The sequence below is a fragment of the Phocoena sinus genome, chromosome 13 (assembly GCF_008692025.1).
Source record: "Phocoena sinus isolate mPhoSin1 chromosome 13, mPhoSin1.pri, whole genome shotgun sequence".
NCBI classification, from domain to species: Eukaryota; Metazoa; Chordata; class Mammalia; order Artiodactyla; family Phocoenidae; genus Phocoena; species Phocoena sinus.
Window position 1 is genome coordinate 47,328,515 of NC_045775.1, and position 288,358 is coordinate 47,616,872.

Here is a 288,358-nt window from a genome sequence, read left to right on the forward strand (position 1 = left end):
GGAGAGCAGTTTTAGAAGATTATTATGAGTTCGGGTTTGGATGGGTTAGGTTGAGAAACCCACTGGATGTGCAACTATCGATGGAGGGAGAGTACACCAGGCTACGCTGGCAAGGAGATGGACGGGCGAGAACAACAGGGATGATGACGCTTCTTCCCTAGGACGTTGAGGTCCAGGTTGTCTGAGTGGAGACTCAATTACAAAGGGCATTTGGAAGCCCAGTCCTTGATTTCTGGAGGGTAGGCTGACCTGGAACTGTTTTCCACTCACTATGATTAAGCAAAGACTTAATCAAGACTAGCTGTAAACACATCTCTACATGGCAGGCAAAAGGCCAGAATTTCACACTCTATGTGTGGAAAATCACCTAAAACCCCCATCCTCAAAGCTCCTGCCTTCTTGGGTCTGAAATTCCTTTCTGGGTTTTCAGATCTCAGGGATGAACACAGAAAGTATATTTTAAGGCAAACCATGTTATGCTTATTCTTCCAGCATAAATAATTGCATTTCCACATCAGAGTCACGTTTGGTTTCTAAACCTGTCACCGCAGCAAGAACTATATTCTCCAGTTTTCCCTGGTTGCAATGTTTGTATTTCTTAGCCAGCAACATCTAAACCTTATTTTTTTCTTTTTTACTCACTTGGAACTGTGATTTATTCTGGCCCTTTGCTTTATGAAACATTTATATTCCGTATGTGTGAACCTTATGTGGGGGAATTTTTTTTTTTTTTTTAACATCTTTATTGGGGTATAATTGCTTTACAATAGTGTGTTAGTTTCTGATTTATAACAAAGTGAATCAGCTATACATATACATGTGCTCCCATGTGTCTTCCCTCTTGCGTCTCCCTCCCTCCCACTCTCCCCCTCCCACCCCTCCAGGCTGTCCCAAAGCCCCGGGCTAATATCCCTGTGCCTTGCGGCTGCTTCCCCCTAGCTATCTACCTTACTACGTTTGTTAGTGTGTATATGTCCATGACTCTTTCTCGCCCTGTCAAAACTCACCCTTCCCCCTCCCCATATCCTCAAGTCCGTTCTCCAGTAGGTCTGCGCCTCCATTCCTGTCTTATCCCTAGGTTCTTCATGACATTTTTTCCCCTTAAATTCCATATATATGTGTTAGCATACGGTACTTGTCTTTGTCTTTCTGACCTACTTCACTCTGTATGACAGACTCTAGGTCTATCCATCTCATTACAAATAACTCAATTTCATTTCTTTTTAAGGCTGAGTAATATTCCATTGTGTATATGTGCCACATCTTCTTTATCCATTCGTCCGATGATGGGCGCTTAGGTTCTTTCCATCTCCGGGCTATTGTAAATAGAGCTGCAATGAACATTTTGGTACATGACTCTTTTTGAATTTTGGTTTTCTCAGGGTATATGCCCAGTAGTGGGATTGCTGGGTCATATGGTAATTCTATTTGTAGTTTTTTGAGGAACCTCCATACTGTTCTCCATAGTGGCTGAACCAATTCACATTCCCACCAGCAGTGCAAGAGTGTCCCCTTTTCTCCACACCCTCTCCAGCATTTATTGTTTCTAGATTTTTTGATGATGGCCATTCTGACTGGTGTGAGATGATATCTCATTGTAGTTTTGATTTGCATTTCTCTAATGATTAATGATGTTGAGCATTCTTTCATGTGTTTGTTGGCATTCTGTATATCTTCTTTGGAGAAATGTCTGTTTAGGTCTTCTGCCCATTTTTGGATGGGGTTGTTTGTTTTTTTGTTATTGAGCTGCATGAGCTGCTTGTAAATTTTGGAGATTAATCCTTTGTCAGTTGCTTCATTTGCAAATGTTTTCTCCCATTCTGAGGGTTGTCTTTTGGTCTTGATTATGGTTTCCTTTGCTGTGCAAAAGCTTTGAAGTTTCATTAGGTCCCATTTGTTTATTTTTGTTTTTATTTCCATTACTCTAGGAGGTGGGTCAGAAAGGATCTTGCTGTGATTTATGTCATAGAGTGTTCTTCCTATGTTTTCCTCTAAGAGTTTGATAGTTTCTGGCCTTACATTTAGGTCTTTAATCCATTTTGAGCTTATTTTTGTGTATGGTGTTAGGGAGTGATCTAATCTCATACTTTTACATGTACCTGTCCAGTTTTCCCAGCACCATTTATTGAAGAGGCTGTCCTTTCTCCACTGTACATTCCTGCCTCCTTTATCAAAGATAAGGTGTCCATATGTGCGTGGGTTTATCTCTGGGCTTTCTATCCTGTTCCACTGATCTATCTTTCTGTTTTTGTGCCAGTACCATACTGTCTTGATTACTGTTGCTTTGTAGTATAGTCTGAAGTCAGGGAGCCTGATTCCTCCAGCTCCTTTTTTCGTTCTCAAGATTGCTTTGGCTATTCGGGGTCTTTTGTGTTTCCATACAAATTGCGAAATTTTTTGTTCTAGTTCTGTGAAAAATGCCAGTGGTAGTTTGATAGGGATTGCATTGAATCTGTAGATTGCTTTGGGTAGTAGAGTCATTTTCACAATGTTGATTCTTCCCATCCAAGAACATGGTATATCTCTCCATCTATTTGTATCATCTTTAATTTCTTTCATCAGTGTCTTATAATTTTCTGCATACAGGTCTTTCGTATCCTTAGGTAGGTTTATTCCTAGATATTTTATTCTTTTTGTTGCAATGGTAAATGGGAGTGTTTTCTTGATTTCACTTTCAGATTTTTCATCATTAGTATATAGGAATGCCAGAGATTTCTGTGCATTAATTTTGTATCCTGCTACTTTACCAAATTCATTGATTAGCTCTAGTAGTTTTCTGGTAGCATCTTTAGGATTCTCTATGTATAGTATCATGTCATCTGCAAACAGTGACAGCTTTACTTCTTCTTTTCCGATGTGGATTCCTTTTATTTCCTTTTCTTCTCTGATTGCTGTGGCTAAAACTTCCAAAACTATGTTGAATAAGAGTGGTGAGAGTGGGCAACCTTGTCTTGTTCCTGATCTTAGTGGAAATGCTTTCAGTTTTTCACCATTGAGGATGATGTTTGCTGTGGGCTTGTCATATATGGCCTTTATTATGTTGAGGAAAGTTCCCTCTATGCCTACTTTCTGGAGGGTTTTTATCATAAATGGGTGTTGAATTTTGTCGAAAGCTTTCTCTGCATCTATTGAGATGATCATATGGTTTTTCTCCTTCAATTTGTTAATATGGTTTATCACACTGATAGATTTGCGTATATTGAAGAATCCTTGCATTCCTGGAATAAACCCCACTTGATCATGGTGTATGATCCTTTTAATGTGCTGTTGGATTCTGTTTGCTAGTATTTTGTTGAGGATTTTTGCATCTATGTTCATCAGTGATATTGGCCTGTAGTTTTCTTTCTTTGTGACATCCTTGTCTGGTTTTGGTATCAAGGTGATGGTGGCCTCGTAGAAGGAATTTGGGAGTGTTCCTCCCTCTGCTATATTTTGGAAGAGTTTGAGAAGGATAGGTGTTAGCTCTTCTCTAAACGTTTGATAGAATTCACCTGTGAAGCCATCTGGTCCTGGGCTTTTGTTTGTTGGAAGATTTTTAATCACAGTTTCAATTTCAGTGCTTGTGATTGGTCTGTTCATATTTTCTATTTCTTCCTGATTCAGTCTTGGCAGGTTGTGCATTTCTAAGAATTTGTCCATTTCTTCCAGATTGTCCATTTTATTGGCATAGAGTTGCTTGTAGTAATCTCTCATGTTTTTTTTATTTCTGCAGTGTCAGTTGTTATTTCTCCTTTCTCATTTCTAATTCTATTGATTTGAGTCTTCTCCCTTTTTTTCTTGATGAGTCTGGCTAGTGGTTTATCTATTTTGTTTATCTTCTCAAAGAACCAGCTTTTAGTTTTATTGATCTTTGCTATCGTTTCCTTCGTTTCTTTTTCATTTATTTCTGATCTGATTTTTATGATTTCTTTCCTTCTGCTAGCTTTGGGGCTTTTTTGTTCTTCTTTCTCTAATTGCTTGAGGTGCAAGGTTAGGTTGTTTATTCGAGATGTTTCCTGCTTCTTAAGGTGGGCTTGTATTGCTATAAACTTCCCCCTTAGAACTGCTTTTGCTGCATCCCATAGGTTTTGGGTCGTTGTGTCTCCATTGTCATTTGTTTCTAGGTATTTTTTTATTTCCTCTTTGTATGTGGGGGAATTTTACACGCCACTCTCCCACCTTTTGAAGACCTGATAGAGGTAGATTTTGTGTGCTTTCTGATGCCAGCCCTACACCACTGCTCTCCAGGCATCACACTTTCTGCTCCTAATTTTCTCACGTGTGTCGAACTTGACAGCACCCTGTCCATGGCTGGTAAACAGTGAGTCATTCTGTGTGCCACTGCTCTGCACAAATGTCATTTCTGGGACTCAGTACTCACTGAATGCTTTGCCAGTTGTTATTTCTGTTTACCTCCCTGTTCATTTATATGATTCCTTATTTTGTGGACTCATTTTGTCTTCTTCCTGATGTTTTCTTTTTTGATTTCCTCTGTTCTCTGATTCCTCGCTGAGGGGACACTGAATGTGTCTCACAGACCTGCCAGTCCAGGGGAAAGCTGTGCTTCTCCCACTGAAAGGAAGGGTTCAACATTGCACCCTTGACCTATGTAAGTCATGTAACTCAGATGCATGTCTGCGTGCCCCGGGTAAAAAAATAAAAGGAGGCTTCATTTGAATAGCTCCTAAAATGAAGTACCCATTGTTGGGGTATTATATGGAGTTTAAACCGTGATCAGTCCAGAAATTGTGGGATTGAGGGAGCCGCAAAGGTAAGACTTCGAGGTCCCTGGATCTGGAGAAGAGGAGGCCATTTCTTAGAGCAGTTCTTAACATGGTGGGCAGGGTCACTGCGTGTGCTTGTATAGATTGTGTTCTACACTACTTTACCCAGCTGATGGGCAGATAGGGGCTGGAATGTAGCCCATGCTCCACCATGTACCTTACTTAATTTTATGTGTCAACTTGACTGGGCCATAGCGTGCCCAGATATTTGGCCACACATTATTCTACCTGTGTCTGTGAGAGTGTTTCTGGATGAAATTAATATCTGAATAGGTAGACCCAGTAAAGCAGATTTCTCTCCCCAATATGGGTGGCCCTCATCCAATCCACTAAATGCCGCAATAGAACACAAAGGTGGAATAAGGGAAAATTTGCTGTCTGCCTGACTTTGAAATTTTTATTGTAGAATTGTAACTTTGTCTCATAGCAACAGGTGATAAGATATGGACACAAATATTCAAAGTTAACGTTCAGATAATCAATTGAGCATTAAACATTCACAATATGCACGATTGTCATTCTTGGATATTACAGTAATTAAACCAACAGCTACTGTTTATTGAATATTTTACATATCTGCAAAGAATTCTACTAAATTTTTTTTTTTTTTTTTTTTTTTTTTGCGGTATGCGGGCCTCTCACTGTTGTGGCCTCTCCCGTTGCGTAGCACAGGCTCCGGATGCGCAGGCTCAGCAGCCATGGCTCATGGGCCCAGCCACTCTGCGGCATGTGGGATCTTCCCGGACCGGGGCACAAATCAGTGTCTCCTGCATCGGCAGGCGGACTCTCAACCACTGTGCCACCAGGGAAGCCCTCTACTAAAATTTTTTAAAACATATGTCCGTAGAAGCATTTCATTTCTTAGAAAAATTTGAATATGATAATTAGGAGCATAATTTCCTTAAAGAACAAACAGGAGATCCTGGCTAGAGCAGATTTTATTTTCTTTTATTTTTTTGAGAAAATGACCACATTTATTTGGATTATAATTATATATTTTAATCTAGTTTTCTACTCTCACTGTCCAAAGTCTCTTCTCTTCTAACTGCTCTAAAGGCAAGAATCCACACATACACAAATGCACACACACACACACACACACACACACACACACACACACACACTGTTTTATTCAGCAATTTTCTAAAAAGTCCTCAAACTGCCCTTACTCAAGGCACTGGGGTATCACACAGATCACCGCAAAAGAGGGTGAATATGAGGTCGTGCTTGCAGTATCTGACACATTGGCCTCAAAATAAGAATTATTGTTGGTGCCCATCCCCAGCAGGGGCTAAATGAGTGGCAATGATATTATGATGCCGTTGAGAGTTCTTTGTGCCCCAGGGAGAAGATGAAAGGCAATGAACCAGAGAACCAATGTTCTGTTTTTGTTTTGTTTTCAGCTGCTACCTAAATTGGTTTCATAATTTCTTGCACTTTTATGTAACCTTCCCTTTGGGCCATTTAATGCAGATTAAAGCAACACAGTCAGCCACACCTCCAACTCTGGAAAGACCCCCTTTTGAGGAATGGTACAGCCTACTTAGGAGCATTAATAACAGATTCCTAAACCATTTTCTAAAGTTTTGTGATCTTCATATTCACACCATCCTAGGAGGCTAAAGTTCTAGGCCAAGAATTTTTTTTTTTTTTTTTTTTTTTTTATGCGTTACGCGGGCCTCTCACTGCTGTGGCCTCTCCCGTTGCGGAGGACAGGCTCCGGACGCGCAGGCTCAGCGGCCATGGCCCACGGGCCCAGCCACTCCGCGGCACGTGGGATCCTCCCAGACCGGGGCACGAACCCGTGTCCCCTGCATCGGCAGGCGGACTCTCAACCACTGCGCCACCAGGGAAGCCCTAGGCCAAGAATCTTTAAGAGAAAATGGTAGAAGCAGATCCCAGTCAACCCTTCAGAATCATCTTTACCTGACGTCTCTGCTTATCACAAATCCAATTCCAGTTCCCAAGGCTACACCCTGGGAGGGTCAGGAGGGAGTTTAGTGAACTCTCCTTGGCTCCAGTGAGCTCACATCCTCCTTGATCAAATGAGACATCCAGGAAGGAAAGAGAGGTTAAGCCCTGTTTCCCTGGTCCCACCACCCTTAGATGTCATTGAGGCTTGAATAAGCCCACAATGGAATTTCCTCTAAGCTAAGGAATTCCAAAATTCTAAGGAATTTCCTGTAGTTCACCAAATGCCATTGGTTTAGGTCAGCCCTTCTCAAACTTGAAAGTTCTTATGAACTGCCTGGCGAGCTTGTCAAAAGGCAGATTCCCATTCAGTACTTGTGGAGTGGGGACAGAAATTCTGAATTCCTAGCGAGGTCTTTGGTGAAGACAATGCTGCTGGTCCCTGGACAATAGTAAAGGCCCAGAGTGAAGTTAATTTATCAGGTACTTGATTCCTTTCCAGCTTTTTCTTTTGATGTCACCACTGTGTGGCTGTGGCCTCTGCTCCCTGTTGCTGCCATTTCTGGCCTCATTCCCCAACTATTGCTAAGAGAGGATTTAAAGTTGGTCTCCTATCACTCAAGCCTGCGTAGAATTCACTTGGCCATCCTTAGGTGGTCTAGCTTCTGGTTCTTTTACAAGCTCCCAAAAGATATATGTCACTCTCAGGTTCCAAGGAACTTGGAATGCATTTTCCAGAAAGTAGAATTCTTTGGCTGCCCTGAATATTCCCCCAGATTCCCACCATGGTGGTGGTCTTTGTCTCTCCGTCTTGCTGGGGAGTGTTAACTCACGGTGTATAAGAGGTAACATTAGCCCTGAATCTTATTCATGGCTTCTTGTGGATAGAAAAGGGTACGTATGCAAATAGGATTCACAAGATACTCTCAGGCATCCCAAAGACCCAGAAATGAGTGTGTGAATTAGGTGGTTGCCATGACTCTCACTGCAAAGACAACAAATAAAAATTGTGTGAGGAGGCAGTCAGGGGCTCCCACGTGCCGTTCTAATGATTGATCACGTCAGAGTCAGCCAAGAAGCAGCCTTTGAATACACATTTCCAGGACCTCACCCCAGACCAACTGAATCAGCATTCCGGTGTTGGGGGATTTGTACTGTTATAAAGCACAGAGTGATTAGCGGCTTGCTGTGCTGATGAGCAAGTATTTAACATCTGCAATTTATCCAGTTACTAAAAGAGTTCCTGAGTACGTACCATGGGTCAGGCACAACACAAACACAATTCCTCCCTTCATGCCTTTCCCAGCTGAAAAATGGAGAGTAAACAAACAAAATAGAAATAATTGCAAATGAAAAGTGTTATAAAGGAAACTAATAAGGCAATGAATCCACAATGAAGGAGTAGGTCCTTTTGATGACCTGATTAGCGATGGTGTCTCTGGGGCAGTGACATTAAGGCTGCAACATGAAGGGGTAGGAATTACCAGCAGCACAGTGGTGCTGAGGCACAGAGCATCGTATGCAAACGTCTCCATGGGAAAGCACATGCCTTAGCAACTCCTGTAGATGCTACCAGACAAACCAAAGAAAACAAGTTACAACTCCCTTCCTTGCAAACTATTCTGCAATTAGGACTTCTTTACAAGTCCTAATTGGCAAATTAATATGGCAAAGGCATAAGGACTCTCTTTCTGTCACCTTCAGAGCCTGTTCTCATTCTTTGCTTGCTGGACTGCTGTTTCCAAAAACCTGGGTCTCACTGAATACACCACTGAAGACCCCTATTCCACTTCTTGAAGGCTGTATCTAAGGTTGGGGGCCCAGAGAGTCACCTGCAGAGTCTTCAAACTCCTCCTGTTTCTTGTGGTGAAAATGATCATTAGAATGACACTCTACATTAACTGTGTGAGTCTGGCCTGAGCCTTGGACTCCTCATCTGTAAAATGGGATAAAATGCCTGTCCCATAGTTGATTCAATAAGATTGTGTGCCTCGTCCATGAGAGTTCTCCAGTACAGCGTGACCACGGCACTTTGGAAGGTGCTGTTCTGTCTCCAATTTTTTTTTTTTTTTTGTACGGTGAGCAGGCTCAGTGGCCATGGTTCACGGGCCCAGCTGCTCCGCGGCATGCGGGATCTTCCCACACCGGGGTATGAACCCGTGTCCCCTGCATCGGTAGGCGGACTCTCAACCACTGCGCCACCAGGGAAGCCCGGAAGGTGCTGTTCTGAAAGGCAATGAGTGTACCTCAACTTTTGCTCTGTCATTTATCGTTTTTAACTATATGGGGGCAATTATAAGCCAATATTCCAGGTTGTACTGATGCTGGCAGGAGACTGTCTGTCTGCCTAAGAGCAGACTTCCTAATCAAACTTGCACACCCTCAGGGCAGCTGATCTCTGTGTTAGGAGAAAAGCAATTTTATTGAGCAAAAGTGTGAAGAGGAATTTTCACTTGTGAGACTCTTAACTATGTCTATTTCAGGCAGCTGAGCAAAGGGACTGAAAACTTCCTGATTGTGTGGGTGTGGGTCTGCTCTGGGACAGACAGGGGTGGGCCAGTCTGCTAGAGTTTGCCTCGCAGGTCAGACCCGGTAGGCAGTTCCTGCTTTTAGCACTTTCTTCCTTTTTTCTACTCCTGGGGTTACTGCTTCTCAAAGACACGTCAAGGGACTAGGGTGGGCAGGCGGTACAGTGGACCAGTGGGCGTCTGGATGTTTGTGATCTGTCACTTCCCCAGATAGAGATCTCTCCTGGAGGAGGCCTTCCTTTCATGCTGTTCCTGAGTGCACACCACAGTCTGGGCACCCTGAAGACTGTGCTTCAGGTGCATCTGAGCGACCTTTGCTGATGCTCCCACAACCAACACTTTACCTGCCAGGTGTGGTGGAGGGTTCATCAATGAATAGACATGTCCCTGCCTCAAAAAGAAAAAATCAGTAGGTATCCAACTAGCTATAAAAGAAGACAGGCTGTGATAATACAGATAAAAAGGAAGTGCTCTGTTATAATTGGTGCTGTATTAGTTTCCTATTGTGGCCTCAAAACTTAGTGTCTTTAAACAACAGAAATTTATTCTCTCACAGGAAGCCAGGAATCTGAAATGAGTCTTAGGGACTGAAATCAAAGTATTGGAAGGGCTGTGTTTCCTCCAGAGGCTCTAGGAAGAATCTGCTCCTTGACTCTTCCTGTTTCTATGCTGACTCTGCCAGCATTCCCTTACTTGTGGCCTCATCATTCCAGTCCCAGCTGGTGTGGTTATATAGCCCTCCCCTCTTCTGTGAAATCTGTCTCTGCCGCCCGCCTACAAGGATACATGTAATTGCATGTAGGGCCCCCTGGGATAAGCTAGGACCCTATCTCAAGATTCTTAATGTAATCCTATCTGCAAAGTCCTTTATTTCCATGTAAGGTAACATTCACAGGTTCCAGGGATTAGCACATGGATATCTTTTGGGGTGTCCTTATTCAGCCCACCACAGGTACCACTCTTTATTCCACTCCCTCCCCCCAACCAAATGGTCTACAGCTGTGCTGTCCAATTTGGAAGCCACTAGTCACATGTGGCTAAGGTAAAATACATGCTAGATTTTGAAAACTTACTACAAAAAATGCAAAGCATCTCACTTAATAATTGTTTATGTTGGTTACCTGTTGAACTAATATTTTGGATATTTAGGGTAAATGACTCTATTATTAAAATTAGTGTCACCTGTTTGTTTTCACTTCTAAAAGCAACTATTAGAAAATTTAAAATTGCATTTGTGGCTTGCATTTTGTGGGTTTGTACTGTATTTCTATTGGACAGTGTTCTACACAATCTACAACAGCAATTTTCAAACTGCCGCACAAGCAGAATCATGTGGGGAGTTTAAAAAAAAAACCAATGTGCACGCTGCACCCCAGACTTATTAAATCAGAAATCTCTAGGGAGAGAGGGCCAGGCATCAGCATGTTTTAAACACCCCAGGTCATTCCAGTATGTAACCAAGGCTGAGAATCCGTGGAGTAGAGACCCGGAGGAGGGTTAAGAGTGAAAATAGCACTAAAGGTCCAGGAATTACCAAAAATGGGTATGCCCATTTCCTTTACAAACGACAGAAAATAGGGGCTCCTTGAAGTACCCTCTGCTTTCACTGAGATGCACACCTCCCCCACCCACAGAGCGCAGCTGTGAGCCTGGAGGTGTGGGAGGAGGACAGAGGAGCTGTTCCCTCCCCTGAGCCAGAAGACACTAGGGATCTCAACACTGGGGGTCAGGCTGGCTGGACCTCTCTTCCTTTCGCAGTTTCTGCCCTAGTACTTGGTAGAACAAAGTGCAATGAAACCTAGCAAATAAAACCTAAATATTCCGTTTGTGGGGCTGGATCAAGGCAAAGCACTTCCGCAGTGGCTTGCAGTGGAAACATGTTTTGGAGGCATCTAGCAGTAACATCCACCACCCCCAGAGGTTCCTCACCGGAGCTGGGATTCCCAGCTACTTCGTGGCTCCACACACGGCCGTGTTCTCTGGCTCTGGACTCAGAATTAGGGAGCAAAGCCAAGATCCGTTGCACTTCCACTGAGTTTTGAAGTGTTGTTTGGGAAAGTGGTTCTTGGTGGAACAAGATAGGAGGTTTCAATGGCTGCTTGTGTTACTTGACACAACACAGATACAGTGAGATGAGCCGCAGCCTTGTTCATGCAGTGCCATAACTCACTCTGGCATCATCAGAGAATAAACCTGTCACCTGAGTGCATTTTGTAGCCATTTGAGACGAGCTCATCAAAGCACCATATTACCCTATGTTTAAACAATTTTGAAAACTTTTCTAAACTGCAGATCACTCCTTTGACTTCTAAGATAGCAAATACCAAATAGTAATTAATATTTTAAAAGGAAGAGGCATTCCAAACAAGGGGGATAAAAAATTCTGAACAAAAGCCTCTAGCAAACTTGTTCCCTCCCTCCTTCTCTCCTTTCCTTATTCAGTGCGGACTCTAGGTAGGAAGCAGGCCTTGTCTTCACAGAATTTAGGGGCTAATAGAGGGAGAAGACGTCAAAGTAAATGGGAGAGAAAACATATAGGGTCTATGATTGAAGACAAGACCTCTCTTTCCCTTTTGTCCCTTTCTTCCTTTCTTTTTTTTGTTTTTTTTAAATTTTTTTGTTTGCAGTACGTGGGCCTCTCACTGTTGTGGCCTCTCCCTTTGCAGAGCACAGGCTCTGGACGCGCAGGCTCAGCGGCCATGGCTCACGGGCCTAGCCGCTCCGCAGCATGTGGGATCTTCCCGGACCGGGGCACGAACCCGTGTCCCCTACAATGGCAGGCAGACTCTCAACCACTGCGCCACCAGGGAAGCCCCCTCTTCCTTTCTTTATTGCCGTGTGTGGTGTGTGTGTGTGTACACACGTATATGTGCTTATAGATGTATGTATCTGGTAACTTACAAAGATACATACAGAGCAAGGTAAGAAAGAAATGTGGAAATTTGGAGAAGGAAATTTGAAAGTAAAAACATGATGGAAGTCAGAATTAGTCAAAAAAATTATACTTCTGAAGTCTTGTCTAAGTAACTGAATGTGGGCCACAAGTTTGGATCTGACTTCCCAGCACCCAGTGCAAAGATGAATACACACCAGTTGCATAATTCAGTCTTTGGAAGATTAAAACTAATGAGTTGCCAAGAAACCTCATGGATTAGGGTGCAGTGTCATGACAAGGCACTGTGGGATATACTCAGCAATGTCCTCAAGAGCATCTCCCATTGCACCGAGGAGTTCTGTGGGGCATGATGGGAGCCTGTAGGGTTTGGAGAAAACAGAAAAGATAGAATATTAAATTCTGGCTGGAGCTAAACTTTCTGCTAGGATTGAGCTGGGTTAGTCTGAGTCTCTACCTATAATTTTCTGTAGTTTGATATTCTATTTTAAAGGCTGAGCTAGGGGTATGCACTGGAGGTTATGGGAGTGGAGAGGGATACTCACTTCTGCCTCCACTGGAGAAGTGTGGGCTGATGCCAGAGACCTGGAGGAGATGTTGCCCATGGAAGGATACACTGTGAGTTGTCCAGGGGGAAAAGGCGGGGAAGGCATTGAGAGAACAGCGTCAGTGGGGCACAGAGGTATAGAAAGTGCCCATAGGGAACTATGGGCAGCTTGGCACTGGATAAGTATGAAATACGAGGCAACGTAGGGTGGGGGGGAGGGCTGGAGAAGCAGGCAAGGGCAGACTGTGCCCGTCTTCCGTGCTCTGGTAAGGAATGTGGCTTTGCTCTGTGGAGAGATACTGAGATGCCACTGAAGAGATTTAGGCAGGGGAGTTGTATCTGCTATCGATAGCATTCATGCTGCACAATGAATCTCCCCCAAACTCGGTGGCCTAATAACAATCACACATTCTTGCACACAGATCTGAGTCTGTGAGGGGAGGGTGGCCGTGCTTCAGGGTGGCCCTGTGTGAGGCCCAGACTGAAGCCAAACAGCCACCCAAAGTTAGCTCTTTTCCCCGTGAAGTGTGGAAGTACAGGAGGGTGAGTTCTCACCAGAGAAGTGGTACACCCTCAGGTGCACCCACTCTCCAGTAGCAAAGCAAGTCCTGTGGCCAAGCACAATATCATCAAGAGAGGATAAACTCTGCCCCCCTCAGTGGGAGCTACTGCAAAGTTGCATGGCAGAGATGGTATGAATTATACAGGGAGGTTGTGAAGAATTATGAACAATGATTCAATCTACCTTAGGGGGGACGCAGCTGGACTTGACTTTTTAGGTAGTTCACTTGGGCAGTTCTGTGGAAACCACATTCGAGACAGGTGATACTGAAGTCAGATGGACCCGTGAGGATGGTCAGGTGAGACCTAGTGAGAATCTGGGTTGGACGATTCGTGAACTGTGATGGAACAGTTAGTTCAAAACGACAAATGAGGTAAAACCATCAGGACCTAATGACTTAGAGTCATTTATGGCTGGTTTTGAGCTACCTCCATTTACTGTATACAGAGTCCACTGCTAAGGTTTGCATATGAACTTGCTAGTTGCCTATCCAATATTTGTTTTCTTATTAAAACAACTTTGATTTTACTCGTGGCATTGATATGGTTAACTTAAAAAAATTACGTAGCTTCACTTGAAGCTGCGAGGTGGTCAGATGGCAAACCCGGGCTATTAGGATATAAGTGAGGGTCATATTACCAGGTGAACTTGTGCCATTTGCTTCTACCTTCTTCCTGCCTCAAATGTAGATGGATGGCTGGAGCTCCATGTATAAGCAGACGCCCACAGTTCAAACTCTTGTTCTTCAAGGGTCAACAGTACTAGAGGATGCTGGGTGCGGGGGACCGTGGGTCAATGTGATGAGGCCATCTGTCTGCTAACTGGTACTTATTGAAGTTAGGCTTCTCCCTCCCAGAGAGATATATCATCCCTGATGATCGATCATCCTTGGATCCAAGGGTCATCATCCTTGATGATCACATTTCAAAGGGATGGCTCCCAGGTCCTTGAGAAAGAATTCCTGGGCGGTAAAACTGGTGAGAAGCTGGGAGATGATCGACAGTTCAAGGGTGCAGAGAAAGAATTTACAATGGAAAGTTTTCTAAAGTAAATGTTCTATGTAAAGGGAGGTCAGGGACCTTTGGTCAGGAAGAAACCTGTCTGAAGTGTAGTCAAGCTGAGGGGAACTTGAAGGCCATCTAGGTCAGAGGGCAACACCACCTTGCAGGCTGTCCAGGAAGTCTGGTCTCAGAAGTCCTCAAGTGATCATTTCTTAACAGGTGGCAGCTTTATCAGGGGACACACACTGACCAGCTGGTAAGGGTCTCTGACTTAGATTCTCATCCTACTGGATGGAGATGATTACCTCTGCACTCCGGTTTTCTGAAGCCCCCTGGGGGCAAATCCCTGCAGTTTTCTGACCCTGTCTCCATCCTGGAGAGGAGAGGATTCACCTAAGTGACATGCCAGGACCAAATACATCCAATTCTTCAGGCAAAAAAACATGTTTTCAGCTCAGAGATGATTCCATGCGACTTCGTGTGAGAGTAGAACTGGGGAGGGGAAGGGACTCTTTTAGCCCAAAGTTAGTACTCAGGGACACAGAGTACCCTTTCCAGAAATTACCATCATAAACAGCCAAGGCAGTAATACAGGGCAGCCTGCGGCACAGAGGAAAATGAAAATCTCCTTGGCTGGCATTTCAGCTTGTCTAAGGGGCCGTGCTTTGCTCAGAGGGGAGATGACTGTGCTGACCTTAAAATCCAGGTTTCGGGAAGCAAGAGATGAAGGTTTTTGGTTTTCCCTTAATTAAGGCTTTGGCGTTTTTCAAACAAGAATAGAAAAGATTCAGAACCTCCCCTTAAGCTTCGTTACAAAGTCGTTGATTTTTAGAAAAGATAAAGGCCTTGGGTGAGGGTAGGGGTGGATGGTCCCTAAAGCGTATTGCCCAGAAGCCTCTTTTTCCCCTTCTTAGAGTATAGGGGTTTTCTTAAACGTTTCTTCCCCAAAGCCCTCCCCCCTTGCTTTTGCCATCGACCTCTTCTTCCATTCTCCAAGGTACAGTCAGACGGTTACCCTTCAGGTCCTGCTACGCATCTTTCCTGAACCCCCGTTTCTCAAAATACCAGGTATCTTTCATTTTGCTCGCAGCTGTTTCCCCTGCCCGGTGACGAGCCTGGCGTGCAGGGGGCGGAGGGAGCTGCTTCTGCCACACGGTGGCGCGCGCGCGCCTCTCAAAGACCGAGTGTCACAGCTTCTTATACTTCTCCCCCTCCCACCCCCACCCCCCCACCCCCCACCCCCCACCCCGACCCGCGCCCGGGCGCTGAAGAAGCCGCGCCCACGGCCTTGCCCGGCGGGACAGCGCACAGCGCGCTTCGTGATCCCAGCGGGCGGGCGAGCGGCTGCAGCAGCTTGCAGCCCGCGCGGGAGGTGTGGCTGGCTGCGGGCAGCCCCGGCTTCAGGCTCCTCCTCTTGCCGGTCCAGCCTTTAAACGCCCGCCCCCCCGCCCCCACCGCTCGGCGCTGCAAATCCTAGGCTTCCCCTAGCAGCCTGGGAGCGGCAGCGGGCGCAGCAAAGGCGGCAGGAGGAGCGCAGCCGGCCGGCCGCGCCAGTCCCTCGGGCAGCGGCGCTGGATTAGCTCCCGAGGTGCCGCGGGGCCCGGCGCTCCCCGGCGGGGCTAGGAGAGGAGAGAAGCGGGGGCTGCAGCTGGGCAAGGGGGAGGAAAGTGAGCGTGTGTGAGTGCGTGTGTGCCAGAGTGTGGGGGGCGACAGGTTCGAATTAGAGGGCAGGGGAACCGGGGTGCGGTCCCCTAGGGTCTCCCGCGGCGGCGCCAGCTTCACGGCGCCCCTCACCATGGACTTGCGCGGAGTTGGGATGTGCCTTGGCCGCAGCGCGCGGGTGGCTGCCCGGCCCTGGGGGTGCGCGGGCGCGCGCACAGGGATGGCGAGGTAGGATGGCGGTCCAGCGCGACCCCTGCCGCCCCAACCCAGTGGCCCCCGGGCGGTGCAGCTGACTCGTTGGAGCGCACTGGGGTGTGGGCGGAGGCGGCCCAGCCGTGCCCGCGCCTTCGGGAGTTGCTTTGCCTCTTCCACCCACTCGCACCTGCCGTCTCGCGGATACCATGTCGAAGGCAACCGGAGGCTCATCGGCGGCGGCTGCGGCGGCGGAAAGTTGTCCCCCAACCTCTGCCAGCCCGTCTGCGGCCACTGCCGTGGAGGACCTGTCCAAAGTGTCGGACGAGGAGCTGCTGCAGTGGAGCAAGGAGGAGCTGATCCGCTGCCTGCGGCGCGCGGAGGCGGAGAAGGTGAGCGCGATGCTGGACCACAGCAACCTCATCCGCGAGGTCAACCGCCGCCTGCAGCTGCACCTCGGCGAGATCCGCGGGCTCAAGGTGAGCGCCGGGCTCGGCGGGGCGGGGAGCCGGGCGCCCTGGGGAGGTGGGACCAGGCAAACTTTCCCCCCTTCCGTCAACAGGTGATCCCCCCCCCCATTCTCCCTGTCAGCATCCTCTGCTCCCCTTTCCCAGCCCTTTGGAAACTTTTCCAAACTTTGTAGACGTTTGGTTCCCTCCTCTTCCCCCTATGGGGCGCACTAGCGTCGAGCTCGTGGTCCTCCGTGGCCGGAGGAGCGGGTGCCAAGGATGCTGAAAGGCTGGGAGGGGAGCGATGGGTACGCGGAAGCTTTAATTTTCCAGGAAGCCGGGAAAATCAGTGCTTTGGGGAGCCGGGTTACGGCCAGGCAGGGGAAAAAACGAGCGAAGGAGCGAGTCCAGAGCATCTTTGCCCTTGGGGAATCCGTGATACGATATGGCTGATCTGGCGCCACGACTTCTCCGTGGGGCAGAGGGTGAGGAAAGGGCGCCGATGCAGGGAAGTGGTGCTGGCGGGGCGCCCAGGGTGAAGCCGCGGCGCCACCCTCGTAACTGGGCTATGTCGCATGGTGCAGAGGAGCTTACCTCTTCCTTCACATTCTGTTTTCTACCTGCTCCGATGCTTTCCTTTTTCTCGAGTTCGGCTGGCGTCGTCTGGCGTCGTCTGGGGTGACCTCACCGTCCCATTTACCCCCAATTTGATTATAATTTCGTCTAGCTGGGAGGGGAAGGGCAGAGGGTCTCAGTTTAGGAAGCACAGGGTTTTGAAAGTGTACCTTAAGTGCCATCCAGTCATGCTTTCCTTTGGAGCCAATCCTCCCTCTTTGCTCTTAGGGGGAAAAAAAGAACAAAAGAAAAACAAAACAATAAAACCCCAACCCCCCACCAACTTTCTTTTCCCCTTGGAGTGTTCTGAGTGTGCCAGCAATGTGCCAGCCCGGCTGGCTGCAGCAGATGGGTGGCGGGGAACCGCCCTGCCCGAGTGTACCGCAAAACTTCCTCTCCTCACCGCTTGCACTGGTGCCTCCTGGTATGCCTTCCTCTCATTGTTCTTTTTTTGTTTATAGGAAGCCAGACACAAACGAAATCGCTGCAGGGACCTTGGGGAGCAAATTCCCGCAGGCACATGTTGTTCTTGTCCCCTTTCCACTCCCACCCCACTTCTCAGGCAGTAGACACTTTAATTGCCTCAGCGGCTCCAGCCCTCGGATTCAGGGGCAAAGGGGAGTGGGAGGGGGAGAACTGCTAGATGCTCACCTGGGTACTGGGCCCAGTGCAGGTGGAGAAGGCCCTCCCCTGAGGCTCCAGTTGACTGTCATATATAGTCCTTAGAGCAGATGCAGTTAGGAGGATCTCTTAGAAAAATCCCAAGCCTCACTTTCTCCTTTGGCTTAATTCGTTACTAACAGACTATTAAGTACCAGACTCTTGGATTAGAGGCAGGACCGTGTAGGGGGAAGATCATCTCAGAAGTGGGTCTGCATCTAGAATCCTCATTTGGCCAGGAGGGTGAGCCTGGGTAATTTCTCAGAGCCTTATTTTACTTATCAATAAAATGCAAATCATAATAACCACCTCCTAGGGGGGTGTGACAATAAATTATAATTTAGGTGAAGGTTTAATTCTGGACTTGACTGCAAAAAATGGTAGTTATTGTCTCCAGGAGATGATGCGTAAGTGTACGTAAAGCCATGCATCTCCTGGATCTGGGTTTCCGTGGCAAAGCTGGACACAAATATAGTTCGTAACCCTCCAATTTAATCTTCTTTCATGGCTTGAACTATAATGCAACTTGGAAGAGTTTGTAATTAATTTCCTAGAGATTTTGATAGTATGGAGCATTGACATAAGAGCTTAGAAATACTTGGAAGTTCTTTTAGGTTGTGTGGATTGCCTGTGGGGGGTCTGTGTGTGAGTGGTGTGGGGGAGGGGAGGACCGGGTCTTCATTCCAGTAACCTCATTTAGGGAAGTACCTATCAGGCCAGTTAAGAGTGGTTACACCTCAAGTAAGAGTCTCCTTGTGGTCTAGATTCGTGACCTGGCATTAAAAGACTTTCCAGTCCACTTCCTTATCAAGTTCAGAAATGATGGGGGTTGGTTACTTTCTGATGCAGCCCCTTCTCCTCATTCCCATCATCCTGGGGCAGCCACATGGTGGCCCCTCCTAAGCCTCTGGCCAACTCTGAGGGGCAAGCCTTCTTCCTTCCCTTCCACATATCAGCTCAGAGCTTCCCTAGACACCATAGTGATCCATAAATGTGGTTGACTGAATAAGTGATAGTACATTTCACTTTATTTTTTAAATTTTTATTAGGGTATAGTTGCTTTACAATGTTGTGTTAGTTTCTACTGCACAGCCAAATGGATCAGCCATACGTGTACATATATTCCCTCCCTTTTGGATTTCCCTCCCATTTAGGACACCACAGTGCATTAAGTAGAGCTTCCTCTATACAGTATGTTCCCATCAGTTGTCTATTTTATACATAGTATCAATAGTGAGACTTAGAGAACAAATGTATGGATACCAAGAGGGAAAAGGAAAGGGGTGGGAGGAAATGGGAGATAACGATAGTACACTTAAAATTTATTTTCATTTAATTGGAAGGAAGGGATTTTCTTTCTTTCTTTCTTTCTTTTTTTTTTTTTTTTGCCTCTGTTGGTTTGGGACTCTCAGCTGAAGACTGTAAATTTAGGGTAATTAAGGCCATAACACTTTTCTTTCTTATGCCTCTTTCTGTGAGCTGCCTTTGAAATTGCATCTAAATATTTTCAAGGCTTCTAGGTGGTACTGTGGCTGTGGACATTGGGGAATGGGAGCATTGTTCTTTTCCTTTGAGGGGCCTGTGACTCTGTCCCAACACTGGCTGACTTGTTTGTGTTTAAACATTTAGGAGGTAGTGCAGGGTGGGAAAAAGAAAGGTTTTGGAGTCTGACAATTTGGGTAGCTTGGGCAAATAACCTTTTTGAGCCTCCGTTTTCTCATCTGCTAAATGGGGATATTATTTCCACTTGAGGTGTGAAGATTAAATGATACATAGATGAAGAAACCCCAGTGAGGTTAAATAGCTTTCTTAAGGTCACACAGATATGAAATGTTCCAAATAAGCTGATTTTCTTTTCTTTTGGCTAGTTGACATTCTCTGGTTAGAATGTGTCATCCTAAAAGGGGTTGGAGAAAGGAGATTTCGGTTAGGGTGCTGCTGTTGAAAGGGATGGATTCCTGAGAACCATGTTCGTGCACTTCTGAGCATATACCAACACTCAGACTGCTCTGGCCTGGAATTTTCTGGGGGCGGGGGCGGGAATTGGGGGCAATTCAATCTCTATAGATTTTTTATCTGCAGCACATTAATTTTCTTCCTCACTCGCCAACACACCAATTCCCCATCCTGCAATGATGGAAAAATAACAAATTAAAACAATTCTTTAACCACAGTTATAGTACTTGAGAACCTTATGTATGAAATTTGGGATGATATGAATTTCGGGTGATTATGGATTTAATCTTTTAAATGCCCCCTTTAGACAGATGGGCAACATCTAGTAGCCTGCTGCAATGTTAAAAAAGACATTGTTTTGAAAAAGACGGCCCAAGTCTTAAAGTGATAGATTTGAAAACACTAGCTCACAAGGATATTATCAAGCTGGTTGCTTAGCTGTTCATTAGAAGGCAGAGGAAATAGCTCATAATTGGAGAGTAAATAATATTTGCAAGAATAATAACGGAAAAAAAGGAACTGTGATAAAACTGAATGGGCTAATATACGCCCCTTCTACCCCAACTAGAGTTCTGAGAAGTACAGTTGACACTTGAAAACACAGGTTTGAACTGCACAGGTCCACTTTTACAGGGATATTTTCACTACTAAATACTGCAGTGCTACTATCCGCTGGTGGTTGAATCCATGATTGTGGATCTGGTGTACGGAGGTCCGACTATAAGTTACATGGCTTTTCAACTTGGCCAAGTGTCAGCACCACTAATCCCCATTTTGCTCAGGGGTCAACTGTATATATTTCACTCCATTTGGGAAGGAGCCCATGGTGGCACAAGTCCTATTTACTTCCCAGTTCTGGAGAAAACAGGAATAGTTGTAGGGTACTCAAAGGGGAATATTTTCACATGGAAATTCAGTTAGATGAAGAAGAACATGACGAACTTTCTATGAAATGGGAGGATTAAACTAAATGTGGAAGAATTTTTGAAGCTGAGAATGATTTTTCTTTTAACATCTTTTTTTTTTTATTTTTGCGGTACGTGGGCCTCTCACTGTTGTGGCCTCTCCCGTTGCGGAGCACAGGCTCCGGACGCGCAGGCTCAGCGGCCATGGCTCACAGACCCAGCCGCTCTGCGGCGTGTGGGATTTTCCCGGACCGGGGCACGAATCCTTGTCCCCGGCATCGACAGGCGGACTCTCAGCCACTGCGCCACCAGGGAAGCCCTAACATCTTTATTGGAGTATAATTGCTTTACAATGGTGTGTTAGTTTCTGCATTATAACAAAGTGAATCAGCTTTACGTATACACATATCCCCATAACCCCTCTCTCTTGTGTCTCCCTCGCACCCTCCCTATCGCACCCCTCTAGGTGGTCACAAAGCACCAAGCTGATCTCCCTGTGCTTTGCAGCTGCTTCCCACTAGCTATCTGTTTTACATTTGGTAGTGTATATATGTCCATGCCACTCTCTCACTTTGTCCCAGCTTACCCTTCCCCCTCCCCGTGTCCTTAAGTCCATTCTCTACATCTGCGTCTTTATTCCTGTCCTGCCCTTAGTTTCTTCAGAACCATTGTTTTTAAAATTCCATATATATGTGTTAGCATACGGTATTTTTCTCCTTCTGACTTACTTCACTCTGTATGATGGATTCTAGGTCCATCCACCTCACTACAAATAACAATTTCATTTCTTTTTATGGCTGAGTAATATCCCATTGTATATATGTGCCACATCTTCTTTATCCATTCATCTGTCGATGGACACTTAGGGTGCTTCCATGTCCTGGTTATTGTGCTGCAGTGAACACTGTGGTACATGACTCTTTTTGAATTATGGTTTTCTCAGGGTATATGCCCAGTAGTGGGATTGCTGGGTCATATGGTAGTTCCATTTTTAGTGTTTTAAGGAACCTCCATACTGTTCTTCATAGTGGCTATATCAATTTACATCCCCACCAACAGTGCAAGAGGGTTCCCTTTTCTCCACACCCTCTCCAGCATTTATTGGTGTAGATTTTTTGATGATGGCCATTCTGACCAGTGTGAGGTGATACCACATTGTAGTTTTGATTTGCATTTCTCTAATGATTAGTGATGTTGAGTATCCTTTCATGTCTTTGTCGGCAATCTGTATATCTTCTTTGAAGAAGTGTCTGGTTAGGTCTTCTGCCCATTTTTGGATTGGGTTGTTTGTTTTTTTGATACTGAGCTGCATGAGCTGTGAAGCTGAGAATGATTCATTTTGTTTAGCATTATTTTCTTGGAATATCTACAGCTTCTGATTTCCCATAAAGCACCAGCGTCAAGGAACAATTTATTCTCTTATTACTACGGACTCCAACACAGCAGGGCTAGCTGAAAACAACAATAAGAAATCTTTTCTCAGTGGCTAGAGCTGTATCCTGTTTTGGCCATAGGCCTAGTGCTTTAAAGGGCTGGTCAGTCCATAAACACATATTAAGCATTCATTGTATGCAACACACCAAGTCAAGTGTGTCAGTTATGCAAAGAAAGACATTGGAATGTCTGCCCTCCAGAAGCTAAGGTAATCTACACTAGAAAAGAAAGAAAGAAAAAAAAAGATGCCCAATGAGTGCTGTAAGGAGTGTGTCTTACAGGCATTGAGCAGTGAATGGGATACTTTAGTCATTCATTCAAGCCTGGCGCTGCTGCACACCAGATGCTGTTCTGGGGCTGGTGGAGTCTTATCAGAGCAACCTGTCCTCTTAGGTAAGTCTATAGAAGGCAGAAGATAGTATTTTCTAGTTGGAAAGTTAGACCTAATCAGGGTTCATAATTAGCTGGTTCACAATTAGAGGGAGCTAAAGGTAGAAAGGCAGGAAGAAAGCCTTGTAGGCCTGGCCCAAGGGTTTATTCATTTTCCTTGGCAAAGGGGAGGCAATGGGGGTTTAGGGGCAGGAGAGACACTACCTGCAGGGAGAGTTTTTGACGATCAGTCTGGCCAGAGAGAGTTTGGATTGGAGTGAGCAAGGGAAGTTAGGGGCTGGGGTAGACCAAGGCAGGGAGGCCCGCTGGAGGCTTTTGGAAACAACCGGGCCTGAGGTCAGAGAGTGGCACTGAGAAGCAAAAGGACTAGATGGGCATTAGACACAAGGATTGGTGATGCTAAGAGTTAGAATTGAGTTGAAAACTAAGCTGCACAGAGCCTCTTTCTCCTCAGGCCTTGAGAATCACTCCCACGTTAGGCCTCATGACTGCCAGGAGATTCCAGCTTGGCAGATTCCAGGTTGGCAGCTGTTTTATGGTTTATTTCCTAGTCAATATCAGGGGGAAGTGTTGGAATCAACCTGAGTTTGGGAGAATCAAGTCCCCTCTCTGAGTACCTCTAGGTCTGGATTGGATGACAGTCACAAGACCAGAGATTTTCAGGCTTTGTGGAGTAAGGGAAATCTTAGGTAGCTGTCCCCTTTTCACCCCCCACCAAACTATGGTGCTTCAAGAAACAGCTACCCCCTTTACTATATGTGTGAATGGAGACTAAGTGGGGATTTCACAGTTAATTCTGAATTCCTTGGTTTCAGGTTTCTACAGTAGGGGTGCTGTGTTCTGGATGCACAGCGGTGAACAGAAGAGACGGGTCTCCATTCTCATGACTCTGGTCTAGGGAGGATGGAGACTTGACTCATAGTCAGACTCAACCATATGTGATTAGAAGTTGTAATGCAACAGAGGGGAAGTTGAAGGGCTCCTCGCAGAGCATAGAAGGGGACGTCCTTTAGATTAGTGGTCAGGGATGGCTTCTATGGGGAAGTGCCATAAAGTGAGAAACAAAGATTGTGTAGAGGCTGGGGGAAGCTTTCCGAGTGAAAGAGGGGAAGGGCTTGTCCCTTGGGCCCTGAGACCAGGCCAGCATGGGTGGGGCTCTGTGCATGATGGGGAGGGATGGTCTCACCTTGTCCACTGCCACCATGGGTAGCAGCCACCATCATCTCCCTCTACCTGGACTAACCTTGTAGCCTCCTACCTGGTCTTCCAGCTTCCACCTTATCCTGTCTCTCTCTCTTCCGGTCACCCGCCTCCTTCCATCCCCCAGCCGTCTATTTTCTGCACAGAATGATGGTGCAGAATGAATCACATCATGTCTAGTCCTCTATCCTCAGCTTGCCAACAGTCCAAAGTCTTCCTGTGGCTGGCAAGGCCTTCATGTGGCTGATGAGGCCCACATTATCTACCTAGCCCTGCTGCCCACCCACTTGCACCTCACCTCCCAGACCTCCTTCCCAGCTCTGCCCGCCCTTGCTCACTCCGCTTTAGGCCCACTGGCCTTGCTGCAACTTGAGCCACATCTGTCTTGGGGCTTTTACACTTGCCTTTCGCTCTGCCTGGGATCATCTTCCAGCAAGTGTTTGCGCCTTTATTTCACCCAGGTCTTTGCTCAAATGTTTTCTTTCTCTGCAGAGGTGCCTTCTCTTAAAAGATAGTATTTTTTAGCCTGCTTTCGTCTTTTTCCCAGCACTTTTCACTCTATGACATTATGTTCTATACTTGCTTTTTTGTTAGTCTTCCCCACCAGAATGAAAGCCATAGGATGGCAAGGGCTTTGCTGCGTCCTCTGATCTGTCCCTAGCACCTGGACAGGTACCTGGCACATAATAGATGCTTACTAAATATTCATGAATGAATCACCGTTCATGCTGGAGAAGTAGGCCAGTTAAGAGGATTGGGGGCCTTTTGAGACTTAAAGGATTTTGCACTTTATCCGAAGGGCAGTGAGACCCTTTTAAGGGTTTGAAGCATGGGAGTGACAAGGCAAATTTCCGAGGTAGAGTTCAGGAGACGTGTTTGGCTCGGAACTGGGAGGTAAGGGAGAAGGAGGTGCCAGGCATAACCACAGGTCCTTATAAAGGGCGACAGGATGGGTGGAGGTGGCATTAGCTGAGAGGTGCGACTTGGGGGGGTGGGGAGTTTGAATATCACACAAGAACCTGAGTTCCAGGTGAGCTGCCTGGGAGCCGTGCAGGGAGGATGGCAAGTAGGGTTGGATGGGCAGGACTGAAACGCCACCAGAGGACAGTTTGCTGCTCGCTCATGCAGGGGTTGGGGCTGCTTCTCCGGGTCGTGGGCTGAACACCTAGGCGGTGTTTGTTGTTTGCGCTGACGAAAGGCCTGTTGCCTCAGAGCTTGTTAAGCCTTTCACAGATCACAAGCAGCCATCTTTCTTCCTTGAAGGTGGGGCAGGGAGCCTACTGATTTCCTGTTAATGAACTGGCTGCTCCCTAAAGACTGACTGGATGACCTTGGACAAGTGAAGCTTTGCGAGGTCCCGTTTCCCCGTCTGTAAAAGAACCATAATATCCCCTGAGGGTTTGGTGAGAAGTAGATGAGATAATACAAGTAAAGCATGGGGCAGGGAGCAGAATCAATACCCATTATTGTTATTTTTTTGGACAGCTACACATCTGTAGCTTCCTCTCACCTTCTCCCTCCCTCCCCTATCACCACAGAGAATTCACCCATTCCAGGCTCCCTGGCTCCCAGAAGTCTGAGCCTGGTGTCGCCTCCCACGCATACCTGGCTTGAATGGCTGTGTGTCTCTTTTCAGGATATTAATCAGAAACTCCAGGAGGACAACCAGGAACTGAGGGACCTCTGCTGTTTCCTGGATGACGATCGGCAGAAGGGCAAGAGGGTGTCCCGGGAGTGGCAGAGACTGGGCCGCTACACGGTGGGGGTGATGCACAAGGAAGTGGCCTTATACCTGCAGAAGCTGAAGGAGCTGGAGGTGAAGCAGGAGGAAGTGGTGAAGGAGAACATGGAGCTCAAGGAGCTCTGCGTGCTGCTGGACGAGGAGAAGGGTGCGGGCTGCGCGGGCAGCCGCTGCTCCATCGACAGCCAGGCCAGCCTCTGCCAGCTTGCCGCCACCACGGCGCCCTACGTGCGAGACGTGGGCGACGGCAGCAGCACTTCCAGTACAGGCAGCACCGACAGCCCGGACCACAAGCATCACGCGAGCGGCGGCAGCCCGGAGCACCTGCAGAAGCCCCGGGCCGAGGGCAGCCCGGAGCATTCCAAGCACAGGAGCGCCAGCCCTGAGCATCTGCAGAAGCCCAAGGCCTCCGCGACCCCAGATCACCCCAAAGCCCTCAAAGGACCCAGCCCCGAGCACCACAAACCCTTATGCAAGGGCAGCCCCGAACAGCAAAGGCACCCGCACGCAGGGAGCAGCCCCGAAACGCTGCCCAAGCACGTGCTGAGCGGGAGCCCGGAGCACTTACAGAAGCACAGGCCCGGGGGCAGCCCCGAGCACGCCAGGCACAGCGGAGGGAGCCCTGAGCATCTTCAGAAACATGCCGTCGGCGGGAGCCTGGAGCAACTACCCAGAGCCCGGGGCACCAGCCCGGAGCACCTCAAACAGCATTACGGGGGGAGCCCGGATCACAAACACGTGGGCGGAGGCGGAGGCAGCGGCGGCGGCGGTGGTGGCGGTGGCGGCGGCAGCGGCGGTGGCAGCAGGGAGGGCACCCTCCGAAGGCAGGCGCAAGAGGATCTGTCACCCCATCACCGGAATGTCTACAGTGGCATGAACGGTGGGTCAGTACGTGCTGGGGAACCGCTTTGCTGGGGCCACTGGGTAGAGAGTTATGAATGATGCAAGGCTTTGCGGCCATGTTAGAAACTGCAGGCGCTAGTGCGGAGGCGGGTTGGGGAGAGGAACACACGTTTGCCCCCAAATCATGATGTGTGTTTCTCCCTCTCCATTTGTTCTATTTTATGCAGTTACCAGGTAGCCTGGAGAATATTGGGGAGGAGGGGGCAGGGGAAGGAGAGGAACGATAATTCCGTGGGACCCTGAGTAGTCAGGGTGAGATTTGTGGGCATTGAAGATAAAAATAGAACCAATCTAAGATTTCTCTATCTTGAACATTTTCCTGCTTGTGTGCAGTTTCCTACAAGGGCTCTCTTGGAACAGGTGACCAAAGGTTTTTGAGTCCAGCTAACAGCTTATGTGCAGAAAGAAATGAGTATTTATTATGAAAAACAATAACATTAAAAAAGAACTAGGGTGTCCTTAAACAGGCTTGACGCTGGGTTGTCTGAATGCCTGTAAATATGCCTTACTTTTCCTTGAGGATGTTCTCCGTTGTGTTGGGGGCCTTAGCATGACTCTGTGACTTTCCTTTGCATCTGAAATGCATCAGATGATTTCTTTCCCTTTTCTTAAATATCTTTATTGGAGTATAATTGCTTTACAATGGTGTGTTAGTTTCTGCTGTATAACAAAGTGAATCAGCTATACATATACATATATCCCCATATCCCCTCCCTCTTGCGTCTCCCTCCCACCCTCCCTATCCCACCCCTCTAGGTGGTCACAAAGCACCAAGCTGATCTCCCTGTGCTATGTAGCTGCTTCCCACTAGCCATCTATTTTACATTTGGTAGTGGATATATGTCAATGCTTGAGTAGCATGCCTTTCTACATGGTGAGTCATCTTTCTGGTTGTTTAAATATTCCCCTTTAAATGTACAGATGCGTTTGGACACTCCTTTGGTTTCCAAAGTGCAACATCCACTGCATTGGCTGAGGCAGCTCTAAACCGTTTGGAAGAGGTTTACTTTTCTGCATCTTTGTTATGAAACCACTTGAAACTCAAGAGAGGAAAAAAAAAAAACTTAAAAGAATTGTGAGGGTCTTTTTTTATGTCATCTGTGGCTGAGTTAGAACTAAAATGATTGGTTTTATGAAGTGGTGTTTCTGCATCCAAAATATCTGGGGTTTTTCACTTTATTTGAAAGCTGCTCCGGAGGCTTTGTGCAGTCAGCTCTGAGCAGTGCTGGAGGCCGCCAATTTTAGCAGTGACACGAAGGGGTAAATTTTCAATATTGTAGTTGGGGATTTACCTGTTGGATTCCATTTCATCCTCATCCTTTTCTCGTAGTGCTGAAAATTGACTCCTGAAGCTTGGCTTCTAATACGTCCAATGTTTTAAGCACAGATGGAACTAGAAAGAATGGGAAAGATCGGATGCTGTTCCTTTCTCTGTTACATGCTGGGAGGCGAAAGCTGGGAGAAGCCGATTCACCTGTTGTGTTGAAGCCACCGGGCTGGATGGGGCCTTTACTTTGTTGATTGCACCCTTCCCTCACTCTTTCCAGGAGATGCTGCCCTGATTGCTGTGGGCAGCCTCGGCTGTGCAGTTCTCACAAGAGATGAAAGTCATTAAAAAAGATATTTTGGTTGTGTTACTATCACAAGATGTGTCATCGGCCATGAAAGTTGTCTTCAGGGGGTAATGTGTTAACAGGAAGGTAAAGTTAATGACTTTTCCACTTCTTGATTACTTTTTAATGAGCCTGAGAAGTAAATGTGCACTATTTTGAGGAAACTTTTTATCTTGAACCAAAATAAAGATTACTTAAGGGCAGGTGGTTCACTTACAAAATGGTTTTTCTCCTTACAAAAAGGCTTACTTAAATAAAGAACTTCTCTAATTTAATGTGTGATTTAACTTATAAGAAGGGATTTTAGGTGCAATTTTTAAGCAATTCTTTGTATAAAGTAAGGTCTGTGTCTAGATAGGGATGGCATTAATCATTGAATCTTATTGCCTGGGTTCAGATAAATTTCATGGTCAGGCAAATGGTTTTTTTAAATTTAACAATTTTATTCAGTTAAAAATTTGATGTAACATAGATGCATTGTTTAGAATGACACTGTAGTTTAATTCTTGTGTTTACTTCAGGTTTTCTCATTCTTAAGTGACAGATCTTCTGACAGTGGATATCCTCACCAAAGTGTATTTGTAGTCCATTTGCATTGCATTTTTATTTCAATAATTAATTGGAAAATGAAGAGGCACGATGAGATGTTTATGGATCATCAGCCTATAAACTTGGGCACTGGTAGCTTGTATTTATCCTGCTGTTACAAATTAATTTTTGATATGGATAGTGAGACATGATTTTTTCATATTTTTAAATCCCCACACACTTTGGTTGAATTATTGTCTTATAAACAGATAGGAACCAGCAGCAAGGTAAATCCCAAACTGCAAATTTGCTGAGTCATTTACAGAATCCTTCTGTGTGGGGTTGGTGTGAGAGGTGAGTGTTTTGGATAAGCCCTTGAATGTTTCTGCATTAACAAAAAGCAGGTGAAAGTTGTGAGGGGCTGTCTTGTGCATTTTGGGAGGTGTAGCAGCATCCCGGGCTCTACCCATAAGCAACCCCCAGTTGTGACAATTAAAAATGTCTCCAGATGCTACCAAATGTTCCTGGGGTAGGGAGTGGGCAGAATTGACTCTGATTCAAAATCACTGCTCTAGAGCAGTGTTTTTCAGTTTCGCTGCAGGCTAAAATCACTGGGCTGACTTTGAAAAAACACTGGTGCTTGGATCCCACACTCAGATGCACATTGAATTGGTCTGGCACTGGGCCTGGGCACGTTGTAAAAAGAGCCCTTCAGGTGATTCTAATGAGCAGACCAGGTGGAAACCATTGGCCGAGGTGCGTGGTTGTTGGATAAGATGGGCTGGTGTGAGTGAAGCTCTCAAACACCCAAGCTTCCTCCGAAGAAGAAAGTTCTTCCTTTCCTTTGCTGAACTCCAGGACTGAGAAGGACTGACGCCAGCAGGTACTGGAAAACGTCACCCCTCTCAACCCCAGACCAAGGCTATCTGATAATGTACTTCTTCAGGGGTATGGGTTGAAAATTTGAGTTTTTGGTGGGTAGGATTATTAGGTTAATTCGGGGAAACTCTGGCATATGAGTCATTTAAGACGACCTTTTCAAGCCTTCACATCCTGCTGGACAAAGAAGCACAGGGGTTTGTAACCTATTTCTAGTGGATGTTTTTGGTGAATGTAGATCACGCGGCACCTGCAATCCTAACAAATATTTCTCACAAGACAACCTGCATTTCAAATCTCTCAGTTTATAGGTTTTACCTTGAGTTTTAAGACGGCTTGTTATTCTCTGTTAATGAGTAAATGAAAGACGCTGATAACACAAAAATGGCCTTGTCTGCTAGGGGTGAGATAACCTATGTGTGGAAGAGCCCAGCAGAGTTTCTCTGAAGCAAGGCTGTCTGTGAATTAAGTAGTGGTGCACTACGGCGTGAGTGATTGCGCTCATAAATCTTTTATTTTGCTTAGAGAAAGTCAGACCATCACTTATGAATGAATTTGGACAATAGAAATTGAATGTCTCTTGGGAGAAAAATGTCAGCAGTTAACAGTTACGGAAATACGACAGAACTGATTTTAACTGAGGTCCTCTGTATTTTCTGTTGTGTGTGCTGACACGTAGATGGTTAAAGAACTAGATAGTAGCTTTTGGTCTTCAAGCTTCAGTATGGTAATTTGGTAGCCTTATATTCACTTTGATAGGACATCAATTTTAAGACGTTTTGGAAAAAATCGATTGTACTATACCTGTTTGTGCAAAGCATGTTGCATTCGTCATAAGAATACATTTTGATTTAAAGACATAGAATGCTTAATGTTGAAAATATAGTTTGAGATATTGCAAAATATCTGAGAGGTGAACTATTATTGCAAAACCTAGATGGCTCAGAAAGGTAATTTCTAGTAGAATGTAAGGTTTTCAACTGCACTGGCAATAATAGCACAAAGCTATAAACATTCTTTAAATCTAGGGGACAATGTTACTCTTCTAAGGAGATTATCTCTATATGCTGTGTGTGTGTATATATATATTTCAGTAACTTTAATATTGCATGTGAACAATGCCAGCTATTCAGTTGATTCTGTTTCGCAAACATCTTCAAGTACCTTGGAATTCAGTCACATAAGCCAGTTGATGCTGTGAAGCCAGAGGAATCCCATTCCGCTAATTATGGTTGTGCCTTTTAGACCCAGTTGAAATCAATTAAACATTTGTATTTGGGGATCCATTGCAGCGTTTCAGAAGATACACATAATAGAAAAAATACCATTGAGTTAGTAATGCCTTTATCTTTTCAACTGAAATAATTCAGAAAAAACCTAACTTAGAACAGAATTAGGGTGAGTATTCCATTTCGTCAGATAACTCATTTTCTCAAGTGTCAAGTGAGTACAGAAGCGGTGATTTGCTCTAAGCCTCTGCGTTTACTCATAGTAATGATAGATTATTCTGGAGGCATCAGTGTAGTCAAGCTCCACTGCTCAGAAATAAGAATGTGAAGCCAAACTTTGCAAAAGCTTGAAAAAAAAGTTTTACTTGCGTAGCACCATTGGGCCAGTGTGTTGCAGTTTATGGCCCTAGGCTCTAAAATTTCTCATTTTAGCCACTTCTGATGTTGAGAAACTCTGAAGCTAGATAGAACTGAGTCCCTACATTAAATGGCCCCAGATGGCTTTTCTTTTCTTTTCTTTTTTTTTTTTTCAGTATCTACTTTTAATAGATTTTCAGTCACTTCTAGTACCAGCATGCTTCAGCAATATTCCTTGCTGCCCTCACCCGGCCTGGTTTTAACATCATATCCTTATCGTTTCTAATTTCTGCTTTGCTCTTTCTAATGGATAATCTAATGTGATTATCCATTTCCCTTGGGAAAATGGATAATCACACTGATTAGAACTGTGTTGAAAATAAGTGACCTTGAAGTATCCTTCTATGAGTAAAGTGCATGAGCTTTTGCGCACGGTACATGTGTCATGCATCTATCAGTTATTTGGGCTGAAAAAGTTTTTGCTTGTTTTCTGGGTCTTGACTGTATTTCAGATAATTGAAGTATTTCTGTAATACAGGTGTCCCCTGCTTTACAAAAGTTTGCTTTACCAAGGACCTACCTTTGTACCTGTTTCCACTAACTGAAAGAAATCTAAAGCAGATTTTCAATTTTATGAAAAAGGTGAAAAGCAAAAAATAGCATTCAGCATTTGTTTTGCAGTGAGCCCCTGTAGAGGCAGTGGATCCCCCGAGCAGTGAGAGTGGCACCGCCAAGCTCCTTCCCCGGGAACCACACTTAGCTTCAGGCCACCGTAGCTTTAAACTGTCTATGAGCACCTGTGCTTTATCTCAATTTCCTTTGTGCATCTGTTAGCAAAATGTGTCCTAAGGTAATTGCTGCTTCACTTTATCCCATTTTGGCTTACGAAAGGTTTCATAGGAACGCTCTCCTTCCGGTGCACTGGGGAACCTGTGTAACAACTCAGCTATTTTTGCTTCTTGGGTACTTTGGAACAATCAGGTTGGCCTTAATACTACTTTAATGCATAATGTTTATGGTAAGCTTGGTGTACATTTGAAGAAAAATACTTATTTTTGAATTTGATTCTGGGAGATATTAGGAATAGTTTCATTTTCTGAAATGGGCTGATTTTCAGGAGTTCTAGGAAATTACAGATTCAGCATCGAGAGCAGGCCATGGGGCACTTGAGAATACAGACATGAAATCTCAGCTCTAGTTTATACGTCTCTAATCTGCAAAAGGGTGAGGTTCAAGTTACTGCTGTTCCTGACATAAACTGCCTTCTCTTTAGAGTGTCATTCAAGAGTTTCCAGTAGAAAGAGTAGCTCCTCTTTCTGAGACCAGGGATTCTTCAACAGCAGAGAAGCAGAAGAGGTGTTTAGAAATGACAAAATGGCAGAGGAACAGTGGTTTGCTTCATCTATATAAAGGCAATACTAGTTTGTCCTTAAGATAAGACAATGACTGGGTTATTCACACACAGTTGGGTCCTTTACAGTTTTCATGTAACAAAGAGTTAAATGTATTACAGAGCTACGGTACTTCAATCGTCATGGAAGGGTACCCGAAGTCTTGGGATTTGGTCTTGGCCCTGGATTGAAATTAGGCACATGTTCAATTACAGATAAACGAAAACTTCGGGAATGATATTTTAGTTTTTTCCTTCTTCAGATCCTTAGTTATTTAGTCCTTCTGTGGGCTTTTCTATGAGACAGGATATATTATGGAGAAAGGTTGGGTTGGGTGATTGCTCTAAATCTGTATTTCAGTTATTTGCTTCTCTCTCTCACGTACTGAGTGTTCTTGTACGCATATTTCATCAATTATTAAGTGCATTGAAGACATTGAATGACTTCATTTCGATTTCAGTTATATAAAGCAAAGTGGATCCTTACATTTAAAAATCTTGCAGACAAAATATTTATAGCCCCATTTTTACCTACTGCTGTGGTTGAGGGATAGAGTGTTCTGGTTACCTTTTGATGATCAGAACTTCAAAGGCAGTCTCTGATGCTTCCTGAGTGAGTTGGTTTTTCTAGTCAGGTACATTCCTTCTTGATGATAAAGAAAGGTCTTCTCATCTTTCTTCCAATTATTGAGGGGTCTTTTGGCTTTTAGGGGCAACCCCTGATCTGGATGGTGTGCAGCTACAGCTTCCTGAGTGTCCATAATTGCTAGTTGTTTCAAAAAGGTTAAAAAGCATGAATTGCATTTGGGGGCATAGATACATGAGTATGTATATATTTATTTTATTTGGTTAATTGAGAATGTCTATTATTTTATTTTATTATTTTTTATTTTTTTGCGGTATGCGGGCCTCTCACTGCTGTAGCCTCTCCCGTTGCGGAGCACAGGCTCCGGACGCGCAGGCTCAGCGGCCATGGCTCACGGGCCCAGCCGCTCCGCGGCATGTGGGATCTTCCTGGACCGGGGCACGAACCCGTGTCCCCTGCATCGGCAGGCGGACTCTCAACCACTGCGCCACCAGGGAAGCCCGAGAATGTCTATTTTAATGCTAAGAAATCAGGGCACTTTCAATCATAACACTTGGAGCTGTAAAGTCCTCTACATTTTATGCACTTCAACCTTGCCATTTTCTGATTGAGAACATTGATTTCCAGAGATGTTCAGTGAATTACCCAAGGCCAATTGCCAGTTAGTAGAGGACTAGAGTCCCGCTGACTCCCAGGGCAAGGTGTCATTTTTATACAGAAGACATTTAATCTTCCAGACTTTCGAGGCACTTGATGTAGGGGTAATGTTAACAATAAAGACCCTAAATGGAATAGGGACCCGGTCTTGCCCCATTCCTGTTGGAAATTCCAGAAAACCAGCGACCTGCAATGATGAGTGAGACAAGGTGCATGTCAGTAGACTCGGGCTTAGAGAGGTTCCAGAGAAGAGCTGGAGGTGCAGGCGGGGAGCTGGGATCTGTTGCCTGGGAGTCTCTCATTCGGTTAGACGGGGTCCACTTGTTCACAGCTGGATGATCAAGTCTTGAGATGCACTCTTGGTGGAAGGAGTATTCCTGCTCTTGGCCTGAGAGGCCAACAGCCTTCCTACCCTTCTTCCTTCCATACGGACTCTCCCCACCCCAAGACCGCACTCCTCCAGACAAACAGCCTTGTGACCATGGGTTGACCTTATTCGCATTCTCACCCATCCGCTTGTCTTCATAGCCAAAAGGTTCTGTCTGGAGAAGTGTCAGCTTCTGGAGCACAAGAAACAGAAGGAAAGACCAGGGGCAAGGGGATGTGCCAGATGGCAACACCAACTGCTCTCAAGGAGTTGTGTTTTTTTAATAACTCAGCTTACTGCAAACAAAACTAATTAAGCCCGTTATTCTGATTTATGCTACTATAGGCAGAAGTAAAGTACACTTACGTTACACTTTTGATGGCATTTAAAAGGTCAGGTTATCTGAGTTGCAAATTTCTGTTCCAAGCAGCCTGCTCTGTTTGAACCACTCTTGAGAATTCAAATTAACCATGCTTATGAATTCAGCATCTTTTCGATTTTCCTAGACAGCAAGCACCAGTTCACCCGTTCACCTAAACAGAGTAATAAGACCCTGAAAGACAAGTCATTTAGTCATATCTGCCGATGATGGATTCCATGTGACTCACAGGAAAGTGAGGTGAGAGTCAACTTACGGCAAGGAGGAGAGAGAGTGAAAATAGCAGACAGAGGCTGTGTGAGGGGGATGCCATAAAGAATTTCAAAGGGTCTATTTGGTAGTGCCCCTTGTTGCCAATGGGCACCTGTCTTATGTCGACTGGCAGGGCCAGCTGCCTCATTGTTACAGGGCCCAACCAGAATCGCCCTGGTTATGGAGTCGTCGGGGGAGAACTGGCTGAGTTTAGCTGCTTATGGTACGTATGAGAGTACTTCGGAAGAGAGTACGTTTACAGTTATGATCAGTTAGGGATCTAGAAATAAACATCCAGGTGGTTTGCCACGAATAGCACCTCAGTACAGTGACTTTCATGAGAAACAGTTAGGAACCAAGCTTTTCAAAAGCTGTGGGAGAACAGGCTTGAAAATTGCTTATTTTTACAGTATCCCTTTAGCTCTTAAATAAAGACAAATACTTACTCCTTCTTAACTCTCAAACTATATGCCACATGGTTTTCACCCTTAATTTATTTGGCTTTTTCCTGTTGCAATCTCAGAATTGCCCACTTCGGATTTTATTGGCCTAGCACGTGAATCTGTCTTTGATGGAAACGTTGTTCTTGCCAGAGTTCTATACAGCCATGTGTACAACAGGCATTCATTGAAAAAAGAAAGCTAGGCTAGTACTATTACACCTATTCACAAAGCGTAGCTAGTTATTTTTACATTTGTAGGTATCTGTGGAATTTCACCCGTATGTTAAAGTAATATGTAGATACCCATCCTTAAGTCGGCATATGGCATCTAAGCTTCATTTATAGCTTTAAAACAATGAAACAATTTTATAAACATTCTTTAGCCAAATTCTGTTTTAATTGTGAGTAAAAGTGGTATTTATTTAACACGTATTTCAAAACAGTTAAAAAATAATCACATTTGTTTCATGGAGTTACAGTGTGTTGCCCTAACTTCATAAAGGGCGTCATGGCACACTTGCCCAGCTGGAGATTTGGGTACAGAATTGACTCTGCCACTTTCGAGGTCATACTTTGCTGTGTGACCTTTAGCACACCACCCACTTCTGCAGGCAAAATAATTTATCCCTCAAGTAAGGGGCTTGAAATAGAGGTGTTCTAAGTCAGTAGTCTCAGAATTTGGATTTCACAGATATATAAAACCTGAGAATAAATGTGGAATTGCCAACTTTTTACTTTTGTTAGGTATGGACTGTTAAATAATCGTCTATTAACACCATCATTTCCTGAAACATTGTTTGAATATTTAGAAACCAAAAAATATGTATTTACTAAAGCGCAGTTTTTCTCCCTCACATTGTGCTGAAACAGCTCTATATCTCTAAATAAACTTTTTTTGAATAATAACATACAGCCCAGGGTTCAGATTCCACCACGCAATGCAAAGTGCATTTCTGTGTGTCCAGCATGTTTTGGGACTTACTTTTTATCCCAGACATCAGAGAAAATCTAGTTCCACACAGCTTGACGTGTTGATAAACATAGAACCCGCAGTGTTCATTACACTTAGGCAGGGTCTGGACGAACCGATGGAAACCAGGAACCACAACCCACGTACCGCTTCCAGCTTCTTGCCCCTCCTCTCACATGGACAGCCTGGAGGTCTGATCAGCTTGGACTGGGGGCTCCTCTCCCTGCTTGCCACCCCACCTGCCTTCCTCCAGAGCTTGTGCAGCTGGGCCTGAGCTCCTAACAGAGCAGTGAGGATGTTATCCGGGAGGGATTCTGGGCTCAGGTGGAGGGCTCACTGTGCATGGCACGACCTGAGAACTGTGGCGCTAAATGCTTCCCTGCGCTACTGTGCTTTCTTGGGAACTCGTCAGGGTTGCAGCAGTTCACCTAGCGATGTCCAAATAGACCCAGTCCCCTTTGACATAGCCACAGTGATGATTGAACACCTCATGGGTGACAAGGGAGCTAAAGAGGCTATAGCGGAGGTGACTTGGGATTTGTGGAGTCCTGAAGTGTGATTTCTTCTATTTGGGCAGGTCTCAGATGGCAGGCTACAGATGGGCTGGCCACGTGTGAAACGTGCATCCTGCATCTAGTTTCTTATTTTCCCCTGTCTTAGTGGGACAGTGCTCTGGAAAATCAGAGTGAAGGATTTTACTTTCAATTCCACTGCAGACTAGATTTTCCCAAGTCTCTTTGCCACCTTTGTACCGAACGGGAGCGTGTGGCTTATCAACTCAAGTTCGGTAGAGAGCAAGGCAGTGTCACCAGCCTGTTCGTGCACTTTTGTTATGTCCCATCCAACCAGATTTTGGTCATCTTTTCCAGGAACCTTGGGGCAGAAGAAGAGCCATTCTCTCCGTTCTTTGGCCCTTTAATCCTATAACTTGATAGCTTGAGCTTGAACTACTTTGGAGTGAGGCTCTTCAGTGAAACTGGGAGGGTACAGCACCATTAACCGAAGGGAAGGCACAATTTCCTTGTAAATCTTTGCCTTGACTCATCAGGCAGCCACGCATTCTAAACATCGGGGATATTAGAGATTTATTACGACAAAGGCTAATCAGAGTGTGTCCTGAGATAAACAACATAGTAAAACAAACAAAAATGATAGTTGGGAGAAGCATGAGCTGGTAAAAGACTCAAGGGTGTATGTAGGTGGTAGTAGAAAACAGAATTCTGCTTGTGTTTCACTTGCTTCGTATAAATGTCTGTACTGTCTCATGTAGATGAGTGATTGTTGAGAATAATACATGTATAAACATACGTATTTATTCGACAAGTGTTTGTGTGTCCCATGGGGGTGCAGCCTGGAGATACCCTCTATAAGGTAGAGCAGAAAAGTGAGCCACAGGCCCTTCATACTAGTTCACGGTCCGCTCTATCCGTGGGAGGAGGTGGGTAACAGAGAAGGTGTACAGTTAACAGCCAAAGGGACGGAATGAGCTATTGGTGCTCTGGGCCTTTGTGGGCCTGGGAGATGGCTCACGCACCTTCACGTCAGGGATGGCCGTTCAAGGGAGCCCTGTTGTCAGGTTGAGTCTGGGGAAGAGTTGGATTTGGATTCGTTGGCAGGAGGGGTGAGGATGTCTGGGAGAGATGGCATGAGATGGAAATGAGCAGACAGTATTGAGGAGCCGTGAGGATGTGAGTAGGTCTGTGCTGGATATCTTTGTTAGGTCGTGGCAGATGATTTTGCAAAGTGGGTAGAGGCTAGATTACATAGGATACTAAATGCTTTCCAAGAGTGTTTCCTAATAGTGACATTAATTTCTCATATGGGGAGGAAGGTAAAATGTTTTCAATTGTTTAGACCTTGTGGTTAAACTAAGTGAACTAGGGAAGGTAGTTCCTTAGCATTTAAAAAGAAAAAAATCCCTTGTTAGGAATTTTTTTTTTTTTTTTTTTTTTTGCGGTACGCGGGCCTCTCACTGTTGTGGCCTCTCCCGTTGTGGAGCACAGGCTCCAGATGCGCAGGCTCAGCGGCCATGGCTCACGGGCCCAGCCGCTCCACGGCATGTGGGATCTTCCTGGACCGGGGCACGAACCCGCGTCCCCTGCATCGGCAGGCAGACTCTCAACCACTGCGCCACCAGGGAAGCCCCTTGTTAGGATTTTATAACTCAGTTTAATTTTAATGGTTGGTTCCTTTTCTTAAGGGTTCCTGAACTAAGAATTTTTACAGTGATCTGGGTTTCAGGGCTTTATGTGCCCAGATTTATACTGTCATTTAATTCTCCAATTATTTTATTTTTCTAGCAAAGACTATGGTGAATTACTGTTCTTCTTTAGTGGGAGAGTTTTACAACGAGGGTCATCAGTTAAGAAAACCCCTCTTCTGACTAATATCTTTTGGGTCAGTAATAAAGATGTTATAAGGTTTTGGGGAAAACATGGCTTAGTTGCCCAGAAGGCAGACATAATATCCTGCCAAGTGGAAATCAGTAAATTAATTCTGTTAAAACACTAAAGTGAGAAAAATAATGTTGGAACCTGTTGACCTTTGGGTTGGTCTAATGTAGAAAAATTAACCTAGTTTGTCCTTTACATTTCATTCATTCTGATGTTTTTCTGCTTTAGTGTTTTGGTCTCATTTTAGCCCATGGTGCTGTAGATTAAGTCTCAGATGGTTTTTCAAACTGTGCTCCACTGAGCCCTAGAGGAGGGTGGGTGCGGGGCACAGGGCAGGCTCTGTCACCCCCTTCAGACCACCACAGGCACCCTTCAGCTGGGGCAGCTCTGCATTTAACTGATTTGTTCACACTTCTGTTTAAGCTTCTACTGCCGCAAAGGTGACTTTTTACAAAGTTTGAAAACCCCTGGTCTAACCCAGAGACGCCAAAAGAAGCAAACATTTGGATCCATGAGCTGGGTTTCTGGACCAGTGAATAGATGGTCCCAGATAGCACCGTTTCTTGATTCTTCTTGTCACCGAGGATGTGTACTTGGCCTCAGCTGTGATGACAGGCATGTTGTGAAAACACACAATCAGCTTAATTCATAGGCGTGGGGATTGTCTTTTTCGGAGGTAGACGTTTAAATTTGTGCATCTTTGAAAACTTTCACCTTCAGGGTCTCCTTGTTTAGTCTCCACCATCTGTTCTTTATTTTGTGATGCCGTCTGGGACTGGAGAGCAAACAAAAGATAAATTCTTTAAAGGAAACCAAGCTTTTGTTAACCTCTGCTTCGACCTGCTAAGGTACTGATCATTCTGAATGGTTTTCATAGAAGTGACAAACTTCTCTAGAGAAATTTAGCTTAATGGGTATCCTTGAATCCATCAACACACAGCTTTCTTCAGTGTGAATCTCCCCTTTTTCCTTTCTTTACTGTGGAACTATTTGGGCAGAATTTATGATTTACTAGCTTAATTAGATAAATGTGATCTTTCTTGTTACATCAGTGGGTTGAATTTGAGTTTGGGGGTCGTTTAGTTGCCCGTCTGATTGAATTCTGAGGTCTGATCGGAAGATTGATTTATTTAAAAGCCAGCTTTTAGTAGTATTCAGGATGCTACGTGATGTTAGCTCAGAAAGAAAAGATAAATGGCTAATTTTATCTATACAATGAAGCTTTGTTCTAGGTCTCTGCTCGCTCTCACACGTGCATGCTTTCTCCCACACATATACCTGACCTGCACCAACACCAATACCGTTAACTCACTGAAGATGCAGCCTCACTGCAGCGGGGCATTTTAAAACAGCGGAATATGTTACAGCGACACAGGATCCTTGGCTTCCCTGTAGTCATGACTTGTGGAATCCTGGGTTCATATAAATCAAGAAGAGCCCGGTGTGATGACTGGAAACTCGGAATTTATTGGGCCCGTCATGAGCCACTTGCCATGGGGTCAAGCAATGTCTTGAACCCAGCTTGACTCAGAGAAGCTTTCAGAGTGACTTTATACGCTTCAGGATAATAATTTCAAGCTTCCACCTCATTCTCCTCCTCCAGGCTCGCCCAGTACATGTGATAAAACGGAGGTGGGGGAGGAGGGGATATTATCAGGAGAGCTGGTGGTAAGGATGTTTCCTGCCATCTCCTTGTAAACTCTTGGCACGTCTTCAGCATTTTCTCATAAATACCAAAGAAATCAGAATTTCCTTCTGTACCCTGTATGGAATCTCAGAAATGCCCCTTTATAATGTGGACAGGAGACAGCAGGCCTTCTTCACCGGTCTCAAGGACTTCCTGTGTGTGCAGGCCTGGGGCCAAACTCAGGCAGAAAGGAAAGGAATGGAAGGAATCCTTTGGCCGCGGTGTCAGTGTCTGCCCATTCTGAGCCATCCTTCTCTGAGCAGATCACAGAATGGTGGCAGATTTGAATTTGCTCTCGGAGTTCGTATTCAAGTCGTCTTTCATATACTCAGTCTTGATATGATCATTTATATCATAGCTTCCTCTACAGATGGCTGTGGTGCAGTGATTTCACAGAAAGTAAATAGAATGCTAATTTGTTGAAGGCAACCTATTTGAAAGTAAACATTCTTGTGGAGTCTTATGTGCCTTCCTTTCTCTGCTCCTTATAAAGAGAATGAAAACAACAGACAAACAAAACCCTAGTCACTTACAAAAAGATTAATTTAGGCATGGGTGCTATTTGGTAAAAATTAGAGATGCAAATAGGAGTCTGTTTTTTTTTTCTTCCAGAAGTAAATGTTGACTTGTACGCAAAACTTCCTACCTTGTAGTTTAAATGAGAGTGGGCTTTTTTGTTCGTCTGTTTAATACTTTCAGTTTTGGCAAAGGTTTTATTCTATAGTGCATTATAATGAACTAGCTGTACTGGTCAGTCTCCAGCAGAGATAGAAACTTGGGAGAATTTGTCATTTCTGTTTTAGAGACTTAACAATTTACATTAGTTTTAAGACCTAAGTGAATTTAGGTTGTGGTTTTGTCTTTGTGGAGATGCCAAAATACAGTTTAAAGGAAGATTAGACAAATCATCTATTGAAATGGTTGTTTATCCATCCGTTCATTTATACACTTATCTTTTATTGAGCTACTATTATGTACTAGACTATGTGCTCACCTTTTATTCCCCAACTGAGTTCCTGCTCTGCTTTATAGACCATGGATTCCAGGCCCGCTGCTTGAACTCATATTTGTGACTTCCATACTTACTGGCCCTTGACTTTGAATGTTATCACCATGGCTTTGGGTGTTAGAATGTGGACCTTAAAATCCATTGGAGATTTAAAACTAAAGCAAATCCTAGAGTGTTCTTCAGGAATTTTGGGGAGAGTTTCTCAGACTTATCTAGAGTTGACTCTTGCCTAATATCATCTAAGGAAAAGCAGCAACGAAAGCTAGTGTGGTGCAGGGTGGCGATGGCAAGGTGGTCTGAACCACTGACTGTGCTCTTTGAAAGTGGCCATCACCAAGTGGACATCCCTTTGCCTCCATAGAATCTACATACTACATGAGGAGTTGCAAACTAATGGTCTTGGGACCAAATCCAGTGACAATCATGTTTTATTTGGCCCACACATTCTTCTAACAATTGGAAAAGTCATGTACAAATCTAGGTTTCTGACATCAGCGAGGGTCTTCTGACACTGGTCCTATACCCCGACATGGCGCCAGTCAGCGGGACAAAGTAGTGGCTGCCCCTTTAGTGGAGGTGTTCTAGTTTTCTATTGCTGCGTAACAAACCTTCTCAGCACCTAGTGTTCTAAAACCGCACGTGACCCTTTCATCATGCTCATGGATTCTGTGAGTCAGATATTTGGACGAGGCATAGTGGGGATGGTTTGCTTTTATTCCACTGTGTCTGGGTCTTCAGCTGGGGAGACTTCGGGGAGCCGAAGTCATCTGGAGGTGTCCTTATTCACATATCTTGTGCTTGGACTGGGATGACTTGGCTCCTTGGGTATCCCCGAGTCTGTATGCAGCCCCCTTTCTTTCCATGTGGTCTTTCTGTGTGTCTTCTGTGCCTTGGCAGCCTCAGGATAGTTGGGCTTGCTACGTGGCGGCACAGTGATCCAAGAGCAGGTGTTCCAGCAGAACAAGGCAAGAGCCACCTGGCCTTTTAGGACCTATCCTCAGAGGTCATACGGTGCCACTTTTCTTGTACTCTATTGGTTGAGTCTCCAGCCCACCAAGATGTAAAGAGAAAAGTCATAGACCCCTCCTCTCCATGGGCTAAGTGTCAAGGAATTTTCAACTTTGTTTTAAAACCACCCAAGGGGGAAGACACGTTTCCATTCGTTGTAGTCCTCGCCACCCCCTGTTACGTTACATCCAGGCTGCTTTACCCATTTCTATCATCCGACTGCCCCTGAGGGCACTTGAGTAAGTGATTACTGCTCTTCCTTGGTACTTCCAAATTTTTGATGAACCACAAATTCTAGGTAGAGTTTCTTTTGTCAACATTCATAATGATAAATCTAAGTGTGCCCGTTGGGGAAGGGAGTGGAAGGCAACATGTACTCAGATTGCAAACTCCTTTTGGGAAGGAGTGTATGATGTTTGGCTGGGGGAGGTAATCCGTGGAGCTGTGATTCATGCTTTTGTTGGCCGTGTTCTTTATTTACACTTGTAGAAATGTGTTATCTTACTCATGTATTCATTTCCTTATTTCTTATTCTTGGCTGGTGCATTTCCTCCTGCATTTCCTTATTCTGGGGAAAATGGGCCAAGCCGTTTATTTGTTTATTCTTTTTAAAATATCCTGTGGGTGTTATCACTTTCATTGTAAATAGTGAAGTCTTGTTTATTGGTGCTACAGTGGTAGGAATGTTAGAAATAAAGCAACCACAGGTTTAAAAAATTAAAGAGAAGCATCTAAAACCAGTATTATTGTCTTCCTTCTCAGTTTCACCAACCTCTCTTCTTCCAGTGAGGGTATCACGGTTGTCCTAGTTGGAAGACTGGGTGTTATCCAGTCTCTTCCTTGGCCACCATCCTAGACTGTCAAATTTATTTATTCTTCTCAATATTCCTTCTCTGTGTCCCCTGTCCCCACTGTCACTCCCTTAGCTCAGCCTCTCATCACTGGGACTTCTGGTAGTAGACCACCTCCCTGGATGTCCTTCTCATCTCTAATATCTCCCATTCCAAACTGTCCTCTGTTTCAGAGTGATCTTCCAGAAATCTCTATCAGATCATGTTAATTCTCTGCTACCAAGCTGACAGTGGCATCTCCATGCCTCTGGATAAAACTCAGTCTCCTTTTGTAAACGGTATAGGAGATCTTAACAGAATCTCAACCCAGCTTAGCTCTTAGACCTCATATCCGAATCGCTCTTACCCCCTCCAGGACCTTCACACCCTAAGTTACTCTGGTCATAACTGGCCACTTGCTCCCAAGTACTTGCCAGGTACACCTGGCCATGTGCTACACTGGAAGCCTTTGCTGGTGTTCTGTCTTTCCCATTCTGTGCTAAAGACCTCATCTTTGGATTTCGGTAACGTCCCAGAGTGTTTATCCAGTATAATAATTTGTTTACCATCTGCCTTCCCAATTCTCATTTAGATTTCTTGAAGGCAGAAACCATCTTTTTTCTCTGTATGTCAATGCCTGGCATAAGTAGGGCTGTTGGTAAATGTTCATGGAATGGCTGACTGGTTGAAGCCCACCAGTGATTCCATTCCCAAATTACCCTTGCGGTAGAGAGTACTTATGATGGGAGAGAGGATCATATTCCAAGTTCTTGTTTGATAGGGGGAAGGCATCATTCTCTGTGCTCTTCACACTGAAGGATGAAAGATCTTTTTCTAAAATCTGTATATTCTGATAATATGTGTGTGTACATTACAAAAGAAAGTATGAAATCTAGTCCTTCCTGGTAAGTGTCAAGAAGAACCTTCCTTTGTGTGTACCTACACTTGTGACCCATTTCTTAGTTCCCTCAGTGAGCAGCTCGAATTTTCAAAAAAATTCTCTCGGAAGCATCCTGGTATAGTGGGCAGGACGTGGACTTGGAGCCACACACAGTCTGCAAATTCTGGGTCTAGTCCTTCGTAAACTACGCATCCTTGGGGACAGCTTACATCATTTCTCAGAGTCTCACCTTATTCATAAAATGTAAACAGCAGATCATAGTGGCAGTTGATAAATGTTAGGTCCCTTCCTTCCTCCAGAGGGAAAATAATAGTGTACCTATTTTTCATATTTGCTTGACAGTCGGAGAGCCGTTTCCTTCACCTCTTAGCTCCTTATTTTGTCACTTTAATCGCAGCAACTTAGAAGCGAGTAAACTTCATATTGCAAGCGAATTGTCACTAATGATGTGTAGAGGGGATATAACATCACAGAATAAAGAGAATGAAAGGTGAAGAGCTTTCAACTGACCCTACACTCCGGGGCTCTACGCTTCTGCGTCAGCTGACAGCTTTCAAATGATTCACTGTGGTCACTCTTACTTTATATAAGAAAGAAGCACTTAGATGTGCTCTGAGTGTGTCCAAAATTTCGCGGTTTCAAACTCACTGCTTAGTCCTGGGCCTCTGTTGCCTGCTCCTAGGGTATTAGGTCAATATTTCACATGGGCCTGTATTTCATTCCTACCTCTTGTAGACCGAAGCTCAGAATGGCTTGGATAGCAAGGCAGTAGGGGAGCAACTGAGATCCACAATCTTGTTTTACCAAGAGTTAAGACTTGGCTGTAATGGGCAGCAGGTTCTTTGTGTTGCCAAGAGCCGAGGCTAAAATGACCTGGGTTTCAAACAAAACGAGTTCTTCTAGGAACTGCCCTTTTCTAGGAGGTTGGAGGAAGAGGGGAGATAGATGACTTTTGACTGAATACCGAGACTTTAGGATCTAGGCCAAACAGGATTGAGCTGCCTCTTAAAATTTTTATTATTATGCACTCTAGGAACCCCTTGGAAAGAGACTAATGCACTTTTAATGACTGGATATTAAGGAGTATTTATTTAAAGTGTGAAAAAGTTGCCGTTGAAGTGATTTCCTTTTCTGCCTTGCCTTAACTCAGGCATAGAAGGGAGCAAAGTCTAATAACTGAAAATAGAACCACCCAAAATAGTCTCTTTTCATAAATGCAGCCTGATCACATTTATGTGGCCTGGTTTGGGAAGGGCAAGCCTCACTACCGAACTGAAGTTTTGGTGGGGAGGCTGCACGGTCAGCCACAGGATGTGGCACCAGATGTGTCCAGTAAGGCTGGACAGGCGTCAGGGACTCAGCTTGACTGATGGTCCGTGGTGATGCTGAACATTCTCCTGAGACGGGGCTACGCAGATAAGCACAGTTTCCTAGGGAAGAGGTCATTGTCAGTGTATATATAGTATGTTAACATGTGGCTGGACTCTGAGGCCACACGGGATTTTTGAGTCTTATCCACTTGCTACTTGTATGACCTCTGATAAGTTACATAACCTCTTTGGGCCTAGTTTTCTCATTCATAGGAATGAGAAAGGAGGAAGATGGTAAAAATTTCTACCTTACAGGGATGTTGTGAGAATCAACGAATAGTAGGAGAATCAACGAATGTAAAGCGTTTAGATCGATACGTGCACATAGTAGGGGCTGCATAAATGTCTAAGGTGGGTTAGGATTTTCCACTGACTGCCATGCTACTTAGAGACTGTCAGGATCAGTGGCAACGTGGGTGAAAACCTTTACCTGGAGGCTAATTACCCAGTGGGTGAATTTTCTTTCATCTTGTTAGCCAAATTCCTATATTCTTTTCCTAAATAAATGCTAGTATCTAAGATGAGCTAAAGAGAGTACAGTTAAAAAAAAAAATAGGAATGAAGGGCATGTGTTAATCATGGTTAACAGTTAACTTTATTTACTAGCAGATCTGAATTCAAACCTGAGCGGTTTGAGCCTAGGGTCTGGACTTTCAAACAATAAGTGATGTACCACCTCCCCACCCCCAAGAATAATGACTTTATTGTTTTTGTAAAAATGGCCTATAATTATAATAAAAAAATGTAAGCAACCCAGAAAAATTAGAAAAAAGCAAAAATTGTATCATCCAGATATAAACATCATGGGCATTTGTGAACCTGCTGCACAGCTTCCCATGCATAATATGGATGAAGGGTAGACAGAGAGAAATTGTTATATAAACTGAGATAAGTCTGTTCCCCCACCGCTCTTTTTGAAGGTTGCTGTAGAGAAATATAAGGCCAAATTAACTTTTTCCTTCCCACGAATGTGACTTTTCCTGCCTAAGGTTTTCAGTAAACTTTCCCTGAATATGTCTTGATGTTGATGCTTCAGAATTGTTTTTCCTGGGATGGGGGAGGCCCATTGATGCAGTTATTTTTTAATTTCAGAATATTCTTCCATTATATCTTTAAAATATTTAACATTCTCGTTGTAACATAACAGAAAGTGGAATGAAACTAAATTGTACAGTATTTATGTTATCTTCTAGGAGTTATTTTTATGTTTTACATTTAGGTCTGTGATCCACTTTGAGTTAATTTTTGTGAAGGATGTAAGGTCAGTGTCAATTTTTGTGTATGGACAGCACCATTTGTTAAAAGCAGTATTTTTTATTGGATTACCTTTGCTTCTTTGTCAAAGATCAGTTGCCTCTATGTATGTGGGTCTATTTCTGAGCTCCATTCTGTTTCATTGATGTATGTGTCCTTTTGCTAATTCTGCACTGTGTTGATTTCTGTAGCTTTGTAATTATAGAAATTGGGTTGTGTGAGTCCTCAAAATTTGTTCTTCAGCATTGTGGTGATTATTCTGGGACTTTATCTGTTCGTGTAAACTTAAGTATCAGTTTGTTGTTATTCACAAAATGTTTTCTGAGATTTTGATTGGGATTCCATTAGATCAGATTGGGAAAATTGATGTCTTGGCAATATTGTCTTCTAATCTATGAACACAGAATCTCTCTCCATTTATTGTAAATTGCATTTTTTTTATGCTTTAAATTCCATTTATCCATTCCTGGTATATAGGAAGGCAATAGACTTTTATGTATTAACCTTGTATCATGCAACCTTGCCATACTGGCTTATTAGTTAGTTCCAGGAGGTATTCCCCTCCACCCCCTCCCCAACCCTTGGCATTTTCTACATAGACAATCATGTCATCTGTGAGCAAGGATAGTGTTATTTCTTCCTTTCCAGTTTGTATATTACTTATTTCCTTATTGTACTAGCTAGGACTTCCAGTATGATGTTGAATAGGAATTAGTGAGACAGGACATTCTTGCCTTGTCCTGGATGTTAGAGGCAAATGATCCAGTATGAAGTTGGCTGTAGGCTTTTTGTAGATGTTCTTTATCAAGTTAAGGAAGTTCCCCTCTGTTCCTGGGTTCAGAGTTTTTGTCAAGAATGAGTGTTGGAATTTGTTAAATGCTTTTTTTTCTGTATTGATATCATCATGATTCTTCTTCCTTAGTATATATTCTTTTTGAACTTGCTCACTTTTTAAATTAAAAAAACTTTTTAACAATCTCACTTACATGTGGAATTTGCTCACTTTTAAAAAACTCAGTCTTACGTTTGACGATTCGTCAGTCTTGTGCAGGTGGTTGTGCTTTCTACATTTTTCTTGCTGTGTAGCGGGGGTTGCTGAGCTCTGACCTGCAGGCCATGTCTAGCCAGCTGCCTGTTTTTATGACCTGCAAGCTGAGAATGGTTTTAAAAATTTTTGATGATTGAAAAAGATCTAAAAAAATAATATTTTGTGACATGACAGTTGTGACATGCAGATTTTACTGTCCATAAGTAAAGTTTAATTGGAACACGGCAGTTGATTTGTTTATGGAGTGTCTATGGCTTCTTTTGTGCTTCCGTGGCAGAGTTGAGTAGCTGCAGCAGAGATCATAGGCTCGCAAAGTAGAAAACGTTTACTGTCTAGCACTTTACAGGAGGAAGTTTGCTGACCCCTGCTGTGTAGTAGTCTACTGCATACATAGTCCACAAAATGTGGATCCATTCTCCTACTGATGGACTTAAGGATGTTACTGGTTTTTGGCAATTATGAAAAAAGTCATCATGAACATCTCTATAATTGTGTACTGGCGCATGTAAGCGTGTGTACCATTGCTGGGTATATACCTTGGAGCGGCAGTGTGGAGTCGTGGAGTGGGTCTGTCCGTAGCTTTACTAGATAATGCCACTTGCTCCAGAGTGGATATTTCTAATTTGAGTTTGACCAGCAGAAAATGAAACTCATTGCTCCATAGGCTCACCAGTAATGGCTATTTGTATTATTTAAAATTTATCAGTCTGATAGGTGAAACCTAGTCTTTCATTTAGGTGTTTATTTGTCCCTTCCTGACCACCAATGAGGCCCATTATGTTTGGGGGTATTTTTCTGAATGAATTCCTTTCTCTTCTTCCAGAACACCAGTTATACGTGTGTTGCGTTTTTCCCCCACCTCCCTTTTAAGGTGACTTACTCCATCCTGTCCACCTTGTTTTTGACTGAGATTTTAGTTGTATTCATTCCATCTATTTTTCCTCCTGATGTTTTTCATCTCAGTAATATTTTCATTTCTCTCTTTCCTTTTTTAATGTGGACTTGGCCATCTTATTTCTTTGAAACTTGTTCCTTTTTTATTAGCTCTTTTATCTAAAATATCTCTGCAGATATGGGGAACTGTTCGCTTGCAATTTTTCTCTGTTTCATTGTTTTTCTTTTTATGTCCTTCATCTTTGCTTATGGGGCAAGGGGGATGTGAACTGGGAAAAGCTTTAGTTTCAGTTTTGGTTTTTGTTTCAAAAGTCCTCTCATCAAATGGGCTATTTTTTTGCCCTTTGGGTTTGTCTTGTCTGAGATTTTAGCCTTTAACAGGTGATGTGACTCATGGCAATACCACCAAAGTAAGAGACTGCGTGATCTCCTGGCCTGGATGCTTTTCCCCTGGAAGTCTCCCTCCTCTAAGTTTAGGTCAGAGGTAACAGAAATGCAGATTAAAAAACAAAAACAAAAACCCCCGAGGTTTCTGTTTTAGCTTTATCTCCCATGACATTCTGTGGCTTGTTCTGTATCTTTACTGCCTCCAGATATATTCCCTATAACCCTCCCAATTCCCCAACTCCCCCTTTCCCCAGACACCAACCTCTTCATCTGGTTGCCCTAGTCATTGGATAGGCCTCCTGTACCTGTAGGCCTAGTCTGACTTGAGCTTTCAGGAAAACCTGCTTCCGCTGATGTATGAGGAGGGTATTGGTAGTAACATTACCCTCTGTGGTCGAGGTGTGCTTCATAGTTTTCATTGTGAGTTGTCACTATGTCTTTGTTTCAAAGAAGTTTCCTCTATATTTAATTTTTTGGATGGTTTTGAAGGAGGAGAATTCCTTTACTTAGCCTTTTTTTTTTTTTTTTTTTTTTTTTTTTACTGGAAGTCATGAAATATCTTTTTGGTGCTTTAAAATATAAATGTGTGGTGTTAGACAAAATAAGTGGATAATTTTCACTTTTTTATCCTGATGAGCTGATGCCATGTAAACAGAGCCAGCATTTGTAAGGTGTTTTCTTCCCAAAGGCATAAACATCTAGAATGGAAGGGAAAAATATTTCTATGGAATGAAAGCAAAATGCTCAAAATAATGATGTTCTTTCTAAAAGCTTAATGTAATGTATCTTAATTATCCGAGGATTATATTTATTGAACATGAAAACCATGGCAAACATCTGAATATACATCTCTGAACGAGATTTGCCAACCGTTTTGGTTATTCATAATTATCTATCTTAATTAGATTTGCCTGATTATTGGTTTCTTAAAATATGTGCATATTTTAAGGATCATAGGGAAGTCAATTTATGGAAAAGCATCATTAAATCTGTTTTACAGACTCTTGAGTTGTTCCTGCTGAGTTTTGAGGACATATGGCATCTTGTCTGATACAGCATCTTGTGTGAAAAATCTTGCTTAGAAACCAAAACAAAAGCAGCAAAAAAGAAGAATAAACCTCAGCGTAAAATTTTTCCCCAGTTGAAATGCTCTTTAAGTAATTTCAGCAAATATATTGTACATTGTGACTGTGGATACGGTGCTAAATATCTTTGTGAGAAAGAAGTGTTTAAAAACAAACAAAAAAGGAAACTAGAGTCCTAATATAGTAGTTGAAGTTATTTTAAAGCAAAACTAGCTTGTTAAAGAAGCTAGGTCAGTCACCTACTTTTTTAAAATTAAAAATAACTTATTATTACAATAGCAATAGATGTACATTGTAGAAAAATAGAAAATATAAGAAAATAAACACCTTCTTCTACCAGAGATTACCACTGTTAATACTCTGTACAGTTCTTTCAAATCCATTTCTGTGCACGTTTTTTTATAACGAAAAGATTGTACTCTACATGCTGTTTTTTAAACTGCTTTTTTTTTCCAGTTAGTGATTACCAGCTTTTCCTGTCAATAAATTTACATATTATATATTAACCTGCTCCATATTCAAAATTGAAAAAATTTCCCCAAAATATCCTTTAGAACTTGTTAGTCCAGCCTAGATTCTATCCCAGTTCACTCTTTGCATCTGGTTGTTATGTCCCTTTATGCTTCTTTCATCTAGCACAGTCCTCACCTTTTTCCTGTGGTGCTGGCTTGCTGAAGAGCCTGGACCAGAAGAAACTGTCATGTTCTCATAGATTATTAATATTAAAATTTTGGGAGATAGCATTTAACATCTTGAATCTTTAAAAATTCACTCTTGGGCTTCCCTGGTGGTGCAGTGGTTGAGAGTCTGCCTGCCGATGCAGGGGACACGGCTTCGTGCCCCGGTCCGGGAAGATCCCACATGCCGCGGAGCGGCTGGGCCGGTGAGCCATGGCCTCTGAGCCTGCGCGTCCGCAGCCTGTGCTCCGCAACGGGAGAGGCCACAACAGTGAGAGGCCCGCGTACCGCAAAAAAAAAAAAAAAAAAATCACTCTTAGGAGGTTTAAGGAGGACCAGAGGTAGGAGTGGAGGGAGGGTAGATATAAATGTATTACTGAACTGAGAAAATGCTTTCATTTGCAAGGGTGTGCTAATTACTTATTATTTACATACCTGGTTTATGAGATGTCTCCCAAACTGTGAAGCTCTGACTTCTCCATGTTTTACTATATTAGCTAGGACAGTCATGACCATCAGTATACTAAAGAGGTTGGTAGTGATACAGGGGCGCCTTTGTTGAATTTTGTTTAGCCTGTAGTTTGCCTTCACACTGACTTTATATAGAATGTGTGTGTGTGTGTGTGTGTGTGTGTGTGCGCACCTGTATATACACACACACAGATATTTTTTCTGGGCCCTTAGGTCCCCTGCCAGAAACAGTAGTATAGCACACTTACAGTGTGTCATGCCTTGTTAGATGTTAAGGAGCTGAAAATGGGTAACCTTAAGATAAGCTACGCAGTCTCTTCCCTAGGGAATCTCTGTAGAATAATTGTGGAGAAAAGATCTACCATTATATAAAGAAATAACTAAATGCAGTGTTAGAGGATACCCTCAACAATAAACAAGATGGCATTAAAAATACTCTATGATCCTGTATACCCGAAACGAACACAATTCTGTAAATCAACTATAGTTAAATAAAATACTCCATGATCTCACGTTTTAAAATCCTCTCTTGAGGTATCATTTACATACAATAAAATGTGCCCATGTTAAGTAGCTTCTTTTTTTGACCACCCCCAGCTTCATCCTGCTCATTAACAACTGCCCGTGAAGTCTACCGCAGATCCCACCCTCTTCTTGCCCTTCCCACTGTTCAGCACTTTTGTGCCTTTGCTTCTTTCCTTTGTCTGGAATGCCCTCCACCTCACTCCCTTTGCAAGTTTTACTCCTCAGCTTTAGTCTCACACCTGGCTGTTCACCCTGCTCTGTGCTCTCAGAAACCCTTGTGTATAACACCATTTACTAAAGAAAGTGTCAGCTTAATATTCTTTTGTTCCACTCAAACAATATCTTCGTTTTGCCCCCTACTAGCAAACATTTTCCATTTTCAGTTTCATCCATTTTGTAAATATGTTTCTAGTGTTCATTATGTATCAGGCTGAATGCTAGACTGTGGGGTAGATAAAACTGAGAGTAAGACTTTGTCCCTTTCTTCGTGGGACTGAAATGTAGTACGAGTGATGGCCAGAAACGGTCACAATGTGACTGTTATCACAGTGTGATAAATGTAATAGACACGAGTGCGGCGATCTATGGGAGCAAGGAGTAGGGGGTGATCAACCATGTGGGGAAGGGGGAGAGCTTCACTGAGGTTAATTCTAAAGATTTAAAGATTCCGAGATTTGCTACATAGAGAAGAGGAGGGCCAGTGTAATATAGGCAACAGTGTGTATAAAAGCATGGTGTTCTGAAGTCAAGACACAGTCGGGGAATCCTGAGAGACGCTAGTGTTCTTGGAAGAGCTTTTCTTGTCACTATAGGCACAGATACTCCCTCTGTAGTCCCTTTTGATTTCGTTTTCTATTTAATCTAGAGCTCCACCACTCCACCATTATACTTTTTTCCTTAAAAGGCTGCTAAATCAGATACCTTCCACATGCTGAATAAATATTTTAGGGATTTTGTTTTTATGAAACCAAGCTTTGTAGGCTATAAAGACAAAATACTATTGACATATCAGAGAGTAAGATGTGATTATTTATAGTAAGTCAGGAAGCTATCACTAAGCTTTTGAAAACAGCTCACCTTTTATAATAATGATTCTGAAGAAAGACACATTAGTTTCAAAGAATACACTAGGACCAAAGAACCACATAGAGGGAGTGGTGCTTTGTTTTCCAGAAACTCTCTTATTTAGTATTCCTTTGATTGCAGACAGTTTAGCAGGTCAGACATTTCTGAGAAGGCAGCTTGCACTTTGTCATTTCTTCTCAGTAGCTAAGTGGCGTTCCGGAAGATCACTGTTCAGCAATGTCTGTGCTTAATGATAGGACCAACGAAAAATGGATTGTCTAAAAGCTAAGTAAGACTGGCTTTACCTAACAAAATAGCAGTAAAAGTTGGTCTCCATTGATAACCTCTTCTCTTTTGCCTCCTGGCTACCAAAAATAGCATATAATAAATTTTTCCATGAATCTAGAAGGAAAGAAATATACAGGTGGCCAAGGATGTAGGGTCTCTTGATTGGCTCTAGTATGGCTTCTGCATTCCCACCAAAGCCTTCTCCACACCCCTACCTTCCCCACCCTCTGACACCTGGCCCATTGGATCGGACTACATCTCCCTCTCTTTTTAAAATAAATTCCCATTTTGTGAAAACATCCCCATTTAAGGTCCTAACTCTCTTCGTGTTTTCTTTGGGGTTTTTTGCTTTCCTGGTACACAAATAACACGCGCTAGCTTATGAATAAGAGATGAACCACAGATCGTTTCATAGAAATGTCTTTGATAGGTTTGGGCCCATAGACAGCTACTCAGATAGAATCAGCCTGTGTGCAAGGCTTTTTAAGCTGTCAACCTCATGAAGTTGTGAACCTGATATACACTTACAATGTAGGAGATGTGCACTTAACTTTCATTTATCCTGTAAAACATACTGACTGGTGCCCACAGCATTTGCTGTTAGAAGGATACTCGCTCTGGTCTAACTGTTGGCTTACCCAGGAGTTAGTTGTGGGCATTCCCAAACCTTTTTATTGTCAGTTGCATTTGTTATTGTAATCTTAAAGTTTGGTTAAAATATTGCATAGATTGAACTCTAACTGTAAAATGAGTTATTTTTCTATGAAAAGTAAATCAGATGCTATGGAAAGATTCAGTGAAGGTAACTTGTTTAATGAAAATTGATGTCAAATTAGAAATTGGGCAAGAAAGTGGTAAAATATTTGGAAACAGAATCATAAAAATTTAGAAAGATTTTGCTAGGTAACATATTTCTCACTCCACTTTTAAATGTTTAAGTGTGAATTTCTCACTCCACTTGAAAGAAGAAAGCAAAACTAGAAAATCTAGGTGATGCATTTTGCATTGGCTTTTGTGAGCAGTATAGAGTCTGAGAACAGGTCCTTGCCTATATTTATCCTTTTAAAAATGACTCCCAACTTTTGAAATTAATGGAATGACCCCTATTAGGCCATATCTTAGGCAAAAAACTTGGGAAGTATTTGAAATGCAGGGACCGCCCCCCCCCCCCCTTTTATGTACAGTCATGCAAAGAGGAGTATCCTCTGTTAGAACCACTGGGCTGGAACACTTCCCTTTTATGGAAGAATGAATTTCTGGACCTAAGCAGGGAAGGAGATGTGCAGCCTATCAAAGAGCCCATCAAGGATAATTGAACCATGGAGAGTTAATGACTTGTAAATCTGTTTTCTTGACACATAATATTCAGGGGCATATCAGACACCTTTTCCCACCCGTTGATAATAAATGTATCCGAAGACCCCAATATGAGATGTGACTGGGAAGTAAAGAGACAGATTTAACCAATGTACCAGGATTTATCCATTCAAATGAGCTTTCTTCAAAATAGTGACAGGAGGTTCAACAATTATTCAAAAGATGCTGTCACTACTCAAATCATCTTTGGAACTCATTCGAAATTGCTTTTGGAGACAATTTACATGCTTCATGGGAATGCCAGCTGAATTATTTCAATAGAGTCATACCTGATTTTAAACCAGTGATAGTTTTACCTGTCTTGATTTGCCGTCTTGTTTCCAAAGAGCTACTTACCTCGGTTTTCCATTGCTAGGATATTAAAGAGCATGCATTTCAGGTCTTGAAAGACAGCCCAAAAGGGGAGTTTCAGAAAAGCTTTGAGCAATGGTGGCATCGAAATAAATATAAACCGTTTAACGAGGTGAATATTTTCAAGAGGAGGTTGTTAATTTGGATGTATAAATTATTTGCTAAAAAGTCAAAATAGTTGTATTGCTCTAGAGCAGGAATCAGCAAACTTTTTCTGTAAAGGGCCAGAGTGTAAATAATTTAGACTTCGCAGGTCATAGGTCTCTGTCACAGCTATTCAGCTATGTACAGAAGCAGTCATACACAATACGTAAATGAATGGGCATGGTTCTCTTCCATTAAAACTTTGTTTACAAACACAGGCAACAGGTTGAATTTGGCCCCTGAGCCATAGTTTGTCAACCTTTGCTCTCACAGCGTCCCGAAAAATGAATGACCCTCAATAGTTCTGTCTTGGTCTCATCCACCAAAAATATAAATTGAAATTATTGCTCCCATCTTTGATACAATAACTATCACTTTAAAGGACAGTAAGTTACATCAAAGATGAAACAAAATTGACCATAAATTAAAATCTGATATTCTTAGCCAGCAGCCTTAGCAGAAGTCTAAAGGGGAATTTACCTCTGTATCTCATCAGCTAAACGTACTCACTACCACTGTGTTATTCTGGCTGTCATTGTTGCTGCCCCAAAGTCTGGCCATACAAATATCTGGAATGGCTACATCAGGGATTCACCAAAGATGTGATGAGATGGGTCTTTCCATATCCCCAAATAATCCTTTAGAATCCTCTTCAGCTGTCTAGTGGGGCTTTTTGTTTCTTCTCCCCTTCTTCCCTCCTATCCGCCTTACCTCTTCTCCTTTCATATCTTTAAACCTATCATAAAATTCACCAATTTAAAGTGTACAGTTCAATGGCTTTTAGTATATTCAGTTGTACGACCATCACCACAGACTTTAGAACATTTTAATTTTCCCTAAAAGAATTAGTATTTAACCCCATGCCTATTAGTAGTCCATCCCTATCTTCCCTCACAACCCCAAAGAAATCACTAGTATACTTTGTTTCTATAGATTTGCCTATAATGGGTTTTATATAAATAGAATCATATAATCATTCTTTTGTGACTGGCTTCATTCAGTTAACAAAATGTTTTCAAGGTTTGTCGATCTTTTAGCACGTATCAGTACACATTCCTTTTTATTGCCTTTATTGCCAAAGAATACATCACTGTGTGCATATTCCACATTTTTTGATCCCTTCATCCATTGAATGGACATTTAGGTTTCCTTATCTTGGCTAATATAAACCTGCTATGGACGTTCGTATAAAAGGTTTTGTGTGGACATGTTTTCCTATTCGTTGAATAAATACCTAGGAGTGGGATTCTAGGTTACATGGCATCCGTATGATATATGTTGAACACTTTGAGGCACTTACAGCTGTTTTGCAAAGGGGTTGCACCATTTTATATTCCCACTAACAATGTATGAGGGTTCCAGTTCTCTCCATTCTTGCGAACATCTGTTATTGTCTGTCTTTTTTTATTATAATCCTACTTGATATGAAGTAGTATCTCAGTTTTGATTTTTATTTCCTTGATTTCTAATGATGTTGAGCATCTTTCCATGTGCTTATTGACCATTTGTATGTCATCTTTGGAGATATTTCTGTTCAAGTCTTTTGCCCATTTTTAAATTGGTTTGTCTTTTTATTAGTTGTATATCTTCTTTATATGTTCTAGATAAAAGTTCTATATGCAAGTCCTTTATCAAGTATACATATATTTATCAGATTTACAAATATTTTCCCCCATTCTGTTGGTTTTCTTTTCCTTGATAGTGTCCTTTGAAGCATAAAAGGTGTTAATTTTGTTGAAGTCCAATTTATTCTTTTGTTGCTTGTGCTTTTAGGGTCATGTCTAAGAAACCACTGCTTAGCCCAAGCTCTTGAAGGTTTTACACCTTTTTTTTTTTTCTAGGAGTCTTATAGTTTTAGCTCTTATATTTAGATCTAGGATCCATTTTGTGTTTATCTTTGTGCATGGGGTGAGGTTGGGAGTACAAAGTCATTGCTTTGCATGTGGATATTCAGTTTTTCTAGCACCATTTGTTGAAGACTATTCCCCATTGAATGGATTTGGGACCTGTGTCAAAAATAAACCCTTAGGTTTATGAAAGCTCTCTTTCACTGATCTATATGTCTGTCCTTATGCCACTACCACACTGTCTTGATTACCGCAGCTGTGTAGTAAGTTTGAAATCAGGAAATGTGAATCATCCAACGTTTTTTTTTTTTTCATTATTTTGGCTTTCCTGGGTCCCTTGAATTTCTGTATGCATTTTAGTATCAGTTTGTTAATTTCTTCAAAAAAAAAGCAGCTGAGATTTTGGTAGGGATTACAGTGAATCATTAGACCAATTTGGGGAATACTGTCAGCTTAACAATATCAAGTCTTCTGATTCATTAACACTGGATGTCTTTCCATTTATTTAGATCTTCTTTAATGTCTTTCAGTAATGTTTTGGAGTTTTCGGTGTATAGGTCTTACACTTCTGTTACTAAATTTATTTATATGTGCTTTATTCTTTTTGATGCCCATGTCAATAGAATTGGTTTTTCTTAATTTTATTTTTGATCGGTTATTGCTTCTGTATAGAATTAGAATTGATTTCTTTATCCTGCAGTCTTGCTGAATTCATTTATTAGTTTTGATAGTCCAATGAATTCCTTAGAACTTTCTGTGTATAACATCATATCTGCAAGTCAGGCATTAAAAAAATATATTGGACTCAGTTAACATCTTTTTTTGTTCCCCTCTGTAACTGTTTCAGTCCTTTAACACCATAGTTAAGTCTCCTTTCCAGTAGCTGTACCCTCTGCTCTCAGAAGGAGATCTCTTAGGATGACAAAAAGGCAGAGAGCTAAATAATACGGTATATTATATGGGGGGAACCTCAAGAAATTTTGTATTATCAGACCTTAACTGCAAGTCAAGGACAGGCTGAAAAATAAAAATTCTATCTTTTGTAACTGATTTGTATAAAAAAAAATTCCAGAAAAATATTCCGAGGTCAGAATAGTAGTGAGCTTTTTAAAAGAAATTATTATTGTTTTTAATTAATGGTGAGCTGGTTTTGATTTTTGTTTTTGGTGCTTGCTTAGGTTATTTACTTGGAGCAGTGGGCCAGTGAGAACAGGATCATTAATTTGACCACTGTGTTAGCAAGTCTCGTAAATACGTACCATCCTCTGTCATGAGGGGCTGGTGAAAAGGTAAATCGAACTTACAAGGCCCTGGGCACCAGTGGACATGGAACTCAGCATGTTTCCTTTAACTAGAAGAGAGTCAGTTATGTTCTCTTGGCTTATGAAAGATATGCAGTGTTGGGGCATATGGGCTGGCAAATTATGCATTGAACAACTCCACGGAGTGCAATTCACAGAGACTATAAAGTGCACAATTATGCTCAGTGGTACTGTGATAGGATTACATATATTGTCAGAATTGGAAACCTTTTAGATTTGCTGGTAGAGAATTCAGTTTTGAATATTCATTTATATTCGTTAACCCATCTTTGATTCCTAGTTCTTGGGTTGGCTTCAGCCCACTCCTGCTATATTTTGCCTGTTATTGTTTTGGTTTTCTCAGCAAGCATTAAAGGGAGCTGTTAAAGATAAATAGGCACCTAATTGAACCTTTTCTCCTGATGTAGTCAACATAATTTTAAAAGAAAATTAAAACTAAGAGTTTTTTCTTCTGTATATAGAAATCTATCTAGTTACCTGAATTTTGTATGTATGTATGTGTCAAAAAGTAAAGTATATGACTTTCTTCTAGAATGACAGTATATTAAAGTGGATGGATTTTTAGAAACTATTTGATTCAATCTCCAGTTCACATACATCATCCCTGTCACCATTCATGGTTTATTGGTCATTCTCCACTTGAGGAATTTTAGTTCCTGGGACTTCATTTTGTTTTAAAACCACCTATAATCCATTTTGGACAGATTTTGTGTCAAAAAAGCTCTTCCTTTTGTTGAACTGAAATCTGTCCCTCGTTATCCTCCACCCATTATTTTCTCTTTTACTCTTGTTTCAAGGCTTTATAGAGTAAATCTCATACTTTTTCTATTTAAGAATTTTCCGTTATGTAGATGTTTATCACATCTTCACCTAAATCTTCTCTCCTGGTCAAACAACCTGGAGGGTATTCCTAATATATTTTCCAGATATTCCATTATCCTGATGGACAAACTAGAATGTATCTAGAGGACCTCAAAACTCCTCTTAAAATGAGTCACATAGAACAGAAAACTACTGTTTTCCAGGTATGACATCATTGCAAGGTACAATAGAATTGTCACCTCTCAAGTCAGGGCACATGCAAGAAACTGTGGTAAAGATGTAGCCTTTGAATTTTACTTATTTTTTTAAACAGCAGTTTCGTATTAGTTATCTATATTATACACATCAGTGTATATATGTCAATCCCAGTCTCCCAATTCATCCCACCCCCACCCCCTGCTTTCCCCCCTTGGGGTCCATATGTTTCTTCTCTACATCTCTATCTCTATTTCTGCCTTGCAAACTGGTTCATCGGTACCATTTTTCTAGATTCCACATATATGCATTACTATACGATATTTGTTTTTCTCTTTCTGACTTACTTCACTCTATATGACAGTCTCTAGATCCATCCACGTCTCTACAAATGACCCAGTTTCGTTCCTTTTTATGGCTGAGTAATATTCCATTGTATATGTGTACCACATCTTTATCCGTTCATCCGTCAGTGGGCATTTAGGTTGCTTCCATGACCTGGCTATTGTAAATAGTGCTGCAATGAATATTGGGGTGCATGTGTCTTTTCGAATTATGTTTTTCTCTGGGTATATGCCCAGTAGTGGGATTGCTGGATCATATGGTAATTTTATTTTTAGTTTTTTAGGGAACCTCCATACTGTTCTCCATAGTGGCTGTATCAGTTTACATTCCCACCAACAGTGCAAGAGGGTTCCCTTTTCTCCACACCCTCTCCAGTATTTGTTGTTTCTAGATTTTCTGATGATGCCCATTCTAACTGGTGTGAAGTGGTATCTTATTGTTCTTTTGATTTGAATTTCTCTAATAATTAGTAATGTTGAGCAGCTTTTCATATGCCTCTTGGCCATCTGTATATCTTCTTTGGAGAAATGTCTATTTAGGTCTTCTGCCCATTTTTTCATTGGGTGTTTGTTTTTGTTTTAATATTGACCTGCATGAGCTGTTTATGTATTTTGGAGATTAATCCTTTGTTGATTTGTTTGCAAATATTTTCTCCAATTCTGAGGGTTGTCTTTTCATCTTCTTTATAGTTTCCTTTGCTGTGCAAAAGCTTTTAAGTTTCATTAGGTCCCATTTGTTTGATTTTGTTTTTATTTTCATTACTCTAGAAGGTGGGTCAAAAAAGATAATGCTGTGATTTATGTCAGAGTGTTCTTCTTATGTTTTCCTCTAAGAGTTTTATAGTGTCTGGTCTTACATTTAGGTCTTTAATCCATTTTGAGTTTATTTTTGTGTATGGTATTAGGGAGTGTTCTAATTTCATTCTTTTATATGTAGCTGTCCAATTTTCCCAGCACCACTTATTGAAGACACTGTCTTTTCTCCACTGTATATCCTTGCCTCCTTTGTCATAGATTAGTTGACCAAAGGTGCATGGGTTTACCTCTGGGCTTTCTATCCTGTTCCATTGATCTATATTTCTGTTTTTTTGCCAGTACCCTATTGTGTTGATTACTATAGCTTTTTAGTATAGTCTGAAGTCAGGGAGTCTGATTCCTCGGGCTCCATTTTTTCCCCTGAATATTGCTTTGGCTTCTAGGAGTCTTTTGTGTCTCCATACAAATTTAAAAATTTTTTGTTCTAGTTCTGTAAAAAAAAAAAAAAAAAAAACTGCTATTGGTAATTTGATAGGGATTGCATTGAATCTGTAGATTGCTTTGGGTAGTATAGTCATTTTCACAATATTGATACTTCCAATTCAAGAACATGCTATATCTCTCCATCTGTTTGTGTCATCTTTGATTTCTTTCATCAGTGTCTTACAGTTTTCTGAGTACAGATAGTTTACCTCCTTAGGTAGGTTTATTCCTAGGTATTTTATTCTTTTTGTTGCAATGGTGAATGGGATTGTTTCCTTAATTTCTCTTTCTGATCTTTTGCTGTTAGTGTATAGGAATGCAAGAGATTTCTGTGCATTAATTTTGTACCCTGCATCTTTAACAAATTCATTGATTAGCTCTAGTAGTTTTCTGGTGGCATCATTAGGATGATCTATGTGTAGTATAATGTCATCTCCAAACAGTGACAGTTCTACTTCTTCTTTTCCAATGTGTAATTCCTTTTATTTCTTTTTCTTCTCTGATTGCAGTGGCTAGGACTTTCAAAACTATGTTGAATAATAGTGGCGAGAACGGCATCCTTGTCTTGTTCCTGATCTTAGAAGAAATGCTTTCAGTTTTTCACCATTGAGAATGATATTTGCTGTGGGTTTGTCGTATATGGCCTTTATTATGTTGAGGTAGGTTCCCTGTATGCCCACTTTCTGGAGAGTTTTTATCAACAGTGGGTGTTGAATTTTGTCGAAAGCTTTTTCTGCATCTATTGAGATGATCATATGGTTTTTTTTTTATCATATGGTTTTTATTCTTCAATTTGTTAATATGGTGTATCACATTGATTTGTGTATATTGAAGCATCCTTGCATCCCTGGGGAAAATCCCATTGGTCATGGTGTATGATCCTTTTAATGTGTTGCTGGATTCTGTTTGCTAGTGTTTCGTTGAGGATTTTTGCATCTGTGTTCATCAGTGATATTGGTCTGTAATTTTCTTTTTCTGTAGTATCTTGTCTGGTTTTGGTATCAGGGTGATGGTGGCCTCATAGAATGAGTTTGGGAGTGTTCCTTCCTCTGCAGTTTTTTGGAAGAGTTTGAGAAGGATGGGTGTTAGCTCTTCTCTAAATGTTTGATAGATGTCACCTGTGAATCCTTCTGGTCCTGGACTTCTGTTTGTTGGAAGATTTTTAATCACAGTTTCAATTTCATTACTTGTGATTAGTGTGTTCATATTTTCTATTTCTTCCTGGTTCAGTCTTTGAAGGTTATACTTTCTAAGAACTTGTGCATTTCTTGCAGGTTGTCCATTTTATTGGCATAGAGTTGCTTGTAGTAGTCTCTTAAATGATGCTTTGTATTTCTGTGGTGCCTGTTTTAACTTCTCCGTTTTCATTTCTAATTTTATTGCTTTGAGGCCTCTCTCTCTCTTTCTTGATGAGTCTGGCTAAAGGTTTATCAGTTTTGTTTATCGTCTCAAAGAACCAGCTTTTAGTTTTATTGATCTTTGCTATTGTTTTCTTTGTTTCCATTTCATTTATTTCTGCTCTTTATGATTTCTTTCCTTCTACTACCTTTGGGTTTTGTTTGTTCTTCTTTCTCTAGTTCCTTTAGGTGTAAGGTTAGATTGTTTATTTCTTCTTTCTTGAGGTAGGATTGTATTGCTGTCAACTTCCCTCTTAGAACTGCTTTTGCTGCATCCCCAAGGTTTTGGACCATCGTGTTTTCATTGTCATTTGTCTCTAGGTATTTTTTGATTTCCGCTTTGATTTCTTCAGTGATCTCTTGGTTATTTAGTAACGTATTGTTTAGCCTCCATGTGTTTGTGTTTTTTACATTTTTTTCACTGTAATTGATTTCTAATCTCATAGCCTTGTGGTCGGAACAGATGCTTGGTATGATTTCAGTTTTCTTAAGTTTACCGAGGCTTGATTTGTGACCCAAGATGTGATCTATCCTGGAGAATGTTCCCTGTGCACTTGAGAAGAAAGTGTAATCTGCTCTTTTTGAATGGAATGTCCTATAAATATCAATTAAATCTATCTGGTCTGTTGTGTCATTTAAAGCTTGTGTTTCCTTATTAATTTTCTGTCTGGATGATCTGTCCATTGGTGTAAGTGAGGTGTTAAAGAGTCCCCCACTGTTAATTGTGTTACTGTCAATTTCCTCTTTTACATATGTTAGCATTTGCCTTATGTATTGAGGTGCTCCTATGTTGGGTGCATATATATTTATAATTGTGATATCTTCTTCTTGGATTGATCCCTTGATTATTATGAAGTGTCCTTCCTTGTCTCTTGTAACATTCTTTATTTTAAAGTCTATTTTATCTGATATGAGTATTACTACTCCAGCTTTCTTTCCATTTCCATTTGCATGGAATATCTTTTTCCATTCCTTCACTTTCAGAATGTATGTGCCCCAAGGTCTGAAGTGGGTCTGTTGTAGACAGCATATATATGGCTCTTGTTTTTGTATCCATTTAGCAAGCCTGTGTCTTTTGGTTGGAGCATTTAATCCATTCACGTTTAAGGTAATTATTGATATGTATGTTCCTATTACCATTTTCTAAAATGTTGTGGGTTTGTTTTTGTAGGTCCTTTTCTTCTCTTGTGTTTCCCACTTAGAGAAGTTCCTCTAGCATTTGTTGTAGAGCTGGTTTGGTGGTGCTGAAGTCTCTTGGCTTTTGCTTGTCTGTAAAGCTTTTGATTTCTCTGTGGAATCTGAATGAGATCCTTGCCAGGCAGAGTAATCTTGGTTGTAGGTTCTTCTCTTTCATCACTTTAAATATATCGTGCCACTCCCTTCTGACCTGTAGAGTTTCTGTTGAGAAATCATCTGCTAATCTTATGGGAGTTCCCTTGTATGTTATTTGTCGTTTTTTCCTTGCTGCTTTCAATAATTTTTCTTTGTCTTTAATCTTCGTCAGTTTGATTACTATGTGTCTCAGTGTGTTTCTCCTTGGGTTTATCCTGCCCGGGACTCTCTGTGCTCCCTGGACTTGGATGGCTATTTCCTTTCCCATATCAGAGAAGTTTTTGACTATAATCTCTTCAAATATTTTCTCGGGTCCTTTCTCTCCCTCTTCTCCTTCTGGGACCCTTATAATGTGAATGTTGGTGGATTTAATGTTGTCCCTGAGGTCTCTTAGGCTGTCTTCATTTCAGTCCTTTTTTGTTATTCTGTTCTACAGCAGTGAATTCCACCATTCTGTCTTCCAGGTCACTTATCCATTCTTCTGTCTCAGTTATTCTGCTATTGATTCCTTCTAGTGTATTTTTCATTTCAGTTATTGTTCATCTCTGTTTGTTCTTTAATTCTTCTAGATCTTTGATAAACATTCTTGCATCTGCTTGATCTTTGCCTCCATTCTTTTTCTGGAAGGTTTCCTATCTCCACTTCATTTAGTTGTTTTTCTGGGGTTTTATCTTGTTCCTTCATCTGGTACATAGTCCTCTGCCCTTTCATTTTGTCTGTCTTTCTGTGAATGTCGTTTTTGTTCCATAGACTGCAGGATCGTAGTTCTTCTTGCTTCTGCTGTCTGCCCTCTGGTGGATGAGGCTATCTAAGAGGCTTATGCAAGCTTCCTTATAGGAGGGATTGGTGGTGAGTAGAACTGGGTGTTGCTCTGGCTGCCAGAACTCAGTAAAACTTTAATCCGCTTGTCTGCTGATGGGAGGGGGTGAGTCCCCTCTCTGTTGGTCGTTTGGCCTGAGGCGACCCAGCCCTGGAGCCTGCAGGCTCTTTGGTGGGGCTAATGGCAGACTCCGGGAGGGCTCACGCCAAGGAGTACTTCCCAGTACTTCTGCTGCCAGTGTCCTTGTCCCTGTGGTGAGCCACAGCTGCCCCCCGCCTCTACAGTAGACCCTCCAACACTAGCAGGTAGGTCTGGTTCAGTCTCCTATGGGGTCATTGCTCCTTCCTCCTGTGTCCTGATGCACACACTACTTTGTGTGTGCCCTCCAGGAGTGGAGTCTGTTTCCCCCAGTCCTGTCAAAGTCCTGCAATCAAATCCCACTAGCCTTCAAAGTCCAGTTCTCTGGGAATGCCTCCTCCTGTTGCCGGAACTCCCAGGCCTGGAAGCCTGACGTGGGGCTCAGAACCGTCACCCCAGTGGGTGGACTTCTGTGGTATAAGTGCTCTCCAGTTTGTGAGTCACCCATCCAGTGGTTATGGGATTTGATTGTATTGTGATTGCGCCCCTCCTACCATCTCACTGCAGCCTCTCCTTTGTCTTTGGATGTGGGATGTCTGTTTTGGTGAGTTCCAGTGTCTTCCTTTCGATGACTGTTCAGCAGTTAGTTGTGATTCCAGTGCTCTCGCAAGAGGGAGAAGACCGTAGTCTTTGGAGTCAAACAGACTTGAGTTATACTTCCAGGCCTACCACTCACTAGCTCTGTGGGGAAGTTGCTTAATTGCCTCATCTGTAAAACGAGAATGATAAGCACCAGAAGCACCTCTAGGCTGTGGATTTCATGAGGGCAGGAATTGTATTCATTTTGCTCTGCTTAGCATCAGTTACCCAGTTAAGCTACCATCAGCTAGGCGAGTTCTAGCACTGAAAGGTGCAAAAGTTAACAAATAACCATTCAGTCACTGAAAACGCATAATCATAGCTAATGTAGTAGCAGTGACATTGCTGCGTTTTCACATGGCTGCAGCAATTTGAGTATCTGCAGAGAATCCCTCTTTATTATTAGCTCTGTACATTGAGTTTTCTCAAATTGAAGAATTCATGGCTTGCTGCTTCCAGTGTAAAAATGCATTTTTTTTTTTTTTTTTTTTTTTTGGCGGTACGCGGACCTCTCACTGTTGTGGCCTCTCCCGTTGTGGAGCACAGGTTCTGGACACGCAGGCTCTGCGGCCATGGCTCACGGGCCCAGCCGCTCTGTGACATGTGGGATCTTCTCAGACCAGGGCACGAACCCGTGTCCCCTGCATCGGCAGGCAGACTCTCAACCACTGAGCCACCAGGGAAGCCCAAAAATGCAATATTTTGATATGAGTCCTATTTCATTTCTTTCTCGTCTCTTTTATTTCTTTATTTAAAAAAATTCATTCTGTAATCAAGATATCCTGTTTCTGTATCCTTTCTATACAACTGGGAATGTTAATCAAGGTCTCAGATTGTACCATAGCAAAAGTGTGTTGCTTGGCAACAGAAGGAAAGATATAATGTTCTCAGATTTTAAAAATAGTTCAGGGTTTTATTATTCATTTTTTTATTAAAATGATTTCATTATTTGGGGGAAAATAGCCTGGAGGGAGAAGAAAACATAGCATAGCAGCAATATCTTTCTTGCATTTGTCTTCTAAGAAATGTTTTAAGTAGGAATCAATTTTTGTCCATTTGAGCTGTATAGATACTCTGGCTGGGACTTAAGCTCATGATCTGAAGATTTGCCCAGTCTACCTATTATGTATGGAGGAATATTCATTTTTTGCTTTTTCTTTTCATTGTTTCCTTCCAAAAAATTACGGCCCACAGGCCCTCTTTCTCCAGGAAGCCTTCCTGAAACTAACCCTACCCATTGCCTAACTCGTTGGGACCTGCCCCATCTTCTTGGTGTATTGTAATGGTTGTGTATTTATGATAACTATATATTGGTTTAACCTGTCTCCCCTGTCAGAGTTCAAGGTCCCTGAAGGTCTTTTTCAGAACTCTCTGTGGGCTTGTTAGGAGGTTTGTTGATGGTCTGAGTGCCCTTTTTGAAATATGCTTACCTAGGTTTCAAGAGGTATGACAGATTCAGTAATTTGGACACCAGTGCTCTCCCCATAGAATTTTTCACTCTGTTGTGAGCTATCACTGTGACTTATAGGGTAGATCTGTTCTATTTCAGAATCACAGAAATGACTGAGTTTTGGAGAGATTAATAGAAGCTTTTTCCAAGGACATGGCACAGAGCAGAGCTGAGGACTAAAGTTCTCCCACTGAGCATCAAGGAGTAACTATGAAACTATGAACTTCCTTTGTGAAGCTAGCCAGTCTGATATTACTTTCTGGCTCTGCCACTTACAAGCTCTGTGATACGGTTTCTTAACTTATTTGTGCCCTATTTTCCTTATCTGTAAACTGAGGATAATAATAGTACCCACCTTTTATAAAGTGCTTCTCAAATTAAATGAGACAACACACTACCTGGCACATACTAAGTGTACAGTATATGTTTGCCTTTATTATTTGATATAAGTGTCAAAAGGCAACAATATGGAAGTCTACACATTTTCTGTCCCCCTTCCTTCTGCTTCTTTAATTCCACTCTTTGTGACCATATTAAGATTCAGAATCAAGTTGAGAGAAGGTATGTTTTTATCTAACTTCTAAACTTTATATTCATTGGACAATAATATGTTTAAATAATGAGGTTTCACATTAAGGCTCTCCCATTGCACAACTGAAATAAAGAGAGACCTGGATGCTAGTGATGGTTCTGAAGACCCTGAACCTCTTCCTGTTTAGGAGTCTCTTTTTGGTGCAAGAACCAATGACAAAAACCCAGCCAATGACAGGATTTTCCTACATAGTCCAGGATTGCTGTGACACGATTACTTTTATCAGCAGAATTATGACCTATATCCCCTCTGTTTGGAAATTTTCTTTTCTTTGGATGGATGTAGCTAAAGCTTCACTTGTCATTTCATACCCAGTGGGTTTTTTTTTAATCTCCTAGTATTAGCTTATAAGGAGCTTAATCCTACATGATCAAGACAGACTTATATCTCTGAATATTTTATTGCTCATCCATTTTATTTCCTGCTTTTGATTGGCTGTTTTGGACATGTGTAATGTTTCTCTAGTTTTTAATAGAGGACCTTAAAGAAGCATTATTTAGGTAAGATTGTTAACATTGTAGCTAGTAATTGTGGTAAAAGCTACCAGTGAGTGATTGCCAGTCATTTTAGACCTTGGTTCTGCAATATTTGCTAAGACTTGGGTATTGGTGGCAAGCCTGGACTATAGAGGAGAGGAGAGGAAAAAGTAAGAGAGAGGAAAAGGTGAGGAGGATAGGAGAAAGAAAAAGGAGCAGCATATTGCTGGTGTCATAGACCTCTGATTTGTGCTCTAGGTCATCATAAACTTGTTTAATCTTAAAGATAGAAGAGCCATGTTGAAGCACAGTTACAAAGAGCTAAATCTGTAAGTCTTGGTTTTTTTTCTTTTCCCTAAATGAAACATGAGAGTGATCAATTTTTCAAAGCAGTATGTGGTACAAATCAGGCTTAAATAGCCTACACTATCTTTGTGTTTTATCTGAGGCAAAAATTAATCAGTTCCAGCCAATGGGTTTTCACCGGGGAAAGCTAACTTTACTTTAGCAGCAAGATGTATCTGAATTTTGACTCTGACAATTTGTTTCTTTATTGTCAGAGAATGTTGGTGAGGTTGATATAGATATTGATGTTGTCAGTAAAATTACGCTTGAGTAAGTATTGCTGGGCCAAAAAATTTTTTTAATACTGGACCCTGTCATTATCAGAGTCAGCCAGTGAAATTTATCAAGGTATTGGGCAACATTGAGCCCAGAATTTTTTTTTTTTTTTTTTTTTTTTTTTACTTGGGTCTGCTCGTCCGTGCGCAGTAAAGCCCATCTACTGACACTGGGTTGTGGTGAAGCAAAGTGCAGTGTTTATTGCATGGAGCCAAGCAAGGAATCCAGGTAGCTAGTGCTTAAAAGACCTGAACTCTGTGATGGCTTTTGGGGAAAGGTTTTAAAAGACCAGAGTGAGGGAGGAAGATTGGTGGGGTATGTGATAAGCTCGTGGGTGTTCTTCTGGTTGGTTGGTGGTAAGGTAAGCGGGAGTGAACATCATCAACCTTTTTGTTCCAACCAGTCTGTGGTCTACGTGCTGTGGGTAACGTGGTTAATTTGGTTACCTTCCTCCACCTGGTGGGGTTTTCAGTATCTGCGAAACAGCTCACAGGATATGAGCCCAGCATATTCATCATTCTACTTTCTGTATCTCATGTTTCATTTTCTGTGTTTCAAACCTTTTCTTGAGTCTGGATAAAATTTGTACAATTACTTAGACTAATTGAACTGAACCCTTCCCAGCTTATGATACTCGTAACTCATGACTGATAATTGAGGAACATAGACTTACTCTGGGGATAGATACCTCAGGCAGATGATGTAATTCCTGGATACAGGCAGTAAAAGTACAAGCAGTTGTAATTTTTCTGGGCTTTCTGTTCTCTTAATTAGTCATCGAAAACCTCATAAAAGTAGTAATGACCCACTCCTTTTTATAGGCGATCCCAGGAGTTCGTATTTATTTTTCTGCTGTTAGAACTACTGCTGCTAAATGGCAAAGTCTAGATAATTTTCCAGTGGTTTTAAGTTTGATATTGGAAAGAAGATTTTAAAAGCATAAGCAGGACACTCGTCTTCAGCTTTCCACAGCTGACACCTCCTTGTCATGTAGGTCTCAGAAGAAGAGGTCTCTTCTGAGAGAGTCCTTCCCTGACCACCCTGTTCTGACTTACTTTTTTCAAAGCAATAATCCAATTTGAAAATTTTTGTATATATATGTATATATGTGTGTGTGTATATATATCCTCATTTGAAAATTTCGTGTATATAATATATATATATATTTTTTTTTAATAACTTGTTACTGTTTTCTGCCATCACTAAAATGTGAGCTCCATGAGTGGAAGGACCTTGGCTGTCACTGGGCTCTTGGTGTTTGGTCCCAGCCCCGGTGCTGGCCTTCTGAAAGGGCATAGGAAGTGCTCGATAGACGATTGCTGAAGGAGATGAAAGAACAAGAATGAACTGTTTCTGGTTCAGGTTCTTTTGCTACTGAAAGTCTGCTTCAGTGCTTAAGTGAGTTGCAAAGCATGATCCAGACACTCCCTGCTTATCTGTTTCTTACATCTCGGCATGGCTGTTAAGAAATTCTGTAAACCTATCATACACAGTGTGGTATCTTTCCCTCATACAAAAGGGTAACATGCCAGCCAAAGCTGAGATTTAGGAGCAAATGAGAGGGTGTAAAAGAAAGTTCGTTCCATGAATGCTACTTTATCTTTTAAAAATTCTCACTCTGTAGAGTCTGATGGTGTGATGTGCTGGCTGCTTATTCAATTAACATGGCGCTAGAGTCTCTTCTGGAAAAATAAGAATATTTCAGCTGCCTTCTTGGTAAAATCCCTCATGCTAGCCATAGTCTCCCCAACCTGAGATGGGAGGAAAAGCAAGTTAGGTAACAGGATAAGGTAGCTGAGCCCCGGAGTAGACAGTCTCTTGGGGGCCTTGGCTTCTGCATGGCCCGCCCCTTAGTCTAAAAGTGTCTCTTAGACAAGTCAGTGAAAGAGCTGGAGTAAATCTGACTCAGCTTGCCGTAACTGAGCCTGTGAGTTCTTTCTGAATCCCAGTGACTCATTTTATGAAAAAGAGACACATTCTAAAGGGAAAGAGCTTCATGGGAAAGACAGGAGACCTCCACATACCTGGAATTGTCCGTGGCTTCATGATTCTAGGTTTCTGTTGGGGGAAGGGAGTTCACCTTGGCAGTGTGTTTCTATTGTAGAGCAAGGGTTTTTAATGGGGTGCCTAGAACCTTAGAGGGTTCATGGCTCTAGGGAGGGGTCTGCCATGTAATCCCCCCTGATATTCGATGCTTCATGTGCTAGTGTGCTTTTTTTTTGGTCTGGGAAAAAGGTTCTTGGTTTCATCAGAGATGTTTAGTCACTTTTTTCACTTCCTCAATTCATATTCTTTTCTGATCCCACTCCAGTAGCTCTTCACTTCCCACCACTTCAATGAGATGGCTCCACGGGAGTCACCAGTCACCTCCATACTGGTGATCCCAGGGGATGCTGTGCTGCTGGCCACTCAGCAGCAGTGGATAAGGAGGGCCATTCCTCCTTGTAATACTTCATCTCTTGGCGTTTATGACATTGTGTTCCCCTTGCCCACTTCTCTGCCTCTTCTTTCTCTTAGACCTTCCTCACTCCTCTGCTTGACCTCTCAGTGTTGGAGGGCCCCAGGGTGCTCTCCTGTGTACCTCCCTTTTCTACCTGCATATTTAGGTCATTTCATCTGGTCCCAGGGCTTTAAATGCGAACCTAATACAGATGACTCCCAGATCTGTGTCTGTAGCCATGACTTTGCTGAAGGACATCAGATTCTACTCTCTAAATCCCTATTCAGCATTATAACTAGGATGTTTAATTGGTATCTGAATCTTGCCCCAAAGCAGACTCTGGATTTCTTCCCTATAGCTGCTCCTCCCATGGAATTGCTGATTTTAGAAAATGGCCCCAGTTGCTCACACCAAAAATCTACTACTTGTTTTGATTTCTTGCATTTCCTCACCCTCCACATCCAGTCTGTTGACTCTGTCTCCATATATCTGTATATAATAAGATTGTGTACGTATATGTATATATAATAATATATATAATATATGTATATATGAATGTATACAAGGGTACAGATTTGTGTTTGTTGTCTGTTTCCCCAACAGAATATCAGTTGGCAGTCACAGAGCTCAGTTATTTGTTGGATGAGTGAATGCATGATTATACTCAAAGGGATTGTGATTTGAAAAGGCATTAAAATTGACAGAGATCTCATCAAAACAATAGATTTGTGGTTCAGGATTTGTCTTTTGTACCACTGTATAGCTAATGCCTTTGTGTTGTGTACGTATAAACGTCTCAGATGTGCACGTGAAAGAAGAAGGACTTGTAGGTGAGCTAAGAGCGGAAGGCCGAGAACTCGCAGCCTGTCCAGCTCCTGGTAGACCTAGGCTGCTGGTTGGTTGGTGTGGATTGACAGTGCCCTTCTGGGCAGGAGAGGGAACAGAGGCTCTGAGAAGTTAAAGCACTTGGCAGGTTACATGGCTGGTGACTGAGGGACCAGGACTAGAGCCCTGTTTTTGTGATGACAGAGCCTGTTGTGTAACGGCAAAACTACACAGCTTTCTTGTCTCAGCCTTTGAAAAATAGCAGAGAGAATTCATGCTCAACATTTGTGTTGAGGAGTCCTGGCACGCTCTAAAGCAGGAGTCAGCCAACTTTTTCTGTCAACTAGACGGTAAATATTTAGGCTGGGTTTCTGGGCCAAAAGGTCTCTGTCATAACTACTCAACTGCTTTTATAATGCCAATGAAACCATAGACAATCTGTAAACAAATGGAAGTGGCTATGTTCCAATAAAACTTTATTTATGCACACTGAAATTTGAATTTTATATAATTCTCACACATCACAAAATAGGTTTTAAAAACTTTCTTTTTAACCATTTAAAAATATAAAACTCATTCATAACTTGTGGGCCACGTAAAAACAGGTAGTGGCCTGGATTTAGCGTAGGGGTCACAGTTTGCTGACCCCTGCTCTAAGGGATGTTATCAGAGTTCTCATATACTATATTTGTGAGTCTGAGAATGGCCTCATGACTAACCCCTGAACTGAATTGCAGCTACTCTAAGCTCCTTCAGGGAAGGCCCTTGTGATGTATTTCTCTTTACTGATGCTTGCTTGAGTTGATCCCATTTTGTTGAGTCCTGTTTGGCAGTCTGCATGGAAAAAAGACCCTCCTTACATTTTAGGTCAAAAAAAAAAAGGGTGAATAGTCATCTGATGGCATACTCAAATTGGAAATGCACCAAGGGCTGAATTGTTTTTCGAGTATTATTTTCTAACTTCTGAGCTAAGATCTTGAGGGATAGTATAAATTTTTTAAAAAATTTATTTATTTACTTTTGGCTATGTTGGGTCTTAGTTGCTGTGCACGGGCTTTCTCTAGTTGTGGCGAGCAGGGGCTACTCTTCATTGCGGTTTGCAGGCTTCTCATTGTGGTGGCTTCTCTTGTTGCGGAGCACGGGCTCTAGGTGCGCAGGCTCAGTAGTTGTGGCTCACAGGCTCAGTAGTTGTGGCTCGCAGGCTCAGCAGTTGTGGCTCCCAGGCTGTAGAGTGCAGGCTCAGTAGTTGTGGCGCACGGGTTTAGTTGCTCCGTGGCATATGGGATCTTCCTGGACCAGGGCTCAAACCCGTGTCCCCTGCATTGGCAGGCGGATTCCTAACCACTGCGTCACCAGGGAAGCCCAGGGGTAGTGTAAACTTTAATGGTTCAGTGGCAGAACACCGGAAAAATGCTCTGTCCACTAGGAGGCTAGCTAGAACATCCTTCATCTGCTGGTGTTCATCAGCATTTGAAACGGAGGCTTATCGGTTTATACAGTGTTAACACTATATAGATAAATAGTGTTTTTTCTGGTCTTCCTTTTATTTCTGAATTCTTTCTTCCCAGCCTAACCCCATTAAAATGAGAAAGTCTATGTCTCGCTTATTAATACAAGGTTTTTTTGTGTGTTCACTGAACTCTTTGTTCTCCATGAATGAGACTAGCGCTCATGGTCAAGTGTGTTGGTCATGATGGTCACTTCCTTCACTAGGGAGCTTACTCCTTTTCCTCCTCATCTCTGAGTGCTTCTCTCCTGGCAGTCGTCTCCATCGGCCATGTATCGCGGGGTTTTTTTATTTGTTTTTTTTTTTGCGGAAAGCAGGGCTCTCACTGTTGCGGCCTCTCCCGTTGCAGAGCACAGGCTCCGGACGCGCAGGCTCAGCGGCCATGGCTCACGGGCCCAGCCGCTCCGCGGCATGTGGGATCTTCCCGGACCGGGCAACGAACCCGTGTCCCCTGCATCGGCAGGCGGACTCTCAACCACTGCGCCACCAGGGAAGCCCCTGTGTCGCGGTTTTTAGGTATGGTGCTAGCTTTGTTTTTGCTACACTTCTGGAGGGCAGGGTCTTTCTCTTTTTTGCCTTTGTGGGCTCCACAGCCCTTAGCATGGCATCTTATCCATAGTAGGACCTCAATAAATAGCTGCTGAATTGAACTGGCCCCCTTCTGAGCTTGCTTAGCTTTCATTTCGAACTGCTGCTCTAACCATTTCAGGATGTCTTGGCTCCAATTGTTTTTCTGATTTTTTTTGATTAGACCTCCGTGCATTTTTGTTTTCCCTTGTGTTTCATGCTTATTCCCATCTTGGTTCATTTTGTAACTCCTCAGTCTTTTTCTCAAATTTGTCTGTTTCATGTCAGTCACTCATTATTTATTATTTACTTTTTCTCCTCTCTGGGTTTCATTTCCCTTTCAAATATGCATGTTTCCCAGAGCCAGCTTAGACCTTGCTTAAAGATATTCAGAATTGATCTAATCTTTCTACCCCCTTGATTATGTATTCATTTTCCTTTACCTGAGTGTTTACACATTCTTTTCTTGTCCTGCCTGTTTGCTGACTTAGGGAAGACACTATGTCCTAACTACTTGTTGAATAATAATTACCGCATTATGAGAAGTTGAACAGTTCTATCATCTCTGCTGAGAGAAATAGCTTAGTAGATGTTCCCAAATACCTATAAGCCTGGGCGTAAATGAGTTGATCTCAAGTTGTGAAAAACAGTTTACTAAAATCAGAAACAAATCAAAACAGATGTAAGATTTTGGGGTCATTAATTTCTGCTAAAGTTCCATGGAGACCTCTGAATAAGCTAAAAATACCTTCAGTGAATTACTTGAAATACCATCTCCCATGGTGTGCAATGTGATGGAGGAAAGGTATGAAGCTAAATATTAACTTATTACACTCCTAATCTGCAAGCTTGTCCAAATGTAAATGTGGAGAATCTCATCCCTTGGACTAGTTGATAGAGTAGGCACAGGAGGTTTTCTGCACAGCCTCCTCCCTTAATTTCTTTAGGTCCACTTACTGTAGAGCCAGCCGGAGCCTTGATTAAACATTATTAATAGATATACTTGGGAAAATAATATAATACTTTAGGAGGCTTATTTTGTTACTGGTTTTTACAAATAAATTAAAAAGGTAACATCAGAGAAAAGATAAAACTTGTCAATGAGAGAAGCAGAATATATGACACTAAAGAGAGATTAGGTTTTATTCTCAAAGTTTGTATTTTTCCTTAAGACATTCCTTGAGCAAATGTGTTTTGTGCACCCAGTGCTGAGCACAGGAGTCGATGTCATGATGCTCAGTCTCTCAAAAAACGTACAGTCTAGCAGAGGGAAGAGAGATGCACAAAGTCAAATGGAAGTTCCATAAAGGTGGCACAAAAGTAGCTCTGATAATGAAGAGACAACATTATTTTTGGCTCAGAGGTATGAGAAGTCCATGTGGAGGAGGTGTGTCTGGATCCCCTTTGAAGAGGGGTGCCTAGTAAATAGGAGAACATTTCTGTTAGAGGGAAAGCCACAAGCAAGAACCAAAGGGGAAGAACCAAAGGATTGAATAAGAAGCGGTGAGAAGTTCAGGTGGTTGGGGGTTCAGGGAATGATGCTGAAAGTACAGATGTGACCAGATACAGAGTTGGAATAATATTGGGGGTAATAATAATAATCATCATTATTATTATAATAATATTATAAATTTATTATATTATATTATATATAATATATTATATATTATATATTATATATATATATAATTTAGTTGCTCCGTGGCATGTGGGATCTTCCTGGACCAGGGCTCAAACCCGTGTATATATTATATATATATATAATATATTATATATAATATATTATATTATATATATAATATAATATATATTAAATTATAATTTATAAATATTATATTATTATATTATATATTATAAAAATAATATAATAATTATTATAATTATATATAATAATAATAATAATAACTTTCTTCCAAGATCATTGTGAGTGCCAAGAATAATGAAGGAAAGCCTCGTACAGTCCTGGTACCTCGAGTGCGCTGAGTTCCTACGGCTGGTGTTAGGAGGGCGGTTGGAAGCTGTCCCCGTGTTTGAGCAGAGAAGTGACACAATTGTGTGTCTGATGGAGTGGGGAGAGACCTGTAGCTGGGAGACCAGGCGAGAGAACCAGGTGTGGCCTGTGTGGACTTCTGTAATCCATTTCCAGACTTGGCCTCTGTCTGGAGTTGGGGTTAGGTGCAGATGATAAGGAGAGAGCAGGGGAAAAGATTCTCTGTGGAGGGAAGAGGAAGAGCAATGAATGGAAGGACAGAGGAGGTGTGAGCCCTCACACTTTATGAGAAATTCTTTTTTTTTTGAGGTACACGGGCCTCTAACTGTCGTGGCCTCTCCTGTTGCGGAGCACAGGCTCTGGGACGCGCAGGCTCAGCGGCCATGGCTCATGGGCCCAGCGGCTCCGCGGCATGTGGGATCCTCCCGGACCGGGGCACGAACCGGTGTCCCCTGCATCGGCAGGCGGACTCTCAACCACTGCCCCACCAGGGAAGCCCGAGAAATTCATTTTTATATCTTTAACTCTGCTCCCACACTTTACACATTCCATTTCAGAATCTAAAAATATTCTGCATCGTGTCAGGACAAGGGGTGATGACTTAGGGCAGATGAGATAAAACAAGCATTATGTCTACCCAGAGGAAGAGTGAAGAGAACCCAGGTGTCCTGAGTATGTTCTTTTCTCTCTGTAAATGGCTGCTTCAGCATTTCAGCCTCACATTTGTGCAGATTTGTCAGGCTGCTTATGTCCGCATCAGTCTCATTCTCATTCTCATGCCGAAATGTGTGAATGATGCAAAGTCTTTCAGGGAAGTAATAAAGTGAGGCCCCTCCCCTGCAAGAATATGGATTCTATCATATTCTTCTGTCTTGTGCAGCTTTTCTAGAACTTACTTACATGGCTCATCAAAATGTATTTTAGCTGGCTGCTAATCCATGCAAAATGCTGCTTTGATGCAACGGGGCGTTTCTACATGGTGCTTAATTCAGCATTTCTGTTCTATGAGGATTCTCACTGGGGATAGACCTGGAATCTATAGCCTCACCAAGCGGGCTAACCCAGACCTTGCCAGGATGGAGAGTCGCGTGCTCAGATATGGCTCGTGCACTTTGCCAAAGCCGGATGTCCTCTCTAGATTCCTGGCATGACTTAGCACGCATAATCTACCATTAGTTCTTCAAGCTTATTTTTGTCACAATTATAAAGATAATCCAAATAACAGGCAGGCTTAGCTCATTTGTGTGGGAAGCTTGGGTGCAGGAGGTGGAAAGCAGGTGTCTGCAGGTGTTTCTGTGGTGATGTTGCTTTTGCTGCCATGATGGAGATTCAGCAGATTTATACGTAATTTAGTAGAAAAAATATTCATGTAAGAATCTTGATAAGTAGTAACAGTAATCCCTAATGTGTATCAAGCACTTCGTTAAGCAGTTTACGTGAATGTCTCATCCCTATTTTAGAGACACAGGCACTGCATTTGGGAGGTTAAGAAATTTGGTACAAGTCTACTTACCAGTGTGCAGTGGAACTAAGATTCAGAGTTAAGCCTCATCATTGGTTGGCTGGAACTCTTAACTGTAATGCTATACTACCTCTAACCATTGAATAATAATAATAAAACAAGTTTGCTGTAATAAATGCTTAATAAAGTGTCATTTCTTTTGTAAATGCAAAAAAGAATATTGGTTGGGTGCCTGTTACAGGTGACCTAATAGAGATGGATGGGGGCTCTAGTGCCACATGCTGTGTTACGTGAGATACTGATCGTTCCATCTAATGGCAACCATAAAAGGTAGATATTATTATCTCCATTTTATGGAGTTAAAAGCTGAGGTTTGAGAAGGTAAAGCGACTTCCTCAAGTACACCCACAGCCAATTTGTGGCAGAGCTGGGCTTTGAACCCAGGTCTGCCTGACTGTCCTGTTTATCTCTGCTCTTTCTGCTGTGGTGTGCTGCCACGAGGTAGCAGGTTCATATAAAAACAGCACTCAGCATTCAACTTCTTCTTTGTAAAATTACAAACATACCCTTTATTTTTAACACATCCTTTTGTTAAAAATAGGGCTCATTATTTACGACTCATTTCTGGTACGTCTGTTTAGCTCATATTTTTTTTTCAGTTTTTTTTTTTTTTTTTCTTGCTGTGTTGGGTCTTCGTTGCTGCTGCACGCAGGCTTTCTCTGGTTGCGGTGAGCGGGGGCTACTCTGCGTTGTGGTGCACGGGCTTCTCATTGCGGTGGCTTCTCTTGTTGCGGAGCACAGGCTCTAGGCACGCAGGCTTCAGTAGTTGTGGCACGTGGGCTCAGTAGTTGTGGTTCGCAGGCTCTAGAGCACAGGCTCAGTAGTTGTGGCGCACGGGCTTAGTTGCTCCGCAGCATGTGGGATCTTCCCGGACCAGGGCTCGAACCCGTGTCCGCTGCATTGGCAGGCGGATTCTTAACCACTGCGCCACCAGGGAAGTCCTGTAGCCCATATTCTTGCTTGTTGAACATTGTACACGTACCTTGAGAACATGAAAAACCTTTGAAAATTATTTGGAGGCTTTGTTTCTATAGGGATACTTGGTTAACTGGATTGACCGAATTGTGCAGTTTGTTCATATAATCAGAGATTTGTTTTCCCTTCAAAGAATTGATCATTTTCTTAACACACGAGCATGTATTAAGTTCTGTGCAAGAGTGATTAACTTGTACTGTTTTGAATCATGGGTTCAGTCTACAAAAAACCAGTCCTTTCCACAGAGGATTGATTCATTTGATAAGCGTCATGTACGTGTGTAACCTTACAAGTGAAATGGATGTTAGCTAAAAGTTACTTAACTACTTTTTATCTTTTTATGTTGTGTTTTTCCCTGTGAGATGGAGCATCACATTCATATACTTGGTACTTCTCTAAGAGAAAAATGGATCCTTATACTTAAGAATTCCCGTGGTGGCTGAAAAAAAAAAAAAAAAAATGCAAAGCAGCTTTAAAAGAGAGACAGATTTCCTGTATAAAGTGTGCTAAAATTTAAAATCCTGAAGAGAGAAGAGTGTGCTTTTTGAGGTTCCCCGAGTAGACATTTCACTGTCTTTTTATTGAGCCAGTTGTCAAGGTCACTATAAGACTGTGGAAAAAAAAAAAAAAAAAAAAGACTGTGGAGTATGCACAGACAGCCTGTTTGTGTTAGAAAAAGAGATAATTAAATGTCCTTGTACTCAAGGTATGTGCCATACTGTTCTTTGTTTAAAAGAGAGAAACTTTTTAATTTATTTTTTGTGGTACGCGGGCCTCTCACTGTTGTGGCCTCTCCCGTTGTGGAGCACAGGCTCCAGATGCGCAGGCTCAGCGGCCATGGCTCACGGGCCCAGCCGCTCCGCGGCATGGGGGATCCTCCCGGACCGGGGCACGAACCCATGTCCCCCGCATCGGCAGACGGACCCTCAACCACTGCGCCACCAGGGAAGCCCAAGAAACTTCTTGATGGTGAAGCCCAAAAGAGACATGGCATGAAGTGATAGACTTATGAAGCCAGGCTGACTAATGCCTTGTATTGGCTGACAAATTACTCTGTGTAGGTTTTATCTGGTGTGTGACTGTTCCCTCTTCAAAGTAACTTTGTAGGAAGCTACATGATAGGAGATAGCCAAGCACATTTCAGTTGGAATCACCAACTAGGTTAGGGTCTGGAGCCTTGTAAAACTCACTGAGGCACATTACTTTTTTGAGAAATAAATGGGCAGTATTCATTTTTATGATGAAGATTTGTTAAAAAGAAAAAATTGTGGGGGGGTGAACTTTGTTTTGCTAAGGGTTTTCTTCAACAGTTACTGAGTTTGATTCTTCAGACCAAGTTAAAGACTCTCCAGGTTTTGATTTTGGAAAGGGCCTGGTCTGGCCCCATTCAGCGAGCACATTGTCCTGACCCTTCAGTGACAGCTAATGGTAATATGTGATAATTTGTTGGAGAATTCCCTTGGGAGTTCTCTGGAATCATACTTTTAAGGACTATCATAACTTTAGATATTTTTATTAGTTTGTCATTTTATATATTTTTATGTTTCACGGTAAGTTTTTAATGGAATTGCTTGATTTTTTTTTAACCGAGATTTGCATACTCTTAAAGTCTACATGCCACTAAAGTTCAAAGTTCTGAGGTATAATTCATGTATCATAAAATATGCCCCTTTGAAGTGTACAATGGTCAAAGTGTACAGTTCAGTGATGTTAAGTAAATTCACAGACTTGTGGACCCACTAACGCCATCTAATCCCAGGTCTAATCCTTCTCATCACTCCAGAAAGAAACATCATACATACCAGCAGTTGCTCCCCATTCCTTCCTTCTTCAGTCTTGAGGAGGCACTTAACATACTTTCTGTATCTGTGAATTTGCCTATTCTGGACATTTCATGCAAATGGAGTCACGTGATATGTGATCTTTTGTGTCTGCATCTTTTACTTAGCAAAATGTTTTCAGGGTTCATTCACGTTGTAGCATGTATCAGTACTTTAGTCCTTTTAAGCCTATTGTGTGCGTTTGTACCACATTTATCCATTTGTCAATTGATAGGTATTTGGATTATTTCAATTTTTTGACTATAATGAATAATGCTCCTATGAATATTTGTGCACAGGTGTTTGTGTGGACATATGTTTTGAATTCTCTTGGGAGTGGAAATGGCTGCACCATATGGTGACTCTGTGTAACTTCTTGAACAACTGCCAAACTGTTCTCCAAAGTGGCTGTAATATTTTACATTCCCACTGGCAATATATGAGGGTTCCAGTTTCTTCCACATCTTTGCCAACACTTGTTATTGTCTGTCCCTTGGATCATTGCCATCCTAGTAGGTATAAATGCTATCTTTTAAAGTTTTGATTTATATTTCCCTAATGACTAATAAACATCTTTTCATGTCTTATTGGCCTTTTGCATATATTGTTTGGATAAATACTTTGCCCATTTTTTTTTATTGGGTTGTCTTTTTATTTGGATTATGAGTTTTTTATATAATCTGGATACAAGTTGCTTATCAGATATGATTTGCAAATACTTTTACTCTTTCTAGGGTCTGTTTTTCACTTTTTGGTAGTGTCATTTGAAGCACAACAAAATTTAATTTTGATGAAGTCATGTTTACCTGTTCTTTGATTGCTTGGGCTTTCGGTGTCATAGCTAAGAAACCACTGTCTAATCCATAGTCATGAAGATTTATGCCTATGCTTTCTTCTAAGGAATTTGTAGTTTTGCCTCTTACTTTTAGGTCTTTGATCCATTTTGAGTTAGTTTTTGTATATGATATGGGGTAGAATTCTAACGTCATTCTTTTGAATGTGGATATACACTTGTCCCAGAACCATTTGTTGAAAAGACTGTTCTTTCTCCATTGAATTGTCTTGACACCCTTGTTGAAAATCAGTTGACTGTAAATGTGAGAGTTTATTTCTGGACTCTGTTTTATTCCACTGATCTATATGTTCTTATGCCAGTACCCCACTGTCTTAATGACAGCAGCTTGTAGTAAGTCTTGAGGTTGGGAAGTATGAGTCTTGCAACTTTTTTGTTTCAAGATTATTTTGGTTGGTCTGGGTCCCTTGAATTTCTATGTGTATTTTAGTATGAGTTTGGCAATTTCTGCAAAGAAGCAAGCTGGGATTTTGATAGGGATTGTATTGGGGGAATATTTTTGTATGGGGATCTTTTGAACATCTTAACAATCTTGTGAGCAATCCCAATCAGTGAATTGGGATCTCTTCCCATTTGTTTAGGTCTTCTTTAATTTCTTTCAACAGTGTTTTGTAGTTTACAGTGTACATATTTTGCACTTCTTTTGTAAGATGTATTCCCAAGTATTGTATTCTTTTGATGCCTTTGTAAATTCTTTTCTTAATTTCATTTTGGATTGTTCATTGCTAGTGTGTGGAAATACAGTTGATTTTTGTATCCTAAAACCTTCCTGAATTCATTAATTGGCTCTAGTAGTTGATTTGTGGATTCTATGTACAAGATCATGTCATCTTCAGAAAGAGAGAGTTTCACTTTTTTTCCAATTTGGATGTTTTTTATTTTACTTTCTTGCCCAATTTCCATACCTAAAACCTCCAGTACAGTGTTGAATAGAAGTAGTGAGAAGGGGACATCCTTATTTTGTTCTTGATCATAGGAGGAAAAGTTTAGTCTTTTAACTATTAAATGTGATGATAGCTGTGGGTATGTAGATGCTGTCCATCAGCTTGAGAAAATTTCCTTTTATTGCTAGCTTGTTGTGTGTTTTTATTATGAAAAGGTATTGGATTTTATCACATGTGTTTCTTGTTCTTTATTAACATGGGGTATTACTAGCTGTGCATTCCTGAGATAAATCTCACTTGGTCATGGTGTATAATTTAAATTTAACTTGATGTTCAGGCTACTGTCTTGAGAGGAAGAGGTTTTATGCTGGAATGCCTTCTATAATTTTTAACATAATTTAGTGAAATTTTTGTCCCAAGGAGAGATGATGGAGGAGTATGATCTGATTTGGCATTTGAAGGCAGATCATGGCATCAACATTGGGTATCCATTAGAGGATCATTGCTTCATTTGGTTTTAGACATTCAATGTGAGCCACTGGAGGGCCAGACTATCCTGAGAGTAGAAGGGAACTGTGCTCTTGCCAAGAGACATTTCCCTAGTATGTCTGTGTGTTCTTCTTTCCTAATCTGCAGCCATCTTTGACATCTTTAAATGGTGACCTTTGGAAAAAGGACAACTTGTTTTAAAACAACTTCTTGGAAGAGTCTGTAAAGTAATGAAGGAGAACACGTAAGAGGAAGAGGGGATTCAGAACATGAGAGGATAGTTAGCTTAGATTTGAACATTATAGTTTTTAATGCATAGATTTCTTTGAGTTTTTTTTTTTTTTAAAAAGCTAAAAATTTACTTGTATTTGTTTCTGCCCTGTTTTATTTTTGAGGGTTGATGGTTTCAGGACCTTTTACTTCTGACTTCATGGTTTGAAAGTATTTATTTTTGAGAAAGAACAATTCATCCCAGTCATCCTTGCAACTGAAGTATGTGTGAAGGATTTGAAGGAGTTGTGATTAGAATAATCTTCAACTATTTTTTCCTATAAAAATTCAATGAAGCTCCACTCTATAATATTTTTATTTTGAGGATTCAGATAAGATGCATGCTAAATGATGTCCTTTCAAAACATGATTATGCCATGGGTACAGGTTCTGCCTAGGAACCATGACTGACTAGGGTGTGTGACCGCCTAATATGAGGGAATTTGAAGGTGACCAGAACGTAGTGGATTTCCAGAACTTGTCCTGTTTTGTCACGATCCCTTATTTGGGTTGGCACTGAGGCTCTCTGACATTGGGTTGCCATGAAAATAAGTTGCTTGGGAGAGTAACAGTAACCCACGGGTATCTAGTGATAGTGGGTACTGAGAAATTTAAACGTTATTTTAATACTTATCTGGGAATTATAGACATGGAATGTGACAGGTAAAATTTTTTGTCCCTGGGAGGAAGAGGAAAGAAACTTGGAAGATACATTTTTTTTCCTGCAATTCTGCCTTGCATAGATCACACACCTGGTGTGTTCCTCTATAATTTTAAAGTAGTTGGAGTGTTCTCCTGCTTTTTCTCATTGAGAGTGTTGAGGCTTTTAATGCAGTAGGAGGCCACAAAAAGAAATAGGGTCCTTGAAGTCACTTTGTTTAAATTTGAAGTGTTTTGTTTGGGTATTTCCAAACTGTCTTGTCTTGATGGGGACTGCTAAGTGTCTCCTTTTATACTTTGATAAAAATGTGAAATGGAAAAGACTAGACCGTTCAAAATATAAACAAAAGACATCATAAAGGATTTGAAGGACACAGAAGATAGAAGATGTATTTTCCCTTCTAATACAGTTCTGTGGAATATGGCCCTGTTTAATTCTCTCCTTTAGATCATAAAAGAAAGGAAGGAATGCATTGATTCAATAAACAAGTGGGAAATCTGGGGATACTGGAATTGGGACCAATGTTTTGCTGGTACCAGAAGCTATTTAGAGAGGGAAAGGAGAGTGCTTCGGAAATGCTCCACGCCGGGGAGCAGGGAGACACGTCAGGTGCACTCATGCTTTATCTGCTTGGCGGAAAGTTACAGCAACTTTATCTTTCTCTCTCCTGGATCATTTCAGAAAGTGACAGGGGTTGTAAGTGATATTACCCAGATGGCTGTTTCTAGATATCTCCATTTCTGGAATGCAGGATATATCACTGTGATAAATGCTTTAGCTCTCTGAATATTTCACAGAAACATCGGCTCTAGAGGGAAAATGTCCTGCCAGCTGGCAGGAAGGATGATGGATTTAGGGTGAAGGGTCTGTTCTGGGCCTGGCTGGCTCTGGAAGGGGTTCCGTTGCTCGGGTCTCCAGCCTTGGTGGCTTCTGGTTGGGGACAGCCCTGGTCTCCTGAGCAGGTGCTAGGATAGGGTGGTACTCACAGGAGAGTCACATGCTGCTTGGTCCAGGCTGGCTTGCCCTTGGGAAAACAGGGAAGCAGGCGACATAGGCCCTTGGTGGCTGTCCACCTCCCTTCCGGTGCCGGCTGATCTGCCTTGTGGGCGGCCTGTCTCTCGAGACCTCAGTTTCTGCTCGAAGGCCCTGGCATCCCAGGGCTCTTGTGGCAGTCCACTCAGCCCTGCCTAACGTGCCGGTCCTTTCTGGGTGCATAACTGCTTAAAATGATAGGTCGTTATAGCTGCTGAATGTGTCATGTCTCCCTGAGGTGTTGTTACTTTTTTTCTTTAATAGACTTCATCTTTTAGAGCAGTTTTGGGTACCAAAGTTGAGCAGAAAGTACAGAGATTTCCCCTGTACTCTCAAGGTGTTTCTGTTTTAACAAGTGCCTTCTAGCAATGCAGAGGCTCATCACAAAAGTGAGGGTTTCAGGCAGGTACCAGTCAGCGAGGGAAGAGATAGGGAGGAATCATTGTAAATAATAATGACTAACATTTACAAGCACTTTTACATGGTGAGGGTAAGCTCCATGCCACATGCCTGACATAATGGTCATGACAACACTCTGATCTGGGTTCCATTAGGATCCTCAAGGTGAGGAAGCTTGGAGAGGGCAGGTCACTGGTCCAAGGTCGCATAGATATTAACTGGCAAAATTCAAAAGTTTTATCAGCGGGTTGAACCCCAAAGCCCACACTCATAGCTATCTTAGTTGTCCTGAAGATCGAATCAGGTGGCTGGCTGTGTCAGGCCTCTGGTAAGAACAAGTGGGACTCCTCGGTAAAGGTAAAGGCAAGTGTTGTAACCTTCGGTGAAGAGTTAGATGCCGCGGCTCACGGTGCCCCTGGACGGAGTTGTCGGGAGAATGAATTGTCAGGGCCTCACTCTCTGCCTTCTGTCCAGTGTCCTGCAGACGTTGCTCAGTGACAGCCCAGGAGGAAGCCAGAGGCCTGGAGAACCCACGGCTGCAATCCATATAGATCAGACCCTCAAGGACAAGGGGAAGAGTTGGCTGTCACCGTGGGAGAGGGGTCACCAGATACGAGTGCTGCCTTAGGTAGAGGGATGTAGCCACTGCCAAACCACGGCCTGGCTGGGAGAGAACCCCTGCTTTTCTCTTCCTTTACTCCCATCTCTTGCTAGGGCTTCTTACTGGCTGAGCCCAGCACTAAAAGGCAGGGAAGCTGGGGTGATGCAGCTTTCTGGGGCACAGAGCAGGGTGGAGGAGGGGGGAGTGAATCTGGATGGGGACGCTGAAAAAGTCTTTGCTTATAGCCTATCTGTGAGCCCGTCCCTGAAGTGCAACCTCAGATGAGGAGGTCACTGGGTCATTGGTCAGCAGCTGTATTTAGGTCAGTTGCCTTTGTACGTACGGCACCTTTCACTTGACCTTGTTACATATCAGTTTTCTCTGAGCCTTTAAGAGGAAGCTTGCATCAACTTGCTTTGCCTTCTGAGTAAAAGCCAGCATATTTGCAGAGGGCTCGTCTCCCCCCTTCTGGATGTCTGTGTAGTTCGCAAATTCTTGACCTTGAGTGGTGTTGGCTTGTAGTTATCCCTCTGTGTCTATGCCTGGGCCCTGGGGCATTTGTGTCCTTCAGATGCCCCTTCATCTGATAAACTTTCCAAAGGTTCAGCGTTTTCCGTGTCTCATTAAAATTTAATTTGCTGTAACACTGCCAAGCCCAGCCATAGCTTTGTTTAAATGGCTTCGTTGCCTCATTCTTTGCATTGCCTCTGCTTCTGAAGATCTTGAGGCAGTAAATGCCTTCAGCCAGCAGCCGTGAAGGGCAGGTGGGGCCTTGTCCATGAAATCTGTGTGTTCACAAGTTTCCCTTCCCTACCGTACACAGGCAAGGACTATGGGGTTATCGGAGAGTGCAGTGGATGGCCAGGGCCTTGTGGGACAGCAGGAAGCAAGTATTAATTCACTTAAGGGCTTGGTACTTGTTTCATTTGGGGGAAGCCTGCTCAAAATACAGTAAGATTTTAAGTTAGGCTGCTCTTATAAGCATCAGCAATAGAAATGTCCCCTAGATCCTATTCTGAAATTGGTGTAGAGACTGCAGTGGAGTTCTGCAGTTATTCCTATGCGCCCAGGCTTACGCATGAGCACTTTGAAAAGTGTTCTTAGATTGAAGCTAGAAAACACGCACACTTTCTGTAGGGTACGTTGTTGAGAGGCCTATTGCACTGTGTATCGAGAATCAGATGATTCAGACCTGGCCTGGATAAAAGTGAGGAAAAGCTCTCCTTGGGCCCCTGGCAGGGTGGATGAATGAGGAAGAAACCAGGAGGGAAGCAGAGGGAGTCAAGGGCCAGGGCATTCAGGCTGAGGACAGAGAATTCTCAGGTCTCCTGAGAAGCAGTGAGGAGGGATTTCTTTCCTGGGTTTTGAGAAGTGAATACGTCAGAGGAAAGATTCTAATGTGTTTCAAATTGCTAATGTATGCTTCTTTTAAAGATACCGGAATCTCTGGAAAAACGGAGGCATTTGGTTAATTTTAGTTCTCTGTTCATTGACCAGTTGTTTCCAGAGATAGTCTGGAACAAACAGAGGAGTATGTGAAGGATTTTAAGGGCAGAGGCCTCTCACTGTAAATGTCATCTTTTCTCCTTTCTTTTCTCACCAGATTTCCATTACGCCTACCTGACCGCCCTTCTCCCCTGTTTGGTTTTTCACTCTGATTCCTGTTTATTCTCTTTCCACTTTACTTTAATTCTCTCCCGTCTTTTGTGTTGTTGTTGTTGTCTTGTCTTGTCTTTCTTTTCGGGTGGTCCTGAGGCAGTTCTGCCTCGGCATGGCTCTGCCTCCTCCTGGTAGGAAGCAAATGCTTAGTGAGGCCACGTCGGCCCATTGCCAGGCACATATTAGGGGCTTCGTGAACGTCTGAACAAGCGGCCGTAGTCTCTGAAAAAGGTGGGCCAGTGAGAGCGGAAGATAAGGGTTGCTCTTTGGAAAAATGTTGGTGGGTTTCCTTTGGATTTGCCTCTGTGAATGGTGGCTTTGCCATTTGGGCTGTTGTTTAGTCTTGGACTCTCTTTCACAGTGGTTTATTTTCGGTGGGTTCTGCTGTTTCTTTTCCCTCCTCTATTCTTAATGGTTTTTTTTTTTTTTTTATATACCAAGCTGCACCTTCCTCTTACCTTAGCCTCCTTCCACGGCTGGCTCGGCACCAGCTCCCTGCTTCCTCTTTGCCTGCACGGCCTCGTCCTGCTGTTCCTGTCCTCGTCATTGAGATGCCTCCACTTCCCTCCCTGCTTTAGTGCCTTTATGGATTCTTCATTCTGCCTTCCTGAACGACAGGGGTCTTGGTGTCTCTAGGATGGGGAGCTTGGGCTTCATCACACCCGATGAGCACTGGATGTGGGAAGGGACCCTGAGAGAGTAGAACGTCCAGCTGGAGGGAAAGCGACCGTCACTTCTCCTGTCACATAGTCTGTGCCATTCAGTTCGACCTGTTCTTATATTCTTCTGTGAGATTCATTTCCCCAGAGTCTCACTGGCCAAAGCACCCAGTATTTCTTGAGTTCTTACCTAGGCCGGGCCCTGTGGGGTTACTGGTGAGCACACCCAGCCTGCTTCCGCGGAGCTGACAGTCTCATGGGAGAGCGCTAGACGGTAATCTAATGATGTAAAATTGCAGCTGTCCAAAGGCACGATATGCAAATGAAGAAATACCGTAGGATCAGGGTGCCCTGCGTATTTTTTTTTTTTTTTTTTTTGGCGGTACGCGGGCCTCTCACTGCCATGGCCTCTCCCGTTGCGGAGCACAGGCTCCGGACGCGCAGGCTCAGAGGCCATGGCTCACGGGCCCAGCTGCTCCGTGGCATGTGGGATCTTCCCGGGCCGGGGCACGAACCCGTGTCCCCTGCATCGGCAGGCGGACTCTCAACCACTGCACCACCAGGGAAGCCCTGCCCTGGGTATTTTTAAAAGCTTTTTGTTGAGGTATGATATACATATAGAAGAGGGCACATACTTTACGTGTATGGCTTGATGGCTTCTCAGAACCACAACATTCCTGTGTTGCACCAGATCAAGAACACAGAACTTTACCAGCATCCAGAAGTGCTCCCCTCACATCCTCTTCCAGCTCCTGCTCCTTGTTGGAGGGTGAACTACGCTGGCAACTTGTAAAAGTGTGGGTTGGTTTGGAGAATGGATCAAATAGGAAGCCAGGGAAGGCCTCCTTGAGGAAGTGTGTTTGAGTTGAGAGCTGAAGGGTGAGGTGGACAGGAGTCCAGGTGAAGATTGAGGGAAGACTTTCCAGGTGGGGGGACCTGTGGAAAGAGAGAGCAGGAAGCATCTGAGGAACTGAGAGAAGACTGGCATGGGATGGGCAGAGAGAGGCTGGTGCAGACTGAGGTTGGAGAGGAGGAAGGTTAAGGCTGGACCGTGCTGGGTCTCGTGGACCTTTGTGCAGTTGTGTCTCATCCTAAAAGCAGTGGAGTAGGAGAGAGGAGGGTATCAGATTTCTTTTTATGAAGAGCCTGAAGATTGGATTGAAGAAGAGTCAGAGAGAATAAGGGGAGACCAGTTAGGAGCTAGAATATTTCAATATTCTAAGCTGGAGAGGAGGTGGCTTGTTCAAGGGTAGTGCTAGCAATGCAGAGAAGTAGGTATATTTGAGAGATGTTTCAGAGCGAAGATCGACCCCACTTGTTGATGGATCAGCTACCGGGGCTGGAAGAGGAAGGTGTCAAGGATGACTTCGAGGTTTCTGGTTGGAAAAGTGGAGGAAGGGTGATGTCAGTCCCTGAGGTTATCTGCCAGCTCGACTACGATGGCTCTGCAGAATGCAGATTTGGGACGTAGTGGGCAAAACCAAGGACAGGTGTGATTAGTTTTGTGCTCATCCAAGCTGTTGTCGGCAGTGGTGGCTTTAAGTCATAGATCGGTACATTTGGGTATTAAAATGTAAAAGAATGTGTCACATTTCCTCATATATCTCCTAACTTATTCCCCTCTACTCTTGAGGAAGAGATACACAAGCACGCATACCTGCATACCCACACACATCTATACATGCGTCTACATATACACAAATATATGTGTGTGGATAGATGAATGTACGTATGTTAACGTGAAGTTTGTAAATATTTTTCCTTTTAGCAGCCAGGAGTTAGAGCAGGTATTTAGAGGGATGATGAGGTCTGTTGGATCTGATGAATATGAAGGGATGAATACCCACCTCCTGTTCGCAGCTCATGAAGCAGGCTCACAGAGGGGCCCAGCAGTCCCTTTGGCGACACTGCACATCATATTTATTGACGCTATGTCCCAGTACTTGTGGTGGTGGTGGTAGCAGTGATATCAAGGATAAAAATGTGGATCCTGCCCTGAAACAACTGAATAGAGGTGATTAAGTCATTTACTCAGTCTGTTGTGTATGATAGTGCCTTATCAATTAATTCATATAAGAAACCAAGTATTGTACCAAACGCTGTGTTAGACACTGTAGATGGAAAGATGAGCAACATGGACTCAATTCACAAGTGCTTATTAAAATCTTTACGCTGTACTGGACATTGGGTTTCCATGGTGACCTAAAACAAGCACGGCATCTCTGTTCTCATGGCACTTGTAGGCTAGTGATGTATCCCATAAGGGAGAAATACATGGTATTATGAGAGCTTACAAATAGGAATTGGATCTAGCTAGGGATCTCGGCAAAGGCTTCTCTGGGGAAGTTGATGATTAAGTTGCAAGAAGGATAGTAATCATCTGGACAGGAGAGGGTGGTGAGAAAAGCATTCTGTCTAATAGGGCAGTTTGAAGAGGCGAGAGAGAAAGCAGGCTAGGTTATGTATGAAGAACACAACCCCCAGATTCTAGGGGCTTAGCATTAAAGAGGCTTGTTTCTTCCTTTCCCTACCTGAATGATGTACCTTGGTGAGGAGACTCTGTCCTTCCTAGGTACTGGGGGACCCCAGCTGATGGAGGCTCCTCTTCTAAAGCATTGCTGGTTGCTGAGGAATGAGAAGAGAACACACGGAGTTCCCATGCCTTGCTTTTCTTTATTCCCATCCAGAAGTATCCTACTTCTGCTCACTGCCCATTAACCAGACTGATCGCTTGACCCCAACTAGCTGCTAGGGACTGGGAGATACAGATGACATTTACTGAAGGAATGATGATGCACACATCAGAGGAGGAAAGCTTATCAATGACCATGAAAACGATGTCTCAGTGATTCGGTGGCTAATAAAATGTGGGTGGTAGGGCTTCCCTGGTAGCGCAGTGGTTGAGAGTCTGCCTGCCGATGCAGGGGACACGGGTTCGTGCTCTGGTCCGGGAAGATCCCACATGCCGCGGAGCGGCTGGGCCCGTGAGCCATGGCCGCTGAGCCTGCGCGTCCGGAGCCTGTGCTCCGCAACGGGAGAGGCCACAACAGTGAGAGGCCCGCGTACCGCAAAAAAAAAAAAAAAAAAAATGTGGGTGGTAAAGGAAGGGAAGGAGTCAAGGAGGAGGAGTGACCTTTAGCTCCTGGATGAATGTAGAGTTAAAGTATAATTCATAAGGTTAAGGCAGTGATAGAGGCTTCTGGGGGGAAGGGGGGAAGCCTGGCTGAGGTCATGTTTAGTCTGGCGTATTAGGTAGGAGAAGCTGCCCACAGGCAGTTGGGAGTGCAGGGCTAGACCTTGCAGGAGCGCAGTGGGGGTGGGAGAGGGTGGAGAGGGCATTTTGAGAGAAGTACAAATAGGGAGCGATCGGTGAAACTAAAGTAGAGAATGAAGGTGGTAAGAACTGTCCTGGAGAGCATTTCCCTGCAGCCGGTACCAGGAGAATAGCACACGGAGTTATGGTAGCCGGTAAGGGAACTTTCAGAAGGAAGGAGCAACCAGCACTGTCAAATGCTGTAGACATTAAAGAACAGGGAAAACGAGACCAGTCATCAGGTCCAGGGAATTGAGAAGGTTGTTGATCTGCTTGGAAGGAGGAAGAAATGTTGGAACCATGGGCCATTATTAAAGTCATGGGTCAAGGATTTTTTGCTGGGAGGAAGTAAATTCTGAACATTATGATAGGCATAGCATAGCGATTACGTAGAGAAAGAGAAAATGAAAACACAGGAAGAATAGGATTTACAGGAGACCAGAGCAGACAGTACAGTTAGCCTCAGTAATAAGGAGGGGCATTTCTTTCTTAGAGATAAGAACAGTCAAAGGGAGGAGAGTTTGAAAATACGAGAAACATGTGAGGCGATGAAAGGATTGATAGGAGAGATGAGAAGAGGTACACCACAGCCTATGTAGAATTCAAGGTCCTTAGAGGTTTCCTGTTCATGATCCTGCAAACTACAGTAAATTGCATGGTGAATATTCAAGTTAGCTCACAAAGATCAGAATTCCAAAATATCTTGATTACAGGCTGAAATACTGAGGACTCTATGAAAGGGGTATTATTGGGAAATTAAAAATAATAGTAAGTGTTGCATTTTGAATAATTGTACATTTATTACTGTGTTGTTTTTTTGGTTTGTTTGTTTTTTTCTGGGAACATAAAACCAATCTTCTGGCCGTAATGGACTACAGATCTTTTTAAGCAGAGTCAAGGTACCTTGTAGGACTGTGTATGAGAATTAATTAATGACGCTGTCTTTCAGGTGTCAGGCACCTTATCACTATTTATTAAGTGGGCACAACACGTCCTCGGTGGCCTATTGATCAGTGTTATCACTTTAAAACCTGTCAGTCAGCCTAGCTGTGAATTGCCTAAAGAAAATTTAATTGTAAAGTGGTTGACTAAAATAACTCATGCGTGAGGAGGGAATGAATTACACCCATCAGCATTCATTTGCAGTATTAAGTCAGATATTATTTTTTTTAGAGGATTAGGTCTTCAGTGTTCACTTTAAAATTTCAAAGTAGGGCAAGCCATTTTTATCCTAATTTAAGAGCCACACAGGTGACTCAGGTATTGTCTGGATTAGACTTTCTTGCCCAGCCAGATAAATATAGACCTCCTGGCCCAGTGCCTAAGCTGTGTGAATGACTGCCACGTGCATTTGGTAAGCTCCCTGTGACTTGAGAAGTTGGGAAAAGAGTGAACAGTCCTGCAGACTCATCTGAGAAGGTATTAAAAATGAAACAAAAACAAAAAACCAGGCACCAGTTGTAAAGTGTTGCTGGATGAATGCCATTTATTTTTCATTTTGTGCTTGAGAGTTTTAAAAATAACTGGTAGTAACAGATTCAGCTTGTCAAAATATTTGAGAAGGAAAAGGAGAGAGTTCACTCACATGGGGAGCATTGACCTAAGTCCACCCTTCCAATGCCATGAATGTAAAATAACTCAAATGACCCATGACCTTATAAGTTACCATATTATAGACCTCAGTTTACCTTTTTTTTTTTATGCGGTACATGGGCCTCTCACTGCTGTGGCCTCTCCCGTTGCGGAGCACAGGCTCCGGACGCGCAGGCTCAGCGGCCATGGCTCACGGGCCCAGCAGCTCCGCAGCACATAGGATCCTCCCCGACCAGGGCACGAACCTGCGTCCCCTGCATCGGCAGGCGGACTCTCAACCACTGTGCCACCTGGGAAGACCCCTCAGTTTACTTTTCATCAATTTTGTAAAACATTTAACAAGTACCCTCCATGAGTAAAGTCTTGTGGTATGTACATTCTGGAAGCACAAACTTAAATAAGACTCAGTTCTTGACTTCAGAGAACTTTATAGTGTCATATTATCACATATGTGTATTGGAGGTAGTGACAAGGCATAAATAATCTTAATGCAACCCAGAGTGTAATGGGTGACACAAATGAGGCCCAGAGTACTTAGAAGTTCAAAAAGGGAAGGTAATGTCTTCAATCAGGGGATCAGGAAAGTTTTTATGAAGGAGATAGTATTTAAAGTAAACCCTAAGTTACAAGGTGAACCCAAATTATGGTGGGTTAGTGAAGGGGGGAGATGGGGTGAAGTTACAGTGAACGGCAGCTGGCAGTGGGAGTGAAGCACGAGGTGGGAAGAGGTGAGGGGTATGCAGTCACTCCGTCCGGCAGAAGCAAGGGGTAGGGGTAGGGAAGTCACATAAAAAAAACATCTGGGAGGCAGTAGGTTTGGGCCTAATTTGGAGGCTCTTAGATGCCAGAACGAGGAGTTAAGTTTTTTGAGTTGAGGAGTGGGATAAAACATATTTAAGAAGTTTAACCAGGTGTGTATTCAGGTATGTATACGATGGGCTAGAGGCAGGGAGAAGAGTTTGGAAGTTATTTTGATGGTCTAAATGAGAAATCACAAAGATCTAAAGGATAGTTGCTCTTTGAATTGACATGAGGAGAAGAAACAAAGATGCTACCGATGTCAAATTTTTGTGCATTAGCTACTGATGGCGGGGAAGAAACAGGGATTGAAGATGGTGATAAGATGTTGACGTCCTTTTCATCAACAGAAGTAGGTAAGACAGGAGGAAGGGCTATTTTTTATTTGGGATCAGCTAATGTGACAAGTTTGGATTTCTACTTCTTAAATCATAGACAAGTTAGAATTTATCAGAGATGTTCTTCCTTGAGATGTCAACTTGGGAGCCATGGACATGGCATTGAAGGAGTAAATCAGCTTCTGAGGAGGGAGTGTGAGGATGTAGAAGAAAGTAGAGAGCGGGGTCTAGGAGCACCTCTGCAGCTGAGAAGTGAGGGGGCAAGCGTGGCTGTGGGAGGAGATGGGGGGGAACCGCCAGGGAGGGAGAAGAAGGATGAATCCAGTGGAAGAAGGTTTGCAGAAGGAGGGTACCAAGAAAAATGAAGAATGAAAAAATGTCTGTGGATTTATCCATTAGGATCTCACTGAAAGCCAGGATGCAAGAAATTCAGGGCCGAATGGGTGTTAGGAAGATACAGCCAGTGTGTTGAGCACTGCTTCCCTTCCCCATCGTACTCCACCATCAGCCATGGCCTGGCCTTGGCTTGAGTCCTTCTCCACAGAGAATTGTGCCAAACAAAGGTAGCCGTGGGATGATACTGTTTGGCATCCTGGTATAGACTCTTCCATCTAGAGTTTTGGTAGAATAAGGTTGTAGTTTAAAAGGGAAAATGCGATCTAGGACAGGAGAGACCTGAATATGATTGTGACAAGGATGGAGTCAGTAGAAAAATGAGGTTGAATTATGAGAGAAAAGAACTGATTAAGTTGCGTCTTTGCAAAGTCAAGAGGGGAAGAGATTGGGTCTGGGTTTGGCTTGGCAAGAAGAGGGGACATTTCTTCCTGAGATATGAGGGAGAAGGTAAATAGAGTGATTTTGAAACATCTGGAAGGAAATTCGGAGCACTTTAAGTTGGATTTCTTTAGTCTTCTCAGTAAAACGTGAAATAAAGTCCTCTGTGAGAGTAAATGGGTGGGTAAGATGTAGAGCTGAGGCCTTTGAGAAAGTTCAGAATAATTGCTGAAGGTTGGGTGATTCAGGGTCAATGTGAGATGAATAAAATAAGGATTAGGCAACCTTGAGGGCCAAGTGTGGTGGAATGCCATATAGTTATAGTGACCTAGGTTATAGCTTTTTCCTTCAACTGAGGGCAGTGCTGGGCTTACCAGTGAGGTTACCTAGTACTGAGGATGAACAGAGCAGGCAAGTTGGTGAATAGGGACCTGGGAGCCGGAGGTGGTAGGGATACATTATTGACATTGTTTTAGTTTTTGTTCCTTTTTTTTTTTTTAAAGAAATTTATAATTATTTACAAGTATAATGATTCATGCATTGATAACAAAGAAGCAGAACCTGAAATATATTATTTTTCAAATTCTTTTCCCTTACAGGTTATTACAAAATACTGAGTACAGTTCCCGGTGCTATACAGTAGGTCCTTGCTGATTATCTGTTTTATACATAGCAGTATGTATATGTTCATCCCAAACTCCTAATTTGTCTGTCCCCTACCTTTCCCCTTTGATAACCACAAGTTTGTTTTCTGTGTCTGTGGGTCTGTTTCTGTTTTTTAAGTAAGTTCATTTGTAGCTGTTTTTTTTTTTTTCTTTTAGATACCACATGTAAGCAATATCATATGATATTTGTCTTTCTCTGGCTTACTTCACTTAGTAATTTAACCTCTAGGTGCATCCATGTTGCTGCAAATAGCATTATTTCATTCCTTTTTACGGCTGAGTAATATTCCATTTTGTGTGTGTGTGTGTGTGTGTGTGTGTGTGTGTGTGTGTGTGTGTGTGTGTGTGTGTATACATACACACACCCCACGTCGTCTTTATCCGTTTTTCTGTCGCTGGACGTTTAGGTTGCTTCCATGTCTTAGCTGTTGTAAATAGTGCTGCAATGAGCATTGGGGTGCAGTGATGCTGTTTTTGGCTGTGGCTCATTTTTTATAGACAGGATCATAGGCACTGATTGCTTTTTTCCTCCATACTCCTAGAGGCTGGCATATCGGAATTAATGTCATGAGATGGTAGAGAACAAAGGCGACATGAGAGAAAGCTATGGTTATAGAGCCAGTGGGCCCTGTTGTCCCCAGCACCACTTCCTGGCGCTTGTCTCCCAGGCCTCCCACTTCTAGTTCAGACCCATCCAATCCCTGACCACCTTGAGCAGGACGGGGTATGTGCATACTGGGAGCTTCCGGTCTGCTGGTGGGTGGAGGTGGATTTAGTTCTGCTTCTGTACTCCCATGTCTGATATGGATGTGGTAGATCCTGGCCTTTGGGTATCCACGGACTTGTTGTAGCCTTCCCTTGATTCCCTTGGCATTTGCAGTCTGGGCATCTGCCTCTATTTCTGCCTAGTGTTCCTCTCTGAGTTTTGGATCGCCCAGAACTCTACCTGCATGGCTGGCCCTCTGTCACCTTCCTACGTCTTCCTGGAGCCTATTCTCCAGGTACTAGAGACCTAGCTGTTGGCTGAAGTTCTGCCTTTAATGGACTGAAAACCACGAAGCTCCTTTATCCTTTTTGCCATATGGGGCTTCTTCAGGTATACTGCTGATGGCCCAGGTCAGATGTGATTCCTCCTTGTCTCTTTGGACACTGAATGCTGAAGTCCCATGACTCATCTTGGGGGACAGTCTGATAGCTGGATCATCTCCACCAACCCCAGTAGACCTGCTTCCTCACAAATCTATGCTATGGAGACCTCAGTACTCCCTTGGCCAAACCTGCTCAAATGTCCATATTGAGTTGGGAAATTTAAGGTGGTGGGTTAGCAACCAAACTAGCATTTAAGACAAGAAAAGTAGGATGTAAAGGGAACCAGAGGGTCAGAGAACAGGAAGACTGATGATTAGCAGAGAAATACCAATGTGAAAATCGGCATGCATCTTGAAGTCGAGAAAGATAGTATGGAACCAAAAACAAATAAAAATGAAAAAAATGGACAGGGCAACAGACAAGATAATCAGTAACACTTGCTCTTCCCAAAACGCCATTTGGCCTTCTGCTGGAGAAGAGATTTTCTGGAGCTTGGCTTTCCTAGTGATTTCAGCTTGAATCAGGCTAGGGGAAGTGGTTAAAAAAAATAAATAAAGGTAGATTCTGACAAAGAATCACAAGAATCTTTCCTTTCATCAGTGCTTTCAAGAAGATGTTTGCCACTGCCCATAATGGGAGAAGTCATGCTTGAAATAAAACTTTACTGGAACGTGTTTATTCAAACCTGAGCTTACATGAACTTGATACATTTGTCCAGTTTTTCTTGAGCTGCTCTCATGTCTTGGCTACTCATCTGCCAGCAGGAGTAGCAATGTGCCGTGGTTCTGTAGTTGAGCATAATGAGCAGGACACAGCTGTGTTAGCAATCGTGTTGCGTTCATGACCTGGGTAATCTCTTCACTAGGTGCTGCTGTCAGGAAGCGTCTTTTGGGGGTTAGGTTGCCTGGAGTTAGCATAAAGTCTACTGGCTCTGGAAGTAAGTATATTTACTGTACCTGGCAGGTAATTACTGTAGTATAAGGAAAAGGTCGATCTAATGCATAAAACAGTGTCATTTTAAAAACACATTCCTAGTGATTGAATTAGTTGGCTGAATATCTTATTTAGCCTGAATAGTCTCTGTACTGTTCCAGGGCATTTAGCCTTTGATTATTAGATCTGTTTCTCATAGAGCTTTGCAAAAAAAAAAAAGTAACAAAAATTTTAAAATGCACCTTGGTGTTACAAAACCATCTTATACGATTTAGTTTTTTGTTTTCATCTCTTAAAAAAAAAAAATCTGCTTTAGGGATGAAGTTGACACAGCCCTGAATAGTCATGAATCAGTACCCTGGGCTTGCATCTTAGATCAATCCTGTCCTTGAGTGATCTAGGGAAATTTGCAAAGCCTCTTGGAAATGCAGTTTTCTCATCTCTTAAATGAGGATAATGAAACCTCCTCCATCAGGGAGATTGTGAAGAAACCTGCGGTAGCACTTTGAAAACCACAGGGCTGTATAAACATACGGTGCTATTCTTGGGCTAGAACTGAAACCCTGAGCCTTGCAGAGGGAAATAGGGCAGCAAGATTGGTAGTTTATAAGCTCAGGTATTCCATCCTCTTTCCTTCCTTTATGGGTGTTGTGTGCACATCCTCCTGCATCCAAAGTGACTCACGCAAAGCCCTGCTGCCATTCTGAACCTTCATATATCACTTAACCAAATTCGTATGCTAAGATTGATCACATTTAAGCCAGTCTGAAATTCTACATGCATTCATTACAGCCCAGTGGGATCACTTCGGTTGTATTCACACAGTCTGTGCCTCATTTTAGTTAGTCCCTTTTAGCCAGCGTTTACTGAGTGAGCATCAAATATATATAAGGTATGGTGTATGACCTGGCCCCAGTTCCCAAGGACTTCCCATCTGGTGAAATGAGGATAAGCTAGCTATAAATTTGCTGTTTGAAAAGTAGAAACAGTGCTAATGACTTGGGGCAAATTTGTGTTGTAGGTGAAATGAATTTTTGGAGCAGTCTTCGTATACCCTTTAACGGTGCCCTTGACTCATGTACTGTAGCTTTCAGTTGCCCAGAGATTCAACCCAAGTCACATGCTGGCCCTTCACCCTTAACCCCTGCTTAGCATCTACTGTCCTAGCTACTCTGGCATCTACTTTCCTGGCAACTAGGAAAGAGCTAATGAAAGTAATTAACCGTACACTCACTCAGGATATACTCAGTGAACATCTGCCATATACTGTGTTATAGGATTTTGGAGTATTTTGAAGCTAAGAAGAGACAACTGCATGAACCCAGTTTTACTCTAATGGTGAAATTTCCATGCCAGGAATAGGATTGTAGAGGAAATTTGAGAGGGTCAGCGAAGGTATGGGCTAGTCTCCTATAGCTGTTCAATTACCCACCCCTCTTACATGTTAAACTGAACTCTTTTAGTCTTCTTTTCGTTGTTGTTTAACTTCACTGATTTGTAGCGAATTTACTGTTATGACATGTGCCTGAAGTCAGCATAACTTTAGTTTTAATATTTCTGTTTAAGATTTTTGAAAAAATCATTTTTGCACTTTTAATTTTTTACCACTGAGGTATAATTAATATACAGCATTACTTAGTTTCAGGTGTACAGCACGATGATGTAGTATTTGTATATGTTGCTAAGTGTCAGCACGAGTCTAGTCTAGTGTCACTATATGTGGTTACAAAACTTTTTTCTTGTGATGAGAAATTTCAAGATCAACTCTCTTAGCAACTTTCAAATATGGAACAAAGTGTTATTAACTATAGTGCCACGCTCTACGAGTTACATCCCCATGACTTATTTTGTAGGCAGGAGTTTGTATCTTTGGATCCCCTTTACCCATTTCACCTGCTCCCCATCTCCAGCCTCTGGCAACCACTGATCTGTTGTCTGTATCTAGGAACTTGGGTTTTGTTTGTTTTTTAATATTTCACATACAAGTTAGATCATACAGTATTTTGTCTTTCTCCGTCTTACGTCACTTAGCATAACACCCTCAAGGTCCATCCATGTTGTCGCAAATGGCAAGATTTCAGTCTTTTTTACGTAAGTCTTGATTGTGGTTTGGATAACTGAAGGGTGGGTTATTCAGGACTAACTTAATATATTGGTTTTGGATTTTTCAAAGAATTTGGTATGAACAGGAGTGCGTTGGATATTCTGAGGATTTATTTCAAGCCGAATGACAGGCTTTGCTCATAAAGACTTGCTTCACTTTTTTCTGTAACTAATTGCTAGAAATGCCTCTCTCAGTCCAATACAAAATCGGCTTTCACCCAGATTTCCTTAGTTTCTAAGGGTTTTTCTGCGTGCAAAGCCCAGGATTGGGCAGTTAGGTGCTGTTGGATAAACTGGTGTAACTCAAATACCCCCAGGTAATCAAGGGTTGTCTTCACCTCCCTAGGAGATGCTCATCCCCAACAGTGGCCATCAATAAACAATCCACACATTGTTAAGGGTTCATTAAATTCTCTGTGGTATCTGGTACCCAGTGGCAGAGAGACGTGTGAGCTTTGTGAGAGACTGCAGCAGATTCAGACCTTGTGTTCAAAGTAGGATTAAGGCAGGGCATTGCTGTCTCTTGCTTCTCAGTATTCTGCTTTCCAGTAGAGTCATCACAGGCAAGATCCATGGCACAGGGAACGTCCATATGATGCCAGCACAACCGCTTACAAATAGAAAATTGAAGGACTCGGCCACATGTCTCTAAGTGGGGTATTTGGTTTGCCCACTTCTCCCCTGACTAGATCATTCCATTACTTTGGCGAAGTAAAACTAGAGCTTCAATTATAATGCTTGGAAAATAAGAGATGCCTCAGAGAACATTTTTTTTTCAAGACCACTTGAAGCGTTGATTAACAAAGAGACCAGCAGAGACCAAATGAATACTTAGTTCAGAATAGCCCTAGAGATACTGCAAGCAGCGCAAAGCAAGTGAAAGTACTTAATTAGAGTGTGTAAAACTTGACCTTTGCTGGGCACTATGACACTTTGTAGAAATGCAGCATAATCCAGAGGCACAGAGTTTCCACAGAGAGCCCAGCAGCCTTGGGATTGCTTAGTCCTGGCGCATGAGGGGAGTTGATGACCCGGGGCTCTTTGTCTTCACTGCCTTGCACACTCAGAGAGCTTCTAGATAGTGTTAGTCTCTGTAAGTTTTAGTAAGAAATTCTTCTTTAATGCTTGAATGAATGTTTGGAGACGAGCAGAATAATTTACTCTTGGGGTTTTGTTTCCTTTGGGAGAATATTCTATGTAACTGAATCAGGACACAACCTTGAAATTGAGAGCTCCCGATCCCTTCTCCCTCTACGCCTGCCTTCTCAGGTGAGTAGAGTGGTGCTCCAAGGTAGTTCCTGTCTCCGTGGAGCCCTGGCTGGGAAAATCCCAAGTGCGTTCCGAAGTTTGCACTCGAGCTGCATATTGGGTGGTCCCATGGATGAGCATCCTGGATGTGAAGGTGTGTGAGTGTGTGTTCTTGCGAGTGTGAGAGAGAGAGTTTATGTCTGTGTGTATGGGATAGAATGTGTGTTGGCGAGAGATGAGTAGGACGGTGTAGACACCTTAGCAGCCTTCTTCCTGCAGTGGAGAGCATGGCTCTTGGGAAATGTGAACTGGTTCACTCTCCTTTTACAGTGGGGCACACAGGATGATTTATGAGGGACGCCTTTTCAGCCCCTTTTTCCTGATTTCTTTTCATCTCCCCCAGTTTACAAACTGAAACACTGGACTGCCCTGAGTTTCAATACTTTAGCCTCTTCCCTTTTGCATTTCCCCTCATTCCGTAGATGATTTCATCCCATCTCGTGTCACTCATACAGTCTTTAGATCATTTCTATGCTTTCAACTTTCAAATTTTATCTACAGCTTGAACCTCCCTTCCGGAATTCCAGGTTCCTGTATCTAACTGCCTATTTGATGTTTCTTCTTGAACATACAGTAGGTTTTCAAACTTGTCCAGAACCAAAGTTCTGATGTCCTCATCTCCCCAGAACCCACCCCTTGGGCTGCCTGACCCGTCTTCATAGAAAGCAACACTATTTTTTCTGTTTCTCACACCAGGAACCCACGAGTCACCTTTGACTTTCACATCCTATCTTCCTCTGAAATTTCATATCCAAACTACCAGCAAATCTTATCAGCTCTGTTTTCAAAACATACCCAGAATCCATCCACTTTCCCTGCCTACCCTAACAGCACCCGGGTCTGAGCCACCATGATTTCTCTCCTGGAGTATTGCAGTAGCTTCCTAACTGGTCTCCCTGCATGTAACCTTGCTCCCCACTGTCTATTCTTCACACAGAAGCCAGAGTGAGCCTGCCATTATATCACTCTTCTGTTTGCAACCCTCCTAATTGCTTCCCTTCTTACAGTCTGAAAGCAGTCCTTAAAGAACTAAAAAGGCAGCCCCTCTATGATCTGGCCCGGCTTTTGCTCTGATCTCACCTCCCAACCCACTTCACCTCATTTACTTCCCTCCAGGCCATCCTTGCATTCTTGCTCTTCAGTCACACCCAGTATGCTTTTGCCTCAGGACCTTTGCATGTACTATTTATTCCCTCTGCCTTTTACCTTTAGGTGTTTTGCATGATTTAGGCCCTTGTTTAGATCTCTGGTAAAATGTCACCTCTTCAAAGAGGCCTTCCTGGACTTGCCTATGACACAGTGGCTTCCTCATCCTGGTGTTGTTTCTGTCCCTTACCTTCCTTTATTTTTCTCCATCGTGTATACCACTGTGTGAGCTTAATCGATCAGAATGCCAGTTGGGGCAGCGGCAGTGGGGGGGCATTGCTTATGAGTGCTGCTGGCACTCCCAGGTCTTACTCAAGGAGTAGGAAGAGGGAAAGGGAGAAAAGAAGAGGTATTGGAAGGAAAGGACAAGCTCTAGAAAGAAAAGCTGGCCTTGTGATGCCACTTTGCCAGCAGTGTCAAAGTTGCCCATACTTGAATCAACTTCCTAGAGTAGTCCCTTCTGTGAGAACAGTTCTACTAACACAGCTGCCAAAGAAGATTAACCATAATGTATATGAAATGAATTGAAGAAAGTCTTGAAATTTCTAATTTAGGGTTCATGGCTTAACATTTTCGCTGAGGGTCTTCCTGGACTCAGCAGCTTCCTGAATCCTGTTGTTGTTCACGATTCTCTGTCCCTTTGCCTTACTGTGGTTGCTGTTGTCACCACTTATAGCCCCAACCCTTAGTTACATCCTCTTCTTTAAGAAGGACTATTAGCAAGTTGTCCAAATGAGGATGTTTAAGATACATTAGCAGTTAGTTAAGCCTTCTCTACTGTTATATGAAAAATAGGATAAAGACCATTTACATTAAATGGGGTGGAGTATGGTTTGCTTTAAATAAATAAAAAGTGAGTATCTGAGAACAAGATCTTTGAAGATTTTTCTGTTTGTGGCTCTCCGTGTGCTTGCACACATGAAGACAGCCTTAGCTCTTTTTAAAAATATACAACGTAGAGATAGTGTAATGTGTAATTATGGACAATGAAATATGTTCATGGGCTTGGTTGGTGGTATTTCCAACTGCGAAGTAGAAGCTGTTCTAAAATGGAACAGTTTTCACCGACCCTAAATATAGAGATGAACTCCTCCTCTACCACCCCCCAGACCCATTTTCCTGCCAGTTCGCACCGTCCCCAGCCAAGGCTACAGAATAGGATTCAAGCAGCCAGCTCCCTGGGCAGATCTCTTTAACAACCACAACTACTATTTCTGCTCTTTTTTTTTTTAAACAAAAAACGCAGATCTTTGAAAAGATGGATTAAACCTCTTAGGAATGATAGTGTTTCAAATGCTTATGGTCTTTTTACGTATGGTGCACACCTAAATAAGTTGAACGATATTTTGATCCACGTGATTTTTGATTCTTCCTCAAAAAGGTAATTGGTGTATTCATCCCAGTGCACAGACCCTCACCTTCACTCTGACTGGGACCAGAGGGGATGGATGTGAGACGTCAGTATGGCTCGGGTGTGCTGGCACCCAGGGAGAGCCTCGGGGCCTTTGGGGTAGGTTTACTGAGCGCTCACAGATCTCATGGAACATAAAACTGGCTGTGTCTTACACAGCTAACCTCACAAGACGATCAAGTAGACCCATATTTCACTGGAAACACTAGGGAGTGGGATTCAGTGTAATTAAGGACTATTTTGAACTCCCCCACCCCCCCGAATTACACTTACAATAAACTTAATTAGCCCAAAATCGAACTATCAGGGTTTAGAAATATCTGGACTTTCTCCTCGAACATACTTCAGAGAAACAGGCTAAATGGTAGTGGTATTAGAGCCAGTGCCGTTTGGTGTGAAGTTTGGTAGCCTCAGAAGTCTTACGTCAATGATTTTTCCTAAAAATAAATTTCAAGGATAAATCTCATAGACTTTATACGCTGACTCTTCTGTATGATGGTTAAACGGTGCCCTTGAAGCTTTATATACAAATTAAAGGAAATGTTAGATCCAATTATGCTTTTCATACAAGTCGGGTTCATGTATTCATTATTTTTTGGAAGATTTACATGAGCTCTTCAGGTTAACATTAAGTCAAATTTCGAAGTTTTGGGGGTTTTCACATATATATCAGGAATGACATTCAGTTGTCCTATGGAATGTTGAAAACAAGGATCTACCATGCTGAGGCAGATCCAGGTTTTATGGGACCTGAAACACACAATTTTTGAGGACCTCTTAAAAGAAGAACAACAGATTGAGTACAAATGAACTATTTAGAATGAGAAAAGAAATCACAGCAAATTACAAACTAAAATAAAAAAAGACAGGGCTTCCCTGGTGGTGCAGTGGTTGAGAGTCCGCCTGCCGATGCAGGGGACGCGGGTTCGTGTCCCGGTCCCGGAAGATCCCACGTGCCGTGGAGCGGCTGGGCCCGTGAGCCATGGCTGCTGAGCCTGTGCGTCCGGAGCCTGTGCTCCGCTACGTGAGAGGCCCGCGTACCGCGCAAGAAAAAAAAAAAAAAAAAAAAAAGACAAATACCACCATTATCATATAATATCCAGAAAAATTGTCATATTTTAATTGCCTATTGTCTGATTTTCGAAAAACATTTTTGGCTGCATGGTCTTTGATCACTTCATACAATAATGATTTTTGTAATATTTTCTACGGAGAGCTTAGATAATTGTCTTCCCTTTATCAGGGTTGATTGGACTTTGCTTTTTATTGTTAGTTTAGAAAAATTGTGGATTTTATTAGCAATGTCATATATCTTCTAGCACAGCTGTCAAATTTGGGAAACTCAAGTTTCTTTCACAGAAGATCTCTTTCTCTAAGATTCGGAAGACTTTTCCGTAGACTGATTTCTGGCTCTGAACACTTATTTTAAGCTTTGTTTTCTCCTTCCACACCCCGTTTCTTTTTGGTGCTGGGCAACGTAGGCCACATTTACTTTGCAATCCCTGGCGCTGCACCTTTGGGTCATGACGCAGGGGGAACTGGGACCCTGTATGGCAGGAGCGTGCCTAGAAACCATTTTCCCACCAGGACCCCTAGTAATAACTTACCTCACACGGAAGCACATAAATGGATCCTCCTAAATCCCAGCTAAATGTACTCCCAACTCAGTTTCTCCTTATCTGGATCCCAACACGCCCATAGATGTTACTACACCACCTGTCAGGGTGTTTGTGTTTGACAGGGTGTGTGAAGGAGGAAAAACTGGAGTAGAAGGAAGCAATCTCAGTGGTAGTGGTAACAGATCGCACTTTTGCAGAACTGACAAAAACCTAAGTCTGTTATGAACACGTTGCTAGGGCTCCTCCCAAGTCCTTGGAAGAGGCCTATGTGAGTGAGAGTCCTAAAGCTTAAGCTTCATTATCGTCACAGGAAATTTGCCTTTGCTAATATGTATTGATGATTCGTCAGATCCATCACCAAGAGTGCTCCCCAGAGGAAGAGTATGGCACTTTGCCTCACCAGCAACACCAATCCCCAGGGTCACATTCAGTCCTCATAATTTAAGCGTGTGATTGAAAATCTCCTAGTATTTAATTGGTGCTGTCTTACTCCTCCCATTAGCACCACCCCACTAAAAAAGTACCAAGAAAGAAAGCCTTTTTTTTTTTAAGTGAGGATAAGATGGAGTTAACACCCATCGTTCCCTTGGGTTATCTCAGATGATCCATTACCAGAAACAGCACTATAGATTTTTCCTTCCACATTAGCTTTGCTGGTGATTTTTATTTTATTCTCAACATGGGGTATGCATATCTGTCAGTTGGACTGCTGTTAGGAGTCTCGTCTGCTAAATGATTTCTCACAGTAATGGCATCGTCAGGCTAAGTGAGTGTCAGATTCATTTTGTGCAGAAATAGTCTGTTAAGTATACCCCACCTGTTTTCATTCCACTGCAGGAATTAAGATCTTGGTGGGTGAATGTATACATGTGTTTGTGTCCGTTGGGACTGGCTAATTTGCCCCTTTCCATTGCATTAATTAGTGGTAGAATACAGAAAGGTTTGATTTCTTAGTGATTGGAAATTGACAAAATTTCAAGAATTGTGGAGGAATTAGCACTATTTTTATAAGTAGTATTCATGTAATGTCTTAATTTGATAGCAAAGAACAATACCTTAAAAATAGTTTATTCTTGGGCTTCCCTGGTGGCTGTGGTTGAGAGTCCGCCTGCCAATGCAGGGGACATGGGTTCGTGCCCTGGTCTGGGAGGATTCCACATGCCGTGGAGCGGCTGGGCCCGTGAGCTATGGCCGCTGAGCCTGCACATCTGGAGCCTGTGTTCCGCAACGGGAGAGGCCACAACAGTAAGAGGCCCGCGTACTGCAAAAAAAAAAAAAAAGTTTATTCTCCTATTAATTCACTAGGTATCTTTGAAGGCTGATTTTTAAGAGTCCCGGGTAATTGAGTAGAATGTTAACTGCCACTCAGATTTCCAAAGAAAATGTGATCATAAAATACCAGAGAGCAAGAAAAGCTTTGAATGCAATAGTATCCTACCATTTCCATTTAAACACCTGGGATGAAAAGTAACCTATACTTTGTAGATAACTGCAATATTATGTCAATTACTGTGTACCCATGAGCATAGTTGATTTTCCACTTAAATCAAGAACTGTTAAACCGAGAGGACTTATTTTTGTAGTTATTTTTACAAGTTCAAATTAATTTTAACTTCCCGCTTTAATTTGTTTTTGCTATTTTAATGTGCATTGCGTATTGTAACGGCTCCGAGACATTGGCTTTGCGTTGTGTTTAGATGGAGGTTGAGGGATTTAGAAGCATTCAGAAATCAACACTAAAGATATAAAGGTGATTAATTTAGGAACTCAAGGCAGGCAGGGTCCGTATGATGCTTCCCAGACAGTCTAAGTAGTCCACCGGGGGAAACTACTGATTTATTACTGGTTCAAGTCGGCTTTGACGTGATGGAGTGCTTGTTCTGTTTTACGTATTCTAATTGATAATTGCTGTATTATTTCTTTGAATCCTCACAACTCTTTGAATTAGGATTTATTATCTCTATTTTCCAGATGAGGAAATAGGCTTAAGGAGTTGCAATAATTCACTCAAAATCCCACAGCTATTAAGTGGCAGGGCTGGAATTGAATCCAGGTCTATCTGGCTCCAATGTGTAATCCATTACTAGTACACTACGTCACCCCTTCTGTAGGATTTACTAAACTGGAGTTGTGAGGCTAGAATCAGATTTGGGTCAGATGTGGGTCACTTTTGAGGAGCTGTACATTTTGATCAGGAACTGGTCTTCAGTAAAGATAAGAATAATTTGAGTAGTGAATGACTGTTGGACAGAGCACAGTGGGAGAATTGGTAGATTCTGTGTGTGCTAAGGCAAGCACAGGATTAGACCAGACAGCGAAGCTGTAGTGGAGAGGAGCAGACAGGTATCACTGGCTAGGCTGGCCGGACTCAGACACCAGGAAGGCAAGAGTGCTAACTATTTGAACCAGAGCTTCTTTCTGCCCTACTTTATATAGCCTGTTTGCTTTGAGTCCACAGACCCTACACAGCCGCTGTCAGAGGTATGCAGGTGAGGTTCAGGACAGAGATGCTGGGGGTTGCCTTATAAAGAGAAAAGCAAGTGATACTAAGTCCTTCAGTTTTTTTCTCCTGGAAAAAACTTCTCTTGGTCCATCATTCTGTCCCAACATTTGGACCAGTTAGGGGGTCTCTGTTGCTGAACAACTCTGTGTCTGATGGGAAGTGAGGCACAGAGACAAGGGCAGGCATTTCCTCTATCTGGGAGGGTGAGAAGCCTCAGATCAGGAAGCTTCAGATACAGCATAAAGACAGTGTGCTCAGGGGCATAGATATATCAGACCTGGGTTATTTCTATCAGTGGCAGGCCATCCCCGGCCAGGTTCCTGCTGTCTTTGACAAATGACGGCACTGATGACATGGAGGAAAAGGTGCAAGTTAATGCACCATTTAGATTTGTGAACTTCCTTCAGGTCTTCTTCCAGTTTCTGCCTGAACCTGGTTGGAAGCTAAGAGGAGTGGGTGCGATGGGGTTTCATTTCTAAATATGTTAGCCAGGCTGTGTGTGTGAGGCTAATAAGACAGTCCTGTGCTTTGGACACAATTTAATATGACAAGTTGACCACTTGTTTTTTTCTCTTCTCACCTTCTCCACCCAAACTACTACCAAACACTGGTAAAGTTATTAAATGATATTCATCCCCAAGGCTAAGGAATATTTTCTCCCATTTTGAGGGTTATCTTTTCGTCCTGTTTATGGCTTCCTTGGCTGTGCAAAAGCTAAAGAAAATGGGATGGGGGCATCAGTGGATAGTAGACATTAATAAAGTTTAGCAAGATCAGAGGCAGAAAGAGGAGTGGTAACCAACTCAGCCAAACTGAGGAAGCTACCACCTCCCATCTTACAAAGGGGTATACTAACCAGAAGCAAGTAGATTCATCTTATAAAACCTAAGGGTCTTAGAAGTAGTAGAAACTACAGATGGTTGCAGAGTGATAGGTCTGAAAACTGCCAAAGTACTGTTGTTTAGAAGGTTCATAAGGTTGAACTAAAAGGACCAATGCAAAAAAAAAAAGTGCACGGCATTAATATGTGTCCTGGTAGCTGTTAGAAAAATCCAGTTGATAAGAAAAATTTGAACAAAATGACTGTTAAACTTAGCCTCATTGACATAGATAGAATATTAAAATGTGCAACTAAAGAATATGCATTCTTTATTATATTCCTCATATACAGTGTTATATACAAATGAACATGGAACGTTTACCAAAATGAGAACAGATTTCTTAGTACATTGAAGCCATTGAAATCCACAGGCCCAAAATGCCTGTCAGAACAAGACAACAGGCCCAAAGTGGAGTCACTTATGCTACTCCCCATGTTACCAAACCGAGAGTTGACTTAATTACACTTTTGGCCTTTCCCAAAACTGGAATTTTGGACCAATCAGTCAGGAGCTCCCTGATCAGCCCTACTGAGGTACTCTGCCTGGCAGACCCTTGTCATCCCCTAAAGGAAAATGACCTTGCCACAGCCAGTCCCCTTTCTGCTAGTATAACTTCCTTGTCCCACTCCCTTCTGCCTATAAAAACCTTACATTCTGTACAGCTCCTCAGAGCTCCTTTTTATCTGCTAGATGGGATGCTGCCTAATTCATGAATCATTGAATAAGGCTAAGAATATCTTTAAAATTTACTCGTTTGAATTTTGTTATTTAATAGTATATTCTCCAGTAGCAGTAGAATTATGCTAAAAATTCAAAGAAATTTATAACTAGAAAACACCCAAATAATTTTGACATTAGACAGTAATATTTCAGCTTTTGGAATAAGATTACCAAATGCAATGTCCTCCAGCCAAAGTACACCAGGAATATACTTGTAGTTGAATAAGTCGAATTTATTACTCATTGTAGCGAGAGAGAATGTACCTCACGGGGAACCATAGGATATCTCAGTTAGACGGTATTAAAAAAGATTTATTGCAGAATTTAGGGTTGTATTACATGATTTTATGGGACGTTTAAGGAAGTATGTGCTTGCTCTGGATCCAGACGCTGTCAGAAAATGGAGCTAATTCTACTATTGGGTATCTTAATAAATCTTACCTAAGACGCAAGACTAGACTGAGACTAAAGCTATAATTGGTAAAGAAGCAACAATTTCATCTTTGCCAGGACAGGGGACTCTTTGGTACTTTGCGGCTTGGACAATATTCATGTCCTGTCTCTTTCCAGACTTGATTACGGAGTAGAATGTTTTGATCTACCATGGGCACTGGGTGTTCTTGTCCACTATTAACGTTCAGTGGAATTGTTTGTTTATCAGGAGAACAGTAAGGCCTGTATGTGAGGACTAAGCCAGCTTGTAGCGACACCAGTCTAGCTGATACGACTTGACAAGCACCCAGATGTTAGGAGCTGCTTCTTTCTTTCTTGGGGAATTGAAATAAAGCTGTACTTCAGTTTGGGGAAAGTGATATATTTACTATTACTGAGCTTTCCAATCCATGATCAAAGGTGTATCAGTCGAATTATTTAGCTTTCCTTAATTTTTCTCAGGGTTTGTTTTCTCTTTGTGTTTTTCCATAGAGAAGTTGTGTTCATATTTTGTTAGATGTCCTCCTAGATATTTGATTTTGTTTGATTCTATTGTAAATGGTTTCATTTAAAATTTTTATTAAATTTTTATTGACATGTTTGTTGCTATATGTAGAAATAAAATTGAATTTTAAAAGCAGGAAAAGGCTCATAAGGAAGAGGGAGTTTGGGGATCCTTGGCCCCGTTGTACAGAACATGGTCATGTGATACTCTTCTCACCAGCCTCCCATCTCTCTTTCATAGAACTGAGGTTCTTCTTTTGAGAAGTTAACTGGGAAGCTCTGTATTCAGGGGTATCATGTATACAGCAGAGGGCAAAGATAAATCACAGGGTTGAAAACAAGGAGATTCAGTAACTCTATACAGTAGGTACTCCTGAGGCAGGAGAGCAGAAAACTGGTGTCTTGACAAACAGAATGACTCCTGGATGGAAAGATTTCCAGATCCTTAAATTTGAGAGTCTCTCCACAAAGAAGAAAAAAAGTCTTCGCTCTGATTCCTCTTCAGTGAAGCCTTCAGGCAACATGCCCAGCCCATATATTCCAAGCTTCTACTTGTAAATATGAATATGCAAGCAACGATCACAAGCATTAGAGGCAACGTGGAAGAAGCACTGATATGAACAAATTGAAAGAAAAAAAAAAGTATAGAAAATAGAAACAAGAAAATATCAAAATAACTATTTAATATTCTTAAAGAGATTTGGGATGGTACTTTATTTATGAATTAAGAACAGTATACTATGATAAAGGAACAATTAAGGAATACACAGAGGTTTTGTAAATAAAAACTTACTTAGCCAAAATAAATTCAAAGGACAACTTGGAAAATAACTCCCCTAGAAAGTAAATAAAAAGCAAACATGGCAAAAAGGAGTTGAAAGGTAAGAAAAGTAGATCAATTTGTGAGGTTCATATCCAGTATGAGTTCGAGAGATCACCAAAAAAGGATAGGAAATTAACATAGAAGCAGTAAAAAAAAAATTAATTAATTAAATGAAAGACATTGTTTTTGGACAAATCAAAATTCAGAAAGACATGTATTTCTGAAAGGTACATTGAATACTTTAGTACATGGCGTAAAACCTAGACCAAAGAAAACCACTGTAGGATTCTACAACGAGAAACAGGATAGAATTGGAGTCAGACTTTACAATAACAATGCTAGCTGGGTTCTAGAAAACAAAGGAACAATGCCTTTGAAATTGAGGGGGAGTTACCTTCAACTTAATATTTCATACTCAAATGATCAAACATCTGTGAAGTAAAATAATGATATTTTCAGGGATAAAAGTGTTTTTAAAATGTACCTTCCATCTAATCTTTCTTGGAAAGTTACTGAAAGATGTGCTCCAACAAAATGAATAAATAAACCAAGAAAGAGGAGGACATGCGTTCCAGAAAAAAGACAGTGCAACACAAGAGAAAGGAGAAGGGAAGTCCCAGGAGGACAGCTGTACAGCAGAGCTGGGTGTGAGAAGTAGGGTGACTGGGAGGTAACTGCAAGAGAGGACGCCAGAGAAAAAAGAGTTGATAGGATATCTGACGTTTGTTCATTGTGGGGAAAAAAATCTTTTGTCAGGCATAAGACAGCATATCTGATGGCAAGTATTAAAGATGAATGAATTGAAAACTGTGCAAATGAGAAAACTCCATTTTTTTAATCTCTAAGGCCATTATTATCTCTAAGGAAAACACAAAATTGGTTAAAGTAAACATGATCATAGTAGACAATGCTAAAAGGTTTAATTTAACTCTATTTACTTAGACTTATCAACCAAGTTAGTTAAGTCTAAAATAGCTGTCCTGTACCTCTGTAAGTTACCCCCAACCCTTGTAGAAAACTTGGGGAAAATGTGCTGTTTTCTTTCTCATTGTCCCCTCTCTCCTAGTTATGATTATTTGGTATATTGTTTGATATATCCCATGTCTGTGTTATACTGTTTTGCTAAACTTGTGTACTAGGCAGAGTTTTAGGGAAAAACAGAACCAAAGAGCTGTCCCCTCCCCCCCCACACACAGAAAGAGAGAAATAGATATAAATATGTCCCCCCACATACACACAGACATATAAAAATATATAAATATGTCCCCCCCCACACACACACAGAAAGAGAGAAATAGAGGTTTATTTTAAGGGACAGTCAGGGAGGGGTAGCATGTCTGAAGTTTGAAGGGCTGGCCAGCAGGCCAGAAATTTAGTTAAAGGTTGATGTTGCTATTTTGAGTCCAAAATCTGTAGGGCAGGCCAGCAGAGTTTCTATGTTGTAGTCTTGAGGCAGACTTGCTTTTTTTTTAGGGAAACCACACTCTTTGTTCTTAGGGCCTTCAACTGATTGGATCCACATTATGGAGGATAATCTGGTCTACTGATTGTATATATTAATCACATTCACAAATAGCTTCCTAGAAACATCTAGACTAGTGTTTGACCAAACAGCTGGGTGCCATAGCCTAGCCAAGTTGACATATGAAGTTAACCATCAAAATCTGTTTAGCATAACCTGTATCTCAGTCTGTTTGGGCTACCATAACAAAATACCGTAGGCTGAGTGGCTTAAACAACTGGAATCTATTTCTCCCATTTGTGGAGACTGGAATCCCTGATCAGGGTATCAGCAGGGTCTGGTGTCTGGTGAAGGGCTCTCTCCCTGGGTGGCAGACGGTGCCTTCAGTGACTATTTGATTCTTTCACAGTGGCTCAGCAGCTTAAACAAGGAAGCTGGATCCTAGTGCCAAGTTGGCAGTTCTTTGATTAACTTTCCCCTGTCTTTCCCAAAGGGGAATTTCTACTTGTGCCTTTGATGTTTGCATTCTATAATAATTAGGAAGTAGGAAAAGAGGTAACATTTAAATATCTTGTATGGCCCCTCATGTTCAGGGCATGATGGACCCGTTTAAAGCAGATGGTTGGTTGTTTTTCTCCTGAAAACTCTGGGAACAGAAAACCCAAAATGTCCCTCATTTTCTTCCTTGTTAAGAGGTTCTTTCTTATGTCCATCTAGAATCTTTCCTGCTTTCCATTAAGCCCATTTCCTTCCTGATTCTGCGTTAACACAGAATCATAGCACCATCGACTTTTAGAGCTGAGAAGAATTCTTTAGAGATTATGTAACCAATCTCTCCATTTGACACTGGAGACATGGAAGCATAAGAAAATTCACCTGACTTTAAAGTCATAGGGCAGTACTCAAAGTTTGACTTGCTCCGTAATGATTGCTTCCTGTATTACATTTTAGCATTCTCTGGAAGAAATCCCTGACAGAATTCATATCTTCAGTGGTTCTCTCATTTATTCTCTCAGATAAAAAATTTTAGCCCTTTCTATGTACAAGACACTCTGCTCAGCATAGGGAATGCAAACACGAGTAAGATAAGGCTCTAGACCGTGGGCTCAGAGTCTCCTAAGGCAGCGGTTCCCAACCTTTTTGACACCAAAAAGGTTTCGCGGAAGACAGTTTTTCCAAGGATTGGGCGGGGCCGGGGGGGGGGATGGTTTCGGGATGATTCAAGCGCATTGCATTTATTGTGCACTTTATTTCTATTATTATTACATTGTAATATATAATGAAATAATTATACAACTCACCACAGTGCAGAACCAGTGGGAGCCCTGAGCTTGTTTTCACTTGCCACTCACGGATAGGGTTTTGGTATGAGTCTGCAAGCAACTGATTTATTATGGTCTCTATGCAGTCAAACCTCTCTGCTAATGATAATCTGTATTTGCAGCCGCTCCCCAGCGCTAGCATCACCGCCTCAGCTCCACCTCAGACCATCAGGCATTAGATTCTCATAAGGAGAGCGCAACTAGATCCCTGGCATGCGCAGTTCACAGTAGGGCTCACGCTCCTATGAGCATCTAATGCCGCCGCTGATCTGACAGGAGGCGGAGCTCAGGCGGTAATGCGAGTGATGGGGGGCGGCTATAAATACAGAAGAAGCTTCACTCACTCACCCACTCCTCACCTCCTGCTGTGCGACCCAGTTCTTAACAGGCCACAGACCGGTACCAGTCCGTGGCCCGGGGGTTGGGGACCCGTGTCCTAAGGAGCTGCCGTTTAGTGTTTTCTTCTTAGGAAACACCATAATGTAGTGAGAGCGGCACTTACCTCTGCTGGGTTTCTAAGAGGGGGTGACTCTTGCTCTGAGTTTAGGAAGGATGAGTAGGAGTATTTCCGACAAAGATCTTAGGAAAGGACATACCTGACAGAGTAACGTGCAAGGAGAGTAACTCAGGAGAGGTCACGGGTTCCAACAGCTTGGCCTGGCTGGGGTTAGGGAAGTGTGTGAAGGCATGGGAGGTGCAGCTGGGGAAGTAGGCAGGACCCATATCTTCAAGGACTTTGGATGCTGAAGGAAGTCCCAGGACACTTTGGAAGGATCATAGATGGGGAATAATATGTAATCATATTTGCTTTTTGGAAGGATCAAGGTGACAGTAGCATGGAGACTCTAGGTCTCTAGGAGAGCAGCATCTCAGGGGTGGGCGTGATTTGGGGAAAGCAACAGTCCAGGAAGGTTAGTAAGGACTCTGGAGCTGCACGGTTGGATCAACTGAGGATATAGGAGGAGAAACTGAGGTGGGGGTAGATGATTACAATTGCAGTCTTGAACTTGCTGAGTGTGGGGAACTTAAACACCTAAGTGAGATGTCCAGTGGGCAACTGTTTTTTTTTTTTTTTTTGTCAGGAGCTCAGGACATCAGTCCTGGCTAGGTAGGGGAATGGGCAGGCAATGGTCAGTGTAGATGTGTCATTAGAACCTGTGTGTCTGTAGTGCCTTTCCCCCATGCCAGAGTTTCTAGATCCTCTGTAATGGCTTGAGTATTTACTCTCTTCTCTTCCCCTTTTTCGGGAAGAAAATCAAGAAAATGATTTCCTCATAAACACCTTTTTTGAGTCTGAGCAGGACTGGATTCATAAATAAAATGATCTCATTTTTCTCCAGTCACAGCCTTCAATCATGTTACGTTGAATGGCTCTTTGCTGTCTTTCAATGATAATATGAGGTTTCTGGTCACTTCTAGGTACGTAAGACAGTCTAGTGCAGTCTGGTCCAACTGAATAATTAGGCTTACCTTTTCCTCCTGCCCTTCTAAGCAGTGCCCAGCATTCAGTCAGAGGGGCTTGGCATGGGAGAGGCAGTGTCTACTTTTTTATTCTCACCTCTTCCAGGCTCCTTTTTCCTCTAGTGTATGTGTTAGGACAAGCAGGAGGCTTAGGGGAAAAGGGGCGAGATCAGTTTTGTCTTAACTAATACAACTGCTGACATCACTGATGAGGGTCAATACCCTTGGGGGTAAAATTTTAAATAGAGTAAAATGCATGTATCTTGAGTGTACAGGTTAATGAATTTTGACAGACGTTGTGTCCATGTAACCAATACTTCAATGAAGATGTAGGACATTTCCATCATCCCAGAAAGTAACCTTGTATCCCTTTACAGTCAACCCCTAAACCACTTCGCCAACTACTGTTCTTATTTACATCACCATAGATTAGTTTTGCCTTTTCTTAGCTTCAAATAAATAGAATCATATGGTATCACTTCTTGTGTCTGGATTCTTTCACGGAACATAGTGTTTTTGAAATTAAGCCGTGTTACGTGTATCACAAGTTAATTTTCTAAAATGTGTGCTCAATTGTATGAATATAGCACAACTTGTTTATACATGATGGTGTTGGTGGGCATTTGGGTTGCTTCTAGTTTGGGACTATTTTATTTATATTTTAATTAATTTAGGTATTTATTTTTGGCTGTATTGGGTCTTTGTTGCTGCGTGCAGGCTTTCTCTAGTTGTGGTAAGCGGGGGCTACTCTTCGTTGCGGTGCGTGGGCTTCTCATTACGGTGGCTTCTCTTGTTCTGGAGCACGGGCTCTAGGCGTGAAGGCTTCGGTAGCTGTGGCACAAGGGCTCAGTAGTTGTGGCTCACGAGCTCTAGAGCGCAGGCTCAGTAGTTGTGGCGCACGGGTTAATTGCTCTGCAGTATGTGGGATCTTGCCGGACCAGGGCTCGAACCCGTGTCCCCTGCATTGGCAGGCGGGTTCTTAACCACTGCCCCACCAGGGAAGTCCCGGGATTATTTTAAATAAAGCCATATATGAGTGTGTGTTGTGTGTGTATAGATATATTTTCATTTGTTCTGGGTAATACCTAGGAGTGGAATTACAGGTCATAGGATAGGTGTATGTTGAATTTTTAATAAATACTGCCAGATAATATCTGAAAGTGGTTGTATGATTTTACACTCACATCATCAAGTGTATGAGAGTTCCAGTTGCTCCACATACTCAAACAGTATTTTCAGGCTTTTTAATTTCAGCCATTCTGGTGAGTATATAATGGTACCTTGTGGTTTTCATTTGTGTTCTAATGAATAATGATGGTGAGCACTTTCTGTTGTGTGTGTTGGCTATTTGTATGTCTTTTTAATGAAGTGTGTGTTCATATATTTTGGGTTTTTTAAGTTGGATTGTTCATCTTTTTATTGAGTTGTTGGAGTTCTTTATATATTTTGCAATCAAGTCATTTGTCAAATATACATATTTGATACATATATAGTGGATAGTTGTTTTTCAATCTTTAGCTTGTCATTTTCTAGATGAACAGAGTTCTTAACTTTGAAGTTCAGTGTACCAACTAAAAAAATTTGGGGTTTGTACTTGCTGTATCCTTTTGAAGAAAACTTTGCCTACTCCAGTATTGTAAATGTTGACCTCTATGTTATCTTCCTTTTAACTAGAACTTTTATCATTTTAGGTTTTACCTTTTTAGATCTAATATCCATTTAAAGTCATAATGTTGGTTTTTTTTTTTTTGGTCATGTAAGGAATTTAAGATCCTTCCTACCCCATATAAATATCCTGGTTCCAGCACAATTTGTTGAAAAGAGTATTCTTTCTTCATTGAACACCTTACACTGGCACCTTTGTTAAAGATCTGTTGACCATATATGTGTGGATGTTTTTGTGGATCTATTCTGTTATATTTGTCTATTCTTTTATTAATATAACACTGTCTTGATAACTGTAGCTTTTGAAAGTCCTGGAAGCAGATAGCCTAAGTCCTTGTTGTTAAGATTATTTCCATCATTTGAGATCAAATATACCTCAGAACAACTTTTTAGTTTCTACAAAAGAAAATGCCAGATGGGATTTCGATTTGGGTTGTGTTGAATCTATATATCTTAATAATACGGAGTCTTTCAATTTATCCCCCATTTATTTAGGCTTCTTTCATTTCTCTTAGCAGTTTTTTTTTCTTTTTTTTGTAATTTTCAGAATAGCGGCCTTGCATATCTTTTTAAAAATGTATTCCTAAAGGTTTTATTTTTTATTGAATTGTTAAAGGTATTAAAATATTTTCCATTTTTTCTGCTTGTATGTAGAAATACAGTTGATATTTGTATATTAACCTTGTATCCTGTGACAGTAGTAGGTTCTCTTTTCTATAGTAGTATTTAGTAAAATATTTAAGATTTTCTGTATAAAGAAAGAATCATGTTGTCTACAAATAAAGACCTTTTTTTTTTTTTTTTTTTTTTTTGTGGTACCGGGCCTCTCACTGTTGTGGCCTCTCCCGTTGAGAAGCACAGGCTCCGGACGCACAGGCTCAGCGGCCATGGCTCACGGGCCAAGACGCTCCACGGCATGTGGGATCTCCCCAGACCGGGTCACGAACCCGCGTCCCCTGCATCGGCAGGCAGACTCTCAACCATTGCGCCACCAGGGAAGCCCGTGAAGACCTTTTAATCTCACTTTCCAATCTATATTATTTATTTTTATTGCCTTAATATCCATGCTAGGAACTCAAATAATATGTTGAATAGAAGTGATGAGAGAGTCCTTTTTGATCTTAGAGGGAAAGCCTTTGATGTTTCACAATGTTTAACTGTCAGGTTTTGGGGTTTTTTTTTGGTTTTTTAAAAATGTGATTAAGTTTTTCTTCTATGTGCACCATTCTGAGTTAATTTTTATGAAGTGTGTAAGGTCTAGACTCACTTTGCTTTTTTGTATTTGCATGTCCAGTTGTTCCCACACCCCTGTCACTTTTTTGTAGATGTCTTTATATAATGATGTGCCCTTCTATTCCAGTTTCATGAGTTTTCATCAAATATGGATGTTTTGTCAAATAAGTTTTGTGTGTCTCTTGTTACGATATGGTTTTTCTTTATTCTGTTAGAGTGAATTACATTGATTTTTTGACTGTTAAACCAAATTGGTGTTTGGAACAAACTCTACTTGGTCATGAAATTTTTTTTTTTTTTTGTATTTTGCTGTTTTTAGATTTTTTAAGATTATTTTTTCAGTCTATCTTTATGAAGAATTTTGATATGTAATTAAAAATCATTTTTTGGTTAGTTTCGGTATCAGAGTTATGCTAGTTTTTATTGAATAAATATTGGTAATTTGCACTTTTCATGGAATGTGTCTTTCATCTAAGTTTTTAAAGTTTCTGTTATGTGGCTGCTGTATCTGTAGGATCTATAGCGATATAACATCTTTCCTTTATGATATTTGCAATTTATATTTTTCTTTTTTTAAATCAGCATTGTTAGGGGTTTATCAATTGTACTAATCTTTTAAATGAGTTACCTTTAGCTTTGTTAATTTTTTACTAGTGTTGTCTACTTCGTTAGTTTTTATCTTTATCATTTCCTTCTAATTATTTTGGGCCTAATATTTTTTTCACTTTCCCAAGCTCCTTAAAAAGGAAACTTAGATAATTGGTCTTAAGCCTTTTTATCTTTTCTAAGTATTTAAAACTCTGCATTTTCCTCCAAGCACTGCTTTATCTGCATCCCATACATTCTGATATATTGTGTTTTTGTTGCTCATCAATTTCAAATTCCCTGGTGATTTTTTTTTTTCTTTTTAGATAAAAAAGTTATTTACAAGTGTTTAACTTTTAAATACTTGGGTATTTCTAGATAGGATTCTTACTGATTTATAATGATTCCATTGTTTTTATATATCATACTCTTTAATATTTCAGCATTTGAAATTTATTACGACTTGCATTGCTTTTTCTTGAGTAACCCATTTGTAATTGAAAAGAATGTGAATTCTGACGTTTCTGGATATAGCTGTTTCTAAATGTTCATTAGTTGATAGTGTTCAGATCTCCTAAATCCTTACTAATTTTTGGTTTACTGTTCTATTATTGAGAGAGGTATATTTGAATGTTCAACTATGCTTATGGGTTTGTCTTTCTTCCTTTAGTTCTATTAGCTTTTTCTTCATTTTGAAGTGCTGTTATTATGCATGTAAGTATTTATAACTGTTATATCTTCCTGAAAAGTCAACCTTTTAATCATTATGAATTATTCTTTATCTGCAGTATTACTGCTTGTCTTAAAGTCTATATTTTTGTTGTTAATATAGTCACACCAGTTTTCTTATGCATATCATTTGCATGGTATATATTTTTTTGTTCTCATACCTTGTAGGCAGCATATAGTTGGACTTTGCCTCTTCATCCAGTCTGGTAGTCTCTGCTTTTCAGTTATAGAGTATTTAGTCCTCTTCCATTTAATGTACTTTTTTTGATCTGGTTGAGTTGAGGTCTAACTTTTTACAATTTGTTTTCTATTTGTCCTATCTTTTCATCTTGTTTTCCTTCCCCCTCCCTTTTTTTCCCTTTGCTTCATTTTTATTTCATGTAGTATTTAGATTAATTTACTGTTAGATTGATCAAAATTTTAGCTATAATCCTTTATATTTTTAAATCGTTGCTGTGATAGTTACACTATGCATGTTGAATTCATCAGTATTCTCAGAATTTATACTGTACATTGTACAGTGTAAGAATTATAAAATTACATTTACTCTCTTTGTCCTTATGTGTTGTATCATATATTTTACTTCTGTATGCTTTATAAACCATATAAGGAAATGACATTACTTTGCCTTTAAACAATTTTTTTCCTTAACTTTGTTAAAATAAAACTTAATATCTTTTAAATTTACCCACCTAACTTACCATTTGTAGTGCTCTTCTTCCATTTCTGTACTGTGAGTATTGAGCTGGCTATGTTTTTCCTTCAGCCTGCAGAACTATCTTTTTGTAGTGCTGGTCTGCTGGAAGTGAATCATGTTAGGTTTTGTCTCTCTGCAGATGTATTTTGTTTTCACCCTCAAATTTGAAGGATATATTCACTAGGTATAGAATTATGACTTGACAGGTTTCCCCCACCACCCAGCAGTATAAATAGTTAGTTTATTGTTGGTTGGTGGTCTTTGTTTCTGGTGAGAAGTCAACTGTAATTTGAATCATTGTTCCTCTGTAGGTAGTATCTTTGTTTTTCTTTGACTGCTTTTGCAGTTTTCTCTGTATCTTGGGTTTTAGCAGTTTGACATGTGGCTAGTTGTGATTTTTCTTTGTATTTATCTGTTCGTGGTTCACTGAGCTTCTTGGATATGTAGGGAGATGTTTTAAATCAAATTGGAAAATATTCAGCCATTATTTCTTTAAATATTTTTCTGTCCTATTCTCTCTTTTCTCTTCCAACAATTGCATATGTTAGACCATTGGTATCGTTAAGACTGTCTTCACTGAGGTTCTTTCTATTTTTTTAAATACTTTCATCTGTGTTATTCAAATTAGATAATTTCTATTGATCTATCTTCAAGCTTACAGATCCTCTACTCTTTAGTCTCCAACTGGCTATTAAGCCTATTTGGTGAATTTTTAATTTTAAATTTATTACTTTATAGTACTAGAACGGGTTCTCTTTATCATTTGGTTTAGTCATGTGTCTGTATTTTCCTCTAAACCCTTGAACATATTTATAAAAACGACTTTAAAATCTCGTCTGCTCATTCCTACGTCATCATCTCTTGGTGTCTTTATATTGAATGCTTATTTTTCTTTATTATGCGTCACATCTTCCTACTTTTTATGACTTATAATTTTTGTATTATAAGTCATCTGGGACAATCCTTGTAGGGAGTCTGGATTATGTTTTCATCTTTGAAGGAGATTGGATTTTCTTCTGGCCTGTAGTTAAATTATCAGTGGATCCTCTTGAGCCTGTCAGACTTGGTTTTATTCTGTTAGGATTGCTCAATTTTAGGTTTTGTTCTTAGCGCTAGGGCATGACTCTTCTTTAGGGAGTGGTGCTTTTCCAAAGTGTAGCCATTCTGTGGTCTTAACTGAAGGCTAAGGTGTGTAGTGAGGCCTGATTTTAAGAAATGGGACATTGTAGCACCCAGCACACAACGTTCTGTGCATATAAGTGTGAACTGCTTTAGGGAGTGTGGCCTTTTCTTCCCAATTTGGCGCAGGGCTTTAGGCCTCTTAAGTTCCTTCCCTGTTATCTTTGGGTTTTCCTCTTCCCCAGAGAGCTGCCATGAATCATGGAAGAGGCTCTCTGGGGAAGCTTTGGGACCTATCTCCCTCCTTTACAGAGCCTGGTAACAGCCTCACCTCCGAATACAATGCTTTGGGGCTGATTGGCAATTCACTCCCCAGTGCTGAGAGGTAGTACTAATGCCATGGTCATTATTCATCACAGAGGGATGGAGTGGACTGAGGGAGACTGAGGTCTTTATATTAATGTGATGAATAGTTTTATATCTGGTTACAATCCCAGCATTTTTATTTGAAGCAAGCTCCATGTTACTCACCAGGCTTTATCTTTACTCACTACCTCTCCATATTTAAAATTTCCTTTTGTTCTTTTTTTCCCCTTTTACATCAAAATAATCAGATGTTTATAGATTTCCCAAAGCAGGAAACCAGGAATGAATTACAATGAAAATCGCTGCCAGTTCTTAAGCTCTTCTTATAAACACAATCCAGTTTAATGCTTTTGACTGACACTTTTCAATAATGAAGTTATCATGAAATAAGTTAGAATTAGTTATGTTTGTCTGCATATTTTAGCCTCAAAGAGTGTTTTAATTAGGCACTTTTGATGTATTACACATAATTATGTTTACCTTTAATTTGACATGAAAATGATATTTCTAGAACTAAGTTTAGTGGTGTTTTTTTTTTTGCTTTTTGGGGTTTTTTTTTGTAGTACGCGGGCCTTTCACTGTTGTGGCCTCTCCTGTTGCGGAGCACAGGCTCCGGACGCGCAGGCTCAGCGACCATGGCTCACGGGCCCAGCCATTCCCTCTGCGGCATGTGGGATCTTCCCGGACCGGGGCACGAACCCGTGTGCCCTGCATCGGCAGGTGGGCTCTCAACCACTGCGCCACCAGGGAAGCCCTAGTGGTGTATTTTAGAACACACCACTAGAGAAATACATCTCATCTCCTGGGCCCCTGTTTCTGCTTCTCCCTACCATCAATGAATTCAAATCAATATTTTTTTAAAAAAATCAGATTTGGTTATGACAAAATTGTAGATCCTAAGACCAGAGCACCACAATTAACACCATTTTCCTAATCGATGAACCTTGCAAATTTGTAATTCATTGTCTTCATTAATAGTTCAGATGGCTTGGGGAAGTGGGCATGGCATTTGCTCTCCGTAGTGGAAAAGTGATAATTATTTCTAAAGGTCGGTGTGCAGAGAACCTTGTGCCCATATACAGTGACCCTTTAGTTGCTGAGGGATTCACTGACATGGCAATAAGTGGCTCAACAGTGTAAGCAGAGGTGGCATAAAAGTAGTAGTACTGGGAGGGGATTGGGGCCTGGGAGGCAGACCAAGGTTATAGTATAGGCAGAGCTGCTTAAGCTGCAATTAGCATGTCCAATGAAAGTACATAGATTCGTAAGTCAGTAAGCACCAGGACCCATGATTTCTGATTAGCGGCTGAATTCAGTTTCACGTTATCACTCCTTTGTCTCTCTTTTTGCATGGATTTTTTTCATGTATTTCTTCATTCCACCTATAGGTGTCGCTGTTTACTGTTCAGTGTGACAGACACTGGGGTTATGGGCATGACAACAAATTGTCAAGTAAATAGACCAGGCAGCATAGTATAGATATTCTGATACAGTTGTGTGAGCCCTGGGAGATGCAATTAATTTAGACTGAAACGGAAGGGAGCTCATGGAAGGCATCTGAGCCAAGTCTGGAAAGATAAACAGGATTTAGCTGGGCAAAGAGGGGGTGATGTGGGTGGGAGGAAGGTATTCTAAGCAGAGGGAGCAGCCTGAGAGATTGTGGCATGCTTGGGAAGCTACGTCGTTGAGATGCTTGGAATATAGAATCCAAAACAGTTAAGGCAGAGGTGGTGACAGTAGGGGACCGTGAAAGATGGAGCTGGAGACGTAGACACACATCAGATCTTAAAGGGCCCTCTCAGTAGTCACCTCTGCCATCTTCTTTCCACAGATCAAGTTGAAGAGCTTATTCTGGCTCTAGGGTCTCAGTCAGATGCGATCCCAGAGGGGTTGGGGTAGTGATCATCCTGGTTCTGACCCAGACCTTCTTTTCCTGCTGTGATCTGGTTCTTTGCTCTGCCCTACTGTGGGCCACATCCTTCTCCAATTGCCTTCTCTTATTCTTGCATCAGTGCTGACACATCAATTATAGTGAGTTCTCAATCTCTCTGTCTATAATCACTCAAAGATCAGTCTGAAATTGAATCCATTATCTGTCATTCTAGCTATTTTGGTTCTTAATTATTAACTATATAATCCAAGTAGATGCTGAAGTTGTAACTTTTGGTAATACTAACGTGACATCTCTATATTTTTCAGTGTGCTTTCTTCCTGGTTTTGCTAGAAGGGGACCCTAGGAAGATTCATCATTTGTGGTGGGGAGGGGGAGAGAATAGCTTTTTGCCATTTTCCGTGCTTATGATTCAGTACACCTGACTCTTTGCCTCGCCGCTATGGCAAATGAGAGTAAATGAATTATGTTTGTGTCTGTGGTGAAATTTTGCTCCTTAATTCTTCCAGACTTAGCTTTGGCTTGAGTTAGTTAACATAACTTATGGCGATCATTTAACTGTCCAGAAGACAAACAGAAGAAGGAAATAGTGTAGATAATTCTGAAATCACATAATTAACCTCTAGTCTATAGATCATTGACTTTTAACTGTCTTTGTTAGTGTTTCAAATTTATATCACCAGCATATTTACCTTGAACTCAGCAAATGTCTCTTAAGAAAACTACATTTGGCATCTTCTATATATTCATCTAGAAAATTGTTTCCAAAGTGTATCCTGTGTAATACTAGTTCTTAAGGATGTTAATTGGTACTGGTAGAAAAACTAGTTCTGTTGTCAAATAAGTATGGAAAGTCTTGGGTTAAACATGGATAATCAGTCTTCTTTACTGAAATTCTTTTGGAGGCTTTAATAAGTTAATATGCATTGTGAATTTCCAAGGCCAAAAAAAAATGTGGAGTGTTTTCCAGATTGACTTGATCATGTAATTCGTTTTTTTGGGGGGTTGGGGAGGGAAGATGTTCAGAAGTCAAATTGTTGTGTAGGTTGTATGGCAGACGTTATTAGCACAACCGATGATAAATTGGGAAACTCTGATCATGGAAAACTTAAAATGTATTTCAGAGAGAAATATTGAAGAATACAAATAGAGCAGTGAGAGAATTAAGGAAATCTTGATGTCTTAATCTTTGAGTAGAGGCTCAGTGACAACCAAATATGCACAGATGGGTCCAGCCTTGTCGTGGCTCATCTCTTCACTTATTAGTCATGAAGTGCTGGTGGACCCTCCACTATGAGACAGTCACTATGCTGGGCACTAAGGACACAGTAGTGAGCACACAGCATTATTGAGTGAGATAAAGGTTGAAAGAACACATCAGTAGACAATAGACAATGAGAACAGCAGGTAGTAAGAGATGTGAGGTAAGGGACAGTGGCTGTGAGGGAATACGAGGATGGGGGCTGCCCTGGCTAGGGTGCTCAGAGAAGGCCTCCCTGAGTAGGTAAAGTTTAAGCTGAGACTTAAAGGATGAAAAGATGCTGTCCCCTTGAAAATTTGGGAGAAGACCAGAGGGACCAGTATATACAAAAGCCTTGAAGTAGAAAAGAACATTTGAGATGTCAGAGTCCATTGTGGTTGGAGCTTTGCAGGATAATGGGTGCATAGCATGAAATGAGCTTGGAAATAATTGATAGACCGTGTCAGGCCAAGCAGACATTCAGACATAAACATGGATGGGTTCCATGTTTAACTTTTACTCAAAGAAAATGGGAAGTAGAGCTTTAAGGAGGGGGATGACGTAACCTGAATGACATTTTTGGAAAGCTCATGCTGCTTCCTGAGTACAGAGAATTGGAGAAGGAGTGGAAGCTTGGAGGCCAGTGGAGGCTGGTGCTGGGCCCAGGTGAGAGATGGCAGAGTCCATCACCCTTGCACTAGGGGGATGTCTGTGGAGATGCAGAGGATTAGGCAAATTTGAGACACATTCTTTAGTGAAACCAGTGCCTCATTATCAACATTGATTTTTGCAGCAAAGGCACATTTTGAGTTGCAGCAGGATTCTAAACTTGAGAAAGGCTACGCATCTTCCTTTATTTCCTTCTGGTCTAAACCATTCTGTTTTGGCTTTCTCAGGGCGCTCCAGATCCCTCTGCCATCCCCAACCCTCTTCTCAGTGCCCTGGGAAGACAAGGGTGATAGGAATAAACAGTTGGATTTAAGGTAGGATGCAGGACAAGAAATTAGTCTGGCCTGCCTTTAGTGTTGTAGGTCATTTGTACCCGTTTCAAACCGAGGCAAAAAAAATGAAAAATACTCCATGCGATCTGGTTTACCAGGGGTCGACGGGGGTACACAGTTCCCTTGGACATGGCATTTATACCTGTATCCTCCAGAGGGGCCACAAAGGCATTGTGGATTTTGGTCCCTGGCTTAGTTCTTTCCCAGCCCATCCCATCATGGCTAACATTGATGAGATCATCTGTAAAAAGAAGCTGAAAATGAGGTAGTGTGCAAACCTATAGAGGTGTAAGTTTTTCCAGATATTTTAAAAGTAAATAATCCTGTGAAGCCCAGATGGAGGAATAGAACAGCACTCAGCCTTTCATGTCATGGCACACGTAGAAAATGATAGCATTTGTATAGCATAGTGGAGTGAGTGGACCAGGCTGGAGAAGACCAGGGTCAGGGCTCAAGCCCCTTGGGCACTGGATGGCTGCTTCAGTGGGGAAGGGGATCAGTGTCTGTGACCTATTTGCTGCCCACTAGATGTCCCAGTTGGAATGTTCTAGGCTGGAGGACTGCATGAAGAGAAAGCCAAAGGCATAGCAGAAATGGGACCTTTACAAGTCGGTTTTCCAGGTCACGGAGTATGCTTTGCATTCTGTAGGAATGGTTACAGCCAGTGTTATCTCATCACTGACGTTCTTGGTTTGGGAGTGGCCTCTTGGAATTAGTTTATCTTCTTGTTCATCCCAACCAGATAACTCTATTCAGAACTGAGGATTCACATCTTTTTCGATCACTTGATCTATGATCATGTAGGGACTGACTGGTGGTGACAGATAAAACATTTACCCTAAGTAGTGTCAGAACTTGGGGATTTATATATGAAAAGGGGATAGTGTTTTCCGATTGCTGGGCTGGAGGGGAGAACTTCTGGAAAATCACACATCTAAGATCCTAAGTCTTCACAGACATAGAAAACAAACTTATGGTTACCAAAGAAGAAAGAGGACGGGCAAGGGATAAATTAAGAGTTTGGGATTAGCAGATACGAACTACTATGTATAAAATAGATAAACAGCAAGGTCCTACTGTATAGCACAGGGAATAATATTCAATATCTGTGATAACCTATAATGTAAAAGAATTTGAAAAAGAATATATATAACTGAATCACTTTGCTGTACCTAGAAACTAACACAACGTTGTAAATCAACTACACTTCAAGTAAAAAAAAAAAAAAGAGAGAGAGAGAGAGGGATCCTGAGTCTAATATAAGACTTGCTGCTTTGAAGAGAGCTTTAGCTGTGAAGAATACATGGTGCTTCCCAAGGCCAGTACCTCCCATTGCTAGGTACCCCAAATACCCCAGATGGGTTGGTGTTGTTAACAGTAATAATAATTAAGCAGTGATTTTGGTAGTCGTGAGGACTAAACACGTGATAGCAGAGACTTGAGTCATTGAATTGTAGGTAATTGTATGTATCTACCTGATGAGAGTGTAGGATTCAAAACATTGTATTTATAACATCCAGATTGCTGAAAGAATATGCCAGATATTACATTTTTTTCTGCCCAGATTTTTTTAACTGACCAGTTGTATTTCTGTTTTTTTTCATAAATAAGTCAAACACCTCCCTAAATGCCACCCCTTAAATATAGTCTCACAGCTTCAAAGGAAGAAGTCAGTTTGACAAGCATATTTATTGAGTTATTATTTATTTTTCCTCACACTTGTTTTTTAAGAGCATTAGATCATTATTTCTGAACTTTATCCTAAATTTTGTTTTCTTTTGTGTAGGGAGACATAAATCAAGGTTTCCTTTGTGTTTATTAACCTGTGATCTTCCGAGATGGGTTGGTTTCTTTACAGAGGGCTAGATTTTGCATATGGGCTGTGCCATAAGCATAACTAATGGATTGCACGCTGATAACCTTTCTCTCCTTCTGATGCAGAAACTCAGCTTACACATGGTTAATGGAAAGGAGGTTGACCTCTTTCTGAAAGGATGCTGCTGGAGTCCACCCTAAGGGCCCTCAGAGGGTGGCATTCGGAGTGGGTGACAAGTGCCTGGCTCCAGTAAAGAGAAATGACCCCTCTCTCTGAGGACTGGGACTCTGCTGTCACTCACTCTTGGTCCAGATCATTTCTGTCTGTGTAGTGACTTCTTCCTGTGAGTTTTAGCCTCATTATCTCATGTCGGGAAACTCTTTGGGGGATAGAATGAGAAGCCTGTGCCTGGGGGAATCCCTCTCCCGCCCACACCTACTAGCTTTTGGCTTCAGGCAAAGGCCTGGTGAGAGGGGGGAGGTGCCACGCCACCAGTGTCACTGCCCAGGTGCTGTGAGCCTGAGGATTTCTGGGTCAGGGTTCTGCAGATGTAGCTGACAGGGTGTTCTACTACTTTTCAGTTAAGTCGGTAAAGTGTTGACATCTTTCTTGCATATATGATAAGGAGAAGGGAGGCAGGCAGTCCTGAAAATGAAAAAGAAGGCAGTCTTTAAAATGTGAAATCTACAGGCAGAAACTTTCCTTTCCTGTATGTGAAAATAACACCAGGAACTTTAGCACACCGGCAGCATCTCATGGGTATAGCTTTCACTGCCTCTTTTTATTCTCTTCCTTAATATTTCCCACTTAACAGAAGCTTCTTCTTTCTTTCTTTCTTTTCTTTCTTTATTTTTGGCTGCATTGGGTCTTTGTTGCTGCGTGTAGGCTTTCTCTAGTTGCGACGAGCAGGGGCTACTCTTGTTGCGGAGCGCGGGCTCTAGGCGCCTGGACTTCAGTAGTGTGGAACGTAGGCTCAGTAGTTGTGGCTCGCAGGCTCAGTAGTTGTGGCGCACGGGCTTAGTTGCTCAGCGGCATGTGGGATCCTCGCGGACCAGGGCTCGAACCCATGTCCCCTGCATTGGCAGGCGGATTCTTAACCACTGCGCCATCAGGGAAGTCCTTAACAGAAGCTTCTAAATGTGTCTAACGGCCATGTGTGCCTCCTTGGCTACCATCACAGCACCTGTATAAAAGGTTTGTTGCAAAGAGTCATTCGTAGTTTAAAAAGGATTTTTTGCTGAACTGTGCCAGGATGTTATAAAAACTGTTTATAACATACCTACTGAGGAGTCCCTGGAATGTGGTAGTTTTCTTCTTTCCCTTTTCCATAACAGCAAATGAAAACAAGGAATGGAGATTATTTTTTTGTTATTATTGAAGTATAGTTGATTTACAATGTTTAGTTTCAGGTGTACAGCATAGTGATTCAGTTTTATGTATATATAAATTTTCTTTTTCAGATTCTTTTCCCTTATAAGTTATTACAAAATATTTGAGTAGAGTTCCCTGTGCTAAACAGTAGGTCCTTGTTGGTTTTCTATTTTATATATAGCATGTGTATCTGTTAATCCCAAACTCGTTATTTATCCCTCCCCCACCTTTCCCCCTTGGTAAAGTTTGTTTTCTATGTCTGTGGGTCTATTTTTTAAATACTTATTTATTTATTTGGGCTGCGCCGGGTCTTAGTTGCGCCACGTGGGATATTCGTTGCGGCATGTGGACTTCTTTGTTGTGGCATGCGAACTCCTAGTTGTGGCATGTGTGTGGGATCTAGTTCCCTGACCAGGGACCAAACCTGGGCCCCCTTGCATTGGGACCATGGAGTCCTACCCACTGGGCCATCAAGGAAGTCCCTGTCTGTGGGTCTATTTCTACTTTTTATATAATAAGTTCATTTATATTATTCTTTTGTTTTTTTAGATTCCACATATAGGCGATATCATATGATATTTTTTTTTCTCTGTCTGGCCTACTTCGCTTAGCATAATAATCTCTAGGTCCAAGGAACAGAGACTATTAAAGCACAATTAAGCCTGTCAGAGGAGAAGGCAGCATCACCAGGCACCTGTTATTACTCTATGGAGGCATCAGGTGGTCCCTAGCCAGTGTTTTCTCCTAAAGCAAGGTGGTAGCTTCTAGAGTAGGGAAGGGAATTTTGGTGGATTTTGACATTGAGTGAACATTAAGCAGGCATGACGAGTTTATGACTTGTTTTGAAAAAGAATCATAGGAGAGAGCACCTGGATTATTTATCTTGGACATGAGGGAGGAAACAGTGTACCTTGGAAAGGAATTTTCCATTTTCCTTGGGAAGGATTGAACCATCTCTAATAATGGAAAGAGGAAAGAGTTAGCAATTTAAACAATTTACATAGCAAATTAATAGCACAATAATTATCCATTTGCTTATTTAAAATGGTCCAGAAAAGCCTACTTTTTTCATGGAAGGTTATTTCGTTGCATGGACTAAAATAGAAAATTGCATACCAAAAAGCTGTAAAAATGAAATAAGACTTTTGAAAATATATTAATGTATGAAATATTTATTACAGAGGCTCAGTAGTGTTTTCATTTAATCATTTTTATTGTATATCAGGGGTTAGTCACTTCATTTTGGATTCTGAAAAATGAACATAAGATGTTTTGCAAGCACTGCTTTTCCTGGAGTGCATTCTCAGTGGGATTTACTGAGGAAATACGTATTTGTTGAGAGTCGGGGGCATGTGTTTGTGAGCACGTTACAGATGCTTCCCACAGTGGCACTGAAATGATCCGGGGAAGTGAGAAGCAAGCCGGGCCATGTTGCTTCATTGACATGGATTCTTATCAGTGTGTTTGTTAAGTGAAGTATGGATGAGTTGGGGAAACTTTTTCAGGACAACAGAGAGCCAGTGCCTCTCGGCTAGCTCTGTGTTTAGAAAAACACATCCTTCTCTTAGGTGTTTTTGGACACCAGTCTTTGTACTGGTCTGTGTTTTCCATTGTGTGACCTTTGTGTGATGTATGTATGTTTTTCTGTTTCCAAAGCATGCATATGCGGTTGTTCAAGTTTTAGGGCCAAGAGTTATGGCATTTGTGATGTAGCTACTTAATAAGCAAGAGTTAATCAACTGACTGATAATTTATTTCAAATGGAATCAGTGCAGGGCCAAGGAAAGTGGCTCCTCATTGGTAGGTTTTCTGTGTTAAACTGTGAAGTCCTCAAGGACAGGGTATGCCCTATTCACAGTCAGTTCCAATAGCGTAGACGGTGGGAAAAATATTTTCTCACTAAATTCAGGTGTGTGTCAGAGCTTGCTACTTGAGATGATTTGGGAGCCTTGGATGTTGGTGCATGGAATTGGGTCCATAGCTGCATTCTCCCTCAGCCATTTGGCCAAACTGAGTGGCACTTGGTAGATGGAGCTTGGCACCAACCATTGGCAGTGTTTAGGGCTGTTTAGGGGGAAAAAAAAAAGGCTGTGAAAAGCTTTCAACCTGTTCCATGCTTGAAACACTGTGATCTGCTATCAACTACATCTTCATCTCTGGGAAAGGTTTTAGCTGTGATTCCTGGGCTGTGCCATTCTATCCAGGCTGCAGAAATTTACAAGGTCATGCTTCAGGCACTAGAGCCATCTTGCATAGCCATGGAACCTTCCTGGGGTTGATGTTATGTTGAAAAATGATGATTCCTTGTTTGTGGGTGCACTCGCTGAATGACAGCTTTTGCTATTTGGGGATAATTTGAAGCTGACTGAAGAGTCCTGGTTGAGAAATGACAGCAAGAGAGAGAATATGCTAGACTGAAATGATATCCAGTGCTGTGAGTTTGATGCAGAGGTAATTGCAGAAGTGAGGGTTCTGGTGTGTGAAAAAGTTCCAGTCAGATGCCTCCATTGTTTAGGAAGCATCATGGAATTTCAGATCTTGAAGCAACGTAAATGCAGGAGAGCCTTCATTTCAACCACATGATAGGCTGCATTATGGAGAAAAAGTGATTTTGTTCCACAGTTGGTTAAAGGCACATATTAATGCTTTCAGTAAGTATTTAGATCCTTATTTCTGTTTCTGCCCAAATGAATTCCTTAACTCAGAAATGTTTGAGGAAAATCTTTATAATATATGTGATATCATGCCTTCCCCGAGGACTTGATGAGTTTAAGGAATCTTTTTTTTTTTTTTTTTTTTTTTTTGCGGTGCGCGGGCCTCTCACTGTTGTGGCCTCTCCCGTTGCGGAGCACAGGCTCCGGATGCGCAGGCTCAGCGGCTATGGCTCACGGGCCCAGCCGCTCCGCGGCACGTGGGATCCTCCTGGACCGCGGCACGAACCCGCGTCCCCTGCATCGGCAGGCAGACTCTCAACCAGTGCACCACCAGGGAAGCCCCTAAGGAATCTTTTAAGCCTACTATCCCTTTTCCATTTTCAGATTTTCTTTACCGCTTTCTAGGACAACTGAAGTCCAAGCAATCTCTTGAATGGTTTGTGGTGACATCACCAATCTAAAGAGTAGAGAACAACGGGAAATTAGGAGAGGCACTAATTTAATTGCAAATAAAGCTTTACAAGGTTAGAAATTTGTGGTCTTATTAATAAAGTGTATTTAAACACACACATCAGTTCTGTTTACTTTCATGGGCCTTGAAATGATGTGATTTTATCAGCTAGGCAAATTGCAAATGTCTGGAGGGGAGAGACCTGGGAAGGGATTGCAATGCAGAGCGGACAGACCAGCTGGAGAGAGGCTAAGGACCAGATCAAAGGTACAGATCCTTCCTCAACTCTGCCATTCTCATTACCATTTCCGGCACACAGAGTAGCAAATCCAGTCACATTGTAGCAAATGCCAGGCTTAGGCGTGCATTAGCCTGGCAGGTCTGAATAAAGCTTTGTGCACCTGTAGTTCTCATGCATTATTTATCGCTTGTACCTCTGCTCTTACTCCGCTTATAACTGTACTCCATCTGGAAGAGTGAAGGGTGCACAGGAAATCGTCAGCTCTTGGCCTTGTGCACTTAGAGAAGATGGCCTGCCAATCTGGTAACTGTGATAACTGCAGCAGTGTTCTTGGGTAGCTTGCTTTCAGGGCATCTTTAATGGGTGGAGAGGATATAAGGAGGCTATTAGCCTTGGCTGTGCTGAGCTTAGAGTGCTGTCAGCGATCCACTGCACGGATGCCCCCTGCTGATTTCTTCCTTGATTAGTCTTTTCTAATGTTCTTGCCTGGGTGCGTCTGTGCTGCAATAGGGAATTTAAAATTCATAATCTCTGTTTGGGATCCTGAGGCTGTACTCTGTTCTGGAGCCCAGACGTCTTTTCTTTCCTAACTTTGCCACTGGAAACAAATAATCCTGGCAAGTTGGCTGGTCGTTGGATGAGCAGCGTGAACATGAGAAAGAAAATGCTGGGAATGGAGGTTGGTCGGTTACAGTCTGTCTGACTCAGAAGAGGAGATTCCAGCTGCTGTGGATTAGAAAGGACAGTGTCCTGAATCAAGAAACTGGGCAGGGTGAGGAACAGATCATTATAAGCAAAAAGACAGAGTAAATTAGCTCCCTGAAGGAACACTAGCTGCGAATGCCTGCTGTTGTCTTCATGAAATCAACAGATGCTTCCCTGCCCCACCCCATTGCTTTTTACAGCCGAATTAACGTGTTTGACAGTGGGTTTTTACTAACTAAAGGTCTACGGTGATTCATTTCAAATACAAGTACAAGGAGGACACATTTTAGTGGTCCCAGGTGCAGTGACTCAAAGGGCGTAATGGGAAATAGAAGACTGAACTTGACCAGGTTGGGAGAAACCGGAAGAGGTGAGCAGCTGGCCAGGAGACTTGACCTTTGGCACATTCAGTAGGCCCTATTCTGGGGAAGAAAGGACCGTAGTGTCTGAAAAGAATGGTGGCAGGTAAGAGGCACCTGGGTGACATAAAGGTGTATCCTATTGGTGACCCTAGGAGCAGCCAGCATTCCGAGACAGTACACATAGATCCAGGCAGACCAGGCTCCTCCAAGGTGACTGAGGTTCACAGAAAAGATTCCATGGCTCCCAGACCTAAAGGAACTGGCTGCCGGACAAGTTATCAAGACACAGCAGGGAGCTTCCCTGGGGGCTTCCCTCGTGGCGCAGTGGTTGAGAGTCTGCCTGCTGAGGCAGGGGACACGGGTTCGAGCCCCGGTCCGGGAAGATCCCACATGCCGCAGAGCGGTTGGGCCCGTGAGCCATGGCCACCGAGCCTGCGCATCTGGAGCCTGTGCTCCGCAACGGGAGAGGCCACGGCAGTGAGAGGCCCGCAAACAAAACAAACAAACAAAAAATATATATATAGGACATGGTTCTTCTATGGGGAAGAGATGGGTGGAGCTTGACTTTAGTGTCTAGATCATGAGACACTTGTAGGTAAATACCATATATTATACAAAGAAGCTTCTAAATATTTGTTGAATCGGTAAACATGGAAAAAACTGTTTCTTGATGTTGAAAATAGACTCAGAGATAGTCTATCGGCAAGTGTAATATAATGCTGGATCTGCTAGTGAGCTGACTTAGAGGTCACCAGCAACCCTCTACCGTAAGGGCAGCTTTAGTCACCTCAGGACAGGCTGAGCCTGGCTGGGGGAAAGAGAGCTCGCTAGAGCCTGATCAAGGTGTTCTAGTTGAGTGGAAGAGAACTGTAGACGCAGAGAACACAGGTTACTCTAGCACACCACTGCCTGATTTTCAAGGATGGACTACATTTCGGTTTGTAAACTCAGTGAATTTATACTCTTTCTGTTTTTCCAGAGGATTTAAGGAAGCATTCCAGAGTACTTACATGTAACCTGATATGGCAAAAACAGGTGACAGTATTGGGCACTCCAGTCCATGTGCACGGGCTGGCCCACTCTTGTCATCTCCCATCTGGGGATGGTGTTTTCTCTGTGTGTGACTGAATTTGTGACCTTTGCCCTGGAAGGTCAGTTAATCTTGCGCTACGAGTCCATGTTTTGAGTCACATTTAATCACATTAAGTTTTTTCTATAAACACAAACTGTGAAGTTTAGTCTAGATTATCATCTAAATAATACAGGTTTTGAAACCCTGGTTTTACTTTATAAGCAACAGTGAATGGAAAGAGTAATATTCAACTCCCTCTTTTTTAATCAGTCCAAGCCACATAAAATAAGTTTTTGCAGTAGAAATTGTAAAAGTCAACCTCTAGACTTTGGATTCTTTTACTGAAATAATAACATGTCGTACAAAGTATTTGTGAGGTAAATCAAATTACTCAGTGGTTGATAAATGTGTGTATTTGTGTGTGAGTGTGTGTACACCCATGAGTGTGCAGAGCTCTGTCATGGGATGAATTTGTGGCAGGACACTCTCTGAGTGTGGCCTTCCTAGCACCAGAGACAAAATCACCTGGAGTGCCATTAAAATATAGCTTCTTTGGCCCTACTTTCCCAATCAGAATTTATTGAGGCCAGAGTCTGGGAATTTCTAAACAAGTGCACCCCACCTCCCATGATTCTGACACATAGGGGATATCAGGTTGAGTGATTTTTTTGGACCATATGTGATTAACATGTAGTGAATAGCAAGTAAGAAAGGGAAAGGTCATTGGAGATGGTGTTTGAGGTGTTGGGAAAAACTTTATAGACAATGTGGAATCTGAAATGTTTTTTAGGTTCTGAGACAAAAGATAGACATTTTATGTACAAAGAATGGCTTAAGCAAAAGGTAGAGTTTAAAAGAAGGTAATAGACCTGCACCATCAGAGTGAAGGCTTTGTTTACCCTAGGTGCAGTAGAAGATACTGGGATGGGGCATTGAGAGGCAGGAATGAGACTGGGCTGTAAAACCACTGAGAGTAACATGTGATGCTTTGACCCCCATAAGTTTCCTTCCTGCTTCTCACTTGTCGGAAAGTGAAATAGGCGCATGGCCTCCAGAATTTTGGACCAGAAAAACTAACCACATAATTACAGGAGGAACACTGTTGGGGAGAAAAGCATTTGGTTTTGAGCTATTTGCTTAAGACAAAAAGATCTGGACAGAGATGAATGTGTTCAGATAACATCTTCCCAATACAGAGATATCTTTGTTTCCACTGTTATCTGCCATGAACCTAATCTTAGACTAACATCATAATTTCAACGTAAAGCTCATTTTTACAAATGTATCCGTCATACTCACTGTGAGCTTGTGTACTGTGTTTATTAGTATACAGCTCTTCTAAGCCTTTTGTTCCTTTCTCTGCGGCCAGCCTAGTATAAGAATTGAGAATAGGGGTCTTTTTCCTTCATTTGATGCTCATATGAACCCTGTGAGGCACATGAAATTGACAGGCTTTGTTAGCCCGTTTAAGCTGAGAACCTGAGTGGGGGAGAAGCTAAGATTTGTGCTCTGTGGCTTGCAGAGCTAAGTGAGGGAGGAGCCAGGCCAGTGCCTTTCGTCTCCACTTGCCATGTCTCCTTTGAATGGACCCGCTGATTTCGTTTCTGGAACTCTAGGGATATTCTCTCCTTGACACAAGTGTAAAGCCTATAGCCTGCTGGAAATCATCGTTTTCCAGTCACAGATTTCTTACAAAATTCAGAGACTTATTAACATTCTTTGGACTTTTGTCATAGGATTAGGTTTATCATTTAAAAGAAAACATAATAGGAAATACTGGACACTTATATTCTTTTTCAAAACACTTGATACATATTGACTTATTTCATCCTTATCTTAACGTAAGAACTATTTCTATGGCTATTTTAGAGATAAGGAAACCAAGGCCCAGAACTGATAAGTACTTGAGTAGGATTGCACAGGGAAGATGGAAAGAAAAGAAAAAGTTTCTTTGGGGCTCTCCAGGCTGGGATAAAATGTTGCTGATGTGAGTACTCGATGGCCATCATTCCTCTTGTGTGACTCTGTAGTGTACTGTCTTCTGAGATGCTGATTATAGTATCTCACTCATAGGACATGCTGGTAGTTGCCAATTGGATGCTCTTTAGTAGGTTTAGAGATTTCTGATTGAATATACTTCTGATAATTGAAGTTTCACAGAAATCCTTCATTTTTTAATTTAGTCACTTCCACATACAAGGCATTTTGGGGCTTATGTAGGATTGTAGATCACAGGTCCCCCAAAGCCTACCATAACATTTTTGAATGTATGTTGTAGGGCTGAAGATAAAGGATGAGGTTTAAACTTCCCAGGGAATAATTTCTTTCCCATTTAAAATAAAATTTCAGCCATTTGGAAGTGATGTTACAATTCAATACCTTATTAGTAGACATGACTTTTCCTCATTATTTTAATTTCACCATATCTTAGTTCTTTTGTTTTAATCTGGACTTTGACCCATTAAAATAAATGTTTTGCTGGTTTGTTTTCTTCAATGATCAAACGGCTAAATTTTATTGAAGCTCTCTCCTATGTGCTGTGTAGTGGGTGAACACCATGATACAAAAAGAAATTTGAAACATAGCACCCACCATCAAGGAGCATAGGTGTCTCTCTCATCCATTACCTTCCTCCTTCACCCTTCATAATATGGACTGTGTCCTAATTTCCATTAGTTTTCTGAATATTTTAAAATTTTCCCTTCTACCCCATTACCTACTTATAGAATTATACTGTCCTCTTAAGCCGTACTAGTTTCTTAACTTGTTGTATTCCTATCCTCCTGTTATACAAATCTGGTCTAGTCTTCTTCTATTTATCACTTTCCAGTGGCTCTCCAATGGCCTGACCAAAGGGCATGGTGAAGACAGGCAGAGGTTCTTCATCCCCTGGCCTCTGCCCACTTTCCTGGCCTCTCTGCCAGTTCCCTGGCAGTGCTTTTGCCCCCTGTGTCTCTCTGCATTGTTCTTGCATTAGGATACAACATTCTTGCCCTTCGTGTGCTACCACTGTGAAAGCACCTCCAGCTTCCTCCTCAACCCAAAAATAATCCTTCTCCGTGTTTTCATATCCCCTTATACCAGTCTTTCACAAACCTATCCCATTGCACTGCAACTTTGTACTTGTCTGTCTGTCCCCTGTGCTGGTCTCAAGAGTAAGCTGCTTAAGGCCTAGAGTTATGTCCTCTCTATACTTTACGGCCCCCATGCACGTAGTACGTAATCACTATGCAATGTTTAAATGAAAGAATGGGCGTGCTTTTATGGTTCAAACTAAAATAGTTCAAAAGACGTAATACTGGACTTTAGGAAGCCAGAGGGCATCAACTGTTATTCTCCTCTCTGCTGGGCCCTCAGTCCTTGGCCGGAGAGCTGGCACAGAGTAAGTGCTTAATCACTATTTGTTGCATAAAGAACCGGATGAAGATCAGCAAGGAGTATCATGAGTAGGAAAGAACTTGATTTGAACCCTGGATCTGGAAGAATAAGTAGGTTTTCTTGAAAGGCAGCAACCAGTGAAGGCATTCTAAAGCTGGTAATTACCGTGAGCAAAAAACTTGGGAAGAAGAGGAGTTTGCCTTTATGGGAGCTGGATCATTATTTTTCCTCTCTGAAGCGTTGCTGTGTTTATGGTGCAGATGAAAAACTACCAGGTGTTTTGTTTGTTTGTTTGTTTGTTTTTCTGATTGACTGATTGCAGGAAGAAAATGACTGTACCCATAAAAGTTTTGAACTGTCTTCGGTGAATGCAAAGAGCAATTATTTGATAAGTATAACGTATGGTTTAGACTGTTATGTTCTGGCATCATTAATGGACAAGTAATATGTTGGCCGATCTATCTCCTGTGAAGGTTGCTTGGAAGCTAAGAGTCTGCAAGGGCATTTTTGGGAACTGACCCTAAGCATTGAGGGGGTTCATGGTATCAAGGAGGAGCTGTGAAAGAGGTAAAGGTCAGAACAAACAGAGGGAAGAGTGGATGTTAGATCTCTTTGTTCTACTTATTTTCATCAAATGAAAGCAGCAATTACATAAGTTACTTCAATTAGGTAGCAATTGTGATGGTTCCTTGCATTGCTATGAACCGGGCTGTTGTAAGTGCATTCTTGTTGGGAAATATGACACGTTATCTGAAATCCCACCCCATTTCATGACCAGTGCCACTGACAATAAAGTGCACCTTGGACTTTGTAGTTTTTATTGACGATAGCACCTCTTATTTGGGCTTTCTGGACTTAAGGGGAAATTCACAGAACTGACATTTCAAATAAATAACGTTTTCGAAACACCGTCGTGCTCACACTAAACAGTGGCGCTGAAGATGGGTTCTGAGTAGAATTTTAATCCTGAGGAAGACGATATGCATGCAAGTTTGACTTTCGTGCTGTGGCAATGATAATTTCCTCTAGGACTGGTGCATTTATACTAGAGTTCACCGGGCCAAGTAGACTTAATTATGAAGTGAAATAACACACTCTTTGACTTGGTTTGCATCTGTGCTGGTGGCAGAATAGGAAATTCAAATTATGGGAAGAACTGTTGGGCCACCCGCAGTAATATTGTGATGAACGTGAAACTCAGAAATGTTGAAATAGCAAATGTACAAAAAACTGAGATTCACCACACCATATGCTCACTCTCAGTTTTATTCAGGGGGCAATCTGGGAGTTAGAAACATGTCTCGGATATCTTAAAGAAAATGTCTGACTTTAGTAAACTTCCTTTAGAAAGTTTATTTTTAAATGTTTAAAAAATTTTAAATATTTTAATAATCCATGGAAGATTATCCTCAGGATTATTAGGAAAATTTTTAAAAAGAGTATGGATATATTTAGAATATAATGCTACTGACACATTGTCACTTTAAGGAATGGAGGGCGAATACATACATTTATTAGTAATAGCTAACATTTACTGAACAGTTTAGCAGATACTGTTTTAAGCGTTTCACAGGTGTTAACTTGATCTTCCAATAAGTAGTATGTGAGGTAGGTATTATTATTATCCCCCAATTTATTGAAGCACAGAGATGTCAAGTAACCTGCCCTAGGTCACACAGCTGGTAAGTAGTGGAATTGGGACTTGAACTTGGACAATATCTAGTTCCTGCTTTTAAACATTAAAACATACTGCTCTGTGTTTGCAGTTGTGGGAGTTCTCTTTGTACTACACAACCTCTACTTCCAGATTTATTCAAAAGGCAAGGGCACAACCCGTAGATAACAACACCGAGAAATTCTGTAATTTGTGTATCTGCCTCAAAGGCAGTAAGATCAGGGTTGTTAAAGTATTTCAGTAAGGAGGTCATTAGACTCAGGTCACCTAGGTGAGCAAACCCAAACTTAAGCCAGAGTCAATACACTTGAATCCAAGAAAGTGAAACTTAAGGACACCCAATCACAAACAGCCAACAAGACTTTTTCAAATAAGGCAACCACTTAACGCTATAAGCAGTCAAGTACAGTTGGTCCTTCCTATCTGTGGGTTTTGCATCCTCAGATTCAACCAACTATGATAGAAAATATTTTTAAAATTCCAGAAAGGGGCTTCCCTGGTGGCGCAGTGGTTGAGAATCTGCCTCCTAATGCAGGGGACACGGGTTCGAGCCCTGGTCTGGGAAGATCCCACATGCCGCGTAGCAACTAGGCCTGTGAGCCACAACTCCTGAGCCTGTGCGTTTGGAGCTTGTGCTCCACAACGAGAGGCTGCCACAGTGAGAGGCCCACACACCGCAATGAAGAGTGGCCCCCACTCGCCGCAACTAGAGAGAGCCGTCGCACAGAAACGAAGACCCAACACAGCCAAAAATATAAATAAATAAATAAATAATTTAAAAAAAATTCCAGAAAGTTCCAAAAAGCAAAGCTTGAATTTTTTGCAACTATTTACGTAGCATTTACGTTGTATTAGGTATCACAAATAATCTAGAGGTGATTTGGAGGATGTGCGTAGGTTATATGCAAACACTACATCATTTTATATAAGAGACGTGAGCATCCATGGATATTGGTATCTGCAGGGGTCCTGGAACCAGTCCACAGTACTCCTGTGGATACCGACGGAAGGCTATAAATTCTTTGCTTTCACATTTTCACAATGAAAACATTGCCCCTAGCTCCTCTAGGTGGAGGTGCTCCAACCACTTTTGGTTTGGTACTGCTCAATGCCAGTACATGTTTGCTCATAGACTTTTCACAATTTTTTTTTTTTTTTTTTTTTTTTTTTTTTTTTTTTTTTTGCGGTACGCGGGCCTCTCACTGTTGTGGCCTCTCCCATTGTGGAGCACAGGCTCCGGACGTGCAGGCTCAGCGGCCATGGCTCACGGGCCTAGCCGCTCTGCGGCATGTGGGATCTTCCCGGACCGGGGCACGAACCCGTGTCCCCTGCATCGGCAGGCGGACACTGCGCCACCAGGGAAGCCCCTACTTTTCACAATTTTGATGTGCCTTAGTTTACCTTTTAACAGGTTTCAACAATGACTTAAGTTTCATTACTTGCAGAATTCAGCAAATTGCATCTCAGCATTCACTGATTAAAGTCATGGTCTCAGTTTTTATTGACTGGCTGGTTTATATGCTTAAAATTCAATATTGATATTTACAAGTGGGCACATTGGCTTTGATTAATTACTGAATTTAATTCTGTGTAGAGTGCTTCTTGTTCTCTAGTCAGCATTGCCGATTTAATAATCACGTACCCCTGTTTCCAAGATAAAGACATTAGGTACCCAAAATGACAATTTGAAGATTGACACATTTCTTTTCAGTCGAACTATAAACTTGTTCCAAGAAGAGATTCCCTCCTTTCTCATGCTCTTTTTTTCTTCTTTCACTTTCTTCACAAAAATTGTATTAAATTCTTATGTGCCAGTCTGTGCTAAATGATATGGTTATGAACAGGATGGTCATGGCCTCTCTTTCTATACTATAAGTTCTGTGACACTTCAGCACAGAAAAATTTGTCTCTCTTAATGGCAATTTTTGAGTTGGAATGAAAATGTTTTATAGAAATATTCAAATTTTAACTCATTGCATGACCACTTACACAATCATATGTCTAATTTAATAAGGTCAGAGAAATTGTGGTGGTGTGAGTTTAAGTCGTGAAAATAATGACTTAGAAATGTTTTATTTACTGTGTTTATTGCATGTAGTAACCTCCTGTCATAGCTTGGGCTGCTATAACAAAAATATCACAGACTAAGTAGCTTAACAATAGAATCTTATTTCTCACAGTTCTAGAGACTGGAAGTCTTAAGATCAGTGTGCCAGCATGATAGGATTCTGGTGAGAGTCCTCTTTCTGGTTGTTGTATCCACACATGCTAGAGAGAGAAGAGAGATCATCTCTCGTGTTTTTCGTTTAAGGGCACTACTCCCGTTCATGAGGGCTCCACCCTCATGACCTAATTACCTTTCAAAAGCTCCGCCTCCAAATACCATCACATGGGGGGCCGATTAGGGCTTCACCCTAGGGATTTGAGGACATTCAGTCCATAGCATAGTCCATACTGTTTCTAGCTGGAGAGCTGCCATCTGTAATAAAATTTCAAGTGAGCATGTTTGACACTTGGTTAGGCAATAGATATTTATTGAACACCTACTATGTGCCAGGGCTGGGCTGGCTGCTGAGTTATAGCAGTGAGCAAGATGCAGCAGCACCTGTCCTTCCAGACGAGATGATCTAGTAAGATACTGCCAGACTCAATGTGATTATCATCCAAAGTGGGTTACATTTTTCTCTTTCCTAGCTGTTGTTATCTTAGAAAGGCATTTTGCCTAATTCAGGTTGATTGATTGAAAATTCAGAATGAGTGGTTTTGCTAGATTCAAAATTCATGTGACTTTCTTAATAATTTAGATTTTTAAGCTGGAGATAAGGTTAAACATTTAAAGAATTTCTAGAACTTCAGCCCAAACCAAAGAAATCTAAGGGGGTCATCTTCATAATTTACTTCCTGTGCCTTGAATAGTTGAAATTGGAGTCTTTTTGAGTAGTTTATTATAAATGTTTTTAAACTCATTTTTCTTCACTTCCTTGCATGTTGTAGTCTTACCAGTTAAAGGGATTGCCTGCTTTTAAGTATGCAAAACAAGAAAAGTAGTAAATAATGAAATTCACTGTGATGAAATATATTAATTCCATAACACAGAAATTATCATCTGTGCTTTAAAAAAGCTGGGTTTAAGGCCAGTGTAATCAGATCAGCCTTTCAGTGGAGTCAAGCTCCATGCAGGCCTCACTCATCCGTAGGAGTGACCCTGGTGCCTTGCCCAATGGTAAGAGGTAGTCTAGAAACTTAATGAACCAATATCTGCTGAATAAATGGCCCTTTTTCTTCTATTGAGTGACACTGATGCGTGGAGACTTTGGGTTTGCCCTTCTTTGTTGACGTATGCACGTAAAAGTAATAATACTTAGCCTATTGTTGATTATTTTGTACCAGTTATTTATTTCTTATGCTTACAGCAGTTCTACAAAATATTGTTACCTTCATCTTACAGGTGAGGAAACTGAGAGTCGGGGAGATTAAAAGTAGTGTACCTAATAATTGGCAGCACCACGATCAGAACAAATGTTTCTGTGGCTTCAGGGCCCAGGCCTTGTCCGTATCTGGGCTGTTTTACTTAGCAAGCAAGATGGTGGATCCAGTGATGGCTCAAGTGGAAAGAGCAGGACGCACACACAGCCCGAGTGTATCCCAGCACTGGCCTGCAGTGAAGCAAAGTTGATACAACAGCCGATAACGGTTGTTTTGTAGTTCTGTTCCTTCCAATGTCAACATGTTCCTGCCTGCTTCCGGCTTTGCTGCAGAAGGTGTAATAATACCTTTGACTAAAGCAAACCTGATATAAAATGATTTGACATAAAGAAACTTTGATTTACCCAGAGCAAAAAACATCTTTTCCAGATACATCTGTTATGTACAGAGAGGTGGATATGACTCATATATAGGATTGACTTCTTGAGTGCTTTGAGCAGCGGCAGTTGACAGTTGAGGTAAGCTTCGTGTGAGTAACAATGCAGGGAAGAAAGGCCTTTCTTAACACAGCCCTCATGACGTCATTGTCAGTAGCAAACACTTAAATGTCTTCAGGAAGCACATTTTACATGAGTCACTCCCATTCTGAAGTTCATTCACTCCGAGAGCGTCCTGTTTTTACTCTCATAGCATGACTAGACGTTTAAGGACATGACCTGGTGGTTTGACAGCAGCCCAAACCATTGTGGGCAAATCTCGACATTTCCTCAAGCTAATCATGAGAAGGCCGTGTAGTTCACCATTTTCAGACATTTTTTTCAAATGAGGCATTTTGCCCCCCCAAGACTTTATATTTTGGAGAAGTTTTAGACTTAACAACAAAATTGAGAGAAAGGTACAGAGTTTTCCCAGCTACCCCCTGCCCCACACATGCATAGCCTTCCGCACTAGCAACATCTCTCATCAAAGGGGTACGTTGGTTACAACTGATGAACCTACATTGATACATCGTAATCACCCCAAGTCCATAGTTTACCTTGGGGTCCATTCTTCGTGTTGTACATTCTGTGGGTTTGGACAAAAGTGTGATAGCAGATATCCATCATTTTAATATCACGTAGGTTACTTTCACCACCCTAAAAATCCTCTGTGTGCTGCCTGTTCATCCCCCCACCCCTCTCCTGGCAACCACTGATCTCTTTACTGTCTCCATTGCTTTGCCTTTTCCAGAATGTCACATAGTTGGAATCATACAGTATGTAGCCTTTTCAGATTGGCTGCTCTCACTTAATAATATGGATTTCAGATTCCTCCATGTCTTTTCATGGTTTGATAGCTCATTTCTTTTTAGCATTGAGTAATATTTCATTGTCTGGATGTGCCACAATTTGTTCATCCATTCTACCAAAGAAGAACATCTGAGCTGCTTCCACAAGAGAGAGATTTAATTGATGTTCATTAGAATGTTTCTGTTCTGAAACTGACTTTGGGCTGTCTATACCTCTGTAGGAAGAACTCCTTGTTCCCGCCTTAACTATTTTGTACTAAAATGGAAGACAGTGTTGGGGGAGCTCTCATCAGTTGATACATGCAAGGGTTCTGGGTTCAGCCAGTGTCATCTCAGGAACGGGAATTTCCTTAGGGCACTGTGCAAGTGTGAAGATCCACTTAAGATGGGAGTTAACAAGATTGAACTTTCTTTTGGACTCGGAAAGATCTGGGTTCAAATCCTGACTGCTATCTTCTAGTTATCTGAATGTTAGTGAGGGTTGGGGAGACTTAATTTCCCTGAACGTCACTTTCCCTCAACTGGAAAACTGAACCTAATAATACCTACTGTGGATGTTTTATGTCGGGTTTATTCACTGTTGATACTACCATTCACTGAAAGCAAGGAGGGGGCTTCAGCCAGAAAGGCAATTATTTGTGAGTGGAAGGAAAGAGAACTGGTATTTATTAGATGTCCACTGAGTCCAGGCCTTTGGCAGATCTGCAGTCTCACTGAATCTGTTCACGGTGCACTGTACAGTCCAAAGCAAGTTTCTTTGGCCTTGGAGTCGATGCAGTCCTAGCCTTGCAACTTACAGGCTATTGCCTGGAGAGAGAGAAGGCTGTACCTTTGGGAAAGCTAGGGGAGTCTTCTCCTTTACAAACCAGAATTCCCTTTTGGAGGTGGAAAGGAGAGGTGGCTTCCCTAGATCCCAAAGTTCTAGACTCAAAACTAGACCTTGAGAATGCTTCCTATAGAAATAACCTGAAAATATTATTAATACGGTAATTCTGTGTTGAGAGTTAAGATTTATTTTGCTTAGATGGAAACCTAGGCGTTCCTTCTGTGGGGAAAAAAGAGAAAAGAACGTAGAATATGAATTTATGTGTCAAAACTGTTTTAAAATTTTTATTTATTTACTTATTTATTTTTAGCTGTGTTGGGTCTTCGTTGCGGTGCGCGGGCTTCCTCATTGCGGTGGCTTCTCTTGTTGCGGAGCACGGGCTCTAGCATGCGGGTTTCAGTAGTTGTAGCTCGAGGGCTCTAGAGCTCAGGCTCAGTAGTTGTGGCGCACAGGCTTAGCTGCTGTGCGGCATGTGGGACCTTCCCGGACCAGGGCTCGAACCTGTGTCTCCTGCACTGGCAGGTGGATTCTTAAAACCACTGTGCCACCAGGGAAGTCCCTGTGTCAAAGTTTTTTCATAAGAAGGTAACTACAGAGTAAAATTTTAGATCTTATTTCTTGTTTGAAGACTTTAGAAGAAAGAAAATACGTGGCTTATGACATGAGTCCTTGTAATGGTTAAAATTAAATTTCTTTCTTGACTTCAGAACCAGCTCTTAAATCTGATAGGCAACTACGCAAATACAGCTGTTCTGTAAATAAATTTTATGAACTTCAGCTTGCAACATAGTGAGACTGCCAGCTTAATGATCATAAAAGCTTCACAGACCCTAGTTGGTATCACAGGCTCAGTTTCTAAAATGTTTTATGATATAGTGTTAACTTATCTAATGGCACTGTATAAAATATTGCTCAGAAAGTAATGGTGATGCTGATGGGAGAGGTGACAAGATTGTATGTAACATTTGGTTAATAATAAAAGTGATTTTGAAAATAAACTTTGAATGTAAATTGATACAGCCACTATGGAGAACAGTATGGAGGTTCCTTAAAAAACTAAAAATAGAGCTACCATACAACCCAGCAATCCCACTACTGGGCATGTACCCTGAGAAAACCATTGTTCAAGAAGAGTCATGTACCACAATGTTCACTGCAGCTCTATTGACAGTAGCCAGGACATGGAAGCAACTTAAGTGTCCATCGACAGATGAATGGATAAAGAAGATGTGGTACATATATACAATGGAATATTACTCAGCCATAAAAAGAAACGAAATTGAGTTATCTGTAGGTGGATAATCATCTGAGGTGGATGGACCTAGAGTCTGTCATACAGAGTGAAGTAAGTCAGAAAGAGGAAAACGAATACCATATGCTAATGCATATATATGGAATCTAAAAGAAAAAGGTTCTGAAGAACCTAGGGGCAGGACAGGAATAAAGATGCAGACATGGGGAATGGACTTGACATGGGAAGGGGGAGGGGTAAGCTGGGACGAAGTAAGAGAGTGGCATGGACATATATACACTACCACATGTAAAATAGATAGCTAGTGGAAAGCAGCCACATAGCACAGGGAGATCAGCTCGATGCTTTGTGACCATCTAGAGGGGTGGGATAGGGAGGGTGGGAGGGAGAGGCAAGAGGGAGGGGGTATGAGGATATATGTATACGTAGAGCTGATTCACTTTGTTATACAGCAGAAACTAACACACCATTGTAAAGCATTTATCCTCCAATAAAGATGTTAGGAAGAAAGAAACTTTGGGGCAATTTGAACTGGAGAAATGAGCCTACTTGTTATTGGTTCATGTTTTGACTGTCAACATTTGTTAAATAGCTTTAGGAAGGATTTGAACAAATAAGCCATCACGTATCCCCTTGGGAAAGTTGTCACTGACTTTGACTATTGTGTTAGCTGAAGGCAGGAAAGGATGTTAACTGGAAAGCTGAATGCTTCCGAGAGGACCTGGGGTTTTGGCAGTGGGGATTGAGGTTGGCTTCATCACAGCACGGTTGGCTGAATGTAAGTCTAGCTCCATGTCTAGACGTTAGGGTTGCTTCTTGAGTTTTTATAATATAATGTACACTCTGCCTGATAGAGAAAAAGGGTGGGTTTTTTCCTCCTTGTATATTTGTACAAGGCCCTGGAGGAGTCATACTGTTCGCACCAAGAACCTCAGTTTACCCCGTATAACATATGAAGAACAAGAGACTTAAAGAAGTGGCATATTCCTGGTGCCATCCAACTGTGGCAGGGCTGGAGTCATTTGCTGTCTCCGGTTCCAACTACTGTTTAACCTACATACTTATAGTCTCAGGGGAGACAGGGACATGCCTTGGATGAAATGTCATGGCCATGTTCACTGATGCAACTGATTGTTGAGCAGATGTTTGCTTATTTTGACAAGTGGGGGGACAAGTCCAGAGAGGAGGGTTGCCCCCCAATACAGGAAGCAGTTTCTAGTGGATCAAAGATCAGTTTAGGATGCTGTCGAGGTTAGTATTATCTTTGCTGGAATCTACCTTTCTGTTACTCCTGTCAACTGCAGCTGCCAGAAGCAACAAGAAGTCCCAGGGTTCATGTGGGACACAACAGGAATCAGGGCAATTCTGTTTAGATAAAATGGATTTCTTTTATTCTAACTTATAACAAGGCCCTTACAAAGTTGGACCACGATGATTTTATATTAAGAACCAAATCAATCCGACCAGACCAATCAAGCAAAGAAAACAAAAAATTGATCTCTTTCCGCTTCACTTTATTGGCTTATCTGAGCACATTCTTAATTGATTTCATGTTCCCTGGGTTTAGTATTGCTCTGACTGATTATTAGAAGTTTTTTTTTTAAGTTTTTATATGGCTACATCTGAGAATGCTCATTTAAGAATGCCCCAAAAGTGGAAAAAGAAAAATGAGATTCCTACCGTTAAAGCTGTTCCCTTCACATCTAAGTGTGTGAGGTCTGCAGCACTGTGTACCGCTGAGAAAAAGCAGCAGCCAGGAATTCTTCCAGGAAGCAAGATGGAAGCCAGGTCATATGGAAAACGGCACGTGCTTCTTAGGAAGGAAGGATTAGTCCTGTCGAGTTTTTCACATGAGGTTTACAGGTGTGAGTAGACAGAAAATGAAGACTGTTGAATCCCTATTCATCGTACAGCTTGAGCCGTTTGTCTCTCTCTTGAATTCATACCTTCAAGGAACTCTTGATCCTTGCAGTGCTGGCAACTTTTAATTTAGGGAGAGAATGTCAACTATGACATTTTCTACCCAGATTTCCTGTAAGTTCAGTGGCAGTGTCCTTAGACATTTCCATGGATATGTTATTCTTACTTGCTGGTATGTTTGACTTGAAATATAGGAGGGAGAGAATAATTTTGATTTGTATTTTGTTCCAGTTTTTTAAATTCTTCAGAATTCTTGGTCCTCTCTGGTGATAAGGCTCAGGGAAAGAGACAGAGGAAGAGAGTACAAACTTTAATGTCTCAAACTCTAGGGTTAGTCATCAGGGGCAGCCTTCTTTGACTGTTTCCCATTTCCCTCCTGCCCTCATCACGCTGCAGCATTCACACCATCCCTCAGGTCCCAGTGCCTTTTTCCATCAATACTTAAACATAGGATTTTGGCTTTTGCTGGCTTCTAGAAATTCTGGTAAGAATTGTTTACAGATTGCTTCTGAGAGCTCAAGCTAATGATCTGTTAAGGATTGTCCTGTTTTGGTTGGTTTTGATGACTTTGCAGTAAAGTGATGGTGACTAATATTTAATGAGAATCGAACCATGTGTCAGGCACCATGCTAAGATCTTCTATGTGAGTTCAGTTCACCTTTACAGTAATTCTAAGAATGGAGCAGTAGAAATTCCCCTTTGCAGTTGTGAAACCAGCTCTAAAGGCTGAATGACTTGCTCAAGGTCTCACAGCTGGTAGAGGGCAGAGCAAGGATTCAAGCATCCATAGCGCTATAATACCTTTTATCTCAGGGGCAGTCCCCGGACTAGCAACAAGACTGTCATCTCAGCCTGGAACTACTGAACCAAAAATCTACACTTTAAGGCAATCCAAAGGTGACTTGAATGCACGTTAATACTTGAGAAGCGCTGCTGCACTCAGAAGGCTGATAAAGTGGAGACTGCAGTAGACAGGAGGGTCGGGACACTTGCTTCCTGGTGGCGCTGTTGAGGTGTGATGTTGGGCATTTGCTTTTCGAACTGTGTCTGAAGCAGGAGGTAGGAGCAAATAAAGAGAAGCATTGGGGTAACGGTAACCTAAAGAGTAAATTTTGGGGTGTGGAAGCACCATCATCACTGTCATTATCACTAGTAAACATCCATTAAAACCTTCTTTAAATGGCAGCTCTCAGTTGATGGAATGATTTAGAATGACTCTGTCTGTTATGAGACATTTATCGGGAGAAAATGGGAGCCTAAATCAGAATTTCTTGGACTGAGTTTGAGTACCTGGAGACAGTGCTAAAAAAGCAAGGAAATCATTTTTAATTACATGTTTATTATAGTTACCACAGTGGTTTGGGTTTACATTTATAACGTAATGGGGTTGTATTCTGATGTAGGTACAATTTATGATGAATTGGGCCCTTTGTGTAATCAGTGTGTACCGTGCATGCTGCCCCTATTATAGACTTTGAAGAAGAACCTTAGTGCTTTCCATGACTATGAAGACTTATGATTATTCTATCTTTGCTTTTATGACATTGTAGATCGTATTTGTGACAGCTGTAATACCGAATCCTTGGTCAGAAATAAGCATCCAATTACTGTATAGTCTCAGTGGGAAAACATGATTGCTTTATGTGGTACCACTTCATAAAGTGATCTTAAGGATTTTAACTTGGTGAAAAGGAAGTACTGTCTGCACAGCGCTTTCATTTTAACATTCATTTATTTGATATTTATTGAGTGCCTACTCTGTGCTAATCACTTTCATCTCTAATTTTGAAAATCTGACAGTATTCACCAGTCCTGAAGCTGACTTGATATGTTTCTGGAGTTTCACATGAAGAGAATAGACTTGGTGGTCTAGGTTTTGATCCTGAAATACAAGAGCATGATAACTAAGTTTGTAGAGTTCTTTATGCTTCCAAAATGCTTCATATACACCATGCTGTTTAACCCTCATGTTGGGTCAGGGTTTAACATGCTCATTTGATCGAAGGATTGATGAGTCAGATGGTCTTACTGTCTTTTGTATCCTGACAAAGTCTTTTGTTGTGAGCAGAGATGAGCAGTTGTCATTTTATCGCCTGACTGTTCGTGGCTGTTATTGTTTGTATCAACCAGTTGGCCGCTAGTCATGTTCTTTTTTGTGGTAACTTTGTCTTCTGTTTTCATCTTGATAGTCATTTATATCATATTTATCTTTGTATACATTTCAGTTTTACTTTCCTAATAGCCTGTGCAAATCTCATGTGTGTTGTATTTCTTTATGTTCCTTATATTACCTGGTGCATCATAGGCCCTCGATAACTTTAGTTGAATTTTAAGTGGGAATAAGGAGAACTAATATCCTGCCATGGAAAATGATTTGCATCCTGCCCTCACTTGTTTCATTTCCTAGGCAGTGTTTTTTTCTCTAGGTCAGTCAAGCCTGGGACTACTGTTTCCCTTTTCCAGGTTCTCACTTTAAGCCATGTCTTTGCCCAGCAGACCATGATACAACAAAGAGGATTTGGAGCCCAATAGACTCAGTTTTGCCAAATGTTCATTGCTCTGATAAATCATCTATTGGCTAAGCTAACTTCGGGGAATTATCTGTGGAGTTTAATTCTATTTGCTGGCCTCATCTGGTTGCCATGGATACTTGCCGTGGCAGAAGGTTGTCCTACAGGCACGGGTACATGATGTTGCCTGTGGCAACAAATAGCTAGCTGGGTGGCAGAGGAACAGGAATGGGATGTGAGTACTAGGTATTCACAGGGAGGGCAGGGACTTTGCTTGCACCCAGCAGGGGCTGGGGAGCCTTCTGGTCGGATAGTCAGCCCTGGGCCTGTGGAGGGACCCAGCGTGTGGTGTCAGGAGATGGTGTTGCTGCAGGCAGTAATCAGCACTGAAAAGGGTTGTTTAGGGCAGCGGGTGTGTTTTGGCTGGTGATCAGCCACCTTGCAATGGGGATTCCAGCGGCAGGTAATCTGCAGAGATCCAGATGGGCTGGCAGTTGAGATTAGATCTGATATTAAGTAGGAGAGATGAGGGCCAGGAGGCAAGCTCTTAAATGAGCTTGGACACTTAGCTGTGGAGGGAGCGGGGAAGGCAGAGCCTCGGGATGGTGCAGAGAGAAGGTGGGGCTGCCTAACAAAACGGAACCTGGAGTTGGGAGCTGAGAGGTGCTCTGAAGACAGAGTGCTGACCTGGAGTAGGAAAATGCTGAGTCTCATCCCTGTTCTTCCACATATTAACGCTGCTGTCTGCAGAAATTATTTTGCTTCTCTAGGCCTCAGTTGCCTCATCTGTAAAATGCAGAGGATGGTTTGAGGTGCATTTTCCAACCTATGACCTGCATGGTGTTGTCCTTTGGGAAAAGCGTTCTGTGTTAAAATAGTTTGGGAAATGCTGCATGGTCTACCTTCAACATTGACAAGATTTACAGTATTTGTTATTATCTTCAAGTAGCCAGTGGTGACCTGTGATGACTTTTATTTAACCTAGTGGTTCTCAGACTGATTGACCATAGCGTGTCTTTTCCCCCGGACAGCTGTTGACTTGGTGAGGGAATCTCGAGCTTGGAAGCGCACAGTCTGAGGAAGACTGGGTTCACTGATCTCCCAGATGCCTGCCAGTGGAGGATACCCTGAGTATATCCACTGCTCATTTATGAGGCTGCAGATACACAAATGGCTTGTCCAGTTGTGGAGCCACAAGGGGTCCTTTCCTTTCTACTTTAACTTGGTATCCCTTCCGTCTTGAAAGTTGTAGTGGAGACTCGCTGCTGTTTGGAATTTCCTGTCCCCCAGCCCCGGAGCACTGGTCCCTGATTCCCAATCATGATTTAGAGGAAGGGGTGTGGAGGGTGCCTGTGATTGTTCCTCCTTCCTTTCCCAGAGCCCTGGTGTTGGGGAGTCAAGTCAGCCTCCCCGAAGCCGCTTCTCTTCCTCTCAGCCCCTTTTGCTGCATCTGTTACATCTTCTGGAAAATGAACCCCCGACACAGGGCATTATTTCAGTCACTGGGAACGTGTTTTCCTCTTTCCCAACAAGTGATTTACAAATAAACTTTTGGAATTCTGCCCACTCACCCCACCTCCCATGGGGTTGGCTGAGGTAGTTTCTTCAATGCAATCTGTTTAAATATTTTCTAATCAAGAATAGGAAAAAAATACTAATTGTTTTCTCAGGCTGCACTTTGCATAAATAACTTTTTTCCCAGTGGCCTTTTGAGAATGGGGAAATTTCATAAAACAACTCGGTGGAAGTAAAAGTGACTATTTTTTTAGTGATTGAATCAAGCTATGGAAATGACTTTGAGACTGAAAATATTTACCCCCATAGCAAGTATTTATGCAGCTTATACCACGTGTCTATCATTGTGCCTGACATAGTGGGATATCAACCAAGCTCCTGCCCTCAAGGAACTGACACAACTGGGGAAGTAAAACCGCCATACGGATACATGAGAATGGAATCCAGTGTTACTCTACATAGCATTTCATTGAGTTAAGGCAGTGTATGGTATGAATTCAGAGACAGGAGTGACCATGACAGACTAACTTAGTCAAGGGAGTTGGAAGGACTGCCGAGATGGAAGGACTTGAGGGCCCGCTACTGTAAGATAGGTGGGATTTATAGATTTTACAAAGAAAAGGGCCAATGTTTAAATGGGCAAAAGCATAAGTAAATCAGACCTCCTCAAAGAAAAGACTTTTGAAACCCTGTTGAGTGCTAGGCTGTGTGTTTTGTAGCAGGGGGTGATCATGGGAACTTCCTCTCTGAGGTGGCAAGTGGATGTGTAGGACCGGAGACAATGAATGTGTAAACGGAGCCACCTCAGACAGAAAAAAATAACAAATCCCAGCTTCCCTGTTTAGTTGAAAGTTGGAACTTTCCCAGCTTGGTGGCGGTGCACAGACCACCTAGAAGGAGTCGGCTCAGTGCTGGACTTGGTGTTGGCAGACCTGGAACCAGATAGAGTGGTGACAGGGGAGCACAATGCTAATAATAAATAATAGCAATACATTCCTGAGACATTTGTTAAAAGAACTTAGATAGATATTTGGATCAGTTGATAGCCAAGGAGACGATAAATTTCAAATAAAATGTTGCCTGTTTCCTTTTGGAATCATTCCAAGAACTGCCCCAGTGCCAAATATGGGTTGGATGGCATTTAACTGTTAACCTTTGCCAGGACGCTTATATGATCATATGGGCATTTATATTGTTCTCCTATAACCTGTTCTTGGATATTAGGGACAAAACCAACCTGATCCCATCTAGGACTTTTTTTTTTTTTTTTGTATATTTAGAGCCACAGAATTTTATTTCTGCTTTTGACTGGGCTCGAGGACCCACACAAAGGACCTTTTTCTCCTGCTGAGTGCCCAGATAGATCACTCCAGTGATCTACCTGAGTTTTATTTTTGGCATTGTTACTATTGACAGAAATTGATAGGCTGTTGATGAAGCTAACCGACCAGTTCTCTTGAAGCCTTGAACTGGTTTGCAATTGTAGACCCAATCTTAGTACCTGACTTGGAAAAAGTCACTAACCTTTGCTAGATCCCTATCACCCTCTCTGTTGAATAGTTACGATACTATTGTGAGAATAAAACAAAGTGTCCAGAAAGCACGTAGTACAGGAATGTTCTATTAATATATTCTATTAGGATATTTGTCTTCAGTACAGACACGTGGTTGACTGTCCATAAATATTTGTTGAATGAGTGTGTGGTTAAAGATTTCCACTTCTGTTTCAGGCAGTTATTCACAAAATAGCAAAATGTCACTTTTCTATGATAAACATACGTCAGTGGCATTCAATAAATTGAAAGTATTAATGGTAGTTGTCAAAAGGTTTTTAAAATGTCTTTTGTGTGTGTCTTACCCGTGGCTGGAAGAAGATTCCTAAGCCAGAGTTATAATTTTTTTTTCTATTTTGTGTTCCAACGGACTTTCTATTCAGAGGGCATATTTTAGCTTCATACATTGGAGAATTAACTCAGGCTATCTCACATTCTAAGAGATGCACGTAGTAATTGGAAGATGGTAAAGTGGAAGATTTTTCTTTTCCTGTTATTAAAAGCCTGTGTATCCCGTAGCTAAGCCAATTCAGCAAAGACTGGGAGGCACCAATTATTTAAGGTTTTCCTTTCAAGCTGCAAACTTTAATTAAAATGTATAGTTGCTATGGTTTCCGAGGCCTCCATTTGAGCAATTTATCTGTAAAGATATTTTCACAACATAAATTCCACATTAATTGGGAGTTTACCTTCTGTGTTGAGGGGCACACCTACTCCAGCATGTAGCAGTCCAGAGAGTCTGGGCTGCCATTGCTGGATATAGCATTTCCCCCAGATCTTCTTTCCAAATGGAACGTTGTGCCATTTTTCATAAATATTAATGTACGAACTAAGGCTGTCTGTCTTGACTTGCCAACCTAAGTGAGAAATTAAATACTTAGCCAGGCAACTGAGTTCATCTGTCCCCAGACTCTTTCTCTTCCCTCATTAAGAGGAAATTTTACTTGAAATATTGGAGTTGTCTTCATAATTGGAAATGAATTTTTCAGAAGGGACTTGAAAAGGGTGTTTGTTTCAAAGCCCCTGCAGAGCAGTTTGACTGATACTCTTGGATAGCCTTTGGAGTTTAAACTTTCTTAAATGATTTTTTAAACGCCAGGTCATTCATGGATCTGCTTGTCTGTGGTGTCATCTCCAGGTCCCACTTTCTCTCTCCACATCACCTCCATCCTCAAGTCCTGGGGTCTTTTACATTGTGGAGGTGGGGGAATTGTCTATGACCACTTTACTCTTTCTTTGACTAACCAGAACACAACAAAGCTTCTGAAATCCAGTTCATCTTATTTATTCTTGTGATGAAAGCAGATGATTGCTTATGCATGTCATCTACTGAGCTGACTTCCTCTGGCATTTTTTATAGTCAGTCCAGAGTGCTAGAGCCAGCATAATCTGCCTTATCTGTACCAATCAGTACATCACTTCCTAGAGACATTTATGGAATTTTAGAGCTGGAAGGGATCACATGAACCTAATCACCAAGCTGGTGTGAGGTAGATACAGACTTGATGCCTAACACTCTTCTTTCTAACTGTGCTCTATTTTTTAAAAAATATTTTTCTCATCTCTACCACAGGGCCTTTGCATGCACGTCCCCTTTTTCTAGAATGCTCATCCTCTAACCATGGCTGGCCCTCATTCATTATTAATTAAACACCTATTCTTCAGAGAGGCCTTCCCTAACCATCCAATCATTCCTTCATCACCCTTAACACATTTGAAATGATTTTATTTATTTTCTTGCTTCTTATCTATCGTTTGTTCTCCATTATAGCTCAGTGTCTGAAACATTCAAATATTTGCTGAATAAATAAATATGCTGTTTTGGCCTAAATTCAGTGTTTATTAGCGGCCAGAGGGTCACTAGTCACTTTACAAAGAGTAGTCAAAGTGTGTACACACTGAGTCAGTGCTGTTCCGAAACACAGGCATTCCCTTTCCTTTGAATCGTCTTACCCATTTGTATTCGGCTGGTTTTTACTCCCATTTCACAGATCCTCTTTGCTGGCGTTCAGTGCTTGATGCAGTAGTCAGGCTTCACTCAGTGGAAGCTGTGACTTACCAGTGTTAGTGTGTATGGCTGAGAGCAGAGCAGCCCATAAAGCGAGGCTGAAGAGCCTGTGAGCTGCGTATGCATAGGACCAGGGGAGACAGCACAAATGTGGAGCGCAGCCCTGTCTGCCATCGCAGTGCTGGAGGCAGGGGCCAGAGCAGCCACTCTGCTCCGCTGCAGAGGGCCAGAGACATGGGCCGGCGGCGGTGGTCTCACAACGACGCTTAGCACTAGAAGGGAGGCAGGTGTTAGTAATAGCTGGGGCTTACTGTGTGCCAGCCACTGTCCAGTGCCTACACAGAGTAACTCACTCAGTACCTGCCGCTGAGTGGAAGGTTCTTATTCATCCACTTTGCAAATGAGGAAACGGAGACACAGGAGTTTAATAAATCGCTCGAGGCCACAGAGGAGGTAGTTGAGTCAGCATTCAAACTCAGGCAGTCTGGCTCCAGGCTCTTAACTACTAGTCTAAGCCGGATCCCAGATGAGTGTCTTCGGTTCTAACAGTAGCATAAAGAGAATATTGCACAGATAGAGTGGGCTCAGATAAAGGTCGGAACTGACTGGAAGATTTCCAGCTAAATTTAGCGGAAGCCAGTGAACAGGAAAGAGGCCTGGTCCTGGAAATCAGGCACAGGGCAATCCCAGTCATCTCCTTGCCTGAGCTTTGTTCCTAAGAAATGTCCTTGAAAGGTCTACTGCTTGCCTTCCTTCCTGGCCTCTGCTTTCCTTCAAGGTGCCGTGCTCCAGTCCCCAGCCTGACATTGGATTTGTGGCTTAAGTGTGGGTGCAGGTCCTGGGTTGAGAGTCTTGACTGTCAGAGCAGATTAAAAGCATTCAAAGTGTGCAGCTTCTCAAGAGTCCTACGGGTTGGGCAGAGTCAGGCAGAGTCTTCTAACCCGTAGACCACAATCCTTTGTCCAGGAAAGAATATCCTAAGACTTTGGATCCAACATGCTCCATTTTACTGTAAAAAACATTGCATAAAAATATATAAACCAGTAACCTAAATAAAGAGCTTTTTAAACAAGTTAAAAACCTTTTATTTAAGGGTAACTTTTAAGAGCCAGACAAGTTTTTAAAAGACCACATGAACTCTTGACAAAGGTTGTTTTTGAAGTAAACAAAGATTGCATATTTTCAGGTGCTGATAAAAGTGGAATAAAATATGTGGAAAAGACAACATGATAAACAATAAGCATGCAGAAGACTCAAGTACCAGAGACAAGGACCCTGTGGAATGTCCTGGAGAGTGGTTAGGGAGGTCACTGGACCCCACACACAAAGTGACTGGACAGTGAGTGTAGAGCCCAGGTGCTGAGAACTGAATGGAAGACAGACCTTAGCTTCTGAAAGTGTAAAAAGCTGAGGCCGAATCCTTCCACTGTCAAGGATTCTGGTTAGAGCTCCAGGGAGATGCCCTGTTGAAGTTAACTTTCAAACTACTGTACCATCTGCTTGCTGTTTAGATCTGAGTGAGCAGATGGTGGTAGAAGGTATCCTGATTCTGTGGGTATGAGAAGGTTCCATTTGGTATTTCCTTCCTGGGCTAGAAGCTTGTCTGCTCTGATGTGGAAGACTTGACTAAACTTCTAAAAATTTTTTCCTCCTTGCGTATGTATCAAATACCTAGTGATGGTGGTGATTACAAAGCAAGTATTTTTTTCTAGGCCGCTAAAAAAAATAAAGCCGATTGGAATTTATTTACACAGAATAGAGCACTGTCTTCAGAATTATGTGCACTTCTTCTGAGTAATTCATTTTTCTCCATGTATATTAGGAGCTAGATTCTTAGCTTGATAGCAGGGATAGGATAAGAGAAGTTGTTGTCTCTTGATAGACTGAATTCTCTCTCAGTTACCCCTGCACAGACAGCAACAGGAAAATAAATTTCGAGTGAGTTGCTATTCAGACTAAGAAGGTTAATCTCTTTATAAGTCAGTTCATTAAAATGGGCTGAAAGATATATACATTTGTAGATGTTAAGAGGCGTCCATCATTTTCCATGGATTTGAATTTACATGGGCCGTGGGCCTGTTGTCTTATTCTACCTTAATGTTCCCGGGTGCTTCTGTTAAGTGATATACAATACATCAGATTCTCTTTTATTATCACCAGGAAGAAGGTTAAACAGCATTGGTAGCCGTGACATTAAATTAAGCAGAGTGAACCTTTCATTGGGTTCCCCAACTGTTCAGAAGAGAATCCAGGAAAGCCGCTGCTTTGAAAACAACTCAGGTTAGACATTAGCCAGAAGAATCTGCTCTTTGCCTTTGTCCAGTAGTTTCTTCTAAGCCTGTAGGTTTCTGAATTGTAAGAAGGTTGTGAAATTGTCCAACGATTGCATTGTGAATGGCATCTATATTTATGAAGACCACTAATGACTTTGCAGGTCCAGGTACTTAGCTGGGGATGGTTTGCTGGTTGTCGACCGTGAAACTTGCTGCCTTCACTTCGGCTGACTCTTGTTTACTTGAAGGAACAACCGTATGAATTGAAGGGGTGACGTATTTGTTTTGTATCTTAGGGAAAACAGTTTTCTTTCAACAGATGCGTTCATCGAGTGATGGTGTAGCGTTCTAGTGTAACGATGAGGAAGAGACTTTAAATCAATCAGACTCTATCGGTGCTGGTCACCCTCCTTGGCCATTGTTTAATTTGGCCTTGCCTCTGCCTCTTCGCAGAGTCTGTGTTCTCCAGCAGTGAGGAGTGGGCTTTGAGGTCCAGAATTGCACTCTACTAGCTTTGTTGCTTTGAGGAGTTACTCAACACCTCTAAGCCTCCATCTTTCATCTCTAAGATGGGAATAATAATACCTGCTTCTTAGTTTGGCAGTGAGGATCAAATGCATTAGTGCACGTGAAAAAATGCCTATGCCTTTTTAGCGAAGTGCTTGATACACGCTAAATCAAATTAAAGTTATTAGCCATTATGTGCGTCATCTGACATACTTGCTTGACCACATTGATTGGTCTGTTGTTGCCTCGTAACTGTTTAGTGAAGACAAAATGATCGAATCCTTGGGAATGGAGAAGAGCCCAAAGGAGCTTTGAGGTCAGCAGGAGTTCTCCTGGTCAGAACTTGCCCTCCCTCCTGCACTACAGTCAAGTGTCTCTAAAATCAAACGGCATGAAAACCAATGTGAACACATCCAGGGTGCCCTGTGTTGGCTGTATTTAATAGGACTTTTGAGGTTTATTTCCCATCACAATTTTTCCAGTGGTGGAAAAAAACTCGATATCTTAAGTTTAGAATACCATTGTCAAATAAAATACTTAGATTAAGTAGTGCTTTTATAGTTTTCTGGCTCCTTCTTTTTGCAGACATTCAGTAATTTGTTCTCAACAATGTCATCAAGAAATATTCTGTTGTAGTGAGATAAGTCATTTTTTTTCTCAGCCTTGTAACTTTCTTTAGTGGAAGGAGTTTTTAAGTACACAGTTGAGGAAAGAAATCTGTAAGGGTAGGTGTTCTTAAAGAATAGAATTTTTAAATGTTTATAAGCTTCACTTAAACATGTTTAACTGCCCTAATCAGAACTGGTATACAGCTGTCACATGAGTATGCTTTATTCCCCTTCTCAGAACATAACAACATCACCTTAAATATTCTCTGCTTCTCCGAGGCTGTGTGCGTGGTAGATAGTCTATAAATGTTTAATGGATAAATGAAAGAACAGCAACATAACTTACATATACTGTTAGAAACCTTTATCTTAGCTGCCTTTAGCGGTTAAGCCACTAATATGCATTATGGTAAAACACATGATAATCGTAACCCAGCAATTGTGGGTCTTAAAGATCATCCATTTCTATGTGCGTATTTGTGTGAAAACTGAAACCCACAGAGCTAGCACTTAGCCACTGTGCTTTACTTTACTCCTTCCAAAATTACTGTGGGAGGGCAAGGGGCCCCAAGAGGAGGAGAAAGAGAGGCATGCTGAAAGGGAGGCAGCAGGAGGAAAGCGAAGTGGGAGGATTGGATTTGGGAATGAAACACAGAGTAAAGGAGAGAGAGAGAGAGAGAGAGATCTAATTAAAAGGTACCTGAGCAGAAGATACACAAGCTCTGTGGTCGTGTCTACAAAGGCAGCCGGGTGCTTACTTAGCTTTCTGAGGCTCGGGGCTGGGGAGGCGGGGGTTGTGGCTGTGCACCTGCCCCGTGGCTCTTCCCCTCCACCAGGCTTCTCTATTCAGACCCTTCTCCAAACCGCAGGCTTTTAACAGCAGCTCTCTACTGGGGACTTGCACATTTAAACTACCTCATATCCCTTCTCGGAGCTGCAGTCATATATTTAACTGCCTCCTCTGGGTCTTGCCTTAGATGTCCAGTAGAAATATTAAGCCTAACATGAACAAAACAGAATTCTTTTTTTGTGTGTGTGTGGTACATGGGCCTCTCACTGGCGTGGCCTCTCCCGTTGCGGAGCACAGACTCCAGACGCGCAGGCTCAGCGGCCATGGCTCACGGGCCTAGCCGCTCCGCGGCATGTGGGATCTTCCCAGACCAGGGCACGAACCCATGTCCCCTGCATCGGCAGGCGGACTCCCAACCACCGCCACCAGGGAAGCCCCAAAACAGAATTCTTGATTTCAAACCCCACTTCTAATCCATCTCCAAGCCATCGCCCCATCCCCTGGTTGCCCTTGCCGGAAAGGTAGCCATTACCTTCGATTCCTTTTCTTCGTAAGACCTCACATTTGCTCCATAGTTATGCTTTGTCCTTAGTCTCTTTCTCCAGGAGGCTTGTTGAATGTGACCACTTCTCTGTGCACCACGGCTATGGCTCCTTCACAACCCACAGTCACCTCTCAGAGGTCCCTCAATCATCCCCCAAACTTCACTCTCATCCTATTTTTTCTCTGTCTTTCACAGAGCAGCCAAGACGATCCTTTTAAAGTATACATCAGATGGTGCCAGTGGAATGTACCAATCCCCCTTTTCCCCAATCGCTTCCCATTCCAAACAATACAAAATCCCAGCTCCTTACACGGGTTCGCTGACACCGTGGGTCTTGTCTCTGCTGCTCCAACTTCATCTCCCCTCACTTTCCTCACTTCTTTCTGGCCACTTCTGTCTTCTTTCTTTTCTTTGAGTGCCTGTGGCTCATTCCCATCTTGGGGACTTTGCAAATTCTATTCTTGCTCTTTGGAGAGTTCGTTCCCAGAATCTTTGCATTCAAGTGTCAAGTTGAATGCCTCAGATCTTCTCAGATGATCTCGATCTAAGCTAAAGTGGTGGAGGGTGTACGGGGGAGCAGTGTGCTTATTTATGTGTGTGTCTGCGTGTCTGTCTGTCTTGTCTGTCTTCCGTATTAGAGTGTTCCATGAGCAGAGGAGCCCTTTTTGTTTGTTTTCAGTGGACTGTCTATAGCACATGAAAGAGTGTCTGACACATAGTAAGTGCTCAATGAATGTATGTGAACTGACTGATTACAAAGGGCTTGTCAATACATGCTAAAATAGCTAACAACAAAAAAAGTTCCACAGTATGTGGTCTTTCCAATTTTGTTTATCTAAACTAACTATACTTATCCATTATCTAATTGCATTCATCCATTATGTGTTCATATCACTTTGTGTATGGATAGATAATGCTAAAACATTGTGAAAACTTTGCTTTTCTGGTGTAAGGCAACTATTCCTTAATTGTTACACTATGAGTTTGTTTGACCAGCTACTGTTTCGTAGCCACTGCAGAGAGTATATATAGGCTGAATTGAACAACATTTTTATGAATTCCCAATTGATAGAATCCAGATTAATGATGCTTTGCTGTACAATATGGTAAAAAATATTTTTATTTTGCTGCAATGTATGACAGTAAAAAAACAACTGTGCATATCTAAAATATCTAAATGTACATAAAATGTCAAAGTAATTATCCTAAGAGAAAATAAAATTTTTATAGACTTACTTTTGAAAGTAAGTCTTTTGAAAATTTGTTTTCTTATAGATTTGCTTCCTTGTTCGTTCATTGACAATGCTGACAAGATGCACTTACAAGGGGGCCGCATACACTGAAGGAAATTGTTACATTTCATCAATTTTTATCCTCTGGCATTGGGAAGAGGCAGCATTTTCTCTGGGAAATGACAACAGCGGCAGCAGCAACATAACAATGGAAAGTAAGACACATTTTAACCCTGAATAGCTGTTAAAATGGTACTCATGCTAAACAGCTCTTCAGAGTTTCAAATATTTTCCACAGAGTCTCCAGTCCTTTAGGCCAGTTCAGTGCTACTTACCTCGTGTCTCCTTCATGGAGTTGATGCTTTCAAAGGGAAAAGTCAAAGTGAAAGCAATTTTAGGGCACACAAACTTCCTGTAAGCCAGACTTCAGTTTCGATGGCTTGCTATTGTGTGATTTTTTGGTGGAAATCTGACTGCATTTTGAGTCAACTGCTTGAAGCTGTTCGGGGAGCAACAAACTTGGGTTAGCTGCCAGAGCAGTTGGGAACCGAATGATGAGGACATTTGTTCATCAGAAATTCACAGGACACCTTCTAGCACATAGCACTAATGCGAACCATAGGACAGCTCGGAAAGTAACTATAAGGCAAGGCCTTGCCACGTGGAGCCTCTAGCTTCTAGAGAGAAATGGAAGCTGAAACAACCAGGTGCCAATTCCCAGGAAGAGGTACAGGTGGATGATAGCAAATAGGCAACAAAATGCCGTTCTCTCCCATTTTAAAAACACTCTCATTTGGAAAGAGGAGAAACTTGAAAAATTTTTGGTGATTATTTTCTGGAACAAAGTTAGGACATAGACCCTGATTTTCTTTTCTGTTTTCTAAATTGGTTTATGTGCAAATCATTGGATTTCAATATCCATTTAACTATTATATTTACTCTTTTATAGAAAATAATAAGTGAAAACAATCTGGACCGTTTCCAAAAACATACCACTTGCATGGCACTAGAGGGATAACACTCGTGATTTTTTTCTGACAAAGCATTCTTGGCAAAGGACACAGTATTTCCACCTTTCATTCTAATAAACAGGACAGCACATTGCTCTGTTTCCTTTTCCTTTGAAATGACAGGTTTTTCTCTTCACGAAGAAACATACCTGTCTTGAATGGACCACTGCTCTCCGGCCTCCTCAGGCTGCTCTCTCACAGCTCAGAGACCCTCACTCAGGGCCCAGCTGGCACCTGCCCTGTGCCCCACAGCTATGCTTGCTCCTGTGCCCTCCCCCTCGGTACACCACTCCCTCGCAGGGAGTGTCTGGAAGGAGAATGTCCAGGTGAAGTTTAAATTCCTTCCAGTGGTATTTCTAACCAAAAGGGGGAACCTTATCAACTTAAGCAGATGTCCAGATGAAGGCATTTATATTGTATTCCAAGATGTTACTGGCAGAAATGGTTCATGTTTTGCACATTTCCCATAACTGTTTTTATGTCTGTCTCTTTCTCTTTATCCCTCCTTGTACTCTTCCTTCTCTTTCCTCCTCGCCTTCCCCCCCCACCATGTGCCATCCCCCCCATAAGACATTTTTTTTGAGCCTGGTGAAAACACATTTCAGATTTTATTTATTCGTTTATTTTTTCTTTTTATTTGGTTACGTCGGGTCTTAGTTGTGGCACACAGGATCTTCATTGCAGCATGTGGGATCTTTCATTGCGGTGTGCAGGCTTAGTTGCCGTGCGGCATGTGGGATCTTAGTTCCCCGACCAGGGATCGAACCCACGTCCCCTGCATTGGAAGGTGGATTCTTAACCACTGGACCACCAGGGAAGTCCCCAGATTTTTTTATTGAAATTAGCCACCAGTGATTAGATCTGACATAATTTGAGAACCTCCCCAACGTTTCCATCCAAAGTTTAATGTTCTCTAGAATGTTCTTCATGTTCAGTGGCACAACAGAATTGATATTAGGCTCCATTCAGATACAAACACAGTCTTACCTGGAGTGATTGACAATTGTAGACCTGTACTGTGAAATAATTTCTTTTCAGGGCACTATCTGTGTAATGGGTTGATTGACTCATTCAATAACTTTTTAATGTGCAGACACTATTCTAGGCGCTTGGAGTACATCACTCAACACAACAGATCAAGATCCCTGCCTTGTGGAGTTGACATTCTGATGGAGAGAGGCAGGGCTTATACAATAAACATAACATATGAACAAGCTAATTTATATGACAGAAAGTGATCAAGTATTTTGAAGAAAAATAAAGAAGTACAACAGGCCAAAGAAGATCAGGAGAATGTGGGGCGGAGGTGGGAGTAGTTTACAGGATTAAACGAAGAGGACTTGGTAAGTCTCACTGAGGAGCTGAGATCTGAACAAAGACTTGTAAGAGTGAGGAAATTGGCCAAGCAGCTCCCTGGGGAAGAGCAGTCCAGAGAGTGTGGACGACTAAAGCTAGTGTATGCCTGGGGTGTCCCGGAGCAGAAAGGAGGCCTTGTGGCTGGAGCAGAGGTGTGACGTCATGAAGTCAGAAAGGCACCAGGTCCCCAGATCACATGGGGCCCTGCTGGCCTTTTTAAGGACCTTGACTTTTATATGGAGCAAAATGGTGAGCTCCTGCATGGTTCTGGAGAACGACGTGATCAGACTTAGCATTTTAGAAGGAAAACCCTGGCTGCCATGGGTGTGAAATAGACTTTGAATGATAGTAGACCTGGGAGAGGAGGCAAAGATAGAAGTGAGGACACCTGTTAGGAGACTAGTGGGAGGTTGGATTTTTAGGATATCTTGGCAGCAGGGTCAACAGAATTTCCCAATGGATGGGAAGTGGGGCGTGTGAGAGGGTGGAACCAAACGTAATGCTAAGGTTTTTGTCACAAAGAAAACCTAATAGTCAAAGGGTTCAAGTCTAGGTTTAAGTGTAAACAGCCAAAGGGAGCACAAGGTTTTTAAAAATTTAAGTAGTGGAGGAAGGGGACAAGACGGATCCCGGTTTCAAGCTGCTGTCCCTTCCCCTTTCACAGCTGGATTCCAGCAGAGGAGTCTTCCCAGCCAGGGCCTGTGCACCCCCCTTTCCTGATGCCTAGAACTCTCTTCTCCAAGCTCTTTGCATAGTTGGCTCATTCGCAGGCTGTAGTCCCCAGAGAGCTCTTCTAGGCCACACTCCCTACTGTAGCTGTACTTCCGCTCAACTCTGCTAGTTCTCTGTTTCGTTGCCTTTACTGCGCATGTTGCCTCCACAAAGGGGAGAGTATTTGCTCTCCACTGTCGGTCTTCCTCTCTGGAACGTGCAGTCTGTGAATGCACAGAGCGTATCACTTTTGCTTGGTGCTGTATCTCCGTTATCTAGAACAGTGTCTGCCACACAGCAGATAATCGGTATTGGGTGAAGACCAAGTCTTGATATTACAGGAAGTCAATAAATATGTATTAAATCCCTACAGGAAACAACAACAGTCACTGGGTAGGGTTTAAGGGAATATTTGCAAGTAGCATATTTGGGCAAAAAATGAAAACATGAAAATAAATAACATACAGACAACTAGATAAAGGAACACCACAAGGCACTCTAATATATGATTTCTTGGCAAATGATAAGAAGGAAAATGAAAGGGATTTATGGAGGGAGCAGAATTGAAAACTGTAGAATTATTGATCTTCAGAGGTAAAGGGACTAGCCCAGCAGCACACACAGGTAGAAGTCTTTGCAGCATCTCATCGAGCGTTCTCCAAGCATTTCCAAGAACACGAATCACGTTATCATTCTAATCTTTGGATATTCTAATTATTAGAAGGCTGTTTTTCGTAACATGCATAGAGAAATAAGGAGTATGGACTGGGCTGGGAATGATGATTTGGCAGGGGAAGGTGTGGGCAGAGACCCAGAGCTAAGTTGGGGCCAGTGAATAACAGTGAACAGGTCTCTACATGGGAGGACCGGGTAGAAAATAACTATCTCCTATTTCTTTCAGATTGCCACAGAGAGAAGGGTCTGACAGGAGTAGAATTAGCTTCATAGGTGATGGACCAGAGCAAGACCTGACATCATTTTTTTACCTACTTAGGACAATTAAAGCTCCCATTAAAAATTTAAAAATTATTCCTCTGCCAATAAAGCAGCCTGAGTTAAATATCCAGGCAAATCCGAAACTGCTGATGCCAACAAGATTTTTTTTTTAATAAGTAAAGCATCAAATTATAGTGAGAAATGTAATCACTTATACTTCTGGAGCTCATATGAATTCTAAGTAGGAGGCTGAACTTTGTTTGCCTGAGGAAGAAAGAGAAACACTTTTAGAACAGTAATAATTTTTTAAATATATAGTTCTGAAGTCATTTCCTTCAGAATGTGTAAAAGCCTGTGGATGGTGGGATTAATTTGGAACTAATTCAAGCAGTGTCTTTAGAGGTTGGGGTTTATTAAAGAGATTTGCCTCCAGATTTGAAATCATGTGACTGTTGGACTCTGTCTGGCCGAGGGAGACTATCTCTGTCTCTCAAGCTTCTGTTGATCCATTAGTCAAGTTTCTCCTTCAGAAGAACTGCAGCCAATATTGATCTTTTTGTACTCCGGTTTCACATGATTTAGCTCTGAATATCATATTACCTATTGCTTTATTTTTTTCCCTCCTTAGCGCCCCTCAACTGGTTATATACTTCTTGAAGATAGGATCCTTCTTTAATATATTGTATATCTACATAGAGCGGTGGTCCCCAACCTTTTTGGCACCAGGGACCCGTTGCATGGGAGACAATTTTTCCACGGACGGGAGCTGGGTGGGGGGGTGGTTTCGGGATGATTCAAGCACATTACACTTATTGTGCACTTTATTTCTATTATTATTACATTGTAATATATAATGAAATAATGATACAACTCGCCATAATGCAGAATCAGTGGGAGCCCTGAGCTTGTTTTCACTTGCCACTCACTGATAGGGTGTTTTGTTTTGTTTTGTTTTTTCATAAATTTATTGATTGATTTATTTTTTGGCCGCATTGGGTCTTTGTTGCTGCATGCGGGCTTTCTCTAGTTGTGGCGAGCGGGGACTATTCTTCCTTGTGGTACGCGGGCTTCTCGTTGCAGTGGCTTCTCTTGTTGCGGAGCACAGGCTCTAGGCACGCAGGCTTCAGTAGTTGTGGCACACAGGCTCAGTAGTTGTGGCTCATGGGCTCTAGAGCGCAGGCTCAGTAGTTGTGGTGCATGGGCTTAGTTGCTCCGCAGCACATGGGATCTTCCCGGACCAGGGCTCGAACCCATGTCCCCTGCATTGGCAGGTGGATTCTTAACCACTGCGCCACCAGGGAAGTCCCACTGATAGGGTTTTGATATGAGTCTGCAAGCGATTTATTATGGTCTCTGTGCAGTCAAACCTCTCTGCTAATGATAATCTGTATTTGCAGCCCCTCCCCAGCGCTAGCATCACCGCCTCAGCTCCACCTCAGACCATCAGGCATTAGATTCTCATAGGGAGAGCACAACCTAGATCCCTCGCATGCGCAGTTCACAGTAGGGTTCGCGCTCCTATGAGAATCTAATGCCGCCGCCGCTGATCTGACAGGAGGCGGAGCTCAGGTGGTAATGCGAGCGATGGGAGGTGGCTGTAAGGGCTAAGTACAGATGACGCTCGCTCGCTCGCTCACCCACTGCTCACCTCCTGCTGTGAGGCCTGGTTCCTGGTTCCTAGGTACCCCTGATGTAGAGTATAGCCTCGTATTTGGCTCTTTTCTGCAGGAGCCTTGATTTTCTTTTGGAACCTGATTCTCAGAGTTCTGAAAGCCAAAATGACATTCTGAAATGTTTTAACAGCTGTCAGCCACTGGTATAAATGTAATGATCAGTTCAAATGATAGTACATTCTAATGCAGTTGTGTGTGTGCGTGCACGTGCATGTATGTATCACTTTATAATAAAAGCACCAATTTTTGTCATGTACTTCTCTTGGGAGCACAGTGGTTCTCCACACTTCCTGGGTGTAATGGAAGTGTGTATCTTATAGTTGACACCACTCTGCAAGGTCCTTGTGTAAGGAAGGAAAAGGAAGCAGCAGCTTGGGGAAGGGATTGTAGGAGACATGGTCAAATATATTCCAGCACACAAGGGGCTCCTTTTCTTTCTTACACAGAAGATTTTATCTTTTTTTTTCTAATGATCAAGTAGGACTGGGATGTGGATTGCGGTGTACTTTTTAAAGTGGAATTTCTTATACTTTATTATGTTTTATTAAAACGTTTACATATTTTCTGTCCCATTATTGGTTATATACTAGTAGTTGGGCTTGGCTAGCCTATGATGCAATAACAAATAAATCTTGAAATCACGAGGGTTTAACAAAACAAATGTTTGTTTTTCTCTCATGTCACAATTGAAAGATTGGATGCTTTCCTCAATGGCTCTTCATATAGAGACTTGGGGACCCAGTGATGATCTTCCAGTATATTCCAGAAAAAAGTCTGCCTGCTCCACTCCCATATAAAAGGAGTATATAAAAAGTTTTTTGATGAATTAAACAACTAACAGCGTGAATTCTCTTTTATTCATGCAGATTAACTATACTTCCTGTCCCCCAAACCCCACCCACCCACATACACACACGAGTGTTTTCATTCATCGTATCTCTTCATTGTTAAATAATAATTGCAAAAGAGAGTGAGCTTGGAACAACAGGGCTTCTGGAACACAGCACGTGGGTGTGTAATCCTAAAATGAAATTTGCATTCTGAGAAACTTAAGACTTGCAATAACTGGCCTTTGCTTCATTCCAACCCTCGTAGTGCCCAACACGCGTCAGTGATGCAATCTATATTTGTGGAGCAAATGAACTCAAAACTTTCCTTAGCTTTGCCTTTACCTTAGAGCTAATTTGTTTTTTTACGTTACCTGTCTAAAAATCTTCCCTATCATTTCCTGTCCCTGCCGATATCTGCAGTGAATGCTTTGAAACAGATTTGGACTTCATCTGTTGTAGCTTGACATTAAAAATTGGAGTTAAGGAACGTTTTCCAAATTCAAGAATTTACCCTTTTTGGGAACTGACATGATGTGACTTTCCTAATGTAAGTAGAAACTTAATGAAAGCATCAAATATGTAAACTGCATCAAATATGTAAACTGCAAAGATTTAAAGAAGAGAAATAGATTAAAGTGACTGAAATAGTTACTGAATTAAAATCCATTCAGTGGCATTTTTCAAATGTCACCTGAATCACTCTGTATAGAGTCATTTCGGCTGCTTTCAGTATCACAGCCTTAAGGATGATGCAGTATACGGACAATAAAGATACGGTGTAAATTGTGAACAAAGGAAAAAAGAATTTTATTTGCTTATGGTTTAAATAGACTATTTCTGAGCAACTTTTCACTCGAATGACCCTTATCAAGTGGTTGTTTTTTTAGAGTAGAGAGGGGAACTTGCAAAACTGTGTAAATCAGGCAATCTACATTCCCATTTTGATGATCAGCAAATCACTTATTCATTTGCTAGAGTAAAGCGGATTCATGAAATCAATAAGCTGGTTATTCATTTATGCGATACTTTTTTTTTCCCCCTTTTGAAGAGTCCATAGAGCAAACACTTAACATTTCACTGAGCTAAAAAAATGAGAGCATATTTCTGGCAAACGTCTTCAGCTTCCTTTACCTTGTGTTTCTGTCTTGTTGAGAAATGCTCAAGGCGAGTTGTCACCATTTGTGTGGGATCTAGTGGATGGTTATATTAATGTTGGTGATGGGGACTTCCTGCAAACATTTGTGAAAACAGGCATGCTGTAAACCGGTTAGGGATGAGTTTAATTTTTACATTTGTGAATTAAGGACTGAAGTTTCTTGTGTATTTTAAGAAAATAAAATGTTACCTTGTTGCTTTGGAGGTCACAAAATGGAATTGGGTTCATATAACCAATTTCCATATAAAAATTAAGAGTTTCCGTGATGAATTTCAGATCCAGGTATTAACTTGCATACATATCCATCCTAACTGCAGATTATTAGGGGCTCCAAATGTTTCCTTCTGAAATGCACTACCTTCTTGGCTTGCCTCTTGCTGTTCTGTGTTTTGGAGCACATGATCTGCTGCTTTAAAATTAACTGTGGAAATGTGCTCTGGAGGGATTCTTTGGTCATGTACCTTTCACCATACCTGCAATACGTTTGCTCTTGGGTAATGAATGCGTTGCAACTATGTTGCGGTATGATGCTGTGCAGTCGATTATTTTGGATTTAATGAAGAAGAGTCACTGTCGGATGGTTCCTCAAAGTGAAAACTCCACTTTGCTCCACGTGTGAGCTTTTTCATAACGTAAAGCTCTAAGATCGAGAGTTTTGCGATGGAACAGATACTAAGCATGATGCTGACTCTGAGCTGTCAGCACACACCTGAGCTTGTTGAAGAAATGAAAACAACACATTTCAGGTCTGCCCTGGTTTACCTAAATAGGGAAAAGCTTGAGTCTCTGTCATGCTCAGCCAAAGTCAAAATTCAGACTAACATTATTTAGCCCCTTTGTAGCTGTTCTCTAGGTATAGTCATACTATCTATAGATTTGTGAGAAGAACACAATGTTGCTCTTAAGACTTGAGAAAATGAAGGGAGCTGGATATTTTAAATATCTTCTTATTTTCTATTTTTTTAAAAGACCTTGTAATCGCTCTGTTATAATGAATGTTACAAGAAGTCTTGTGTGTGGGAAAGCTTAAAATACATACGCGAAATAAGTAGAAAAGAGGGAATAACTGTCTTCAACGTGTCTAATGTTCTGAAGGCTGCATGGTGTACAGACACCTGCAGTCTTAACCACCTGTAAATTTCTCTGATTCTCCTTAACACGGTGCAGTTGTTCAGACTGCCTATGGTTTTAATGGCTTCTGTTACTGTCCTTCTGGGGAGAAATCTTTTTTTCTAAATATCAGATTAAGTAGTCACTACCTGATTTGAATAAATGGAGCCAGAAACATCCTGACAGTGTACCAAACAAGACCTGTGTGTATAATGTGAGTTCTTTCTTTTCAATTTTAGAATCAACCTTGTCCTATGTTAGGCAGCTGGAGGCAAGAGTAAGACAGCTGGAGGAGGAAAATCGCATGCTGCCCCAGGTGGGTGACTTCCAGAAGCTCATAGCTAGTCAGTGTCATTTGAGTTGTAGCATTTTATGTGGAATTTAAAGTCTCAGTTACATGACAGAAATCATTTTGTCACCAGCCATTCACCAATGTAGAGCGTGATTACTTTCCGTAATCAACCACTTACCCATCATATTGTCCAGATTCTTAAGTGTGATACTAAAGGGCACAGATGTCTCAAACATGAATGTAAAATCATTTTGAAAGGAAGAAGAGAGAGAAAATGAAGAGAAGTAGAAAGTGCTTTGATGGTACTGCTCACATCCGTCATGCAATGTTGTTGGTGAATACAGGGAACGGACTCTTATTTAAATGGAAAATGTGCTCATGTGTGAGCTAGGGAAAGCTGCAGGTAGTTTGAGGAGTTCATATTTTAATTAGATGAGTACTTTCTAAAATTCTTTGTGATGTAATTGAACTCTTTCAGTGCAACAAAGCAATCACAGTAATTGACAGTTTTTACTTTGGGGCTTAATTTTTTTTCCCCGATGAATGTAAAATGGCACTTTTTCTGGGATTTAACGCCTTGCCATACATTTTACTGTAAAAACTTTTTCCACGGGCTGATACCTTGGTGAGAATGATGTTGGTTGAGGTCGTGGTTCTTGGGAAATGTTTTGTTGAAGAGTTGAACAAATCTACTCATTCTAGCTTGGTTTCCTTGACAGCCGGGTAAACAGTAATGTCTTTTAATATGTCATAAAAAGGAGTATTCTCAGCATTTAGTCGCGAGTGTTCTTTCTACATTCTGGTGACTATTTCTATTTCATAAGTGACTAAGAGAAAATTAAACCTCAAACAGCTAGTAAACAGTTTAAGTGTCAAGACAAAGACTGTTTATAATTCAGGAGAAGACATATAAACATTATTACAAAGACTTCATTAATGCAAAGGCTTTGGAAAGATATTTTAGGTCTTTTTAATCTTGTTTCGCTTTTAAACTAGTTTTGCCCACTGATGATGATTTGAGCTGTCAGGTACTGCATGTGGGAATGCCTCTCTCTTTCTTCCACTGGCCAGCCATCCAGATAGAAATCACGAGATTAAATGAAATTAGTCTATTTCTCACCCTTCTCAAACTGTACATATGTCAATGCTCATGACGACAGAAAGGACTGTTTGCGTTATGAAATAAAATACTACTGGTAGACTATCTTCCTGTGCTCTTCTACACTTTTCATTTTTTAAATGTCTTTGCCATTTTCCCTTTTATATTGGATTCAGAGTATGACTGTGCTAATACCCTTAACGGACAACATCTAACGTCTCTGTTCCAAGAAACCTAAAAGATGTAATTATTTTATATACGGTTATACCATCTCTCGGGCAACTGGGAATGTAAGTGACAAGAAGGAGGGAAAAAAGAGATAATGTTTCTTGGTTTTTCTCTGAGTGAGAATTGAAACTCATACCGAGTATTGAATGAGTGCATGTGTGCTGTCTTACCGAAAAAGAGGCACAAAAATAATTATAAGAATTGATTTTTAAAAATCTGTGAAAGTGAGTGTTAGAGACCTTGAAGGGAAATCAGAAGAGTCCTCAACTATACTTGATATGTGTGTGCATATTTAAATGCCTGCGTAGTTAAGAGTAGGAGAGATTAAACCGCTTTACAAATTAAACTGTTTTCTCCAAATTCATATAATTTTAAATGCATTGCTATTTTTTATCTAAGAAGACTGCTGTTGTTGTTTTTGTTTTTCCCCACAAGAAATGGCTAAGAAAGACCATGTTTTATTGAACCTAAGAGGTTATTGATGTGAGAAGCACCATTATCATGTGTACTATTCAGAAAGAAAAAAATGTTGTCAATTATACCATGTCCAATTCTTGCTGATTTCAGTGATGATAAAATGGAAAAACAATGTTTTAGAATTAAACAGCTCTTTACGTGTCCAAAGCACTTTAATGCAAAGAAAATCTGTTGTTTGAAATATGCTGTTGGACTTATGCAACGAATATCTATCTCAGTTCATAAACATTATTTCTGTTAAATTTCTGTATTTGAGAGCATTGCCTTCGTTTATAGCTAAGATAGATATGATAGAACCACAATTTGCAACTACTTGTATAAACACAACTGAAACGAACAGGGACAGTAGGTGAGATCCGAGGATGGAAAACAGTAAATGGACCTTAGAGGAGTGGGAATCATGTCAGGTGAATCCTCGTGGAACTCTGAGACTTGGGCCGACTAGCACAAAGACATATGTAATTTATTCTTAGATGTTTATTGGTACTGAAACAAATAATTGTGAGATTTCCCTGCAGAAGGGATTTATGACTGCATGATGTGAGCTGATTTGCAAGGTCAGTTCAATGTGACAAGTTGACATCCTTGCATAAATTAGTATCAGTATCTGAACACTTGATTTCCAATTATAAGAGCTTGTTCACTGTGCCTTGATTAGAAGGTATTATTTTTTACTCCCAAGTTTATAAAAATATGTCCACTTCTTTGGATAAACAGTAATAAGAATATAGTTGGCAATTGGAATTCCAAGTATATCAGATATCTTTTGTGATATTTGTAGCAAGGTCCTTTGCTGTTAGTTTAGTATTTAGACTAATTACATAAAACCTTTTCCTGGATGAAGAAATTTCCTTAATGCTTACTTTCATTCCTTATATAAAACTGTGTATAATGAACAGAAAGTCACAACTTTGCTCTAGAAATACATATTTAAAGATAAACACGATGAGTGTCATAAATGCTTGTGGATATCCTTCTGGTTAGGTGGATATCCTTCTGGTTAGGTGCAAAGGCTTCCATTTCTTGATGTGTAAATGACAAGGTTCCTCCCAGCTCTTGTATTTCATAGGCCTAAGTGTAATTAAAGCTTGGGTCCAGTCTTATACCCATGCGAAGTTACCAGGTCCCAGAAAGAAGGGTTTTTTTTTTAGAAAAAAGATAGGAAAGTGCAGTGAAGATTGAGTTTGGTTCTATCTGGTGGGGAAGAGGAGCTCACAGAAGGCATGGATGAAATGTCAGTATGGATGCCATGGCCGATCAGCACCTAGTAAGCACAGAGCTCTCGGCTCTGCCGCAGCCTTTGCAACATCCTCCAAGGATCACTGAGCTACGCTGTACGTCCAGTTAGGAAACGCAATATTTCAAGGTGTCTTAAAGTCAGAACAGTCTCCTTAATTTCAGAAAATGCAGTATTATTTGCTAGGTATTATTTGAAAAGAAAATGCCTTTTTACTTTTGTTTTTATTTTGCGAGGAAGACAACATGAGGTCTACCCTCTTAACCGATGTTTTAAGCGTTTAATACAGTGTTGTTATCTACAGGCATGATGTTGTACTTCCGATCTCCAGAACTTACTCATCTCGCGTAACGGCAAGTTTATACGTGCTGATGAGTGACTCCCCATCTCTCCCTGCCCCTCTCCTAGCCCCTGGCGACCACCACTCTGCTCTTGGCTTCTGTGAGTTTGACTGTGTCAGACACCTCATATATATAAGTGGAATCATGGGGTATTTGTCCTTCTGTGGCTGGCTTATTTCTCTTGCCATAATATTGCCGTTTGATCCAGCAATCCCACTTCCAGATAGTCACCCAGAAGAACTGCAATCAGGATCTCAAAGAGACATTGAAACTCCTGTGTCTATTGCAGCACTATTAACCATAGCCAAGATGTGGAAGCAACTTTAAAGGTACATCAACAGATGTATAGCTAATGAAAATGTGGCATAAACATATAATGGATCATTATTCAGCCTTTTGAAAAAGAAGGAAATCCTGCCATATGAGGCAACAAGGATTAACCTTGAAGATGCTTTTTTGAAAGTTGGTATAAGTGAGCACTAAAGATAACCTGGACCTGGGATATTATCTTCCTTGAACACATAAACTAACATGAACATTTTCTACAGATTATGTTTAAAAATATTTCACATGATTGCATCTACCCTCTCATAATATATACCTGTAATGCTAAAACTGCTCAGACTGGTCTGTCAGCTCCACTGTGTACATATTTAATACAATATGAACCCTAAATGAAGATTGTGTGTTACTTAAATAAATGTAGCTGCTAGCTATGAAATTTTGTTAACTTTCAAATCCAATGAGGTAAAGTCACCCACAATGTCATAAGTAAGCATTTATAAATTACAGACCTGAGATGGTGTAAAGTTGTAGTTGTAAAGGAATTTCTTATCAAATTTAAAAGCAACATTTCTATCTCAGGTATTCACAAGATTGCTCTGGATAAAAAGGCATTAATTTTCAAATCTGACTAGAACCTGACATATGAGATTGGACAATCCCCTCCTTTAGAAAAAGCATATAAGGTTCACAGAGTCTGGGAATATAGTATAGGGCAGACAGCTGATTACAGACAGACTCAGGCTAAGACACAGGCCTATTCAGTGTTCCTTCTAGTGTACCACAGTGCCTCCATCAATCATTTCATACCATTAACTTATTTCACTGGAATTAAGCTGCTAAATCTTTTTATCTCATTGTCAAATTGTTTCTTTAACCCTTATCTTAAAAATTAACATTGGATCTGCTTAGCCATCTAAGATTTGTTAGACGTGTTATTCTATTCCTGCTTTTAAGGGAAGTACTGTTCTTCAAGCCACAGTATCATAAGTGAAAGAAAAATGCATTTTAGAGCCTTCTCCTCCCTGACATATTTCCCAGATACTTCAGAATCATAAAGTTTTATTGTACAAACCCACAGACCCATATCTGCATGAATAATTCACACTTAACAGAATGTGGTCAGAGAAGGTCTTTCCGTTCAGATGATTTGGAGGTAGGTGGGTAGGGAAACATAGATACGGTAGTGGCTTTCAAGGCGTTTCCCAGTGACATTTGATATTTTAGCCTAAATTCAAAACCCTTGCTTGGATCTCTCTGCTCATTCCATTGTCCTTTTCTTGATGGTCACAAAGGTTGTTTAATCTAGACCTAGCCAATATGTTTATGTGCTATGTCTGCAATGCAGTCTGTTCAAGGAGAAAATATCTTAAAGTAGATAGTGAAGAATACCTATCTGATGATTTTATTATAAATAATACTATCCTTTGAAGACATCAGTTACTCTTCAGATACAACCATAAGGTAAAAACTAATATTTTTAAAGCTATTTTCACCTATCTTGTTTTGAGTTTGGAGTTTGCATTATGGAGAGGGCTAAAGACAAGAAGCAAGCAGTTTGCTGTAAATCCAAAGCCAGTTAAGTACATTTGCTACAAGTCTTACTGGGAAACCTGTCTTTTCCTCTAATACTCTGGCACCAACACCTGCTTGGAAAGCACTGTGTGTCCTTTATGCCTCAGAGACCCTCTCCAGAACAAACCACCCACCTCTTGAGACCAGGGTTTTAGAGCAAGTTTTCCAGCATCAGCGTAGGTGCCTGGTGTCCTATGCCTGCCCTGTGCTGTGGGTTCAGCAAATGTCTTAGAAAGGCACTGGCAACCTGGAGCACCACTGAGCGGGCCCTTTTCAGCAAGTGTTTCTCTGTCTGTTGTGCTAGCACACACACAAGAGTCTAATTTTAGGAGTGGAAATGAAAAATCTCCCTCTCGTGCAATTCGGTTGCAAGGTGGCCTCAACAATGCAGTCTTTCAGTGCACTGGGAAAGAGGCAGAGCCGTTTTCAGAGCAGTTCCTGAACAAAGGAAAGAAGCTGTCACCATTGCCAGAAGTGCTGAGGGAGGGTACCCAGGAGCTGAAGAAATCCAGCCCCTCACTTCCATGGCAACACACCCCAGGTCCAGCATCTCATCTCGGAAAAGCTCCCTCACCTGTGTGCTTATGCAGATTGCCGGCATGCTGGGGAGAGATTGGGGGGGCGGGGAGGGTCGTTTCTCTCTGATGTGTAGATTTCCCTCCTGTGCTTTTCCTGTTTTGCTATGGAAGTATTTATTTATTGTGTCACTCTTTCTCCTTTCCACATTTTCTGACTTTATGTTTTGCAAGTCATTTTTGCCTTATCGGGTCATAAATATATGGCTCTTCTACGGTTGGAACTGCTCTGGAAGAAAAATTCAGTAACTATAGCACAAAAGCAGACACAGAGTAGTGCTTTCGAGGATGCTAAGAGCGAATGGTGGTATCCTTCAGTTGTTATTTGCATGGAAATTACCTTTGTGGCACTCATGAGGGGCAACTTGCGCAAAGTTTTTCATGGATAGCAACTCCAATTATGTTGCACAACCTGGGTAGAAGCTGGATGCTACTGATAGAAGAAATTAGTTACATCCATTAAGGGTTGGTTGCTGCTAGAGCCATATTTGGGGAAAAAATGGACTCCACCAGAGAAATAGTGATTGTGGATTACAATTTTCTCTAAATCACCATGATTTATATAATTAAAGAAAAGGAAAAAGGCTTTTTCTGTACAGAGTTTTCAAAGGAGATGGGTACTACACAAGTGGCGTGGGTGTATTGGAATAAAAGAGACAGATATGGGAAGTAAGTTGATGGGGGAAAGTCATGCTGGAGAACCTAAATACGTGGAGACTGGATTAAGGGAAAAGCGAAAATCTATCAGAGAAAATATCAAAGAGAGTAAAGCTCACAGCAAAAATGTCTAAAGCAACATGGAGTCTCTCAGAGTGAAGGGATTTGCAACTTTCTTCTGTCACCCCCTCATGCTTAAGGATTCTTGTTTGAGAATCTGCTACATGATGAGAAATCTTATTTCTCATGAGGGAAAATAGGTGAAATAGAAATGCAACAAGCAACATAGCTATACTACTTATTAAACTTATTAATAGAATTATTGAATTTAAAAGGTACTCCACTGTTAGGGACTGTGGTATCAATAATTCATATTTAACAGCATTGCCTTTTTATAGCTATACTGGTATGTTAGTAATTCTATCACTAGGGCATATTTTTAAAAATGTTGTTTTGATTAGTAGTAGCCATAAAAAATAGTAGCATTTTTGCTACCTGTCCTTGGCAGAATTTGTCACCAAAAACAATGGGACTCTCTCAGCACAAAGTTTTGCTGTGTAGTAATATCAACTAGAATCATAGGTATTTGAATGGGAAGCAATATGGAGGAATATTTGGGGAAAATTTGGGATGGAACTACAAGAGAAATTAATGTTGCCTTGTCCTGTAGAAATGGCTCTCTGCTCTTATTATTTTTTTAATCCAGAGTGGAGTCAAAAATGTTTTATGAGGTAAAGATGAAACAGTCTTCCCTTTTCTTGCTTTTTCTAAGGGTAAGAAAACCGTCTCAGAGAAAGTGGTGGAGAGTACCGTGTAATGTTTGACTTGGGGATTCAATTAAGCAAACTAAATGTAAATACTATTGAAATATGGATATCAAAAAATGTAAATGATGAAAACCTGGCTTAGTTGACACTCGTAAAGGTGCGGAGACTCCCGTTGGAGCACAGTCTCACTTTGGTCTCCATTTCCCGCTGGAGGGCACTACCTCTCTGACTGATGGAAACGAGGCATCTGAACTGTGCTGTCCTCCTCTTCTTTCTGGTTCAAATCTTTCCTACAGTGGAGTTTAGGCATTTTTCATGTAAGGGTCTAAACGTCTAGTTTCTTTCTTCGCTGTAGCCTGAGGAAAAGGATCACATTTATAACACAACAAAAATTAAAATTGGTGCCTCTTAATAACTGATAGTTACCTATATCAAAATGTAAAGTAGGCAAGTATAAATGTAATATAGGCAATGCCTATATATTGCCTAAGTATAAATACAATATAGATAATAAATGTAGTGTAGGCAAATAATTATATTCTTTGACAAAGTAAGACAGTTTAAGTAAACAAATTTCTCAGTGATTTGAGACTTTCCTAAATTATACTTAAAAAGCTATCATTGTGTGAAAACTAAGCAAAACATAACTAAGTCGTTTTTAGAAAGCTGAGACATGGTCAGCCGTGACTGGGGACTCTGTTAACAATCAAGTAATTAAAGGAGTCACTGTGAATATGCTAGAACAAGCACTGAATGGGAATTACAAGAACTAGGACTTGGTCTAAAGAGCTGCTGGACCAGGATGATACCCTAACCTCTGTGAACCGTAAATGTCTTGACTAGAAAAGAGGATTGTCAAAGGTGAGGTGGAAGGTTCTGCTCAGCTCTGCGAATCCATGACTCTTTATCCAGAGAAAGTTTGTGTATATGTGGAATGTATACACAAAAGAGGTGTGCCTCTTTTAATTTTGATATAAAGTTCCCTAAAACTACAGGTTGGCACCATATTGGATCTTTTATTTACAGGTGTGTATTTAGTGTGTATTTATGTCATTGTGGGTTATTCTTCCTCATTGTGTTCTAAAGTTAATAAAATTTCATCAGACAGCTATTAAATTTAAGTAATGTACAGTCTTATGTGTAAATCTTTGAGGCTCATATCATATCAAGTATGCATGTAATGGGGCTTACATACTAGTCTGGGCAGTGTGAGCTTGTGTATATTTTGAGAGATAATGTGCAGTCCCCTTATTTATATAAAATTATATGTAATGAACATAAAGGCACTAGTTTTCCCTAACAACATACACATTTTAAAATAACCAAGATGAGTGTAGTGAATCCTTATGGATTTCTCTCTGGTCAGATACAAAGGCCTCTGTTTCTTCATTGGGAAGTGTGGTTTCTTTCAGCCCTGAACATTCTGAGCCCAAGGATAAGTAAAAGCGTGTGTGTCCATCTTATACCCATGCAAAGTTACCAAGTCCCAGAATGAAGGGGTCTGTAGTCGAGAACAGATAGAGAAACGCAGTGAAGATTGAGTTGGTTCTCTCCAGTGATCAAGAGGAGCGCTCAGGAAGTATGCATGGGTGTCACTCATCACCTGGCAAGCACAGGCTCTTCGATCTGCCATGGTCTCCGTGGTACTCCACAAGTATCGTTGAGCGCTGTACTCTACACCCAGTTTGTGAACACAGTATTTCAAAGGGAGCCCAAAAGTGTGAATGGTCCTATTACTTTTTAAAAATTCAGTATTACCTATTAGGTATTATCATTTGAGAAAGAAATGCCTTTTCAAAGTTGGTACCAATGATAAAGATCCCCAGAACTTAAGATATGTAAAGTAGGCAAGTAAGCACATAAACCAATGTAAACGTTTTTTACAAATCACTGTTAAAAATATTTCAAAGGGGGACTTCCCTGGTGGTCCAGTGATAAAGAATCCGCCTTACAATGCAGGGGACGTGGGTTCGATCCCTGGTCAGGGAACTACGGTCCCACATGCTGCGGGGCAACTAAGCCCGCGGGTCACAACTACTGAGCTCGCGCGCCTCAGTGAGAGAGCCCGCATACCACAAACTACAGAGTCCACGCGCTCTGGAACCTGAGCGCCACAACTACAGAGCCCATGCAGCCTGGAGCCTGCACGCCACAACCAGAGAAGAGAAAACCCACACGCCAGAACTAGGGAGAAGTCCGTGCGCCGCAGTGCAAGATGCCGCATGCCTCAACGAAGATCCTGCGTGCCGCAACTAAAGACCTGATGCAGCCATAAATAAATAAATAAAGTCTTAAAAACGATTTCAAAGGATTTCATATAATAAATGGAGAATGTTATTTCACAGAGTTTTTAAAATTATGATGAAAGAGATCATCAATATAGGAAATGTTAGAAAATCAACTTTTATTTACCTCTAATTTATACCAAAACAATATACATTCTTTATTTTAAAATGTAACATACTTTTCAGGAATTCAATTATGAAAGAAGCCAAAATAGATTACTGTGAAAAAGAGATGACAGAGATACGAGATACCAGATATTAGTCTTTTGCAGTGTGACTAGACTGAGGAGAATAACACGACTCCCTGCATATGGATCAAATGGCAGCTATACTGGGATCCACAGAAAGAAGACAATGTTCTTTCAAAGGAAACTTATTTGTTGTAGACAACTGTAGACTGTAGACTGTAGACTAAAGCACCTGAAATAAAAGCCAGCAAGAAGTGGACCGGGCCTTTCTTTAGATTCTGTGGTTGTCGTAGAAAATGAAAGAAAAATGGTAGGAGGTGCATCGCGAGACAGTTATCAGTGTCACTTTTACAGTTCACATGGAACTTTTCTTTATTATCTTTTAGATCGTGTGCCACGGAGCCTGTATAAACTGGTGTCATGTTGACACACGAAGCTAATTAAAGCATGGGTAGAGAAGCAGAATGAAGAAAGAGAGCGTATGAAAGAAATGACAGGCTTCCCCTTAATTGTTTCACGACTTAAGGGCCTTTACTGGCTGGGTAAATAATTCTTAGTAGATTTAGGGTTATTTTAGAGCTTAATCTAGAAATTCTACAACGTAGTTTCTGTATTGCTAAGCAATGGGGTACTTGGAAGAAAACAACCCACCCACACGTGTAAATGTGGCATTCCTGAAAGTCACGGTAGACTGTGTTTGCTCAGGCCAGGCCAGCACAGGTTGGGTGGGGGGATGGGATCTGTGCACTCAGCCCCTGGGAGCCTGCCTTTGGGAGCTGCTCCCTCCTCAAGTGTACAGGTTTCCCTGGCCTCCATAGTCTGGTCCTGACTTTGGCTGCTATAGTGAGGTCCTGGCCCTTCCCCAAGGCTCCTATGATCAGGTCTCCCAACATTTCCTGGGCTGAGAAAATTCCCCAACTCCTGCTTGCGATCCACCTTGTTCCAGGCCCAAAGCCTATAGAAAAAGTACTTCTTACCACAGGGTCTTAGCGTGAAGCCCAGAATCACTAGTAGTGAAGGGACAGCCTATTCAAAGATCGTTCCTCCCTTCTGAAAGTGTTTCATTATCCTTGTTTCAAGTGTCTCTCCCTGGTCTAATTCTTTCCTTTGGGAGAACATCTTGTCCTCAAACTTTTCGATATCTCACAAAAATCCACTCATCTCAGATACTTGTGATCTCAGGAGTGCTTAGTTGAGGCACACGGATCATCGCGCCCTCTTTCAGAATTTTTATCCTCTTTCAGATTTTTGTAACTTCCGTAATATAGTTTGGAGGAGTAGAAGCAACTTTTGAATTATTATTTTTTTAAAAAAGAGAAAAATAAAACACAAGGAGACAGCTAACCTTGCTTTAAAACCCTTGGACTAATTAGTATTTTGGTAGTTTTCTTCATCCAGCTATTGCCCTTAGCAGTTTATTAGAAAGAAGATTGGATACAAAAATGTAAGGATCATGGAGGAAATGTAAATCTGATGTAAATGTAGTATAGCAAATAAAGGAATTTGATACTGTCTTTTCTTGACCTAAGATGCCTCTCATTTGCAACAGAACAACATGTGAAGCAGAAGTTCTAATGTTTGACAGATAACAAAAAACTAATAAACCCAGGCGCAGATGGGAGCCATCCTGGACTTACATAAAAGCTGGCTCTAAGAAATGCTTTTTAATAGTCAAAGTATTTCAGCTGTTTTTGCCATTCAAGACTGGTGTGTCTTAATGTCAAAAAGAATTTTTTTATTTAAACATTTTCATATGCTAGGAAATGTAATAACCCTAACTACAGAAATATCATAAAAGTAAAACATAAAATACACACTCAGAAATAAATCACAACTCCAGTAAATCTGATCACAAATAAATTGTGTGGGAATGATGGGTCTTCATCCTTTTGGATGCCAGGCATGTATTGAGTGCCAGAAGTTAACAGAAGCTAGTTAGAACTTGAATGCTTTCTTTCCGATATAGAGTTAGACAGAGGGGACTTTAGCAACTGCATTTGTAAATTTGTTATATTGTTTGGGACAAATTCCATTCACTTTTCAGCCCCTGTTCTCATCTCACTCCTATTTTCATGCACAATTCCTTAACCAGCGAAACTCACATGCGTTTGTTGACTTCCGCAAATGGTAAGGTAGTTAGTGATGGCAGCTCACATTCATTGCCAATTGAAAAGGACTTTGGAGAGGTCCATTTAAGACTGGACCCTCTACTAAACGGTAATTTTTAAAGAAGGTGGCTTATGTGGCCTCACAGCATTCGTTTTATTAAAAAGGATTCTCTTAGTTAGGGAAACCAGTTATATTGAGTCTTTGACACTTGAGAACAAGATCAAAGTGGGCATGAGAGCAGGTAAGGCCAGCTGCCCTTCCAATGTTTTTCACGTAAAATAAGCGCCCTGCTCAGGATCTTGATGTTGACAAGGTTCTTCAGAGTCAGTTACCAGAATGTGCTAAGACATCTCTGGATTCTAGGTGGTTTCTCAGGGCTTCAGGGCTATAAATGATGCCAGAGTAATTTGTGAGTCAATAGACCTTAACTAGTCTTTTAACCAGTAGAAAATGTTCGATTTTGTTATCACATTGATTTTTAATACCTTATTGCCTCATTAAACTGTGCTTTTTATTTTAGATGTATCTTTATGGTAATTCTGTTTGAAGGCATCAATCCTACTGGTTTTAAGCGTTTGTTCAGCATCTTAAGTCTTCAGGGCTCCAGGAGAGACCCCATTATAGGTCATGAAAAGGATAGTGTCTAATTCTTTTATTTGTATATGTCCTTTCTTCTTTTAAATGATGAGGTTGTAACCTAAAATGGACCTTTCTTTCTGTGAGAAACAGCTTGGACCACAGCAGGACGGATGATTTAGAAAAATCTGTGACCCTTGCAGCTGGGTCTGCCTCAGGGCACAGGACGTGATGGTTGAATCACCCATTCTGCCCTGGAGGCTTGTTTAGGACACAAGCACTAACCACAGCCTGAGTATCAGCTGAGGTCCTGGGTATTGGACCAACACTGAGTCCATCTTGGGATACTGATTCCCATTCTGACCTTGGTTCCTATGATTATCTCTATTGCAGGTGAGAGTGTGTTCACTAATGGGCAGAGGCAAGGTTCGTGTCCAGATTTTCTGTTACCACTAGTCTAGCATTCTCCCCATTTTGCTGAAACTTGTCACGTGGCAAGTATGTTTCTCTTGAAGCAAGTTAGCTTTGAAAACACCACGACCAGCACCATCACCACCACCTCCATCCACGACAAACCTCTGGTGTGGTATCACTGGGGTGTGAATTGGGAATTAGCCAAGAAACCCAGTTTATTTTCTAGTCCATCTGTTTTGCTGTTCACTGAGAGTTTCATCACTCTAATAATGATTTTCTCAGCATAGGAAGATCTCATCCTTTTCTCAATCTCAAGGACATTTCTAGTCTGTAGATAAATAATTACTCAGGAAAAAAATATTTGTCCACTTATCACTTATCTTCTGGTTCAATTGTAGTTTCTCTTTAAGCTGCTTGCCTCCTTCTCTAGAAACTTCCCAGACTCTTCCAATCTGCAGTGACCTTGTTATCTTCTAAACCAGGGTTTGGTGCTTTTTTAGTAAAGGGGCAGATAGTAAACATTTTCAAGTTTGTGAGCCATATGGTGTGTTGCAACTACACGTCTGTCACTGTGGCACCAAAACAGCTGAACACAAATGCAGAGTATCTAAATGAATGGGCTTGGCTGTGTTCTGATAAAAACTTTGTTTCTAACACAGGAGAAAGAGGCTGGATTTAACTCTGGCAGTAGTATGCTGACCCTTGTCCTACACTAAAAATATTTATGTGTCAATTGCTTGGGTTATCTGTTAATATTATTTTTTAAAAATTGGTCTCATATTGTTACATAAATTTGCATTTGTGCATAGGGAATTTATTGTATGCAAATACTCTTCTCAATAAGTATTATTTATTTTTTCATTGGTTTAAGTTCCTTTGTCTTATCACCCCCAAACCTGCCCTGAGTAATCAGTATCTGGTATTTGAAAAGTGCTGCAGTTGAGCCAGAGGGGTAGTTGAGCAAGAGATACAGGTATTCTTTCCGAGCAAACCACTTAGCTTTGGAATGATTCTGCTGGGGATCCACACGCTTGCATTTGACTTGAAAAGGCAAGTCCTCCCATACAGGAAGGACAATTGTGGTGCTAACAGATAGGAAATTTGTACTTTTCTGAAACGCATGTGTATGGTGACTGAATCTGTACTTTAGTGAGCGAGTGATTATATTGCTTTTGTGTCCTGGCTATTCTTGCACACCTTCAAGAAATTGCTGGGAAGACAACATGGGGCAGGCTTGTCTTTAAAATAGATACCGTACAGCTGGTGGCTTGGGAAGGACGTGAATTTCTATATAGTCCCTCACAGACAAGCAAAATTCTAAATCAGTGTTTTATCAATGAATGAGGAAAACCATGTCTGGCTTGGGAGGAGGTCAGAAATCAATTAATCTCCCTTTTCCCTTAAGTGAGGGCATTTCATGAAAGAATAAGAAATAGGGAGGATCACTGATAAGAATTAAGTGAATTCTGTGTTTTCAAGTCCTTCATATTAATCTTCTCCTCTCTCATCACCTTTGTTAAATATGTGGTTTTAATTGTGGTCTGTGTGTACCTGGAAAGGAAAGGAAAGAAAAGAAAGGCCTTCAGTTGGCCGTTTGTACAGCGTCTCTTCCTTCATAGGGGCTCTGCAAGTTGCTTTGGAAACAACAGGAACACTGAGGCTAGTTCAAGTCTCCAGCATGTTTCCTGTGGCCCAGGAAGTGAGAAGTGAGTGAGAGGACTAGGCAGGTGAGAAGAATCCTCACTTGTCTTTTTGTCTTTGTCACCAGGAGCAATTGATTGATATCAGAAGAGCCAAGAGGGAGAAGCCAAGGGCATTCGCAATGCTTAGATGGTGACTGGTGGCAACCTGGCTATTAGCAAGCCTGTCTCTATAGTGTTCAGTGTTTTCAGAGTGCTTTGCAATCAGGTTTCTTAGTCCCCCTTCACAGCCACCACATGAAGCTAATTGATAGGCCTCTCCCGTTTAGCACTGAGGACAAGTGACTTGCTGAGGGGTCAGGCAGTGAGTTGATTATGGAGCTCATTAGTCCCTGGGTCATCAGTCTTGTGGGTTAGCAAAATATTATTTCCTTCTTATTTCGAAAAATAGCTCTAGCCAGCCTTGGAAAACTTATTACTACTGGTAGACCTGATTGTTTTCCAGGATGATACTACTGTAAAGATTCTAACTTAATAATATTTTTTTAAGATTTGCCTTTCTTAAAGCTTCATAATGTCACTTTTCAGAAAAATTTAGCTGTGCATTTTAAACTTCAGCCAAGTCCTTTATTTAGTGATGATCTCAGAATTTTGGCCCTTTTATTCCTCTTAAGTTCTTCAACCAGAGACTTCAGGAGAGAGAAAATTTTTTAACTAGGCAGACTTGGTTTGTGGCGTTAGCTGTGGTCAAAATTTGTATGGAGGGATGAGGTGAAACTTTTCTATTTCAGTTATTCTTTTCCTTTTTTTTTTTTTGGTCGCGTCGGGTCTTAGTTGCGGCACACGGGCTTCTCTCTAGTTGTGGCTTGTGGGTTTTCTCTCTCTAGTTGTGGTGTGCAGGCTCCAGAGCACATGGGGCTCTGTAGTTTGTGGCATGCAGGCTCTCTAGTTGAGGTGTGCGAGCTCAGTAGTTGTGGTGTGTGGGCTTAGTTGCCCCGCGGCATGTGGGATCTTAGTTTCCTGACCAGGGATGGAACCCACGTCCCCCGCATTGTAAGGTGGATTCTTTACCACTGGACCACCAGGGAAGTCCCTCAATTATTCTGTCTTTTATTCCCAGAATCTCATAGAGGCTAGACAAAAGCAGTAACCTCGCTTTTTGGAATGAGAGATGTTGACATTTATTGTTCCATTAGTACAGGGATATTCATTCAATGATGAGTGACTAGTGGGCTTTCTCTGCTTTTCTTAATATAACCAAAACAACCCCTAACAAATAGGAAGTGGGATTTCTATAGGTCACATAAGGCTGATGACTTGTATTGACCATTCATTCAATATTTTACCCCTCAAGTATTTTTTTTTTTTTTTGCGTTATGCGGGCCTCTCACTGTTGTGGCCTCTCCCGTTGCGGAGCACAGGCTCCGGACGCGCAGGCTCAGCGGCCATGGCTCACGGGCCTAGCCGCTCCGTGGCATGTGGGATCTTCCCGGACCGGGGCACGAACCTGTGTCCCCTGCATCGGCAGGCGGACTCTCAACCACTGCGCCACCAGGGAAGCCACCCCTCAAGTATTTTTTGAGTATCCCTTATATAGAGATACTGTTTTAGACAATGGGGATACAGCCCTGAATAAGAAATTCATGCAGCTTACATCTTAGTAGGTGGATTATTCTTTTAAAACCATAAATACGTATTATTGGGAAGTGATAATCACTGTTAACAAAACAAAAGCAGGGTACAGAATTGGATAGTGACTGGAGCAAGGGGGTATTTTACATGGAGTTAGAAAAAGCCTCTCTGAGGACGTGAAATCTAAAGAGACCCGAAGGAAGGAAAAGACTATGGCTAGAATAGAGCATTGCAAGAAGTGAGAACAGCAAAGACAAAAGCCTTAGGTAGGAATGAGATAGGCGTGTCTGAGGAAACAGGAGCTAGAAGGCTAGAGTGGCTGGAACATAATGAGTGAGACAGAGAGTAACAGGATGTGAAGTCAGAGATGGGCAGGGAACAGACCCTGTGGGCTTTGTTGACCAAGGTCGAGCGTGTGGACTTGGGGTCTGAGTTGACGGAAAGCCATTGGAGGAATTGGGTGAGGGTATGATAGTATCTATTTACATTTCCTAAAGGTCTCTGCGAATATTGGGTTGAAACCAGACTAAAGATAGTAGAGGCAGGGAGAGGGGACATAAGGACACTCAATAGGGAGCTACTTTGGTAGACTGAGAGGGCTGATGGTAGCTTGAACTAGGGGTGGAAATGGTGAGGAGGTACGGATTCACAACGCTATATATTGGAGTAGAGCTGGGAGTGCTTTATGACAGATTAGATGTGGAATATAAGGGAAAGAGACCACATATGGCTTCACCGGTTGGGTACAGACAACAACCCCAGGAAGAACTGTTTACAGAGACTGTGCAGTGAATGGCAGCCCAGGGAAGAGTCAAGGATGATCCTTGGATTTTGATCTAAGCAACCGTATGATTGGTGGTGCTTTTTACTGAGATGGGGAAGATTGGGGGGAACAGGTTAAGGGGTGCAGGGGAATCAAGTTCTTTGGGGGCGTGGTAAAGTTGAGATGTTGGACATCGACGAGGAGATGTCAGATGCAGAGTTAGATGTATACATATGGGACTCGGGGGAGAGGGCAGGGCTGGATATAAATATTTGAAAGAATACATGGCTATGCGACTGAATTAGAAATTTTTGTGAATGAGTGTTGAGAAAAAAAAAAAGTGGTTTGTGGACTGTGCCCTGGGACACTTGCAAGATTTCAAGGTAGGGAATGAGAGAGGCATGCAGTGCATCCTAAATTATTTATGTTAGGAAGTAGCGCACAAATAAACATATTTTAAAATCACTTATTTTCTTCTTCCCCTAGTAAGAGCCGTTTATGAAAATTGAGCTCACGTCCCCATGATGTTTCCTTTTGTGCTTTAACGGTGTTGTCAGTAATGAGAGATCTCATTTCTCCCTGCTGGTGATTTTATTACTACCATGTGTGCAGAGCTTATGGGGCCTAGATTCATTTGGACCACTCTTGCTTTTGTAAGCCTTTAACAGTCAGATCACTGTGAATTGCTCTGAGGTAGAGCTTTCCACAAAATGGCACGGGTGAACTGCAGTCCGACAGGTAGCCGTTGTTGTTTGTGTTCTGAACGCGTATCCTAGGGTGGTAGCTGCCTTTGGATGAAGCTGACTCTTCCCGCCTCTCTGTTGACCTCTCTCATATCTTGACCTCCCCATTTTGTGTGGGAGCTTCGGGGACTGGAAGACCCTTGAAGATACCGTAGACCCTTCCTTTTGCCAAAGCCAGGCCAGTGAACACCACCTCACAGTGTAATATTTCTCAGTAACCTCAGCAAGGATTTGTCCTAAATATCTGTTTAGTCCCTGGGGCTCTAGCTACATGTCTTCCACTGGGTTCTGAAGTGCTGAGGTATTTAACACAATCATTACTCAGCTCTGCTCTGTAAGCCAAATGCAATGTTAATTAGAATTACTTTTTTTAAAATGTGTCATATAATTTATTAAAATCAACACAATTCATATACAAAATATTTAAATGGCAGTCATTAAGTTTGTGAAGCACTTCAAATACTGAAATGTTAAACCAGTAAAACGACACTAAGCACCTTTTGCATCAAGGGATCTGATCTAGCTCACTGGTTCAGGCTGAACATTCACTCCGAAGTACTTCTTCAGGCATGCAAAAAACAGGGCTAACAGGTTTAATCTGTTCTTCTCCCAAAGGTGACAATCCAGCCATTCCAAATACAGTATGAAAAGGATCTACCCTATCTCCTGGCCTGTCCGCAGATCCTCCCGTTTCTTCATCTTGACACGCTAAGGTGAAACTGTGCAGTTTCTCTCTGTCAATCCAGTGAAGCCTTCCAGTTATCTTTAGGGAAGCCAACACCCACCAAGAAATAGCATACATCTGGGAACTTCTGTGGCCTTCCACTGAATCCACCTGACGCAGGCTGGCATTCACAAAGCCACCGGCCAAGTAAATCAGAAGGTACTCGATGCAACTGACTGGTAATAGCCAGGAATCCTGTGTACCAATAGATCTACCCAGCATGGGATTCAGAACCTGGCCTGCAACCAAACCCACCCTCAAAGTTCCTACATGATAAAACAAATTCGATTGCCTTTTCCACATTAATAGCACCCAGCTTCCCCAAGAGAGCCAAACTGCCACCGCACAAAAAGAGAATCTTGTGTCGATTTCTCCCTATTATATAAAAGTAGATTTTCACATCCCACAAAGCAGCTGGTCTCTCCGGCCTGCACTGCATTCGGCCCTTATCTTTTAGACTGGCCCCCTCTGTTCTAGTGCTCCTGTACGCTGATATAACTAGCACAGTGCCTGCTGGAACTTCCAGCAGACCATTAACTCCAGTTAGACCAGCTGCTTAGTGGGACCCCACATATCTCCAGCGAAAGAACCATCTTCTTTCTGTAGACTCTGAACATATTCCACAACTTTATTTACGTCAATAACATTAATACCATCAGAGAGAGTAAGAATGTAATCATCTCTCTCTGAGCCATAGGATGCTATATAATCTGCATGCTTCTCCAGTAATAGGGTGTCAGGTGCATCTGACTTGATAATAACATCCTTCTGCAGTGTGCCCATGTCTGAAAGCGAAAAGAGCTAGAATTACTTTTTTGCTTTTGCATCTACACTGGCATTTCGTTTCTATGCCCTGACTCTCACTCCTTCTCATGCCCCTCTCCTGCCCCATCGTTTATAAGCTCGAGACCTAAAAGTATTCAGATATGTTTGTCTCAGCAAGAATGCCAAAAACTTTTACTATTTAATGTCAACCTGATTGGAAACTCATTTAGATGTATGATCTTTCTTTTTTTTTTCTAGAAATTTCAGTCTTTCTCACAGGGAGGTGTATGGTTAATAAAAGACAAGAATTAAGCACATAAACTCTTTACTTACAAGCAGAATGCACGTAAATCTAATTGTCCACATTTCCTACCTATTGTTTAACAGCTATTTTTTTTTTTTTTTTTTTTTTTAACCAGGCCTTCTTGGTTATTCTTTGTCTGTTATTGCTCTGGCTACAGAGATACAGGGTTTTGGCTGTTTTGGCCCTTTCAAGATATTAATTCTTTTCTTCCTGGGGTTTGCCCTCCCTCATTCTTGTAAAAAGGCATCCTGCTAACCTCCGTAATTACTTTCATTTATTTTATTTTTTTCTGGAAACCGTATTTAAATATCTTCAAGTTTCACCTGGAGTGATAGATATTTCAGAATTATTTTCTTTTCCAAGAACATATTTTCATTATGGCATGAAGTTAAAGTCATTTACAATTTAATTATTTTGCAAACTCCTATTTTACATGTCAGAAGAAAACCATTTGTTGGGGGTATTTGTGAGAAAGATGCTTTTGTGTTTAATATTGTTAATTCCCTCTTTGATCTTCATTCTAAAATCTGATGAATGAGATATATTACTTCCCCTGGCATTTCCTATCCTGGTGAATGGCATGACCATTTAGCTGGTACCCATCCCAGAGTCCTCTTTCAGCCTCCCTGCCTCCACTGAAGTAAATATTAAGGCTCAAAAGGTCCTGCCCTGTAATCCATCAATATCCTTTTTATTCCTTCTGCTATTGTCCAGCGTAGGTGATGGGTAATCATTTTTTACTTGAACTTCTTTGTTAATCTCCTAATTAGACTTTATCCTACCTAGTCTTGTCCCACCCAGATCATTCTCCACATTATTCCTAGAGCAATCTATCAAACCAAATCAGGTCTTGTCACGTAGCTCATCCCTCAGCATAGAATAAATTTCAAATCCTTCATGTGGTATAGAAGGTTCTCCATCATCTGACCTCCTGCCTTTCATGTCAGCCTCAGTTCTTGGTACTCTGTCCCTCGTGTCCTAGGCTCACATTGTTCTGAACAACTTCTGTTTCCCTGACTGTGACAACTGTTTAATATTTCAGGTTCTCTGAATTGAAGTTCCTCACAGCCTCAACTGCGACTCCACAGACCTCAATCTTAGCCATTATTTGGCATAATAAATGAGGAGTGAATGAATAATACTACCTTCTGGCTTCCTTAGCTGGGAACGCCTGGATACTTATAGATTGATTGGCCTACACGTAATTAAGTTGAGAATAATATTTCTCTTGATGATAACTTTTTTAATATTCACATTACATAATGATTTTGTAATTACCTAGTGATTATATAATCATTTTGTATGGAAATTACATGATGATTTTGATGGAAATCAGCATATACTCTGGATGCCTCAGTAATAAGGTCTTCTTTCTACTTTTGGTCTGCTGACCATTCCTAGTGATCTTTTCAGTTACCGTTTCTTTGGTTTTTCTGTTTTTGTTTTTTTTTTTTTAACGTATTTGAACTTCACTGCAGCTTTAGAAATAGATGGAAGTGATTCCAGATTTTCAGAATAAATTTATTTTGCTCAAATAATAACTGGCTAATGAGAAGGAAAAATAGTGGAGATTTAGTCTGTTTAAATTCTGTAGACTTGCCAAAAAAGTCTATATGGACCATCATAGTAACGTCAGTTTCACTTACTTCAGGCCATTTTAGCACTCTAGAAGTGTGCTTTAGTTACTTAACAAATAGCTGAGTACCTACTAATTACCAAGTACACAGGCACACAAGTAAAGCATTTACACAACTATTTCTGAGACGACAGAGGAAAAGCCACAGTCTCACACATAGATTTTGATTATCCATTAATATATTAAGTTTATTGAGCAACTACTACATGTAGATAGGGTGCTAGTCATTGTGATTACAGAGATAATAAAAGTCAAGTGTGGTGACCTCAGGGAGCTCCAAGATACATGAAATATTACTGTAAAACAGGATAGGGCTATGAACAGGAGTCTTATCAGCTCACCTTACAGTGAGTGGTCAGGGTAATTACACCCTCTGTCAAACCATGAAAGTAGAGTCCACATGATCGTGATTTGCTCATCAGAGCCAGGATGGAAGCAGGCTTTTTCAATACCTATTCCAGATTAAGAGAAAGAATATGAATGAATAAGGAACCAGAATCAAGAGAATGACATCCTGGGTCACACCAGTGTGGGACAAGAAAAGCATGGGATCCAGAAAAGTATCACTGGAACCCCAAACCCAAAGAGAAGAAAGAACCGGAAATAGACTAGTCTCTTGGTAACTGTATTTAGCTGGAACCCTACTGTATTTCGTTTATATCAATACCGTGACTCACATAGTATTCCAAAGTGAGTTGTTAGCAATTCTCAACAAATTCTTTAGGCAACTTTATCAAATCTCAAGTCTCAAAATCTTTGGGTTATTATAGCTGCAGGCTTTAAGTCAGTCTTGTGGCCACAGTTCTGGGTCTGGAGTGGACGAAGTCAAAAGGGCCCAGAGGTGATGTTTAGCTGGTGTGTACCAGTTCTCCTGCATCAGTTATTAATATGAACACACTTCTATTCTGACCTCGCCAAGCCCCTGGACCATTCTAAACTGTCCTGATCCTCCCCAGGATCTACGGGATCTCCTTGCAGCCCAGGAGCTAAGTAGTGAGTACATGGAACAGAAGAAGACCATCAGGGCCCCCAACCAAAAAGAAAAAAATCACTACGGAGTATAAATTATTGAGAACAAGCGCCAGGCCAACAGTTCATGTCTTAATAAATAGTAGGAGCTCATAAGAGCTATAGTCTTGATAATCTTTTAACTGACAGCACTTAGGAGAGACCTAACATGTAGTAGTGGCTTAGTAATTGAGAGCTGTTATTACTAAGACACACCCTCAAGGAGTCTTCTTCCTACTGAGGAGACTTATGTCAATAGACCACAGCCCTTAGCTACGTGAAGGAGAGAATGGTCCCTGTCCTGGTCCAGTGTTCTCTCACTCTGATTCCCCTCTGCGTATCACAGGATGCTCTCACCTGCACTGGGATGTTGTTTCATGTGTCAGGGCCCTCATTTCTATTTGATGGCAATTTAATTCTTTCCTAGTGTGACTACTTAAGGTTAAGTGCAGGATCTTTACCTGTTGTATTGCTAAGGAAGTTTCATTTTCTTCCATAATGTCCACAAAGCACCTTCTGCCAGTTTTACTCTCTGTGGGATTGGTGTCTCCATTTTCATGGCGCTACAGCATGCTCTCTCTCTCCACTCTAAGAGCTCTTTGTTCTTTGGAACGCTGCCCTGAGCCTGCCCATTCAGTATTCTGTTTCTGCTATCTGCTGCTGCAGTAGGATATAGCAGGTATTTTTAATTCTATTCCTTTTGTTAGAAAGAGTAATTTCCTTTTTGGGGGTGGAAATAAAGATGTCTTTATACTTAGACCACTTGAGGGCTGAAGCCCAGAGAGTTTCCTTTAAAATCATCACAAGCTCCAAATCTTGTGGGCGACTTGCCTTCATATGCAAAATCTGCTATGGAGCTATCACCAGAAATTTTGTTTTGCAGTTTCCCAGCACACTTCTTTCTCCAACTCAGGATTTCTCAACTTGAGCACCATTGACGTTTGGGGCTGGAAAATTGTAGGGGGCTATCCTGTACGTTGTCAGACGTTCAGAACCATCCTTGTCCTCTACCAACTAGATTCCCATAGAAACTGCCCAGTTATGACCACTAAAAATGTCTGCAAGGCATTTTTGTCAAATACCCCTGCTGGGGGCCAAATCACTTCAGGTTAACTGCTCTAAGTAATAAACACGTGAAAGTAGATTGGCAAACAAATTATAAATGTGTTGACAGGCAAAGCGAAAACATTCGTGGTGATGACAGCAAATACTTAGCACTTAATGTGGGCCAGGTACTGCTGGAAAAGCTCTTTTCATGTAAGTAAACCAAACCCATAGACTGAGGTACCACTGTACCGTTATTTATACACATCTTATAGACGAGGACACTGAGACACAGAGAGGTCATGCAGGGGCTAAGTGTCAGATCAAGAATCTGAACCTAGGGACTTCCCTGGCAGTCCAGTGGTTAAGACTTTGCCTTCCTATGAAGTGGGGTGCTGGCTCCATCCCTCCTCAGGGAGCTAAGCTCCCACATGCCTTGCGACCAAAAAGCCAAAACATAAAACAGAAGCAATACTGTAACAAATTCAATGAAGACTTTAAAAATGGTTCACATCAAAAAAAAAAGAAAGAATCTGAACCTAGGCCTGATTGTGACCCTATAGTCAATGATCTGAACTCACTGTGCTTTTCTTTCAACAAAAATTTATTGGAATAGAGACCTACTTGGCATTATACGGAATATTATCTTTGGTACGTGTTTAGTAAATACTTTAAGTGAATAAACGAGTATCTGTAGATCATCTAATATTTTAAATTAGTATTGAATAGATTCTTTAGTTAATTTAAATAAAAAAGTACTTTTCCCTGAGTACAGTCGACTATTATCTATTAGAGCAAAGCAGAGGGTCTCTTAGCATTTCTAAGCCCATTGACAGGAATCTTTTGGAAAAGATTTGTTAAGGTGACCTTTAAAATCTCTTCTGATCTGAGCATTTATCTGTGTGCTGGTGCAGTATTGCAACATTTCAGAATGAAGACTGATCAAACTGAACAAAATATTTTTTTTCCTGATGAGATTAAGCAAAGCACCTGCTCTTGCCATATAATAGGGAAAGAGAGGATTCATCCTCCCTCCTAAACTAGGTATGCATTCTCATGAGGTATGATGCACTGTTCGATAGTTTGACCTAGCTTCAGGACTTATAAAATATTAAACATCTTTAACTAACAGGAAGCCACTTTAGTCGATCAATCTTCAGGCTTTCATAGTTGGCTTCCTATAATAGATGAGGGGCTGAGCTCTAATGGTTGTTACAAATGCATTACATCTGATTTATATCTAAGTGGGAAGCCCGTATTTTATATAATAAAATATAAAAACATAGTATTCTTTTATTCTTGTTAAAGATGTTTTTAAAATGTATTTCTATAAGGCAAAAGAATGGAAGCTTCCAGAGTGTCAATTAAAATAATTTTACTAAGAGTAATAAATAAAATATAACCATAAAGTAGCAAGAAAATAATCACAATAGCTTCATCCTGCTAGTTCTCTTAAAACTCACATTGTGAATTTTCCTCAGTGAGACCATAAGTAATATAAGTATTCTCTTTTCGTTTAGATGATCTTTTAAAAATTTGAATGGCTTCATATTTTTTCCTTAATTTTGAAGGAGAAGTCAGTTATTTTAAGGACAATACTAGAAAGTATTCCAAATCTCAATTTTCATGGAAAAAGATATTCCAGATATCATGTCATTAAAGAGGAATAGTAGTACCAATATGTTTTATCTTAGTCAGTGATTTGAAGGGATGCTTTTGTTTCCTCATCTAGGGTGTTTGCTTATAGTATTAGAATTCATGATTTATTTTATTTCATTTCATTTTTACATTATATAATAATTCTAATACTAAAAATTTTTTTTAATTTTTTGGTTTTTTTAAATTGAAGTTTAGTTGATTTATAATATTAGTTTCAGGTGTAGAACATGGTGATTCAAAACTTTTATATATTATACTCCACTTAAAGTTATTATAAATTATTGACTATATTCCCTGTGCTGTACAATATATTCCTTTAGCTTATTTATTTTATACCTAGTGCTTTGTACCTCTTAACTCTCTACCCCTGTCTTGCCCCTTTCCACTTCCCTCTTCTCACTGGTAACCGCTAGTTGGTTCCCTAGATGCATGAATCTGTTTGTTTTGTTATAGTCATTCCTTTATTTTTTAGATTTCTGATATGAATGGTAACATACAGTATTTTTCTTTCTCTTTCTGACTTATTTCACTAAGCATAATACCCTCCAGCCCATCCATGTTGTTGCAAATGTAAAAATTTAATTCTTTTTTATGGCTGAGTAATATTACATTGTGTGTGTGTGTGTGTGTGTGTGTGTGTGTGTGTGTGTGTGTGTGTGTGTATAGAGACACCACATCTTTTTTATCCATTCATCTATCAATTGACACTTAGGTTGCTTCTGTATCTCGGCTATTGTAAATAATGCTGCTGTGAACACTGGGGTGTGTGTATCCGTCTGAATTTGTTTTTGTTTTCTTCAGATATATACTCAGTAGTGGAATTCCTGGATCATATGGTAGTTCGATTTTTAGTTTTTTGAAGAACCTCCATACCATTGTCCATAGTGGCTGCATCAATTTACATTCCCACCAACAGTGTACAGTGGTTCCCTTTTCTCCACATTCTTGCCAACGTTTGTTATTTGTGGTCTTTTTGATGATAGCCATTCTAACAGGTGTGAGGGGGTTGACCTCTTTGTGGTTTTGATTTGCATTTCTCTGATGATTAGTGGTGTTGAGCATCTTTTCATGTGCTTGTTAGCCATCAGTACGTCTTCTTTGGAAAAATATCTATTCAAGTGTTCTGTTTTTTAATCAGGTTTTTTTTTATATTGAGTTTTATGAGCTGTTTTATATATTTTGAATATTAACCCCTTATTGGTCATATCATTTGCAAGTATTTTTTCCCATTAAGAACGTTGTCTTTTCGTTTTCGTCAATGGTTTCCTTTGTTGTGCAAAAGCTTTTAAGTTTATTAGGTCACGTTTGTTTGTTTGTTTTTGTTTCCTTTGCCTTAGGAGACAGATCCAAAAAAATAATGTTACAATTCATGTCAGAGAGTGTTCTGCCTATGTTTTCATCTAGTTTATGGTTTTTGGTCTTACATTTAGGCTTTCAATCCATTTTGAGTTTATTTTTGTATATGGTGTGAAGGAATGTTCTAATTTGATTATTTCACATGTAGCTGTTCAGTTTTCCCAGCACCACTTATTGAAGAGACTGCCTTTTTCCCATTGTGTATTGTTAACTCCTTTGTCGTAGCTTGATTGACTGCAAGCGCATGGGTTTACTTCTGGGCTCTCTGTTCTGTTCCATTGATCTATGTGTCTGTTTTTGTGCCAGTACCATACTGTTTTGATTATCGTGGCTTTGTAGTATAGTCTGAATTCAAGGAGCATGACACCTCCAGCTTTGTTCTTTTTTGTCAAGATTGCTTTGGCTATTCGGGGTCATTTGTGATTCCATATAAATTTTAGGGTTATTTGTTCTAGTTCTGTGAAAAATGTCATAGGTATTTTGATAGGGACTGTGACTGTAGATTGCTTTGGGTAGCGTGGACATTTTAACAGTATTATTTTTTCCAGTCCATGAACACAGGATATCTCTCCATTTATTTGTATCACCTTCAATTTCCTTCATCAGAGTTTTCTACTTTACAGAGTATAGGTCTTTCACCTCCTTGGTTAAGTTTATTCCTGGGTATTTTATTCTTTTTGATGCAATTTTAAATGGGATTGTTTTCTTGCTTTCTCTTTCTGATAGTTCATTATCAGCGTATAGAAAAGCAACGGATTTCTATATATTAATCTTGTATCCTGCAACTCTCCTGAATTTACTGATGAGCTTTAGGAGTTTTTTGGTGGCGCGTTTAGGATTTTCTCTGTATGTATCATGTCATCTGCAGACAGTGACACTTTTACTTCTTCCTTTCCAACTTGTATTTCCTTTTATTTCTTGTCTGATTGCTATGACTAGGACTTCCAACACCATGTTGAATAAAACTGGCAAGAGAGGACATCCTTGTCTTGTTTCTCGGCTTAGGGGAAGTGCTTTTAGCTTTCAACCCCCGGGTATGATGTTAGCTGTGGGCTTATCATATATGGCCTATGTTATTTCCTTATCTATGGTGTTTGCTTAGAGCATTAGAATTTGTGATTTCTATAATGAGTCCTTAGCACACAGTAAGTGATCTATAAGTCACCTCCCACACAGTCTTGATGCAGAGCATTACTTTGCTATATAGCAAAGTAAAATAATTTGCAGAGTACCAGATAATTTGCAGATTACTCTAAGTAACTGTATATAAAGTAGCTGATGAATACACAGATTTCTATTGGAGTAGTAGGGTCATTCACACATGCTTTTTCTTTTTTAAATGAGTCTGGATCTTTGGAAAACTCCAGAAAACAAAGCAAAATAGAATTCCTCAGAGAATAGGAAGTGACTTTCTTAAGGTTGTTGGGAACTGTTCTCCCAATAGATGGCTGGAATCTGGGTTTCCCCACTTTACGCTCTGAAGTTGCCAGAAATAACTCCAACCACTGAGTTATTGAAGGCTTATGTTTTATGAAACTGTCTTCAAAAAATGTCATGATTGACAATTGTAGAGCTAGCAGAGAGCTAAGCCTTCATTGGTATATAAGTATTATTCAGATATATTTTACTCGAAGGTCAAAAATGATGGCTGGTCTAGACACATTTTTCCATGACCTGAATTAAAACAAGAAAACTGCTGACATGAGTAGAAGATCAATAATCCTGATTCTAAAAGAGGACCTATTCCTTTAAAATGATATCATCAAGTTTATTCTTCCATAAAAAACTCGCCCATATATCACCCCCTCTTATGGGATTAATAATACTATACAATCTATATTTAATATGTTTAAAAAGAACCTGTTACAAGATACTGAAAGGCGTAGCTGTTGCATGTTGTAGCAACTTTCTGAAAGTGGGAAAATAAATGACTGCTCTTTTCAGCAGGCCTCTAAATGGTTATAGATGTTACCTTAGATTCATGGTTATGATAATAAGCTTTGTTACAGTGGAGAGGCATTGGGATTTAATCTTGCTACACACTAAGGAAGAATGAAAGATGTTCTTATGTTTTACTTGGTTGAATCCAAAAAAACATGAGATCTGAGAGATGTGTAAGACTTGGAGAGAACCAAATTTAGAAGATAGAACTCACTTGTAAAAAGTCTGCATTAGTTGTTAATGATCATCTCAGAAACAGAACTATGCAGATTGGGATGGGAGGTGAATTTTAAGCCATCAACCATATTATAAACTATTGGATATAACTTTTTTTTTTTTTTTTTTTGGCGGTACACGGGCCTCTCACTGTTGTGGCCTCTCCCGTTGTGAAGCACAGGCTCCGGACGCGCAGGCTCAGCGGCCGTGGCTCACGGGCCTAGCCGCTCCGTGGCATGTGGGATCTTCCCATACTGGGGCACGAACCCATGTCCCCTGCATCCGCAGGTGGATTCTCAAACCACTGCGCCACCAGGGAAGCCCTGGATATAACTCTTTTGATGATGGAAATAAATTAGACACTGACATATGAAATGATTACTAAAAGAGCAAAGTTTAAATCAATGTTGCTTTGATGAAAATGATCATTATGGTCCAAGTGTAAATCTATAATTTTCTCTGTTATATGTGAGGATTATGTGTGACTTACTTATTTAATAGGTAACTGGTACTGATTTTGTAGATTCAGGAAAAAGTTTTGTGAGTACCAACTGCTGGTCAAGATTGCTCCCCTTTTTTACTTCACTTAAGACCATGGTACATTTCCTTTATGGTTCAGCCTCGAAAAGTTAGAGAAAAGTCAAAATTAAACCAGTACTATTCACAGTAAAGCACGTACTTCTAGGATCATAGATTAATGAGAACTAAAAAATTATATTCTCATTTTCAATCTCCTAAAATTAACTTAAACATTTGGACACTGGAATTTTTGGACTATATTTGTGAATTTTCTATATTTTAAAAATTGTTTCTTATTCCTTAGGATATAGCATTCTTAGATACAGGTCTTAGTGAAAGTTGGCAGGGAAAGGAAATTATGTTCAAATTAGTTCATTTTGCTTCTGATCATTTTAATAAAATTACACAGTTTGGTCATGAGGGGGAAAAATTTTTTTTATTTTCTTTTTATGTCAGTTGTGATGTCTCTAGTTCCAACCAGTACAGAAATTTGGGAATTAACCAATTAATTAGAAATGTTGATAATTGTGTATATGTCCCATTTAAAATAGTTACTTTAATGCAATGGTGATCTCTTGGTTCATTATATACTCTTCAGTGTGCAGAAATTTTGCTGAGAATTTGATGCAGTGTCAGTTTTTCTGAGTGTTGAATTCATCTACCCAACTTGTGTTTCTTAACATAAGGTCAGAGTGCTCCCAATTGCATTTAAATAATTTCTAAGCTGCAGTTTTAAATACTTGTAAGATTTATGTTAATTCTGTTTCTCACAAATAAAACCAACAAAATTAAGTTGTATAAATAGCTTCCTTTTTCTTTTTTTCTGGAATTTTGGCATTATCATGTCTCTTTTTGATAGCTTGAGAATTAGTTATACCTTTGCCCAAAACATTAAAAAAAAATCAGCATTAGCTCTCATACACAGGACTTCAGTGAGTTTTAATTTTTTCCCTAGTTAGAGGTGCATGTTACAGCTTGCCATTGTGGTCATTGTGGTTCATTTCATTAAGCTTCTTATTCTATATGCTTTCTTGAGACTTGAGAAACAGTATTTTTCTGAGTGATTGTACTATATTGTTCCAAATATAAGGCTACCCAGAATAGAAGGCAACCTCCAACTAGAAACAGCTCAAATATGGAGAAAGGCTGGGGGCCCAGAGCCCGGCGGGTCTTGCAGTGGTGGCAAGGGTGCCGAGGAATAGGACGATGCCTGCCCACTCTCCCGGTGAGTGAAGATGGGTCAGCTGCTGATTTGCTTGTGCATAACCAGACGGCTTCTGTTGCTAGAGGAAAAGGCATACTGGGGGGGAAAGAAGAAGTCTGTACACATGAAAGAAAGTCACTGTGTGTCCAAATCAGGGAGGGAAGGCGGGAGTAGAGTCTATTTCACCTCCTAAATGGTCGCCTTCAGTGTTTTTTTTTTTTTTTTTTCCCTGAACCTGGGGGTGAAAGTTGAATAACCCCAAACACTGGAGGAGGAGGAAAGTACCTGCACCTTTTGTGAAAAGGAGTTTAAAGGTCAGTGGCCATGGAAAGGAATTGTTAGACACCATCAGATGTCTCAGGACCAGCCCAGAAAATTATTCCTTGCCCTTTCAAATTGACTGCTGACCCAAGAGGTGGTGCATGCACTGTGTCATCATGTGTAGCCTGAAAATAAGCAACCCCAAAGCTGGGAGTCACATTTCCCATTTTAGTAAGATTTTTTTTCTTTTTAAATTCCCTGTCTCCTGAGCCAGCCAAGATACGATTTAAATAAACAGGCTAAATCTTATTGAAATAAACTCCAAGGGACTGTTTAAAATTATTTGTTGGGCTAGTATTTCACCCAGTAGCATATTTTAAAAAATACTTCAGAGAAAAATGTATTATTCGATGGAGAATATGTATTGATGGAGCCCAGAGAAAACTCCAGGTATTGGTCTGATTCTACTAATAAGTACATAGAAATCTAAGCTTTTATTTCATAGTAACTAAATAAGATGTGATAGAATGAGGTGCTTGTTTCTGCTATAATCTAGAAAACTCTTCAGCACCTGTTAGTGTACAACTTAACCAGCATTCAGTAACCTTTGCGGCTTCACAAAAACTACATACAATATAAACCTTGACCTTTCTAATGATTACCAGTCCATGGCTCGCAAGACAAGTTGTAAGTAGAACTTTAATTCCTGAATGGTAAGTTTTTCTCCACTGGGTAGTTTCCATTGTAGCCTTCATCATGATGATGAAACTTCTTTAATAAAAAAGTATGTTTTTCTGAACAGACAGGACTCTCCTTAAGTTTAAACAATGCTTAATTGCCCAGAGGATTTGGTTTAGGGAAGCTACTTATCATTGATTTCAGAAATTCTCTTAAACCAAGATACCCTGAAAGATAGAGGTCCCGTGCCCAAGGAATAGCAAGCTAGAATTTGACATGCCTACCATTTTGCCACGTCTGGGAAGGGAACCTTTGAAACAGAAGGGCTGGGCAGAAAAGGATTTGAAAGGGAGAACTGGAAGAGAGTGTATCCCAGAGTGGGAAGGATTGTTGCCAAGTTAGATTACCAGTCAGAGGAAACAGCACTGCAGTGGTGGAGTCTAAATGAGAGGGTCCATGTGAACTCTGTATAACCTCAGAAGCCTTTTCCAAAGAGTTCATAAGGGTGATACCAGTCAGGAAAGAGACTAGTAGAGGATCAGGGCTTTTCAGGGAAGAAGAGCTTCCTTTATAACTCCTTCGCTTTGGGAATATTTGATCTCTATAAAGGAAGAGGATGCCCAAATTTGGTGGGGGGAGTGTGTGCCTATTATTAACCATCTTTAAACTTCAAACAGTTTCCTTTCTATTATTTGTTTTGGGTACTATTATGTCTGATTTGATCCAAATTACAAATACAGCAAAACAAGTATTATAAACATTTTTTTCCCAGAGGGGGTTGGGGCTATAATAATTGTATGTTCTGTTCATCACCTCCTGTTAATTTCATCATTAGTTGCAACGGCAGACAGAAGCTGGAGAGGTCACCTAAATGTCAGATTCCATGGCTTCCTCTCCCTGTTGGCTAGTGAGGGCGGGGGCAGGACCTGACCTGATTGCATTAGGAAAAGAACATGGCCCCAGTTGGCTTGTGAGGTGGCAAGGATAGCCTTCAAGGACATAGGAAGAAAGGACAGTGACAAGGGAAGAGAGATTTTCCAAGTTGCATACAAATAATCACCTTTGTAAAACTCAACAGGAAGAGTTAATTTCTCTACAAATAGTGTTGTTTGTGTAAAACCCATACCTGTAACCTGTGCTCAGCTCCTCCCTCCCGTCCCCAAAATGCACAACATAGAAGCTCTCCTGTAGGTGCTGGAAAATTAACATCCCAGATCACTGTTGTTTCTTCCTTTCATGATTTCACACATGATGCACCTTCCCTGGCTCCTTCTCCGGGGGTTAGATTCATAGGATCAAGTTAAAGGGAACAGTTATTAATCTATTATGAAAAAAATCTGTAGATTTGTTGATGGACAGAAATTAAAATCTCTCAGGCCCTAAAAACAGGTTTGGCCAATTCCCATTAGACTGTTTTTGCTAGGAGGATAGATCACTGCTGTTCTTTTTCTTTCCTGATCCATTAGTCTTTTTCCCGAGGAACCCCTAGAAAAAGTGACGTTTTTTACTTTTTCCCAGTTCCTGTATGGGTGACTGTGACTCCCACAGGTCAAATGACTAATGCCCAAGTTCTGACTTCTCAGCAGTTCAGTTGAAGAGTCACTACACTACAAATATGTAATTTGTGAACTGTTTTGTTTTTCAGTTTTTAAAAGTTCATAAAGTAAGAGAATTCTTGAAGAAAATGTTGAATATGGTTAAATCTCTTTGGGAAATGTTCCACCATAGGTCTTTCCCTCAAAGACGGGTTTTATAAGGGACACCATTTCTCGAATGCAGCAATATGCCTTTGAGAAATGGTGATGTGTCTGCATTTTCTGAGACATATGGAATATGGCATTTGTCTTGCTGAGTGAGCATGTGTAACTCAGCTGTGGAGTAACTCACAAATTCCCTACTCTTGAGTAGCTTTAAGTTTCAAAAATCATTCTTGAAATGTTCTTAATGGGCATTCCTTAGGGGGCACTGCTCTCTTTGGTAAATCAGAAGTGACATCTGGAAATGCATAGAGATGGCTCTTGGTTACATTTTTTTTTTTTTTTCCCCCTCTGCTGGTCAAGCAGAGAGTGTCTTCCAATTAACAGGTTGATAGCATCTTTGGACAGGCTAGAGAAAATTAACAAAATGGCTAATTCTTGTTTGGCAGTGAAATTGAATATTGAATGACATCTCTGCAGTTATAAACGACCTTTGTTTTAATAACAAAGTTGTTGATTTTCTACTAAGGGTTCTTTTAGGTTGTCATCAGGGGCTGATGGGAGTAACAGTTCACCCAACTCTCCAGCTAGCTTCAGTGGACATACCACACCTTCTCAGCAGCCTGAACCCGTGGTACACTCTCTTAAGGTAACCAACTGTGTACAGCCATTTATCCAGTACTTCAGTTGTGTTGTGGCTTGTTCGCTATAGTCCGGTAATCCTCACGGTCTCGTTTTAACCATAGATACTTTATTTTTGAGCCCTTATGGTGTAACTTTTTTTTTTTATCTTAAGTTTTAAAGTATGATTTTAATTTTTTTAAACTAATAGTGGGTTTGAATACTTATGGTTGAATTGAATCTCTAGTTTTATCATTTTGTTTCGAGTAATGTGATTCATATCTATCTGCATCGAAGTTGAAGTCTGATGTGCATGTATATTCATGTGTGTAAAATACTGTTACAGGTATTTTCTGTGCAATGTTTGTAGCATGGATGTCTTCAAATATAGGAAGTTAATAGTTGGCCAAAATAAGGAAAGATACCATATTTTTCTTTCTTTTTGCAACTGAAGTACTGAAAGTTTTCAAATAAAAACCTACTCTGTTCACCATTAAATAGAAATTAAGTCTTCAAACTCTAGTTAATGCTTTAATGCTTCTTTATAGAGTATTAGAAAATAGATATATGGTCTTATTCATGAAGATATTTTATTTTTTGCTTATACTTCAGCTTCAGCAATGACTTAAAAAAAGATTTGGCTGAAATTTATCATTTATTTTTCTTTACCAGTAAGGAGCTTTCCAATAAGTAAAATTAATAATAAGCAGTGTAAATATTTACCTCTCTGAGAAGAAACGGCAGGCAATAAAAATCTTAAGAACTGAGACAGTTCCTTGAAGTTTCATCAGTTCCAAAGTATAAAACACTGTCCTCCAAATTACCTATAATTCCTAACATGTAGCCTTGGTCAAACCTTTCTGAGCCATAAAGTAAGTAGAGTGCTTCAATCCTGCTTTTGCCACATGGGTTTCAACGACTTTTCTAAAATTGTTTTGGTTTCAGAAGGACTTATCAACAGCCTGATGATGCACTCTTGTGAAGGGGCCCACACTTTCCTTGGCATGCAGAAAGCAAAGAAGTAGATGAGAACCGCAGAGTATTTATTTGAGGATGACTGTTTTAGCAGTCGCTTTAGCTCCCTTGTTATATTTTGCTGGAACTTAGATGAAATGAGTTTGCTTCTCTCAAGCACATACTGATTGGGCACCGCCCTGTGTCTGGGCTGCTGGCTTATCAACTGGCTTGCTCTCTGCGACAGCATGTGGATACTGTTTAGTACGAGCAGCATGCTAAAGAAGCTGTTACTTTAGCGTAAATCAGGCACTAGCGATCTGAAAAGCATTTCCGAAATGGGAAAATGAAGGAGTGGCTTCAATCCTGTAGTATTAGTATCTGCACATACTCCAAAGGCAACACGCTGCCCTGCTTTCCAAACTGTCTGAAACCTGTTTCAGCCTATTGCCTTATTCAATGGCAAGTGCAGTTGGAATCAGATCAGTGCAGTGGGTCACATTGCCACCATTCCCAAATTTCTCAAGGCAGCTGTGTTAGTATGGCCTAAAAGGAAGGGGAGGGCAAGGAAGAGCTATTCAATTTTCTCTGAATTCATTCTCTAATTTTCATCTAAAATTTTATCTCAAGAGGAAGATACTATATTATAATCAGAACACGTTAAGTGTCCTCACTTGGCCAATGGGTAATGCCAAGCAACTGAAGCATCTTGATTGGGTACTGGAAGCTCTTGAATATAGAATACGTTCGCTTCCACGAGTTGAAACAGAAATATGTGCAAACGTAGCCTCTGGGAAATGCATCTTCAGAACATCGCAGTGTAAAAAAAGAAATGTAGCCACTCAACGTTTTGTTTTTAAAAGCTACCACTGTAGAGCTGACTTATATCATAAGATTGTTCTGTTCTGAAAGGAATAGTCAGGACAATGGCTCCTTTTCTCATTTTCTGATAAGTTTTTTAAAATGTCTGGGCTTTAATAAACTCCATGGTCATAGCTGTGGGGAAAGTGTTGTTGTAAGCCAGTGTGAGGAGTTAGCCCACTTGTGATAACACCACGTCTACATATCATCTGGACTGTTGAGCAATATAATTAATTACATGCCAGTCTTTACAATGGAGCAAGAATTATTGACTGTCTCCAAATGGTTGACAATCAAGTTTATCTTAATGACCAAAGTAACTAAATGCATCTCATTGTTAATGAATTCAATTGATATTAGTGATGCAATAGATGGCTCTTAATGGCCATTTGAGAATCAAGTAGGATTCAGATAGCTTTCAGAACAATCAACTCTTTTAAAAGATTTTGCCATGTGCTAATCCACTCTGATATGCAGACATGGAGAAAACTAAAGGTTTTTTACAAAGTGGAGCTCCTTGATTTTTATTCATAACTAACAAGTTTTTTTCCATGTGAAATGTGCTTTTCTTTTTCAACAAATCCAGGTCTTGGATGTTCAGGAAACTATAGATCGTCAACAGGGTAAAGAGTATGAACATGACCTTAGTGAGACAGAAAAAGCTATAGTCAGAGAAATGTGCAATGTGAGTTTAATGTGCTTTATTGTGTATTCTGTGTCGAAAACCTCACCGTAGCTTAGTTATTGCTTCATGAATACATTCTTTTTAAAATGCTGGCCAAATGCCTTTATATTTTTATGTGAAAGTAAAACCAACCTTCCCTTGATTTTCTTTAGTAAATTTTATGGCAGTTTTGTTAACACAGTAATCATGTTGTAAAATATTCAGGTAAGCAAGAATCAGCCAATTCTGTGTTACAGAATGAAGTGTGAAAGTTTTTGAATAAATTTTCTAAAATGTTCCTAGTTTTGATAAAATAAGCTTCCATTTCTTAATTTTCCTTAATTATGTTTAAAAACCTGTGATAAAGAAAACACAACCTTCTTCAGATTATTTGTAACTAGGGGAAAGAAAAAATCACTATCTTAATAGGTAATATTTGCTTAGTTCTTCATGCATCTGATACGTGTGCTCCTGTCATGCCAAGCAGTATCTTTACCTCTCAGTGGTTGATGCAAGCTCAAAATAGTAAGAGGTAGATAGATACGAACTTCAGAGATAGTTAGCTACACAGAAATCTGCCTTATGAAGTCACAGAAAAGCACAGTTTAAAAAGAAAAAAAGACATGCTATTTTCACAGTGCACAGCCTATGTAATCATTATTGCGGTTTGCATTTGATTAACTGAATTTTAGTTTAGTAATATGCTTGGATATATCATTTGACCAAGAATATAATTTGTGAAGCTTGTTAAAAAGCTAAGTAGAATATGATAGGGGAAGACATTTCTTAAAAGCAAAAATTCATGGCCGATTATTTTAAGCACTGATTTGAATTGGCTTTATACTGTACTTTATCCCTATAGTCTTTGTTCATTAGGGTATCAAAATTGCTTGGAAACACCCTTCAGCTTTAGGCTATTAGGACCAGATATCTCATTTATGTACCTCCCTAAGGTGTTCCTGGAATCCAGTAAACGTTAAATTAGGTCCCATGGGCATTTTAACACTCTTGCCCCAGCACATATAGGCTCCTGCTTGCTTGTGTTGTGGCTGTTTTTCTTTCCTACATATCTGTTTTTGTCTGTTTTCAAAAGGTCGTTGGTTCTAGATGTCATAATTTCCTAAATGCATCACTGTTCATCTTCTGTAGCTTTTTGCCTGTCCTTAAGGTTTTCACTTTGAACATTTCCCTCAGATAAATTTTAAAGTTCAGACGTTAGGAATTGTAAAACTAGAAGGGACCATAGAAGGTCACACCTCCAGTGGTTCTCAAAGAGTCATATGAGGCTCCTTCATAATTCAGAGGTCTGGGTTTCACCCCAGATCATGGGCAGTTGGGTTAGGAACTCCTCGGTAAGAACCCCATACTTGCATTTTATGTTTGAAGAAACTAAGTTACTTGCCCAAATTGTTCTCTAATGAACAATGAAGTCAGATGTATACCCTGATTTCCTCTGAGGACCAGCCCTTTCCACTTTCCCAAGTGTAGTTAGTTAATCCAGGCACTGCCATTTTCTTTCCTCAATAATGAAAATCAACGTATTGGGCGCCCCAAAAATTTCGTTTGGGTTTTTCTGTAACATCTGGTCAGAAAAAACCAGAACGAACTTTTTGGCCAACCCAATAGCTTGCAGAGGAGACCATCTCCATTGTGCTTAATGGCAGAACTTCTGTAAAGAAACAGCAGGACTGTTTTTTGAGGAAAGATTTTTAGATATTAGAAAAGTTATTTCTGAGTCGTAGAAGCGACCCACTTCTACGACTGAATTGGATCTTGATTAGTTCTGCAATGATTTTTTGCTTGCCTGTATTTCCAAAAATCCTTCACTGTCCTCTTCGTGTACCTTCAGAAGTTTTCTAGGGCATCTTTTATCACCGAAATTTGAGAAAAAAAATGTAGTTCAAATCTGGTTATTAGCACTCTTATATTTGGAAACTATTTAAAAGCTAAGAGAAAAAATTGTTGATTTAAAATATTTGTGTCAAGACAAGGGGAAGAAGGTGGAAGAGTAAGATGCAGAGATCACCTTCCTCCCCACAGACACTCCAGAAATACATCTACACGTGGAACAGCTCCTACAGAACACCTACTGAACGCTGGCAGAAGGCCTCAGACCTCCCAAAAGGCAAGAACCTCCCCACATACCTGGGCAGGGCAAAAGCATAAAGAATAAGCAGAGACCAAAGAATAGGGACAGGACCTGTACCAGTGGGAGGGAGCTGTGAAGGAGGCAAGGTTTCCACACACTAGGAAGCCCCTTCGTGGGCAGAGACTGCGGGTGGCGGAGGGGGAAAGCTTCGGAGCCGCGGAGGAGAGCACAGCAACAGGGGTGCGGAGAGCATAGCGGAGAAATTCCCGCACAGAGGATCAGTGCTGACTGGCACTCACCAGCCCCGAGAGGCTTGTCTGCTCCCCCGCCGGGGCGGGCAGGGCTGGGAGCTGAGGCTCAGGCTTCGGTCAGAGCTCTGGGAGAGGACTGGTGTTGGTGGCGTGAACACAGCCTGCAGGGGGTTAGTGCACCACGTCTAGCTGCTGGGAGGGAGTCCGGGGAAAAGTCTGGACCTGCTTTCTTCCCTCTTTGTTTTCTGGTGCGCGAGGAGAGGGGATTAAGAGCACTGCTTAAAGGAGCTCCAGAGACGGGTGCGAGCCGGGGCTATCAGCGCGGACCCCAGAGACGGGCAGGAGATGCTAAGGCTGCTACTGCTGTCAAGAAGCCTGTGTGTGAGCACAGCACCCCCCTTCCGGGGAGCCTGTGCAGCCCGCCACTGCCAGGGTCCCAGGATCCAGGGACAACTTTCCCAGAACACAACACACGGTGTGCCTCAGGCTGCTGCAATGTCACGCTGCCCTCTGCTGCCACAGGCTAGCCCTGCACTCCGTACCCCTCCCTCCCCCTGGCCTGAGTGTGCCACAGTCCCTGAAGCAGCTGCTCCTTTAACCCCATCCTGTCTGAGCAAATAACAGACGCCCTCCGGCAGCCTACACGCAGAGGCAGGGCCAAATCCAAAGCTGAGCCCCGGGAGCTGTGAGAACAAAGAAGAGAAAGGAAAATCCCTCCCAGCAGCCTCTGAAGCAGCAGATTAAAGCTCCACAATCAACTTGATGTACCCTGCATCTGTGGAATACATGAATAGACAACAAATCATCCCAAATTGAGGAGGTGGGCTTTGAGAGCAAGATCTAGGATTTTCTCCCCTTTTCCTCTTTTTGTGAGTGTATGCTTCTGTGTGAGATTTTGTCTGTATAGCTTTGCTTCCACCATTTGTCCTAGGGTTCTATCCATCTGTTTATTTTTGGTTTTGTTTTTTTTCATTTTTTAAAAAAATTATTTTTTCTTAATTATTTTTTATTTTAATAAATTTATTTTATATTCTTTCTTTCCTTCCTTCCTTCCCTCCCTCCATCCCTTCCTCCCTCCCTCCTTTATTCTTTCTTTCCTTCCTTCCTTTCTTTCTACTTTTTCTCCCTTTTATTCTGAGCCGTGTGGGTGAAAGGCTCTTGGTGCTGCAGCCAGGAGTCAGTGCTGGGCCTCTGAGGTGGGAGAGCCAACTTCAGGACACTGGTCAACGAGAGACCTCCCAGCTCCACATAATATCAGACGGCGAAAATCTCCCAGAGATCTCCACCTCAACACCAGCACCCAGCTTCACTCAACGACCAGCAAGCTACAGTGCTGGACATCCTATGCCAAACAACTAGCAAGACAGGAACACAACCCCACCCATTAGCAGAGAGGCTGCCTAAAATCATAATAAGTCCACAGGACCCCAAAACACACCACCAGACGTGGACCTGCCCACCAGAAAGACAAGATCCAGCCTCATCCACCAGAACACAGGCACTAGTCCCCTCCCCCAGGAAGCCTACACAACCCACTGAACCAACCTTAGCCACTGGGGACAGACACCAAAAACAACGGGAACTACGAACCTGCAGCCTGCAAAAAGGAGACCCCAAACACAGTAAGATAAGCAAAATGAGAAGACAGAAAAACACACAGCAGATGAAGGAGCAAGATAAAACCCCACTCAGACCTAACAAGTGAAGAGGAAATAGGCAGTCTATCTGAAAAAGAATTCAGAATAATGATAGTAAAGATGATCCAAAATCTTGAAAACAGAATAGAGAAAACACAAGAAACATTTAACAAGGACCTAGAAGAACTAAAGATGAAACAAGCAATGATGAACGACACAATAAATGAAATGAAAAATACTCTAGATGGGATCAATAGCAGAATAACTGAGGCAGAAGAACGGATAAGTGACCTGGAAGATAAAATAGTGGAAATAACTACTGCAGAGCAGAATAAAGAATGAAAAGAACTGAGGACAGTCTCAGAGACCTCTGGGACAACATTAAATGCACCAACATTCAAATTATAGGGGTTCCAGAAGAAGAAGAGAAAAAGAAAGGGACTGAGAAAATATTTGAAGAGATTATAGTTGGAAACTTCCCTAATATGGGAAGAGCAATAGTCATTCAAGTCCAGGAAGCACAGAGAGTCCCATACAGGATACATCCAAGGAGAAATACGCCAAGACACATATTAATCAAACTGTCAAAAATTAAATACAAAGAAAACATATTAAAAGCAGCAAGGGAAAAACAACAAATAACACACAAGGGAATCGCCATAAGGTTAACAGCTGATCTTTCAGCAGAAACTCTGCAAGCCAGAAGGGAGTGGCAGGACATATTTAAAGTGATGAAAGGGGAAAATCTACAACCAAGATTACTCTACCCAGCAAGGATCTCATTCAGATTTGATGGAGCAATTGAAACCTTTACAGACAAGCAAAAGCTAAGAGAGTTCAGCACCACCAAACCAGCTTTACAACAACTGCTAAAGGAACTTCTCTAGGCAAGAAACACAAGAGAAGGAAAAGACCTACAATAATGAACCCAAAACAATTAAGAAAATGGGAATAGGAACATACATATCAATAATTACCTTAAATGCAAATGGTCTAAATGCTCCCACCAAAAGACACAGATTGTCTGAATGGATACAAAAACAAGACCCATTTATATGCTGTCTGCAAGAGACCCACTTCAGTCCTAGAGACTCATACAGACTGACAGAGACTGAAAGTGAGGGGATGGAAAAAGATATTCCATGCAAATGGAAAACAAAAGAAAGCTGGAGTAGCAATTCTCATATCAGACAAAATAGACTTTAAAATGAAGATTAGAAAAGACAAAGAAGGACACTACATAATGATCAAGGAATCAATCCAAGAAGAAGATAAAACAATTGTAAATATTTATGTACCCAACATAGGAGCACATCAATACATAAGGCAAATACTAACAGCCATAAAAGGGGAAATCGACAGGAACACATTCATAGTAGGGGACTTTAACACCCCACTTTCACCAATGGACACATCATCCAAAATGAAAATAAAAATAAATAAGGAAACACAAGCTTTAAATGATACATTAAACAAGATGGACTTAATTGATATTTATAGGACATTCCATCCAAAAACAACAGAATATACATTTTCTCAAGTGCTCATGGAACATTCTCCAGGATAGATCATATCTTGGGTCACAAATCAAGCCTTGGTAAACTTAAGAAAACTGAAATTGTATCAAGTATCTTTTCCAACCACAATGCTATGAGACTAGATATCAATTACAGGAAAAGATCTGTAAAAAATACAAACACATGGAGGCTAAACAATACACTACTTAATACTGAAGTGATCACTGAAGAAATCAGTGATCACTGAAGAAATCAATGAGGAAATCAAAAAATACCTAGAAACAAATGACAATGGAGACACGACAACCCAAAACCTATGGGATGCAGCAAAAGCAGTTCTATTCAAGCAATACAATACTACCTTAAGAAACAGGAAACATCTCGAATAAACAACCTAACCTTGCACCTAAAGCAATTAGAGAAAGAAGAACAAAACAACCCCAAACTTAACAGAAGGAAAGAAATCATAAAGATCAGATCAGAAATAAATGAAAAAGAAATGAAGGAAACGATAGCAAAGATCAATAAAACTAAAAGCTGGTTCTTTGAGAAGATAAACAAAATTATAAACCATTAGCCAGACTCATCAAGAAAAAAAGGGAGAAGACTCAAATCAAGAGAATTAGAAATGAAAAAGGAGAAGTAACAACTGATACTGCAGAAATACAAAAGGTCATGAGAGATTACTACGAGCAACTCTATGGCAATAAAATGGACAACCTGGAAGAAATGGACAAATTCTTAGAAATGCACAACCTGCCAAGACTGAATCAGGAAGAAGTAGAAAATATGAACAGACCAATCACAAGCACTGAAATTGAAACTGTGATTAAAAATCTTCCAACAAACAAAAGCCCAGGACCAGATGGATTCACAGGCGAATTCTATCAAACATTTAGAGAAGAGCTAACACCTATCCTTCTCAAACTCTTCCAAAATATAGCAGAGGGAGGAACACTCCCAAACTCATTCTACGAGGCCACCATCACCCTGATACCAAAACCAGACAAGGATGTCACAAAGAAAGAAAACTACAGGCCAATATCACTGATGAACATGGATGCAAGAATCCTCAACAAAATACTAGCAAACAGAATCCAACAGCACAGTAAAAGGATCATACACCATGATCAAGTGGGGTTTATTCTAGGAATGCAAGGATTCTTCAATATACACAAATGAATCAATGTGATACAGCATGTTAACAAATTGAAGGAGAAAAACCATATGATTCTCTCAATAAATGCAGTGAAATCTTCGACAAAATTCAACACCCACCCATTTATGATAAAAACCCTGCAGAAAGTAGGTTTCCTCAACATAATAAAGGCCATATATGACAAACCCACAGCCAACATCATCCTCAATGGTGAAAAACTGAAAGCATTTCCACTAAGATCAGGAACAAGACAAGGTTGCCCACTCTCACCACTCTTATTCAACATAGTTTTGGAAGTTTTAGCTGCAGCAATCAGAGAAGAAAAGGAAATAAAGGAATCCAAATTGGAAAAGAAGTTAAGCTGTCACTGTTTGCAGATGACATTACTATACATAGAGAATCCTAGAGATGCTACCAGAAAACTACTAGAGCTAATCAATGAATTTGGTAAAGTAGCAGGAGACAAAATTAATGCACAGAAATCTGGCATTCCTATACACCAATGATGAAAAATCTGAAAGTGAAATCAAGAAAACACTCCCATTTACCATTGCAACAAAAAATATCTAGGAATAAACCTACCTAAGGAGACGAAAGACCTGTATGCAGAAAATTATAAGACACTGATGAAAGAAATTAAAGATGATACAAATAGATGGAGAGATATACCATGTTCTTGGATTGGAAGAATCAACACTGTGAAAATGACTCTACTACCCAAAGCAATCTACAGATTCAATGCAATCCCTATCAAACTACCACTGGCATTTTTCATAGGACTAGAACAAAAAATTTCACAATTTGTATGGAAACACAAAAGACCCCGAATAGCCAAAGCAATCTTGAGAACAAAAAACAGAGCTGGAGGAATCAGGCTCCCTGACTTCATACTATATTACAAAGCTACAATAATCAAGACAGTATGGTACTGGCACAAAAAACAGAAAGATCAATGGAACAGGATAGAAAGCCCAGAGATAAACCCACGCACATAATGGTCACCTTATATTTGACAAAGGAGGCAGGAATGTACAGTGGAGAAAGGACAGCCTCTTCAATGAGTGGTGCTGGGAAAACTGGACAGGTACATGTAAAAGAATGAGATTAGATCACTCCCTAACACCATACACAAAAATAAGCTCAAAATGATTAAAGACCTAAATGTAAGGCCAGAAACTATCAAACTCTTAGAGGAAAACAAAGGCAGAACACTCTATGACATAATTCACAGCAAGATCCTTTTTGACCCACCTCTTAGAGAAATGGAAACAAAAACAAAAATAAACAAATGGGACCTAATGAAACGTAAAAGCTTTTGCACAGCTAAGGAAACCATAAACTAGACCAAAAGACAACCCTCAGGATGGGAGAACATATTTGCAAATGAAGCAACTGACAAAGGATTAATCTCCAAAATTTATGTGCAGCTCAATAACAAAAAAACAAACAACCCAATCCAAAAATGGGCAGAAGACCTAAACAGACATTTCTCCAAAGAAGATATACAGACTGCCAACAAACACATGAAAGAATGCTCAACATCATTAATCATTAGAGCAATGCAACTCAAAACTACAATGAGATATCATCTCACACTGGTCAGAATGGCCATCATCAAAACATCTAGAAACAATAAATGCTGGAGAGGGTGTGGAGAAAAGGGAACACTCTTGCACTGCTGGTGGGAATGTGAATAGCCACTATGGAGAACAGTATGGAGGTTCCTTAAAAAACTAAAAATAGAACTACCGTATGACCCAGCAATCCCACTACTGGGCATACACCCTGAGAAAACCATAATTCAAAAAGAGTCATGTACCAAAATGTTCACTGCAGCTCTATTTACAATAGCCTGGAGATGGAAACAACCTAAGTGTCCATCATCGGATGAATGGATAAAGAAGATGTGTCACATGTATACAATGGAATATTACTCAGCCATAAAAAGAAACGAAATTGAGCTATCTGTAATGAGGTGGATGGACCTAGAGTCTGTCATACAGAGTGAAGTAAGTCAGAAAGAGAAAGACAAATACCGTATGCTAACACATATATATGGAATTTAAGAAAAAAAAATGTCATGAAGAACCTAGGGGTAAGACAGGAATAAAGACACAGACCTACTAGAGAATGGACTTTAGGATATGGGGAGAGGGAAGGTTAAGCTCTGACAAAGTGAGTGGCATGGACATATATACACTACCAAATGTAAAATAGATAGCTAGTAGGAAGCAGCCGCATAGCACAGGGAGATCAGCTTGGTGCTTTGTGACCACCTAGAGGGCTGGGGTAGGGAGGGTGGGAGGGAGACGCAAGAGGGAAGAGATATGGGGACGTATGTATATGTATGACTGATTCACTTTGTTATAAAGCAGAAACTAACACACCATTGTAAAGCAATTATACTCCAATAAAGATGTAAAAAAATAAAATATTTGTGTCACCGTGGTAAGTTATATATCAAAAACACATAGCAAATATTGGAGATTAAAGAAAAATACAGATTGTGAGACAGTTTCATAGTTTGTAAGAAATAACGTACATAAGATTATGAAACCTATTAGAGGAACAGTAACGTCACAGAAATGTAAAGCTTTCTCAGAATGTGATAGCCGTTAAAAGACTCAACTTGTTTTATCTCAGTCTCTGGTATTCTTTCTGGAGATAAGTTGTTAACATCTATACAGTGGAAAGACTTTTCTTCACAGCAGCAAGTGCTTTTATTCTCTTCCCAAGCTATACCCCAAACATACACTGCCCTCTAAGAAATAGTAAATCTATCTTGTAGTAATGGTTTTATCTTAGTTATCTTAGGTTTGTCTGTTTGGCTCTTGTCAATTCCCTGAGAACATTTGAAATACTTGACTGGTCATCCCAGATACCCACCTGTTCTGCTTTCAGTTAATGAGTCACTACTCTGTGTCCGCCTTAATATTCTGTATCCTTGGCTTATTTCAGAGTTCTGCCTTCTCTGAGTTTCCTTTCACCACATAGTAATTTCAGGGTTAAGGCCCATTGCATTCTACATTTGAATACTTGAAGAGGGGTTGCACTTTTGAGTTGTAATCATCTACTGCCTTACGTCCCTGATCATTTGGCTCTATCCTCTGCTTCTAACCAAGACATCAAAGCGTTCTGCGTAGATGTAATTATGTATACCATTTAAGGGCTAGAAAGGCAAAGTCCATAGCACTCCTTGGCTTCCTGATTCAGAATTTGTGCCTCTTCAGTCAGTGTACTGAGAAATGACACTTTCCTAGCTCCCTTGGGTACAATTTGAGCCATCCATTTCTATATCATTCCTTTCCAAATAGTTAAGGACCATACTAGAGTTCCCTTCAAATATGACAATATCTCCATCACATAGTTGTGCCTGCTAAAACAGAGAGACTAATAGTTACATGGGCTTTGAAATGAAGGTAGACAGAACCCTATATATTCTTATGTAGTACTGTGAATAGTACTTGGCTTCCCTGGAGTATCTGCTCTTTTTAAAAGAGAAAACAGAGAAACACAATCTATGAATAATTAATGAGCCAACGGGTTTGTATTCATGTTAGAGCAATGTAAATTTTTGTGGAATTAATCAATCTGATTATAATCCTAATAGTGAAACCCTCTAAGAGGGTTATGACTTACTGTGTGTGTTTCCTAATTAATGTTAGTATATTGGTATGTCGTTGTTGAATTCAGTAACAATTACTTATTAATCTCACCTTTTGCTACTGTCCCTTTAAAATGGACCAGTTTTTAGCATATTGTATCTATTTTAGTGACTCTTGAATTTATTCTTATCTTTTCCCTGCATGTGTATGCTTTCTGTTGTGGTAATCCGAGATACCATATTGGGTAGCTAAGATTTATGATAATTGAGGCCCCCATTTCGCAGGGGAAACCAGGGAACTCTACCACTGACCCTTAATGCTACCACCTCAGGACTTTAAACCACTGAGGACAATGAAGGAGCGTTTGTTCTTAGCTATTTAACATTTTGGTATCCCTTATTTTAGAGGTATAATATAGGAACCAGGATGATTTTGCTCATGTGCTCTTAATTCTGGCTAGATATTAGAATCATGTTGAAAGCTTTTAAAACAAAAAATAGATGACCATACCTGTTTGAGAGTAACTCCCAGTGTGCAGTGTGCAGCTAGAGTTGAGGACCACTCTCACAGCTAGTGTAAGCTGGCACATCATTCTTTAATTCTGACCCTGGTTGCTAACAAAGCGTAGTAGTCCCATCTGTTGAGCAGTTCTTGTGATTTAGAAACTTGCATCACATTTCATTTTGTGTTTGTGTTTGACAAAATATGTGAATATTTTGTCTCTTGTCTTATATTCCTTTTTGTCCCTCTCATAGATTCCCGCTTAGAACAAAAAAACATATACATGTCTTTGTGGAAGAGGACAATTAAGATGCTTACTTTTTTTTCTTCTTAAGGTTGTATGGAGGAAACTTGGAGATGCTGCAGGTTCGTGTCCTGGAATTAGGCAGCATTTGTCTGGAAACCAGTACAAAGGACCCATGTGAGAAGGACTCTCTTTCAAACATGACATCACCACTGCCAGAGAGACAGAAGAAAAGAGTGGATTTTCACAAACCTGGACTCATGGAATAACATGGAGTGATTGTACATTGCACATATTTTCCCTCTAAAATCTTTAGTATAACTGAAGTTGTATTTTGTCTCTCACTTCAATGTTCACAACAGTCAATCTCAAACAAGGTAGCTTTGAAAATCACCATTTTGGTACCAATATTTTCATTAGAACTAACAGTTTTTGACTCTTCAGATGGAAAACTGTAATTGGGAAACCTGCATGATTGGAAGAGTCCAGTAGAGCCTCTGTGGTTTTGATAGAATTGAATCATTGCATATAACGGTGGGAGTGTTCTACCATATTGTTCAAGATAAGAGGTGGTTTCCAGCTTCCCAAGTTGGAGAGTTGGTCACCTATTATATTTTAGTTAATAAAATACTAGTTCCTGATGCATAATTGATTTGAACGCAAGATAAGATTAGGTTTCTGGGATTTCGTTTTGACTTTTGAGGTGCTAAAAATACCACATAAAATTTTCCCGAGTACCATTTATTTTAATTGATCAAAGTAAATATATCTTTTCTTTTCATCTTAATGTATTGCTCATGAAGACACATCTTAGGAACGTATCAACCTCCATCTTCAGTGTATTCATTAATGTTAATATTAACAGTTTCAATTAAAGAACAAGCAACAATTTTTCTAAGTGTTTCCAGCTGTGAGATGTTAATTTCTACAATTTAATTTCTAGACATGCTGTTATACTTAATAAACTTTCTGTAAACTTTAAAATATTGCACTGCATTTATGAAAAAAAGCTTTCTTAGCCTACAGCAGTTAGCTAACATTTTATGAAACTGACGCATGTCCTTCATTATTGAAGCTAAAAGCTCTTGTTCAGATTGCTTGAGGTTTGAAAAGGAGGTGTGCTAGCTTTGCTTTGCTTTCCTTATTTTTGGTGTATATATATATATTATATATATATATATATATATATAAAATAGACTGTGTGTATTGGAAATGCTATGATAGGTATTTTGTGTTTATCCAAATGCAACCATAGTTTCTTGTATGAATGTGCAAGAGGCCTGTGAACGAATGCTAACTTTATATTGTAGTTTAAGATTTATAGAAGTAGGAATGCAACAATTCCCAGTTTTCTTCTAAATTACTTAGATTCGATTCATAGCAGATATTCTGTTGTTGCTCTTGTTTTTAAACAGGCTCATTACACATGTATTAATTGTCATTGGTGAAGGAATTGTTACACTTTTTTGAATGTTATTGTGATGAAAAAGCAGCCCCTCTGGTCTCAGAAAATATTTATGAATTAATTTGCTATATAGAATTCTCTCTCTAATTATTGTAATTGGGTTACCATTTAAGCTTTTCTTTTAAAATGTTATATATTTTAAGAATATTATTACTCTATAAAAGAAAATTACTATATTTACACCTTCTCTTGAAAAGCCTTCATCTTTACATTGTTGTATTCCTACACTCTGAAGACATTTAAGACAAGTTTCTGTGCCTGCAGTAGAGCCTGCAGAAGCTAATACAAGGAACACTGGTCTTTTGACAAAATACTTGTGTAAATTTTGATACTGTATTAAAACTATTTTTTTAAAGTTCTGCATAAAATTGAGTATCAAGTATATGTGTTCATCTTAGCAATGATAATAAATTATTTAATCTCAGTGGTTTTTTTCTTCAAAATGTTTTTCCTAAGTGGAGATTTTTAATAGTCACTAAATATGATATTACTCCTGTATGATGACAGTAATGTAGTAATACAGATGATTCATCATCTTAAATACAAGACAAAGGCATGTTTAAATATGCGCTTAATGAGGGATTTAATATTGAGATTCCTCAATTCATTATTTTCTAGTATAATGTAGTTAAAAATTTAGAATATTTAAAAATTATAAACTCTTTCCCTTGTTCTTCTAATTCATATAGAATAAGATTAAACTTCAATTATCTATTATTAAAATATTAGTAATCACAAGAAAATACACCAGAGAGAAAATGTTAAAGAAATGGAAAACTCGGCATCTGTATTTAATTTAAGAAGCTTATACATTATTGGGGAAAGATAATATACACATATGACCAAGGCGTAAATTAGAGAACACACACACGCTCAGGTAGAGAACTTGGAAATCACTCACACCCTACACTTAGCATTAGTCTGTACTTTAAATGACATAGTAGATGGACAGCCCAGGGCCTGAATCTTGCTACTGCCCAATATGTTTATCAATAAGAGTGAGTGGCACCCTTCTGTTACATGACCAGTTTATTAGCTTATGATTTCATTTTCCCTGGAACAAAGGTTAATTTACATATCTTAGTAGATGATCTTTACCAGCCTTGAAGTTGACTGTCAGTCTATCAGAATCTAAGCTTTTTAAATTAATGCTTTGGAAGTTTCTAGCACATGCTCAAGGCACTACAGAAAATTTAGATCATATGTGACATCCAGCAAAATGCCGACAGTCTAATTGGGATGACTGTTCGACAGTTAACTTTTAATGAACGCCTACCACTACCATATGAGTAAACACACTTTGGTTCCTCACTCAGGATGCTGACTGTTCAAGAAATAATATGGAACCGTAGTATCTTGGATACCAGCAGAAGCTTCCTTTATCCTTGAGATCTAGATAAGGTTGCCTCAGACAGATATTTGCATCATCTTGAGGAAGTGCCAAGTCTCCTAGTGCCTTCCACTCATTTCCAGAGTTTTCACTCTATGTAAGCTTCCTGTTGCCTCATTCTGCTTCACCTCAAGTGCAAACGGATTCTCCATTAGAAATCTTGTCACCCGTTCTTGGAAAGGATCTGCCTACTTCAAGCTGTCTTATCAAAGTAAATTCCCAACAAGCTCAAGACACTTCTATGAGGAATTCATACACTGACTTCTAAAAGAAAAATTTCTCCATCTCGTTACGCAATTAAAGGACAATATATCAGATTGAACCATATGAGATTGCCAATATCTGTCCATCTTTGGATTACCAAAACAGCATACGGTACAACTTCGTATGATTAAGAGATTTTTGGTGGGAAAACAATAGAAGTTTGCGTCAGCATATTGAGCTGGAGCAATATGAAGTATGCTTTACTACATGCAGCATTGAATAAAGGCCTTTGGCTTAGCGAGGCTGACTTTGGGGCGGCAAGTTCAGCATGTGACTATAATTAGCTCTGTGCATTTGAGACTTATTCTCATTGAGCCTCAGTGTCCTGATGTGCTGAGTGGAGATAACATCTATCTTGCTGAGTTACTGTAAGGTTCTTAGTAGCCTTCCTAGTTCCAAAGTTCAATGATCTTGACAGTCCACAAGAAACAATGGTGATCGTTTAAGACATAGGAGCCTAGACCCGTGAGCTGTGGCAGTTTATACCATTAGGCTAAGGGAAGGAACCACAACACTGAAGGGACTCTTATCTACCACACAGATTCTGGCTGCACATTCGTACTTTCAAGCTCTGTTCTTTACGTATCATCAGCCTACCACAGGCCTTGCTATGACCAATCACATATTGTGATTCTGGAAATGGAGAAAAAGGACATGTGTCTGATTCTCATACAGGAACAGTATGTTTGAAAAACAATTTCTACAACCATTTAATTCTGAATTTGTTTTTCATGTCACTGTAGGCATAATACTTTCAATTCAAAATGGCAGAATGAGTACCTGCTGCAGCTTTCCCCTCTTGCCTTGAACCCTAAAAATGATCGAAAAGATACTTAATAAACTCATAATTCCAGTAGAACATAAAAAGTACTGTACTCTGTGGACCAGCAATTATGATGAATTCTTGAAAGAAGGGAGACAAACAGTATCTTGTTGAAGAATGGATCCATAATTCAAAGTACGTGATGGAGGGTATTGTTTAAAAAGGAGGCGTGGCTGCAAGGATGTTTCAAACAAGGAAGAGTTTGATACACACATTGCATGGAGATTCTGGGATAATTGACAATAGCCAGATGTTTTTACTCCTGCATATAACCTTTCTCTCCCTGGGTCAGACATAGAACACACAGATAATTACTCACAGGCTGGAATAGAGAGTAGTAAGTATGACGGAATCAGAGACACAGTGCAAAGTCTTTGGATTGGTAACACCCAGAGGAAAAGGGACCCTCTGTACTCAGATCCTTAGCTACTGATACACCCTGCCTAGAAGTTTGTCCCACCACCTCCTTTGCACTTAATTTAGAGAGGCTGAAGTATCTCCAAAACCCAGCGTCCTGACCTGCTTCTTTAGGCAAGTGGTAGAATAAACCCAGCAGGCTAATACAAAATTTCAATACTAACATGAGTATATAACCAAACATCACCCAACATTTCTCTCACTGTCTTCCATTTCCTTCATCGATCCTTCCTTCTCTTTCCTAGTTGTTTTCTAACTGCTGTATTTTATGAGTTTAAATGTTAAAGGTACTTCAAAACCATCTGGAAGTAAGAATAAATAATAAGTGAAGCACAGTCTCATTTAACTGAAATTTAAGAATCTCTTTAAAAAGCAATATCCTCTCATTTTGCATAAATGTTTCTCAGAGTTTTGATGCCCAAGTTATAAGTCCATTTGGTCTTATTACCAAGAAGGTTTTCACTTCCTATCCCAGGACCTTTAGTTTTCTAGATCCTGTTCTAAAGTGATAGCATACAATATACAACATCATACTTGCCATGGCAACAGCAGATTCATATGCTAATCAGGAATGCAGCACATTTGTGTTTTATAGAAGCACAAAGGCCTCTAAAATTGGCCTTTGATTCTATGGGCCATTGTTGGGTGTGGGCCAAGCTGGATGGGCTTAATACAGCATTATACAAAATCTGTTTTCCCTTTGCAAAAATCTGGATTAGATATGAATGGGTTTCTGACAGTCCAGATAACAGTCTCTGGGGCTTTTTTTTTTTTTTAATAACCATCACCATTCCCCAGGCTTAGTCTAGCCCTACCACTCAATATTGAACACATTGATTGGCTACCCAAGATTCAGTTTTCTCTTTTTCCTAAGACAGTTCTCCTTTGGTGTAGGAAGACAGTGCTCTTCTACACTGTCCAAGAGAATCAGGAGAAGCGTTTCCAACTCCATAGCTGAATCTTGATTATTTTAAGGCCTAGACTCACAAAGTCCATCTTGGTAATCTCATCCTACTTGCTAGTAATTGATTCAGGAAGCCAATCTTCAGCCAATCAGCACACAGCATTCCTATGGCCCAACTGTGGCAACATGGCCTAACAAGGCTCATCTAAATTCTTGGGGAAGAAAGTTTATTTTGTGGGTAGGGGAGAGGCTTTTTTGCCTCTTGTTGGATATATAAGGAAGAGTTGTCTGTTGCAAAAAGCTATGTTGGCTGTTATTGAGAAGTCATCCAGAGGAGAAAACATGCATACAGTTAAGGGGAGGGCCAAGAGAACTGGGGAGAAAGGGAGCTGAACTTTGATTATACCTTGTCTGGAGTCCACCCTGCTTCTGGACTCTCAGAGAGATTCAAATTTTCCTTACTGTTTTTGATTTGGGATTCTTTTACTAATATTGTACACTTTAAATGTTATGAATTGAATATCTGGTCTCCTGATGTAGAAAACTGCAGGATATTCTATGATGATGGCTTAGTTGTATTGGGAAGAACAAGGAGTGTGTTCGAACAACTGATTCCTCTAACTACTGTCACAAAAGAGAGGTTCTATGTTATCTTTATGTAGTCGAATAAAAAGAAATTAGTAAGAAGGGAGATCAAGATGGTGGATGATGTGGAGCTTATTTCTCCCCACAGACACCTCAAAAATATATCTGCAGGTGGAACAATTCCCATGGAAAACTAACTGGAAACTGGCAGAAAGACTCCTATAAAACCAATGCTGAGGGGACTTCCCTGGCGGTTCAGTGGTTAAGACTCTGTGCTTCCAAGGCAGGGGGCATGGATTCGATCCCTGGTCGGGGAACTAAGATCCCACACACTGCATGGCATGGACAAAAATGAATAAATAAATAAATAAAATTTAAAAAAAACCAACAATGCTGCAAGAAAGATACACATGTATTTGGGTAGGATAGGAAGAGAAGCATTGGGTCAGGATCTGTGCCCCTTGGAGGGGACCAAGAGGAAAAGGGAGATTGCGCAGGCAGACAGTCACCCTGGGTAGTGAGTGGGTCGAGCCACAGACTGGGTATCCCAGTCCTGGGGTCCTATGTATAGGAGACAAGCCCATTTGGCTAATTGGAAAAGCATTGGGACAGATAGACTGGAGAAGTCTAGACTCCACTCCTGAGGAGTATGCATGTGCTGGTTTGCCCCCCGGCATGGCCGAGAAAGGTCCCTAGCCCAAGCCAAGTGAACGCTCTGGCCCTGCCCACTCCCTGCCATAGTCCAGCATTAGATCCAGGGTGGCCACAGCAGGGGAAAAATGCCACCATGGGCTTTGTAGGAGCAGAGCCCCGGATGCCTACACAAGGCAGAGCATTGGACCTCTGTAAAGCACGCAAGCTCTCCTTGCTTCAGCACTCCCCTCCTTTGGGGCAAAGGTTCCAGTGTGGGGAGAAGGTAAAACACACAATTAAAGCGAACAGAGCTAGCTTGAGCCCAACTCTCAGGTCTTCTATTGTAGCAACTTGCGAGAAGACCCACACCCCTGACGGGGCAGTGATGGCCACTGAGCAGAAAGGAAGTCCTGCCTCACACCCCTCTCAGACTCTAGCTCTTCTATCACCAGCCACACCCCCTACCAAGGTGATAGCTGCCAGCACTCCCTGAGAAAAGACATGACTGGCATCCACATCAAGTTCAGCCCTATCACCAAGGCACTGAACACATGCAGTTTACATAGGTACACTCCCACATAAGAACACCCCTTCAAGACCAAAGTAGGTAACTATTTCACCTAAATTCGTAGAGACAGAGAAAGTTAAATAAAATGAAAAGGGAAAGGAACTAAGCTTAATTGAAAGAGCAAGAGAAAACCTCTGAAAAAATAATGAAACAGAAATAGGCAATTTACCAAACAGATAATTCAAAACACTGGTAATAATACAGCTAACTGATTTAGGGAAGAAGACTGATCTAAACACAGATTATTTTCATGAGGAACTAGAAATTATAAAGAAGCAGCAAACAAGAATAGATAATTCAATATGTGAGATAAAAAGCATACCAGGAACAATGAATAGCATACTAAATGACATAGAAGAATGCATAAGTGATCTGGAAGATAGAATAATAATGGAAATCATCCAATCAGAACAGCAGACAAACAAATGAAACAATATGAGTACAACATACGAGATCTCTGGTATAACATCAAATGTGCCAACATTTGCATTATAGGGGTTCCAGAAGGAAAAGAAAGAAAGAAGGGTTCTGAAAAACTGATTGAAGAAATTATGGCTGAAAACTTCTCCAACCTAAAGAAGGAAAAAAATATCTAGGTATAGGAAGCACAGAGGTCCCAAATCAAGATGAACCCAAATAGACCTATACCAAGACATAATTAAAATGGCAAAAGTTAAAGATAGAAAGAGAATTCTAAAAGCAGCAAGAGAAAAAGTCATATCCAAGGGAATCCCCATAAGGCAAATCAATGTGATACACCACATTAACAAAAGGAAAGACAAAAACCACCTGATCATCTCAATAGATGCAGAAAAAGCATTTGACAAAATTCAACATCTATTCATGATAAAAACTCTCACCAAGGTAGGTATAGAGGGAACAAATCTCAACATATAAAGGCCATTTTTGACAAACCCACAGCCAACATCATACTTAAAAGTGAAAAAGCTTAAAATATTCCTGCTATATTTAGAAACAAGACAAGGATTTCTACTCTCACCACTTCACTAAACGTAGTAAAAGAAGTTTTAGTCACAGCAATAGAAATAAAAGTTATCCAAATTGGAAAGGAAGAGGTAGAACTGTCAGTATTTGTAGTTGACATAATACTTTATATGGAGAACTCTAAAGTCTCTAACAAAAATCTATTAGAACAAATAAATGAATTCAGCAAAGGTGCAGGATACAAGATTAATATACAGAAATCTGCTGTGTTTTTATACACTAACAATAAATTATCAGAAAGAGAAAGTAAAAAATAAATCCTTTTTAAAACACATCAAAAAGAATAAAATACCTAGGAGTAAACTTAACCATGGAAGTGAAGTACCTATACTCTGAAAACTATAAAACACTGAGGAAGGAAATTGAAGATGATACAAAGAAATGGAAAGATACCCTATGCTCTTGGATTGGAAGAATTAATATTGTTAAAATGGCCATACTACTGAAACCAATCTATAGATTTAGTGCAATTCCTATCAAAATACCCTTGACATTTTTCACAGAACCATAACAAATAATGTTTAAATTCATACAGAACCACAAAAGACCTCAAATTTCCAAAGCAATCTTGAGAGAAAAGAAGAAATCCGGAGTTATAACCATTTCAGACATCAGACAACAAAGCTACAGTAATCAAAACAGCATGGTACTGGCATAAAAAAAGACATATAGATCAACGGACCAGAATAGACAGCTCAGAAATAAACCCCCACACATACAGTCAATTAACCTATGACAAGAGGCCAGAATAATGCAGAAAACAATGCAGAAAAGACAGTTGATTCAACAAGTGGTGCTAGGAATACTGGACAGCCACTTGATTAGAATATTCCCTCGTGCCTCGTACAAAAATAAACTCAAAATGGTTGAAAGACCTAAATGTAAGAATGGAAAGCATACAACTCCTAGAAGAGCACATATGCACAACACTCTGATATAAACTGTAGCAGTATTTTCTTGGCCTGATCTCTGAAGTCAAGAGAAACAAAAGCAAAAATAAATAAATGTGGCCTAATTAAATTTAAAAGCTTTCACACAGCAAAGGAAACCATCTAAAAAAAAGACAACCTAAAGAATGGGAGAAAATATTTGCAAATGATGCAACCAACAGGGGGTTAATATCCAAAATATACAAGCAGCTCATACAACTCAATATCCAAAAAACAAATAACCCAGAGAGAGCAGGATCAAGATGGTGAACTAGCAGGACAAGGAGTTCATCTCCCCCCACAAACATCAAGAATATATCTATATATAGGACAATTCTTACAGAAAACTGACTGGAAACAGGCAGAACTCCTATATAACCAAAGCTGCAAGGAAGATCTCCATGTAAGAGGGTAGGACAGAAGAAAGTCATTGGGTTAGGACCTGCACCCCTGCGAAGGATCTGAAAGGAAGGGAAGGTCTGCTCTGGAGAACCCTCACCCTCACCCAAGCCACAATCTGGGCATCCCAGTCCTGGGGGCCTACATGGAGGAGACAAGCCGCCTTAGCTGATGGGAGAACCACTGGGACAGACAGAAGGGCTGGAGAAACCTAGACTCTACTCACGAGGAGTGCATGTGTGCTGGTTTGCCAACAATCATGGTGGAGAGAGCCTTGTACCGCGGGCTCCCACCTCACTGCCACACTCCCCAATCCAAACAGGGCAAACACCCCGGCTCTGTGCACTCCACACCAAACCTTGGTATGGCCCTGGGAAAAGCCTTAGTCTAGGTACACAGACACAGATGGGTATCTGGGATGTGATCTGAGTGGGGCAGTGGGGACCATTGTCAGCACACACAAGAGGCAATGGCACAGGGGCACACTGCAGCTTAGACCTGGAACACTGGCAGACAAGCCCTGAGACGGGACTCAGAATCTAGCTGTGCAGAGATAGCCTGGGGGACTTGGGTGTGGTTCAGGCAGGGCAGCATCAGCCATGCAGTGCAGGAGCATGCAATGGTTCATCTCATAGTGAGACCACCCTGGTCCTGCCCACTCTACACCAAAGCTTAGTGCTGGATCTGGGGCAGACAGGTCCTGGGAGAAGACTACCACAGAAGCAGCCCAGGTCTTAGGCAGCATTGCAGCCACCTCAATTCCTGCATTCAGAATGCCCTAACCTCAGCCCCAGCCTCCTCCACACCACAGCCTTGCACTAGATCTGGGATGAACACAAGAGGGGAAGGGATGTGTCTTTGGTCTGCTTCTGAGCACAGTTGCAGACATCTACACAGGAAGTGCCTATGTCCTCTGTGACCTCATGGGTATCACTACAGCAATCACCTCCTTTGGGGCAGGACATGCACTCAAGGGCAATGAAGCCTGATTGAACATGACCTTCAGGGCTTCTACTCCAATAACTGGGGAGCAGACTCCACTCCTGACAGAGCAGTGACAGCTGCAGAGGGAGAGCAAGTCTTACATCACACCCTGTACGGGCTTTATCTCCTCCCACACCAACCACACCCCCTATCAAGGGGATAAAGTCCAGCACACCCTGAGGAAAGACGTGGCTGGAGTCTATATCAAAACCAGCCCTCACACCAAAGACATTGAACACACACAGTGTACACAAGGATGCTCCCACGTAAAAACATCCCTTCAAGACCACAGTAAAGTTAAGGAAAATAAAAAGGCAGAAGAATTACTCCCAACTAAAGGAGCAAGAGAAATCCCCTGTAAGAACATATAATGAACAGACCCTGAGTTCAAAAAGGTCATAATAAAAATGCTAACTGAATTAAGAAAAATTATCAATAGAAATGCAGATCACTGTAACAAGGAACTAGAAAGTATAAAGATGACCCAATCAATAACAGAAAATTCAATTGCTGAGATAAAAAGCAATCTAGAAGCAATGAACAGTCAACTAAATGACCCAAAAAAATGCTTAAGTGTTCTGGAAAATAGAATAATGGAAATCACCCAATTAGAACAGCAGAAAGACAAATGAAAAAAAAAAAAGTAACACACAAGATCTATGGGATAACATAAAGCATGAAACTTATACATAATACGTGTTCCAGAAGAGAAAGAAGGGGATTGAAGAAATTATGACTGAAAACTTCCCAAACCTAAAGAAGGAAATAGATATCCAGGGATAGGAAGCACAGAGGGTCCCAAACAAGATGAACCCAAACAGACTCACACCAAGTTATATTGTAATTTAAATGGCAGAAGTTAAATATAAAAAGAGAATTCTAAAAGCAACAAGAGAAAAAGTCATATACAAGGGAATCCCCATAAAGCTACCAGCTGATTTCTCTACAGAAACTTTACAGGTCAGAAGGGAGTGGCATCGTGTAATTCAAAATCCTGAAAGGGAAAAACCTACAATCCAGGATACACTACCCAAGAAGATTATTATTTAGAATAGAAGGAGAGATAAAGAACTTCTCAGACAAGCAAAAGCTAAAAGAATTCAGTGATACTAAACCTACCCTAAAAGGAATACTGAAGGGTCTTCTCTAAATAGAAAAGAAGCAAGAATCTAAAGGAAAGGGAAAATCCCAATACAAAAGGCAAACATCATATATTGTAAGGATTGAAAATCATTTAAATAAGCCAATATGTGGATTAAAAACAAAGCTGTGAAAGCATTTATAAGTACAATAAGAAGTAAAAGGATATGTATTAAGATGTAAAATAGAACATCAGAATCACAAAATGTGAGGGAGGGGAGTATAAATATGTAGATCTTTTAGAATGTGTTTGAAATTGAATGACTATCAATTTAAAGCAAATAGATATAGTTATGGGTCAACATTCTTGAACTCCATGGTAACCACAAATCAAAAACATACAGTAGGGCTTCCCTGGTGGCACAGTGGTTGAGAGTCCACCTGCTGATGCAGGGGACACGGGTTCGTGCCCCGGTCTGGGAAGATCCCACATACCGCGGAGCAGCTAGGCCCGTGAGCCATGGCCACTGAGCCTGCGCATCTGGAGCCCATGCTCCGCAATGGGAGAGGCCACAACAGTGAGAGGCCCACGTACCGCAAAAAAAAAAAAAAAAAAAAAAAAAAAAAAAAATATATATATATATATATATATACACACAATAGATTTATAAAAACCAAAAAGAAAGGAACTCAAGCATACTACAAACGAAAATCATCAAACCACAACAGGAAAAAACAAAAAGAAGAAAAAAATGAACAAAGAAGAACTACAATAACAACTAGAAAACAAGGATCAAAATGGCAGTAAGTATATACCTATCAATAATTACTTTAAATAACAAAGGACTAAATGATCCAATAAAAAGACTGAGTGGCAAATTGGATTAAAAAAGAATGTGCAATATGTTGCGTCCAAGAGACTCTCTTCAGGGTGAAAGACAGACTACAGTGAGGGGGTGGAAAAAAATATTTCTTGCAAAGGGAACTGACAAGAAAGTGGGGGTAGCAATACCCATATCAGACAAAATAAACTTTAAAACAAAGGCCATAAAGACAAAGAAGGGCAGTATATAACAATATAGGTATCAATTCATTGAGAATATTATACTGGTTCACCTATATACACCAAATAGAGAGGCACCTAAATAAAGCAAATACTAACAAAGGGAGAAACTGACAGTAATACAGTAATAATAAGAGATTTTAACACTGCAGTGACATCAATGGACAGATCATCCTGACAGAAAATCAATAAGGCAGAACTCCTAAATGACAAAATAGACCAGTTGGACTTAATTGATATCTATAGAACATTACATCCCAAAACAGGAGAATATACATTATTTTCAAGTGTGCATGGAACGTTCTCTAGGAAAGACCACATACTAGGTCAAAAAACAAGGCTCAAGAAATTTAAGAGGCTAGAAATTATTTCAAGCATAATTCCTGACCAAGATATTTGAAAGTAGAAGTCAACACAGAAAGAAAAATAGGAATAGAATGAACACATGAAGACTAAACAACATGCTACCAAAAAGCCAATCGGTCAATGATGAAATAAAAAAAAAAGAAATTATAAAATACCGTGAGACAAAAGAAAATGAAAATACAACTTTACACAATCTATGGGATGAAGCAAAAGCAGCTGTAAGAGGTTCATAGCAATACAGGCCTCCCTGAAGAAACAAGAAAAATCTTAAGTAACAACCTAATCTATCACCTAAAAGAGTTAGAGAAATAAGAACAAACAAAGCCCAAAGTCAGCAGAAGGAAGGAAATAATAAAGATCAGAGAGGAAATAAATAAAACAAATATCAAAAAACAACAGAAATGATCAATAAAAACAAGAGCTGGTTTTTCGAAGAGATAAACAAAATCAACAAACCTCTAGGCTCACCAGGAAGAAGAGAGAGGATGCAAATAAACAAAATAGGAAATGAAACAGGAGAAATAACAACCCATAACATAGAAATACAAAAAAATCCTAACAGAATACCATCAACAGTTATATGCCAACAAATTGGATAACCTAGAAGAAAAGGAAAGATATTCCATGCTCTTGGATTGGAAGAATTAATATTGTTAAAATGGCCATACTACCCAAATGAATCTACAGATTTAATGCAATCCCTATCAAAATATCAATGACACTTTTCTCAGAGCTAGAACAAATAATTTCAAAATTCATATGGAACCATAAAAGACTGAGACTTGTCAAAGCAATTCCAAGAAAAAAGAAAGCTGGATGTATAACCCTTCCAGACTTCAGATTATACTACAAAGCTACAGTAACCAAAACAGTGTGATAGTGGCACAAAAACAGACATATAGATCAATGAAAGAGAACAGAGAGACCAGAAATAAACCCATGCACATACGGTCAATTAATCTATGACAAAGGAGGCAAGAATATACAATGAAGAAAAGACAGTCTCTTCAACAAATATTGTTAAGAAAGCTGGGCGTCTACATGTAAATCAATAAACACTCCCTTACACTATATACTCAAACTCAAAATGGTTTAAAGACCTAAATATAAGACATGACATCATAAAACTCCTAAAAGAAAACATAGGCAAAACATTCTGTGACATAAATCATAGCAATATTTTCTTAGATCAGACTCCTAAAGCAAAAGAAATAAAAGCAAAAATAAACAAATGGGGCCTAATCAACTTTAAAAGCCTTTGCACAGCAAAGGAAACCATCAACAAAATGAAAAGGCAACATATGCAATGGGAGAAAATATTTGCAACCGACAAAGGATTAATATCCAAAATATAAAAACAGCTCATTCAACCCAATATAAAAAAAAAATAATAAATCAACAACCCAATCAAGAAATGGACAGAAGACTTAAAAGACATTTTTTCCCCCCAGAGAACACATACAGATGGCTAACAAGCACATGAAAAGATACTCAGCATTGTTAATTTTTATAGAAATGCAAATGAAAACCACAATCACCTCACACCACTCAGAATGGCAATCATCAAAAAGTCTACAAATAAAAATGCTGAAAGGGTATGGAAGAAAGAGTACCCTCATACACTGCTGGTTGGAATGTAACTTGGTGCAGCTGCTGTGGAAAATATAGTATGAAGGTTCCTTAAAAAACTAAAAATAGAGCTACTATATTATCCAGCAATCCCACTCCTGTGCATAGATCTGGGAAAAAATGAAAATTCTAATTCGAAAAGATACATGCACCCCAATATTTACAGCAGCACTGTTTACAATAACCAGGATATGGAAACAACCCAAGTGCCCGTCAATAGATGATTGGCCTAAGAAGAACTGGTATATATTCAATAAATATACAATGGAATATTACTCAGCCATAGAAAACAGTAAAATATTACCATTTGCAGCAACATGGACAGACCTAGAGAATATTATGCTTAGTGAAATAGAGAAAGACAAACACTATATGATATCACTGATATGTGGAATCTCAAAAATAATCCAAATGAATCTATATACAAAAACAGACTCACTGACAAGAAAACAAACTTATGGTTACTAAAGGGGAGGGGGGCGATGGACAAATTTAGGAGTATAGGATTAAGAGATACAAACTACTATACATACAATATATAAGCAACAAGAATTTACCATACAGCACAGGGAACTATATCCAATATCTTGTAATAACCTATAATGGAATATACTCTGTTAAAAAAAAAAAAAAAAAGGAATCACTATGCTATACACTTGAAACTAATGCAATATTGTAAGTCAACCAGAACTCAATAAAGAAAAAATAACCCAATCATTAAATGTCCAGAAAACGTGAATAGACCTTTTTTCAAAGAATACATACAAATGGCTAACAGGCACACAAAAAGATGCTCAACATCACTAATTATTAGAGAAAGGCAAATCAAGACAACAATGAGCAATCACCTCACATCTATCAGAATGGCCATCATCAAAACGTCTATAAATAACAAATGCTGATGAGGACGTGGAGAAATGAGAACCCCTGCACACTGTTTGTGGGAATGTAAATTGCTGCAGCCACTATTGAAACAGTATGAAGGTTTCTCAAGAAACTAAAAATTGAACTACCATCTGATCCAGCAATTCCACTCCTGGGTATATGCCCAGAAAATAGGAAAACAGTAATTTGAAAAGATACTTGCACCCCAAAGTTCATAGCAGCACTATTTACAACAGCCAAGACATGAAATAAACCCAACTGCCCAACAACAGACATTTGGATTAAGAAGATGTGGTACATACATACATATATACATACACAATGGTATATCAGCCGTAAACGGAATGAAATATTGCCATTCGCAGCAACGTGGATGGACCTAGAGAATATTATGCTTAGGATGCTTAGTGAAATCAATCAGAGAGTGACAAATTCTGTGTGATATCACTTATATGTGGAATCTCAAAAATACAAATGAATGTATATGTAAAACAGGAAGACGCATAGATATAGAAAACAAACTTATGGTCACCAAACAGGAGAGGAAGTGGGGAGGGGCCAGATAGGGGTATGGGATTAACAGATACAAATTACTATGTATAAAATTGATAAGCAACAAAGATTTACTGTATAGCACTGGATATTAGGGCCATTATCTTGTAAGTATAATCTGCAAAAATACTGAATCACTATGTTCCACACCTGAAAGTGTCAACTATACTTTGATTTAAAAAAAATTACAGGGCTTCCCTGGTGGCACAGTGGTTGAGAGTCCGCCTGCCGATGCAGGGGACACGGGTTCGTGCCCCGGTCCGGGAATATCCCACATGCCGCGGAGCGGCTGGGCCCGTGAGCCGTGGCCGCTGAGCCTGCGCGTCCAGAGCCTGTGCTCCGCAACGGGAGAGGCCACAGCAGTGAGAGGCCCGCGTACGCAAAAAAAAAAAAAAAAAAAAAAAAATTACATGTGGGGCTTCATGGCCTTCCTCATTCCTTTTCCTTATTTTCATCTATTTTGTCACTCCTCTCCTGACCCCTCCCCTCCTCCAATGCATCTGGGAGAAAAAAGTAAAACAGTGCTGAGGCAGAGTCTCAACAGTAAATGAAGACTACTTGTAGCAATGCAGTGGGGAGAGTGAGAAGCAGTATTTTCAGCCCCTATGCTGGGGGCTGAGGAGACGGGGAGAGGAGATGGAGGGACCAGGATGGTGGATGAGAGAGGGCCCCTGAAGAAACTGAAGAAATCCTAGAAGTTTTAGACTTTCCAAGAATAAAAGTGGACCAGAGATGTTGATAAAACTCTGGACTTGGAGTTTGCCCATTTTTCCAAATTATAAAATATTTCAAAGATTTAGTGAAAAATGTTTTAACAAATGCTGACATTTTGCTAATATTTGAGTCACTCTTAACAGAAAACATTTTTTAAAGTCTCTTTTGAACTCTCCTTATTCCTCTCCTTCTGCCCATTCTAGAAGCAAAATCTGTTCCAGAGTTGATAAGTGTCCTTTCCACTCATAGATTTATAACATAAATATATTCATACATATAGAAAATTATTCTTGGGTTTTATGCATTTACATAAATGTCATCCTGCAACTTTTTCATGCACCATTTGAGATGTGTACATATTAATTCATGAGGATCTAATTCGTATTTTTAAATTGCTACGTAATTTTCATTGAAAGAACTTATTACCCAAAGTTAGATTATTTTAGATTACACTGACAAGAAACAAACTTATGGTTAATTCTAGCAAATTAACCATATGGTTAATTAAACTATGGTTAATTCTAGCAAATAGCAAAATAATCTATAGTAGCAAAATAAACAATGTTCAGTGAAAACCTGTGTGCAATTCTCTTTGTGCACCTGTGCCAGAGTTTCTAGAGTATACACTTGGAAGTAGAATAACTTGTTTCCAGGGTGTGAATGTCTTCAACTACAAGATATTGCCAGATGTCCTCTGGAGTGGTTGTGTCTGCTTATCAGTAGAGTATCCAGGAGATCTAGTTCCCCATGTACTTAACATTTGGTACATACTACCTTTTACAGTTTTTGCTGATCTGATAGGCACAAAATAGTATCTCATCATTGTTTCAGTCTGCTTTACCCCTATTGTTAGTGAGATTAACCATCATAATGTTTATTGGCCTGTAGGTTTTCCTCTTGAAGGTCACGTACTTTAATCATTTGTCTACGAGGTTGTCTTTAAAGAGCTTTGTATATTCTGTTTATTATGTCTTTGAGGGTTTTATGCATTGCACATATCTTCTCTAATTATTTTCATTGTATTATTTCTTGTAGAGAAGCTTTTAATGTTTATGTAGTAAAAATTTTAGTATTCCTTTATGACTTTTGCTTTTTTACATTTTAAGAAAATCTTAAGGAGATTGGCCAAGATGGAGTAGAAAGGCCCTGAGTTCACCTCTTCTCACAGGCACATCAAAATCATGTATTTGCAGAACAACCATAGATGAAAAAGACCAGAACCTATCAGAAAAGATCTCCTACAACTAAAGATATAAAGAAGAAACCACAGTGAAATAGGTAGGAGGGGTGGAGTCACAACAGTCAAGTCCCAAATGCCCCTGGGTAGGCAACTCACAAAATGGGAGAATATCTACAATTGTAGAGGTTCTCCCAAAGGGGTGAAAGATCTGAGACCCACGTTGGGCTCTCCAGACTGAGGTTCCTGCACTGTGAAGACAAGACCCCAGAGCATTTGCCTCTGAAGGCCAGTGGGGCTTACTTTTAGGAGTCCCAGAGGGCTGGAGGAAATAGAGACTTCAACCTCAAAGGGCACAGGCAGAATCTCACACACTCTGGGACCCAGGGCAAAGGCAGTAATTTGATCTGAACCTAGGTCAGACCCACCTGCTTATCTTAGAGAGTTTCCTGGAGAGGCAGGAGGCAACTGCAGCTCACCCTGGGGACACAGATACCAGTGGCAGCTATTTTGGGGAGCTCATTCTACCACATGGACACAGGTGCTGGCAAGTGCCATTTTAGAATACTCCCTCTAGCTTACTAGCCCCAGAACCCAGCCACACCCTGGACCAACAACCGATAAGTGCCAGTGCTGGGATGCCTCAGGCCATGGACCCAGCCCCACTACCAGCAGACAGGCTTCCTTAAGACTCCCTGAGCCTAAAGCTACCCCTGGAAACAGTCCTGCCCACCAAAAGGCCCAGGACACAGCCACACACAACAGTATAAACCTCCGGGGACTTCCAACCAGACAATCTGGGACCTAGCTCCACCCACCAGTGCACAGGCATCAGCCCCAGAATCTCCTGGGTCCTGGCCCTGTCCTCCAGGAAGCCTGCTCTAGCCTTGGGCCCAGCCTTACCCACCAGTGAGCAGATGCCAGTTGCAACAAAACTGTAGCCCTACAGCCTGTGGACCAAGCCCTCCCAGCAGCAGGCCAGACCCTGCCCTGTGACCTACTGGGCTCTGGCCCTGTCCACCAGCAAGCTAATATAAGCTTTAAGACACCCGAATCACACAGCCAGCTGTTTCAGGAACCAGCCCCACACACCAGTGATCTGACACCAGCTCTGGGACCCCTGTGCTCTGCAACCAGACCTCAGGACATGGTTCTGCCTGCCAGTAGGCTGGCGCTAGCCCCAGAACTGGCTTCATCCACCAGTGTGTGGGCAGTAGCCCTAGGATCTCCTGGACCCTGACTTTGCCCACAAGTAACCTAGCACTAGCTCCAGGGATCCTCGGGTTCCATAGTCAGCTGCCTCCTGACCTACCAACCAGCAGCCTTCCCACAAGTTAGGACCTGGCAACCAACCAGATTGGGGGCCAAAAAGGCTTACCACACTGCACATACAGTCTTTCACAATAGACAGCAGACCCACACAGCCCTCATAGGGGGAACCCCTAGAGCATACAATTCTGGTGATGAGGGCAGTAGGCTGCTGGGACCCCTAGGACGCCTCCTACAAAAAGCCACTTCTCCAAGGTTGAGAAATGTAACCAGTGTACCAGATAAATAGAAACAAGAATTTAGGGAAAATGAGGAGACAGAGAAGCATGTTCCAAATGAAAGAACAACATAAAACCCCAAAAGAAGAATAAGTGAAGTGGAGGTAGGCAATTTACCAGAGAAAGAGTTTAGGGTAGTGATTGTAAAGATGATCAAAAAACTTGGGAGTAGAATGGATGTACAGGGATAGAAATGAAAAGTACACTAGAAGGAATCAACAGTAGACTAAATGATACAGAGGAACAGTCAGTGAGCTGGAAGAAAGTAGTGAAAATCACTGATATTGAACAGAAGAAAAAATAGTGAAAAGAAATGAATACAGTTAAGGAGACCTTTAGGAAAACATCAATCTCACTAATATTTGCATTATAAAGGTCCTAGAAGGAAAAGAGAGAGAGAAAGGAGCTGAAAACATAATTGAAGACATAATGGCTAAAAACTTCCCTAACCTGGGAAAGGAAACAGACATCCAAGTCCAGGAAATACAGAGAAACCCAAAGAGGAACCCACCAAGACATAGTATAATTAAAATGGCAAAAATTAAAGATAATTATTAAAAGCAGCAAGGGAAAAGCAACACATTAGGTACAAGGGAACTCCCATAAGGCTATCGGCTGAATTTTCAGCAGAAATCACAGGCCAGAAGGGAGTGGCACAATATACTGAAAGTGATCAATAGAACAAACCAACAACCAAGAATATTATACCTGGCAAGTCTCTCAGATTTGACTGAGAGATCAAAAGTTTTACAAACAAGCAAAAGATAAGAGTTCAGCACCACCTAACCAGCTTTACAAGAAATGTTAAAGGAACTTCTCTAAGAGAAAAAGAAAGGGGCACAATGAGAAACGTGAAAATTATGAAAGGAAAAAGCTCATCAGTAAAGGTAAACATATAGTAAAGGTAGGAAACCATCCATGAACAAAGCTAGTAGGACAGTTAAAAGACAAAAGAGTAGAATCATCTATATCCACAATAAGCAGTTAAGGGATACACAAAACAATTAGATGTAAAATATAAGAAACAGTAATTGTGAGGAGAGGAGGGTGCAAACGCAGGGTTGTTAAAACGTATTTGAAATTAAGAGATCAGCAACTTCATATATATATATATATATATATATATATATATATGGCTATATATAAATCTCATGGTAAATGCAAATCAATAATCTATAATAGATCATACACACAACAAACTAAAAGGAATCTAAACATAAAGACATCCAATCACAAGAGAACAAAAGAGGGAATCTACTAAAAAAGACCTACACAAAACCCCAAAACAATTAACAAAATGGCAATAAGAACATACATGTCAATAATTACTTTAAATGTAAATGACTAAAGGCTCCAATCAAAAGAGACAGAGAGGCTGAATGGATATAAAAACAAGACCCATATATATGCTGCCTACAACAGACTCACTTCATCTAAAGACACACACAGACTAAAAGTGAGAGGATGGAAAAATATATCTCAGGCAAATGGAAATCAAAAGAAACCTGTGGTAGCAATACTTAGACAAAATAGACTTTAAAATAGTGTTACAAGAGACAAAGAAGTACATTACATAATGATCAAGGATCAATCCAAGAAGAAGATATAACAACTGTAAATATATATGCACCCAATATAAGAGCACCTAAATACATAAAGCAAATATTAACAAACATAAAGGAAGAAATCAACAGTAACACAATAATAGTAGGGTACACCCTACTTACATCAATGGACAGATCATCCTGACAGAAAATCAATATGGAAACACTGGCCTTAAATGATACTTTAGACCAGATGGACTTAAAAGATATATAGATAGAACACTCCATCCAAAACTGGCAGAATATACATTCTTTTAAAATGCACATGGAGTATTCTCCAGGGAGATCACATGCTAGGCCACAAAGGAAGAGTCGGTAAGAAAATTGAAATCATATCAAGCATCTTTTCTGACCACGATGCTATGAGACTAGAAATCAACTATCAAAAAAACTGCAAAAAATGTAGAAGCTAAACAATATGCTCCTAAACAACCAATGGATCATTGAAGAAATCAAGGAGGAAATCAAAAAACACCTAGAGACAAATGAAAATGAAAACACAATGATTCAAAATCTATGAGATGCTGCAAAAGTAGTTTTAAGAGGGAAGTTTATAGTTATGCAAGCTTACCTCAAGAAAATAAGGAAAATCTCAAATAAACAACCTAACTTTACACATAAAGGAGCTAGAAAAATAACAAAACCCAGAGTTAGTAGAAGGAAAGAAAGAAAAAAGATGAGAGCAGAAATGAAAGAGACTAAAAAAAAATCAATGAAACTAAGAGTGGATTCTGTGAAAAGATAAACAAAATTGATAAATCTTCAGCCAGACTCATCAAGAAAAAAAGGAAGAGAGCTCAAATCAATGAAATCAAAAATGAAAAAAAAGTTACAACTGACATCACAGAAATACAGGAGATCGTAAGAAACCACAAACAATTACATGTAAATAAAATGGACAATCTAGAAGAAGTGGACAAATTCCTAGAAATGAACAATCTTTGGAGACTGAACCAGTAAGAAACAGGAAATATGAACACACTAATTACCAGTAATGAAACTGAATCAAAAATTTAAAAAAATCTCCAAAGAAACAAAAGTCCAGGACCACATGGCTTCACAGGTGAATCCCACCAAACATTTAGAGAAGAGTTAACACTTATCTTTCTCAAACTATTCCAAAAATTTGCAGAGGTAGGAAGTCTTCCAAATTCATTCTATGAGGCCAGTTTCACCCTGATACCAAACCAGACAAAGATAACACAAAAAAGAAAATTACAGGCCAATATCACAGATGAACATAGATGCAAAAATCCTCAAAATATTAGCAAACTAAATACAATAATATGTTTTAAAAAATCATATGCCATGATTAAGTGGGATTCATCCTAGGGGTGCAAGGGTTTTTCAATATTCATAAAATCTATGTGATACACCACATTAACAAATTGAAGAATGAAAACCATATAATCATCAATAGATGCAGAAAAAACTTTTTACAAAATTTAACATCCTTTTATGATAAAAACTCTCTAGGAAGTGGGAATAGAGGGAACATACCTCAACATGATAAAGGCCACATCTGAGAAACTCTCTGCTGACATCATACTCAATGGCAAAAAGCTGGAAACATTTCCTCTAAGATCAGAAACAAGACCAGGATGCCTACTCTCACCACTTTAATTCAACATAGTATTGGCAGTCCTCATCACAGCAAAGAGATAAGAAAAAGAAATAAAAAGAATCCAAATTGGAAAGGAAGAAGTAAAGCCGTCATTGTTTGCAGAAGACATGATACTATACAGGGAAACTCCTCAAGGTGCCAACAAAAAACTACTAGAACTCATCAATAAATTCAGTAAATTCACAGGACACAAAATATACAAAGATCTGTTAAATTTCTATATGCTAGCAATGAATTGGCAGAAGGAGAAATTAAGGAGACAATCTCATTTATAATTGCATTAAGAATACTAAAATACCTTGGAAGAAACATACCTTAGGAGGCAAAGGTCCTGTACTCCAAAAACTATAAGACATTAAAGAAAGAAATTGAAGATGACACAAACAGATGGAAAGATATACTGTGTTCATGGATTAGAAGAATTAATAGTGTCAATACTGACCATCCAATCCAAGGCAATCTATAGATTTAATGCAATCTCTATCAAAACATCAGTGGCATTTTTCACCGAACTAGAACAAGTAATTTTAAAATTTGTATGCAAACACAAAAGACCTCTAATAGTCAATAAAATCTTGAGAAAGAAGAACAGGGCTGGAGGAATTACGCTTTCTGGCTTTAGACTATATTAGAAAGCTACAGTAATCAAAACAGTATTATACTGGCATAAAAATAGACATATAGATCAATGGAATAGAATAGAGAGCCCAGAAATAAACCCATGCAATTATGGTCAATTAATCTATGACAAAGGAGGGAAGAATATACAATGAAGAAATGACAGTCTCTTCAATAATTGGTGCTGGGAAAACTGGACAGGTACATGTAAAAGAATGAAATTACAACACCCTCTAACACCATAGACAAAAATTAACTCAAAATGGATTAAAGACCTAAATGTAAGGCCGGTTACTATAAAACTCTTAGAGGCAAACATAGGCAGAACACTCTCTGACATAAATAAGCTTCAGTGATTATATTATACAATACAGGGAATGTAGCCAGTATTTTATAACAACTAGAAATGGACTAGAACCTTTAAAAATTGTGAATCCCTATGTTGTTCACCTGAAACTTAATATTGTATATCAACTATGCCTCAAGTCTTTTTACCCTCAAACTATAATCTTCTATTTATTCTAAACATTTTGAAATTGTATTATTTATGTGTATCTAATCAGCTATATCTTTTTGTGTTTTATAAGGTAGGAATCAAATTTTTTCCATTACATTCCAGATTTATTGAATAGCCCATCCTTCTGCAATTATTCATAGTTTCACCTGCTATTTATCAAGTTTATATACATACACATGTGTACACACATGCATCTGTGTTTTTAGATCTCTTCTGGTTCATTGATTTGTTCAGGCTAATATTTCTCTGTTGGTTTGAATACTGCTCCCTGCACAAGAAGGGCATGGAAAGACCAAAGAAAGAGGAAGGCCACTCCAGATTGGTAGGTGGTAGTTTTAATAATTACAGGAACCTACGAGGCTTGTTTTGGGCAGCTGCAAGATGAATAGATCTCTGCACCAGCTCACCTTAATCTTAAAAGTTTATATAGAGGCCCTAACAGGGTTCAGTCAAGTATACTGTCCATATGGTCTCAACAACACATTGCTCTCTCAAGACTGCAGCTCTGAAAACAGCTTCCACTGTGGGAACAATGAGCAGAATGTTCATTCTAAGGACAGGGGAAGGGGTAAGGAGCCTCCAATCACCCAGGTCCAACTTGTGGGTCAACCAGCAGTCACATCCTCTGGATGACCTCCTCCAAGACTCCATACCTCATGATTGGCTCCTACAATCCTACACAGCCCCCTCTTCCTCAATGTGCCCCGAGAGGTCAGCAAGGAGTTCCACTAGCATGGAGGTGGCTTGTTCAGTGGCTATCTGGCTGCCCTGGAAGCAGATACCACAATAGTAACAGAGGCAAAACGCAAGAGAAAACGCAAATGAAGATACTGATACCTAGAAGAAGTAACAATTTTTTCCACCAGGAGCCCCATGGTCCAAACCACTAATTTATTAATCCAACCCCCCTTGGACTGGGGGTTGCATCAGTCAAGGCGTTTGCTTATGTTCCTATGTAATTTAATAAAAGATGACACCTATAGCAGACTCAAATATGAATCTGTTTGGATAAAGGCACAGGTGACTCTTTGCAAAGCAGTAATAATGTCCAAGCCCATCCTACTTTGGAGGACAACTTTTCTCATGAGACACATTTCAGTGTTAAGGACAGGCTTGGTTGGCTATCTTTTAAGGCTTGCTGGGTGAATTAGTAAGAACTTCTATGTGTGCTATGCTGTCTTCCAGGCCAGTGGAGGGAACAAAGACAGCAGCCAGATGATCACACCAGTGGAAAACAGAATGTGTCCACCTAACCTTGAGAAGAAGGTTGGCAGCTTTAGGAACTTGATCTTGTGGTGCATATCATACATGGCCAGGGGAGGAAACACTGTCAGGCGTGAGGAGATGGACTGGGGTGGGATATGCCAGACCAGGACCCCACTCTCTCCCCTCTTCCAGTGGTGTGTGCTCCACTTCAGGTATAGTGCATTTCAACAGCTCTGGCTTGCAGCAGGACAATGGTATCCCAATAGAGGTTGAGTCGTTCCCCCTCACCCAGGGCTTTGGAGTAATTCACCCACCCTGGTGGGAGGTCCCATATGCACATTCCAGTAGATAACACCTTTACCAGGCATAATGGGACTTAGTGTTCTTAGCAACATAGCATGTTGATCCATGGTGAGGGTTGGGACTGTTTCCCATGACTTCCATACCTTTGTGGTATTGGCTGTCTCGACGTGGGTAGGGGTACCCAGTCTGGCATTTGGGGCAACAGGCCTTACTGGCTGATCATTCAAATGCATTAAAACCTGGGATAGTACTTTAGAACACCCCACCAAGATAGTTTCCTCTGTTAGAAATTTAATCTGTTGCTTTCATATTTCATTCTTCCTTTCTACCAACGCTGCTGTTTGTGGAACCCTAATTCAATGTCATGTTTTTTTTTTTTTGTCCAGTTCACATCATGACCTTTGAAATGTGACCCCCAATCACCATCTACTTGATGAGGGGATTCATATATGGTACTCAGCTTCTCTAGTTCCCAGCCGTGGCAGCCTGGGCTAGGCCAGACACAGTGTTCACACAGACTAAGATTTAGAAACTTTGCTCAAAGGGAGGGGGCCATTATAATCTGCCAATCCCTTGCCTGTTGGGAACTTCGGTGGGTGGCCCCAGACTCCTTTGGTAGTTGCCTTGGCTGTTGTTTAGAACACACAGGATATGCTATTAGTGCATTAACCAAGTCATCGTATTTCAAGGGCAACCTCACATTCTTGGCAATATGCCATCCACCCAGGTGCTATGCTGGTTGCTTTTTCTATGCATCCAGTCTGCTGTATCTACTGAAGGGTCAGTTGCTAGAGTATCCAGTCTAGGTTATCAGTTTCTTGATTGCCAGGGGTGCAATGCCTTATGAGCTGCAACATGGAGGACAGTGAGGACAGCCTCAGTCTCTTGCCCAAATGTCTGTCCACATATCCTGACCCCACAAGGGCTTACCCCTGATCATTCACCCCTCATCCTCCCATTGCCCAAGCTATAGGGTTAATCTCTATGAAACAGCCCACTGTCAGTGCAGTGGGTTAATGGCCAGGGCCTATGAGTGATCATCAGTCAAACTGCTCAGAGTTCAGCCCATTGGCTGCTGTGGTTTGTTCCTGTTTCAATCCAGATGGTGTCAGCAATGGGCAGAATAGTGACTGCAGTCTATGTGGGTGGGTTGCCCCAACTAGACCCATCTGCATATGGGGCATCAGCAGAAATTTCCCTACTCTCTATACAGGCTGCAGGGGCTGCCACAGGAACATCTGGAGGATCTACAGACTTCAGGGCCTAGCAGCACCATTTCTTGGGACAGTGGGCTTGGACAGAGTGCTCTTCTGCTATAAATACACATACTGCTTAGCATGGAAGTCTGAGCCATGGCAGAGGTGGGTTGATAGAACATATTCTCAACCTACACCTTGATAAGAAGTTCTTACCATGATATGCTGTTCCTTTGTGAGAGGCTCTACCTGCAGGAAAGCTGTGTACACTGCCAGAAGCTGTTGTTCTATGCGGGTATATCAGGTTCCTGCCCCCTCCTAGAACTGGGACCACAAAATTCTAGGGGTACACTCTCCTGTTGTCTCTGCCACAGTGCCCAGTTCACAAAGATACATCTAACTCAAAGGGTAGCGCTGCTCGGGAGATACCCAGAGCTTTAATCTGCTTTCTCTAGTACTTCTGCCTTCTCAAAGATGACTTCCTGTTCAGATCCCTAGTCCTACACATGCCCTTTCTTTAGCATGTGGTGTAAGGGAGGAAGGTGCTGTTCCAGGTGGGGAATAAGAGTCCCCTGAACCCTCCACATCCCTACAAAAACTTGTACTTCTTTCACGTTTTTAGGGGTCGGATAGGCTTGTACCTTGTCAATTACAGCTTCTGGGACAATGCGCATCTTACCCACTAAATGACTCCCCAAAACCTGATGTTGCTGCCTGGACCTTGAATTTTCCATGGGTTTACCCCCTCCCTTGCAGGTGTGCCAGCAAAGTCTGCAGACAGTCCTGCATCAGAAGAAAGTCTTCACGTTAACCTTACATTATTGACGTAGTGAGCCACTTTACTGATGTAAGGAGAACAGGGACAGATCTTGGGCTACCATTCTGTGACATGCTGTGAGGTTGTGCATGTTGCCTTGGGGAAGCACTTGAAAAGTCCATTGTTGCCCCTCCCACATGAAGGCAAATTGATCTTATGATTCAGCCACCAGAGGTATACTGAAAAACCATTTGCTAAGTCCAGTAAAGCATGGTGCACTCCTAGCACCGTGGCCAAAGTATCTAAGATGGAGACCATGTTGGGCACAGCCCCATGCTCAATTCTAGGCAGTCCATGGTCATCTGCCACAAGCCATCTGACTTTCTGACCAGCTATACCAGGCTATTAAAGGCAATACAGGCAGGGTGTGTAATACCTACACACTTGGTGCAGTTCTTGGGTAGTTTCTCCTATTTCCTTATGCTGCTCAGGCAATTTATATGGTTTGACAGTGCAGATTTTTCATGAGGGCAGTAGACTTACTGGTTCCCTCTTTGCATTTTCCCTCAGCACTGGTTTAATTATTCTAACTCAGAAACAGAATTCACCTATTGCAGTTTGCGGAGTTTGTTGGACCTTGTGGGGTTTTAATGCCCAATGTGTTCTCTAGTACTGGAGAAAAACTCTCTGGTACAGAGTTTGTTTGACCTTGTGGGGTTTTAATGCCCCATATGTTCTCTGGTACCTCCTCTTCTCATGGGGGAGAACACCCAATTTTCAGTGTCAAAGGGACCCTCCTGACAATAACCGTTTGCCCTCTCTAATCATGGACGGCGACGACAGGGCTAAAAATCTGAGAGCTACTATGTACTAGAGTGCATTCAGCTCCTACTATCAGCCAGAGCAGTCACCTTTTGTTTATTCTGGGGAGACCAACAAATTGTAAGCTCAACACGAGCCTCCAATGGCCCTCACCTGGGGGCAATCCTGGCTTGCATCCTGTAACTGGGGCATGGGAGGCACCCACCCTGAATAGGGCACTATCTCGGAAGCCTCAGCTGGAGCAGGTGAGGTATCAGGGGTGGTAGGGCAGGTGGGGCAGGTCTGAACGGTTGTTCAGGTTTTAAGATTAGCCACAGGCTGACCAATACAGCACTGGGTGGCCAGTCTATCTTTTCAGGTGCAATTCTGCAGCCATAAGGTCAAAGCACATTTGCTTCCAGGTTACTTTTACAGGACCCTTTACAGCAGTTTGGGACAGCCTTTGGGCTTTTGAGTTCCCTGTCTTGGGTCTTTCCCACAGCCTGTCCCCATTCCCAGGATTTGTCAGTTTCTCCCAGATCAGCAACTGATTGCCCAACATCATAAATGTCTTGCCCATGACTGAGCTAGGCATGGTATCAGTGTCCCATGCTAGGCTGTCGTTCCAGCAGTGAATGAGGCCCAATCAGATCAGGGTTTTCACCTCCTCTACAGACTTCCAGAGTCCCACATGCCCAGGGAGATCCCCTCAGTGGGTCAAGCCTCCCTGCAGGCTAGAATAATCCAGTCTCTAAGGGAGTGAATATCTTGAAACTCCACCCCCCGCTCTTGTCCCCCCGCCCCCCCGCTAATCCCCCCACCCCACCCCATTGAAGGGCAGCATGTGTGGTGATGTTGCTTTTTCTCTGCCTCCTGCTGGGCCAGAGAAATGCCATCACCCCTGTATCCCATAGCTGTATTAACCACACCTGGATGCTTTCCCTGGTTTTCGCTGTAACTTGGCAGCTATATCCATAAGCTCAGTGAGAGTATATTCTCTTACAATGAACGTTTCCGGAATTGGAGGCTACCCCGCTGGCTGGGGTGGTCTTTGCGTGCTGTGCTTTCGCTTCCCTATTAGTGGTCTGAAGGTACAGGGCGTTTCATCTGTTTCTATCAATCCTCCTCTTGACTCTGTTCACTTTCCCAGAGATTCCACCTCTTGGCGTCCCAACAAGGTTTTGTCACAAGCACTTAGACCTTAATCTACCGCAGCTTTTTCCTTCTAGCTTTGCAAAACGGCGCACAGACGTCTCCCACTTACCCTGCTCTCCCACCTTGTCTGCCAGCCCTGAGCTGCCACAGTGGTGGACACCCACACATCCTTCTCTAACTATAGCCCTCCTTCCAACTTTCTAACCCGAACTTCTGCCTCTATTTGGGCATCAGTGACCACAGAACCACCCATATCAGAGGCCAGCCCACTGCACAGCCGTAAGTTTTCCTTCTTTGCTGCAGTGCACTCCGTGCAGTTCCTCGAAGAAGCGCATTTGACCAGCTAACATTTTCGGGGAGTCCCTGTACTCACACAGCAGTACACAAGCATCTCAATACAGGCCACCCTTTCCCACATAGATGCCAAAGGCCAACTCGGGATTTCCTCCATGGATACCCCTTTCCCACGACCCACTTCTCCCGTTTTCCTAGCTGGTATGCCAACTGTTGCTTCACAGATTGGCTCCTGTACACAGAGGGCATAGAGAGACTGAAGAAAGAGGCAGACCACTCCAGACTAGGAGGTGATAGGTTTAATAAGCAAAAAACACTTACTTACAAGGCTTGTCTCGAGAGGCCACCAGACGACTGAATCCCGACGCCTACCGTCAGCCATTTTGAATTTATATAGAAGCCTTAACTGGCTTTCAATCCTGTATTAGGTCCAGATGATTTCAATAAAACATCACTCTCTTAATACTGCATCCCTGAAAATGGCTCCAGCTGGGGGAATGGTGGGGAGAAAGTATATCCAAAGGACAGGGAGGTAGGCGAAGGGGCTTCTGATTGTCTGCGTCCAGCTCATGGATCAATGGCTGGTCACGTCCTCTCTGTGTGCTCCTTCAATGCTCACTGTCTTAATTACTATGTCTTCTTTATATCTTCATATCTTGTTCTTCTTTAGTCTTGACTCTCTTTTCCATATTAGTTTTAGAAATCAATTTATCAATTTTCATAAAAGTCCTGCTTGGGAGTTTAATTGGAATTGAATTGGTTCCATCTATATCTATATCTACATCTATATCTATATCTAGAATAGATTGTTGTTTTTCCACCCATTAATCTTCAAACTTACTCAGATTTATTTATATCCTTTCATAATGCTTTGCAGTTTTATTCATGAAGGTCTCGCACATCTTTTGTTACATTTATTCCTAGATGCTCTACAGTTTTTGTTGATTTTGTGAATGGGATCTTTTTTATATTATTTTTTTCCCCTAGTTGGTTATTACAGACGTATGAGCACTCTGCCTATTTTCCTTTGTTGATCTTTTATCAAATAACCCTGGAGAATGGTTAATTTGTGATATCCTGTTGAGTTTCCAATGTATATAATCGTGATTATCTACTGATAAGTTTGTTTCTCCCTTTAGAATTCTTACAGTTGATCTCTTTTAGCATAGTGGTTAAGAACTCAGTCTTTGAAATCAGACTGCCTGGGCTCCAACCCTTAGTTGCTGTGTGATATTCATATTTTAGTATTTTCCTCTGTATAATGGGGCTAATAATATCTAATTTACATTTTTTGTGAAGGTTACATGTTATTATGTATAAATCACTGGAAACTGTGCTTCATACACAAATAAGCTTGCAATAAATAATACTCTTATCATTACTATCACTGTTGTCATTGTTATGACTAAAGCTTACAGTGTTGTGTAGAAATGGAAGCTGTCATCACCAACATCATTGCATTTTTTCCAAAAGAAAAAGTGCTGTTAAGCTAAATCCATTTTTTTGCCATGTGAGAGTGTAAATTCTATGACCTAAGTGTTGGATTACATCTAAAATCTTTTTGTAATAACACTTATTGGCTTTCTAACAAACGCTTATGTGTGGGCATCAATGGATCATCAGATAATCCAAAGGAGAATGGTAGATTGTTCATCAACTTTTATGAGAAAAGATCAGTCTACCTACCTGCTCATTTGGTTTCCAAAGCATGTGGAGCTTTCTTCAGTGCACCATCAGTCAGTACAGACATTTGCTTCTCAAACACTGGTTGGAGAGTACAATCTAATTTTTCTACCATCTAGCTCTTAACAAAAGCCCGGCTGAAAAATAAAGTACTCTCTACTTTCGGTAAATTAAAATTGTCATTAACACAAATCAGATCATCAGAACTTGCCATATAAGCTTGGCTCATAGAATCATCTTTACTCAGTTGCATTAAATATTTAACCAAGTACTATTTCATAAAATGACCATGTGTTTGCTGTAAAAATGTTATCAAGTATGTCTAATGAACAAACAGGATCTCTTTCTCATAGACAATCCAAAGTGAAAATTTCAGTCTAAAATTTGTCATTGGAAAATGTTTGCCTCATATAATGAAGTAGTGAGGGTTTTTTTCCCCGTCTTCTTTTTTTTTTTTTTTTTTTTTGCCGTATGTGGGCCTCTCACTGTTGTGGCCTCTCCCGTTGCGGAGCACAGGCTCAGCGGCCATGGCCCACGGGGCCAGCCGCTCCGCGGCATGTGGGATCTTCCCGGACCGGGGCACGAACCCGCGTCCCCTGTATCGGCAGGCGGACTCGCAACCACTGCGCCACCAGGGAAGCCCTCCCCGTCTTCTTTTATTTGGAGTGTTTAAACTTCCCGTGCTTGGCCTTTTGTTGGCTGACAGGAGGTCGAGAGCCAAGTTTAGAAGTTCAGTCATATAAACGTCATGACTAGCATCTTTGAATTCCTATTTTTTCTCAGTCCTTATTTTCCATTCATGAGTTATTCATCTCCAATAACCATTCCAGTGTCTTCTTTCTGTAAGTGCATTGACTATTTTTGAAAGAACCATAGTGTAAATTCAGGAATTTAAAAATGTAGCCATCAGGCTATCTTTATCGAAGGTCTACCAAAGTCACAGGAACAGCATTAAGGAAATTCTAAATCAACTACAGTAAAAGCAAAACAAAAATAAAGCAACACTGCCATGAACTAAGGGGTTTTATTTCTTTTTTATATTTACTTATGTGAATAAACCTTTCATCTAACGTTTGGAGAAAATAAATTATATGTATTTTAATAGTTAATTTGCATTTATGGTGAAACAGACATTTAGTTATTGAGTTAAAAATCACTTGAATTATCTCTTCCTTTAGTGGGTAAAGTGAAACATCATTCTCATTCTTTTCTGAGATGGTATAACTATTTCTAAATTGTTAGCATGAGGCTTTTATGAAGAAGACATCTTTGCAGACAATGTGCATTGACTTTTTCCTACCCGGGACTCTCTTCAACTAACAGCAGGACCCTAATTTCCTTCCTTAGCTCCCCAAGGAAAGATGGTGCAAGCTGGAGCCAAGGTTTCATGACTAACGAACACATCTTTTTCCATGTTACAACTCAAAATTGGCATTTATATTGGATGAAGTATATTCAAATCACAGAGGAAGAAGACGACTTAAAAAAGATGAAAAAAACAAAGAATTCAAATTAATTCAGTCTGGTAGTTGAAATTCTAGGCAGGATAGCAGAAAGAACAAACTCTGATTTTTTTCACGTGTACTCCTCTTCTGTATTCTTTGCCTTATTATTCAGGAAATACTTGCAGCAATTTGCAGTCTTAAGTGACTGAGAACATGCACTGAGTCAGTCAGATCCTCTTCCTTCCGATGAAGAGGTGGATTAATGTACCCATTTTCTCTCCCGGATTTATTGCTCTAATGACCGGAACCATTTGCTGAGGCCTCGCTTAGCAGGCCTGAGCAGCAGTGGTGGTGACTAGGGCTTGAAGCACTTGTTGTGTCTTGCTGATGTTGTTCAAAGAATCTGATATTCTGAATATCGTTCAATTCATCATAGCTATGATGATGGGACCTAAGGGGAAGAAGAACTAGGATAACCACATACCCAGTGTGATTGGTACCTACATAGCCCCTTTCTTGCTTCTGTCTTCCCTCTCTTTTATTTTTGCAGTACACGGGCCTCTCACTGTTGTGGCCTCTCCCGCTGCGGAGCACAGGCTCCGGACGCGCAGGCTCAGCGGCCGTGGCTCACGGGCCTAATTGCTCCGCGGCATGTGGGATCTTCCCAGACCAGGGCTTGAACCCGTGTCCCCTGCATCGGCAGGCGGACTCCCAACCACTGTGCCACCAGGGAAGCCCCTGGACTGGGAATTTTACCAGTGCTTCTCAATTTTTTTCTTTCCTTACATGAGACAGGATGGGCTGAAGTTGGGTATCTCCCTTCCCCCAGGTAGGTTGGACTCTGATAAAACCCCAGCAAATTAGGCTCTGGTAAAACAGTTTCACCTGAGGGCAGGGCTTAAGAAAATCAGAATTCTTCGGCATATCTTTAAATGGTTTCTTTTTTACTCCCCTGCTGGGAGCGTGAAGAGATTTTTCTCCGCTCTTCACTGTGAGGACCTGTAGGGCTCCTGGAGGGAAAACTTACAAAGGTGTGGGGCTACCCCTATGACTGGGGTCCCTGGAGTTTTAAACTCTCAAACTTGCCCACGCTGAGCCTCCAGCAATTCATCAATTACAGGTCAAGTTTTCCTACACTGCGCTGGTTCCTGTGGAGGTTACTGTTCATGGGTTCCTTCTCCAGTAAATTGTGATCCTGTGTATTTGCCTCTCCTCATTTTTGGGGGCAGTAGTGTGCCCTGTGACCTCACTTCTCTGACAGAGCTAAGAAGAGTTGTTGATTTTTCAGTTTGTTCAGTATTTTACTTGTTAGAGCGGAGTGATGACTTCTAAGCTTCTTACGGGCCAGACAAGAAAGCAGAAGTCCAAACTCAGCTTTTTAATTAGAGTTCTTGATCTATTGAAGTCAACTCTTTGGCTATGTGTTTTCCAAGTGGTGGCATCTCCATCTTTCTGGTTGCTTATGCCGAACCCTGAGAGCCAACTTTGACCCCTCTCACTCTTTCCCTCACTCCCTAATCCCTCAGCAAATCCTATGGCATTACCTTTAAACCGTTATCTATTATCCCACCACTTAGCAGCTCCACAGCTACTTTTCTGTCTGTGCTGCCACGTTCTCTCACCTATTGAATAAGTGCAACAGCTTCCTATCTGATCTTCCTTCTAGCCTTGGCCTGACTTTCTACAGTCTAGTCACAACAGAGCAGCTACAACTTAAGTTAGATTATGACACTCCTTACTTCAAAACCTTCCAACGGCTTTCCATGATACTTAGAGTAAGATCACAAGTATTGCAGACACTTACAAGTCTCCCTATTATCTTCTAGATCTTTTCTCCTGTTACCCTTCCCCTCACTCACTCCATTCTAGGCACACTGGCCTTCTTGCTATTCCTTGAACACGTGAGGTACAGTTCCAGTTTATGTTATTTGCACTAGCTGTCTCTCTCTCTCTTGAGAATGCTCTTTTCCCAGATGTACACAGCTAACCTCTTCAACTCATTTAAATCTTTCGTCAAATGTCATCTCAACGAGGCCTCCCCTACAACCCTGTGTAAGATTGCGACACAGCCTCCCCTTTTGGTCCCTCTTCCTATGCTTCATTGTTTTCTTTTTCCTTAGCACTAACCACCTTTATACATACTTCCATAGCATTTACTTTTTATTTATTAGGTTGTATGTAAAATACAAGCTCATAGAGTCAGTGGTCAGTTTATCAATGTGTCCCAAGTGCCCAGAACTGTACCTGGAATGTAGTAGGTGCCCAATAGATTTTTTTTTTTCAGATGAATTAATTGATCATTGGTATCTTCAGATAAATCTTTAAAAATCTCAACTGTAAAATAACAGTTCAAGTTATTTAATATAGCAGACTAAGGAGTGAGGTATGTCTAAAAAAATCAATGGGATTGAAATTAGGTAAAACCTTTCTGGTGTCCAAAAGCAAAGAAACTAACCTGATAAACAACAACAAAAATAAAACCCCGTAAAACCAAAAAACATCAACAACCAGGGACAACAAAAATCCACCCCTATGCTGCCACAGTGTATTTCAGCACAATTGTTGATTTATACTGTAAACTCTCCTGCAGAAAGTGATTTCCATGGCAATACGTCCAATTTCTAGCTCTCATGAACCCATAAAAACAACATCAGAAACATTCCCCCAAACCACAGAAAAACATAAAAAATAAAACATTGTAGGATGCATATAATTCATATGTTACTATAAATAAGAAAGTAGTTCATATGAAGCTGTACATTATTCTCATTTTAAAATGAAGCAATTTAGAGCAAAGTAAGTACAAATTATTAAGTGCTAATGCTTTCAAAAATACACAGCTGTCTAATATGTTGCAATCAGCATTTGAAATTAAATTCCCAAAGTATACTGACACTTGATATTCAAATGTTAACTTATGTCGGTTCTAATTTTCTACAGAAAGATTTCAATCCCGAGTGAAAGATCAATGGCATCCAGCAGGAATTCCCTCTAATTACTATTTCTTTCATGGTCTAAAGGGACTCTTCTGACTGGAGAAGCAACTAACATTTTATTTTGACGGTTATTTGAATAATAATAGAGAGTAGGAGGTTCAACACAATACCTTTATGGTTTTGGAGAAGTAATCTGTTGAGAAGTACATTTTGTATAGTTTTAGTAGAATTCAGTGGGGCCACTACAAAAAAACGGGAATTATTAGAAGGTATGAAAGTCGTTTGATTTTTAAGGTAATGCTTTTGCCGGTCGATCACACTGGGGACTCACCTCTTCACATTCCAGTCTTCTCACTGGGAATGAATCACTTCATTTTTCACTGGTAAATGAAACCTTCTTCACTTTTGAATTCCTTCTGCAAAGTTTTCCTAATAATAATAATAACAATTATTATTATTATTTCTGATGTGTGTGTATATGTGTGTATTTTGGAGCAACTATTGTTGTTAAGGCTCTCCTCTCTCTCATCTCATTTAGAAGCAGCTCTGAAAATTGTTTTGGAAGTCCCTAGTAGATCACATCAATTACATGATGACAGATCCCATTGCTACTTCTCAATGTACCAAAGCTGTATGGGGTTTAGGACTAAATCCCATACTTTAGATGGAATCTGGCACTCTCTTTTGTATGGGTGTGGTTTCTCTGCTACCCAAAAGCAGCCTGCGTTGAATTTCAATTCCTCCTAAGGGTTTACTCTTTCTTCTAGTCTCCTCCTCAGCTTTCACTATCCTAGGATTAGAGTGCATGGCATCTGGGGCAGCAGGCAAAGGTGAGCAGGAGACACCACACTATGCTTGAGACTTGGTGATGTGTCAAGCTTGCTGTGACTGGTTGCTTCTTCCCTTAGAAATGATGTTCATAACCTGAGTCATGGGCCCTGCCTACGTCTGAATGGACTGCAGTGGTTATATGAGCTTTGTGAATATGTACAAACATTTTGTGGGTATGTAAATTTAACTAGGGGTATTTCAATATCCCCCAAAGGTCAATAATCATAACAAATTAGCTTTCTGTCACCTCATGAAAATATGTCTAGTTTGCGCATCCTGTCAGTTTTGCAGACATGCTGGGAAATATCTGAATTCTACAATTTTTGGTTCAAACTAGAACAATTTTCCACTTCTACTCCCAACCCTAACACGATATCAACACAAAGTACTTGGTAGGTAGCTAGTTACAGCAGGAGGTACTATCTGATAGTATTTTAGGAGAACTGCTTTGAAGATAGGCAGAGCTGAACTTAAGTCCCAACTCTACTATTTTTTAACTAGCTTTGGGCAAGTTACATAGCATATCTAAGCCTAAGTTATAAAGTGGATATAAGAAGTATACTTATCTCATAGGGTGGTTGTGAAGAATGTGGAAAATGTATGGAAAAGTACATGCTTGGAATGCAGGGTAAAGTTCATGCTTCAGGATAAAAATAAGTACTTAAAAATATGTTGATGGACTGATTGACTGACTCACCCATTTTATCTCTTCCCTGCCTCTTACATATGTCCAGTAATACTCAAAAGGCAGAGAGGAAACAACGGCCAAGGACTGGATCCAGATACAAAATATCCCCCGGTACCTACAAAGCTTTCCAGTCCCCCTCCATCAAGCCAAAAAAGACCCTCTGAGAACTGAGCACTAGATCTTTAGAAATACATATTCAGGTTTTGTCTGCCTTTGACAAATTCAGATTCTCCTAGATGAGGCTTCTCTTTACTTCACCACTTTGTATGTGTAAGATATTACTAATACTAGATTGTAAACCCATTTAGGGCAAATATAGTTTTACTCATCTTTTTTTGCCACAAAGCACCTTATATTCTATTAAGATTTAAGTAATACTTACTGAGTTGATAATGTGGGAGGCACATGTAAATATTAAATATTATTAAATGTTAATAAGTGTTAAAATACTTCTAGAACAAAAGTGAATGGGATCATTTTGATGGTCAATAGTCACTGCCTTTTAAAAACAGGATCTCCTTTAAATGTCAGCATTGTTGGGGAATCCAGGTGTCTCCGTGTTTAAGAGAATTAGAAGGAGATGAAGCTTTCCACCTGGATGGTCCTGGCTTCCATATTCAACTATTTAATGGGCAGCTCTTCAGGCCAAATGCTAAATGTCCTTATGCTGGTGCCAGTAGCAGGTGTCTTACCCTAGCCACAGAATACCATCGCACCCTCGGTTCTGGGAAACCTTGATTTGCAGATAGTTGGCTCACAGTAAAATGACAAGTCTTGTGATTAAGGAAGAAAATTATTTTCCAGTGGGAATGAACCGGGAGACTTTATTCCACCTGACTGATTCCACCAGCATGCTGTGTATGACTGCATCCTCCAAGTTGACTCCTTTGTTACCATCTACTTCTTTCTTTCTTTTTTTTTTAACATCTTTATTGCAGTATAAATGCTTTACAATGTTGTGTTAGTTGCTGCTGTATAACAAAGTGAACCAGCTATACGTATACATATACCCCCATATCCCCTCCCTCTTGCATCTCCCTCCTACCCTCCTTATCCCACCCCTCTAGGGGATAGGATACATTTGGTAGTGTATATATGTCCATGCCACTCTCTCACTTCGTCCCAGCTTACCCTTCCCCCTTCCCGTGTCCTTAAGTCCATTCTCTACGTCTGCATCTTTATTCCTGTCCTTCTCCTAGGTTCTTCAGAAACATTTTTTTTTTTAGATTCCATATATATGTGTTAGCATACAGTATTTGTTTTTCTTTCTGACTTACTTCACTCTGTATGACAGATTCTAAGAGTCATGTACCACAATGTTCATTGCAGCACTATTTACAGTAGCCAGGACATGGAAGCAACCTAAGCGTCCATCGACAGATAAATGGACAAAGAAGATGTGGCACATATACACAATGGAACATTACTCAGCCATAAAAAGAAACGAAACTGAGTTGTTTGTAGTTAGGTGGATGGACCTCATTGTAGTTTTGATTTGCATTTCTCTAATGATTAGTGATGTTGAGCATCCTTTCACGTCTTTGTTGACAATCTGTATATCTTCTTTGGAGAAATGTCTATTTAGATTACTTCTTTCTTAGTCTATACATTTGTCTTTCCCAGATCCTTACAGCTGTCTCTACGGACAAACCCACAGATGAGCTCAATCCCAGTTCCTAACTGAGGGGTAATACATCAGTCCTACCTTACTGGGGCCCAGCCTTAACTACCTGAGTCATGTGACACTGCAGCAGTCAGATCCAGAGTTTCATAAAACAGGGCCATGCCTCTGGACCTGTTCCATAGGGCCACACTTTTGCTTAGATCTCCCATATTTGCTACCATGTATCCCTCTAGAACCGAATGCTATAACTGATGACTGGATTCTAGTTTAATAGTTTGCCTAAAATAGGTTTTCATTGCAACATATTTTGATATTATGTTGTAGAGATTTTGAGCATGTTGGATTGGATTTGGACGAGGGATATAAATCAGATTAAACTTCAGATTCTGTTTATTCAGGAGACTGGAGAATAAGGATTTTCCAGTTTCCTTCTATTTTAGTAAATTTACCAATTATATATGGGTTTGATTCTGTTTGAAGAGACTGACTAAAGATTTTGATTTGGTAATATATGATGGTCATGATAATACTACATGGTTCAGTGTAGTTCAAATAGCTGGATGGGGACTTTTAATACAAATGGTTAGAAATAACTCCCTTCTATCCTCCTTGTTCTCTGGCCTCCACCTACATCACAGATACATGACATCAAATTGTCAGGATGCCTCACTTTCCTGATCAGGCAGGCCTGGTACTACAAGCTATGAAGTCAGAGAAGGCACACCTATGTCTTGAAAAATAAGTCTTGGAACAACAGGAAATAGATGTCTTTTATATGGAGCGTTGCCTTCCTTTCAAAAGGCAAGCACCTGGTACTCTTCATAAATTTTTGCTTTTTTGGTTAAACATTAGAAGAGGTAAGACCTTTTGATGTGCATCAGAGGGTTCCACTCATACTTCCAATGTTAGCATAAATGGAAAGGCTGCATCCCCCAGAAACAATAAAAAGTATAAACATGGCAGTTGACTGCAGGAGTGTCACTCTGTGGAAAGCCACTGGTTGAGGGAAGCACCACAGAGCAGGGCAGGAGGTGAGCCACAGCCCTGCCGTCTGCCTCTTCAGATGGTCCTTTTGGCAGCAGATGAGGCACCAGTGAGCTGAGGGATTCTAGGGACTCGGAGAACACAAGCTGTCATGCTCTGTTGGTTCCAACACCCAAGATCAAAAGTTAGGGGAATCAGAACTCTTTATCTAGGCCTTCCAGCCTGGCTTACAGTATATCTAGAGAGTCTCAGGGATTTCCTAGTGGAGTATTATGGCTCTCAGCACGAGTTAAGAATCAGAACTGAGAAAGCAGAAAGCTTCTTTGGTCGTGAAGTTGCTGATTTTATTCCGGTTCTTCTGGGAACACACCTGTAGCAGGAAAGGCTGTTGCCTAAAATCAGTGGTTCTTAAATGTTTACGTGCAGAAGAATCACCTGAGTACTTTTTCAAAATGGGCCTCACTTCCAGAAATTCTGATATGGTAGCTCTGGCTCATGGCCCGTAATTATAATGTATTTTGATAGAAGTATTCTGAGTAATTCTGACCTGACAGTCTAGAACCAGTTTGGAAAACACTGAGAAAGTGAAACCTAAATGCTTATGGGTTTGGTGGACTCATTTCACATGGTTTAGGTAGCCTTTCTGGAAAAGAGAATTTTTTTTCAGGAAGAGATAATGGAAGACAAAGCTCTGAGACTCTCCCAAGAAGCCCTCTAACTGCAAACTATTTTCAACTCTCAGAATACGCACATGAGTGTGGCTTGGTTGGGAGTGTCATGGCCATAGGTTGGAGGAATGCAATTATCGTATGTTGTGTATTTTCTGGCACTGATCCATCTTCCTGAGGAGCTCTCCATCACTGGATATGGAAAAGTGGCCCAAACTAGGAGTCAGGAGACCCAGAGTCAGGTTCTTCAAATATGTGAAATTGAGCAAATCATTTCACTTTTCTGAGTCCTAATTTCCTCATATGTAGAATTAAAAGGTTGGTGTAGATCATTTTAAGGTTCTTTTAAACCTTGTGTCATATGGGTGTGAGTGTGTGTATCTTCTTTTAATGAATGTTTCTGAGTCTCTAAAAGAAAGAGTGAGGGCACTAATATTCCTACATTATTGCCATGTCATTCTTGTCATCATCATCATTTTCTTCCCCCAAAAAGAAATTGTATGGTGCTTATGAGGTCAAGAAAGTGACCTTACAGCTGGTAGGGCAACAAAATATTTATTCTATATTTAGCAAATCCTCATTACCTCTTTGACATTTTCTTCCTCTACTCCCATTTGGTCACATACATAATCCTATGTATTCAGAAGGTAGCAGAATATAGTAGGAAACAGTATAACATAGTTGCTAAACATATGGACTCTTTGGCCATAAATACCAGGTACATATTCCTGTTTCTTAATGGCTATTTAAACAACTAACTCCTCTGAGTTCAATTGCTTCATCTATAAAATGGGTATAATGTAACTAACAAGTAGAGTTGTTTTGAGACTTGAACAAGATAATGCCTCTAAATAATTTAGTGCAATGCTTGGCGTATAGCAAGAGCTCAATAAATACAATTTTTTTTTTTTGATATATACAAGAGGTTCCCAACTCTTGCTGTGCAGTAGAATCACCTGGGAAGTTTTTAATACATTTCAATGTCTATGTTCCACCTGAGACTAATTAAACCAGTACTTCCGAGGATGAAGTCAGGTCTATTTTGAAAGCTTCCCAGGCAATTCTACGTGTGGTAATGGTTGAGAACTTCTGGTATTTGCCAGTGAAATATAGAAATCAGAGAGATGATTCTTTTGGCCTCTCATGTACGTATGACTATTAAATACAGTCAACACAGCTGATACAGATCTCCCCAAAGAGAGAGGAGAGAGGTCTTTGGTAATCACTACAGTGTTAGCCCTTAACTAGGGCTGGAGCCCCAGAGACCAAGGCTGTTGTGTGGTAGCAAGAAAACAAGACATGTTGGAGAGTCTATTTTAGCCTGTAGAGCACAACATACTGTTCTGAATTTTTTTTTTTTTTTTTTGCAGTACTTGGGCCTCTCACCGCTGCGGCCCCTCCCGCTGCGGAGCACAGGCTCCGGACGCGCAGGCTCAGCGGCCATGGCTCACGGGCCCAGCCGCTCTACGGCATGCGGGATCCTCCCGGACCGGGGCACAAAACCGCGTCCCCTGCATCAGCAGGCGGACCCCCAACCACTGCGCCACCAGGGAAGCCCTGTTCTGAATTTTATGATCTCCGGTTTTGAGAGGATTTTTCGTGATCCTTCTGGTCCAATTACTATTAAAAAAACAGCACAACAAAAAATAATCTATCCAAGCTGTGAGAGTTATATAAGGAAGGTGACATTTTCTGAGTGTGAGGAAAGATGAGTTGGGGCCTCTTGGGGGTTCAGTATGGTTTTTCACTGTTCATTGGTTCTGTGGTCCAACTCTGAGCACAGAACAGGCCCAGCAATGTTGATTTGATCCTGACGGATTTTCTCACAAGTGAGGGCCATGAGGGGTCACTTTGGCAGCCCTAGACCTGCAGAAAGCTCTGCTTCCAGGCTCAGACCTCTACTGCTTAGATCCTAACAGATGCTTAAGCTTGGGTTTGTCTGAATGGGTAAGGCAAATTCCAGACTTCTCTAGAAGCTTTCTAAGACTTGGCAGCTATTCTTTGCACCTTAGAGAGGATCCTGAAGCTCTGATATGAATTCAAATAAATGAAATAATACCTTTTTATTCTCTAAGACAACTGCCTACATAGTGTACTCTGATGGGCTCTGACCTTCCTCTGTCACCAGAGGAGACTCCAAACATTTCTGTCACAGGCTCTAAATGTATGCATTCCATCCTCATTGGGGACTGGAATTTGAAGGCTACAAAGTATGGAGCGGAGGGAAATTGGGTACTTATGGATACAGGGAGAGCTGAAGTGAGTGTTGGACAGAGGACGGGCAGTGAGAGGACATTAAGTGCCTCGCAGGGGCAGGTGGAGGAAGAGGTAGAGTGGAGCCATAAAGCTGCTTTGCTGTCAGGTGGACCTCTCTCTTTTCCCTTCCTAGCAGCCCTTTCCGTCCTCTGGCATCCCAAATCAAATAGTGCTAGCAAACCTGTCGCCACTGCCGAAACTTGACACAGTGATGGCTCTGGAGATACAGATGTAACTCAAGAAGGGCCTATCGGAGTCCAGGGAAGACCAGATACTAATGGTGACCCTCTCTCACCACAAGGAGAGAGTATGCCTTAAAAGGGAACAAACACAGAAGTCAAGAGGAGAGAGACGGAGGGAGAGACCTGAGGATTCCTCTGTGCCTGAACCTGGCCCCACCCCTGTTCTTTCCAACAATGTGAGCCGGCCAGTTCCCTTTTTAGCCCAAGAAAAGTGAACAGAGTTTCTATCACAGCAAGTTCCAGTTCAGTCCATTTCACAATTTTGATAAGAATTGGCCCTCCACAGGGCAGTAACAATAGATTTCTTTCCTCAGTTATCTTGAATAGGCTGCTTCTCCTAACAGAAAAGTCCTGGAGCATACAGTTCATCCAGAACTATTTGCTTTGCAGGCATTTTTCTATGATCTGTTCCTCACATTTGTCCTGCCCCTGGTGGACTGAAAGCTCCTCAGTTGCATTCCGGATTTAGACACAGAACATCTCAACTCAGGGTCCGACCGAGGCCTGTTCCTACCCCCTCTCATTCTTTTCCCCTGAGGCAGCTTCCTCAGTCAAATGCTGCCTCCTACGTGATGCTTGTATAGAACGTGGAGGAGAGCAGAATCAGGACTGGACCAGTCAGTGCATCTAATGATGAGAAGCCCTCCCTGGCCTGCCCTACTTCCTCTCCACAGGAACCCAGGGCTGACATTGTTTGGATCCAGGAATTGAAATAATCAATCAGGGACAATTCTTGGGCAGTAGAGAAAGCTCTTTAGACGGAGACATACTGTAGATGACTGTGCTTAGGTAGAGCTGGAGAGAGCTAATTGGATACTTTTTGTCTGTGCCCTCCCTCCATCAGAACAGTGGCGAACCTTCCTTGAATCTCTCCCATTTTTTGAATCTGTCTGATTTCTATAAACAGCCAAACAAAACCTACTTTTAAAGGGCTCAGGTGGTTAGGTTAGGCTGGCCTGGATAATCTGCCTTTTGATTAACTCAAAGTCAACTGATTAAAAACTTTAATTACATCTTCAAGATCCCTTTGCCGTGTAATATAACATAGTCGGGGGCTTAATTTGAAGGTACAAAAATCATTGGGATCATCTTAGAATTCTGCCTACCATACTAGTTAAATAATTATTACAATTTTAATTAAGTAGAAATCATAGAAATTTTTTTGTTGACATACATATGCACAGAAGATAAACTTCACTAAGTGAAGACCAAAGGATCTAAAGGAAGTAAATTAAAGCATAATGTGGAAGATGGTGGACTAGGAGGACAAGGAATTCGCATCTCTGCACAACTAGGGCACCTACCAAGCACCAGTGGGGGACCATGGACACCTAAGGGGATGGGAGGAACCCCCAGTGACTGGGTAGGACATGGAGGGGAGTAAGGGGGGAGGAGAAGTGGAGGTGGGATGGGACCAGTGCCCCTGAGGGGCAGCTGGGGGGGGTGGGAAGGGATCCTGTGCCCAAAGGGGGAGATTGGGGGGACCCTTGGGAGGGCAGACGATCAAAAGGGAGCATGGCCAGGTTTCCCCTGCCCACTTGCGCCCCCGGGAGCCTGCTGAGATCCCGGGCCTGATCCTCTGCCCACCAAGGCCCCCTCCAGCCACGTGGGTCCTGAGGGAGTGGGAGGGAGGGAAGGGGGTGCAAAGGTAAAAGCCGGACCTACGGACGGCACCCCTGAGGGGCTGCTGGGAGAGAGGAGGAGTTTCTACACCCAACAGGACCCAAACACGGTTAGGGGTCTGACGGTGACGGGGCAGACCCTGGGGGGTGGGCACAGAGGAATGGAAGGGAATGCAGCCAGCACTTTCCCTGTCCACTTAGGCACCCGGGAGCCTGTTGGGTGCCCGGGCCTAATTCTCTGTCCTCGCAGCCTCCCTCCTACCGTGCAGAGCCCAAACCCTGCCCCTATACCCCTACCCAGGGTCCTACCTCTACACTCAGAGGCCCCTTCTGAGACCCCCTCCAACAGTGCTGGGCCTAAACCCCATCCACACACCCTCACCCAGGGCCTTACCTCCAAACTCCGGAACGCCACACTCCAGAGGCCCTCCTTTGACATGCCTCTCCCCTTCTGCGCAGGTCCTAGGCAGAGGGCCCGCCCCCAAGGCCTTTTCCAGCTGCGTGGGTTCTGAGGCTAGGCCCTGCCCCACCCTAATCACTGCCCCTGACTAACTTCCACCCCCCACTTAAACTCTGCCCCCCATAGCCAAGGCCTTTGTTTTTTTCTCCTTTTTTCTTCTTTTAGGTTGGGGTTCTGTTATACCTTGTTGTTGTTGATTCATTTATATTTTAATTTTTCAAATAGATCTTGTATTTTTCTAATTTTATTTTATTCTTTATACTTTGTTATTGTTCTGCTCCTTTTTGCTTGTTACCCCCTTTTTTTTCCTGTTGTGGTTTTGTTTTACCTTCTTGGAGTTGTTTCAATTATATTTTTATTTTTCCTAATATATTTTTTATCTTTTTAATTTAATTTAATTTTTTATTCTTTGTTATTGTACTGCTCCTTTATTTTTTTTGCTGTGCCACATGGCTTATGGGATCTTGGTTCCCAGGCCAGAGGTTGGGCCCATGCTCCTGTGGTGGGAGCACTGAGTTCAAACCATTGGAATAACAGACATCCTCAGACCCCAGGGAATATTAACCAGAGTCAGGCCTCCCGGAGGTGCTCATCTCAGTACCAAGACCAAGCTTTACTCAACTGCCTGCAAAGTCCAGGGCTGGATGCCTCAGGCCAAACAACCAGTAAGACAGGAATACAGCCCCACCCATCAAAAAAAAAAAAAAAAAAAAAGAAAGGACAAAAATTATGTTACAGACGAAGGAGCAAGGTAAAAACCTACAATATCAAAGAAATGTAGAGAAAATAGGCAACCTACCTGAAAAAGAATTCAGAGTAATGATAGTAAAGATGATCCAAAATCTCAGAAACAGAATGGAGAAAATACAAGGAATGTTTAACAAGGATCTAGAAGAACTAAAGAGCAAACAAACAGTGATGAACAACACAATAGCTGATATTAAAAATACTGTAGAAGGAATCAATAGCAGAAAAGCTGAGGCAGAAGGACAGATAAGTGAGCTGGAAGATAAAATGGTGGAAATAACCGCCAGGGAGCAGAATAAAGAAAAAAGAATGAAAAGAACTGAGGACAGTCTCAGAGACCTCTGGGACAACAGTAAATGCACCAACATTCAAATTATAAGGGTCCCAGAAGAAGAAGAGAAAAAGAAAGGGTCTGAGAAAATATTTGAAGAGATTATAGTCAAAAGCTTCCCTAACATGCAAAAGGAAATAGTCAATCAAGTCCAGAAAGTGCATAGAGTCCTATACAGGATAAACCCAAAGAGAAACACTCCAAGACACATATTAATCAAACTATCAAAAATTAAATACAAATACAATGTATTAAAATCAGCAAGGGAAAAGCAGCAAATAATATAAAAGGAATTCCCATAAGGTTAACAGCTGATCTTTCAGCAGAAACTCTGCAAGCCAGAAGGGAATGGCAGGACATATTTAAAATGATGAAAGAGAAAAACTTACAACCAAGATTACTCTATCCAGCATGGATCTTATTCAGATTTGATGGAGAAATCAAAAGCTTTACAGACAAGCAAAAGCTACGAGAATTCAGCACCACCAAACCAGCTTTACAACAAATGCTAATGGAACTTCTCTAAGCGGAAAACATAAGAGAAGAAAAAGACCCACAAAAACACACCCAAATCAATTAAGAAAATGATAATAGGAACATTATTATCAATACATATTGATAATACATATCGATAATCACCATGAATGTAAATGGATTAGATGCTCTAACCAAAAGACACAGACTGGCTGAATGGATACAAAAACAGGACCCTTATATAAGTTGTCTACAAAAAACACACTTCAGATCTAGGGACACATACAGACTGAAAGTGAGGGGATGGAAAAAGATATTCCATGCAAATGGAAATGAAAAGAAAGCTGGAGTAGCAATGCTCATATCAGATAAAATAGACTTTAAAATAAAGACTGCTACAAGAGATAAGGAAGGACACTACATAATGATCAAGGGATCAATCCAAGAAGAAAACATAACAGTTATAAATATTTATGCACCCAACATAGGAGCACCTCAAGACATAAGGCAAATGCTAACAGCCATAAAAGGAGAAATCAACACTAACACAATAATAGTAGGGGACATTAACACCCCACTTAAACCAATAGACAGATCATCCAGATAGAAAATAAATAAGGAAGAAGAAGCTTTAAATGACACAATAGACCAGATAGACTTTATTGATATTTTTAGGATATTCCACCTGAAAGCAGAAGAATACACTTTCTTCTCAAGTGCACATGGAACATTCTCCAGAATAGATCACAACCTGGGTCACAAATCAAGCCGTGGAGAATTTAAGAAAATTGAAATCATATCAAGCATCTTTTCTAACCACAAAGTTAGGAGATTAGAAATCAGTTACAGGGAAAAAATGTAAAAAACACAAAAACATAGAGGCTAAACAATACATTACTAAATAACCAAGAGATCACTGAAGAAATCAAAGAAGAAATCAAAAAATACCTAGAAGCAAATGACAATGAAAGCATGATGATCCAAAACCTATGGAACATAGCAAAAGCAGCTCTAAGAAGGAAGTTCATAGCAATTCAAGCTCACCTCAAGAAACAAGAGAAATCTCAAATAAACAATCAAAGCTTACACCTAAAGCAACTAGAAAAAGAAGAACAAAGAAAACCCAAAGTTAGTAGAAGGAAAGAAATCATAAAGATCAGAGCAGAGATAAATGAAATAGAAACAAGGAAAACAATAGCAAAGATCAATAAAACTAAAAGTTGGTTCTTTGAGAAGATAAACAAAATTGATAAACCTTTAGCCAGACTCATCAAGAAATAAAGGGAGAGGACTCAAATCAATAAAATTAGAAATGAAAAAGGAGAGATAACAACTGACACCACAGAAATAAAAAAGATCATAAGAGTCTACTACAAGCTATATGCCAATAAAATGGATGACTTGGAAGAAATGGATGAATTCTTGGAAAAGTACAACTTTCCAAGATTGAATCAGGAAGAATTAGAAAATATAAACAGACCAATCACAGGTAATGAAATTGTAATTAAAAATCTTCCAACAAACAAAAGTCCAGGACCAGTTGGCTACACAGGGGAATTCTATCAAACATTTAGAGAAGAGTTAACACTTATCCTTCTCAAACTCTTCCAAAAATTTGTGTTAGGAGGAACACTCCCAGACTTGTTCTACTTGGTGAGGCCAGCATCACCCTGATACCAAAACCAAACAAAGATATCACAAAAAAAGAAAATTATAGACCAATACCACTGATAAACATAGATGCAAAAATCCTCAACAAAGTACTAGCAAACAGAATCCAACAACACATTAAAGGATCATACACCATGATCAAGTGGGATTTATCCCAGGGATGCAAGGATTCTTCAATAAACTCAAAACAATCAATGTGATATACCATATTGACAAATTAAAGAATAAAAACAATATGATCATCTCAATACATGCAGAAAAACTTTGGACAAAATTCAACACAAATTTATGATAAAAATTCTCCATAAAGTGGGCATAGAGGGAACCTACCTCAACAAAATAAAAGCCATATATGACGAACCTACAGCAAACATCATTCTCAATGGTGAAAAACTGAAAGCATTTCCGCTAAGATCAGGAACAAGACAAGGAGGTCCACTCTCACCACTATTATTCAACATAGTTTGTGAAGTCCTTGTCACATTAATCAGAGAAGAAAAAGAAATAAAAGGAATACAAATTGGAAAAGAAGTAAAACTGTCAACTGTTTGCAGATGACACGATAGTGTACATAGAAAATGCTAAAGATGCCACCAGAAAACTACTAGAACTAATCAATGTATTTGGTAAAGTTGTAGGACACAAAATTAATACACAGAAATTTCTGGCATTTGTATACACCAACAACTAAAAATCAGAAAGAGAAATTAAGGAAACACTCCCATTTACCACTGCAACAAAAAGAACAAAATACCTAGGAATAAACCTACCTAAGGAGACAAAAGACTTTTATGCAGAAAACTATAAGACACTGATGAAAGAAATTAAGGATGATACAAACAGATGGAGAGATATACCAGCTTCTTGGATTGGAAGAATCTACACTGTGAAAATGACTATATTACCCAAAGCAATCTACAGATTCAATGCAATCCCTATCAAACGACCAATGGCATTTTTCACAGAACTAGAACAAAAAATTTCACAATTTGTATGGAAACACAAAAGACCCCAAATAGACAAAGCAATCTTAAGAAAGAAAAATGGAGCTGGAGAAATCAGGCTCCCTGACTTCAGACTATACTACAAAGCTACAGTAATCAAGATAGTATGGTACTGGCACAAAAACAGAAAGATAGATCAATGGAACAGGATAGAAAGCCCAGAGATAAACCCACGCACATATGGCCACCTTATCTTTGACAAAGGAGGCAAGAATATACAATTGAGAAAAGACAGCCTCTTCAATAGGTGGTGCTGGGAAGAATGGATAGATACATGTAAAAGAATGAAATTAGAACACACCCTAACACCATACACAAAAATAAACTCAAACTGGATTAAAGACCTAAATGTAAGGCCAGACAGTATAAAACACAGGCAGAACACTCTATGACATAAATCATGTCATAGAGGAAAACACAGGCAGAACACTCTATGACATAAATCACAGCAAGATCCTTTTTGACCCACCTCCTAGAATAAGGGAAATAAAAACAAAAATAAACACATGGGACCTAATGAAACTTAAAAGCTTTTGCACAGCAAAGGAAATCATAAACAAGACAAAAAGACCACCCTCAGAATGGGAGAAAATATTTGCAAACAAAGCAACTGACAAAGGATTAATCTTCAAAATATACAAGCAGCTCATGCAGCTCAATATCACAAAAACAAACAACCCAATCCAAAAATGGTGGAAGACATAAATAGACATTTCTCCAAAGAAGACATATAGATGGTGAACAAATACATCAAAAGATGCTCAACATCACTAATCATTAGAGAAATGCAAGTCAAAACCACAATGAGGTATCACCTCACACCGGTCAGGATGGCCATCATCAAAAAATCTACAAACAATAAATGCTGGAGAGGGTGTGAAGAAAAGGGAACCCTCTTGCACTGTTGGTGGGAATGTAAATTGATACAGCCAGTATGTAGAACAGTATGGAGGTTCCTTAAAAAACTAAAAAGAGACCTACCATATGACCCAGCAATCCCACTAGTGGGCATATACCCTGAGAACCATAAGTCAAAATATACATGTACCACAATGTTCATTGCAGCACTATTTACAATAGCCAGGACATGGAAGCAACCTAAGTGTCCATCAACAGATGAATGGATAAAGAAGATGTGGCACATATATACAATGGAATATTACTAGGCCATAAGAAGACATCAAATTGAGTTATTTGTAGTGAGGTGGATGGACCTAGAGTTTGTCATACAGAATGAAGTAAGTCAGAAAGAGAAAAACAAATACCGTATGCTAATGCATACATATATATAGAATTTTAAAAAGCAGTACTGATGAATCTAGTGGCAGGGCAGGAATAAAGACACAGACATAGAGAATGGACTTGAGGGCACAGGGGGGAAGGGAAAGCTGGGATGAAGTGAGAGAGTCGCATTAACATATACACACTACTAAATGTAAAATGAATGGCTAGTGGGAAGCTGCTAGATCAACTCGATGCTTTGTGACGACCTAGATGGATGGGAGTGGGAGGGAGCGAGGGGATATGGGTATATATGTATACATAGAGCTGATTCACTTTGTTATACAGCAGAAACTAACGCCACATTGTAAAGCATTTATACTCCAATAAAGATGTGAAGAAAAAAAAGCATAATGTGAAAAGACTATGAATTATGAGTTAAAAAAATTTTCCACAGCAGTAATAAATTTATCGAATAGTGATAGATATTTACACTTCAGTCTATAACCTCAGAGATCTTAGAAATACTACCATTTATATATTTTTAATTATTTACATAGTATATCGGGCCTCAATTTAAGTTACTTTGAAATATAACTTCATTATTCTAAATTTTGAGGTAGCTGTTTTTCTAAAGCATAGTTTTTTACTTCTAATTCAATAACATGCTTTGTGGCCTTATATTATCTGCTTGTACATTTCAATTTTCTCTATAAATTGCACCAATTGTTGTAAATAGAAAACCATATGTTTTCTTAACCTGATGGAAGATATTTTAATATATTTTTTCTGTGGAAATGATGATACAGCATTAAATTCTTGATTATGGTAAATTTTCACCTGAGCTTATTTCATGCACGAAGTCATTACTACTTTACCAGAATGAACAGTCATTTTATTGAATGCATAGTAATTTTATAAAAGATGATATATTCTATACCTAGACTTGTAAGGAAAAACACAACTGATATTAAGCTTGCTTTTAATAAGTTAATTATTCCTCTTGTATTTATATGCAATCTCAAAATTACAACTCAAATTTGTATTAATCATGCCTAATAAAATTGTCCACTGTGGAAACAGGTATGTAATTTCTGTGATTACAAGAAAGGAATCCTGAAGCCAATGAACTATAATATAGTGAAAAATGAAATTTAGTGTTAAGTGTCACTGTACTAAAGTGAAAAACAAAAGAAAGAAAGAAGAAACAATACATAGATATACTGGTTTTTATAGTCTCATAACAATGCCTTTTCACATCCTTACCTCAGTTATATATTCCAATTTCTTTCACTTGATATTTATATAATATAAATATTACTTAACTATCTCAAGCAAAAAAGAATAATTTGATAAAACTTAATAAAATTCTCTTACCAAAATATTCATAATGATACTTTTTTAGTCTAATAAAATGTAAAAACATTTACAAAAACTAAAACATATAGATAACCTTATAATGAACAGTTATAACATTATAAATAGACAGCTGGTCTCTTGTATGGTAGAGTCTCCTGTCTCCATTCAAAGAGTAAGAAAACTTATTTTCTCCTGAGTCAAATGCTTGTATTCTTCATATGAGCCTTCCTCCTTTTCTGACCAGATAGAATTTATTTGCACTAGAAATACAGTTGACTCTTGAACAGTGCGGGTTTGAACTGCGTGGGTCCACTTATGTGTGGATTGTTTTCAATAAATATGTACTACACAATCTGTGGTTGGTTGAATCTGCTGATGTGGAATCTCAGATACACAGGGACGAATGTAAAGTTATACAAGGATTTTTGACTATGGGAGGGGTCGTGCTCCTAACCCCTACATTGTTCAAGGGTCAACGGTGCAAGATTTCTCTCCTTCTCTCAGGGTGTGAAGGGAATTGTGTTGCTGTCAAGCTCCTATGTAAGTTTCCAGATTCATGATTATGGGATTCCTCTTATGGAGTACAAATCTATGTATACGCAACTGATATCTGCACTTGACACATTCCCTCGAGCAGGATTAGTCAAGGAAAATTGCTGTTACTGCTATAAATAATAAGCTGGATCGCTTATCCAGAAATCCTGTGTTGGCTTTCCTGGAAAAAATGAGTAACTGTCTCTCTGAAAAGATGGTAATTTATTTTTAAATGGCATAATTTTTAAAATATGTAGGACTGATTGTAAAATTTATTTTAATGTACCTTAAGGGGTTTTTCAATCAAAGCCTTCTATTTTTAAAGGGAACACAGGATTCATAGTTGTCTAAGTTCTTTTTTGTCTTGAACAGCACTGTCAGGACTACAATGAAAAAATTATTTTAAGATGCTTTAATTTTTAATATTACAAAAACTCAGACATTACTTTAAAAGAAAAATAAAATGCTGTATTTTGACTCAGTTTTCCACCGAGAATGTTAGAGACTAAGTTGCAATGTGCCTTAATACCATAAGTAGTATTCGAGAATTTGTTCCGATATTTGTAAGCTTCCAGATAATAGAAGCTTAAGTTTGGAAATTACCTTAAAGTTTTTACAAATATCTGTAACTTAACTTTAATAAAAAATTTTGCTAAATGAGGGAAACATGAACTCACTGCCATTTGTTTTATTTCAGCATTCACTATTGAAAAGTGAATTAAATGTTCATGGTCTTGCATATTTTCAAAACATCTGTGTAAGGGGATGTAGAGTAGAGCAAATTCTCTTTTATACCTAAAAACAAAAGGTAGGTTTAAACTTCCACTTGAAGGACAAGAGAAATATGCTCTCTACATATCTGTTTATTCATTCATTACTCACTTTTTCCCCAAGACTTCTAAAGATATGATTATATAGGTTTTAAAATGCATGGTTGCATACATAAGCACAATAGAAATTGATTTTCTACACATTTTTATTTATTTAATTTATTAAATTCATATAATTTTCACTCTCACTCCAAAATGTTGATAGAATATATTCTCACTCTGCAATGTGTTATTCTTGTCATATTTCTTCCTAATGTTCATTTTCTTTAATAATATTTGCTCTAATAGCATGTGCTTTAATGTAATTCTGACAGGGAGTTCATGTTCAGTAAGGTTTTAAGTGTCATAATCGTTGAACAATTTATTAAACAAATACTTATCCATGTTATTAAGCATAGAAAACTATCTTCTAAAAGTCCTTAAAAGAAAATAAATAATATAAAGTAAATTACATGTAGTATAATAAAGAATATATGCATGCACATATGTGCATACATATACACATGCCAAACTGTTTGTGCCTATTAGGTTTTAAAATGTAAATTTATAAAATGCGGAGAGTTTTAAATGTAAGTATAAGAAATCCATTCTTTAAATATTTTTCACATCTTTCTTATTGTCTGCACATTTTTGAAGCAGTTTTCCTAATCATTATCCCTTAAATTTTATTCCCAGGAAGCAAATCACCTTGTTTGTGTAAATGACTATGCAGTTCTCAGAAAAAAGAAAAGCCTACATAAACAGCTAATGAATATGCTCTAATCGATGATGGATGCAAAGTTTAAACATTTTTAATAATCTAATTTTAATAATCAAAATTATGGTGGATGCAAAATTGAGAATTGTATGAAACAATTAGAATGCTTGGTCATAAGCAATTAGATCAGCACTGAATAAAGTTGAGCAAGGAATGAAATGATTGGAGGAACACGTGCTATCTCACAGAACCGCAAGAACAGCTGAGTGAGAGGAATGGCAACCAGGAGGCAAAGGAGATCACAGAAGATGGAGCTCTGAGACAATCTTATGTGTTCCTGTCACCAGATAACAAGGTTCCAACAGCTTTATATGCCTTTTTGTCTCAGCTCAAGACTCAGAATTCCAAGAAACAAAGACTTCTATGGCAGAAGAGTGGGACTGTGTGATTGACAGCCCCAGTAAAACCACTTAGAATGTGAAGGGGGAAAGAAGAGGATAGGGAGATAGAAATTAAGAGAAGTGTATTACATGATTTGATCACAGATTGGCTTGAAATGGTAGACTTAAGAAAAAAATTGGCAATAATAAATGGTGGTTTTTTTTAGTTGAGTCTAAAAGAAGTCAGGAAAATTTTCTAAATAGTGTTTCGTGTGCAAAGAACATGGTAGTATTAACAAACATGCCGTCACTCACTATAAGCACCAAGTCTTCCATGACTGCAAAAATGTTCAAAATGCAAACAGTATGATAAATTGTGTTAAAAGTGGCAAATTGTTCAAATGACTGGAAATAATTCCTGTCTTGACTAAATTATATGGAATAATATGCTCAGTTCCTGATACAATATTTTAAGTGAGGCTTTCATATGATAGATTGCATTCACAGAAAGTTAACAGAACAGGGAGCGTTCTTAACATCAAGTGAGATAACTAAAAGGACAAGGAAGAATTACCATTATAGGTGAACGTTGAAAGAACTGTTATCTGTCTACAAAGACCTGTAAGGATGCCATGAAGAAAAAGGACTAATTTGTTTTCTATTGATCAAGAGAACAGAATTGTGATAAAAAAAAGTTCCAGTAAAAAATACTACAGTTGATTATAAGAATGATTTATCTAAAACTTGAGCTGCTTCTTGCAGAAATGACCTGTTCTGTGATGTAATCAAGCGTAAGATGGATGATCCTCTATAGAAAGACTCTCTTATTGGTAAGACTACTTTGAGTACTTTGAGTAGGTTAGAGTATATAATTCCCAGGGATATTTTAACTGTAAACTTCTCCAAATTAAGTGGTATACAGCCAAAAGGTAGTAATAAAATAGAAGATAAATTCTTCAAGATATTTTCACACAAAAGTAGAGCAAAGCCAAATGCTACCCACTTCTGTTTCATTTTATCATCTATATAATTTAGTATATTAGAATATATATTGAATATTTTATGTGGGATGGTCCTAAACCATCAAAGGAACATATAATACAGGGATTATCTTAATGTCCTCAGTAACATTCAATGCCTAGTTGGCAGGGAAAGGGCAGGAAAGATTTTATAACAAGGTCTTTGGACAAAAACTGCACAAAGCTCACTTGGCTACAAGTGATAAAAATATAAAAATGGATAGTCTGAATAAACTAGTAATCTGTTCTGTTTAAATGAGCTCTAGATACTTTCCTCTTCTATATCTTGTGTATCAGAATGTGTCAGTAGACTTAGTCTGTGTTGTTCATGACTCACTGGGGAATAAAAAGGTTTTTCTTTAAAGAGATAGGAAATTGTACCAGATTTTTCAATATCTTTAATTCCACATTATTGATTTCCACTGTATGACTGGAGGCTCTGTTTTAATCACAAAGTTATATCATATCATATTGCTGAAACAAGTAAATATATATTAAATTCAGTGCTTCAGTCTCTTTTGTGTGCGGAATTAGATAAATTTAACTAATTAAAGAAAAGTTTTGATGTCAGGTGTGATTTGTGTGAGAATAGAGCGTTTGAGTTCTCAATGTGTCATTTTTGTTATTTTCTTCCTAATGTTCACTTCAATAATGTTCCTCTTATACTATGTGCTTTAATACCATTCTGACAAGGAGTTTATGTGCAGTAAGGTTTTAAATATCATAATCTCTGAAAAATTAAACAAATATTTCTCCACATTATTGAGCAGATAAAACTATTTTAAAGGTCTTTAAAGGATCATTAATAAGAAAAAGTACATTACTCTTTCATAAGCACTGGTAATTTTGTAAGCTGGAATTTTTTTTTCAAAATAAATACATTTCTCAGTAACCAACCCATGCACTAAACAGCACTAACATAGACTAATGATGACACTGAGGATATTCACATGTGAAAAAAATATATATCCAGACTAAAGTCTAATAATCATGGCATTAGATAGTGGTATGAGCGTGCTCTGGAAACTTTTCTTCCCAATGACCCTTAAAGAATAAGTGAGGGAAACTCAGCCCTATTCCAGGTGATGACAAGCCATCATCCCCAAACTTGGCCTTGTAGAAATTTATGAACAAAAAGCCTCTAGGCTTTTTGCATTTTGTTATCTCATCACAAAATGCCAGATTTCACAAGATTTCTGTAGATTTTTACATGGATTGTTTCTTTTTGCCTTTTAAGTATTTTAAGTCCTGAGATATGTACAGCCTCCTCATTTATCTAGGCACTCACAAAAACCTATCAGTATTTCATTACCTATTATATTTTTATCCTTAGCTCTTAGAAGAACATTTACGTATAAAAACTGCTTTAAAATTATTGAATAAAGCAAAAACCATATTCTCCTTGTGACTAAGTGACCCAGTTTTTCAGACTTTCTGAAGATAAAATTTTTTTGAAAAATAAAACAAAGTGATTACATGAATTCAAGAAAATGAGTCCTTCACTAGTGACCAGGAAGATCAAGAGCAAGAAATATTTCAAAGCTAAGCAATGAAATGAAAATCATGAAAGAAATGGTGAGACACATGAGTAAAAGGCACAAATGAACGAAAATGCATGTATAACGTCAGAATAAATAGAAACAGGTGAAGAAGAGCCAATATTTAGACATGGTATAGAAGAAAGTTTCCCCTCTCTGAATACAGATTTGAGCCTGCATACTGAAGGGGTTTATCAAGTTCCAGGCTGGATTGATTAGAAAATGCACATTACCTGAACACGACTTGGTGAAAATTCTGTAACTTCTAAATTCCCTGCTGAAATTTCAATACATCTGGTCAATGAAAAAAAAAAGAGTTGAAATGCAGATAGGGTGAATAATATAATCAATAATCTTAATTTAACGTATACATATAAGGAAATCTTTTATCATTTAAAGAGGAAATATACATTCTTTGTTATGTGTACATAAAGCTCCTGCAAAAAGTGAGCTGTATTAAACATAAAGCACATATTTATAAAGTTCAAATGTGTGCAATTTTATAAGCAACACAGTGTAGTTGTGAGAAAATATATTTAGAAATTATGAATAAACTGTAATCAATTCAATTAATTTACAACTAATTATTTAGAAAGACACTACACAATTACTTTTGCAACAAAGGGGAAATCAAAAGAAAAATTTACAATGATAAGAAAATGAAAAAAGGAAAAGAGGTAGTAACTAAATCTATGTGACATAGCAAATTATATTTAGATAACAAAATTTTAGCTTTAAATATCTCAATTACTAAAGAAGAAAAAAATCCCTTCAGTTAAGTTACATAGCAAAATTACCTTTAATATCAAAACCTGACAAAATTAAGGTCACAAAAGGACACTCATTTTTAATCTTAATGAGAAAGAAATGGTTAGCAAACAGAATTTGGTGATGTAAGAAAGAAGTAATAAAGTGACACCAAAAAACTATGATGTAATTTATGCCAAAAGAAAAAAACTCATATTGAAATATGTCAAAAGGACAAGTAAAACCTAGCACCCATTCTAAACTAAAAATCTAAATATATTAAAGACAAATATCCCTCAAGAGCATACATGTAGATATCCTTAATAAAGTTAAATAAACCTAAAATTAAATAAATAAATCCTTAATAAAGTTAAATAAACTAAAAATCTAAATATATTAAAGACAAATATCCCTCAAGAGCATACGTGTAGATATCCTTAATAAAGTTAAATAAACCTTTGATTCTCAGGATAGACCTCATTTGGGACAGAGGTAGTATATTTTTTATATTGTTGGATAGCAAATTAAATCCTATAATATAAAAATTATACTACCTCTGGACCAGATGAGGTCAATTCTGAAATCAAAGATTTATTTAACATTTCACCATATAAACAGAATCAAGGTGAATGAATAATTATTTCCTTTATGCACAAAAAGCATTTTATAAAATTCAACACTCATTCCTGCAAACTAAGAATAGAAACTTCATCAAGCTAAAAAGATCATCTAAGTAAAACCCCAAACTAGCATTGTAACGGCAAAATATTGAATGCTTTCTATCCAATGTCTTAACAAGGTAAAGATTTCAACACTTGCCACTGATGTTCAACATCATTGTATGGATTCTGAACAGTGCAGTAAAGCACAAAAGAAAAAACAAAAAACAAGTAAAAGACATGTCAATTGGGAAAGGAAGAAGTAACTTTTCTTTTTTTGTGGTAGTAGTAAATTTGTATAAGTTGAAAATTTTAAGGAATCTATTACCAAAACACTACTAGAATTATTATTAAGCTTGTTGAACAAGATAGCGATATTTAAAATCATTCTTCAAAATGAAATTGAGTTATTTGTAGAGAGGTGGATGGACATAGAGTCTATCATACATAGTGAAGTAAGAAAGAGAAAAACAAATACCATATGCTAACACATATATATGGAATCTAAAAAAAAAAAAAAACGTTCTGATGAACCTAGTGGCAGGACAGGAATAAAGACACAAGACACAGATGTAGAGAATGGACTTGAGGTCATGGCGGGGGTTGGAGAGAGGGGAAGCTGGGACGAAGTGAGAGAGTAGCATTGACATATATACACTACCAGATGTAAAATAGATAGCTAGTGGGAAGTAGCCACATAGCACAGGGAGATCAGCTCTCGGTGCTTTGTGACCACCTAGATGGGTGGGATAGGGAGGGTGGAAGGGAGGCTCAAGAGGGAGGGGATACGGGGATATATGTATACATATAGCTGATTCACTTTGTTATACAGGAGAAACTAACATAACATTATAAAGCAATTATACTCCAATAAAGATGTAAAATAAAATAATTCTTCAAAAATTGATTGTATCTCTATGTACTATCAATAAAAGTTATATTATTTTAGAAGCCTCAAAACCATGTGACACTTAAGGATACACGTCACAAAATATGTGCAAGAAGACTTGTACACAAATGTTTACAGCAATTTTATTTGTAATATTCAGAAATAGGAGTCAAGATGAAAGCACATCAACAGGTTAATGGATAATGCACTTGAATACTTATTAACAACAAAAATTAATAAACCAATGGTACATGAAACAATATCGATGTTGCTCAAAACACTATGCTAGTGAAAAAAGCTAGATACAAATGAGCACTTCATATTTCAATGCACATCTTCAGGAAATACAAAGTAATCTAAAGTGACAGGAGTCAGATATATAATTGCCTGGGAGCTGCACAGAGAGGGCAGGATTGCCTGCAGAGGCAAGAATACATTTTTGAAGGCCCAGGAAAAATTCTGCACATTTACTGTGGTGGTTTTATGTGGTCTTATGTCTGTATGTATATCTGTCGAAACTCGTCACGTTGTAACCTTATATGGGTACAATTTATTATACATAAGTTATACCTTAATAAAGTTGATTTTTGAAAGTGTAGGTAAAATAGAAATAAGAGAAAACAAAATACACATAATTTAAAAAAAACAATAAATATTATTCTAATCCTCAACATTCTTTAAATTGAAATCAGTAACATACAGAGCTGTCCACTCATGTTATTGTTACAGATGTGCTGGAAGACTTTGGAAAAAGAAATGAGAAAAAAGATTGACATAACATAAAAAATAATTTTAAGATATCTTTTTGCTGTAATATGAATATAATTTATAAAATTCAAGACCCTAGTAAAATACACCTATCAGAATTAATAATATGTATTCTAATCCAGTTAAAATAGCTAAATACAAGAGGTGTTAATAACATATAGTTCTATTCTACTCTAAGTATAAATTCCTATAAGTGGAAATGGGAATAAATTTGTAAAAAAAATTATAGAGTCCCTATAATGAAAATTGTAGTACTCTAAATAGATAACAGTATATGATCTAAACAAATATAAAGCCATATCATAATCTTGGAGGGGGGAATTAATACCCAATTTCAAAATTTCTTTCCAGGATGCATATGTATGTGTAAATATCTTTGATAAGCCATTTGCCACATCTATTGTACAGGAAAAGTTCTATTAATAAAACTGAAAGTAGGAAGTGCTAAAAATAAGAGTATGTAACAACTGGAACTATAATACATTGTTGATGGGAGCAAAAAATGGTACTGTTACTTATGAAAAGTAGTTTGGTAGTCTCTTGCTGTTAAAAATATACTTATCATCCAAACCAGCAATTTTATTCTGAGGTATTTACCAAAATAGAATAAAAACTTATTATTTTCATAAAAAAACTTGTATCATATGTTTAATATGGCTATATTCATATATGTCAAAAACTGGAAGCAACAAAAATCAACTGGGTAATAACCAAATGGTGGTCTGTCCGTATAACAGAGCACTGCTGTGATTAAAAATAAATGAACTGAGACTTCTGCTTATGAGAAGATACAGTGTATGTACTTTTCCCTATTTCCTTTGCTAAGTACAACTACAAACTCTGGATATTATATGTAAAACAATTCTAAGAAGACAAAGCAGAGAGAAGACCAACAGGCTAAAGACCTCAAGAGCCAAGGACAGCATAATGGTGTGTTCTCTTGTTTTTTGTTTGCTTGTATGGTTGGTTGGTTGGTTGGTTTTTGCCTTACATATCTAAGACTGGGTTTTAAGTATAACAGTCTGATGTGGTTCTAAATAAATGTAGAGGAAACAGTTAAGATAATTATATTATATATGAGAAAGGATAAAGAGTCATAAAGGGAGGTATTTTGTTCAAACTCATAAAATTATGACACCAGTACACTGTAAAGAATAATGTATATATTACTTAATTCCTAGAACAACCACTGAAAAACCACATAAAGATATTCATTTAGAAACACTATAAATAGATAAAAATAGGATTGTAAACAATATTCAAATAATGCACACAAGGCAGGAAAAATAAAAAAGATAAAGGAATATATAGAGAACAGTAAACATAAAAATAAACAAAAACGGACAAATTCAAACACATCAATACATACAATAAAATGTACATGGTCTAAATACACCAATTAAAAAACAGACTGGCAAAACGAACTAAAGCACGTGACCCAACTATATGCAAGAAACTGACTTTAAATATAGTGATTTCATCATTAAAAGTGAAATCTTTGAGATCTAGGCAAAGAACTGACACCAAAAACATGATCTGTTAAAAAAAAATAATCAAAAAAGAAATTTAAAAATACCTTGAGAGGAACGAAAATGAAAACACAATATATCAAAACTTATGAGACACAGCTATAGCAGTGCTTAGAGGGAAATTTTTAGCTTCTAAATGGCTATTTTAAAAGAAGATGAGATATTTCAAATTACTAACTTAACCTTCCAATAAGGCATTGGTAAAAGATATTGGTAAAAGAAGAGAAAACTAAACATGAAGCATGCAGAAAGAGAGAGGAAAGATTAGAGTGGAAATCAAGGAAATGGAGAATAGAAAAGCAATACAGATCAATAAGACCAAGAACTGACTCTTTGCTTGTTTGTTTGTTTTGTTTTTGTTTTTGTTTTAGGCCGCGCCATGTGGCATGTGGGATTTTAGTTCCCTGATCAGGGATCGAACCTGCACTCCCTGCATTGGGAGCATGGAATCTTAACCACTGGACCACCAGGGAAGCCCCAAGAACAGACTCTTTGAAAACACCAACAAAATTAACAAACCTTTACTAGATTGACCAAGAAAAAAAAAAAGAGCTAAGACACAAATTACTACAATCAGAAATAAAGGAGGGTCTGTTACCACTGACCTTACAGAAATAAACAGGATTATGAAGGAATACTAAGAACAATTATATGTCTACAATATGTTCTACAACCTGAATGAAACAAACAAAAAGAATTCTTAGAAAGACACAAACTACTATAACTGACTCAAGAAAAATATAGAAAATCTGAATGGATGTGTAACAATTAAGGCAATAGGTTAGTAATAAAAAACAGCTACCCATAAAGAAAACCTCAGGGCCAGATGGCTTCACCACTGAATTCTACCAAATATTAAAAAAAAAAAAAAGTATAAAGAAGAATGAATATCTATTCCTTACAAACTCTTCCAAAAAATAGAAGAAGAGGGGACACATTATGACTCATTCATTCTATAATGTCAATGTTACTCTGATACAAAACTTAGACAAAGATATCACAAGAAAACTGTAGACCAATATCTCTCATGATTATTGACAAAAACAGAAACAAATAAGTATAGCAAACCAAAACCAGCAACATTATAAGTAAAAAAATAATTAGAGTGGAGGTCAGCTAAAATGGTGACCTAGGAGGCTCCACAGACACATGGAATATGCAGCTACACAAGGAGTAATTCCCTCTGAAAGAGATCCAGAAGCTAGCTGAGGGTCTCTACACACTGGGTTGTTTAATTAACAAAGAGATATTTAGACTGAGGTGGCTTTAATGCCTTAGCAGCCTACTTAACCACAACAAAACCTAAGCCTGTCAATACCACAAGGTTAAGAAATCAAAACCTAAGGACAACCATTCACAAACAGCCAACTAAGCTTTCACACAAAAAAGATGATCACTTATGCTACAGCCAATCAATTTCCTTGTTTTGCTTCTGAGTTTTCGCTATAAAAAGTCTTGCAGCTAGCTCCTGTAAGTGGAGCATTCCTAATCACTTCCCATTTGGTGCTAACTTGAATCAATGTTTGCTCAAATAAACTCTTAAAATTTTGTATATACTTCAGTTGATCTTTTAACAGGGTGAATGAGAAAATATCCGCATTGAAACAGGTAGGAAAGGCTGAGACACACTCTTGCCATAAAACCCACTCCCAGCGTAGTGCCATATGACTGGGAGGGAACCCCCAACTTTCAACTTCTTCCTGAGGATTTGAAACCATAAATCTCCTAGAAAAAAAACCCTACGGATAAATCCTTGACATTGGTCTTGAATTTAACACCAAAAGCAAAGGTAATAAAATCAAAAATAAGCACGTGAAATTACATCAAACTAAAAGGCCTCTTCATAGTGAAGGAAACCATCAACAAAATGAAAAGGCAACCTATCGAATGGGAAAAATATTTGCACACCACATATACAAAAAGGAGTTAACATTCAAAATACACAAAGATTACATTCAACTCAGTAGCAAACCAACAAATACCCTGATTAAAAATGGGCAAAAGATCTAAATAGACATTTTCCCAAAGAAGACATACAAATGGCCAAGAGGTACATGAAAAGATGCTCAACCTCACTAATTATGAGGAGAATGCAAATCAAAACCACAGTGAGATATCACCTCATACCTGTTAAAATGGCTATTATCAAAAAGACAAGAGATATCAAATTCTGGCAAGGACTGGAGAAAAGAGAAACTTTGAACACTGTTGGTGGGAATGTAAACTGGTATAGCTACCTCAGGAAAGAGTATGGAGGTTCCTCAAGAAATTAAAAATAGAACTACCATATGAATCAGCATTCCCACTTCTGGGTATACACCCAAAGGACAAAAAATATCGTTATCTCAAAAACGTATTTGTACTCCCATATTCACTGCAGCATTACTTACAGTAGAGAAAGTATGGAAACAATCTAAGTGTCCATGAACAAATGAATGAATGAAGAAATGCAGTATATGTACATACACATATATATGTATGTATGTATATATATATATATATATATATACACACACACACACACACACACACACATACACACACACATACAGTGGAATATTATTCAACCTTGGGGTAATCCTACCATTTGTGGTAACATGGATGGAGCTGGAATACATGTTTATTCCTTTGTTTTATGACATTTCTGGGCCCATCTCTAAAGGGGTTCTCTGATTATCTATGATGCCAGCCAAAATTTAAGGGTGCATTCCTGATTATACCTCTTCTGAAAAAAATATTGATATGATATTTTTTAAATTCCAAAGCAATATTTACATCAGTATTAACAAAGGCATTACTATAATCACATGACACAAGAAAAGTAATGTTCAATATTTTTCACAGACCAAAACTATTATTTTTTCTAATAAAAAAGATCAAAATAAAAGTTTCTCTTGGCAAATAAATAGACCAAGTCTAGATTCTAGTTTATAGTGCAGAGGAAACAGCTACGTTTAATTAAACTGAACTTGACATAAGCACAGGACCAGAAACTGATTAGTATCTCATGATTTCACTGGATATTATGAATCAAAGTAAATCAAATAGAGATAGAGGATGACTATTTTCTCTCAACATTACCCAAGAAGAACTGGGTAAAATTTTGGAATCAAAGTGTTCTACATATATACTTAAAAATAATTCTGCCAGAATATATGTTAGGAATACAACTGGATATGTTGACAGAATATGCAACTCACAGTGCTTGAATAATACTTCACTTACAATGAAAGTCTTGAGATAAAACGTTGCAAGCACTAGCTTCGGTGTCAGGGATCCTTTTTCTGCTTCACTGGACTTAGCTCATTATCTACTTGTCTGCTATCTGTTACCTTGTGTGTGCAGGATGGCTACTGAATATACAGGCATTATTTCTACAATCAAAGCAGTAAGAAATTGAAGAAAGGTACCTATCCTATCTGTCTCTTTCTCAGGAACACAACATTTCTTAAAGAAAACCCCTATCCAAGGAGATCATGCAACATCCCATTGCAGAGAATGGTTCACATGGCTAGCAACAGCAGAAAGGGAGCCTGGAAAATCAACTGTCAAAGGATCAGAGCAACGTGATTGTCTTTGCCCAACTGTTATACATTGCCTGGGGCTGGACACATTATAATTAGGTTCTGTTAGAAGGAGGTAATGGAGTAGCAGCTAAAGGGAAAGTGACTAACAGTGCTTACTACACACAACTCAAATGTCCTTATTGAAGAAATAATACAATCCCTAATGATCTGGAGATACTCTAGCCAAAATATCGAAATAGTTAGAAATAGTCATTTCTTCTTCCCTTCTTTCCTTCCTTCCTTTTTGAGTAGGTACGGGATATGCCACACAGATCAGTCCTCCATTAGCTTTCTACAATGCCTCCAGTCACTTCCTGAATCAGGTTACCTAGAACCTGCATATGGTTACCTGGTACCCACCTTTCAGTACACTGCTTACTTTGCAGCCCTGTTTCTTACCAGATGTTACGCCAGTTACATTTGACTTTTGAACTCACTCACACTGGGATGAAGAAAACAGATACTTCTTCTCCATTTGTCAAAAGAGCCATGTTTAACTTATGTTAGTAATAGGATACAAGAGATCATACAGATGAATTGTTAGACACGGGGTCATGAAACAGGCTAAGAGAAGTCTAAGGCAACTCTAATCTCAGATGGGAAGTTTTTGTTACCAAGTTTTCTTCTGGCCCTTACACCTTCTACTGTAACTCTGAGCTAGAAGAAAAGTTGAGTAATATGAATTTCATATCTCATTTTCTTCTTCCTTGCCTGTAATGGCAGTCCTAATGACCAAGAGGCAGAAGGTAAGAAACCTTACAGTTTACCTGTTTTCCACATAGACACTCTACCCTCTGACCGTTGAGGTTATGTTACACAAAATAAGCACTTATTTTTTACTTTTCTTGTGTATGCTGACACATAACAATTAATTTAATTATTTAACTGTGCATACAATATGTAAATAATAATTGAATACTTATATTGTAATTTCTAAAAATTAAACAAAGAAAACAGGTAAAATTTGATCTTCCAAAGTGGTCCGATATGCAAATACCAACATTTCTTCAAAACTATAGTCACCTACTTGCAAAGCAGTAATTTTACCCACTTTGAATATTTTCTGATGATGCACCAAATTCTCTGCAATTCAGAAGAGTTGAATCTGAAATACAAGAACTCTGCAGATGTGCAAAAAATATTCTTAAGATTTTATTTTGTTAAGAAAAATGTAGAAATCAATCAGATGTCTACAGATGGCTTCGTTATATAAGGAAATCATGCCAGAAACAATATAAAATTTTAGATCCAAAGGATTTCCCTTACATATTTACTTATTTATTTATTTTATTTTTAAATGTATTTATTAAAATTTAAATATGAATTATACATTAAAATTTAGCAGAATGGTCTAAAAAAGACATACAATTAAGGTTTAAAATCAATAAACAAATCAAGATGTACAGATAAGTTAAATTTATGTGAACAGAATCATATTTCTAAAATTGGGGAAATTATTTATAAGTAAAGACAATACAACATCCCTGGCCCCTCGAAAAAACTCCAAAAACAAAAAACAAAACCTGGATAAAACTATAGGAGCTGGTCAGTAGGAAAATAAAGGACAAAGTCTAGGAATTCACACTATGGCTGAGAGTCCAGTAGCAATGTTGTCTGTGGAATTCATAAGGGGATTCCAAAAAACATGGCTCAGCATGTATTATACAGTGAAAATTATCAAGTCTGTATAAGGGGAATCATTTCTCAAATGTGGGGATTAGAACTTGAATGGTGTTTGTTGGAAGACATTCCCCAACATACCATCAAAGAGCGTCACGTCCTCAACTCTTTCCAACTTTGGGTTATAGTTTGGATTCTTGTGCTATAGGTAAAAGGAAAAGGATGTTGATAATGAGGGAGGCTGTGCACATGTGGAAGAAGGAGGGATATGGGAAAATTCTGCATTATCTTTCTCTCAGTTTTGCTGTGAACATAAAACTGCGGAAAAACATAAAGTCTTTTAAAAAAATTCTCATTTTGGAGAAAACCTGGCTGAGAAATCATAGCTTTGGTGTTCATCACACTGCTTTTTTTCTGTAAACCCTTACCTATTTTAATCCTGGAAGCTTTTTTCTGTCTCACTACTTCGGGTATTTTAAAATTTTTAATTAATTTATTTATACAGCAGCTTCTTATTAGTTACCTATTTTATACATATTAGTATATATATGTCAATCCCAATCTTCCAGTTCTTCCCACCAACACATCCCCCGCCTGCCAGCTTTCTCCCTTTGGTGTCCATACGTTTGTTCCCTACATCTGTGTCTCAATTTCTGCCTTGCAAACCAGTTGATCTGTACCATTTTTCTAGATTCCACATATATGCGTTAATATATGATATGTGTTTTTCTCTTTCTGGCTTAGTTCACGCTGTATGACAGTCTCTAGTCCATGCACATCTCTACAAATGACCCAATTTTTGTTCCTTTGTATGGCCGAGTAATAGTATATTGTATATATGTACCATATCTTCTTTATCGATTCGTCTGTCGATGGGCATTTAGGTTGCTTCCATGACCTGGCTACTGTAAATAGTGCTGCAATGAGCATTGGTGTGCACACGTCTTTTTGAATTATGATTTTCTCTGGGTATATGCCCAGTACTGGGATTGCTGGGTCATATGGTAATTCTATTTTTGGTTTTTTAAGGAACCTCCATACTGTTCTTTATAATGGCTGTATCAATTTACATTCCCACCAACAGTGCAAGAGGGTTCCCTTTTCTCAACACCCTCTCCAGCATTTGTTGTTTGTAGATTTTCTGGTGATGCCCATTCTAACCAGTGTGAGGTGATACCTCACTGTAGTTTTGATTTACATTTCTCTAATAATTAGTGATGTTGGGCATCTTTTCATGTGCCTCTTGGACATCTGTATGTCTTCTTTGGAGAAATGTCTATTTAGGTCGTCTGCCCATTTTTGGATTGGGTTGTGTTTTCTTAATATTGAGCTACATGAGCTGTTTATATATTTTGGAGATTAATCCTTTGTCCATTGATTTGTTTGCAAATATTTTCTCCCATTCTGAAGGTTGTCTTTTCATCTTGTTTATAGTTTCCTTTGCTCTGCAAAAGCTTTTAAATTTAACTAGGTCCCATCTTGTTTTGGTTTTTATTTCCATTTCTCTGGGAGGAGGGTCAAAAAGGATCTTGCTGTGATTTATGTCAAAGAGTGTTCTTCCTATGTTTTCCTCTAAGAGTTTTATAGTGTCCAGTCTTACATTTAGGTCTTTAATCCATTTTGAGTTTACTTTTGTGTATGGTGTTAGGGAGTGTTCTAATTTCATTCTTTTACAAGTAGCTGTCCAGTTTTCCCAGCACCACTTATTGAAGAGACTGTCTTTTCTCCATTGTATATCCTTGCCCCCTTTAACAAAGATAAGGTGACCATATGTGCGTGGGTTTATCTCTGGACTTTCTGTCTTCTTCCATTGATCGATATTTCTGTTTTTGTGCCAGTCCCATGCTGTCTTGATTACTGTAGCTTTGTAGTATAGTCTGAAGTCAGGGAGTCTGATTCCTCCAGCTCCATTTTCCCCCTCAAGATTGCTTTGGCTATTTGGGGTCTTTTGTGTCTCCATACAAATTTTAAGATTTTTTTGTTCTAGTTCTGTAAAAAAATAAAATAAAAAAAAAAACAGCAAAACCTGCCATTGGTAATTTGCTAGGGATTGCACTGAATTTGTAGATCGCTTTGGGTAGTATAGTCATTTTCACAACGTTGATTCTTCCAATCCAAGAAGCTGGTATATCTCTCCATCTGTTTGTGTCATCTTTGATTTCTTTCATCAGTGTCTTATAGTTTTTGGCATACAGGTCTCTTATCTCCTTAGGTAGGTTTATTCCTAGGTATTTTATTCTTTTTGTTGCAGTGGTAAATGGGAGTTTTTCCTTAAGTTTTCTGATCTTTCATTGTTAGTGTATAGAGATGCAAGAGATTTTTGTGCATTGATTTTGTAACTTGCAACCTTACCAAATTCATTGATTAGCTCTAGTAGTTTTCTGGTGGCACCTTTAGGATTTTCTATGTATAGTATCATGTCATCTGCAAACAGTGACAGTTTTACTTCTTCTTTTCCAATTTGTATTTTTTTTATTTCTTTTTCTTCTCTGATTGCTGTGGCTAGGACTTCCAAAACTATGTTGTATAATAGTGGCGAGAATAGACATCCTTGTCTTTTTACTGATCTTAGAGGAAATGCTTTCAGTTTTTCACCATTGAGAATGATGTTTGCTGTGGGTTTGTCAGAGATGGCCTTTATTATGTTGAGGTAGGTTCCCTCGATGCCCACTTTATGGAGAGTTTTTATCATAAATTTGTGTTGAATTTTTTTTTTTTTTTTTGTGGTACGTGCATCTCTCAATGTTGTGGCCTCTCCCGTTGCTGAGCACAGGCTCCGGAACCACAGGTTCAGCGGCCATGGCTCATGGGCCTAGCCACTCCACGGCATGTGGGATCTTCCCAGACTGGGACACGAACCTGTGTCCCCTCTATCGGCAGGCGGACTCTCAACCACTGCGCCACCAGTGAAGCCCAAATTTGTGTTGAATTTTGTCCAAAGCTTTTTCTGCATCTATTGAGATGATCATATGACCTTTATTCTTCAGTTTGTTTATATGGTGTATCACATTGATTGATTTGCATATATTGAAGAATCCTTGCATCCCTGGGATAAATCCCATTTGATCATGGTGAATGATCCTTTTAATGTGTTGTTGGATTCTTTTTGCTAGTATTGTGTTGAAGATTTTTGCATCTATATTCATCAGTGATACTGGTCTGTAATTTTATCTTTTTGTAGTATCTTTGGTTTTGGTATCAGGGTGATGGTGGCCTTGTAGAATGAGTTTGGGAGTGTTCCTTCCTCTGCAATTTTTTGGAAGAGTTTGAGAAGAATAGGTGTTAGCTCTTTTCTAAATGTTTGATAGAATTCACCTGTGAAGCCATCTGGTCCTGAACTTTCGTTTGTTGGAAGATTTTTAATCACAGTTCCAATTACAGTGCTTGTGATTGGACTGTTCATATTTTCTATTTCTTCCTGGTTCAGTCTTGGAAGGTTATACCTTTCTAGGAATTTGTCTATTTCTTCCACGTTTTCTATTTTATTGGCATGGAGTTGCTTGTAGTAGTCTCTTATGATGCTTTGTATTCTGCACTGTCTGTTGTAACTTCTCCTTTTTCATTTCTAATTTTATTGATTTGAGTCCTCTCCGTCTTTTTCTTGATGAGTCTGGCTAATGGTTTATCAATTTTGTTTATGTTCTCAAAGAATTAGCTTTTAGTTTTATTGATCTTATTGTTTTCTTTGTTTCTATTTCATTTATTTCTGCCCTGATCTTTATGATTTCTTTCCTTCTACTAACTTTGGGTTTTGTTTGTTCTTCTTTCTCTAGTTCCTTTAGGTGTAAGGTTAGATTGTTTATTTGAGATTTTTGTTGTTTCTTGAGGATTGTATGGCCACAAACTTCCCTCTTAGAAGTGCTTTTGCTACATCCCATAGGTTTTGGATTGTCATATGTTCATTTTCATTTGTCTCTAGGTATTTTTTGATTTCCTCTTTGATTTCTTCAGTGATCTCTTGGCTATTTAGTATTCTTTAGCTTCCATGTGTTTGTGTTTTTTACGTTTTTTTCCCCCTGTAATTTACTTCTAAGCTTATAGCATTGTGGTCGAAACACATGCTTGATATGATTTCAATTTCCTTAAATTTTCCAAGGCTTGATTTGTGACCCAAGATGTGATCTATCCTGGAGAATGTTCCCTGTGCAGTTGAGAAGAAAGTGTAATCTGCTCTTTTCAGATGGAATGTACTATAAATATCACTTTAATCTATCTCGTCTATTGTGTCATTTAAAGCTTGTGTTTCCTTATTAATTTTCTGTTTGGATGATCTGTCCAATGGTGTAAGTGAGGTGTTAAAGTCCCCCACTATTATTGTGTCACTGTCAATTTGCTATTTTATAGCTGTTAGCATTTGCCTTATGTATTGAGGTGCTCCTATGTTGGGTGCATAAATATTTATAATTGTTATATCTTCTTCTTGGATTGGTCCCTTGATCATTATATAGTGTCCTTCCCTGTCTCTTGTAACATTTTTAATTTTAAAGTCTACCTTATCTGATATGAGTATTGCTACTCCAGCTTTCTTTTGATTTCCATTTGCATGGAATATCTCTTTCCATCCCCTCACTTTCAGTCTGTATGTGTCCCTAAGTCTGAAGTGGGTCTCTTGTAGACAGTATATAGATGAGTCTTGTTTTTGTATCCATTCAGCGAGCCTGTGTCTTTTGGTTGGAGCATGTAATCCACTCACATTTAAGGTAATTATTGATATGTATGTTCCTATTACCATTTTCTTCATTGTTTTGTGTCTGTTTTTGTAGGTCCTTTTCTTCTCTTGTGTTTCCCACTTAGAAGTTCCTTTAGCATTTGCTGTAGAGCTGGTTTGGTGGTGCTGATGTCTCTTAGCTTTTGCTTGTCTGTAAAGCTTTTGATTTCTCCAGAGAAGTCTGAATGAGATCCTTGCCAGGTAGAATAATGTTGGTTGTAGTGTCTTCCCTTTCACCAATTTAAATATATGGTGCCACTATCTTCTGGCTTGTAGAGTTTCTGCTGAGAAATTAGCTGTTAAGCTTATGGGAGTTCCCTTGTATGTTATTTGTCATTTTTCTCTTGTTTTAAATAATTTTTGTCTTTAATTTTTGTCAATTTGATTACTATTTGTCTCAGCATGTTTCTACTTGGGCTTATCCTGCCTGGCACTCTCTGAGCTTCCTGGACTTGGGTGGCTGTTTCCTTTCCCATATTAGGAAGTTTTCGACTATAATCTCTTCAAATATTTTCTCAGGTCCTTTCTCTCTCTCTTCTCCTTCTGGGACCCCTATCATGTGAATATTGGTGCATTTAATGTTGTCCCAGGGGTCTCTTAGGTTGTCTTCATTTCTTTTCATTTTTTTTTCCTTTATTCTGTTC

At 40.5% G+C, this 288,358-nt stretch overlaps 1 protein-coding gene and 1 pseudogene across 8 annotated transcripts; one reads left to right on the forward strand and one right to left on the reverse strand.

Moving 5' to 3' along the window:
• The first annotated feature begins 16,119 nt into the window (after positions 1–16,119).
• CCDC85A (coiled-coil domain containing 85A) lies at positions 16,120–218,419 on the forward strand. Of its 8 annotated transcripts, XM_032653416.1 has the most exons (7): positions 16,120–16,538; positions 25,305–26,289; positions 169,775–169,851; positions 199,678–199,812; positions 202,957–203,076; positions 205,450–205,548; positions 216,622–218,419. In XM_032653416.1, exons 1-7 carry the CDS (start codon positions 16,269–16,271, stop codon positions 216,709–216,711), a joined length of 1,776 nt encoding a protein of 591 aa, XP_032509307.1. In that variant the 5' UTR covers positions 16,120–16,268; the 3' UTR covers positions 216,712–218,419. The 8 variants fall into 8 exon arrangements, with proteins under 8 accessions (XP_032509307.1, XP_032509301.1, XP_032509308.1 ...); XM_032653410.1 differs by lacking the exon at positions 205,450–205,548; XM_032653417.1 differs by lacking the exon at positions 199,678–199,812.
• On the reverse strand, positions 187,935–188,922 carry LOC116764642 (annotated as a pseudogene).
• Positions 218,420–288,358: the final 69,939 nt, after the last annotated feature.

Bases quoted from the DNA above. Each gene is read 5' to 3' on its own strand.
- CCDC85A (XM_032653416.1), top strand. From the start codon at position 16,269: ATGTCGAAGGCAACCGGAGGCTCATCGGCGGCGGCTGCGGCGGCGGAA. The intron at 199,813-202,956 runs GTGAGTGAAGAT...TTTTCTACTAAG, and splicing joins GATGCCTGCCCACTCTCCCG to GGTTCTTTTAGGTTGTCATC. The intron at 205,549-216,621 runs GTGAGTTTAATG...TTTCTTCTTAAG, and splicing joins TAGTCAGAGAAATGTGCAAT to GTTGTATGGAGGAAACTTGG.